This window comes from Lacerta agilis, chromosome 1 (genome assembly GCF_009819535.1).
Source record: "Lacerta agilis isolate rLacAgi1 chromosome 1, rLacAgi1.pri, whole genome shotgun sequence".
NCBI classification, from domain to species: Eukaryota; Metazoa; Chordata; class Lepidosauria; order Squamata; family Lacertidae; genus Lacerta; species Lacerta agilis.
Genome location: NC_046312.1, coordinates 115,667,661 through 115,886,812, shown reverse-complemented (window position 1 = coordinate 115,886,812; position 219,152 = coordinate 115,667,661). Strand labels below are relative to the sequence as shown.

Genomic DNA, 219,152 nt, shown 5'->3' with positions numbered 1-219,152 from the left:
TATGTCTGACTAGAACTGCACAAAGACAATGTTTTTAACCTTACATAAACATTTCCATATCATCAAAATTGTGACGCTCTAAATGGAAACCATTTCAGAAAAGCTTTGCAATATAAACATCCATATCATTAATTATCAGCTATAAGGAAAAACATGTAACATGCGAGGCGGATATTTCAAGAAGCATACAAAGGTAAATATGCAAATTTTACAAGTACAATTAAAGTACAAGACAGGTTTAGAACTGCAAAATGGTGTTGGAGAGGAGGATGAAGACGATGAATGAGTTGCCGGTCGTCTTCTTCTCCGACTACACACGACCATGTAGAAGAAATAGTCCTGGAACTCAGGAAAAGTTCATGGAGCTCAGGAAAGTACTGAAACATTGAGTTCTGAAGAACCAACGATACCTGTAGAAGAAAGGGGTTAAGCAAGCAAATCAAGGTGATCTGCTAGTGAATGCGGGTAGGAAAGTAACTGGAACAAATCCAGGCAGCCAGGAACCAGAGGCCGCCCAGAGGCAAACAAAAGGCATAGGTTGAGGATAGTTGAAGAGTTGCTGCATTTGACAGGAAATTGAGAAGTTAGCGAGTAGCTAACAACCAGAGTTAGACATCACGGCTTGCAATGAAAAGGGAGCATCGGATTTCACGCAAAGTTTGTCCAGCGTGTCTTCTAGAGAGGAATGAATGTTGAACGCACAAACAGGCGTGAGAGGTAAGGGTTTTTTCCACAGAAGCAAGGACAGTCCTCCGCCGAGAGGATTAAGCAACAAGGGGCTGTCGTTGAAGATGCAGGCTGGCAATACCACGCAGGGTTACCTGACTTGACTTTCAGGTGAAGAGTTCCTTGCGGAAGACAGTACTTCTGAGCACAAGGAGGAACCGTCTGAAGAGCCTGTAGTAGAGTTCTTGGCTGATGCAGGAAAAGATACTCCAAAAGAATACCTGGGGAGATGCGGAGCATATTTGCAATCAGGTAGAGAGCAACAGAAAGCAGGTGAAAAGGGTTTGCGGTTTTGGTTGGAAACAGGTATGCTGCAAGAAGTGATGGCAGCGATCCGTAGACACGGTGAGTACCATTCAGAATCAGCCAACAGAATGCCCATGCAAAAGACAGCACGGAACATAGCAAGGAACGTCCCATGGTTGGCGATTGGATCACTAAGACAAGGGAAAGTTTCAGCGGCGTGAGAGTGCTTGAAGATGCTGCTGAACAGAACTTGTAGGCAGGAGAATTCACCTTACCAAGCAGTGAAACTTTCCAGGAGAACTTTGCAATAGGCTTACTGCAAAGGACAGTTTTGGGACTCTCAAGGGAACGCTCTAAGGTCAATGACTGTGGAGCTTTATCCATGAGGTACTGACGGAGAGTAAAGGGTTGCATGCGATCCTGGTGTAGCAGCTCTTTGATTAGGGCCTCTGCTGCAGCGAGCTTTTCTGACGTCAGCGCCCATTGGTCGACCCATACAGGGGGTCCTTCCTTCCATGTGAGTGGAAGAGCATGTACTGGCGCTGATGCAAAGGCCCACATCAAAAATGCGTATGGATAACAGTTCTTGCTTTAGACAATAAGTCTCTACCCCAAAGGGTGATAGGCACATCCATAACAAGTGGACGGAGCTGCACCATGGAGCCTGAGTCTGACTGGAAGGTAATCGGATGTACGCTCTGGGGGCGGTTCGAAACCTCCGACTCCGAAGACTTCCTGGGTGACAGTCGTTGCCCACTGGTCAGGCCAATCTTTTCTGGCGATCACTGTAACATCTGCGCCTGTATCAAGACGACCCTTGATCTTTCGTCCACCATTTCTAAGACGAGATGAGGGCGTTCTTCTGTAATCTTGATTAGCGCCATTGCTGCCTGAGGAGGCAAAGAGTCTACAGGAGCTGTAGGCGTAGAAGTAAGCAAAAAAGTCTGGCAATTTCTAAACCTTTTGTTAGGACACAAGGAACAGTTGAAAATCCTGGAATCAGCAATTGCGATGAATCTGTGATTCGAACTAGGCCTGCAGTCAGTGTGACTGTGGCAGGGAGGCGATCCATCCTAGGCAGGATAAGGCAAATTGAAGTGTCTGGGAATGGACCACGAATGGATGTTGGCAATTGCTGAGCAAACCATGGATTTGAAAAGTAACAGTCCTCTGTTAAGAAGAGTGGTATACCTGGGACAGAAGATTCTTCTTGTTCTTCATTGGCAGTGTCTGAAGACATCTTTTTGGCTTCAGGTTTTTTGCACTGCTGAAGTTGGCAACTCTGAAGCTGCTTTGCGTTGAGTTGGCAAACTTGAGGTTCTTCCGTTGGTAAGAGTTGCTGATGCTGTTGAACCTGTTGGCATTCAGTCAGTTGTGCATCAAACTGGCAGGATGGAACTTCTTCTTTGACACAAGACAGTTGAAGTTGTTGTCCATGATAATTGTTTGATTGTGCGGGCTGAGCTTAAAAGCTGGAGGTGACACAAAGGTGTGGACATTGTTAACTGGAGTGATGTTTAAGCTTCCACAAGAGGGAGCTGTCTCACTCACTTGCATTCTTTGGCCACATGGAAAGTGATCATCAGCTGGGCTGCTACCTGGATATTGCTGTTTCATCAAGGGCAAATGTCCTTCAATGACAGATTGACCTTGACTCAAAGGTGAGTAAAGCTCAGGTGCTGCGAGGTTGACCTCAGTAGGATGTTTTCTCAACGTTGAAGGCAATTCTGCGATCAAAGACTTGACTGTGATTGCTTGTTGTGAAGCAGGGGTTACATCAGCAGGAACTGAAGGGCGGTCAGCAGAAGGTGAACTGAATGCTGTGTCCTCTACTGGAACCCTTTGAATAGGTAAGGCAGATGATGAAACCTCTGGAACCTGAATGTTTGATGAGGTCACATCTTTTCTCTGGACATCTGAAGAGTAGATATCTCTCTGGATCACTCTTTTTTCCTGATGACCTGGATAAGGAGTAGCGTTGTTCACTTTTCGGGACGATTGACCTTCATGTTCTTGAACTTGCACCCTATTGTTTTACCGGGGCCGGGGCGCGGCCCGCAGAACCGTTTCCCTGAACTGGAGATGAGGTAGGTGATGTATTTTGTGGATTCAAACGACAATCGTTCGCCCAATGAAATCCTTTCTGACAGATGGGACATCTCTCTGGCGGCTTGGCAGAAGGCCTTGGCGTTGTGTGCACTGCGACCGGAAATGCCCATCGCCTCCACACCCATAGCACTTCTTGACTGGCGTAGAGCTGTCTTGACGTGGCATCTGTACCGCAGCTGCCAAGAGCTGTGCTTTGTAGGAGTGGGTACCGACATTCTGGCAGACGCGTAGCATCTCAGTCAATGTGGCATCTGGACGAGCTGCAACTGCTGTTAGGGCATTCTTGCAGTCATCATTAGCATTTTCAAAGGCAAGTTGTTTTGTCAGCATGTTTCTGGCATGACGATCTTCTATCTGGCGTTCCACTGCAACAATCAGGCGATCCACGAAGTCCCCATAAGGCTCTTTTGGACCTTGCCTAACTGCAGCGAATCCTGATACTGAGCTAGCATCTGTGCGATTGGGTAGTCTGCGCCAAGCTTTGACTACAATGTCTGCTATGGTGACAAGTGCAGCATCAGGTATGGCTAGCTGTTGATTGAGATTGGAGTAATGTCCTGATCCTGTGAGCATATCTTCTGTGGCAAGTGGCGTTGCACGTCTGGCTGCTACTTCTTTCCACTCTTGCAGGCACAGAAGAGCATCTGTAGGCGACAGGAAGGTGCGAAGTATCAACTTCCAATCAGATGGCAGAAGTCTACTAGTGGACAGTCCTTCAAGTAAACTTCTAGTATAAGGAGCTTGAAGTCCATTTTCGCGTATGGCTTTTCGCAGTTCACGTAGTGTTTCAAAAGGAATGGCTTGATATCTTGCAGGTTGTCCTCCATTAGCATGAATCACTGGAAAGATGTGCATTGGATCAGCACCAAAGTCTATTTGTCCCAAAGCTGCTTCTAAAGCTTGAGTTCTGCAGATGGGTTGCATTGCTGTTGGATCTGTAGGTGGCATCAGTGAGTTTAAATCTTCTTGATGCTTTCCAAATGATGAGCCACTAGATGGTGCTAAAGAGTCTTTGACATCTGGATGCCTTGAAGATGGCTGACTATGAAGACAAGATGGCTGACTTGAAGTTGGATGAAGACAAGATGGCTGACTTGGAGTTGGATGAAGACAAGATGGCTGACTTGGAGTTGGAGCATAAGGTTGTTGCTCTGTACTGCAAGTCCTGGCATCTGGATCATCATTGTTTGGCTTTGCTCTTGTCTTGGAATCTGCATTGGCATTGGAGGTGCTGAAGGGTTGGTAAATTGCTGTTGTGCTGCTTGCATTGAAGCTTGGATTGCTGTTGATTGGAATCAGCTTGCTGCAAAACTGGAGCTGCTGGCTTGAGCGCGGCCTGCAGGGCAGCAGGGTTTTGCTGGCAAAAGGCTGCTTGCTGCTGCTGCTGCTGGATCGCTGGCAAAAGCGCGGCTTGCGATGGAGGAAGCGGGACCGTTGCTTGGAGCGAGGTCCGCGGCTGCTGCTGACTTGAAATCGCTGGCTGTAAAAGGCCTGCGATGACTGCTGAGGCGACTGGCGGTGGGGCAGTCCGCGGCGGGGCTTGAAAGGCCGACGGCGTCTGCTGCACCGGCACAGGCGGCAATGAATCTGGCAACGACAAATTGGACAAGGGCGAGTGCGTGTACGACAACGGGGCCTGAACTGGCTGCTGCGAGGGGGCCGAAAATGGCACAACCGCAAGCGGCAGCACAGGGGCACTATTTAAAAGCAGTATTTTCCCCAAATTCACTGTTCCATTAAGCAAAACATTTCTTGGAGCGATTTGTTGAAAGCAGTTTTCTTACTTTGCTCCATACTAATTGTACAGGAATTTTCGGGTTGGCCATAAATTCTAACCCGATCCTTTCCCATGAAGCTAAATCTTTCGTTCCCTCCTTAGGGACCCAGGGACAAACTTCCCCAATAGTTTTAACTAAAAGCTCTACTTCTGATTCAGAGACAGGGTGACCATTTCTTTTCAAAAGGTACAATAAATCTTCACAAAATTTAACTTGAGCAGTTGAGAGTGAGGAGCCCATTTTTTAGCACTTTTCCAAAACTTTTCCTCCCCCACCCGTAGGCTTCTACTAGGGGACACCGGTTCTACCCGTAGGCTTTAACCGAAAAACCTGGCACCCGTAGGCTTTAGCCAGAAAACCTCCGCCCCCCACCCGTGGGCTTCTACTAGGGGCTACCGGCCCTACCCGTAGGCTTTGACCGAAAAACCTGGCACCCGTAGGCTTTAGCAGAAAACCTTCTCCCTCCCCCCGTAGGCTTTTTCGGGAGACACCGGCCCTACCCGTAGGCTTTGACCGAAAACCCTGGCACCCGTAGGCTTTTGCCAGACCCTGGCACCCGTAGGCTTTTGCCAGAACCTTCCCACCCGTAGGCTTTAGGGAAGACCTTATCCTGCCCGTAGGCTTACACTAAACTCCTTGCCGCTCTACCGGGGACCCCTTGGGGCAAAAATACACGCGCGCAATTTCTTATTTACAGTACTTTGGGCAAGCGGTGGATTCGCGCTACTGCAGCGAAATCCTGGATAACCGGGCCGTTATACCTCACCTCTCAATGTCTGTTTCCGAGCCACTTCCGATATGTTGCCTTCAACCGGAGTCTTCGTGGGAAGCGATTTTTGACTACGCTTTGCCTCACACGGGGCACCACTTGTCGGGGTTTGGGTGCTGGAGCTCCTCGTGCACGGCCTTGGACTGGTTATGCACGAGGTACCAGTTGCGGGGAAAGCGGCCAGCGTTCCGCGTGCTTTGAGCACGGTCGCCGGCCAAGCCTCACAGTCTGAAGGATGATGAGTAAGCCAATTAAAGACTCTGGTGGTGTGTGAGTTCCTAATTGCCTTCTTTAATGAAAGTTGCCTCGTGAAATAAAATATATACCCTGACTCTGAATAGGCGGACCAAATTAAAGAAATTAAAAATTTTACTTTACTCCCCCCTTTAACCCCAAAGGAAGACAGACACCGGTTGTATCTTTAGTGGCTTCGGCAGAACCCGCGTAGGCTCGTCCCCTAAGCTAAGTTCTCCTAAGCTTAAAGACCCTGCGCGCCCAATCTTCCGCGAGGCTAACTAAATAAACTAAAACCGAAATATCTTCCGCGGGCCTAACCCTAGGCTAACCTAAAAGAAACCTAACTAAAACTAAAACCGAATGATCTTCCGCGATCTGACTCTAACTAAAGAAAAACCCATCCAACCCATCCAGCCCGCTCCTAGTCCCCTTAAACTAAACTTGACTTCAACTAAAACCCAACTAAAAGAACATGAACGAACTCTCCTCTGCCTAAGCGGGGTGCCTCTGCCTTTATTAGGGAACAAACGTGACATCATCATTAGTACTTTAACCAATAAAATCACTGTTGCTGCCCTCCAAAAAGGCGGGAAGCAAGTTTAACGCTCATTAACAACTTTGAACATGACCGGATCTACAAAATAAAGGCGGATTAATCTATAAGTGAACCACACTATTCATTATGCTTTCACTTTCGCTTTTACGCGCAATTATACCAAAAGTAGACCTCGAAAAACTTATAAAATAACCAAATAAATATGAATCCATGGCGGATCCGTGAAACGTATTCCGACAATACGCAATCAATAGGACATTAGCACTTCGTCACGGTGGGACTCATTGTCATAGATATGATGTTGGCACTTGCACAATGGGGAAAACCATATTTATAGTCTTTGGCTTCATGTCCAGAGTTTTACTGCTTAAATTCTGTTGAGGCCCATGGGATTTAAGCAGCATGGCTGCCTGTCTTTTTTCTGGGCTTTTTTTTTTTTTTTTTTTGCACTGACCTAAGGAAAAAGAAAAAAATGAATAGCAGGTGATGTTTGTCTTTCCATTGACAGACACACAACAAACAGATTGTCATAAAAAAACTGCAGGGCAAATCCTGCACAAGTCCATTGGAAGCAGATGGTGCCAACTTGAATAAAATATGGGGGGGCAGGTAAGGCCTGCCCCACATAATTGATCACATGATGCAGTGTATGCACAACATTTGAATGGCAATGGCCATCAATTGGGGGGGTGGCTTCAAATATTTTATGGGGGCCCGAATGAGTTTAGAAGTAAGTCTCATTGTTTTAAATTAGACTTGCTCCCTAGTTAGTGTGGTTAGTATTGTAGTCTTTAAATAAAGGTAAAGGGACCCCTGACCATTAGGTTCCAGTCGCGGACAACTCTGGGGTTGCGGCGCTCATCTCGCTTTACTGGCCGAGGGAGCCGGCGTACAGCTTCCGGGTCATGTGGCCAGCATGACTAAACCGCTTCTGGTGAACCAGAACAGCGCACGGAAACGCCGTTTACCTTCCCGCCGGAGCGGTACCTATTTATCTACTTGCACGTTGATGTGCTTTCAAACTGCTAGGTTGGCAGGAGCTGGGGCCGAGCAACGGGAGCTCACCCCGTCGCGGGGATTCAAATCGCCGACATTCTGATCGACAAGCCCTAAGCTCTGTGGTTTAACCCACAGAGCCACCTGCGTCCCAGTAAGTCTTTAAATCATGCCCTATAATATAATAGTAATCGTTATCATCATCACTGCTTTTTCTGGGGGACGCGGGGGGACGCATACCCCTAAACATTTTGAGAATCTAAGTTTGCCCTCATTGAGGGGCAGTATTTCAATATGAGTAGGAAAATGAGAGTTTCCCAAAACATTTTTTTTAGAAATAAAGCACTATTTACCGTATTTATTTATTTATTTATTTCATCCTGCCCCATCTGGGTGGGATTCCACAATCACTCTGAGCGGCTCCCAACAGAATATTAAAAACACGATAAAGCATCAAACATTAAAAATGTATTAGACAATTCCTCCCACTTTCCGCCCTATGGTAATATGTATTGTACATCTTATTTTATTTTATTGCTGTAAGTCACTTGGAGACCTTCGGTGGCAAGTGGCTAAGAAGTCTAATAAAGTAAATGAATTAATGAATGACCTTTGGTTGGATCCGGCAGGACTATTCCATGGAAAAGAATCAACCAAGCATTAACTAGAACTGAAATTCAGTAATGTGGAAAGTGTTATTTGCAAACGGCAGCAGGGCATGTTAGTGCTGGCAATGCGCTTAATATTTGCATATTAAAGGACACACCTGAAATCGATAGCCTGCCATCTGGTAGCAATGATTTCATGCCTCGTCACTATAGAACTTAAGGATGCCCAGGCAAAACTGGCTGCTTATGCTTCCACTGTTGTGCACTGTGATCCTATATATGGCTTCTCAGAAAGAAGGCACATTTACTGCAATGGGCTTGCCTCCAAGTACAGTGGGACCTCTGGTTACGAACTTAACCTGAGACCGTTCTTAACATGAGGTACCACTTTAGCTAGTGGGGCCTCCTGCTGCCGCCACACCACCGGCGCATGATTTCTGTTCTCATCTGAGGTAAGTTCTTAACCGAGGTACTACTTCCGGGTTAGCGGACGTGTGTAACCAAAGTATTTGTAACCCGAGGTGTTTGTAACCCGAGGCACCACTGTAAATGCACACAGGTAGGATAGCCATGGGACACAGGAGGCGCTGTGGGTTAAACAACAGAGCCTAGGGATTATCGATCAGAAGGTCGGCGGTTCGAATCCCCGCGACGGGGTGAGCTCCCGATGCTCGGTCCCTGCTCCTGCCAACCAGCAGTTCGAAAGCACGTCAAAGTTCCAATTAGATAAATAGGTACCGCTCGGCGGGAAGGTAAACAGCGTTTCCGTGCGCTGCTCTGGTTCGCCAGAAGCGGCTTAGTCATGCTGGCCACATGACCCGGAAGCTGTACGCCAGCTCCCTTAGCCAATAAAGCAAGATGAGCGCTGCAACCCCAGAGTCGTCCCCGACTGGACCTAATGGTCAGGGGTCCCTTACCTTTACCTAGGATAGCCATAGTCTAGCTTACAGCAAACCGTATTGAACTGAAGGTCTGCCCATGTATGCTATAAACATAAAGAACAAGCAGATCAGCCACCCACAGACTTCCCCTCTGTTTATATTATAGCAATTATTTCTAAATTTGCATCTATGCATATCGATTATGCAAATTTCATGCAAATCTATGCCCTCCTTTGGCCTCCTTTTGGTGAAATGTAAGTGGCCACCATGTGCATAGGATTTAAATCTGCCAAGGCAACAATTGGTCATCTTAACATTATTTCTAACTAGCTTCTTTCATCTAAATGTTTACAATTTTTCATAAACACCTGCTTTTCAAATGCTTGTCTTTTCCATTCCCTGCCTTCCTCTGGAATGCTAATGCAGCTTATAATTGACTGCAATCATATTTTCGGAATTTCACTCAATATGCCATCTCCGCTTACCATTTCAGATCTGCGAAATAGCTCGGCCCCAAATGACATTCCTCCGTTTTCCACACGCATCTTGCAGGTAACACAATCGTTAGCCAAGAATCACACAGGAAATCAAGTGTTTAATTTAAATCCTGGGGTGTCAGCCTATTCCTTCCCGATAATAAGACAAACCAGTCTCAATTCTTCCACGCTGAAGATTTGGGGAAATCACTGGTGTTATTGCTCATTCTGTGGAGAGGAATATGAGCAACACAACTCTTAGCAATCAGCAACGTATTTTGCTCTTGAGCTGTTACTAAATGCAGTATCCCATTCTGAATTCATCACAGTCTAGAGGATGAAGTAAATATTTGTGAAGGTAAATGTTTAATCAGCTAGGCAATGTGTTTTCACTGCATTTTTCTCTCCTTGTGGGCTGCGTCCTATAAAATATGTAAAACAACACAGAGCGGCTGGCTCAGAAATGACCAGTTTCCTTGATTTGGTCAAAAGGAAATTACTTTTCACTCCTTTCTTTGTTCTTGGATCCTTTAGGAAGCAAATAGTTTCTAGAGCTGAGAAGTATTATCACATAGTCCATGGATAATTTTTTAATCATTCCACTCCCCCAAGCTTTGCCCTTGACGGTTTTAGCATATGCCGGTCTGCATTTAATCAGTACCAATGGGAATGTGGAAGCAAACGGATTGTTGCATTTATGAAGCAACACGCATGCTAAGTGCAATGGAGTTACGCCGCTGTTTGTGGTAATGGAATTGTCCATTTAGCTTTTATTTAAAAACAAAACAAAACAGATTTGTGGTAAAATTCACTCCCCGCTTAAAATAGTGAAGCCAGGGTTTACAGCAGCATCCTAAACATACAAACACACACACTTCTATTACAGTTCTTAAAACTAACACCCCAAGTAAGTCTGAAGTGTTAACAACCTCACTTAAAAGATTAGAACCCTAATCTTCCAGGATTCAAACCACAAGGAGGGGCTGCACATTTGCAGCAGATATTATTCTTAGGAAAACAGAACCCATTGGTCCATCTAACTCAGTATTGTAGGAAACAGGAAATGGCTAGGAAGTGTTATGTACCCGGTATTCAGTGGTCTGTGTTTGCCTGAGCTTGAGTCTAGACTAAGGATTCTGAGCTCCTGTGTCCTGATTCGATACATGATGTCCAATCACAGAACATTTCAGGATTCGGGCCTCTGTCATTGGCCCTTGAACTCTGAGTCATGATTCGCAACTTAGAAGTTTAGACAGCCAATCACTTTGGGAGTGGGATTGGCCCAGGCGTTCAGGAATGTATATAAGCAGTTGTTTTGCCCGTGTTTCCCAGTGATGTAGTTCAATAAGGTTCTTGCTGTTATCGCTGTGTCTTGCCTCGTGGGAATCCACTGACACTTCAGGAAGAGCAAAACAGACTCCAATGCTTTTGTGGATTTTTGAGGGTATACATACTGAGACCTTTTGCATGCACCATTAATGGTACTGGCAAAACACAGTGGCACCCCAGGTCCACATTGACATACCCTCCAACATTTCTCTGATGAAAATAGGGAGGTCCTAAGGAAAAGCAGGACATTCTGGGATCAAATCAGGAACCAGGGCGGCTTCTGTAAACCCAGGAATGTCCCTGGAAAAATAGGGGCGGTCTGCACTGACATCCCATGGAAAAGAGAGAGAGTTGTAAACACATGGCAATTGAGTATGCAGGGATCTCGATCAACTGTGAACCACCCTGAGATCTTTGTAAGAAGGGCAGTATATAAATTTAACAACACAACAACTTGAGCTCCTGGGACATATTTTTAGCCAAACATATCCCATCCATATATTTTAATGTGTGATGTTTACTATGTTTTTATATGTACTGTAAGACATCCAGAGTGGCTGAGGAAACCCAGCCAGGTGGCGGGGGTATAAATATTATTATTATTATAATTATAATTATTATTATTATTATTATGTTAATTCAAAGCCCTAAACAGCCTCGGCCCAGTATACCTGAGAGCATCTCCACCCCCATTGTTCAGCCCTGACACTGAGGTCCAGCTCCAAGGGCCTTCTGGCGGTTACCCTCGCTGCAAGAAGTGAAGTTACAGGGAACCAGGCAGAGGGCCTTCTCAGTAGTGGCGCCCTCCCTGTGGAACGCCCTCCCATCAGATGTCAAGGAAATAAGCAACTATCCGACTTTTAGAAGACATCTGAAGGCAGCCCTGTTCAGGGAAGTTTTTATTGTTTGTTTGTTTTTTAGAAACTTTATTGATTTTTCATATTATTACAAAACACAAAATAAGTTAACAGGACTTAACTTAAAACACAACTTACAAAACAAAACATATCTGACAAGTAAATCATCTAAAACATAGATAATGTAATAGCAGTAATGGGGTATATGAAGATTTATAAAGTTGGTATATGTTTTAGGGAAGTTTTTATTGTTGATGTTTTATCATCTTTTAACATTCTGTTGGGAACCGCCCAGATGGGCAGGGGTATTATTATTATTATTATTATTATTATTATTAGACATGCACCATTCCCTTGCTGGGTAAATCCATTTCCAGTCTTCAGGCCTCAATTGTAGCAGGTAGCTGTAAAATGAAAAGGGAGCGGTTCACTTACTCACAGCTTTTATTTTTAAAATATATGTTGTATATGCAAACCAAAGACAAAGTCACTTGAAATCATATAGGAATTATTGGAAGAACATGGAAGCATTAGCATTTTTATCAATAAAAATCATGAAACAATTTAGTGTGTAGAACCCAATGTGCAAAAACTAAGCAACAATTGCTGTCTAATCTCAGGTAATCCTGTTTTTTATTATGAATTTCATTATGTTGTGATCAGAGTAGAAACATGGAACTGGATAACAAGATGCCCTTAGGCTTTTAATATTCTGTCATGCTCATCCTTGGTGTAGTTAGAGTCCTAAAGGACAGAACTAACTGTGCAAAAATCCCAGCTTAATGCAATGTACTGTAAACTTTTAATAAGGCTTCTGCTACAATAAAGAAGTTAGTTGCAAAATCATTAAAAGTTACCTTGTATTGTGTTTTCAGTGTTCTGGAGTTGCAATGCCAGGCAAACGGTGTGTTCAAAGGCTCGTGTGTTAATGAGAAACACAGAAACTGTAAAAAAAAAAAAAAAACCAGAAACACAGCCTACACACAGGTGGAATCCAGACACTTAAAAAACGCTGTTAAAATACTTTTTTAAAAAAAAAGTTTTGAAAAATATGTTGAATTTGCCACTGCTCGCTGTTGCCATCTAGTGTCACATTTGTATTTTGCACTTTACGACACACTTAAAACGTTTTATTCGCAGCTGTGTAGCTGAGTCCACAATGTACAACCGGTGTTGTGTAATGGTTAGCATTTTGGACTGTAGCTGGGGGCCTGGGTTCAAATGTGACCACAGCAATGAAACTTGCTGGGTGAACTTGGGCCAGTCGTTGTCTGTTAGGGGATGCCAACTTTTTTGGGCCCAGGGCCCATTTGCAAATTTGAGAAACTGTCATGGGCACTACCACAAAATACCTACCGCTGTTGGACCTGGTTAGTCACAAAATACAGTTGTTGCCGTGCAAGGACAAGCTAGTCACATCTTCCCCAAATTCACTACCCATATCAATTCCGGTCTAATTAGCTTTCCATTTTTTTTTTTTTCATTTTTCATTTAAAGCTTTTGTATGCTGCTCACCATCGCGAGGGACCTCAAAGCAGCTTATGCCTATCAAATAAAAAGGAGGAACACTAATCATATAATACAATTAAGACCTCAACAAAACCATTATAATCAGCACAAATGCACTCAGTTATTCTCTTTCAGCCAACTCAAAAATTCCCATCCCTTTCCCCTTGGGATCAACGCCCATATGCAAGCAGGCACAGAAACACACAAACACACACACACACACACACACAGAGAGAGAGAGAGAGAGAGAGAGAGAGAGAGAGAGAGAGAGAGAGAGATTTTCATTATCCTGTTGGACACTTGAGAGGTTTATTATTAGCCCTCTCCCCACTCTTGCAGAGCCTCCAAAATTTCTCCAATGAAAATAAGGATGTCCTATTCTATGGGTAGGCAAACTAAGGCCCAGGGGCCAGATCCAGCCCAATTGCCTTCTAAATCCGGCCCGCGGACGGTCCAGGAATCAGCATGTTTTTACATGAGTAGAATGTGTCCTTTTATTTAAAATGCATCTCTGGGTTATTTGTGGGGCATAAGAAATTCATTCATTCCCCCCCCAAAAAAAATATAGTACGGCCACCCACAAGGTCTGAGGGACTGTGGACCGGCCCCCTGCTGAAAACGTTTGCTGACCCTTGTCCTATTCCATAATAAAAAAATAAACATAATTTTACTGTTTATTCCCTGGGTGGCTTCCAACATACAGTGGTACCTCTGGTTACGTACTTAATTCATTCCGGAGGTCCGTTCTTAACCTGAAACTGTTCTTAACCTGAAGCACCACTTTAGCTAATGGGGCCTCCTGCTGCCACCACCGCGTGATTTCTGTTCTCATCCTGAAGAAAAGTTCTTAACCTGAAGCGTTATTTCTGGGTTATCAGATTATGTAACCTGAAGCGTATGTAACCCAAGGTACCACTGTACATTAAACATAATTAAACATTTTCTTAGAAAAAAACATTCCCTAGACAGCGCGGCCTTCAGATGGCTCGGGGGGGTCACATAACTCCATACCCTCCAACATGAAAATAGGGACGTCCTAAGGGAAAGTGGAACGTTCCAGGATGAAAGCAGAAACTGGGATGCCTTCTGTAAATCTGGGACTGTCTCTGGGAAATAGGGACCTTGAGGGTCTTCTCTTGTGAATGTAATTTGTTTTTAATTGTTTTTAATTATGGATTTTCATTTTTCCCCACCCTCACCTGCCCACCCTACTCACCAAATTAGCAGGAAACTCCCTCCCAAGGAAGAAAATGCCAAACCTCTTCAGGTCTGGACCTTAAATTAGGGTTGCCCTACGTCCGGAATTTCCCAGACATATCCAAAATACTGCATTCGTCAGCAGTTTCCGGACAGAAATAGTGTGTGTGTGTGTGTGTGTGTGTGTGTGTGTGTGTGTGTGTGTATCCAGGAAAATGTGGACATAGGCCTATAGGAGCCCGTGTCGGCAGTGCCATTTTTGCTGATTTTCCATATAAATAATAGCTCAAAAACAGCAAATAAGGTTTGCGATTTTGCGAAAAAGGCTCAACAACTTTGGGCAAAACTAAAAAAAACTCAGCAACTTTGGGCTAAAAAAAAAAAAAAAAAAGCAGAAAGCTCAACAACTTTTCTGTCCAGATTCCCACTGTTTGAAACATGGCAACCCTACTTTCAACGAGCTTTGAAGAGCCACCTGTTTCAGACTGGTTTATTGGCAGAGACACTTTTATCAGAAACATGGATTGGGCTGGAATAAAAGCCGCTTATTTTTCAGCTTTAAATTTTGTTTTCAGTTTCAATTGGAATTATTAATATTAGGGATTGCTTTGGCTAGACCGCTGAGATTTTGTTAACGGCTGTTTTAAATTACAACGCTTTCTTCATATTGGGGTTGTTGTTTTTTCGACTTTTCTGTAATGCAAAGCCATCTTGGGAGGCTTGACCTGAGGGGTTCCTTGACAATATTTAAAATAAATACAAATAAACAGCTGGGGGCTCTGTGTGCTTAGCCCAGCTGCTGCGGTTGCATAGGTTTGGACTGGGCTCAAGATGTTTCCATAAAATATCTTCCCTTAGAAATTAATGCTTCCAGGAGTAAGCCGTTTATGTGCCGTCTTCCCCGAACTCGACTGTTGCAGCTGTTGGCTTGAATAGAAGTTAAGAAAGTACAACACAAGCAAACCTCTAGGGAATTTTTGAACACAGAAAAAAAGGTGTCATTGCTGGGGGGGGGTTATTAAAAGAGTATGTTATTGGTGTACATGATGCTTGCACAACAACAACAACAACAACAACAACAACAACAACAACAACAACAACAACAATTTATTATTTATACCCCGCCCAACTGGCTGGGTTTCCCCAGCCACTCTGGGCGGCTTCCAACAAAATATTAAAATACAATAGTGCGTCAAACATTAAAAGCTTCCCTAAACAGCCCTAAAAGCTTCCCTAAACTGATATCTTCTTCTAAAAGTCTGGTAGTTGTTTTTCTCTTTGACATCTGGTGGGAGGGCGTTCTACAGGGCGGGTGCCACTACCGAGAAAGCCCTTGCGGTATGCATCATGTAAAAATGGTGGAATCGCCACATTTCCTCCAGGGAAAAAATAATAATGGTGCCTTGTAAATGCTTGGAAAATGCAGTCTTCCTAATCTTTTTTACGTATGCAACAACCACAGCTAGAATCTTCTATGCTCAGGAATGGAAAGAGGAAGAGACTCCAATTTTAGAAGAAGGGCTTATAAAATGAATGGATTATGCTGAAATGGTGGAATTGATTATAAAACTTGAGAGATCAAGACGATGAACTGTTTATGGGAAATGGGAGGCCTTTTTTGGACCATCCGTCAAAATATTTTAGCGATATGAAATCCCATTCAAAACGGCCTCGGCCCAGTGTATTTAAGAGAACATCCAGGGGCAGGCTGCCCTCTTTTAGTGTTAGCCACTTGATTTTTTCCGTCAAAAAAGAAATGTGAGGCATAAATAAAAGCTTTGTGAATAGAGCACAAGGGGAGCAGAAATGGACACACATTGATTGTGTGTGTGTGTGTGTGTGTAAAAAGGACCATGTTGATCAGTGTTCATTATGATAATAAGAAATGGCAGATGATAGATTTGTTGAAGGGACCACGGGGTCATCCACTCCAACCCCCTTGCAATGCAGGAATCTTTTGCCCAACGTGGGGCTCGAACCCATGACCCTCAGATTAAGGGTCTCATGCTGTGCTGACGGAGCTATCCACAGTCATGAATGCTGCCGTGCACTGAGCTATCCAGTGCATACATCAAATTGAGATACCTAACAGGCCTAGATGATAATATTAATGGGCAAACAATTTTTTTAAAAATCCACAGGAAATTCCTCTTTAAAAGATGAAAGAGCCGCTACTGTCGGTTGAAACAGAAGGGAGATCAGGCAACCGTTTTGAAACTTCTTAATTAGATCAGGGCTCCTTTCGCCTGCTTGTTCCAGGGTCTAGTTATTAAGACATAGCTGCTATGATAACAAGCCTTGTTTACTTTCGTTATGTCAAGGCAAGGTCACATTAACCTAGCTATGGATGAACCTCAAAGATGTGGGCTGCAGATGAGGAGGAGACTTTGCCTCTGCACCATTACAGATGCATCATAGAATCACCAAATAACGCCAAGTACATCCAAGATTGATAGAATCCTAGAACTGTATTGTTGGAAGGGACCCTGAAGATCATCTGGTCCAACCCCCTGCAATGCAGGAATATGCAGCTGCCCCATACAGGGATTGAACCTGAAACCTTGGCGTTATGAGCACCAGCATCGCCTGAGCTCTGCGAGTGCGGCTTTCTCCCGATTGAAGTGCAGAGTGTTTGACGACTGGGACATTCGCAGGGAAACCAAGATGCTTGTCTACAAAGCTATTGTACTACCAACCTTACTGTCTGCTTGTGGAACATGGACCACTTATAAACGCCATCTCCAACTCCTCAAAAGATTCCATCAACGGTGTCTCTGAAAATTTTACACATCACTTGGGAACACAGACGAACTAATACCAGTATACTGGAAGAAGCAAAGATCACCAATGTTGAAGCAATGATTCTTCAACATCAACTTCGTTGGACTGGTCATGTTGTGCGGATGCCTGATTATCATCTTCCAAAACAACTACTCTATTCCTAACTTAAAAATGGAAAGCGTAATGCTGGTGGTCAACAAAAGAGGTTTAAAGACTGTCTTAAGGCAATTTTTTAAAAATGTGGTATAAACACCAACAATTGGGAAACTCCAATTGGAGAACAGCCTTTACCAAAGGTGTCATGGGCTTCGAAGACGCTTGAACTCAGGGCGCAAGGGAGAAACGTGGTAAGAGGAAGGCACGCTTGGCAAATCCACACCTTGATCAACTCCCTTCCGAAAACCTATGTCCCCAAACCTATGGAGAGCCAGTGTGGTGTAGTGGTTAAGAGCGGTAGACTCGTTATTTGGGGAACCGGGTTCGCGTCTCCGCTCCTCCACATGCAGCTGCTGGGTGACCTTGGGCTAGTCACACTTCTCTGAAGTCTCTCAGACCCACTCACCTCACAGAGTGTTTGTTGTGGGGGAGGAAGGGAAAGGAGAATGTTAGCCGCTTTGAGACTCCTTCGGGTAGTGAAAAGCGGGATATCAAATCCAAACTCTTCTTCTTCTTCTTCCCATTGTGGAAGGACATGTGGATTCAGAATTGGCCTCCACAGTCACTTGTTAAAACCACGTTTATGGGAGACAATATTACTCAGCTACGAATGATAAAGAAAGAAAGAAAGAAAGAAAGAAAGAAAGAAAGAAAGAAAGAAAGAAAGAAAGAAAGAAAGAAACTGAGCTATCCAGGCAATGCTCGGGCTTCATTAAGAGAGGGAGGAAGAGTTCCTAACTGCAGTGCATTGCAAACATAAATTCTGTAAGCAGCAGCAGGTCTTTGAAAGGGCTAGAAGAACATATGTCACTGAGGCACAAAGGGCTTTTCCTTATATTGCTGCAGGAATACTTTAATCTGACTAGCATCTCCACTCCTGATGCAAGCAAGGTAATGAAAAGTCAATAATGATGCCAGGTAACACCAGCTCCTGCTAAGGGTTTCTCCGCACTGCTCTAACACACACAGGATGCAGAGTTGGGTCTGAATTATACTTTTGAATAACGTATAAGGTAGATTGGCAGCCTTATTTTTCCACAAAAAGTTCCAGAATGTTGATTTGCTTATATTGGACGTGGCAACTGTGTGCAGTTTAGGAGTCAATTCTGTTAATGTTGAAATCGGTTAGCTAAGGGAGGGAGAGCAAGCGCTGCTTAGCAACCAGGCAGAGTGACATGATCGTCACTACAGAAGCATTAATAAAAAGGTAAAGGACCCCTGGACGGTTAGTTTGTGGCGCTCATCTCGCTTTTGGGCTGAGGGAGCCGGCGTTTGTCCATAGACAGCTTTCCGGGTCATGTGGCCAGCATGACGAAACCACTTCTGGTGCAACAGAACACCATGACATAATCCAGAGCGCACTGAAATGCCATTTACCTTCCCACCACAATGGTACCTATTTATCTACTTGCATTGGCATGCTTTCGAACTGCTAGGTTGGCAGGAGCTGGGACAGAGCAATGGGAGCTCACTCCACCGCGGGGATTTGAACCGCCGACCTTCTGATCAGCAAGCCCAAAAGCATATGCTCTGATTGGCTATGTAGTTCTGAGGGAGACTGTGGCTGCATCTACACAGCTATTTAAAAAAAAAAAAAAAAAACCTGCTATGAAAATGCTCTGGGGGGGGAAAACGTTTTAAAGCTCACATTGGAAAATTTCACAGAGTTCTGATTCCAGCTCTGCAGCACCATCTGGTATCACAGTGTTATAACGCATTTATAACATTTTATTACAATTATTTTTTACTAATGCAGCTGAGACCTGCATTGGTTCGGTGTCTCCCTGCTATGTACAAGGACTGACCGAAGGAAGACAAAACCACTCTGTTTACTTCTCCTAACATTTTACGCTGTTTTTGTTCCGTTTCCTCAGCGAGGTCTTTTTGGGACATATTTTCTTTCTGGGCTCTGTTGACTTTGAAGGGTTGCCAAAATTTGAAGAGCAAAAAAAGAAGGCTCATTTGCTGGCTTGTACTTTTAACTATGGATCACTATGGCCACTCTCATTTTACATACCCATGAAAAAGAGGGCATGTCCTAGAAAAAGAGGACATATGGCAACCCCCACCCTGTTTGCTATTTTCCCTACTCCAAATTTCCCCTCCTCTCAGTTTTTTCTCCCTCTCTTCAAATGACAGTTTAGAGGTTTTCTATTGAGTAAATTCTCTCTCTCCCTCTCTCTCTCTCTCTCTCTCTCTCTCTCTCTCTCTGTGTGTGTGTGTGTAGGACATTTTAATCAAGAGGTGCACTGGGAAATAAAATATCCTAGGAGTCTGCCCCTCAATAAAGATGGAGATGGCAATCAACGATGCAGCCATTAATTACATAGGGATATTAATTTAGCTCACCCCCTTTTTTTGCAACCTCCTTGACCTGAATGTATGTAAGGGTGCAAAACTCATGATTGCTTAATATGCATTTGCTACCCTTGACATATTTTAGTGACATATTTGCACACACAATGCGTTGACTAGATTTCCCACGCAACTCCTAATACATCCTTTTGGGTGGAGAATTAAATCCATATTGGTAATTGTGAGTAGGGAGAAGGGAAGGATAATAATTCTGGACTAATTAATCCAGCGTAAATGAATACATGTATTTGATATAACTTCTAGCTAGGTTTTTTTAATTATTATTATTATTATTAAATTTCATGCAGACACAAGCTAGGCTTTGTTTAGCCATTAAGTAAAGAGAGAGAGAGAGAGATTTTCCTGTATGTTTTGTCAAGATCAATCATCAGTCAAAGCTAAGCCAGGCTTATCAAAAGCAAGTTCTCTTTTTTTTAAAAACAAAGCAAGTTCATAACCAACACTGTATAGAAATGCATAAGTAAACAATAATGTGTATTCTGTGCAGGTTTATGCCACAAGTCCATAAGCAGGGCTGTTTAAATCATGGTTTGTGTAAAATACGTTGCCCATTTTAAATGAGCAACCAAATATTTTGATGTTGTGCGTATGTGTGTTTTAAAAAGCCTACCCTGGGTTTTATTTGGAGATCAAAGTGCATACCCTGAAACTATTTATTTGACTTCCCTCCATGTATCAAAATGAAATCATCTGCTTTCGCTAGATGTTTCAACCTTGTCATACTGAGCCAAAAAAATATTCTTACAGCTGGTGAAATGGGATCAACTAAAGATCATATCCTGGAGCAAATGATGAATTTATTAAGATGTTGAAACAGATCTTAATTACCTGGCATAAATCGAAATGATTTGCAGTGTTTATTTATTCTTTCCTTCAAAATTATGTACTTTGTGGTGGGGAGAATTCAACCAGAAGTTTGTAGATTCTGGTCATGCGTCAGCCCAAGCCTCGCTTGTCGTGGTGGTTCTAATTGAACACTGTGTTTTATTAATGGACTCTGTATTTTTGGAATTACCTAAGAGCCACCAATAGGCATCTCTAGAATCTGACAGCCAACCAATCGGATACTACCAAACAGCGATCCTTATTGCTGAAAGCAGGTAACCAGCAGGAAACGCTTCAGATTAGCCTTTGCACTGTTGACTGAACACCCCCTGCTGTGCAGATAATGGAAGAAAGCTTGTAAATTGTATCCCTTCTGGCATCCTGGCCAACTCTATATTACGCTGGTGTAAACCATGGTGCACCAGAAGCCCAGAATAGCAGCAAATAAAATCTGCTCATACACCAGCGACTGATAAGACTTGTCAACCAGTCCTTCTAAAGAATTCCTAAATTATAAAGCTCCAAAATACAGGCCAAAAGAGAGCAGGTCTGGGAAGAGCGAGGCATACAATGGGCACCACCAGTGAAAAGGCCCTGCTCTGTGTAGCTCCTGCCCTGTCATTTGCTAGGGTGCCCACTTTCCCTCCTTCTTGACGTGGAATGCTCTCTATTGGAGTCTCCAGGTCCAATATAAAGACCATAAGAAGGGAGAGCAGGGACCTTGAAGTTCCCAACAGCTGTTAATCAAGCAAGCAAGCACACAGGTCACCTTTGTCACAGTCAGGACGCCTATGTCCTGGCCAGGTCTGTGCCCAATCTTGTTTTTGTACAATCTTGTTTGTCCTCAGTAACCAAAATTATATTCTCAACATATACAAGCAGAAAAGTTGTTTTCCTTCATTTGCAAGGAATCATACAAAACAAAGTGGCACTAATAACGAAACGTTCCAGGGTGGCAACAGAAAGCAAACTAAAAATGCTTTTGCAGTTCACCAAAACTATCCAGCAATATCAAGTTATAGGAAAACTGGTGCTATTAACAGTAATCCTTCCAGTTGGTTAATTGGTTTGGCAACTTCCATTCACATGACATGTGATGCTAATTATTTCCCCCAGGAGTTAAATGATAACTAACCACAGGCAGCTACAGGCCTGCTATGAGATTCAGGTGAGGGTCAGGTGCCTTGTCAATCCCAGCAGGTATATAACAGGAAGGCCTGCAGCCTGTCTTCCTGTTACATACCTGTTGGGATTGACAAGGCGTCTGAACCTCGCCTGTGGCCTGCTCAGGCCACAAAAGGTTTACAAAGTTCAGTTAATGCAAATGTTTTTCAGTGTTAATTTTATGCATTTTTAAAAATCACCATGGTACTTAACAATAATATCTCGTGTCCTTTAGAGGAGAAATTGTGAATTGCAGAATTTTAAATACCCGTCATCACCCTTGGCTTCACTCAATTTTGTTTATAACACTCTTCCATCTTCTAGTTGTGAGGGTGGGGGGCCTCACAAGTGGAGTAGCCTAGGGCCTCTCTTCATCAAAATCCGGCCCTGACCAAGGCGCAGCTTCTGATTGGTGCAGGCGCCCCAGAAACAATAGCCAACGGCCGCATCGGACGTTCGGCTTCTGAAAAACGTTCGAAAACTGGAACACTTACTTCCAGGTTTTCGTTGATTGGGAACCCAGGCATTTGAGAACCAAGGCGTTTGAGAACCAAGGTAGCACTGCACTGTGTTGCAAAATGATGCGTGTCTAAAAAGTCTGTCCTCACCAGCTTCAAAAGTTTGGAAAGCTCTGCCCAAGGCCCAGGGAAGCAGGATCAAATTTATCTTATTTTTTGCTCCATAAGACACACTTTTTTCCTCCTAAAAAGTAAGGGGAAATATCTGTGCGTCTTATGGAGCGAATGGTGGTCCCTAGAGCTGAATTGCCCAGGGGCCAAAAGAGGATCATGCTTTTTATTTTACAAAGAGAAAAGGGGTTGTTGAAAGGACCCCGCTCAGCAGCTGACCAGCAAGAGATCAGGAGAGAGATAAGAGTCCCGGCTCCCTTTCAGCCCCGCCCTCCATTGTTGAATGTGCTGCAGAGGGAGGTTGTTTGTTTCCCCAGCAACATGTGACTGGCTGATTAGATTATCTGTCTGGAAACTGTAGAAAATGCTCCCTTTCCTTTAGCAGCTGCAGAAATGTGAATTAAACCCCATAAAAACAGGGCTTTTCCTCTTTGCTTTCCCCCCTTTGCAAAAGGAGCTTTGCTTTTCCCCCTTTGCAAAAACAGCTGCAAAACTTTTAGCTGATCCTGAAGAAACCAGGGCTTTTCCCTTTGCAAAAAAGCTGCAAAACTTTTAGCTGATCCTCAAAAAACCAGGGCTTTTCCCTTTGCAAAAAAGCTGCAAAACTTTTAGCTGATCCTCAAAAAACCAGGGCTTTTCCCTTTGCAAAAAAGCTGCAAAACTTTTAGCTGATCCTCAAAAAACCAGGGCTTTTCCCTTTGCAAAAAAAGCTGCAAAACTTTTAGATGATCCTCAAAAAAAAAACAACCAAAAAAAAAAACCAGGGCTTTTAGAGGAGGAAAACCAGAAAAAAAATTTTTTTTCTTGTTTCCTCCTCTAAAAACGAGGTGCGCCCTATGGTCCGGTGCATCCTATGGAGCGAAAAATACGGTAAAGCTTTCAAAATCAGGTTGTGTTTTAAAAAAAAAAAAAAAGCAAGAAAGCATCTCTTCTGTAAACCCACATCAAAGCACATCAAGCAAGCAGGTGGTATTTTCACATTGCTCTTTCCTATGGGATACTGATCTAAGGCCAATAGGGGCTCATGGGGGGAAATCCTAACAATGCATCATAGCAAAGTTTTGTTGGCGCAGAAAGTATCAGAGGATAAGGAAGCCACGCATGTTATGGGGGAAGTTGTTTTCACAACCCTCTTTGAGATCCCAGTACCAGCTTGTCGAAAGGTGCATTATGAATGATGGGGGTCCCTTGTAATGCAAGATAAAGGAGTAAGTAGGGGAAATGCTCTTATCCAAGATCAGAGTGTTTTTATCACCCACGGCAATTTTCCATTGCTGGATTTACTATGAGCCATATGGTGCAGCTGAACTGGGTTCTACAAAAAAAGCCTCCCAAAATAAATGAAAAAACCTACGTACATGTATATATGACAATATTGTGCGTGCCTTTCCAAATGGCACCGTGATCACAGGAGGCTACCTGCAACCACGCAAAATGCGCGCCCCATTTGATGCGGGGAGCGGTCATTCTGACAGTAAGGGCCAGGGCCGGATTTAGGTTTGATGAGGCCCTAAGCTACTGAAGGTAATGGGGCCCTTTATGTGTGCAGCTGTCCTTTGTCAACAACAGATTGTCACTTTTTTGTGCTGAATATATGCTATATGGTAATTACGGATGTGATGGGTATCTAAAGCCATTTGCACATAACAAAATAGGAGCCTGCGAAACGCAAAACACTGTTGCTGTATGTAGGTTTTATTTTATTTGTTTTTTATCTTATATTTTGGAAATGTACATCCAGGTTTTTTTTTTTCCTTTACTTTTTTGGGGGGCTGCCAAGATAGCGGGGCCCTAAGCTATAGCTTGTTTAGCTTATACGTAAATCCGGCACTGGTAAGGGCTGTTCAGCAGTGGAACAGACTCTTTCTGGGGGTGGTGGACTGAAGGTTTTTTTTAGCAGAGGTTGGATGGTCATGGATGCTTATATTTGAGATTCCTGCATTGCGGGGAGAGGAAATAGAGGACCCTTGGCATCCCTTCTAACTCTGTTGTTGTTATTGTTCAGTCGTTCAGTCGTATCCGACTCTTCGTGACCCCATGGACCAGAGCATGCCAGGCACCCCTATCTTTCACTGCCTCCCGCAGTTTGGCCAAACTCATGCCAGTCTATTATTCTATATATGTGTAAAACTCTCCCTGCATAGGAAAAACCAACACTTCAAGGAAAAGAATGTTAGCCTAGCTTTCTCCTTGACATGCTAGATTCTACGTGCAGGGCACACACACACACACACACGCAAAAAAAGTATTCCATTCTCCACCTGCATCCTGAGAAGTGTTGCAGCCCTGCTTCCTATTTCTGTGCTCTTATTTACCGTCTCAGCATGTTGGATTCTTCCCTGTTTCAATTCCCATGTTGGGATCCCCCACCAAACACATACACACAAAACTCAATGCGTCATGTAAATGAACCCGAAGTGTAACCCCCATAAGGGATTAGTGCGAATTAAGCTTGCCAAAGACTCAGCCACTGTTCAGCTTGGAGAGAAAAGAGGAGACACTCTATACGTCGAACCGCGAAGCTGCCGTTGCCAGCACAAACTTTGTTTTCACATCTGCTCATGTGCTTACTCTCGCTTATTTCTTTAGGAAACTCGGGGGGCGTATCTATAGCTGTAACCCCTTTAAGGATGGGGGCAAACTTGGTTAAGAATGACAAAAGCATTCTGTGAATATATTCAGCTAATTCAGAGTCACAGCAAAACCACTTTCATAACATCAGAAGCAGAGAGAGAAGCCAAAGTTTGCAGCAACAAGAAGACTAGCTGGTTGGTTCCCTCCTCCTCCGGTTTCAAAGATCAGGAGGAAATTAAATGCTTCCTCTGCTACGACAGCAGGGTCCCCTTAGGAATGGAAATTAATTGTCGGATTCAGAGTTAACTGTATCACATCACAGTTAATAAATAACAGGGCTTTTTTTAACCAGAACTCACCAGAACTGAGTCCTGGCACCTCTCAGGTGAGAAACATGGACACTTGGAGGGTCTGTATTCATTCATGGTGTGGATATTATGTTGAACAGGATGTATGTTATTCGGGATTTTGGATTATTTTGATCATACACTCGGGCTGCAATCCTACACCCGGTTACAAAGAACCAGGCTCCATTGAACCCAAGAGGGCTGCACAGAAAATAAACAAGCCGTATTGCTACGATTCTCGGAGATTATGTTGCAAAGAAAGTACTTCTGTCTGAAAACCGGCAAGTGTCCAAGAGAAGACAAATGAGAATCTATTTTAAAATATTATTTCAATGTGGGACATCTGACTCCGCTAGAGCTAACAGGCCATGCTTTGATCTCTGCCCAGGTACCATCAGAAAAAATATTTCATTCTGAAGCCAACCTCAAAATCTATATTGAGATGGCGACTTGAAACATAAGACTGCTCACCCCTTGAGACCTCCCTCAAGTTTAATTGGAGATAGCAGGTGTTACAGCAGATTCCACTCACTCTCTGAGGCGAGGAAACTTGCCATGGTGCATTTTTGCAGCTATATTAACATTGATCTTAAACTGAGCAAGCACAAGCTTCAGTGGAAAAATAGCTGTGTTCCGTTTATAATGAGAGCGTGCTGGTAATGCCATTCTGAGTGTTGTTCTGTAAGTCAGGGAAAGGGGCACAGTGCCGTAGCGTGAGGGTGCCCCAGGCGCAAAATTGTTAGGGCTGCAAAATGTCCACAACATTTTGCTGTGTGCTTCCATCGCTGGACTCAGTGGAAAACAGCTTCTCCTTGTGAACCAGGAAGTGACCTCTCCAGAAAAGGGAACGACTCTTCATTTCTTATCTCTGCGGCTTCAATCTCCTGGGTGATGTGGATGCCGTTAGGCAGTTGAATGCACATGCATACTCCGTCCGTTTCCCTCCCTTCCACCCCCTCCATGCAGCCCCGGGCACTGGCAACACACGCTACGCCACTGAATGGACCTATATTCCTCTGGTGTTGTTTGACTACAACTCCCACTGTGGTGGCTGGGGCTAATAGGAGCTGGAGTTCAACAACATCTGGAGGGACTATGATAATGTCATAAACAAAGTGGGGGGTTATGGGAGAGTCGTAGCCCTTTGCCCGATACCTCTCTGTGAATTTGTCAATCCACCTTGGAACCCACCCCACTTAAAAAACAATAAGTGTTATAGTCTTGCAATCCTCCCATCATGCAAAACGCAATCATTTAAGTTGTTATCTCCTGGCTTAAATGACGGACAACGGAGACCGATTAACGGCTATTTAGCAAATCATAACCTTTTGACCCAGTGAAGGTTTGGCTAGCAAGGTTTGTGATAGAGACAGGCACAATAATGAATGTACAATTGATAGCTATTGTGTTTTGGATGGATGCAGGCTAGTTGATCACCAAGACAGAAAACTTCGCCTTAAGAGGGACATTAATCAGGAAACAATAAAGTATCATCTTCTTGTGATCCTCCTGTCATACAAAATGGAAGAATTAAATTTCCATCTCTCCTGATCCTGGACAAACTGTCTAGAAGATGGAGAAGGAAGGCTGATTATGGGCTATTTAGTAATCATAACCTTTTGACACAACACAAGTCTGGCAATCAGGATTAATACTTTCACCCAGTGATGGATACAAACATAATGATGAATGGATATTTAGCAACCATTACGTTTTTGGCTGATGCACTCTAGCTGACAACCAAGATGGATAACTTTGCATTATAACGGACATTACCAGAATGATTTTTTTAAAAAAAAAACCTGCTATAAACTTCTGACCATATGATGCAGGCCTGTCTCTGCAGATGAACCCTTTAGCCATTATAACAAGCAAGGAACACTTTCTCCTGCGCCACTTGGGAAATACTTGGGAGTAATCTTCCTCCAAGCTTCTTCTATCCTGAATCCAAGGAAAACTGACACTACACAAAGGCTCTCCCGAACTTCGTTTGTTGAGGCAAGAGGGGAAATGAAACAATCCTGTAATACACTGAGGGATTTTGTGGTGAAGTCTTTGGCAGCGAATGTCTGAGATGCTGTAAAGAGGAGAGGGGCACATAGAAGGATCTTTGGCTGCCATTGACTAAGTTGCGACAGAAGGCAAAGGCAGCCTGAAGAGCCTAGACGTGATTGGAAATAAGCAGCGAGAGAACCTACAAAATGAGAACTCTATAGACTGAGAAGCTGAACAGACTGAGAGAAATAGCAGGGCTAGACCAGTGGAACCCCATCAAACCAAACTTGCCTTCTTCCAGTTGCATGCACATGAAAGCTCATACCAAGAACAAACTCAGCTGGTCTCTAAGGTGCTACTGGAAAGAATTTTCTATTTTGTTTTGCCTTCTTCCAGGTTCAGTCACCCCGGGTGAGGGTTGCAGCAGGGGCGTAGCAAGGGGGGTGGGGGGCGCCCCGTGTTCCATAATGGAAGGGGTGACAAATTATCAAGGAACAAATTTTTTTGTTTTTGTTTTTTTTTGAAATGCCTGCTCCGAAGGTCTTATCTTACTATACTAGGGATTATATAGCTATATATGAAATTTCATGCATATCGGTTAATATCTTGACCCTCCTCCACCAAAATAGCTGTTCACTTGGCTGTTTTCCTATATCATGAAGGCTGAAATTTCAGTTCAGAGAACACTTACTATTCCCAACCCTAACCCTGTGGAAAGCCATCTAATTAGACTTTTATTTGATTTTGAGATGTTTTTAGGAGGTAATTTAATTATTGTTTTATTTTATACCAGTGTTGTGTATCTGATGTTAGCCACCCTGAGCCCGACTTTGGCCGGGAAGGGTGGGATATTAATAAAAGGTTTTTTTTAATTACTTGTTTTTATTCCTTTGTAAGAAAATACGAAATAACATAAAGCCATTTTTGCGGGGGGGGAATCAATGGGGGGGGGTTGACAAGAAATTTTCTGCACCAGGTACCACCTGACCTTCCCATGCCTGGGGGAGGGGTGACAAAAGTTTTTTTGCCCCCGGGTACCAATTTACCTTGCTATGCCCCTGGGTTGCAGGCCTGTCTCCCACAATGCCTAGCTTTCTGACGGGGAGCACCCATAACCATGGGATGACCCAAAGTGATGACCCAAAGTGTTGATATCCTCTGGTGTCACCCTCTTTGAGGATGACTCTGCTGCATTCAACCCCACCACCTGTGGCACAGCCTGTTCTTATAGTAAGGCAGTGTCATGGACTAGCTAGATGCAGAAAAATGGTGGGAGGTGCCAGCCAGGGGAGCCCCCAAGGGAACCCCCGGGGGAAGAAGGATCAGAGGCAGGGGAGTGGTGGTAGGACAATGATGAGTGCTCGGATGGAAAGGAAGGGGCAGACTGGGTGGAGGAGGTGTTGGAAAGCTGAAGAGGCGACAGGGTTTCGTGAGCAGGAAGAGGCTGTGAAAGAGAACAGTCCAAAAGCGGAGGCAGAAGCGGAGGCTGGAAAAGAGGGAGGCGAAGAGACAGATTTGAGGCAGGCTCCCTGGCAAGAAGAGCTCCCCTCGCCCTGGTCTCGCAGAACATGCAGGGAAGTGAAGAGAGCAGAGCAGAGAGACAAGGTGGTGGAGCCATAGGCTGCTGGGGAAGAGTCTTGGAGAGCAGTCCTCACAACTGCCTCATTGGGGCAAGACCTACTGGGAAGAGTTGGTGCGACCACTAGGCCGGCGCTGTTTTGGTTTCTTTGAATAAACATTGGGTGTTTTATTGCTCACCTACTTCCAACTCTGGCTACTTCTGATACACACAGGACTCGTTCCCATGTCCCTTTGTCCCACAATTTTCCCCACGTGTCCTGTAGAATTGAGGTTTGTAAACCACAAATTTTCGCAGAGAAAGCATAGGGACATAAGAAAAAACCTCTCATACCTGTGCCTAGAAATCTCAAGGCAAACAGCAGTGTGGAGCAGTCCTCTTGACAGCTGGGATTAATTGTTTTTCTAAAAAAAAAAAACTCAAAGTGGTTTACGCCTGTTCCTTGCGGTAGCACTGATCAACAGCACAGGTAAGCTATTCAACACCTCTTGTTTGATCTTTGGGGGTCGGTCCGAAAATAGGCACAAATGAAATATTTCAAACTTAAATAGAGGTATTGGGAAAACATTACCCATATGAATTCCAGCATGCTGTTGAGCTGGAAGGAAGATAAATGTGCTGTCAGAGTAGTGCCTCTGCATGAACCTGCTGTTGATAGTGGCTCTTTATCTGGAGATCATTTATAGAGGTGAGTTGTGAAGTCAGGTCTGGGTCACATATGCCTGGATAACAGTTCCTATGCTGGTATGTACAACAAGTGAAAATGCAATCTGGAATGCAGCGGGTGGGGGGGGGGAATCATAGAATTGGAAGGGATCCTGAGGATCATCTAGTCCAACTCCCTGAAATACAGGAATATGCAGCTGTACCTTGCTGGCATCGAACCTGCAACCTTGGCATTATCAGCACTATGCCCTAACCAACTGAGCTAGGATAAGCTTGCTGTGTTTCAAGCTCCTAATGTGTACACATAGCCTTGTTCTCCTTTCCTGTTTCTCATCTCCCTTAGCCTCCTCTCAAGCATGGAGGAGGCTCCCTTTGACTGCTTTTAAGAAAACGCTACCTGACATTAAGGTGCCTCCCCATTGCACTAAACTATCCGAGCTCTTTAAAATAGCTCACAATAGCTTTCCTTTTAAAAAAAAGTTCAGTTTCCATTGTAAAACGGAAATATTTTGTTTTTACGCCAGAGAGGCAAAGAGTCGTGACATCTCATTAGGAACTGGGCACAAAAAATAATAATCAACAGTAACAGTATGATGGTAGCAGCCTAAGAACTTACAGTATCAACTCTCTTAGCAGTGTCAGGGTTTTGTTTTGTTTTTAATAAGATTGTATGATTATCCAGTGCTTTGTCTTGCAAACATTTGAGCAGAGATTTTGTCACCCCAAACTAATTAGTTGTTCCTTTCATTCGTCGCCTTCTTTTTCCTCTCTTTCTTATTATTAAAAAAAGCTCCTTTCTAAATCTCTGACCATTTTGAAACCATAATTTTAAAGCATGTGCTGTGGATTCTGTTTGGGACAATTACACTCACAGTAAGGTGGCGCTGTGGTCTAAACCACTGAGCTTAGGGCTTGCCGATCGGAAGGTCGGTGGTTCGAATCCCCATGACAGGGTGAGCTCCCATTGCTCGGTCCCAGCTCCTGCCCACCTAGCAGTTCTAAAGCACATCAAAGCGCAAGTAGATAAATAGGTACCGCTCCAGCGGGAAGATAAACGGCATTTCCGTGAGCTGCTCTGGTTCGCCAGAAGCGGCTTAGTCATGCTGGCCACATGACCCAGAAGCTGTACGCCGGCTCCCTCGGCCAATAAAGCGAGATGAGCGCCGCAACCCCAGAGTCGTTCACAACTGGACCTAACAGTCAGGGGTCCCTTTACCTTTAAATACTCTGTCCTCTTTCCCATGGGTCTGATTACAACAATGAAAGACTTGATATTTCCGCCAACTATGTTTTACGCAGAGAAGACCTACTGAAAATTAGTCATGGCCACTAATTTCAACAGGTCTACACAGCAGTCTTCTACTGTACAAGGATTATATATGTTTCTTTTACTGCTGAGGCATAAAATGGGTAGAAGTCAATGAGAATGTCAAATTGGTGCAAGTATTTCTGCGTGCCCGACAGAACAATCTCCCTTCTCCCCTCTCCCACTATTCTTGGGGTGCTCCTGACTCCTTGAAGCAGATTGCGGGGTGCACAGGGGGAGGCGAGGGGGCAAGACCCATTGCTCTAGCGGGAACCCTTGTGCTGGCTTCCATGAACGGCTGCTTCTTCTTCTTTGGCGATCACTCGTAGCTGAGTGAGATTGTCTTCCATAAACACGGTCTTAACGGTGAGTCCATAAGTGACTGTGGAGGCCAATTCTGGATCCACACGTCCTTTCACAGTGGGGACATAAGTTTCCGGGTGGGAATTGATCACGGTGAGGGTTTGCCAAGCTTGCCTTCCTCTTGGCACAGTTCTCCCTTTCATCCTGAGTTCAAGCTGTCGGGATACATAGAATGTTGTGTAGCCTAGTAAGTCTGCAGGCTTGAGCTTGCATGTAAAGTAAAAGAAGCTGATGCAATAGACCTACAAACCTTACTGTGTCAGAATGGCTCAGCAAGTGTGCCGACAGATGATTGGCTGTTGTCTTGTATTAAAGGAGAACCTGTTAAGCAGGGTGTGGCGGTGTAGAGTGGAGTCAGAGAGAGTGAGGGTGAAGTTGTCCTACTTGTCTTTGTATGAACTGTCTGTATGTATATAGCTCACAATAAAAGAATACTGCAAGGAAGAACCTGTGGCTTTTGCACTTCTCTGCTACAACGCCGTGGAGCAATCCGCGACACAAGCGCCTTCAAAGCCCATGACACCTTTGGTAAAGGCTGTTCTCCAACTGGAGCGTTCGCAGGCCAGTGTTTCCCAGTTGTCATTGTTTATAGCTACATTTTTTAAGATTTGCCTTGAGAGAGTCCTTAAACCTCTTTTGTTGACCACCAGCATTGCGCTTTCCATTTTTAAGTTGGAATAGGGTAGTTGCTTTGGAAGACGGTCATCAGGCATCCGCACAACATGACCAGTCCAACGAACTTGATGCTGAAGAATCATTGCTTCAACACTGGGGATCTTTGCTTCTACTAGCAGAACAGAAGGGTTCAACTAAGTTGCGTGCATAAAACGGGGTCTACTTACACAATGAGACTTTTTCCCAGTCTCCTCTTCCCCACCCAAACTCCACAACCCCTCTGTCTACACATAGGTGATTTCGCAGCTGCCAAATGGCCTTTAATGTGATGCCTTGGTAAGCTATCTCTGAGCCCTCTTTCATTTTGTTATGTTCATGCCTCTCTTCCATTATGGAACTCAAGTCAGCCTGGGTGGGGTTCCCTGATGATCCCACACCCAGGCATGAACCAATCCATAGCAGGGGCCATTGGGACTCGTGAAGTGGGAAGCAGGGAGGCTAACAGTAGGGGGAGCTAGAGCCCATGTCCAGGACTGGCAGGACACTGATGAGTGCACACCAGGGGATGGTGTGCTGGCGTTTGTGGGGCCAGCGATTTGTGGGGAAATATAGCAGTCAGGAGGCAAGAGGCAAGAGTCGGAGGCAAGAGTCGGAGGCAGGGGAAACTTCAGAGCTGGAGGGTGGAGCACAGGATGAGTCGGAAGAAGAGGAGGAAGAAGTGGGTCAGGCAAAAGTGAAGGGTCGGGTGCTTCCCTGCCCTCTTCTGCACCACTGCCACCCAGAACCGGGAGGGGACTGCAGAGGGAAGAGCAGAGGCAGATTCCAGGCAGGCTTAGTCTCCAGCTACGTGTGTGCAGCCCGTCAAGGAGACGTACATAAATGGTTGGAGAGGCAGTGGTCCTTTGTTGCTGCAACTGCCGCCCTTGGAATGGCTGCCTAGACACTAGACAGGTGTGTGTTGGCCGTAGAAACAACTGTAAGTGTCCGCTTTTGGCAGAGCCAACAAATTCTAGTTTTCTTGCCATCCTTTTCCCGGCTATGTCCTACAAAGGAACAGGGGAAGCGGACAGCCAGGCCACTCCCTGGACTGGTTTTAAGTACAGATGGAGGAAAGTGGGGCTGCCTGAGGGCAGAATGAAGCTGGTGGGGCAGCAACCCATTTGCCCTATTTAACCACCCTCAACTGGTCTTTCATTCATTGCCATAGGAGCCAACTCCTAGGCGCCAAGGTCCCTAGTAAAATATTTGAGGGGGCCAGGGGCCGCACAAAGTTGATGGGCATCGCCTTTCAAATGGGGCGTGTGTGTGTGCTGTGTCTTAGGATCAATTATGCAAAGCAAGCCCAACCCCCAATATTTTATTCAAGATGGCACCCCCTGTTTCATGTCATGCTTTGCATCTCCCTGCAGAAGATGCAACCTTAATCGCTGTGGCATTTGGAAAGGACTTTGTTAAGCTTAAAAGCTACAAACTACCACCCATTAACACTATTATAATTGGAATGGTAATCGTAACAGGGCTATTTCCTATAGAACAGCCTCTGAAATAATGAGCTGGGAAGGGGGAGAATAATTAAAGTGTATTTCAGCACCTAGGCAATTTTAGGGATAAGGGTTAACAACTGGCAAAAGATCCACATCTTATTAACTGTTTGGGAATTGATGGCCTTTTGTGAAATGTATGTAGAGATTCAGGGCAATTTTTGAAGAAATGCTGTAAGATGAAAGAATAACACCCACAAAGCTAATTCCATTTTTATTGGCCATTATAGGGGCTCATAAAACAACAACAAAAAGATAATTATATAGCTGACATTTAAATCATCACTACTTGGTATTTCAGATATATAGCTGTTGGTACCCTTTATGGTGAAATCACATCTGTTCTTCAGAATGGCATTTTTGAAAAGTGGCTCTGTTTGCAAAACAGAAGGACGAAATTAATTTGTGGCTATTATTTATACCCATCCATCTAACCAGGTTGCCCCAGCCACTGTCAGTGGCTTCCGGCATATATAAAAACATAATAAAACATTAAACAACTTCCCTATACAGGGCTGCCTTCTGATGTCTTCTAAAGGTTGTATCTCCTTGGCTCAGGGGTTGCATAAATCCATACTCTCCAACATTTCTCTAATGAAAAGAGGGGTGCCCTAAGCCGGAAAAGTGGGATCAAATCAGAAACCAGGATGGCTTCTTTAAATTCAGGATTGTCCCTGAAAAATAGGGACACTTAGAGGGTCAAATCAAATCAAATCAAATTTTATTAAACGTTCACAGACCAAATCATCCTCTTCAACTGAACAGCAAAGCACACACAAGACAAACACACGAAAAAACAGCATTTCGAAATTAAGATCTTAAATAAAATTAAATGTTTGCCTTTGCCTGCGCATTGTCAATGGATAGCTCATATTTCCTGCGTCTAATAGCAGAAACACAGAATTTGGCAACATTAATCGTAGTCTCAGAGACCTTGTCTTCTACTAGGGCTCTCAAGCGTTGGGATTCTGATTCATTTTTAAACTTGTGAAGAACTGGGGTAATAAAAGTCCGCCGTAAATCCTCGTAGAAACTGCAATGCAGCAGTATATGCAGGTTTGTTTCCACCTCCAAGGAGCCACATGGGCAAACCCGTGACTCATACGGTTTGCCTTCATACCTGCCTAGTAACAGGGCAGAGGGCAACACGTTGAATCTGACCAAAGTGAAGGAATGTCTATACTTAGGTATTTGTAGTTTGGTCAGATAGTCTGCGGGTGAAAACCCTCTCCCGAAGTCTCTTATTGAGGTATGTTTTTCCATTTTGCTCATGTGACACTGTAGCTCTGTGTCCCTAATGCGTTGGAGCACTTGACTTTTGGCTCTCTCGTAACCTGCTGCTCACTTGGAGGGTCTGAGATAGGGATTCCCTGGCTTTAGCAAAAACAAACAAACAGCAAAACTAACCACTAAGTCCCTCTGGGAGTCTACCCAGATCTAAGGGCTGTTGAATTCAATGGGGTTTATTTCCAGATAAATGGAGTTAGGATTGCAGCCCAATTAAAATAAAATGTTAAAAAGAGGAGCAATTAAAATCTTGCCTGATAGCGGAATAAAAAGCAATGAAATGGAAATACAGTCGTACCTTGGTTGATGAACGCCTTAGCAGTCAAACGTTTTGGCTCCCGAATGCCGCAAACCCGGAAGTGAGTGTTCCGGTTTGCGAACGTTCTTTTGGAAGTCAAACGTCTGGCACGGCTTCTGAGGCTTCCGATTGGCTGCAGGAAGCTCCTGCAGCCAATCGGAAGACTCACCTTGGAAGTCAAACATTTTGGAAGACAAACGGACTTCCGGAACGGTTTCCATTTGGCTTCCAAGGTACGACTGTATGGTGATACAGCAGGGGTGGGAACCTGTGGGCGTCCATATGTTGTTGGATTACAGCTCCCATAATCCCTGGCTGCTGCTACTAATGGGAGTCCAACAACATCTGCCCAGCCACAGATTCCCATCCCTGCAACACAGTGTGGTCAATACCTAGCAAACATTATTCAGCTTTGCAAAACTGTCACTAGGATTCAGACAGAGAGGCAATTTTCCTGTTCTGCCATGGGATTATATAGCTGTTAAAGAAAAACAACTCATGAATTGCGGGTTTCATACTTGTGTTATGTCAAGCACTTTCTGCAAAAACAGCATGTAGCATTCTTAAAATACAGGAGCTGACAAATGTAGCAAGGCTTCCAGCATTGCAGAAAGACTTCACGTGAAGTGAAAATGACATTCTTCCTGAGAGCTGGAACATATATTTATAAAGCCTTTCAACGTTCCCCCCCCCTTCCATTTGTAGATAGGACATGTGTTGCTTTCGCTTGTCTTTGACAGAGTGGAACTCCAAATGTTTTTCGGCCAGGAGTCAGTGAGACTGTTTGAAGCATTCTTAAGTGTATGTGTGTCGGCAGTCAAAGGGACTTTGAATGTAAACACAGAAATGGAAGGAAATCATAAACACAGAGATGATTTTCCACTTAGAATTAATGGCCAACTTTAGGCATTTTTCCTTGCTTTTGTTAAAAGCGTAGGAGTTACATGAGAGAGAAAACGATGGCAACATGAGTGACAGAAAATAAAGTCTGGGTTGTTGTTTTTTAAAAGGCATTTAGAAGTCCTCATGTCTGATATAAATAGTACAGACCAATCTAGCTATGGAAATATTTTTTTAAAAAAAAACACTGGTGCTTATTTAGGGTTGCCATATTTCTGGAAGTTAAAATCTGGACACAAAAGTTGTTGAGCTGCTTTTTCTTTTTGTGTGTGTCAAATTTGTTGAGCTTCCCAAAATCTCCCCCCCCCAAAAAAAAAACAGTTTTTAAGCAATTTCAAAAGCATTTAGGCAAAACAACAACAACAACCCACTAGCACAATGGGTTGCCATACGCCCGGGTTTTCCTGGACATTTTAAACAGTTTCTGCCCGGACAAGACTTTCGGCAGCCAAATCCTGGCAATGTCCAGGATTTTCCGGACGTATGGCAGCCCTGTCTTAGTACAATGATGAAGACCATGTGATTATGTACATAACTGCCTAGATAAATCTTTGTGCAGGGCCAGATGAGGTACCTATGGCCCTCCAGAGGCTGGTATCCTATCTCATCATCCCTCACCTCTGGCCATGTTGGGAGCCCAAAAAAATCTAGTGGTCACCACGTTGACCACCCCTCTCTTAGCATGCATTAGTGGTGTAGGAACGTTTATATATAATATAGCAGGGTTAAACGTTTCCTTATTTAAATTTACACAGCAGCAAGCAGATTGCTGACTCATTTGAGTCCTTTTTAATAATTATGTCTTCTACCTTCCTGCCTTCTTGGTTGTTAATCCCTTTTGTCCCTCTTAAAAGAAAAATACACGTGAATCTGAATGATAACAAATAAACTAGTTTACTGTCAGATTCATTGAGTACATACTTAGGTTACAAAAGATATAAACTGTATATTAGATATTAAAAGGTAGAGGGACCCCTGGCCATTAGCTCCAGTCGTGTCCGACTCTGGGGTTGTGGCGCTCATCTCGCATTAATGGCCGAGGGAGCCGGCGTACAGTTTCCGGGTCATGTGGCCAGCATGACAAAGCCGCTTCTGGCGAACCAGAGTAGCGCACGGAAATGCCGTTTACCTTCCCGCTGGAGCGGTACCTGTTTATCTACTTGCACTTTGACGTGCTTTCGAACTGCTAGGTGGGCAGGAGCTGGGACCGAGCAACGGGAGCTCACCCCGTCGCGGGGATTCGAACCGCCGACCTTCTGATCAGCAAGCCCTAGGCTCTGTGGTTTAACCCACAGCGCCACCCGCGTCCCTATATTAGATATTAGTGAGTCCTAAAAAGACTCCATCAGAGCATTTACTACTTAACACTTCTATCAACAGCAGCCTAACTGACCAATGGACCAAACTGACTGTCACATAGAGGCAGCTACTCCTCTCTTAGAATGTTGGATTGACTGACATATCCCACAAGTGGTACCTGGAGATACTGCGGCAGCAATTTGTATAGCAGTTGGGCAGGCACCATCTCAGAAACAGCTCACGACAAGGCTTTTGAACTGCACTTAGGTACCAATTCCAGTTCCAAGACTGGTGCAAGGTAGAGGCCTGGATTGGAACCAGTACCATCAGCTGAGGGCAGCAGGACAGCTAGGCCAGTTTCGCTCCCGTTTTGCTCCACAAATACCTCATTTCTGGAGTTTCTTGAGGCTACTGCTGGTAGTTAGCTACAGCTTTCACCCACCAGAAGAAGAAGAAGAAGAAGAAGAAGAAGAAGAAGAAGAAGAAGAAGAAGAAGAAGAAGAAGAGTTTGGATTTGATATCCCGCTTTTCACTACCCGAAGGAGTCTCAAAGCGGCTAACATTCTCCTTTCCCTTCCTCCCCCACAACAAACACTCTGTGAGGTGAGTGGGGCTGAGAGACTTCAGAGAAGTGTGACTAGCCCAAGGTCACCCAGCAGCTGCATGTGGAGGAGTGGAGACACGAACCCGGTTCCCCAGATTACGAGTCTACTGCTCTTAACCACTACACCACACTGGCTCCATTTGGGCAGGTTCTCTGTGCTGGAGGGGAACCCCACAACTCTCCCTGCTGGCAGCGCTGGGTCAAAAGGCATCTCTGCATCATCCAGACTCCCTCCAGCACAGTGGATTGGAGATTTGGGTTTCCATTTTGACAGAGGCGGGTTCAGGGCAGTGTGATTGATTCTACTGCACCCGGCACTGAGCCTAAAGGGCGCTGCAGGGTGCTGCAACTGTGACATAGTGAATTGTGCAGAACAGGAAGCCAGAGGCGAGGGGCGCCCAATTTTTGCCTCGCACACGGCACCACTGAAATTTGAAAGACCAAAACCCACCCCTGGGTGTAAATGCCACATGTGAAACAAGGCGTGTATTTTGGTAAACTACAGTACCTGGACTTAAATACAGGAACAGATATAAATCTGCTTGCCTGAGGCTTTTATTTTCTCCTTCCTTCCCCTTTCACACACCCCTAAGTGCCTGATATTTATCTAGATGAATAAAAAGGGCAAGGAAAAGCTAGCAGACAAACACTACACATTCATTTTGGGTCTTAAAAAAAGAACTCCAGAAATAAAGACATTGTTCAGTAGTTCCTAGAGATACCATCAGTGCACTCAGAAGTCTGCGGAGAAGAAGGGTATTCCTTTCCCACATCCAAAAAGGGTGTTTCCACTGGCAAGGATAATGCACAACTAAGTAAATGGCAAAAAATAGCTCCACAAAAAGCTTTTCTCACAAATTTTCTATGGTAGGAAGGAAGATAGGGCTTATGAAAGTGTATCCAACATTTGAACTTTAAAATCTCATAACAGTAAGCACCTATGACCCCTTTTCCACCGATGATATTTGTTTTGAGGGGATAGTGTTGAAGTTGAGATAAAGCTATTGACTGCGCATTTTCACTGTGAAGTAAGCCGATTCTGCTGAATCATGAAGCTCTCGGTGGAAATTTCTTTACAGTAGAGAGATCATGGTGTCTAGAAAGCTGTGCTAATTTCTTTATGCAGCTAGCAAACGTTCAATTCCAAAATGCTACGCCGTAGTTGCCTGCAAAAAAATATTGCTTACTTAAACAGGCACACAAGAGTACCATTCTCATATTAGTTGTGAACCGGTTGTGGCAGAACACATACAGTACTTTGTATCTAGAAGGTCCCAAGGGAACATTGGAAAGCTTGGGAAAACGAAGCCCTGAGAAAGACCTCTCTCTGAGACCTTAGAAAGCTGCCGTCAATCAGAGCCGTCAGTACAGGAGTCGTGAATCAGTCGTCTAAGCACAATACAACTTTATATGAGATTAAAATCTAGTTCCGAGCAAATATGATCCCTTAAAAGCAGGGATGGGGAACCTGCAGGTCTACCAATTTTGTTGGAACTACAACTCCCATAATCCTGGACAATTGCTCCTGCAGGCTGGGGCTGATGGGAGTTGGAGTCTCTCGCCATCGGAGAATGTGGCAGATTCCTCATTCCTGCCTTAAAGAAAGCCAGTTAAGTGGGGACAGACTCACCTTTGCATAGTAGAGCTATAAACAAAGAAAAGGATATGGCAGGGGAGGACTTTGAAGGTGGGGTTGGAGAGAATAACAATTCAGCACCAGGCATACCTAATCCAAAAGAAGCAAGACTCACTGAGATCAGTGGGACGCACTCCCAAGTGTATATGCTGATGAACTGTCAAAATAGGTACAAACTGTCAAACTTGACATGAGTCAACAGTGTGATGCAGCAGCTAAAAAAGCCAATGCAATTCTGGGCTGCATCAATAGGAGTATAGCGTCTAGATCAAGGGAGGTAATAGTACCACTATATTCCGCTCTGGTCAGACCTCACCTGGAATACTGTGTCCAGTTCTGGGCACCACAGTTCAAGAAGGATACTGACAAGCTGGAACGTGTCCAGAAGAGGGCAACCAAAATGGTCAAAGGCCTGGAAACAATGCCTTATGAGGAACGGCTTAGGGAGCTGGGTATGTTTAGCCTGGAGAAGAGAAGGTTAAGGGGTGATATGATAGCCATGTTCAAATATATAAAAGGATGTCATATAGAGGAGGGTGAAAGGTTGTTTTCTGCTGCTCCATAGAAGCGGACACGGGGCAATGGATTCAAACTACAAGAAAGAAGATTCCACCTAAACATTAGGAAGAACTTCCTGACAGTGAGAGCTGTTCGGCAGTGGAATTTGCTACCAAGGAGTGTGGTGGAGTATCCTTCTTTGGAGGTCTTTAAGCAGAGGCTTGACAGCCATCTGTCAGGAATGCTTTGATGGTGTTTCCTGCTTGGCAGGGGGTTGGACTGGATGGCCCTTGTGGTCTCTTCCAGCTCTATGATTCTATGATTCTATGATTCTACATAGGAATCTGCACAGCATTGTCTTTCTCACTCCTGCCTGAAGAACCAGGGATTAAACCTAGACGCGGGTGGCGCTGTAGTCTAAACCACTGAGCCTCTTTTTCTTGCCGATCAAAAGGTCTACGGTTTGAATCCCCATGACGGGGTGAGCTCCCATTGTTCTGTCCCAGCTGCTGTCAACCTAGCAGTTTGAAAGTACACCAGTGCAAGTAGATAAATAGGTACCGCTGTGGCGGGAAGGTAAACGGCATTTCCATGCGCTCTGGTTTCTGTCACGGTGTTCCATTGCGCCAGAAGCAGTTTAGTCCTGCTGGCCACATGGTCCGGAAAACTGTCTGTGGACAAACGCCGGCTCCCTCGGCCTGAAAAGCGAGATGAGTGCCGCAACCCCATAGTCGCCTTTGACTGGACTTAACCCTCCAGGGGTCCTTTACCTTTTTCCTTTTTCCTTTTACCTTAAACCTAGAACCTTCTGAATGCAGAGGAGATGCTGTACTCCTGCTAACCCCTTTGGCGAAGCTAACGATGTTGTGAAACAACGCTGGGGAAACTATTTCAGGAAATCATTTCTCCTCAAAGTACTTGGTCGATTTCTTACCAGCAAGAAAACAACCCCAGTCACAGAACCACAGAACTGCAGAGTTGGAAAAGGACCACAAGGCCAACTCCCTGTCATGCAGGAATCTTTTGCCCGATGTGGGGCTTGAACCCATGGCCCTCAGATTAAGAGTTTCATGCTGTTCTGACGGAGCTATCCACAGTCATGAATGCTGCCCTGCTTGCTGGCATTAGTGGATAATTTTGAAATCTGGGCAGGCATATATGGGTCAAACTCTGGAAGCTGTAAGGAGTGATGGAGAGCCTTCATCTAGCCTGAACCCTGAGGCCCTGAACCCAAACCCAAATAAATACATTCTTCTTCTCCTTTATTTGCACACGATCTGGCTGTGGGCAGTCTTATTTACGCGTCCAAGAAAAGAACCAGAATCCAACTATCTATCCCTTTTCCTTTCACATTGGAGAAACATAAGAGTATGGCTTGTTTACAAATCGCCAGCACTTAAAACAAGGACTCCAGTGGGATGGGAGCTGCACCCAGCCGATAGAAGTAACAGAGGAGTTCAGGCATAAGGAAAGTACAGCAACCTTACTTCAGAGAAAAGTCCAACTGTCTTTGTCTAATGTTATATTTGGCAGCGCTGCTGGGTTATATGGTTACAACGAACCAAAAGAAAACAGAGCTACAGGCAGATTAGAATTAACTGGATTTCACACATGTGAATTGGTTCCCCCACCCCATCCCAAGCTCAAGGACCATGTGTGCAACTTCTGCTTGCCTTGCTCAAATCTGACACTGTCGCAGCTTTGCTGATGGCAGAATTTCCACTCATACCTGTGGCATCTGCGACAAACCTCCACTTCACACTCTCCCCTCGTTACTAAGTGAATTTCTAATCAGGTGTTCTGGGTCAAATTTCAATCCACCCCACCTTTCCCTCTGAGGTCCGTCTGTGACGTCAATCCCCTTTTAGTTATAATCTGGGGATCCCTTAGTAACGGGAGTTTTCCTGTCCAGCGGCCGTGGCCGGTTATATCCTCTGCTCTGGGCTTCAGGGGTTAAACTCTTCTTTGCCTACAGTTCAGGGTCTCTCTTTATTAGATCCCCTCACTATATCAGTTAGCTAAGCCCTCTTAGCAACTCTGTGGCAATACCAGGGTTTCCGCCCGCTAGCCCCTCCTGAGGGAACTCCAAGACACAAACTATCACCTTTCAGTTTAGTTTTGTCCTTTTCCTGAGTTCCCCTCCTCAAGAGCCTATATAACTCGCTGGACCAAATGAACGACGATATTTTCTTAGCTCAACAATAAGAGGTCTTTATTTCTTACAGAACATAACGGTTTCAGTGATGGTTCATAAACTTAGTTTCATAACAGTGTAAACTCTTTCTTTCAGCAACATATACACATCTTCAACGATACTAACCTAAACCTAACCTGGCCCCACACCCTCCTTCTTCCAGTCACCACTCACCTCCTCACACTAACGGCTCCTCCCTCCTTTTAAAGAGCGGAATGTCCCGCCTCCCAAGGGGTATCTGCCACTCAAACTGGGGTGCCCATTAACTCCTAAAACACCGTGGGTTTCTGAACATCCCCTAACTTAGATCTGATTCATTACAGCATCTCACCAGGATTTGGCAAAATACGGGCCACACTTAACCAGAGCTTCACACAGTGATGTGGGACAGAATACTTTAAAAATTGCATTTTCCAGTGGATAATTTTCCATTCCTAACCATCTACTAGAAATATTTTTGGCAGGTGGCATCAACAGAGATTCTCGGCTCGCTTGGGAGCTCAGCTTTTCCTCTTTCAACACAGCAAGAGCTGCCCATATGTTCAAACCCTCCAAGTGTCCCTATTTTCCAGGGACAGTCCTGGATTTACAGAAGAAGAAGAAGAAGAAGAAGAAGAAGAAGAAGAAGAAGAAGAAGAAGAAGAAGAAGAAGAAGAAGAAGAGGAGGAGGAGGAGAAGGAGGAGTTTGGATTTGATATCCCGCTTTTCACTACCCGAAGGAGTCTCAAAGCGGCTAACATTCTCCTTTCCCTTCCTCCCCCACAACAAACACTCTGTGAGGTGAGTGGGGCTGAGAGACTTCAGAGAAGTGTGACTAGCCCAAGGTCACCCAGCAGCTGCATGTGGAGGAGTGGAGACACGAACCTGGTTCCCCAGATTACGAGTCTACTGCTCTTAACCACTACACCACACTGGCTCTCAAGAAGCCATCCCAGTTTGTGATTTGTCCTGCTTTTTCCTTAGGACATCACTATTTTCATCAGAGAAATGTTGGAGGGTATGGAGTAATGCGACCCCCGAGCCAAGGAGATAAGTACACTGGTATCTTGGTTCTCAAACAATCTGTTCCGGGAGTCCGTACGACTCCCAAAATGGTTTGAAAACCAAGGCGCGGCTTCCGATTGGCTGCGGGAGCTTCCTGCACTCAAACGGAAGCTGGGTCAGACATTCGGCTTCCGAAAAACGTTCGCAAACGGGAACACTTACTTCCAGGTTTGCGGTGTTCGGGAGCCAATTTGTTAGACAACTAAGCTTTTTGAGAACCAAGGTACCACTGAAACTATACAACCTTTAGAAGACATCTGAAGGCATCCCTATATAGATAATTTTTTCAATGTTTAATGTTTTATTATGGTTTTGTATATGTTGGAAGCCACCCAGAGTGGCTGGGGAAACCCAGTCAGATAGGTGGGGTATAGATAATAAAATTATGATTATTATGATTATGGAATAGGACGTTCCTATTTTCACTGGAGGAATGTTGGAGAGTATGACAGGCAACCCAATCAGATGTTCAAGGTATTATTATTATTATTATTATTATTATTATTATTATTAAATAGGACCCCCCTATTTTCATTGGAGAAATGTTGGAGGGTATGCCTGCTGGATGGTGTTCATCATTTACAGATCTACAGTCAAACCTTGTTTTTCGAACAGCTTAGTTCTTGAACGTTTTGGCTCCCAAACACTGCAAACCCGGAAGAGACTGTTCCGGTTTGTGAACTATTTTTGGAAGCCAAATGTCCGATGGGGCTTCCGCAACTTCTGATTGGCTGCAGGAGCTTCCTACAGCCAATCAGAAGCCGCACTTTTGGCTTCCAAACGTTTTGGAAGTCTAACGGACTCCCGGAACGGATTCTGTTCGACTTCCGAGGTATGGCTGTATTTCTGGTGATAGTACACTTGCATACAAAAGCAGGCAACAGAAATAAAACTGAACGGAGAGAGTGTTGGACTAAGGCCTGGGAGACCAGGGTTCGAATCCCCACTCAGCCATGAAGGTCACTGGGTGACCTTGGGCCAGTCACCATCACTTAGCCTAAGCTACCTCAAAAAGTTGTTGTGAGGGTGAAATGGGGAGGTGGAGAACCATGTGCCCCACCTTGAACTCCTTAGAAGATAAAAGTGGTATATAAATGTAATAACTAAATAAATGGATTCAAATAGTCAACATATGGCAAAATTTCCTATCCAGGTAAGGCAAGGCAACAAGTTTCTCGGGCTGAAAGGTTGGCTTGGAAAGAAATGATTTATAGGGCCCAGTGTGTTTGCGGTGCCTTGTGCCCAAAAGATGTGCGTACATAGTGTTGCCTTTTCCATGGTAATTCATGACCATGCTCTCCAATGAAAAACCCAGTGCACACATCAGAAATTTCAGGAGGCTCTGAACTGGACAAATAGCTTTTTTCTTCAAGACAATCGCACAAACAAAAATCAGGTGGAAGGTTTTTGCAAAATAAGGGCTTTGCATCTGAGGTTTTCTTCATTTTCTATACAGCACTTGTTTCTTTAGGCTCATAAAGTATAAGCTCAGCAGGAAGGCTATAAGCAAAACTATGCTATTTGAACAGCTGAAGATTGGTTCAGAGAGTTTTTGATGGGAATATTGTGACCTCCGGACACTCTCTTTTGGCAGCTGTTCTCTAAAGCTGGAGAAATTCAAGGGGCACAAGAATTCTTCTCTTAATTCAATGAAGATGAAAAAGACACAATGTTTTTGGCCGAGAAACCAAAAGTGCATTTCATTATAACTTTTTTTAAATAGGCATCTTTTCTGACAGATGTTATACATGTTATAAAATTTATATCTACAGTGTCCATCATCAGTGGTGTAGGAAGGGCGGGGCATAGGGGGCACTGCGCCCCGGGTTCCAGGGGAGGGGGGGTGACACTCCCTGGGCCCCCGCCCCCGCCGCCCAGCACCCCGTCCCTCGCTCGCCGGTGTAGTGGTTAAGAGTGGTAGACTTGTAATCTGGTGAACTGAGTTTGCGTCTCCGCTCCTCCACATGCAACTGCTGGGTGACCTTCGGCCAGTCACACTTCTTTGAAGTCTCTCAGCCCCACTCACCTCACAGAGTGTTTGTTGTGGGGGAGGAAGGGAAAGGAGAATGTTAGCCGCTTTGAGACTCCTTCGGGTAGTGATAAAGTGGGATATCAAATCCTAACTACTACTCCTCCTCCTCTTCTTCTTCTTCTTCTTCTTCTTCTTCTTCTTCTTCTTGAGCTTTTTGGACAGTTTTTGCCACTTTAGCATAGTCTTACAGTTTAAATTGCCATTCTTTTCTTGTAGGGACTTTATCTTCTTTCCATCTCTGGGCTAACCCATTTTATAAAATCTAACAGAGATCCAAATTTAGTTAAAGCTACTTCTATGTACTTATTTAAGGTATCTAGATAGATTACCACTTTGCCGTGGCTGGAATACATATGTAGCCAGTCTGTGCAAGGGTAGGTGAAGTCACCCGTTACTATAACATTCCCTCTTTCCTTGATTTCAGTATTCATCTCAAGCTCTCCCTGAGGATTTTGAGCAGGGGGTGACAGCACGTTCCCAGAACTAAATGACTCTTCCGCTACAAGGCTCTTTCCAAAAGCAGCTCATAACTTGAGGACCCAGAAGGCGTCTTGCGAGAAGATGGACTGGCGATGTCAGAGAGATGGCGGACAGCAGCTCCCAATGGGGGGGCGGGGGGGGCAAAAGCGACTGTTTTGTCTGTACTGTAAGACCAGCCCCAACAACTGACTTCAGTCTAAAGCAGTAGATTTTGGTACGAATAAGACTGCACGCTAGTGTGGGAAAAGGAAGGAGTGTGGGAAAATCTAAAGAGTGCTGGGAGGTGGCATAACTTCGTATGACCTCTGCACAGCATTCCCAGGGACAAAGTGTACTGCAAAGCTCATAAAATTGGGGCATCTTCCTGCACAGATGCCCAATTTGATTTCTGAGCGCTACCCATCCTGCTAAAAGCAATACAGTCGCACCTTGGAAGTCGAACAGATGTGGAAATACCAATAAATTCTTATTATTATTATTATTATTTTAAAAAGGAAGTCAAACAGAATCCGTTCCGGAAGTCCGTTCGACTTCCAAAACGTTCAGAAACCAAAGCATGGCTTCTGATTGGCTGCAGGAAGCTCCTGCAGCCAATCAGAAGCTGCGATGGACGTTCAGGTTCCAAAGAACGTTCGCAAAACCGGAACACTCACTTCCGGGTTTGCGGTGTTCAGGAGCCAAACTGTCCGAGTACCAAGGCGTTTGGGATCCAAGGTACAACTGTATTATAAAGGGGGAGAATTTTCTAATGTATGATGCCAAAACACATGGAAAAACAAGTACACTTTTAAATGTCTCTGGCTCACAGGCTTATGCAATTTCCATCGGCCTCCCATGAGGTTTTCCCACTGCTATAACAAAATAATGAGATAAATGAAACAGAATCTATGCTTAAGGCTCATCTGTGGAGTCGCCCCTCTTATTTCCAAGAAACATTTAAAGCACATGACTTCCCCCAGAGAATCCTGGGAGATGCAGTTTCCCCCTAACATAATTCTCAACACTATTGGCGAACTACAGTTCCCAGGATCCCTTGGGGGAAGCTGTGTGCTTTAAATGTGGATTAGGTATGCTTAAAATATATGGTGCGTCTCTGACCATAAACTACATCTGACTGAAGCATTTTCATCCTTTATTTCTCTTCTCAGAACACCACGTTCTATGCTACTGCTGCTACCGGTTGGCTGATCATTCCAGTTTCTTTATTTGATCCTTGAACATCCTGCTTTCCCTGCCTTCCGATGTCCTCTAAAGGTTGTATAGTTACTTATCTCCTCGGCTCAGGACTCGCATAACTCCATACCCTCCAACATTTATCCAGTGAAATTATGGACGTCCTAAGGAAAAGTGGGATCAAATCAGAAACCGCAATGGCTTCTGTAAATCTGGGACTGTCCCTGGAAAATAGGGACACTTAGAGGCTCCAAGGAGAGCAGTTCATCAGGCGCAAGGAGAGCCCGGGCGATTTCGAATGTCTCCTCTCCGCAGACGCTGAAGAATATCGCCCTCTTCTTGGCATCGTTGGTGACCCCTTTAGCTTCTAGAAGGAAGGTGAAACGGGTGGCGTACCCTTCCCAGTCTCCTGATGCTGGGTTGAACGGTGAGAAGCTGCTGTCAGTTGCCATCTTGAGTTCCTTGGGACCCGTAGCTGAAGCCTGGATACACGGTGCGAGGCAGCAGTGCGGCAGGTGGCGGTGCTGCGGTGCTGTGTGTGGCAGTCAGCTCAGCGGGATCCCACCTTCGTCGCCAGTGAAATATACTCGGAGTCAAGTGTGAATTTCATGCTCTTTATTCAGCTCATAGTAGTGAGGAATGCAGTTCCCCCAAAACGTTTGCTTTATATACACTATTTACACAATGGGCCCCACGTGATTGGCTAATTGCAGGATACTCCTGTATGCCAATCAGGTTGTGGATTCACTTTCCCCTGGAGCTGGATTGGGTGGCTCCTGCGGACCAATCAGACTGCTGCAATCTCAATCCTATTGTTTTAGGACCAATCAGGCTGCTGCATTTTGGATCCTATTCAACTCAGTACATAACACAATCCTAGACCGAAAATATGAACGAAGGCCTCTGCATGTAAGTGGCTTCAGGGGGTCTATCTGAAGATTTATAGGAACTGAACTGCTGCCATCTGCATATGAAACTTGAACCAGTCCGACATGGCCGAGTTCATTTCAAGAGGAACCCTGCTCCCGGGCAGGCCAACAGACCAGAGTATGAAATGTTATGAAAACATAGCAGACACATGGCTGAGCAAACCCTTCTGGAAGTTTCCCCCTGCGAGAATTAAAGGCTTAAGAAAGAGCACTTCAAAGAGGCATGTATGAATCTTTCCTAGAACCAGAAGGACCTGGGGGAGGGGGTTAGATTTCCCCCCCCACACACACACACACACAAATAGATGTGGACTTCCGCACACAATCTTTCTCCTTCCTTCTTGCCCATGCCTATTTTAGCCTGATGGTTTTATTTAATCGGTGCATTCTGTTAAGGTTATTTATAGCCCACTTTTCGTCTCAAAGGATCCCACGGCATGTTACAAAATGCAAATACATAAAACCATCACCACTGCCTAGAACATTTGACGTACAATGAAAGTACACTGCTTCCCCCTCAAAAAACCTGTTTCCCCTCATGGAAGCTACATTTCCCAGCACCCTTAACAAACTACAATTCCCAAGATTCTTGGTGGGGGAGACAGTTGTTTTAAATACGTGGTGTTGATCTGCCCTAAATGTTGGGGTTGTGTCTCCTGCATTGTTTGAGCTCAGCCCTCTCATTCTGAGCTAAGTTGTTGTGTGACGTTTTTATAATATCTGCCGGGATATAAGATCTAACCCAACTGCGAGATTTATTAAGAAACTGCTCACACGGTGGCTCATTACGTCCAACTAGTTTCTTCTCAAAGAGTCTAACCACTTCTCCAAGTCTTCTTTTTTTAAACTCAGATACAAAAGGATTCCTGGAATGTACAGTCAGATGTTTCCACTGGACTGAATAAGAATACTCTACAAAGTGAGATGAAACATTGATAGTTAAATAAGACAATTCAGGGGGGACTAGCTTTCTTTCTTTTCTTTTTTTAAAAAAGTTATTTATTTGGTTTTTCAGATTAAAATTTTACAGTCACATATCCAACATACAACATAGAAACAAGATTCCAAAGAATCTCCTGGACTTCCCTTCTCCCCTTTGTGGGTCCTATTGTTAATCATTTCCTCCTGCATCTTTTATAATAATCCAAATCTTTTACCTCTCCATTGTGTCCAAAATTCACCATTAAACTACAAGTGATATTCCAATCCTACTAACGATCTTAACTGTTTACGATGGTTTTTAAGATAAAGTTATAAATTTTCCCCATTCCTTGTTAAAATTTTGGTCTTCCTCGTTTCTGATTCTTCAAGTCATTTTTGCCATTTCAGCATAATCCAGCAACTGCATCTGCCATTCTTCTCTGTTAGGGACTTTATCTTTTTTCCATCTCTGGGCCAATAACATCCGTGCAGCTGTGGTCACATACATAAATAGTCTTTTCTGCTCCCTTGGGATTTCAGCACCTAGAATTCCTAAAAGGAAGGCTTTTGGTTTTTTTTAAAAAAAAATAAAAAGCTATTTTAAACATTGTTTTCAACTCATTGTATATCATTTCCCAAAATTCTTTTACTACCTTACATTTCCACCACATATGATAAAAGGTGCCTTCTTTTTCCTTACATTTCCAGCATACACTTGACCCCTTTTTACACATTTTTGCTAATTGACTAGGAGTTAAATACCAACGGCGCATCATTTTCATCGGGGGGGGGGGGGGCGGACGGACTAGCTTTCGATCCTAGGCACCATCAATGACTTGGAAGCAAGTCCTCAATTGAAATCAGCGGAGCTGGTCTGTATAGCATCAGGGAGCAAGTCAGAGAGTTACCAGGTATCTCCAGCAGAAGCAAAGTGCCTCTTGAAACCTGTTTTGGGTGTCCAGCTGAGAAGAATGCAAAGGCCTTCCTGAAATAACCTGATACGGAGCTGCAGATGGCAGGGGTGTTGGCACAGTCAGTTTGGTTCTGGCCGGACTTGTTGCTCGGAAACTGAAGCTTACAGAAGCATCCTGAGCTGGCAGACACAGAGCTTGTTAGATTCTGGAGGAAGGAAGGGAGCAGCTGGTTTGTTCCATCATGCTAGCATATACCCCTCCTGCTTTTGTTCGCCGTGAGCACACCCCTGCAGTTCTTTATCGATCTGCAGGTTTAGATAAAAGTCCTCCCCTTTTATCTGGGGAGAGCTGGAGCATAAAGAATGCTGATCGCCGAAGGATTGATGCTTTTGAATTATGGTGCTGGAAGAAACTCTTGAGAGTCCCATGGACTAACTAGAAGAACAAACCTATCCATTCTGAAGGAAATCAGCTCTGAGTGCTCACTGGAAGGACAGATCCTGAAGCTGAGGCTCCAATACTTTGGCTACCTCATGAGAAGAGAAGACTCCCTGGAAAAGACCCTGGTGTTGGGAAAGATTGAGGGCACAAGGAGAAGGGGACGACAGAGGACAAGGTGGTTGGATGGTGTTCTCGAAGCTACCAACATGAGTCTGACCAAACTGTGGGAGGCAGTGGAAGACAGGAGTGCCTGGCGTGCTCTGGTCCATGGGGTCACGAAGAGTCGGACACGACTAAATGACTAAACAACTACAACAACAAACTCCCCTCCATACCTGAAACATATATCATTATAGCCTGAGTCTTCTTTCCCTCCTAAGGAAACTCATCTTCGATTGAGTTTCCAAAGGGGTTGGTCAAAGGAAGGCTGTCTTGGAAGAAAGAGTCTAAGGTTTTGATGGTGGTCCTTTGTTATTCAATACAAACTCCCAACATCATTTGCACACATCGGCCCAGTTTACCTGAAGGAGCTTCTCCACCCCCATCATTCAGCCCAGACACTTGAGGTCCAGCTGCGAGGGCCTTCTGGCGGTTCCCTCACTGTGAGAAGTGAGGTTACAGGGAAACAGGCAGAGGGCCTTCTCGGTAGTGGCACCCTCCCTGTGGAACACCCTCCCATCAGATATCAAGCAAACAAGCAACTATCTGGCTTTCAGAAGACATTTATCCTTACATCAGCCCTGAAAGGCAAGGCAGTATCACATGGAAAACAAAGTCATAGCTGATCAGTGCTGACTCTTAAAGTGAAAAGTGAAAACGAGGTCAATTTCCAACCCAAAAAGTCTTGGAGCAGAGCTCTCCCTGTACCCTCTTTCTTTTTAAATGATGCTTAGAGATGTATAATTTAAGAAAGGGAAATGGAACAGGTAGATTGGAACCTGTTGCCCAGATGATTTAATGGGGAGAAATGTAAGTCCCATGCTTTAAACTTCAAACAAACAAACAAACAAACTGACAGGCTAATATCTATTAAATACATTACACCACATGTTTACAATTTATTATTTTATTGGTCATAAGTGGAACAGACTCCCGTGAGAGGTGGCAGACTCTCCTTCTTTGGAGGTTTTTAAGCTGAGGTTGGTTGTATGATCTAGCTAAAATTCCTGCATTGGGGTCCCTTCCAACTTTACAATTCTATGATTCTAGGTTCCCTGCAGCAGAAAAGCACTTTAGAAGAAGAAGAAGAAGTGTTTGAACAAACACTCTGTGAGGTGAGTGGGGCTGAGAGACTTCAAAGAAGTGTGACTAGCCCAAGGTCACCCAGCAGCTGCATGTGGCGGAGCGGAGACGCGAACCCGGTTCACCAGATTACGAGTCTGCCGCTCTTAACCACTACACCACACTGGCTCTTCTTTCTTCTTTCTTCTTTTTTTCTTTTTTGTTTAAAGTGAAACAAAAACCGATTGCCCACTACAGCAGGGATCCAGTTTGGCTTGGACTATTTTTTTTTTTTTTTATTGCATGCTCCCCCCTAAGTCATGGGCAGAGAAAGGGAAGAGTGCTCTGCAAGAATTTTTACTTTTCTGTACTGTACTACGAAGATCTCTGGTTCCCTCTTGTGACTAACTAAGGCAAAGCGAATATGCTTTGTCGATTTACAAAATACCAATAGCCATCCTCTGTGGCATTGAGAGGGGGAAATAGATACAAATAAATGTTGCGGTCTAGTGGCAGCAAAGATTCCAGAGTAAAGTCGATATAGGCTGCTTCATTAATGGCAGTACAGAACACAGTAGTGGCAGACAATGAAGGGGAGAGAGAGAGAGAGAGAGAGAGAGAGAGAGAGAGAGAGAGAGAGAGAGAGAGGGAGAGAGAGGGAGAGGGAGGGAGGGAGATTGTACCTCAGAGGCAGCTAAGAGAAAAGGAGACTTAGCGTGGAGGGCTGAAACAGAGGACTTTGAGTGCAGCAACTATGCAGTCCTAGGTGTGGAGATACCCTGAGGAAAGGGGGAAGTGGCTCTAGCATTTTGGAGGGTGATGAATGCTGTACGGTGAAGCATCATAGGAACCTCACGATGAGAAGAGCCTCAGATCTCCTTGACAGAGTAGCAAGTGACTCCCCAAGTCAACTCTACGGAACTGTGTAGACTCAGGTCTCTGGAGGAATCCTGTTTCGCTGCTGCATCTTTTCTGTGCAATGTTCAACACAGGTGCCAAAGGTAAACATAGACAGTCAGTACATATAGTGACATGGGACTCAGCTATACAGCCTCAAATAAAACGTTTGAAGTGTCTTGCAAAGTGCAATATGCAAATTGACGCTAGATGGCGACAGCGAGCTATGGCAAACTCAATGTATTTTTTGAAACCTTTTTTTTTAAAGCATTTTCACAGCGTTGCTTTTTTTAAATATGTGTGTAGATTCCACCATGGTGTCAATTTACCAAGTTCCTTGGGGAAATGTTGCCTTCTCCAGGCATAGCACACAAATACTTCTCTATCCCTCTGCCAGGGTGCTGTCAGCAGCTCCTGGCTAGTTGCCTGGGAAAGTATAAAGACAAGGAGAAGTTCCTTACAGTCCCTTTTTATTTCAAACTTTGCAGAGAGGGGCTATGGAACCCAGCCTCTTGGATAATGGCGTTGTCCCGAGTGAATCTCCACCCCCCCCCCATCTCTCCCACTTCCTCATTCATCACCTCCTCTACGTGTGATGCTAAGTGCCCTCTGTCTTTGAGCTCTTTGCTTTCCTACTTTCAAGTCTCGCCAGATTCTGGGAGATGGAGGGTCTGGAATGCTTTCTAGTGACAACACATCAGCCAGCTGCTCTGGCTCTCCCATGATTTCCCAACTTTCCCCCTCATCTGTCTCTGAGCTATGACCTCCTGTTGTAAATCTATACTCTTCCTCCTCCCTGGAAGTGTCAGGATGGCGAGGCGGTCTCCACCACTCCTCCTCCTCCTCTGCCCAGCCCCTGACATCACCCCCGTCTCCAGTGCCCTCCTCCTCTGCCCAGTCCCTGGCACCCTCGTGAGAATGCCAGGGTCTATTCTCCTTGCAGACCATGCCATTGCCAATGTTTCCTCCTGGCACAACAATGCCAAGGGTCGCAGCTGCGGCAGCTTTGAAAGCAAGTATGTTTTTTGGGCAACACATTCTAGCCAGGTGCAGAGGAACAAAGGGCCTGTGTTCAGACCATAAGAATGAAGGGAAACACCTGGTGCTTGGTCCACCTATTTTATTTGATGGAATATTAACACATGCTATGTATTAATGTCCATCATTTCACTTGAAGGGAGGAGTTTTGGGTTATATGGGGCTAAAAAAACAGGCTAAACACTGTTTCTATCCACGGGCTGTTAGGCTGCTGAATGGCAAAATAACATAGTGCAACTGACTTTTGGGGTTGGTGTGTTGTGCGACAAGCACACAAAGTGCAATGAGATTGAGTGTTTGTGGTGGGGGGGGAAGGAGGCCTGGTTAATTTCATTGTACACAGGTTGTACATTGACAATAAAGGTATTATTATTATTATTATTATTATTATTATTAGACTTAAACACTCACCCACACCCCAAATACTGCCTTATCTCTGGCAATTGTTTTTTTCTCCTTTTATTATGTCTTTATAACAATGCAAAATATCAGAGAGCTATATAAACAATACATTTATATGCACCTCCCAACCCTCCATTCTGCAAGCCTTAAGAGGCACAAAAGCTTCCGAAGACATCTTCAGTTGTGTGTGTGTGTGTGCACTTTGCGTACCTAGGAAAGCAATCAGTTTGCATGGATGTCGAAAGAGAAGGAGCCAGTGTCTCAACGCAGCTCATTCTGTGCAGGGATAAATGTGTTACTTCGTCAATAATAAATATATTCCTCCAACTGATGGAGCATTGATCCAAGAGTCCTCCCTAGATGAGATAATGTAATTGACACGAGCAAAACAGCGCCGCGTACAACTTTGCTTCCCTGTGCATCAGCAAAAAGAAAATTGCCCCTTCAGTGCTCGGGAAGAAAAATCAATGGTTGTTTATTTCCGCTGAAGTGGTCTTTCTGGGTTGGATGACACTGCGCCTGTCGGTGATCAAACTTTCAGCTGCTATCAGCTGAAATGTCATTATGGGACAGTATTTATGAATTATAGACGATTTGCCAAAAGAATCCTCAAAATTTAATTTACCACTAATCATATTAAAAGATTTTATCCTTCCCCCCCCCTTTTTTTCTTTTCAAGAGCTTCATTTCTTAGCCGTGGCATGTTGAATTTATTTGTGTTTTATAGGGGTATGTACAAATAAAGAAACATACAGAAACAATGACCCCGATATAAAGCTACTCGTGAAGAGGGTTATATTTCATGAGAATAAGGAAAGGGTTGCTTACAATTTATGCCCCTTCCTCAAAACCTGTTTACTGAGCCTTCATCCTGAGTTTTTCAGCAAGGAGGGCAGATGACACGGCACATTCCCCATTGCATTTTCCTGTCACTTTCCTAACTGCAAAAAGCCCAATCGTTTGGGGAAGTGGCTGTGTTGTGGAAACCCTCCAAATCAATCAACTTCATTTGTGCAACCTGAATTTGCTGGTATGTGATTGAATCCCATTCCTAAAAAGCAACAGTCTTGAAGTACCCTTAGTCCCCGCGGCCGCCACCCAGTATTGTCATTGACACTGTCAAAGTCATTATCACCAGAACGTCTAACAGAAGCTTATTTAAATTGGGTATCAGACCCTGAGTGTGAAGCAAACTCTAACCACTGAGCCTTTTCCCAAAGGGGTATTTAGGTAAAGGACATATTTAACACTAACAGGTGGGCAATTCACCTTGCACATCCATTGCACCGGCAGCTATCTATGTTCCTAATGGTCACATTATCCACTATCAGAATGCTTCCATCCCAGAGGTAAAGGTAAAGGACCCCTGGACAGTTGTCCAGTCAAAGGCGACTATGGGGTTGCAGCACTCATCTCGCTTTTAGGCCGAGGGAGCCGGCATTTGTCCACAGACAGCCTTCCGGGTCATGTGGGCCAGCATGACTAAACCGCTTCTGGCGCAACGGAACACCGTGATGGAAACCCAGAGTGCATGGAAACGCCATTTGCCTTCCCGCTGCAGTGGTACCTATTTATCTACTTGTGTTGGTATGCTTTCAAACTGCTAGGTTGGCAGGAGCTGGGACAGAGCCATGAGAGCTCACTCCGATGCATGGATTGAAACCGCCGACCTTCTGAACAGCAAGTCCAAGAGGCTCAGTGATTTAGACCACAGTGCCACCTGTGTCCCTGTTTCCATCCTGGAACAGCATCCACAGCACAAGAGGAAAGGTGTTTGTGTCCTCACCACCACCACCAACACAATTGGTTCCTCTTCCTCAGGGATGTCCTCATTCCCTGAGACCTTCATTCTCCATGACATTTTAGAGAAGCTGTCCCCCTAAAAGTGGGACACCACAATCACGTCTTCAAAAGCCTTGGATTGTCCACTAATGTTTCTTCCTTTCAGAGGAGGGAGAAAGGTTGTTTTCTGCTGCTCCAGAGAAGCGGACACGGACCAACGGATTCAAACTACAAGAAAGAAGATTCCACCTAAACATTAGGAAGAACTTCCTGACAGTAAGAGCTGTTGGACAGTGGAATTTGCTGCCAAGGAGTGTGGTGGAGTCTCCTTCTTTGGAGCTCTTTAAGCAGAGGCTTGACAGCCACCTGTCAGGAATGCTTTGATGGTGTTTCCTGCTTGGCAGGGGGTTGGACTTGATGGCCCTTGTGGTGTCTTCCAACTCTATGATTCTATGATTCTTTCAGCTTCTCCAGGTCAGTAGCTTTTGCCTCATAGGAGCAAACTTGTTCCATCAGAATGAGGAGCTCATTGCACAGAGCACATAATTATGACTTCTGTCCAGCAGGCAGGCAGTTGTGTAGGTCACATTCTGTACAATGCAATGTAATAATAACAATTAACAATAACAATAATAAATTTATACCCTGCCCATCTGGCTGGGTCTCCCCAGCCACTCTGGGCGTCTCCCAACAGAATATTAAAAACACGATAAAACACCAAACATTAAAAACTTCCCTAAACAGGGCTGCCTTCAGATGTCTTCTAAAAGTCAGACAGTTGCTTCTTTCCTTGACATCTGATGGGAGGGCGTTCCACAGGGCGGGCGCCGCTACCAAGAAGGCCCTCTGCTTGGTTCCCTGTAACCTCACTTCTCGCAGGTTGGGACCCATCAGAAGGCCCTCGGAGCTGGACCTCAGTGTCCGGGCAGAACGATGGGGATGGAGATGCTCCTTCAATGTATACCCCAGTTGGCTTCCTACCTGAATATATTTGTTTGTTGAGTTAATTGCTTTGGAGTTTGGTAACTTCTTAGGTCAAAGGAGAGGGAGAATAGTTTGCCCTGGTCTCATTGCCCTGTTGCCGAACTCACACAGCAGCCCAACCCACTGTGTTATGCTACATCTACGTGCAAAAGCTGGACGTGAGATGGGTCTAGCAGCATGGTTCTCCTCCTTCCTACACTTGCTAACTGTACACATGGAGAATATCCGAGTAGATCGATGCTTTCTTCACGTGCCACATGTTGGGTGGCACCTTAGCTGTCAAACCTTATCGCACGCATGATATGTTATTAGTTGAATACATCTCAGCAAACCTTCATTAGGTTTTAACCAACCCGACACTCTTCCTGCGTTTGTGCTTTGCTGAACACAAGCGGGAACAGAGTTTCCTGTGCGATGGCGATAACATCTGCTTGACTTTGTTGTTGGCTGCCCGAGAAAGTTGAAGACGGTGCCCCGCGATCTATGGAAAACTGCATAGCCTTATCAGATCCTTACCAGATATTGCTGGAGGAAATTGACTATGAGGGCTGGCCCTACTCAGGATTTAAAAAACAAAAAACAAAACTGTCAGTCAAAATGTCATTAGATAAGCACTTTTGTACACTTTCGCCTAGTCAATGCAGTCCAAAGTAGCATGCAGACCAAAGAAAGACAGCGTCTTGCATACACTTATACAGTATATATTCTTTGGTAATCAGCTGTATGACACTTTTTCTGGCACGGCACAGTGCCAAAATAAATTGATGTGGGCTATTGTATTTATCCTCTTCCAAAAACTTTTAAAAGCATTTTTAAATGCCAAACAATTATAATCAGTGGGACTTTCTTCCAGGTACACTGGAAGCTGCCTTTATATTGAGTCAGACCTCTGGTTCACGTAGCTCAGTATTGTCTAGTTGTTGTGGCTGATTGTGGCTCTCCAAGGTTCCAGATAAGGGATATTATAGCCGTTTATTCACATACGCATAGGATCAGACTGTTGATCTTTATTATTAAAAGCTGGCTGGATGGCTGCTAGACAGACCGACAGCCATCTGGTTTTTATTCAAGGTCAGGTCAGTACCGACCACAAGAAAACCAAATGCAAACACCAAATGGAACCAAACAGTAGTGCAGTTAGGAATATATATAGGGCTGTTCCTATTCTAAACCAACAGCATGTAAAATATTTTAAGTATCTGACTTATGGTGGCACTGTACTTTGCCTGTCCTACTGTAAGTAAATGTAGCAGTAGTGGGACACACGCGTTTTACATATGCTTCTGCAAAATTATTTGTGAGGTTTTCCATATTCTTGTCCTGGGGAGTACTTCTGATAAAAATAAGACAATGGAATGATAATTCTATTTTTGCTTTGATGGCTCCATGTACTTTGTGGACTTACATAGCATCTAATGACTGTCACTGTTTCCTTTGAGTCGCCTCATAAAACTGAAATTACTGGAAGCGAGGGTAATAACTGCAATGGAAATTAGAAGAGAAAGGGAAACAGGATACATTTTGAGTAGCCTCAAATATACAGCCAAGTCATTTCTTCATATATTTTTGCTTTGGCTGCCGTAAACTATGTGAAGCACCTATGTCTTCACTGCGATATACGAAAGGACAGAGCATGAGACTCAATCTCGGGGTCATGGGTTCAAGTCCCACATTGCATGAAAGATTCCTACATTGCAGATGATCCTTATGGTCCCTTCCAACTCTATAATTCTATGATTGATCACTCAGCGAGGGTGTTTGGATGGCTTAATTTGCAGACAGGTTGTTGAGATATTGCAAATGGGTCATTGACAATAGTTATAAAAACTTCTCCCAGCCTCCCCTTTCAGAAAGAGTAAATCCTAAATAAACGCTGCCCTAAATTTGCTTGCATGGGAAGCGGGACGCGGGTGAAGCTGTGATCTAAACCACCGAGCCTCTTGGGTTTGTTGACCGGAAGGCTGGAGGTTCAAATCCACAGTACAGGGTGAGCTCCCATGGCTCTGTCCCAGCTCCTGCCAACCTAGCAGTTTGAAAGCACACCAGTGCAAGTACCCTGTTTCTCCTAAAATAAGACATAGCCATAAAATAAGCCATAGCAGGATTTCTATGCATTTGTGAAATATAAGCCGTTCCCCAAAAATAAGCCATACCCCGAAAATAAGCCATAATGACGTGGTACCTCCCATTAAAACAGCCTGGAGAGGCGTGGCTATGCAGCGTACCGATGCGACATGGTTAAAATAAGACATCCCCTGAAAATAAGCCATACTGTGTTTTGTTGAGTGAAAAAAAATATAAGACGGTGTCTTATTTTAGGAGAAACACGGTAGATAAATAGGTACAGCTGTGGCAGGAAGGTAAACCAAGTTTCTGTGTGCTCTGCTTTCCATCATGGTGTTCCGTTGTGTCAGAAGCGGTTTAGTCATGCTGGCCACATGACCCGGAAAGCTGTCTATGTGGACAAACACTGGCTTCCTCAGCCTGAAAAGTGAGATGAGTGCCGCAACCCCAGTCGCCTTTGACTGGACTTAACCGTCCAGGGGTCCTTTACCTTTTTTTGCATGTGAAGCATTAATCCCACAGTAATCACCTGCCTGAAAGCACCTTGAGACTCAAAGAAGATTCCACTGTATCCAACAGCAGTGTTTTAAACCCCTCCCTGAAAGAATTTCCACTGCACATTCAATCATCATGCAGTGGCACACTGTTAAGACCCTCACACAAGTGGCACACTGTTAAGATCAACTCACACAAGTGGGTATTGTGTTTCCCCTCCCTCATTTCCTTATCTAAAGCAAACACTTTCTCGCATGTGCAAAAGGACTGCCTTCGCTTCCCCCCGATTTGTTCGTTTTCTGCACGCAGGGATGTGTATTTTAGCAGGCAACCCACAACTTGAAGTTGGAAGCGATACACTCCCAGCAAAGCTATGGCACGTGATATTTCTGGCTATAGAGTAAACTGGCTGTCATGTGCAAGGGCTGGTTTGACATTGCTCATGGTAGAAAACATGACACCGATACTAGAAGCTAGCAGCAGTACAGTCTATAAGCAAAGCTTTTCAAGCTGTGTGTTGCGACACATTAGTGTGTCGGCTTCAGTGTGTGTACCCTCTTTCTTTTTAAATGATGCTCAGAGATGTATAATTTAAGAAAGAGAAATGGAACAGGTAGATTGGAACCTGTTGCCCAGATGATTTAATGGGGAGAAATGCAAGTCCTGAATATAACTACATGCTTTAAACTTAAAATGTGTGCGCAAACGCTCCCTGTGCTCTTCCCAGGGCTGGAAAGAGATTAGTTTAACCTCTGGTTTGCTAGCAAAACTGAATTACTGTGTCATGAAATGCCTAAAAAAGTGTGTCACACCAACATGAAGTTTGGAAAGCCCTGGTCTACAGCAATGCAGCTAGCTAGGGAAGTCAAACGGCAATACAAATTATTCTTGTAAACTGAAATATGTAACTGATCCTATTTGTCTAATTTTCTCTCTATTTAGATCATGAATCCCCTGATCCAAAGAGTTGCCTCTAAATTAAGTCCTATTCAGACTAGCAGCCATATCTGTAATCTTTTGTTCTAACAGTTTGATTCTAAGAGACCATTTGCGGTAATGAGGTCCTGTTTCAGCTATATGAAGTGGTTCAACGTCTCAGCCACGATCCCTGCCGTCTCAAGCATCAATACGATAGGCTGCACTGCAGGCCTGGTCTCTTTGTATGTCACTTTGCATGTCTCGGGTTCTGCATCCCCAGAGGACCCTGTTTTACTACAAAATAGGATTTTGAATCCCAGCCTTTGTGGGAGAGGTGTTTTCTGGAATGTAACTTGTACCCCAGCTTCAGCATCAACATTTTCCATGGGCTGTTTGCTGTTGAACTGGTTGGCCTTCTGGCAGCTGCTAATAAATAGAACTCTGAAGCTAAGCTACTATCTTCAGGTGACATCACTAAAACCACAAACTAATGTATCCCCTTATACCAGGGGAGTTCCCCAGTAGGTAGATCCCCCTACCTTGCCTGTAGGTGGCCTCATATTGTGCCTTACTGAGAGGCATGGAACCAACAAATTACCTACATGCAGTGCAAATACTAGATGCCTAAATTCCCAGTGCCAGTTGTATATCTGCACCCACCTTGTACAAGCAATTCCCAAATCTGAAAGGAAAACTTATTTTGTGTGCATATCTCCTTTGCAACATCAGAGGTATGACACTAATTGGGTTAGGGGGATCCCATTTAAACTGGCCTTAAGCAGCGTCTGAAGCTCATGATACAGGAACTACGCTAAGGTTAAGTAGCTCTGAGTCTGGTCAGTACCTGGAAGGGAAAAAACCATTTCGGGATCCCATTTTTATTGCATTTAGCTCCCTGGAGGAAAAGCAGGACAGAAATGTAATAAATAAATACTGCAGTTTGTTTTTATTTTATTTAATAAACCACTGCTATTCATTTTTGATAAAGAGGTTTCCAATGCATTTCTATAAACAGTCTTGCTTTATAAAACTCAACACTGAACTATATTCTTCCCTGGGCACTATGTCTACTACAAAACTGCAAAATGTTGTCATTCATAACAAAGTTTTTATTACAAGTAAACAGTGCATTGCTGGAAATAATCCTTTATTAGATTGTAAGCCATCTCACACTTAAGATAAACTATTGTTTCTTTTCACTGTTCAACAAAGAGGCACTTATACGGGGGTCTTAGTTATCTGTTGATTAAAATATTGCTTAAAGGCTAGATGATGGTTGATCAAGAAGGGGTGACAGAAGATCTACAGGTACGTAGTCCATGACTTGCTCATACTAAGGGTCAAACTATTCCTACTTTGTGTAGAAAACTAGCCACTGCTCAACATCCTTTTAATCTTTCAAGTTGATGGCACTTCCCAATCTGACACGCAAAGCAGCGAGGGGGCAGTTGAAAGGGAACAACAGAAGGCAGCAGGAGAGATGCTGTCTTCCTGTTGCATTTATTCTGCAGCCCAAACGACTTTATATTCTGTCTGGCCCAAGATGAGGTTTCCCAGTCAAGGGGGTGAGGGAAAGGATAAGCACCGCTGTTCCCGACTACAGTTACTTCCTTGCATATGGCTCCCTACAGTCCCTCAATGCATGACGCTTCTTTATTTCACAAATAGCCAGTGCAACAGAGGGTAGGTGGGCTCTAGCTCTTTTTGCCCCTCTTCCATCATGGTCCCAATCCAAATCACTGCCCACTTTGCCTGCTGTGTGCACAGGGCCGCCAGGGGAATGTCCATTCGCTTCAAGTGCAAAAAGCAGGAGAGGGGGAGTCCAATCCAGACTGAGAGCACAGCGAGGGTTAAAATGCATATACCTCCCCACTATGCCACAGTCTTGATCGGGATCAGGGAGTGGCTTGCTGGCTAATGAAATAAAAATAGCCATGGGTGACATTTTGGCCATCAAGAGGCAAATACTTGATCAGGAATCCTGTGTTTAGAACTAAGTGGCTAGTTAGTGCTTTTAGCCTAAGAAGTTTAAATGGAAGAGGTACAGCAAATAGTTTGTTCGCGAAGTGTGTGTTATTTTTGGTACAGGTGGCAGAAACTTAAGGAATAAAAGAGTAGAAATTCCTGAAATAAAATTCAATAGAAAGGCGTGAATGGCTTTTTTTGGAACTTCTAAATGCTACACATCATTAGAGCTATGGATTTTCAAAGTTATACCTAAATATATTTGGATGGTTGCAACCTTTATTAAGGCATCTTCAACTTGCTAATTTTCCACTACAATTTGGGGTTATTTAAAAATGCATTAGACTTTCACTGTAGCATTCGGAAGGGTTTTCCTCACCATGAAAATCCTAGCCGACCCTTAGTGTGCCCATATTCATATTCATTTAACCATTTCATTTCTTGAGCTGTGTCACCTATAAACGGCAGCTTAGTAGGCTGCTTCTCACATGGCTGTTCATTTTCTCTATAAACTGGTCTGTTTATACCTGAGTCACCTTCATTGAGTGCTTTCAAAAGAGGGTAAAGATTCCGAGTAGTCTTGGATTGCTCATCAATGATTTTCTTTGCATACTTCTGGAATTCCTGCTCCTTGTATAATAAAATGCGTTCTTTTTGTCTGACATAGTCCGTCTCTGCTTGTTTCTCACGATCTTCTCTTAACCTTTTTTCAACCTGCATTGGAAGGGAGGAGGGGAATCTTAAGTATATCCAACAATAATTTTATAATATATTAAAAATGAAACTATAAAGTTATAGATGTCCTGATTCCCAGAAGAAGAAGAAGAAGAAGAAGAAGAAGAAGAAGAAGCAGCACACGACAAAAGCACTAGCTAGGATAAATGATATCGTGTGGGTGTAATCCTTGTTCTATGAAGTCATAAACATTGTGAGTGGGACACAAGTACAGCATTAATTACTGAATGTAAAATTCGGCATTCTGAGAATCCCAGCTTAATCAAGTGAAACGAAGAGTTAAGTATCTGTAATGGCATTTTCTACAGAAAAAAACGCTGGAACCTGGGCATGGTCTCTTTCATTCATTGCCACTATTGTTTGCCACTTGGGAGCAGGGAACCTGCCAGTTTTTGCCTATTTAAATATTTAAAATACCACCTAACTTCCAAAACATGGAAGATTCCCCTCATCTGATTTTGGGGAAATCCCCCCTTTTTCTGGCAATGCCCCGAAAACTTACACTGTGCAGGACCCCCTATAACCCTCTGGAGAGGACTGGCATGCAGAGGGAGAGACAGAGATGGAAAAAGGAAGGAAGGAAGGAAGGAAGGATACTTCTGTGAGTGTTCTGCTCATGATATTCAGGATCCAAGGCTGTCTACTACACTACAGTGATGATGCTGCCAGTTTTCTTTGATTTCTGACAGGATGCAAGGTTCCTTTCTCTAAGGCGTTTGTCATCTGGAGACAGAAGAAGCCTGTCTCTGAGAATTCATCCATTTGCAGGTGCAGAGGGCAGTTTTCTCACTCAAGACTGCCCTCTCAGGCACTGGACAGAAATGTACAAGTCATATTCCATTTCTGCCCTTTGTTTACTTTGTAAACTTAATGCCCATACTTACTATTTGCATGACATGGGTCTCTTGCAATTTTAAGTTTGCACAATGATTTCTATGTTTCTTGTCTTTCTCCAGTTCTTGGTAAATCCGATCTGCTTCTATTTGTCCACGAAGCATTTCTTGAGCCTCTAATCTGTCCTGTTTTTCTTTCTCTTCTTTCCTTTTAATCTATAACAACACAATCCAGTTCTTATCCTGTGGTAGTAAAGCCTAAGATCTGATGACTCTCTAACCTGCTACTAACGTTAAGAGTTACATACATGCAATTTTGATATTCTGGGCATCCAATTTTTAAATACTTTTATGTGTAAGCCAGTCCCACTAATTTTAATGGAACTTGCTTTCATGAAAGCTGCTCAGGAACACAGTGCCAGTGTAAAAGAAGTCTATTTTTTTAGACTAAAGGTTGAATCCAACACTGTCCACTCGCAAACTGAACTTCTGCTCTCTCAGCGCGACTTCACCTTTCTCTCCCTCCCTTGTGATCTCCCCCATACCCTCAAAATCTGCTCTACACGGCTGGGGGATCCTCCAAAGCCTATTATGGGGTGCACGGGGGAAGAGGTAAAAGTGAAATCCAGTTATACGAGCAGAATTCTGCTAACCCAATGCTGGATTCCATCCCAACTGATAAATAAGAAGTGGTAAAACAGAAAAGTGTGTTTAATTTTTTCTTACCACATTCATTCTGTGCTCTTTGATGGATTTCAGTTCAGCATTGTTCTTTTCTTCTTTTTCTTTGCGTTCTCTCGCCAGCTGCGCGTCCGTCTCTGCAATGTCCCTAGCGATACGCTCATCTTCATCATCAGCCTCCTTTTTCATATGAGCCAGGAGGCGGCTAGTAATGTTGTCTCTGTGCTCCTCCATTAACCTGCAATGGTTCAGCCATAAGTGCCAAGATTCATCAACCGCGTGCTGTGAGCGGAGGCCTGGGGCATGCCTTGATTAAACTACCAAATTGGATAAAACCACACTCCTCTATGCCAATCAGAGGAAGGACTGATGCTCTGTATCTCTACCCATACGTGACATTAGGTGCCAGACAGGTGGAGAGCTGCCTACCAAGGAGCAATCAGGAGCCTTAAAACGCTCCCAGTTGTTCCTCGGTGAGGGAGGCTTGCTATCAGCGATCTTCAGCTGATTGGTGGTGACAGCAAGCCTAACGCTTGTAAACTGCCCTGTGATCCTCAGGTGAAGGACAGAATGGAAAGTTAATAGAAGCAACAGCTGATTTACATGCGTCCAACTGGTGCACGGCTGTGCACATGCACATCACAGCGACCTGCATGTGGCCGGAAAAGGAGGAGGGCTTATGTGCACTCTGCCATTGTGTGTGATGACCCAGAATGCAAATCGGGAGTTGCCTGTAAATAAATAAATCTGCACTAGAGTGTTCCCGACCTGTTGGTGTCTACCTGAAGTCGGCTTGCGGTCAGCATCAATCAGCTGACTAGTGCTTACAGTCAGCCCACTGGGGTCAGATGTACTATGGAGTTGGTGCTTACCTAAAGTGGGCTTCACAAGCTAGCTGGAATCTGCACTTGCAGCAAGCCCCAAACACAGTTTGCTGTAAGTGCAAGTATCTGTTTGACGGGCCGGCTTGAATTGAAGCTGGTGATAGAATATTTCTCTGTGGTTGCAGTTCAAGTGGCACCTGCAAAGGAATTCTAGTTTGCTTACGAGTCACTTGTGACGTCGGGTGATTGACACCTGTCAGAATGGCCCACAATACATCACCGAGGTAACTATCTGGCCCACTGGCTGCATCCTATTCCCCATCCGTGCCTTATTATACTCTGTATAATGTTCATCTCTTATATTGGTCCCTAGGCAGGTCTGCGGGCACATTTGTTTGTTTGTTTGGTTGGTTGGTTGGTTGGTATCCTGCCCTTCCACCCAGGGCAGCAGACACGGCAGTCTAAAAAACAGTTTTAAAACATTATCTCAAATCAGTGATCTCAAGGTTGAGAGATTGCTTGGCAGCTCCATGTATGCTGCCTTGGGTTCCGTGACGGAAGTAAGGCAGGACGCAAATGTTATCAGTCAAATAAAATAAAAAGAGTTTGCAGCAGAGTAAAAATGTATCGAGAGTCCTTGGTCCCACAGGGCAGGATTCAACAAACATGTCCTGCTAGCAGAGGCCAACCAAGAACCTCCATTAGTGCAACAGGACTCCCCCCCTGAAATTGGCTTTGTTGGGACCAAGAACGCCCAGAAGAATATGATGGGGAGGAGGGGGGATCGTTCATCAAGCCAGCGGAAACGCTGGCACAGAAGCAAGAATTGCCGCAGTATTACTTTCCTTTCATAATATCTCTGTGTGCAAGATGGGGTCTCTACCGTAATAACTCACAGTGCTAGAAAGCTGTGCAGTCATACCTCGGGTTGCGGCCGCTTCAGGTTGCGTGTTTTCAGGTTGTGCACCGTGCTGAACCCGGAAGTACTGGAACGGGTTACTTCCGGGTATTTGGTGCTTTGCGCATGTGCAGAAGTGCCGAATTGCGACCCGCGCGTGCGCAGACGCGGCACTGTGCGTTGCGAACGCTGCGGGTTGCGAACGTGCCTCCCGTTCACAACCCGAGCGTCCACTGTACCTTGTTTTATTTGGGTAATTTGTTTCCATTTCCCGCTCACATTCTGCCTACCTGTGCATTTCATCTTCTTTTGCTTTTGTCAGCTTAGCCATAGCTTGCTTTGCTTTATAATGTGCTCGGACTTTATCATCTTCTTCCTCTTCTTTTTGCTTCTCGATAGCCTTGAGAGTCACCTGGTCAGCAACATGTGCCTTAAAAAAAAACAATGGAAAAAACTCAGAATGTGTGTTTTGTTGACCAAAAGAAGTGTCGAGCAGAGCACTCTATAGAGTCGACTGGCTGGAGGATAATTGGAGCAGTAGAGCCACCTCCACTTCGGAAGCCCTGCTGCCTTCTGTGGGTTTTTGTTTTTTGCTGATCCTTGGCTGGCCCTGCTTCACACAAGACACCAAACACCCTGTATCAAGGGCCTGGGCCAGCTACCATTAGTGGGAGCAGCACCAGCAGTAGCTCTCCAATGACCTGTGCCTTTACTGGGCAAACTGGGGCTGGAATGACACTTCTGCCCAAACCTGACTCTTTCCGGGTGCGTGTTCGCAGAGGGGTGGGGCAGAATCTTTACATAAGGCTTCACTGCGTTTGCACCAATTAGGCCCGAGCTATGGAAGATGACAGAAAAGATCATGAAGAACGTTATATATTTATGCAAAGTACAGAGCTGGAAGAAGGAGGTTTATAGGGATTTGTTCCTGTTTTCTACGATAAAGGAGCAAGGAGGTGACAGTGGAAATATAAGACAGCATATTAATGTCATCTCGTGTAAACATGGGTACCAATGTTGGAGCTGTGTAGCTGTTATTGAGCTCCTGACACCGTCCTTGAAAAAGTGTGTGGGATGTAAACACAGAGCAGCCAAACACAACACTGCTAGAGTGGACATGAAGGTAACTCAGTCCTCCAGGCTTAACTTCCTGTTTACCTGGACTGAGTTACAGGAACCAGAAGTAGGTGTGGTCTTACCTGGGAACAAGATCCCAAAGATCACTCTCCATTTTGCCTCGTCTTTTGAACAAGCAGGATGCTCTCTCTCAGCTTGCAGCTGAGAGAAGCAGAGGTGAAGCCTGTTTCCCTATGGAATCAGCTTCACCACATGTAAATATATTTATCTAAGCTTATCTGCCTCTTTGAGCCTGTACTGTAACTCATGGATGAATGTAAGTAAACTCTTTTATATCTTATAATCAGTACTTTGTTGTGTCTTTACTTTTAAGAGGGAAGAAGGGGAATATACCAGGAATATATATTTCTTACAGAGGCTTTAGCAAGCCTATGCAACCATTTTCTGCTGTGTTTTAAAAGGGAATGTAACTCTGCTAAGTTTGGAGCTTGCTCACACAAGCTGGGATGATATATATAAAATAATATATACTCATCCACACTCCTAAACATTCCCACAAAGTGCACCTTGTGGCTTGTATTGGTCCTGATACAGACAACTCGCTGCAAAAATATGACTGAACTCCAATTTTTGTGCTGCTTACAAATTCCCACCCTTTGTGCACCTAACTAGAAGTAATTTCTGTCAAGTATGGAGACTATTGGTATTGTTTCATATGCAGGTTCCACAAAGATATCAACAGGTGATGAAACATGAATGGGAAATGCCCTTTAGATTTTGCCCAGAAGGCAGCTTTGTCAACAGCTGGTTTGACACTATAGCAGTTTTAGACTGCACCACTTTCACTAATACAGTCGTACCTTGGTTTTTGAACAGCTTAGTTCTTGAACGTTTTGGCTCCTAAACGCTGCAAATTACTTTTGGAAACTGAATGTCCGACAGGGCTTCCACAGCTTCCGACTGGCTGCAGGAGCTTCCTGTAGCCAATCAGAAGCCGCGCTTTGGTTTCCGACGCTTCAGACGTCGAACGGACTTCTGGAATGAATTCTGTTTGATTTCCAAGGTACGACTGTATTGCCAATTTCCAATCTGCCATTTGGAATAGTAGAGAGCACCATCATCTGTGTGAGCCTCACAACTGCTGAATTATCAGATCCCTAACAACCACCTATCCAAACAAAACTGTGCATGGAGGTAGCCCCTCTCTCCTGACCTTTGCACTAAAGGCTCCCCTAAAAAGTCATTTCTGAAAAGCAATGACACAAGCTCTTGGCCTAAGCACCAGAAACCAACTTCCCCTCCGTTTGTTATAAGCAGGCCTGTGAGTAATTTGACTGGTAATTTGTCCCAAGTTAAGCGCCTACTCGAAGTCCAAATGGAGTGGAAACTGAAATGTGGTTTTTTCAGATCCTAAGTTCCATACATTTGGCTACTACCTCCCATTTCATACCTGATGCGCCCGTCTACGCCTGATTTTGTCTTCACGCTCCTCCTGCTCTTTCTGCAGCACTTCCTGTTGATTTAGCCGGACCTGCTCCTGAATCTCTGCCCTTTCCCTTTTGTCTTCCAGCCTGCTCAGTTCTGCTAGACGTTCATGCTCTTTTATCCTAAAACATAGAAAAGATTGGTCAATAAGCCATGTCTAAAGTTCCTCTACAATTGGCAGAAGTTCTGGATGCTCAAGAAGACTGGTACAGATGGATCGCGGTTATTCGCAGGACTTCTTTTCTCTCTCTCTCTCAAAAGGTGTACCCCACTTTTCAATCAAATTATCTCCAAAATGATTTTTAAAACAACAGTTCGAAAAATAAAAAATATTACTGGTGCCCTTGCTCCTCTGGCTGATAAGCAGAGGCTAGGGTAGCCTTCCTCTCAATTATTATTATATTATTATTTATTGAATTTATATACTGGCCTACAACCGGGGGTCTCAGGGCGGTTCACAGAATAAAATCAAGATATAAAACCACAAAATACCTAATAAAATAACAGCCCCCCTCCCCACAACAAAAACAGCCCAGCAGCCCCCCTCCCCACAACAAAAAACTTTTTAAAAGGGTATAGGATGTCAATCGGATCAACCAAAGCCCTGGTTAAAAAGGAACGTTTTTGCCTGGCGCCCAAAGGTATATAATGAAGGTGCCAGGTGAAATTCCCTGGGGAGAGCATTCCACCGACAGGGACCCACCACAGAGAAGGCCTGTTCTCGTGTTGCCACCCTCCAGACCTCTCGAGGAGGCACACGAAGGAGGGCCTCAGAAGATGATCTCAGGGTCCGGTAGGTTCAAATGGAGAGAGCCGGTCCTTGAGGTATTGCGGTCCTTAGCTGTTTAATTCTGAGCTCTCAGATCAATTGGCAGTTGGAGCTGAGTGTTCTTTCATTTAAAGGGGGGGGGAGGAACCAGGCAGAGAGCCTTCTCGGTGGTGGCGCCCGCCCTGTGGAATGCCCTCCCATCAGATGTCAAGGAAATAAACAACTATCTGACTTTTACAAGATATCTGAAGGCAGCCTTGTTTAGGGAGGTTTTTAATATTTGATGTTTTATTATGTTTTTAATCTGTTGGGAGCCGGATGGGCGGGGTATAAATAAATCATTACCATCACCATCACCACTGTCTGGCCAATGGTTGAGGCCAGGCTGGCCTTCAACTTGCCACTTGTATTCTTCCTAAAAGAGAGGAGATGCAGCATCCCCGTGAAGGTCCTTATTCTGTTGACTAGCGGCAGAGGCCTTCCCCTCACTTCCGGAGTCCCAGGGCGAATGGTACTTGGAGTACACCTTCCTTCCAGCAGCGAGAAGGAGTAAGGAGTTACAGCTGCTAATTCAGAACGTGGTCCAATATGGTATGTTTTGGTTTCTTAAATCACCGTCTCTCTTTCATATTTATCTGCCCAGGCACTAATGCAGCAGTAGTTGTCAAAATCAAGTACCGCAGGGACAAGAGCTATCTTCCTTTAGGAACATAGGAAGCTGTGTTATATTGAGTCATACCATTGGTCCATCTAACTTAGGACTGTGTACACCAGGGTTTCCCAAACTTGGGTCTCCAGCTGTTTGGGGGGACTACAACTCCCATCATCCCTAGCTAGCAAGACCAGTGGTCAGGGTTGATGGGAATCGTAGTCCAAAAGCTGCTGGGAACCAAAGTTTGGGGAATCCTGGTCTACGTGGAGTGGTGGCCGCAGCTCTCTCCAGGATTTCAGGCAGGGTTGTTTCTGGAGATGCCAGGGATTGAACCTGGGAGCTTCTGCACGCAAAACATAAGCTACGGACCTTCCCCAAACACTATTGGAAAGAATAACAGTGAACAAGTAGGGTTTCCTGCCCCATCCCCCAATAAATGTTAAAACAGATCAATTTATTTGTTGCTGCTTTATGGGGCAAATGTGCTTACGCCACAAATGACACCTTTATTCTGCGGGCTTGAAAAAAGAGCTCTGCTAATTATATTTACTGTTCCAGTTGATCCTTGCTGAGTTGCACTCTCTTCCTACGGTTCTCTCTAATCTTTTCCTCCTCTTTTAGTATGGCTTTTTGACGTTCACATTCTACTTCTGCATCTCTGCAGCGGTACAGGTTTTCTTTTACCTTTTTAAATTCAATCTGAGCATCTCTTTCTTTTAAGCATTCGGTAAGTAAGAGGGCTCTCTGCAAAATAAAATTGCAACGTTTGATAGGGATTATTTTTATTGCTTTAATTAAACAAACTATTTTAAAACAATAAATGATGCACCAGTGATGTAAGTATTATACTAATGACGTTTCCCCTTAACAACAGTAGCTGATAATTTCTAATGTGTTAAGAGAGAGAACTCTGAAAGTTGTTACATGATACTTAATAACATGTGTGGGTTTATATTGTCTTGTGTTTGTTATTCCAATATATTATAAACAAGTTCAATTACTCTATAAAATGATCATGAGGTTGTCTTCCTTTTCTAACTCTGACCATGTTTGTCGATTTTATCGTATTTACAACCTCCCAGATTTTGATTACCCAGTTCTCTGCTGATAATGAGTTTTTTCTTCTTTCCACTTAGGTGCTAGTCGTTATACAAGCAACAATCAATAAATTTATGACCATTTCTCTATTGTCTGTTAAAACGCGAACTTTCACATACCCAAACAATATTGGGTATGTGGGTTCATTAGAAATGTATACCCTGCTTTAACATCAGTTTCGTTTATATATTTCAATCCAAAGAATCTTCGTTTGGGGACAAGACCAATTTTTTTTTTTTTTTACATATCTGCATTTGTTGCTTTACATAGCCAGCATATATTGCTTGTTGTCCTAGATATATGGTTCAATCTTGATAATGTAAAGTACCATTGAAATATAAGTTTAGATGTTATATAATTAGAGAAGTTTGCCAACTCACAAGGTTAGGGGAGGGGACCATGAGCCTAAGTCACTTGGTTCATGCCACAAAGGTATAGGGATTGGAGCTGACAGGTGAAAGCAGGTTGCTCTGATTTCTGGGTAGAGGCAGAGAGCTGGGTGCTGCCTCTGCTTGCTTCATCAAACAGGTTGATGGAGGAAAGCAAGTTTCTTTCAACTGGGGAAGGTCAAGTAAACAGGATGCTATCTCAGAGTCCCCGTACCAGTGTTTCTTGAATAGCCTTGGAATCCACTCCTGTCTGGGGCCTATACACATTAAGACGAGGTGGGGGATGGCAGTGATTCCTGGACAGTTTGGGATGTGACTGGCCTGCTTTGCAAAGAAAGGCATAAGCTGGTTCTCATGGCCTCACACAGAGCTATTACCCTCTTCCAATATTAATGATCTGTGTCAATGAAACCAATTTTTCAAATTTGTAAAGAGGGCTACCTGATAGCAGTTTTTTACTGATGGGAATGCTAGTCCCCCACTGCTTATTGTATAATTAGACAATGTTTTTCCAGCTACTCTCAGCTTCTGCTGATCCCAAGCAAAGCTTATTAACAGCCATTTTGATTGTGCCTATTTCGCTCATTTAATACAGCTTCTATGTTGAACATATGCCCCACATTAAAGTGAAATAATAATAATAATTATAAATGTTACATGGAAGTCTTTCACTCTCTCATTCTGATAGTACTGATAGAGTTTGGATTCTTCCACTGCCTCTTTTCGCTTCTGTGCTTCATACTTTGCTTCTTCCAGGTCAACCTTTCTTTTTTCTTCCTCTTCCCTCTCCAGACGCTCTTTCTTGGCTACAACTTTCGCATGTGCCATACCCTGCAATGCAATATTTTATTCATTCATTCATTCAATATTGTTGCAATCTGTCTGTCTAGAGAAAAAATGGAGTACACCTCTGGTGATGAAGTCAAACCGATGTGTTAGCAGCACCAAAGTGACCTCCTCAGGGCACAAGCCTGGGCAGTATGTATAGAGGTCCTGTGCTGCCCAGACAACAAGACCCACCCCCTCTCAGCCTAGCTGATCTGGTCCAAAGAAAAGCAGTGATACATTTGGCACCAGCTTGGCTGCAGGAGTTGCCGGAAAGAATCATACAAGGCACCGTCTTAGGGACTCCACTCCAGGTTTGTGCAGGGTTTACTTCTTACTCTTTTCTTCTCCTGAAGATATCCCACAAGGCAGTAGAGGTTTAGGATCAGTTTTCCCCTTCTCCTAGATGGGCTACCTTCCCAGGTTAACAAGCCCCATCTGTCCTCACATCCCTCTATAGCACATATAGAAACTGCCTTCTTGACAATTGGACCCACTATTAGTCTCATCCATTCAATCCGCCAGAGCCTGTCTTTGCAAACCCTACCTCACCTAGGGCTTGAGACCCATCAGCTACCCACACCTGGTTTATCCAGCCAGTTGAAGCCACTCCCAGAGAGTGGCTGCTGTCACAGGTGAAAGCTGAGGGCAGGGTGGGGATCAAAGGTGGAGAAATTACCCCAGAAGGAGTATGGCGCATACCCCACCAGAGGTACTACCCCTCCCCTAACCCCCTATGCACCCAACTTCCTCGCATGATGCATTATAATAAAGTACTCAAGTAAGACATTTGGTCTAGAGCAGGCATAGGCAACCTTCGGCTCTCCAGATGTTTTGGACTACAATTCCCATCATCCCTGACCACTGGTCCTGTTAGCTAGGGATCATGGGAGTTGTAGGCCAAAACATCTGGAGAGCCGAAGGTTGCCTATGCCTGGTCTAGAGTAATAAACAGGCATTTGTTCATTTATAAACTACTTACTAACATATTTTTTTTTACATATAACCCACTGCTCTGGCACAAGCATGCCGCACATTATGACACCAAGCAAGGCACCCAATGTTGCAGATACAATCTCAATGTTGAGGATCAGAATGTTGTTGTTTAAACTAGCATCAATTACACTAATACTCAGCAGAATGAGCAGCAGAGAGCAAGGATCTGCCATCACCAGCCACTGCTGTTTTCGCCAGCTGGGCTGACTCCTCCCCTCACCTTCACAGAGTCTTGTCCTGTGAGAAGGAGCAGGACCATTTATATGAGGATGACGGTATCTACTGGGTGTCTATGAGCCATGAGCCTACCTGCTATGATGCCACAAAGTGTTGGCAGATTTCATTTAGGCCCCAGGAGATGAAGGCCCCACCTAGTAAGGTCAACAACTTCTGCTGCATTGCAGTCACTTCCAGGTAGGTTGGGTTGCCAGGCTATTTCTTAGGAGCCACCAACCAACAAACAAACAATGATCAGCCTATTTCCATCCAATCTGTTGATTTAAAAAACCTTGTACCTTTAAGATCATGGCGCCTGAGTGTGTGTCTTTTCTTTGATCCCCCACAACATCCCATTTTCCTATTTTGTCATTTATTTGTTTTTAGTCTGCAAACCTGAGGGCAGGGTCTGTGTTATTTTTATCAATTTGTAAGCTCCTCTGGAAGCTTTTCTGGTTGAGGAGTGGGACCTATACATGTAAATAGTGCTCAACAGTCTGCATGGTAAATCAGTGTTATTTTTTATCTACTGCAATATGAGTTGACCTGAAAAATTCATGGTTGAAACGAGTTCTGAACCCAGGACTTCCCAGTTCACACTATAAAATTATCATCATCATCATTATTATTAATTAAATCACCTGAGGATCACAGGGAGGTTTACAACATAAAAATACAATACAAAATGAGAACAGAAGATACCTAAATAAAAAATAAAATCAAACCAACCCCCCCCCCCCCCGCAACCAACATATTTAAAAGGCCATAGAATGTTTAATCAGTCAAAGGCCTGGATATAAAGAAACATTTTTGGCTGGCACCTAAAGATAAATAATGAAATGGGGAGTGCATTCTACAAATGGGGAACCACTGCAGAAAAGGTACATTCTTGTGTTGCCTCGCTCCAGACCTCTCATGGAGAAGGCATATGAAGAAGGGCATCAGAAGCTGATTTCAGGGTCCAGGTAGGTTCATATGGAGAGAGGTGCCCCTTGAAGCATTGTGGTCCCAAACCATTTAAGGCTTTACAGCAAATTGAATTGGGCCAGGAAACCAGTACAGTAGGGGCCAGGATTGTTGTTATATGCTCAATCCATCTTCCCCTGGTGAGCAACCTGGCTGCCGAATTCTGCACCAGCTGAAATTTCCGAACCGTCTTCAGAGGCAGCCCCATGTATATCATGTTGCAATAATCTATTGCTGATAAACACATATATTCTGATTTTACTGAAACTCTTTTGACTGACCAACCCAGTACTGTAGTAAGAAAAAGGATAGCAATACAACCAGGACTGTCATAAACATTCCACAGACATTGAACTGTATGTGTGTCACTTACCGCAATAGTGTTATGCCAGTTTTTCACAAGTGCTTGAGACTTTAAGTGCAGATCTTTCCGCTCCTTCCTTTCAGCGCGAAGCCGGGCTGCTTCTCTTGCTGGGGCAGTGAGGCTATCGTGAATCCTCTCCCATTCTTTTTTGGGGAGTATAGTTATTTGGCGGAGATCTACTCCCACCGGAAGAAATATTCCCTCCACAAGATCATCTTCGTTTGCTAGATATGAAAAAAAAAAAGTTTTCTGTCAAATGTCGTTTATGACTCTTTCACCTTCTGGCCAAAACAATCATGCTTTCATACCAGGTTGAGATAGCAGCCCTGGGCACGCTGTATGATGGAGATATCTTCACACTGCAACCCTAAAAACATGTTCATTCTCTGGTTTCAGCGAGAATGCTCCCAAGTAAAACGTTCATAGGATTAAAGCCTTATAGGTCTGCAGAGATGCAAACACTTCAGAGTTCAGGGGGACTTATTCCCAGATAAATGACAATGTACAGGATTTGTCAAAATATTGGGGCCATTGGGTACATTTTTTATTTTGGGAGGGTGCCATGGGCACCACCCTCTCTGGTAGCTTTTATTTGCCCTTCTCCAGCTCAATCATTCCTGCTACTTTCCAACCAGGGGGTTCGAAGATAGCTACCCTCTCCTCCTCATTACAGGGTTTGTGGGTGCATACAGGCTTCACAGCCACCATGGAAATAAGTCCAAATGGTGTCACTATGCCTCACACCGGTCACCCCAGCAATATAAGATTTCAGCCTTAGTCAACTTATGGATTCCTCATAGTGAAATAACCACAACATCGAGGACATGTCCCAGGGGCCATTGGCTATGTGAAGGAAGTTAAGACCTGAAAACAGAAGTGGCAAAAAGTCCCTATCTAGGATTCTGTTATGAGGGGGTAGAAGACTGTTTAGGAAATAAGGTATATAACATTTTCCAAGACACCCCACCTTAAGCCTATCACAGTTAAGGCCACATAAATGAAAATGTCAATAGCCGGGAAGCAGGGCAAAAATGAAATGCATAGAATATAAGCCACAGTTCCTCTTAGGATAGAGAAGGCCCCATCTGGGTTAGTGGCAGCACCCAAAGTGTCATTTTCCTGCTAACTACAGCTTTTAAATTCAAACAGCAAAGCTGAAATCTCCATCTTCAGGTGTAGCCCCATTCATTCATTCGCTTTGTATCCCGCCCCTCCGCCCGGAGATCTCGGGGCAGTTCACAGCATAAAAATACAAGATAAAAACACAAAATACATAAATAATAATAATAATAATATTTCTTCAATTAAAAAATGTTTTCAACACTGCACTGTACAAAGCTCCTTGTATGCCGTGTCGCTGACAAACCCATCGACTCCGATTTCACTGAATCTCTTTTGACTGACCAACAACCCAGCAGTTAAGAGAAAGGATAGAAAGACAACAGAGAAAAATCGCCCCCCACCCAACCGCCCCGCATTTTGCCAGGGCGAAGGCGTCAACCCTCATGAGGAGGCTCAACTGGCAGCATCATCAACAGGCGCATCATCAACCGGGACCGCCACCCTCCTCCTCCTCCTCCTCGGACACCCAAGCAGGCAGCGCCTCCTTCCCTTCACACGCACGCGTGGCTTGGCGTTCCTGCTCTCGGCGCTTCCTGGCGAGCGCGGCCTGGCGGGCGGCGGCGGCCTTCATGGCGGGAGGCGACCCGCCGCCGACGCGCGACGACGACGACGACGACGACGCGACTCGGGGCTTTAGCGCGCGTGCGGCGGTTGCCAGGCAACGGCGGGACGGCGGCGTCGGAAGGGAGGGAAGTGACGCGACGTTCTGAGGCGGCGGCGCGAGAGTTGTCCGCGCGCCGCTCACGTGACCCGGCTTCGAAGGAGACGTTGCAGGTCAGTGCGGCCGGGCGAGTCGAGCCGCTGCAGCTGCTGCTGCTGAAGCAGCGGCGGCAGCGGTTGTTGTTGTTGTTTGCTATTGCGGCTATTTACCTCCCCCCCTCCTCCTCCTCCTCCGCGCGCGTGCGCGGCCGCCGCTCAGCCGGTCCCTCTGCCTTGTCCTCCGCGCTTCCGCCGGGCTCCGGCCCGCAGGCGGCCCCAAACCGTAGGGCGACGGTCCGGGTTGGGTGGTGGATGTGGGGTGGCGGGGTGGGGAGGGGAAGGATGGAACAGGGACAGGGTCTCCCCGCAGGCTTTTTCACTTTGCCGTGTGTGGGACTCTTAATGGCTGCGATTAAATATTTGCCCAGTTATTATAGAGAGGTGGAAGGGACCCCGAGGGTCATCTAGCCCAACCCCGTGCAGTGCAGGAATCTCCAGTCAAGCATCCAACGTCTGCTTTAAAAACATCCAAGGAAGGAGAGTCTGTTCCACTGTCGGAACAGCTCTTACCGTCAGAAAGTTCTTGATGTCCTTTTGTTTTTGTTTATTTACTTACTTATTAAATGTGTATATCACCCTATGAGGCAGTTCTCCTTCCTTTGTAATTTGAAGCCATTGGTTCGGGGGTCCTCCCCACTGGAGCGGGAGAAAACCATCTTGTTCCCTCTTCCATGTGACAGATAATTAGAGATGGCTGCCCTATCTCCTCTCTTCTTATCCAACTTGCACATACCCAGCTCCCTCAACTGTTTCTCACAAGGCTTAGTTTCCAGACCCCTGATCATCTTTGCTGCCTTCCTGTGCACACGTTCCAGATAGTCAACGTTCTTCTTAAATTGTGGTGCCCAAAACTGGACACAGTATTCCAGGTGTGGTCTGACCAAGGCAGAATATAGCGGGACTATGACTTCCCTTGATTGGAACACTATACTTAGGCAGGTGCAGCCTAGAATATCATTAGCTTTTTTTTGCTGCTGCATCACACTGTTGACTCATGTTCACCTTGTGGTCCACTAAGACCCCTAGATCCTTTTCACATGCACAACTGGCAAGCCAGGTGTCCCCCAACTTATATTTGTGCAGTGGATTATTCCTGCCTAAGTGCAGAACCTATTGACATTCATTTTGTTAGTTTTGGCCCAGTTGTCCAATCTGTTAAGGTCCTCTTGAATCCCAACTCTGCCTTCAGCGGTATTGGCTACCACTCCCAGTTTGGTGTCAGCTGCAAACTTTTATGACCATCCCCTCAATACCTTCATCCAAGTTGTTTATAAAGATGTTGAACAGGCCCAGGAGAGAACCCTGCAGCACCCCACTTGCCACTTTTTTCCAGGATGATGAGGAACCATTAGTGAGCACACTTTCAGATCCAGTCGGGTAACCAGCTACAAATCCACCTAACAGTTTCCTCACCTTGCTCATACTTTGCCAGCTTCTTTGCAAGAATAACATGGGGGACTTTGTCAACAGCCTCACTGAATTGCTCCTTCCCTTAAAAAAAAAAAAGCATGCAAGGCAATGTATGTTGTAAAGATTATGAATACGATTCAGCTGGTGGGGAGCTGAGAAAGCAGTATCTGCCTTCATAGGCTTAAATGTACACATGTATGCTCTCACCTGAATTTCCTTGGCTCTTCTTTCCTCTCTTCCTAACTAGATCTGTGGCGGCAGCGATGGAAAGCTTCAGACGGCAGCTTGCTTGGGAACTGCTGGGCGGAAGCTGAATAGTGGAGCAGCTTACCAGACTGTTTCTGTCTCCTATTTTTTCTTCCTTCCCCTCAGGACAAGGTAAATAGTGTTCTGATGTTGAGCACTGGCCCAAACTGTCTGTTACGAGCATAATCTGCAGTGATGCTTGAGCTCTATCCTCCTTTGTCATCTCCCCTCACACAAGAGGGGAGGAGCTTAAAATCTGAGAATCTGGTTTGTTATAAACTGCAGTTTTCTGTTTCATTCAACTGCACCAAACTATAGTTTGCTATCAGACTTGTATCTGAAACCTATAAGGCAAGAATAGGGAACCTATGGCCTCCAGATTTGCCAGACTACAATTCCTGAAAGGAACTGGAATCCAACATCAGCTGAAGGGTCAAAAATTCCCCACACCTGCTATAGGGTATGGTAAATAATTGCATATTCCAAATGGGTTTCATATCATAGGATATTGTAGATTGTAATAATTTCAAAAGCACGCTTAAATACTGCTATACACAACCTGATTTCTGAATAAGAGACAATATTTCCCCCCGGCATAATTGCATTTCTAAGATCATGGTCAAACTATAATATATTAATATAATACAGTAATAGCATACTTAAGCAAATAATTCTTTCTCATTTCCAGGTTTATATTTATCCAACAACAATGAAGGTCCTTCTGGTTTTTGATTTTGACCATACAGTTGTAGATGAAAACAGTGATACTTGGATTGTGAAATGTGCACCAGCTTCCAAGCTTCCTGATGAAATTAAAAATTCCTATCGAAAAGGATACTGGACAGAATATATGGGCAGAGTCTTCAGATACCTGTGGGACATTGGCATAAGAGAAGATGAGATGAAAAGAGCTATGACAGCAATCCCTTTTACTGCAGGAATGAAAGAGCTGCTAGATTTTATTGGCAAGCACAAAGACATTTTTGACTGCATAATTATATCGGATTCCAATGCAATATTTATTGATTGGATTTTAAAAGCTGCTGATGTATCTCAAGTATTTGATGAAGTGTTTACAAATCCCGCCAGTTTCAATGACGGTGGCTCTCTCACTGTGCAGAATTGTCACGCTCATGATTGCGCAAAGTGTCCTGTAAACCTCTGCAAGAGAAAAGTCTTGGAAGACTTCCTAGAACATTTAAAGCCCAAGGTGAAATACTCACAAGTTATATATATAGGCGATGGTGGGAATGACCTGTGCCCAGTAATGTGTTTGAAAAAAAGCGATGTTGTTATGCCAAGACAAGGGTATATGTTGGAGAGCTTGATTTCTCAGTTGTCTCAGAATCTTGTTCCCATGGAGGCATCGGTTGTCGTCTGGTCATCTGGATTTGAGATACTGGCCTACTTAGAAGTACTTACAAAAGGATAGAACTAATTAATACTGGGTGGTGCTTTCTGAATCTTACAGCAGAATCGTTTCTTTATGAATGTTAGAAAAAAATAACTTTGTTTATGCTACTTTGATTCACTGTCTTCCCTTGTGCAAACTCGGTGGGGTGGGGTTCCTGAGAAAGGAGGGAAATTCATCAAAAGCAGCAGATGCCGAAGGTTGCATTTCTATAGACACTTACCAGCAAGTCCCGTTGAACCCTAGAGGGCTTACTTCTGAGTAGACATGTATAGGATTGCACTGGAAGTCGTCGTTAAATGTACTTGCCATGTAATAGCTATGTTACAATGAGATAAGCTGTCGGTAGGGTATGTTTCATGAGATGTAGAAACTTTTTCCCCTCTAATTATCTGATGGAGAGGAGAAATTTAGCAAGAGCTATAGCTAGCGTTGCACTGTGGTGCCTCAGTGCCACGTTCAGCAACAGCTATCCATTTAAGATGATAGGTATCCCTATGAGCTAACTTTTAAAAGATTGTTAATATCATGTGAGTTGTGGCTTTGGCTTTTGGTCTTGTGAACATCCCTCACCCGGAGCGCCTTGCAACCATTACAATTCAGCTGCTATTTGCAAGAAACGTAAAACTTCCACACTATGTGAGTAACAAGCCATTTCTGTATAACCTTCTGAAGCTCTTTCTTGAGGGAGAGTTGCTTCCCTTAGTCACAAAATCAGCCTAGAAACGGGGGCTAATTTTGTCGCACGCACATCTCATCCCAACGTGGCTCTTTTACATTATTTAGCAAACAGCCAGCGTAATTCAGTATCGACCACTAATCACAAAGTGAAAGCTGATACCGTGTGTAGGCAGCATTAACAAGGAATAAATGTGAGCAACGCTTGAAGGTTTCCTGTTGTCTGACTTCACGTGCCCATGCAGTGTCTGCTTTAATTGCATATGCCCTGTAAATAAGTTAAAAGAGATGATGGAATGATACCTGTACTCCTTGTAACAGGTAAAAAAGGTGCTTCATATTAATGCAGCCTTCCATGTTTGCTTGGAAGTAATTCTCGGTAATTTCAATAGGATTTACTTCCATGTATGTGTGCATAGGATTGCAGCCTTTAAACAAGTCAGTTTTGCTAAAACAAGTGTCCTGTGTATGATAATGTTGGAAAGGAGAATGTATCAATCTGATGCTGATGCATCTTAATGAAAGTTCCTGTTACTGAGACACCATGTTTTGTACCTCTTTGTAATACCTCTGAGGATATTTACCCAGGAGTTTGTGGTCCATCTTCCTATGGCATTTTATTAGCATTAGAATGGTGTGTCTGAAATGAAGGGTTTGAAAAGTGGCATATATTGATAAACAGTATTGTGTTGACCAAACTTTTACCCTATTGTGAAAGGTGATTGTGTTAAAATGTTTTGCTTAATATGTGGAAAAAAATATTTAGATAAATTGGTTTTCCTTCCAGTTTTTGAAAGCATACACGAAGAGTAAAGAGCATAACCTGGTAGGCTTCCAGATTCTAGTAATTTGGTGGCAAACATCCCTTTGACAAGTTTACTTAGCAATCTGCTAAAATTCAAATATTGAGGTACAGTGATCAGTGGATTTCCTTGAAGATCCATTTCTTGCCCAGTTGTTATTTTGTCTGCATACAATGTGCCTGCTGCGATTTTTGGAGTATGTATATTCTTTAAAAATAAGAAAGATATAAATTTAATTTATCCTGTTTGTAGTTTTGTATTTAAGGATTCATGCTTATATAAAGAATACTTAATTAAATATTTTATTAAGTAACTACATTACAGTTTGATGTCTTTTGCTTTAATGTAAAATCTTGCTGCAGTGGAAATAAACAGAAGCAACCTACATTTGTATAAACAGATCTGATATTACAGAGATACTCGAGATTTTTGCACTCTTGACAGTGAAAGAACAAAAATACAATGGCAGTAATCCCATTGAATCAACTCTAATACAAATAACCTGTAACTGGCCTCAGTCAGCACCCCGAAACCCTTCTAAAATAACATTTCCACCTACTAAAAACTATGAAAATGTCAGGTTTTGCAGGTAAGGCGTTCCAAAGTTGTGCTGCCACAGAAAACGACTTGCGAGTCATTGCCAAGCTGCTGATAAGTTCTGGAAAGGTTATCCTATCCTTGAATGCTCCCTTTTCAGAATTTTTTTTTGCTCTGCTGTAGCATGCTACTTTCAGTGTAAACTCCTTACATGATAAGGTCGTAGGAGAAGCGAACGTTTAGGTTCAGGATGTTATAGGAATTATAAGGTCTCAAATATAGAATAAACGATAATTGCACAAGGTAAATACACATACATAAGTATATAAATAGTCTAAAATAGAACTGGAGAGCAGCAATCCAAAAGCCATCTGGGCTTTCTAAAGACTACCTTATTTTTCGCTTCATAAGATGCACTTTTTTCTTCCTAAAAAGTATGGGGAAATATCTGTGCATCTTATGGAGGGAATGCTGGTCCCTGGAGCTGAATTGCCCAGGGGCCAAAAGAGGATCATGCTTTTTATTTTACAAAGAGAAAAGGGGGTGTTGAAAGGACCCCGCTCAACAGCTGATCAGCAAGAGATCAGGAGAGAGATAAGAGTACCAGCTCCCTTTCAGCCCCGCCCTCCATTGTTGAATGTGCTGCAGAGGGAGGTTGTTTGTTTCCCCAGCGACATGTGACTTGCTGATTAGATTATCTGTCTGGAAACTGTAGAAAAGGCTCCCTTTCCTTTAGAAGCTGCAGAAATGTGGGTTGAACCCCATAAAAATGGGGCTTTTCCTCTTTGGTTTTCCCCCTTTGCAAAAGGAGCTTTGCTTTTCCCCCTTTGCAAAAAAAGCTGCAAAACCTTTAGCTGACCCTCAAAAAAACCAGGGATTTTCCCTTTGCAAAAAAGCTGCAAAACTTTTAGCTGATCCTCAAAAAACAGGGCTTTTCTCTTTGAAAAAAAGCTGCAAAACTTTTAGCTGATCCTCAAAAAAACAGCTTTTAGAGGAGGAAAACCAGAAAAAAATTCTTGTTTCCTCTAAAAACAAGGTGCGCCCTATGGTCCAGTGCGCCCTATGGTGCGAAAAATATGGTAAATATTTCCTCTGCCTCCTTAATCCCCCTTGCCTGAGAAAAGATAGGCAGATAGCAATCTGGAGAAGTTCCTGAAGGGATTCCTCTCCTATATCTATGAACCTCCTTTGTATTAATTGTCATTGTTTGCCCAGATGCTCTGCATTGAGGGATGTCTGATGGGCATCCTGATTGGACAGTTAAGTCCAGTCAAGGGGACTGGGATTGCGGCGCTCATCTCACTTTCAGGCCGAGGCAGCCGGTGTTTGTCCACAGACAGTTTTCCGGGTCATGTGGCCAGCATGACTAAACCGCTTCTGGTGCAACAGGACACCGTAATGAGTGCCAAAGTGTACAGAAACGCCTTTACCTTACTGCCGCAGCGGTACCTGTTTATCTACTTCAGGGGTCAGCAAACTTTTTCAGCAGTGGGCTGGTCCACTATCCCTCAGACCTCGTGGGGGGCTGGAATATATTTTTTTTTTGGGGGGGGGAGAACTAATTCCTATGGCCCACAAATAACCCAGAGATGCATTTTAAATAAAAGCACACATTCTACTCATGTAAAAACACCAGGCAGGCCCCACAAATAACCCAGAGATGCATTCCCAGACCATCCGCGGCCCAGAATGAGAAGGCAATTGGCCTGCATCTGGCCCACGGGCCTTAGGTTGCCTACCCCTGGGCAAGCCCAAGAGGCTCAGTGGTTTAGACCACAATGCCACCCGCTCCCCTAAATGTTTTGTGTAAACTGTGTCTGTAACTATGTGAAACTTGCTAAATCCTCAGGAATATCATACCTTGGCCCGCCTGAGCCACAGTAACCCCACCTTATGTGTGATGTAATTTCTGACCATTTGTAGATGGGATGTGCTCCTTCTCCACGCCAAAATGCAAACCCTTAAAAGAGATGTTTCTTCTTGGTTCTGGGTCTCTCTTTCCCCCTTGCTAGCAGGGGAGGGAACTCTGTCGCAACAGAAAAAAATAAATATCTGCCTTGTTTTCGCTGCATTCAGCCTCCATCCATTCATCTCTGACCGATCATGGACTTAGGGGAATCATTCCCTTGGGGCATTGGGCAGCAAAAGCCAGCCACCCTTATTTTTCCTATATCATTGGTTCTTGGGGGCTCCCATTAAGTTCTGTGCAGCAGCAAGCAGCCTGCAATGTGGTCCCCGGCTGGACCAGGACTGGGCAAGGCAAAACACACACCCAGGGCCGGATTTAGGTTTGATGAGGCCCTAAACTACTGAAGGTAATGGGGCCCTTTATATGTCCGGCTGTCCTTTGTCAACAACAAATTGTCGCTCTTTTTTGTGTTGAATAGCCTATATGCTATATGGTAATTTATTGACCTAATGAGTATCTCAAGCCATCTGCACATGCAGAATGTAGGCACTCTATATATAGAAATGAGCAAACCAGTGATATTTTAGGGAGCAGGCTAGCAGGCAGGGGCCCATGACTTACATCATAGGAGCCTACACAACACAAAACACTGTTGCCCTATGTAAGTTTTACTTTATTTTTTTCAATCTTATATTTTGGAAATGTACATCCAGGTTTTGTTTTTTCTTTAATTTTTTGGGGGGGCCCCCAAGAGAGTGGGGCCCTAAACTATAGCTTGTTCAGCTTATACCTCAAGCCCACACTGCCACACACCCCTCAGGCCCCCTCAAGCCCCACGCTCCCAAGTCAGCCTGGGAAGCCTGAGGCGGCAGAAGCTATTAAAGGGACCTCGTTGCCTTCGGCCTCCAGGGAGCAGCGGGTGGGGACGACCTTGTGGGGCGGAGGGAGAGGCAGCCGAGGCACCAAAATAGGAGTTGCTGCCGGTGCTTCTGCTGCCGTGCAGGCCATCTGCTCGCGGACAGCTTGGCAAGCAGCAGCGCCATGGATGAGCGCCTCTTCCTTGCCAAAGATGGTCAAAGGGTCGCGCGAGGTGCTGCTGCCGCTGCGAGCCTGAGGAAAGAAGCGCCGCCGCCGCGTTTGCTTTTCCGGATAGACCCGCGGCCAATACTTCTGACACGCGCGGGAGAATTGCAACCGGTCGCCCGGGGGCAGAGGCGGCGGTAGCAGCAGCCGGCGCGCAGCGTGGAGACCTTTTTTGCAGGTCCCCCTCGGGCGGCGTTGGTCAGAAAAGAGGACGAGGCAGCAGCAAGAGAGGGGAACTGGTGCCGGGGGTCTCTCCAGCAACCCCCATGATGACAACACCCCCCCCCTTTCCATGCGCGCACAAGGGCCATCCTGAGGGGAGCGCCCGCGCGCGCTCCACGTGCAGCAGCTTGAGGCGATAGACGCGCGCGGCGAGGGGGCCGCCTTCGTTTCGCTTCCCTCGCCCCTCCTCGCGGCCGCCTTTTGTCTCGCGCTTTTTTTTATTATTTATTTCGGGAACCGGGCGCGCACCTCCCCTCCAGCCGAGCTCGCCCCGCCGAGCTGCGTGTGGAGAGCAGGTGGGTCTCCGCGCCGCGCGCCGCTGTGTGTATGGGTGGGTGGAGAGGTCCAAGTGCGAGCGAGAGGGGTGTCTTGTTTGTGTCGCGCTCTTGGCCTTTGGAAATGTGTCTGGAGAGAGGCGACAACCTTCGCTCCCCAAACAGAGCCCTCCTCGCCCGTTTCTTATCGACAGGCAAGGCGGGGGCTTTCCCCCCTAGTCTTCTTCCCGAGCGCGCAGAACGAAACGTGTGACTTCGAATTGGCTCCCGTGTCTCGCTTTTGTCTCGCTGCAAGGTGCAGGAGAAATTGCTGGCTTTTCTCTGCAGGCGCCAGTTTCTCATTTATGTATACGCTAAACAAGCTACAGTATAGCTAAGGGCCCCACTGTCTTGGGGGGGGGGGCAAAAAAATTATGAGTCGTTGTAAATTGTGTTTCTAAGGAACTGCCAAATGCAGCCAGTGTGTTTGCATTATTCAGTTTGCTATGGATAAAAAATCATTTTAAGTTAGAGCTTAATAATTATTTCACTATTAATATACTTCTTAATTGTATTTCACTATTAATATACTTCTTAATTGTATTTCACTATTAATATACTTCTTAATTGTATTTCAGTTCAACAGTGACTTTGATAAAATACATACCGGGTACTTTGTTATGTGCAAATGGCTTTAAATACCTATCAGGTCCATAAATTACCATATAGCATATATTCAACAAAAAAACAAAGGGCAGCTGGACATATAAAGGGCCCCATTATCTTCAGTAGCTTAGGCCCTCATCAAACCTCAATCTGGCCCTGGCAGGCGCTGTGCTTTTGAACTCATACATAGCAGCAGGAGTCCAGACTTTCCTGCGCTCTCATGTGCGGTGCTGCGTCCTGTGATTCTAAGGTAGAGAAGTTGCAATCCCACTTAATGGGGGAAGAAGCCCCATTGAATCCAGTAGGTTACGCAGCTGCAAATAAAACGTTCCAAGGGTGCTGTAAAGTTGCATTATACAAATGTGACACTAGATGGTGACGGTGAGCTATGGCAGATTCAATATCTCTTTTTCAAAACTTTTTTTTTTTTAAAGCTTTTAATACTCTGGGCGGCTCCCAACAGAATATTAAAAACACCATCAAACATTAAAAACTTGCCTTCAGATGTCTTCTAAAAGTCAGATAGAATAAGAATTTTCACAACGTTTTTTATACGTGTCTTGATGCCACCTAGGACTTACTTCCAAGTAAGCATGTTTAATATTGTCCTGCAAGTCCCATTACATTAAACAGGAGTCACTCCCTACTAGCCTAGCCGTGCAATCCTACGACACATGTCCACTCAGAAGTAAACCCCATTGTGTTGCATGGGTTTTACTCCTGGATAAGTGTGCTTAGGCTTTAATTAACAAAAAAAATTAAAAATCACTGATTGGTCATTGATCCGAATACAAGTTTTTGGAAACTGAAGTCAAAGTACCGGTAGATTTTATTTTATTTCTATTTTAGCCATCCCATCTGGTGCCTGTTAATTGAGAGATGTATTGCTGTATAAGTATGTTTGTTTATACAGTATATATTCTTTCTTTCAAGAGAAATACTCAGGTCATTTGATGCTGTTCCATTGTTAAAAACAAACAAGATACCGGCATGGTTAGTAGAAGCCTGATGTATCCTACTTTGATTTTTCGTAATGTATATAAATTATTAAAAATAAAATAGTTTTAATCCAGACAGGTGGAGTTATGTTGAAATCCATGGCAGAGATTGGGGGGGGCAAGGTAAGGATTGGGGGGGGCAAGGTAAGGATAAGGGGCTTGTTTAGGATTCGGGAAAGTACAAAAGTTACACAATCAGAGTGATTTAACATGATTAATAATTTCAGCATGCTTGCCAGAGCTGATGGGACCAGGGTGACTGGTGGTTCTAGTACTTGCATATACAACTTCCATTGAGTCAGGAGGGTCTTAAAATGATGTTTCCAGGGAAATATTTATTTTAAAGTTTCTTTTCCTCAAGTATATTCTGTCTGTAGTCTTATATCAGTAGTATACTACTTTAACCTTCAGGTGGGTATACACCTTTATCTAAAATATGGCAAGACCTTGAGATGATGTCCAGATAAGGCAATTTATACTAAAACTAGATAAAGAAGAAGATTTTGAGGTCATTCTTCCATAAGTGTGCATTTACTTATTTACACCTCATTTACTTGTTGATACCTAACACTAGACTTAGCTCTTTGTATTTTACGCCTTATGGACTCTACCATATTGTGGATTTTCTTTAACCTTCTCCTTTTTTGGAGTACCCCTGGTATGAGAAAATCTGGATTGAAGGAGAAGTGTGGGAGGACAGTGATTTGGGGGAGAACATCATATGGACAACAGAGAATTAATGGAGATACAGGAAGCTTAATGTCTCCATTAAACAACAGTATGGATGAGCCCAAAATGAATACAGTATATAAATTCAGTAGGGCTTACTTCTGAGTAAGCAGGCTCTACTAGCTTCATTGCTTCACAATTTCTTGACATTTTATTGCAGTGATGGCATTGACTGAGCAGGAGGAATATACCTATATATACAGAGACGGCTCTCATCCTGTGGAGTTCTTGGATGCATTCAGAACATTCTACCTTGAAGGTGTATTTACTGATATCGCCCTTCAGTGTGCATCAGGCGTGGTTTTCCACTGCCATAAAGCTGTGCTAGCTGCTTGCAGCAACTATTTCAAGGCCATGTTCACCTCTGACATGAAAGAGAAGTCTAAGAACCAGGTCGCACTTTCTGGGCTCAGTCCCACAATACTGGAATCCCTGGTGGTTTACGCTTACACATCAGAGATCCAAATAACAAAGAGAAATGTCCAAAGCCTTCTCGAAGCAGCGGACCTCCTTCAGTTCGCCTCGGTGAAAAAAGCCTGCGAGCGGTTTCTGATACGGCACTTGGATGTCGACAACTGCCTAGGAATGCACTCCTTTGCAGAACACCACGTCTGCTCAGAGCTGGAGAAGGAATCTAGAAGGATATTGCTATCGAGATTTGACGAGGTGTGGGCGCAGGAAGAATTTTTGGAAATCAGCAGCGAGAAGCTCCGGTTCATTCTCTCCAGAAAGAACCTCGGCCTTTGGAAAGAGGAGGCAGCCGTGGAACCCATTGTTAAGTGGGTAGCCTACGACGTGGAAAAAAGAGCCGAGTGCATTTACGATCTGCTGAGCTGCCTCGAAGCAGATTTAGATGAAATGTACCTGAGGTCAGCTTTAAGCTTGCACAAGAAATGCCGGCTGAATGAAAACAAGATCCGGTCTCTAATACACAACGCGCTGCGCCCCAACCCAAAAGCAGTTCCTACGAGGTCTACGGCTGTTATGTACGTGATTGGAGGATACTACTGGCATCCTTTATCTGAGGTGCATGCATGGGATCCAGTCGCCAATGTCTGGATCCAGGGAGCTGACATGCCGGACCACGCGAGGGAAAGTTACGCAGTTGCTAGTCTGGGACCCAACATTTACGTGACAGGCGGCTATAGAACAGACAATATAGAATCCCTTGATGTAATGTGGATATACAACTGCGAAGCCGATGAATGGGTTGAAGGCTGCCCAATGCTTAATGCAAGGTACTACCACTGCGCGGTTACCTTGAGTGGCTGCATCTATGCTTTAGGGGGTTACAGAAAAGGGGCCCCAGCCGAAGAAGCAGAATTCTATGACCCTTTAAAAAAGATATGGGTCCCTATTGCAAACATGATTAAAGGTGAGTGGCACATGCTTATTTGTATTTTCACATGTCGCTTTTAAAACATCAATGAATATTCTAATGACAGTACCCTGATTTTTCTCTCCCCCCCCCCTAAGGATACAGAATTTATTTTTTGTTCAAGCTTTTAAAATACAGCCTGATCATAACATAACAACCTTCTGCCCATGAAAAGAAATGCTTGAGTGAAGAAACATTGTCACTTGCATTTTTTCGCTTAGAAATTATGTTTGATTATTACAGCGGCATTTCTGCTCCAACACAATCTTTCACTGTTGCTTAAGCTTCAAGCGCGTTCATTGTGCTTATTAGCTGTTCATAACTCATTTAGGGAAGTTTTTAATGCTTGATATTTTATCATGTTTTTAATATTCTGTTGGGAGCCGCCCAGAGTGGCTGGGGAGGCCCAGCCAGATGGGCAGGGTATAAGTAAATTATTATTATTATTATTATTATTATTATTAGTCCTGGTCTTAAAAACAGACGGTGAGAGCTGAACCCTATCGCAAATTTAGTCCTGTGAGAAATGAAACAAAACTTGTTGCGTAACAAGAACACAAGTTATGCTTTCCTGGTTTAATTAAGGACATTATCAGGAGCACATTTCTCTTAATATTTTGGATATTGTTGTCTTCTTTTAAATCATTTCAAATGAAAATGTTCAGACTTTTGCATTCTCACTTAAAAGCTTGATCAGCAGAATATATTGCCATACCTACCTTGTTTCTTCTTGAGCACTGAACAAATTACCATATATTCCGGCGTATAAGACGACTGGGCGTATAAGACGACCCCCAACTTTCCCAGTTAAAATATAGAGTTTGAGATATACTCAACCACAGATTTTCCACCCGGCGTATAAGACGACCCCCGACTTTTGAGAAGATTTTCCTGGATTAAAAAGTAGTCTTATACGCCAGAATATACTGTAGCTCTGTGATCAAATGCACATATATAAAATTATCAGAAAAACTTCAAGATAAACCAGAAAAAAGCCTTTAGTGTATAATTTATTATGAAATCATTTAAAATCTTGAATTTATAGTTCTGTATTTCTATACCATTATGCCATTGCTTATATATCGCACCATTATTTATATATTAGTTGTATTACTAACTTGATGGTGAATGTTGCTCCGTTTTAAAGCTTTTTAACAATTTCAGTTTTTATTAATCAGGGGTTGGGAATGCCACAGCCTGTGTCTTGAATGAAGTTATCTATGTCACTGGAGGTCACTATGGTTATCGGGGAAGCTGCACTTACGACAAAGTTCAAAGTTACCACTCTGATATTAATGAATGGAATGTCATCACCACCAGTCCCTATCCAGGTAAGCTTTACTTCCACTCGGCGGCTTGAATAATTGCCTAACAAAAGCAGCAATTTGCCTGTTTTTCTTCCATCAAAAAAAAAAAAAAATATCTGCAGCTGCTCTGCTGATTTGCACCCACACATTAACATTCAAAAGCTCACAGCCAGCTAGCAATACTAGGGCATTAACAGGCATTGTTGAGCAACCCACTTCCTTGCAGGGAGCCCACTGCTGACTCACAGAACCTGCTGCTCCCCTTTGCTGTTTCTGCCTGTTCAGGTTTTTTCCAGTGCTTTTGTATTATGGCCCCCAAACTCTGGTCCTGCTGTATTTCTACCATTTAGGGATTGTAGAGTTGGATGGTGTAGGAATGTTCAGGGAGGCAGGAGAGGATGTATTGTTTATTAATAATATCCTTCCTAACTTGTGCTAGCAAGTTCTATAATTTAGCAGAGTTTTAACATTCCCCTTTAAATGCACAGCGGGTATCTGGTTGCAAGCTTGTTTAAGCTTCTCGCTATAGATTCCTGTTAAGATCACTTCCTTCTCCATCTTCCTTTCGCCATGTCAGCTGCTGTGACTGCCAGTCTGCAGTCACTGGGGTTAACCCCCCATATGGGGTAGATCCACATGTATAGACAGTGGTACCTCGGGTTAAGAACTTAATTCGTTCTGGAGGTCCGTTCTTAACCTGAAACTGTTCTTAACCTGAAGCACCACTTTAGCTAATGGGGCCTCCCGCTGCCGCTGCGCTGCCAGAGCACAATTTCTGTTCTTATCCTGAAGCGTTATTTCTGGGTTAGCGGAGTATGTAACCTGAAGCGTCTGAAACCTGAGGTACCACTGTATACCTTTGTAACTAAGTCTGCCTTCAGGGACCCAACTGTGAACTGATGATGTGAATAAACTACTTTTATATATCTTAAATAAGATTGTGGCCTGTTTATTCTTTTTAAGAGAGAAATAAGGGATCTTACCAGGAATCTATGGTGAGAAGCTTAAACTAGCTTGCAACCAGCTACCCACTGTGCATTTAAAGGGGAATGTTAAAACTCTGCTAAATTATAGAACTTGCTAACGCAAGTGGGATATTAATAAACAATATATCCTCTCCAGCCTCCCTGAACATTCCCACAGAAGGGACCCTGTAGACCATCTAGTCCAGGCCCCTGCAATGCAGGTATATGCAGCTGTCCCATACAGGGATCAAACCTGCAACCTTGGCATTAACAGCACCACGCTCTAACCAACTGAGCTATCCTGCTGCCTGCCCTTTTTCTTCCTTTTCTTCAAATGCTTATTCAGTGTTTTTTGGTACTGTACTCTTTGTTTTACCTGTAGAATATGGGCTGTGTTCCATTGCACTGGAGAACAAGCTGTACCTTGTGGGTGGACAATCGACGGTCACGGATTGCTATGACCCCGAGCAGAATGTGTGGAAACAGAAGGCTGATATGATAGAAAGAAGGATGGAGTGCGGCGCTGCCGTCGTGAATGGATGCATCTATGTGACGGGAGGCTATTCCTCTTCCAAAGGGTCGTATTTGCAGAACATTGAGAAATACGATCCTGAATGCGATACATGGGAAATTGTGGGGAATCTCCCCAGTTCTATGCGCTCGCATGGCTGTGTCTGTCTGTACAGTGTGCTAGAGGTTGAAAATGCCACTTATGGGACGAGGAACTAATAATATAAGGGAGCCCAAAACTAGATGAAGGTGACCCACCACCTAATGATGGGACTTAGCCTATGGAAGAAACATGTTATTCAGTCACTATGGAACACTATTCCGTTTGGCTTTTATTGACACTAAGCCTAGTGCATCAACTCCAGTTAAGCTCCAACACTGTTGATGCAAGGGCTACCGCTTCTTTTGTTACTACTGTTCTCTGCCCTACAAGCAATGTGAATGTTTGATTGCTGCCTGAGCCAGATCTGATTAACTGTTGGGGGGTTAGGCCGCAGGCATAGGAGTTACTACACTTCCCATCATCCCTAGCTAACAGGACCAGTGGTCAGGGATGATGGGAATTGTAGCCTCAAACATCTGGAGGGCCGGAGTTTGCCTATGCCTGGGTTAGAGTTTTATATTTCTAAAGGGAGGACAAACACTGGGGTTTTGTGTGTGTGTGTGTAAACCAAGTTATTTTTTTGCACCAAATATGATCTTAAAGCCCATGTTAAACTGGGATGAGGAGGCTGTGGCCTTCCATATATTGCTAAACTCCAAGTCTCATCCGTCCCAACCAGCATGACTGATGGTCATGGATGATAGGTGCCGTAGTCCAGAGCATCTGGGAGAGGTTCTCCATCTGTGGTACAACATCTCCATTTTATCTCAGGACCATAGCAAACTGCAGACTTGGCCTTCTCATAATACCCACCACAATTCTCTCCCCCCCCCTTTTCCACTCTGCCCTTGACATTTGGAAAGTTGTTTGGCTTAACATACAAGCTCTTGTAAAGGGTTAGGGTGAACTGAGCAGGTTGGTCACCATTTTGTGATGTTTTTAATTGGCCCTAAAATAGTTATTGTGCTACTGTTGCTTTTGGATTTTTGTCTGAGAGACAGACACCACTGCCTACAGTTTATGTCTAATCAATAGGTGGCATCTACGCTACAGCTTGACCTCCTTAATTAATTTTATGGTACTACTGTGTTGCCGTCACGTATGAACGATACACTAGCTATCAAAATAAAATATAGGTGGGGTGTGTGGAAATGAGCACAACTCCCTAATTTTAGGGTCATACGGGGTTAGGCAGTGGTACTTTCTTGGATATGACTGGGCAGAAGACCCCACTTTCTGTACATTGCATATCTCGCTACCCTATAAATTTGAACAATGTGCTTTTCAAATGCATTTTGGACTAGAAATGTATTGTTTATCTTTCATAGTTGTAAAACTTAACTTTTGCACATCGTGTTTGTGTTTCAGAATGGCGATCTAAAAATGACTTTTTAAAAATGTAAACAATTGAATTTGTGGTCTAGGCCACTGACGATAACCAGCTGCTTATAAAACGTTGCCTCCTTTTCTTTATTTGGCTTAGATAGCACCAAATGCTAAGCCAAACTATGCCTTACCATGAACAAGCAAGTGTGCATCTAGAAAGTCATGGCCACTTCACCCCTACCCTGTCTGTAGCTGCTACCATGCTACAGACACCTATACATACCATGGTTTGACTTAGCATTACTGTACATGTAAACCTGAGTTCATGGTATGTCTCCCCTGATAAGTCAAGCACAAACCTTGGTTACAGCTCATTGCGGGGCTTTGAGCAAGACAAACCATGTGTCCGGGTTTGCTCATAATGCTAATGACTTGGCTCCTGGTAGCATGGCAACCACAGGAATGGAGAGGGTGAGGAGCAAAGCAGTCACAATAATTTCAAGGATTACTAACTATTTGGATTTTGGTTCAAAAGTACCAGCACTGTAATATCACTTCGGTACTTTCCTTATTTCCAAAAAAAGATGCTTCACCAGCACAATGATAGCAAATACTAAGAAAAGGAACCCACCCATAACAGTTTCAGGATGACAATGCAGGAGACATCAGCATAAATGTTTACAAACTGCGAGTGCCACTGTTCCGGTCACGATTTCATAGTTATTACTGTACCTGGAACATTATTATTTATAGAAGCGGAAAAGGATTAGAATGTAGAGCTTTCAGGTTCTTGTTACAATTGTATTTATTGTTGTTTATATTTAATTTATATTTAATTCACATTAAGTATGTTGTGCGTTTGATAAATATTTGTAAAATGTGATTTACTTTCAGGAGTAAACAAAATGATGCACTGTTTTCTAAATTATAAGGAATACACTACTTGAAACCCTTTTTTCAAGATGTGCTCATTAACTTTGAGAAAAAAATAAAAGACTAATATCTTATCCCACTGAAAACACAGGCAACCCCCCCCCCCCCGACTTGTCAGAGCTTCCATTCTGGGTCATCGCTCGCTTCCGTGAAATAGTGTGTAATTGAAAAAGCCTGCAAACACCCCATTTATTCCACCCCTGTTCACCCTGGGTCACTTCAGGGTTTGGTGATGTGCGCATGTGCACGATTGCTCACATATTGGTAGTGCCTAAAATGGGAGTTGTCTGTAGCACATCTGAAAATGTGTTTAGGACCAAGAGGGAAGAATACCGTTTCCTTGAAGTAACCTTGGCCACTTTTTTCTCAAGCATGCCAACACGCTTCCAAGAAGTGATCAAATAAATACATCATTGGCTACAGTTTGTGGGGTTGGGTATAACTACACAATACAGTACATCAATAGCATGCCATAGTGCTTTTGTACGTTCTGGTTCCAATGCATAAATAAACCCCATTTCTCAGTGAATGTTATCTGACTAGTTAAGTACGTTACTACAAATACAGTATACCAAATCTCCAATAGCCAATCTGATATTAATGGAAACATTTTTATTTTTCCCATTTATGGAAAATTTATGAAAATTCACACCACAGGTAAGAGTTCAATCCCGTTTGAATGACCTGAGCAAGGGGATAATAACCCGCAGCTGAAAAGCAGGGCAATGATTGTGCTTAATCATCACAGCTCAAATTAGATACGTTATGCCCAAATCTGTACCCGATTGCCAAACGGGTGCTGCAGCTTGTGATCACTCAATAATCAGAGAAATGTACTTCATACATGTTCAGAGGTGGTGTTATTTATTTACTTTTTAAATTGATTACCTAGCTTCCAATGCGGGCTGCGAGGCTGTCAGCACTTACTTCCCGCTTTAACAAAATCGATAGTTTAGCTATGCTATACTCATAGCTGTCAAGTCTCCCCTTTTTTGCAGGAAACTCCCTTATTCCATTCCGTTTCCCACTGCTATCCCTGATTTTTTATATCCCACAAATTTCCCTTATTTCAAAGGGAATATTCCTCTCCCCAGGCATGTCTCTACCCTGTGGTGCCAGTGGCATGGGAAACCAGGGCCGGGCAGCAAGCTGAGTGTCCGGGAAGGAGAGTTGAGAGTCCGGGGAGAGCAGAGCTTCTCCCCCTCTGCAATCCTAGAGCGCCACTGAGGGAGGAGGAGGAGCCGGAGGAGGAAGAGGAGAGTCCACCACCCACCCACCTCCCTGCCCGTGCAGCTGGAGGACCATGCTAGGGAAAGAAGCCACGCTTCCCAAACTTCCTGCCCCACGTTCCTCAACATCCGGCTGCCGAGCGCGTGCCGAGTGTGAGGAGCAAGGAGAGAGCCACGTCAGAGACCCTTAAAAGTTCTGGATCTGAAAGCAAGCTATTGTGCAGTGCAGGAAAAAAGACACCAAGAGGTGGGCTCTGGGTTGCCCGTGAAGCTGCCTGGACCTTTAACTCCCACCCCACCCGCGCATGCCTCTTTCTTGCTCCATCGCCCCCCCATCATCTTCGCAGGGACAGCAAGAGCCGCGTGGCTCATCCGGGGAAAGAGAGGGGGGGCAAAGCAGGCAGAGACAGGAGGAGACTGCAAGGGAGGCCTTTTTTTTGATGGGGTGACGTAGAGAGCTTTCTCTCCTTCCTCCGGTGGGTCTCTAACCCCCACCCCTAGATTTGTTCCTGGTGAGTTCTGGCACCTCTTTCTCTAGAAAAATAGCACTGGGAGGACATTAAGCATCATATTGTTTGGTCTACGTAGTAGGCAGAAGACCAGAGGCCTGCCTTAAAAGGAGTGGTGAGGGAATTTGTTGTCCCAGAGTGGTTTCAACTCAATGTTTTTCTCTGAGGGGTTGTCCACACTGGAGTTTAATGGGAATTTAAGGTCGCTTATGTCTCTGTTTATTTAGCAATGCCCTCATGATGCCCTTCCCCACTCAGCCCCTATCTCACACATTCTCACTTGTAAATCGGGTTTTCCTAATCTGAGAATAAGCCTAAAAGGGGGAACAGTGTGTGTGTTGCCAAACCAGTCAGGGCTGAAGGGAGTGGGATGGTTCTGACAAGAGGAGAGAGGTGAGAAGCCGGTTGCAAATTATGGTCCCCCCCATCCTGCTTTATAGGTGTAGAGGTCCCTTATCCTGTAAGAGAGAACCTTTTGGGAATGGCACATGCAGAAAGAGAGGAGCGAAATCCATCCATCCATTTGTCCAAAAATAGCAGATCAAGAATAAATATTTCCTTTCCTTTTTATTGTATTGCTATCTGCCGGCCATTCCTTGAAACTATAGGCTGGTATTCAATCAGTGCCAGATTTATGTATAGGCTAAATATGCTGAAGCCTAGGGTCTCTAAATCTAGGGGGTCTCGCCAGCCCTCCCACTCCCCAAGACTTCATGTGAGGGCAGGACAACTCGGGCCTCTAAATCTAGGGGGCCTCGCCAGCCTGCCTGCTCTCCAGTGCCACAGTCTCTCTCCCAAAATTGTAAACCCAAGACTTCATGCAAGGGCAGGGCAACTCAGGCCCAGCAACTATTAGACTCAGGGCTACCCAATGGGGCCCAATTTGAAGCAGTGGGGCGCAACTTGTTTTTTGCTTTTTTGTAGGGCCCCAGTTCACACCCAAAGTCTGCAAAATCTTATAGATATAAATAAAATCCATCTAGATTGCCTTGGTGCAGGGGCCCCCTTAGGATCAGCCCGCGGGGCCCAAGTTGGCCCAATTGCTCCAATTGCCTTAAGGTCAGCCCTGATGAGACTGTGTAGGGGTTGGACTGACAAGCCCTGCACCTTCTAGGTCCCTGGTGTCACCATTCAGAGTACAGGCTCAAGGACTTGTTATGGAAATAAAGGGGGGCACTTATTGGAAATCAGTTTTGTCACCTCTCCCCCCCAAACCCTGAGACAATGAGCCCAGCCACCTTTTATACACAGTTGCATAAGCACTACACTACAGCATGGCCTGCACCCAATCTTGTTTTTGTACAATCTTGTTTGTCCTCAGTAACCAAAATTATATTATCAACGTATACAAGCAGAAAAGTTGTTTTCCTTCATTTGCAAGGAATGATACAAAACAAAGTGGCACTAATAAAGAGAAGTTCCAGGGTGGCAACAGAAAGCAAACTAAAAATGCTTTTGCAGTTGATCAAAACTATCCAGCAATATCAAGTTATAGGAAAACTGGTGCTATTAACAGTAATCCTTCTGGTTGGTTAATTGGTTTGGCAACTTCCAGGCACATGAGGTGTGATGCTAATTATTTCCCCCAAGAGTTAAATGATAACTGATCAGAGGCAGCTACCAGAGAGCTATGAGATTCAGGTGAGGGTCAGATGACTTGTCAATCCCAACAGGTATATAAGAGGACGACCCGGCCTGCCCAGGCCCATGAAGGTTGTTATAGATATAGCATGTGCCGTTCCCTCTGATGCAGATCTTTATATATATATATATATATATATATATATATATATATATATATAGAGGGGTGGGGTGGGTTTGCACATGTGCCCATCAAGCTGTGGGTGGGTGGGAATTATCCCTCCGTGTGTGGTGCTGTCAGGAGGGGGTCGTGCAAATGCTGCGCCTTGTGCAGAATGGAAATATTTAGGTGCGATGTTCTATCCATGGATGCAGCTTGCAGGGGGGAAATTCAAGAGGGCGAGGGAACATGGGTCCGCTGTGGGGAGCGGAGCACATTTCTTGTGCGCGGGTGCCTGCCTGCAGAAGGTATTTGTGCTGCGGAGCTGTTGTGGAAAACGCCTATGTGGTTGCGTTGACAGGTGTGCAAAGGAGGGGTGCAGAAGCTAAAGGTATCTGTCTATATGGCCTTTCCAAAGGCCAGGTTGTGCAGTCAGCTGGGGCCTGTAAAAAGCCAGGCCGGGAGCCACCTTAAGTTGAGCCTGCATAGGCCTTGTGGTGCATGTGATTCAGATTCTATTCAGTTGAACCTCTGGTTACATAGTTGGCATTTATTTAGCAATGCCCCCCCCCCAGTGAGCCTTCTTTTGTTCACTTATTTTTATTTCGAGGCAGTGCACACCTATGTTTGTGGAACTGCAAACCTTTCCAGTCATGTGTTGCTCCACTCAAATCCCACATATGAATGTGGGGAAAGATGACGGTGTGTAGCCTGGTGTAAATTAATTTGTAGCCTGGGGGGATTACCACGGCGTGGACTGTCCCTGAGAACCGTAGACTGTCCCCGGGACAGGTGAGGGTGCTGATCCCTTGTTTTGAAATCCGAAACTTAACAGCTATGGCTATGCTAAAAAAAAAAAACCAAACATGGCTGGCTTTACCCTAAATATTTTTTTTACTGTCAGAAATTTCTTCCTGATGTTTAGCCATAGAATCACACGCAAGAAGATCATATTAGGAGCTGCAGGGTGCGCATCCGCTTCCTGCTCCTTTACCAGTGGAGGGAGAGATCTCTGCAAAGCCCCGAGACCAGCCTGGCAACCCGCTGCTCGCTGGGTACCCTTCCGAGGAGCCGGATTCAGGAGGCGGGCGCTGAGGAAGCCCAGCCCTCGTAGGCCGGGCCGGGCCGGGGAAAGGGGTGCGGCCAGCGCCGCACAGGCTGCTGGGCTGCCCGGCGAAAGGAGGACGGGAGCGCGTAAAGGCGCACGGAGAAGCGGCGCCGGCGGCCTACGCGATCTCGAGAGGGAGAGGCCGGGGTTTGCCTTGGGCGAAGGTTAGTTCGTTTAAGCGGGCGCGTAATCCTGACTCCGGGCTTTTTGGGAGCGCCTGCTTTGCGCGCGGCTGCCCGGAGCTCGTTCCAGGCTTGGGTGGACGTCCCCACGTGCGTCGCGGCCGCTCGCGTGGACTCCCCGGGTGGGATTTCGGGCTTCGCAGCGCTGGATGGGCAGGTGGGTGGGGAGCGAGGAGAGCCGGCTTGCTTGTGCTCCTCCGCCGGCGACGGGTTCCCACGACGAGGCCTGCTCTTTTCCCCAGCCCGGGGAAGGAGCTGAGCTACAAACAGGGCCCGTGTGCGCGCAGCAGAAGGAAATGTTGGAGGTTCAAAGCCCAGGAGAGTTGAGATTTCTTTCCCCGGGGCGCTTGCTCGCTGTAACGCTCTCCGGACGTGACCTACACGTGTATGTCAAACCCCGCGGTGCTTGCGGAATGCGGTGGTAGTGGGGTCTCTTTGGGGAGCACGGATGCACCGCTTGGAGTGATGGGGGGAGTAATCCGTCTCTTTTCCCGCTTTAAGGCTTTCTTCGTGTGTGTTTTCTTGGCTTTGCTTTTAATGCACGTGAAAGCGGAGTGGGGAACTTCTCGGAACACGCAGGCGACGTGTTTAAGGGAGAAACTTGCATTTTAAATGCCCAGGGAGCTTTTTCCTGTTGGAGGTGGCCGGCGAGGAAGAGCTCCACGATGCGCTCTGTGCGCGCAGGTTTGGACCACGTGGAGGATGGTTTGATTGGCAGCTGAGAGTCCTTTACTGCAAATGCTCACGGAGGAGTGGCAAATGCTCGACTTTCCGATTCTTCGGGTTTTTGTTTTGCTTCCCTTTCTCACATGAGTAATACACAAGAGAAGAGTTCTGTATCTTTTTTTGTAGTATCTCATTTGGTAAAAGTGAGACCAGGCTGATATCAGCCATGCGGCATCTCACTTTATTGGCCGAGGGAGCCGGCATACAGTTTCTGTGTCATGTGGCCAGCATGAGTAAGCCGCTTCTGTCGAACCAGAGCAGCGCACGGAAATGCCGTTTACCTTCCCGCCGGAGCGGTACCTATTTATCTACTTGCACTTTGACGTGCTTTCGAAATGCTAGGTGGGAAGGAGTTGGGACCGAACAACTGCCGACCTTCCGATTGGCAAGCCCTAGCCCTGTGGTTTAACCCACAGCGCCACCTGTGTTTCTTAAACTTGGATCTCCAGCTGTTGTTGGACTACAACTTCCATCATCCCTAGCTAGCAGGACCCAGTGGTCAGGGATGATGGGAGTTGTAGTCCAACAACAGCTGGAGATCCAAGTTTAAGGTAAGGGTCCAGCAGCACAGTGTTTAGTAGGGCTGGGTAATAAATCGCCATACCATTGAGTACTGGTATTGAAATAACATGGTGATAAATGTTTGAACAAAGCAATATACCTGTGAACAAAAGGTGGACACCTTTTGTAATCATCTTTCCACTTAAAGCACAGCTAATTATTCAGAGCCTGTTAACAATACAGGAGGGACCCCCCACAGCTAGACAAAGAGACAAAGTAAACAGAGAACTGGAAAACACTTCTTTCCTCACCCCTGAAAAAAAGAGGGGGAAGAGTTTTTATTTTCATTTTTTGGTGGTGTTTATGTTGTTGGTTCTCCCTAAATAGCTTTCCTCTATATCAGAAAGGAAGGTTTATTATTATTATTAAAATTATTATTCTTATTTAAAGGAGACTACCTTTTTGCTTACTTGCCCTCCCTCCCTGTGATAAAAATTGAAAATATATAAAAGGATGTCATATAGAGGAGGGAGAAAGGTTGTTTTCTGCTGCTCCAGAGAAGCGGACACGGAGCAAAGGATTCAAACTACAAGAAAGAAGATTCCACCTAAACATTAGGAAGAACTTCCTGACAGTAAGAGCTGTCCGACAGTGGAATTTGCTGCCAAGGAGTGTGGTGGAGTCTCCTTCTTTGGAGGTCTTTAAGCGGAGGCTTGGCAGCCATCTGTCAGGAATGCTTTGATGGTGTTTCCTGCTTGGCAGGGGGTTGGACTGGATGGCCCTTGTGGTCTCTTCCAACTCTATGATTCTATGATCCTACCTGAGGGGAAATGGTCACTCATCTCTGGTTCTAAAGCTGGGCCGTGGAACTTTTGGGAGGAGGGAATATGATGAATTTTAATTCTATGTTTCCAGTGAAAGCCATGGTGCCTCCCCCATACCCAGCCTTCACTGAATGTCTAGATATGGGACCATGTCCATGGGCACTGAATGTCTCTGTGGCCCCACAGAACACCTGGAGAGGGCTTGTAAATGCGTACACAGGCGCCTTATGAACAGTCCACGTCACCTTTAAGAACAAGAGGACAATATGTATGTGGACTGTCCCTGGATTGAGGGACTTTTTCTTCTTTCAGTTCTCAAAAGTTCTTAACCTAGTTCAAGGCTGTCATCTGAACCAGCCGGAGGTCGCGGTCAACCCATCATTTGAAAAATAAGACTTTAGAGCAGTCTTGCCCCCAAATGGCAAATAGGCATCCCATTTTGGTGGTTGTAACCTTGAGCTATTGGGTGCCTGGCTTATATATCTGAGATTCTAACATTTGTCAGTGTTCGAAATTGACCAGGCGCATTTTGCACCGGGCTATCGGCCACGTGCGCCCAAGTGAAGATGCCTGGGCGCCAGGATGGCGCCTGATATCACCACCTGGAGGTGCACACCTGGGGATCGTTGGATCCTGACTGTTTTCACACAGTAATACCCACAATCCTGCAGAACTCTTATCAGCCATATCTTATCTACACAATTTCAGGAACCAAAATGCTATCAATGTGCAGCCTTAACAGGAGCAGTGAGCAACGCTGTAGTTAATTGTTGCAGCTTGTCTGCACTTACCACACTTTTCTGTGTATAAGACGCCCCCTATTTTGTGGGGCTCAAATTTAAGAAAATGGGGGGAGATGGCTTTTGGGGGGGGATTACCCTGGGTTGTTCAGCTATTTTAGGTGGGGTTGCCAAAAATCGTTCACTTGCACGCGTAGCAAAATCCGACTTTTGTCTGTCCCCTTTCCGGCAGAAGTTGACAATAGTCCGCCCAGTTGCCGCAGCATCAGCCAATCAACACCACCCATTGACGCAGCAACCAATAACACGCACAGTAGCTGCTGACGGCCGCGGCAGCAACCAATCAAACGTCCACCCTATGCACTACCCATGTATAAGACAAAACCCATTTTTAGCATGATTTTTAGATAATGAAACTTAGTCTTATACACGGAAAAGTACGGTACCTCACCCCGTTGCCCTCCTCATAGTTGTGAAGGATGTTCTCATGTTATGAATGATCTGTGTCACTATTAAGAAAAAGGAAGTCGGGATAGGCTAGTATATATGTGGACTGTTCCTTGATAAAGTGACTTTTCTCCTTTTAAGTTCTCAAATTTCTTCATCCAGCTCAAGGTTGTCAGCCAGAACTTGCCAGGTGTTTTAACTGATAATCAGTCCATCCTTTGAAAATAATAATTTAGAGTTGTCTTGCCCCAAAATGGCAACTAGACATTCTGTTTCGGTGACTGTAATCTTGGTTTAAGGAGCTGTTTGGTGCCTAGCTTATATACCTGAGTTTCTAACACTGGCTCATGATTCTCTGCTGCCCAAAGGGCAGGGCCGGCCCACCCATGAGACAAGTGGAAGCGACCACCTCAGGTGGCAGGACCTGCAGAGGCAGCAAATTCCGAGGTAGATATTTATTGTCCCCCTTGATCCTGATGTAGATCTTCACCCGCACCTACTTCCCTGGCTGGGAGGGGGGACTCCATTCTGCAGTTCGCCTCAAATGGCAAAATATATTGCGCCGGCCCTGCCAAAGGGTAACAGATAGCGCAATTTCTTATTTTCATTAGGCACTACAGGGCGGTGCTGGATGTCTTGAACCTGTGCCAGGAGGTGGTTCAAATCGGAAATGTGGGGCGTATGTTTTTTTAGACTTGTTTGGAAATCAATATACATTTACAACAGTGTTCGATATTTGCCAGGTGCATTTTGCGACCAAGTGAGGGTGCCCGGGCGCGAGGATGGGGCCTGATGTTTCCGCCGTCTGGCCTGGGAATCCTTGGATCTTGCCTGTTTTCACATACTGTCGAAAATTAAAGAATCCAAGAACTCTGGCCAGGCGGGAGATCAGTTTTAAAGTCTTCAAACAGTTTTATTATTATAGTATTGAAGCAAATTCCAGTCGAAATAAATTCCAGGACAAGGCCCTGTTTCGCTAATTCTTCCTCAGCTAGATTTTCATGATCAAGGTGTACCAATTCTCTGTATGGCATAATAATACTATAATGATAAAACTGTTTGAAGACTTTAAAACTGTTTTCACAAACTAGCAACACATCCTGTAGAATTCAACCTGTAATGTTTTGTCTGCACAATCAGAATCAACATCAGGAGCTAAAAAGTCACGTTGGAAAAGCATTACTTTTGAGCCATCTGGCCCCCCAAAAAGGGGGGGGGAACTAGGCATTTCATTTTGGCAACTGTAAACCCATTTGCCGCTTAGTTTATATATCTGTGTTTCCAGCACAGATTTAATAGAAGAATGTTCTATAATTCACTAGAGGCAGTTGCTGATAAAGTGGGGTCTCAACCATTTAACTGAGCCCTAATGCTAAATGATGCGAAATGTTGCTCTGATTACAGGCGGCGAAAATGGCCGAAAACGGAGACAGCGAAAACATGTCTGACTTGGAAAGGAAGGTGTGCCAGCAGATTGAGGTATGAATATTTGTTGAGACTAGCGTAGCATTAATGCAAAACGCCTGTTATAAACTTTGTGTAGCTGTCTTGGTTGAGTACTTAAAATGAGGGTTCCCCGCAGCTTAGAACTGTTTTATTGCTAATATCAGCCTGTATCAGCCAGATGTTTGGGAATAGGACTCTCCATCTGCACAGCTTTGCTGGCCGATCGCTGATAAAAGTACAATATGTCTTAAGCTGAATAGACTTTGGTAATAACAAAGATTAAAAAACAGCCTTGAAAAGTCAGGCAAGAAGCTATGAAGGGTTCTGCAGCTGCAGAAATTCTACGTTTGTTCTGATGAAGCAAGGGACAATATGCACTCCAGGAGATTGAGATGCAGCCCAGGAGATCTTGTCAGAACAATTTTAAGCATCCACAAATTGTGTGTCACAATTGCCTCACAACTCAATAATGTCGCTTCATATGTGCTGATACTTTCCATCCATCAAGCTTCTGGCAAGCGGTTTGTAATATAAAACCATTGAGGGGTACGGGTTAAGGCATTTTAAAATGTTGAACAGAAACCCGGACGTTTTTAACCTGGCGCTCAGAAATGTGTGCCGTAAATTCCGATGGCGCTCTTAAGAAAGGCTTCGGGAAGCTCCTGTGCATGGGAGCTGACTTCTCGGTGCTAAATGAAGCAGTAGATTATCCTTGGCGTCTAATATTTGTGTTGCTCTCCATACTTGCGTGATAGTACTATTTTGGCGACCACAACTTGCCACGGGACAAGTTTCTCCAGGAGAAGATAAAGCTGGACGATGGCTGGGTGACTTTGGAAACATTAATCAAATTCAACAGGTAAATCTATGGGTGCTTATTGAAAGTTAAAGGAAGGGAAAGCAGGGATGGGGGTTTTGTTGAGTCTTGTGGGTCCTGCCCTCATCGGCTCCTCTGTGCTCCATCCCATGTTTGGGACCACAACTCCCATCATCCCTAGCTAACAGGACCCAGTGGTCAGGGATGATGGGAATTGTAGTCCCAAAACTTCTGGAGGGCCGAGTTTGGGGGTGCCTGCTTTAAGGGGTTGTAGGTGATGAGAAAACTACAGGTTGAGGAGTAAAACTATGTCTATGAGCTTCTCACACAGGGTGGATTTGATTTAAATCAAATTGATTTAAATCACTAGTCAGGAAGACTTAATTTAAATCATTTTTTAACAGAAAGACTCATCCTTGCTGGTATAATCATAATATTTACAACCGGATGAAGGTTTCATTTTTGGAATAATAAATTTTCAGAGTAGTTTTTACAGTTATATCAAAAACTACTGATTTGGTTATACTAATAGAAATACATACATAGACAGATAATTTGTCTGTCTAAAGTTGTCTAAAAAAATCAGACAACTTTTTTGCTGTACTTTATTGGAAGGAGAAAAATAATCATTTCCTTAATAACAATTTAAACAATTTATTTAACTAAAACAATAACGTTATAGCATATGTATCCATGTTTGTTAACTGATGTTAAACGATTTCATGTTTTAGCACACATGAAAAACTTGAAACAAATCCTTATTTCCTGATGAATAGCCTTTGGACTATAATGTAACTTAAATAGGAAACTATCTTTAGAAAGATGTTTCCTCCAAAAGCATTTTATTTTTAAAAATCTGATTTAAATAAAAAGAATCAGATTTAAATTTTTTAAAAATCCATTTTTATTTTATTTTAAATGATTGATTTTTATCCACCCTGTTCTTACGTGACCTTACTTTGGGATCCAAGCCATTATGTTCAGTAGAAGGTAATGGTTTCAGTTTTAAGAATTTGCGCAGCCTTGTAAGCAATATTTTATATTATTTATGAATTTAGTACAAATCCAATAAAAGCCACATTATCACAGTACCCAATTACAATCCAATTAAAAACAGAGCCAATTATTCAAAAACTGAATTGAACAATTTGAGGTGACTTCCTGTGCACTGGGATTCAGGATACGAGGTTCTTATTTCTTCCTGCTTCCATAATCTTGATTAATCCATTTACAGCAGTTCCGATCTTAATCCTTTGTTTAACAGCCACGGGTTTCTTGACTTTCGTTTGTAGTTGCAATTTTTTCAACTTTCGTTTCTGCAAAAGGAGTTTGTGTCCAATACGTTTCCTGTGTGAGATATTAATTTTCCATCTGTTTCTTCATTTTTCCTGATATAATTCATTCGTAAAGGGCACCTATGTTCCACATTTTCACTCAGGTTGTATTTAGAAGAGACTTAATATACCGTAATAAATTATTATTTTTTTTAAAGATGAAAACAAACAACCTCTTTTTACCCTCCTTTCTACCTTCATTCCTAGGTTAAATCGCCTCACAAAAGACTTTGATGTAATAGTGGGTGCGTTGAAAAAATCAACGACTGAGCTGATGGAAATTAGCGAAGACAAAGCTAAAGTCCGAAGATCTCCAAACAAGCCTTTGCCTGAAGTGACGGAGCAATATAAGAACGCGGTTAAAAGCAGATCTGTGTATATTGTAAGTGGGAACTATATGTGTTGTAATGCAACCGGATTTCAAACGTTCTGGTTTAGGGGACCCCAGGGCCCGGATTTAGGTCTGATGAAGCCCTAAACTACTGAAGGTAATGGGGCCCTTTATATGTCCAGCTGTCCTTTGTCAGCAACAAATTGTCTCTGTTTTTTGTGTTGGATATATGGTAATTTATGGACCTAATAGGTATCAAAAGCCATTTTCACATGCAGAATGTAGGCACCCTATATATAGAAATGAGCAAACCAGTGATATTTTAGGGAGCAGGCTAGCAGGCCTACATCATAGGAGCCTACACAACACAAAACACTGTTGCCCTATGTAGGTTTTATTTTATTTGTTTTTTATCTTACATTTTGGAAATGTACATCCAGGTTTTTTCCCTTTGATTTTTTTGGGGGGCCCCAAGAGAGTGGGGCCCCTGAGCTATAGCTTGTTTAGCTTATACGTAAATCCGGCACTTGGGGACCCCTGTCCTGCATGAAAACTTCTTTGCCATTACTGAGGACACCCTGTGTGTTGCAAAGGATTCTGGGAAGCATATTGTAGGCTGTGGGCTTCACTAGGCTCAGTGAATTGAAAATGCACTTTTCCCCAGGGAAGATCGACTATGAAAATAATGAAACTTAGACACCAGGGCCCCTAATCCCAGAGAAGCCCCAGAAGCGACTTTAGCCCACATTGCTTTAAAAAGCTGGGTCTAGTCGGCGCAAGTTGAGTCGCACAACTCAAATTGATTATTTTTTGGTTGTATGTATTTCAGGGTGGATTTGATTTAAATCAAATCGATTTAAATCACTAGTCAGTAAGACTTGATTTAAATCATATATATTTTTTACAGAAAGACTCATGCTTGCTGGTATAATCTTAATATTTACAACCAGATGAAGGTTTCATTTTTGGAATAATAAATTTTCAGAGTAGCTTTTGCAGTTGTATAAAAAATTGCTGATTTGGTTATACTATTAGAAATGCATAGATTGTGACATTATTGTGAGGTTTAATAAGTTAACTGTTTGTATTTGGACAGCTTTTCTGCTGTACTTTATTGGAAGGAGAAAAATAATCATTTCCTTAATAACAGTTTAAACAATTTATTTAACTAAAACAATAACCTGTATCCATGTTTGTTAACTGATATGGTTAAACATTAAAAAAAAAACCTTATAGGGAGTTTTAGCACACATTAAAAACTTAAAACAAATCCTTATTTCCTGATGAATAGCCTTTGGACTGCAATGTAACTTCAATAGAAAACTATCTTTAGAAAGATTTTTCCTCCAAAAGCATTTTATTTTAAAAATCCAATTTAAATTTATAAAAAATCGGATTTTTTTTAAAATAAGAAAAATACCTTGATTTTTATCCACCCTGCCCCACATTATGCTAACCTGGTAACGAGCAGTTTAGCTGAAGTTCTGCTTGACATTCGATTTTTGCTCGTCATGAGGGAGGCTCTCAAATATCATTCTTTACCACTGTCCCTCCAGCTTATGGGTGTTGTTCACAAACCGGCAAGACTACGCCCGTGTAAATACCCTAAACGTGCCCAGATACGTGTTTGCATAAACGTGTCTCTGAATATGAAGTACCTGACCAAATCCTTGATTTCCAGAAAGGTTTTCCACTGGATGCAACACTTGATGATATCAAGGAATGGCTAGATTGTAAAGGCAAAGTTGAAAACATTCAGATGCGGAAAACCATTCAGAAAGCGTTCAAGGTAACTCCTTTTCGCCGAAGCTCTGCCAAATCTTTTTAATTATTATTTTTTCCTGTGGGAATCTTCCACCGATCTAAATTAAAACACCTCCTTTCTTACCTCCTTCAGGGATCAGTATTTGCAGTATTTGACAGTGTCGAATCTGCCAAGCAGTTCGTTGAAACTCCAAACCAAAAATACAAGGACACGGAGCTTATTGTACTGTTCAGGTGAGTTATGTATTTGATGTAATGCTTTGAGTTTATAGATCGTTACGAGTCACCCATTAGCTACCAGACCAGTGTGTTAGTATTAACAACATGGAGCCGGTTTACCTGCAAGTTCACTTTAACCCATATATGGCCACTTTTTTATTTTTATTTATTTATATATATATATTACTTTTTTTACATATATTTTTAATTTCACCTTTATTTTGTATACTGCATTCATTCCCCAGTATATTGCAGGAAGCTAGTTTGGTAGATGCGCTTGAATCTCTTTACTTTAGCAATCCAATCTGGCTTTGTCCAGATTCCTGGTAATTTCCCCTTTTACCCCTCTTTAAAAGAATAAAGACACAACAGTCTTCTTTTAAAGTAATAAGAAGTTTACTCACATTCAGTTCACAGTTGGTTCCCCGAAGGCAGGCTTTAGCTTGGAGTTACAGAAGAGAGTTTGAGAGTGTGAGCCAGCAGACAGCAAAACACATTAGTATCAGAAGAGAGCAGCAAAGGAGTCAAAAAGGAAGATGGCTGCGTGACTGGCCTTTTACAGGGCCTCACAGGGTCATGCCCACTCAGGGGGAGGATGCTCTAGACAGGTGTGACAGGAAGTTCTCCTGGCTGGAGTAACACCCCCCTGTCTGTCCACTCCAGGCAAACAGGAAGTGTTGTACTTGACTGCTTATGTTACATCCCACACCAGGTTGTAAAGACAAGCTTTGATAGCCTTGGCAAAGGAGCATACAATCAAGGCTGTGGTGGGCTTTTGCTTGTAAGTCTCTTGGCAGACGCTCTTCCTTCTAGTCCATTACACCAAGTGCTAGAAAATGGGTCTAGGGGGGTCTTCTGTCTTGCACTGTCTGCCTGCCCTCTAGCATCATAGAATTGTAGAGCTGGAAGGCACCCCAAGGACCATCTGGTCCAAACCCCTGCAATGCAGGAATCTTAGCTATAAAGCATCCATGACAGATGACCATCCAACCTCTGCTTAAAACCCTCCAAGGAAGGAGAGTCCACAACCTCCCGAGGCAGATCTTTCCACTGGCAATGGTGGGGATTTCTTGCAGTCTGAGGAATAGAGCACATTGGGGAGAAGAGTCTCATCGTGCTTTGAGGGGAAACAGATGGCCAGTTTAAATAAGAACTGGTTATTATTATTTTTTCTTGATCCAAAGCCAGTCTATCTGTCAACTAATTGGTCACCATTGTCTATAGCAGCACCAAGGCGGCGATTAGCTTGCTTCAAAGAACAGCCAGACATCTTGAGGATAGCTTTCATGTTCCTTCCGTTGCATATAGCACCCCTAAATTGGCTTGCTTAATAAAATTATATATTCCGTGCAGGGATGATTACTTTGCGAAGAAGAACGACGAGAAAAAACGGAACAGATTGGAAGCGAAAGCAAAGGCCAAGCAGTAAGCGGAGGCTTTTTAACTTTGCAATTATCATCTCCTCTTTGTTTGCCAGCAGTGCGCTCTGCTTAACTTCGCAATCCTTTTCCTTATTTTTTTGTCGCAGGGAGAAAGAGGAGAAACAGAAGCAAGCGGAAGATGCTGAAATGGTACATGCCCCTTGATTTCACTGACAGAACTGTGTAATCCACAGTGCCTCTGTTTCCCCCGTGTAATTTAGAAGGATAAGGTGGAAGAATAAAGACTTGAAAAGCAATTAGCTAAGACCAGCTTGAGTCTTCTCTCCTGGACCTGTTAAGAACAATAAAACAAACAGGAAATTTCCACCTGGGTTCTCCAAAACACACGACGCTGTTTAGGAATTACGCACTTGATTTCTTACACATACTGGAAATGAGCTGGTAGTCGGCCCCAACACCTGTTTCCAGTGCGAGGGCTCAATCCTAGAGCATATGAAGCAAGTAGGAAATGCCCCTGAGCAGGTACAGAGTGCATTTTCATCCCAGATAGGAGTAACTGGCTGTGGACTGGGACTAGCTATAAGGAGGGTTTGCACAGGAACCTGAACCTTGACAACATTTCTTCTGCTGACAATGCCATGGTCGCAGGTTTGATCCCCGTACGGGACAGTTGCATGTTCCCGCATTGCAGGGGGATGGACTAGATGATCCTCAGGGTCCCTTCCAACTCTACTACAATTCTATGATTTTTCTAGAAATTAAATCCTGAGTGCCTCATTCATAAGGGCTCTTCGCCTAGTGCTGCTGGAGGTATAGGAGACCTAGAAAGCACTTATCCTTTTTATGTCATTAGGTCGGCCTTGTATTTAACACCTTGCGGGGTAGACAAAAATCACCTGGAATTTCACTCAGACAAAGGAGCTGGCTGGAGGAGGAAGTGACTTCTCTTCCAGTCCACTTGGTAGAAGGATTTTTTTATTTAAAAAGCTAGTCAGCATTTTCATGCTAGTCGCAAACTTAATTAGCCAAGGCTACATTTAGGCCATACAGTGAAAAATGCTGTTCTGACCCAGATGGGAGAAAATTGTCGTGGAAAGGTTCGTAAGAGTTTTGTGGATAAGGCTAAAGGCAACAGTTTACCTTTTCGGTTTCAACCTTCTTCCAAAAGTCTTTTGGGAGACTTAGAACTCAATTGCCAGAGTGCGTCTGGGATTGTAATACTACCACCCCTTTTGGGGATAATAATTTTTCTTAATTTTCAATTGCAATCCAATTATAGCCTCACTATAACAATGCCGAATTATAATACAATGAATAATAGCAATCATTGAGATGCCAAATTACACAATTTAGGTGGCCCTTCCACATGCTAGAATTGATGGTTTAGTGATTTACTTTGTTTCTGTGCTCCAGAATCTTACAAATTTCAATTACGCTCCAATCAGACTGGAGTGTGACACCCCTTCTCATACTAGTGTTCTGTGCTAAACTGGCTTTCCTGGAAGAAGCAGTGCCCCCCCCCCCAAAAAAATTCCAGATTTAACGGGATTAAGGATACCTTTGTGTACATTGGGTGGGGGGAGATGAGCAATGCCAAATAAATTCACATTATTTGAAGTTGCGGTTGAAAGACTTTTGAGCGTATTGGTTTTGTGCTGGTACCACTATATACTGCAGGAAGGTGTGATCCAGGGTACTCTTGTCTTAACCGAGGTTAGATCGCTGGAGCATGCTTGGAAAACTGAACCTTAGATTAACGCCGCACATAGCTGGAAGCATGCAACTCAAAATGCGATGGCTATTACGAGCCACCAACAGCACTATGCAGCCAACAGCACTGAAGGAATGTCCCACTTCAGGCGTTCTTTCATGACATCACAATCACATGGTGGAAGGGGGTGGAGCTGTGTTGTTTGGAGGTTGGGGAATGGGTCCTCCCAAAGTGTGGATGGCGGGGGGCGGCAGGGCCATTGAGTGTGGAGGTACAATGCCGTGGCCCCCACCCGTCCTCCATGTGATTATGGTAGCATGAGACTCTGAATGGGGCTATTTTAATGGCCAGGAACTTGGGAACTCGCTAATGGTCTATCTACAAGCTTGATTCCCACACAAACACACACCTTGGAACGTTCCAAGTTTGCGTACTTCTCTTCGTCCAAGTGCTGGAGAGCTTTAAAACCAACTCTTGCTTGAAGTCTTGTTAAATCCTGCAGGGTATAAATGTCTGTCCTGTCTAACGGAATCTTTTCCCTCCCCTTTTGTAAATGAAAGAAATCTCTGGAGGAGAAGCAAGGGTGCTTGCTGAAGTTCTTTGGAGACCTGGAAGATCAGACTTGCCGAGAAGATCTCCATGCCGTTTTCTCTGGCCATGGCGAAATTAAATGGATAGACTTTGTCAGAGGTGCCAAAGAGGTCAGACCCGGGGAGTCGCTGCATCTGGCGAAATGTTAACAACCAAATGGGGCGATGTTTTCAGGATACGATGGTGGTTCTCTTCGAAACGTATACACCAGGGACGTCCAATACTCACAGAATAAAAATCTGGCAGTGATCTACCCCTTTTGCAGGGGGTTCAGGTCAAAGTTGTCGAGCTTTTCTTAGGGAGAAAGACAAAGTTGTGGAGCTTTTCTTAGAGGGGGTGGTAAAAAAAATGAGCTTTCTTTAGGGGAGAAAGGGAAAAGTCGCTCACCAAAAGATCGCTCAGGAAACAATCAGCCTCACAGTGAAAACTCTGTTTTCTGTTCTTGCGATCATGCCCAAATGGAGGGCGGGGAGAGGGGGTGGGGCCAGATGCTCTTTTTTTCCCCAGCAGAGGAAAAAAAACACCAGCAATTGACCTAAACCTCCCAGGGATTGACCGGTAGATCGCAGTCGACAGGTTGGACATCCCTGGTGTATACGATCTGCTAGTACTGAAAATCGGAATGGAAAACTTGGCAGAAACATTTGATTCCTCCTATTCAAGGCACTCTCATAAAACAGGGAGCATAAATGTCATTCTTGCTTGCTGGACAGAGTGCTGAGATTACTTCGCTTTATTCTTCGAAGCAGCAAATTAATAGGTAGAGTTAAAACTTTGCATTGTGCTGCATAACAATGGGTCTCAAACCTAGGAGACCTGTGGCCTGCCTTAAAATATTTTGCACTCCCACCAAACCCCAGCCGATGGTCACAAATGATGGAAGATGCAGTCCGAACAGCACCTAAAAGGTGTCGACTTTTCCCATCCCTGCCTTAAACAAATTGGGTGGTATTTCAACTAAGATTTACTCAGAGTACACCCATTGAAATTAATGAGCGTGACAAAGTTAGGTCCATAAGTTTCAATGGTTCAACTCTTGAGTAATACCTCCCATGGATTTGCCACACGAGCGATGTCCTAGGAACCAGAGCTAGTATAAAACACCCCAGGAAACTCTGGCAGCTGCTGGCTGAAGGAGCCACAGCTAGCTTTTGGAGGACTGCTTTATGCTCAACAAGCTACTGGAACTGTTTGATTCCCCTCTGTAGTCTGCTATAGCATCTTCTCCTGGGAAAGAGATAATAGCTAAAAGGGCAGAGTTGTGGGTAGTGACCTGTGCGCTGCTTTAGGAACATAGGAAGCAGTATCGTCTATGTTGACTGGGATTTCAGACAGAAATTTCTCCCAGCCCTGGCTGGAGAGGGCAGGGATTAAACCTGGGACCTTCTGTGGGCAAAATCGATGCTCCGACACTGCGGCACGTTTCTTCAGGTCATAAGGTTGCCCTGTCCCACTTGGGCATCAAATGAAAAGAACAGCAACTAATGCTAGTACAGTCGTACTTGGAAGCCGAGCGCCTTTGAATTTGGAATGTTCCAGCTCCCGACGGATCGAAAACCAGAAGTGATTGTTCCGGTTTCTGAACGATTTTCGGAAGCCGGACGTCTGGCACAGCTTCTAATCGGCTGCAGGAAGCCGTGCTTGGGTTTCGAACTGTTCCGGGAGTCAAAAGGGGCTCCCAGATCAGATTAAATTCAAAAACCAAAGTACGACCGTAGTGGCTTATCTCAGTTTTTTCACAATAAAAAACACACGCTTTTTCATAAAAGCACCAGTTTTACGCCAAGTGCATAATGGCTTTCAGGTATGAAGACTCCGATGAGCACAATATAAAACAGAGTAAAACTGTAATGTAATGATTATATAAGCACCTGATACCATTTAGATAGGACGTGGGTGGTGCTGTGGGCTTGCTGATCAGAAGGTCGGCGGTTCGAATCCCTGCGATGGGGTGAGCTCCCGTTGTTCGGTCCCTGCTCCTGCCAACCTAGCAGTTCGAAAGCACGTCAAAGTGCAAGTAGATAAATAGGTACTGATCCGGCGGGAAGGTAAACGGCGTTTCCGTGCGCTGCTCTGGTTTCACCAGAAGTGGCTTAGTCATGCTGGCCACATGACCCGGAAGCTGTACACCGGCTCCCTCGGCCAGTAACGCGATGAGCGCTGCAACCCCAGAGTCGGACACGGCTGGACCTAATGGTCAGGGGTCCCTTTACCTTTAGTACCACTTAACCTCTGTCTGAGTTGTATTACATGTGGCCAATACAGGCCTAATACCGCAGATACTGATTGACGATGTCAAGATTTTAGTTGTATGGTTGTTCAAGGCTTTGACTTTTTAAAAGAGCTATGGTTTTGTTATCTGTTTACTGTGTGTTCATGCCACACCCAAGTAAAACCATTCTTCCATCAGCTACTACATGCGCACACCTGTTATATACCACCACATGCCCTGATATCTGTGAGCTATCGTGATAGATGAGTGCGCATGGTGTGAATTTGGTGCGTTTCTGAAGAATTGCATGACACGTCAGCTATGCTGTTGCAGCGCTAGAGAGGAAATAGGAGCATTTAACAGTGGGCTGCCTTAAGAGGGCTCAGAGGAATGATCAGTTATGTTCCTGGGCAACTGGTGTCAAATAGTTTAGGCCGAGGCCTTGTGGAAGTGCTTGGCCTGCATGGTCCTTGCCGTTACGACTCAGCGGCAAATTTTAGCTATCAAATCGCCACCTTCGCCGTCTCTTCTGACCGCAGGGAAGCCATAGAAAGAAAATGTCTGAGCGAACGGTTGCGTATTGATGTAACAACCTTGCGTTTCTGCACCCAGGGAATCATCCTGTTCAAGAGCAGCGCAAAAGATGCGCTGGATAAAGCCCAGGCGGCAAATGACGGGAGCCTGGAGCTGCGAGGCAGAGAGGTTACGTGGGAGGTGCTGGAAGGAGACGCAGCTAGAGAAGCGCTAAAGAAAATCATGGAGGGGCAGCAAGAACTGTTGAACAAAAAGAAAGGAAAAGGTGACGTTTTGCCTTGATTTTTTTCTTCTTTCATTTGGTTTATTTTAAGCCTTATTATGTGGATAGTGCGTGTTGAGCAAAGCAGTGGGCTGCTCTTCTCAAGTAGGGTGCCAGTCTGGGGATCTGCATCGGAAACGTTTCTGGACTCTTTGGTAGCTCGCAGAAGCCATGTAAGGACACAAAGATGAGTCCGGCTGGATCGGACCTGGGAGCTATCTTGTCCAGAAATGGTTTAATGCAGCGGTGGACCCAGTTGCCTTTGGGAAACCTGCAAGCCAGACATGAGGGGCAGGCCAGTGCTGGAATAGCTCAGTTGGCAGAGCATGACTCTCTTAATCTCAGGGTTGTGTGTTTGAGCAAAGCATACCTGCATCGCAAGGGGTTGGACTAGGTGACTCTTGTGGTCCCGATTCTAGGAATGCTGGAAGAGCAGCAGTGGGGCGGGGCTTTGGAGGGGACTGCAAAGCTGGTGGTGAACTGGATTGTGCAGCAGAGGGGAAAGCCTATGAAATAAGATCGTGCTGGGGTAGTGAGAGTGCTTGGGATGTAATCTGAATTCCGCAACTGATTCGCACACCTCATTGCTCGTGGTTGGATGGGCAGACTAACTCCACCGTGTGTGGAGGGGATGCACAAGTTCTGCCTGCGGGGTTTGATCTATGAAGGCTCACTGGCCAGATGCTTGGGGAGCGTTGCACATGAATATGCTTTGCAGAAGGGTCCAGGGTTCAAGCAGGGCAGGGCAGGGCAAAAGTGGAAAACCGCTGCCTGTCAATATTTGGCTTAGATGGATAGTTGAGGTTGTAGCAGGCCGTTTTATTATCCTCTTGAGATGCATTGCAGTAAGCCCCTAAAGCTGAATATGAAGCGGCCTAAGACATGCGTTTTCTGCCTAACAGGCCGCAAAGGAAAAGGAAAAGGTGGCAAGGGACCTCAAGGGACGCAGGACAGGAAAGTGAAATTCCAAGGCAAGAAAACGAAGTTTGAGAGTGAAGATGAAGAAGAGGGTGAAGATGAAAGTGCAACAGGTGAGTGGTTTCCTTTATTAGAACAAGATTCTGAATGCATGAATTGGGTTTAGTATCACATACATACTTTCAATACTGGCTGGGGTTTTTTTCTGGTTCCAAATGCAGCTTCCCACTGCAGAATAAAAGGGCTAGGTAACTTAGTCTCACATACTGTAGGTTGAATGTCTTTGCAGAACTGTCTACCCGGAACAGGCAAAAATAGTGTGCTGTGCAATAGCAGCTCCAGCCAACCTGATCTTTCAAGGAGCTTTTGCTTGACGGGGCAACTAATAAAAAGGCAGTGTTAGAAAAATTACATCCACGAGAAACCCGGTACGATTGGTAGTTCCAACACCAAAATACTCTCCCAGCACACTGGGCTGTGTTTAGCACCCAGCTTGTTCAGGCTTTTGCAGCTGGGGGGAAATGGCTGATCGGTCAAAATAGGCTCGGATGCCTCTGTTACTTCAAAATAGTCACAGCTGAATCTGTTTCACCTTGAACAGCTGAAGGTCAAAAGGGAGAATGGCTGTCCCGAGGGTCACAAGCATCCCTCGATATTGCTCCATCCAAATAACGTAGCGTAAGCATTTGGTGTTGTTCTGAGAGAGACACCAAGGACTGTTGCACAAAAAGTTTCAGTAATACTTGTTTTATTGGCAGAGGTATGGATCTGGCTGTTTCATAGATCAAATACTGAGTGAGCTCTTGGATGTTTTTTTTTTAGGGGCAGCGAGTCCAAAGAAAAGACCACTCGAAGAGGCTGAGAAGGAAGAGCCTGCCCGCAAACAGCTGAAGACAGAAAATGGAGCTGGAGATACAGAATAGTACTCCAAAAAGCGTTGCAGGGTTTTGTTTTAAAAGAAACAAATGATTTGTTTTCAATCATTCCTCCGTTCATCCTGTTTTCTGAAAGAGAATCTAATAAAATCGACTTCGATGTCCACCTGCAAAAGGGGGATAGAAGAAAGAGTTACATTTAAGATTATTTCTTTGGGATTTTTTTTTCTTTTTTTTCAAAAAACATACCTTTTTATAATAGCTATTTGAGTGAAATTGAACTGTGTTGTCCCTCTTAACATAAAATGGGACTTCCCTTTCCTCTATTCTCCCCTTACAACCCCCCTGCATGCTGCCCCCCCCCCAAAAAAATATGCTCTGGAGGATTGGGGGCAGGGACTGTGGCCTGGAAAAAAGCATAAATGTTTGTTATACAATGCACCAGGAGTTTGCAACCTTTTCTATTAGCTACAACAGAATGCTCTTTTCGAGCCTAATTTCAGCAGTGGGGAAAGGCAGGGCAGTGGATGGCGTGGGTACCAGGGAGGGCTTCTGCAGGAAAATCTCTGCCCGTGGGCACCATCTTGGTAATCCCTGGGCCAAAGGGGAAAGGCTCAAGAAAACTGAACCACCCTCATTCAAAACTTATGTACAAAAGTTGTATTTAGTATATACCAAATAAACTTAGCGTGCTTCAGTGTTGGAATCCAATGAATTATATCGCATTAAGTTTCAGAAGTGGAACAACAGGTGTACCACCGTCTTGAGTTTGATGGGAAGGTGGGCTTAAATAAAGCAAAATGTGTACAGTTACCCGACTTGCGTGATTTGATTCTGAGCTGCTTGCCAATGCTTTCGTTAAATAGCTGCCTTCGAATTTCATTTGCTTTTTCTGTTTACCCCCATAATAGGAGTTTGGTCGCGCGTGTACCTATAAAAGCCTTTCTTGGCATCCCTCAAGCAACCTGTCATTTAAGTTGCTTTTTCTTGCTTTGCCACATGGGATTCTTAAAATTGAGACGGGGAGGGTCAAGAGGAAACTGCCATTTTTTATTTATTTTTGCCCACCAGCCACGTAGAGCCCCTTAGAGGGGCCTTTTTTTTCAAAATGGGGGAGAGAAGGAACAAAAAGGGCCACCTGGCTTGCTCTGTTATTGCTTGCCTGCCAGCGGGGAGTTGCTTAGTACTGCAGAGGGCCTTTTAAAAAAAAATGTGGGTGGGGATAACCCTGTGTATGTGAGAGAGACGGGTGTGTGTGTGTGTGTGTGTGTGTGTGTGCATGCATGTATGTGAGAAAATAGGTGGGTGTATCCACCTTGTATATTTTTCCTTCTACTTGAATACAGTGGTACCTCGACTTACGAATTACTCAACATATGAATTTTTCGACTTACGAATGAAAAAAGTGCCCGCACGCCTACGAATTTTTCGACATCTGAAGGACATCCGTTGGCGGTTTTAGATGGGGTTTACTCGACTTACAAATTTTTCCAAATTTTTTGTCTCCAATGCATTCCTATGGGGAAATTGCTTTTTTGACTTACGAATTTTTTGACCTACGAATGTGCATTCGGAACGGATTAAATTTGTAAATCGAGGTACCACTGTATGGTGCTTCCTAGCAGCAGCACTTGTGTGTGAAAAATCAATATGGTGTAATATATAATCTGGACCAGCAGGACACAGCTGACTTCATGCTCTGTTAGTAAACAGAGACTTGGTGTAATGTTTACCTGAATCTCTGCTGGCCAACACTTAGGTTATACCACCTGCTTGTATCACTGCCAATTTGTTTAGGGGGATGTGTACCTGTACAGTGGTACCTTGGTTCTCAAACTTAATCCGTTCTGGAACTCCGTTCCAAAACCAAGGCGCGATCTCCCATAGAAAGTAATGCAAAACGGATTAATCCGTTCCAGACTTTTAAAAAACCCTAAAACAGCAATTTAACATGAATTTTACTATCTAACGAGACCACTGAGCCATAAAATGAAACACTATAAACAATGTGCTGTACTATAAACTATGAAAGGTGCTACTGGAAGGAATTTTTTATTTTATTTTGTATAAGCAGCATTGTAGGTGATTAAAATTAAATGATAGTCATTGTTTGGATGGGGGGCTTTTATCCATTTCCGTAGTCACACAGTCAGCTGAACTGGGTTCCACACAGTCACAAAAACAAATTAACTGAAAAAGCCTCAAATACAAAAAACGCAAATAGCAAAAACAAAAGCGCGAAACTAAATCCGTTCCGGCAGTCCGCTTGACTTCCGAAATGTTAGGTGCAGGTGCCCCAGAAACGATAGCCGATGCCACATTGGACGTTCGGCTTCCAAAAATTGTTCAAAAACCAGAACACTTACTTCCAGGTTATCAGTGTTTTGAGCCCCAAGGTACCACTATATACATAATCATGTTCAAAATAGGTTTCATGTTATACATTAGAGTTAAGTGGCTTCTAGGGCTGAATCATTCTTAAGGTCTCTGCTCCCACAGAGTTGATTCTCGGGATCCTGATTTCTGTTCCCGGATCCAGCTTTAGTGCCCGAACAGTTCAGTCACAGAATACACAAAGCGCCTTGCCTAAAAGGTTTTCATACATCGTCCTAAGCGTGTGGTTCAGTTAAAACTACGAAGCTCCTATACAGTATTCACTCTGGCTCAAGAATGACAAAATACTTGCCGATTTCTTCTTGTGAAACTTGAACGAGGCTGGTAGGTCGTATCTCAGTTCTGAAAACAAAATGAGTAAACACATTAAGCTGTAATGGATGGTATCAGGCAATTATGTCTCTGGGTGTAAATTGCAAAAGCATTAGGGAATAATGAAGCGAAAGCAGGTTAAGTGGAATCGGTAAGAAAACACAAGTTTGCACAGACTAAATGCATTTTAGATACACGGCCTGTTTTCCCAGGGCCATCAACCATCAGCTGCTGTGTGCTAAGGATTCTGGGAGAGGGAGGCAGGCAGGTGAAGGCGACAAAGCCTGAGCTAGATGAACAATGCACTCCCCACAAAGAAGGACCCCCTACCACCTGCTGCCCTCGAGGAAGGTTGTTGCAGGCTTGTTAAGCATGCTGCATTTTTTTTTTTTTAAAAAAAAGCATTTTGATATTTGTAAGCTGTCTTAGAAGAATCTATCCCAGTGTTTCCCAAATGTCTCCAGCTGTTTTTGGACTACAATTCCCATCATCCCTGACCAGTGGTCTTGCTAGCGAGGGATGATGGGAGTTGTAGTCCAGAAACAGCTGGAGATAAGGCAGGATATAAATTAAAATAAAATGGATATTGGAGGTCAGGGACATTATTTGTCTTAAGGTTTGGATGGCGTGGGGGTGGGGAAACTACACTATTGGACAAGCAGTAAATCACCTGGATCTACTTCTAAAATGCAATTTAGAAGATTTTAAAAAATTGCTCTTATTTAACCATACTTATTTCACCAATAGCCAAGTTCTCAAGGCAGCTCAACTGGAAAAAACAAAACCTTAAACTGGCTCCTACATCGTATGTAATGAAGTCAGCATTGTTGCAGCTCTTACAAAGTGACTTTTGATAATAATAATAATAATAATAATAATAATAATAATAATAATAATAATAAATTTTATTTATACCCCGCCCTTCCCAGCCAAAAACCGGGCTCAGGGCGGCGAACACTAATTAAAATCACAGCAAAAACATAAAAACAATCAATTTAAAATACAGATTAAAATACAAATTTAAAAATTCAAAATTAAAACTGCAGTCTCATTTTCAAATAGCCCACCAATAAAAGAATGAAGCATAACTATCAAACAGAAACCAACCCAAAGGCCAGGTGGAACAGCTCCGTCTTGCAGGCCCTGCGGAAAGATGCCAAATCCCGCAGGGCCCTGGTCTCTTGTGATACAACTGTTCCACCAAGTCGGTGCCAATACCGAGAAAGCCCTGGCCCTAGTTGAGGCCAACCTAGCATCTTTGGAAGCAGCTCTTTTGAGTTTCATGTTTTTAGGCACAACCCAAGCACAGTCAAACCTCGGTTCCCAAATGCCAAAAACCCGGAAGTAAGTGTTCCAGTTTTCAAATGTTTTTCAGAAGCTGAACATCTGACGCGGCTTCCACTTGAATGCAGGAAGCTCCTGCAGCCAATCAGAAGCCGTGCCTCGGTTGTTGAACATTTCTGAAGCCGAACAGGCTTCTGTAACGGATTACGTTCGACAACCGAGGTTTGACTATTAGGCATAACCCGTGTTTTCATTTTTTATTAAATTCAAGTTGCCCTTCCTCATAGCAGCCTCCTATCCAGCCCAAACCTTCAGCAAAGGGAAGAAGAAGAAGAAGAGTTTGGATTTGATATCCCGCTTTATCACTACCCGAAGGAGTCTCAAAACGGCTAACATTCTCCTTTCCCTTCCTCCCCCACAACAAACACTCTGTGACGTGAGTGGGGCTGAGAGACTTCAGAGAAGTGTGACTAGCCCAAGGTCACCCAGCAGCTGCATGTGGAGGAGCGGAGACACGAACCCGGTTCCCCAGATTACGAGTCTACCGCTCTTAACCACTACACCACACTGGCTCTCGAACCATGTGTCTTTAAGGCTGATCTAAACAGTCGGCTCTTACCTGCTAAAACTTCCATCTTCACGTTCCATTCATCTGCTTTCTTCTGGATATGCTAAGCATGGAAGAAATGCAAGGGGTTTAGTGGTCACCTTGACCATTGGCAGAAGCGTGCCTGACCTTTTGAACTGAAGCAACAGGACTGCTTCCATAGTGACCAAAGGGTAAGAACCCTAAACACTGACAGTTGCAATGTAGCTGGTTGTGAAATTACGTTCCAAAGTTGTGATCTTTGTGTCGCTAGAGCTCCCATAAGTTCTGACCCACTCAGTTCCTGTAACGTAGGTGGAAAGAAGACAGGCTTGCTGGAGATGTACCTGTCGGGTCGAAGTCTTGTGCAAGGAATATACGGCTGTTCTTGCCAACTGCAACGCTGTCTTGAGAAAAGCCATATCCACGCCTAGGAAAATACAGGTGGTTGTTAAGTTTCAAATCGCCTATTGAATGAGCCAAAGCAAAACTTGTTTTACTGAAACGGGTAGCGTGCTAGCAATCTTGAAAGGTGTGATGGCAAACATTAAATTGATTTTAAGCTTTGTCCGTCAGCATTAAGTGAAACTTGATAACTTGGAAAAACGTTTTGTTGAAATTTGGAAGCCAAATGTGTCTCTTCCAGGTTTTCAGCATTGAAAGCCTAATTAAACAGTATATATTAAATCCTGTATACCTGAAGGAGCGTCTCCACCCCCATCATTCAGCCCGGACACTGAGATCCAGCGCCGAGGGCCTTCTGGCGGTTCCCTCACTGCGAGAAGCAAAACTACAGGGAGCCAGGCAGAGGGCCTTCTCGGTAGTGGCGCCCGCCCTGTGGAACGCCCTCCCATCACAGGTCAAGGAAATAAACAACTACCTGACATTCAGAAAATACCTGAAGGCAGCCCTTTTTAGGGAAGTTTTTAATGTGTGATATTTTTGTATTTGATTTCTGTTGGAAGCCGCCCAGACAGATGGGCAGGGTACAAATAATAAATATTATTATTAATTATTATTATTATTATTATTATTATATTTGAATTTCCCTGCCCAAGCAGGGAAATATTTACTCTGCCCAAATATTTACTCTGCCCAAGCAGAGTAAATATTTTAGCTACCTGTTCCTGTCTAACATCATACTTTTACAACCTTAAACGAATTAGTACATCTTTCTGCAATAGGTGACAGACCTTACTGACGAGTGGGAAGGAAGAGAAGCGATATGCCTAAACTTCAGTAAGACTTTTGTCATTTTCAGATGACTTACTCTGCCCCCCCCCAACGCCACAACAGGGAAAGTTTTGCCCCCATTAGATGACTACAATGTACTGGATCATGTAGTAACAAAATAAAATTTCCTTCCAGTAGCACCTTAAGAGACCAACTAAGTTTGGTATGAGCTTTCGTGTGCATGCACACTTCTTCAGATGAAGAAGTGTGCATGCACACAAAAGCTCTTACCAAACTTAGTTGGTCTGGAAGGAAATTTTTTATTTTGTTTCGACTACGGCAGACCAACACGGCTACCTACCTGTAACTGGATAAAGTAGTATATGCTTGGAAATATTAACTAGCAGAACATCACAAGCATCCATCCTAAATCTAGTGCTAAATGTAGAAAGAAAGTGAACACATTTGAAGAACAGAAGGAATTGGGTTTGCACAACCTGGGAGGAGAGCAAAACAGGATTGGTGACGTGTGTCTTCCGATATATGGAAGATGCATAAGGATAAATCCTTATCATTAACACCACACATGCAGCCTTAAAAAATTGCACTAGACTTTAGAAATAGCCACCCTTACACAGTCCAAAAGTAAGTACTGAAAGAAATTGCCGAGAAGCGTAATTACAAAACATTTAGTTTGTAAAGCTAGTTGCTTTATCACTGGAAATAAGGGTGCATCATTACCAACCTTTATTGTGCTTTGTTCCAAAGGGAGGATTCATAATGACTGTATCAAAGGTTTTTGGCATTCTGTCAGACAAAGAACACACATTGCACTGGACCAAATCAACATTTGTCAGCTCAAATTCTTCAGCGTTCTTGCTAAATACTTCCAAGGCATCAGCATCTATGTCAAATCCTATACATAACCTAGAAAAGGGAAAAATGAAAAACAGTAATTACGTGTGCTGCTCTGGTTCGCCAGAAGCGGCTTTGTCATGCCGGCCACATGACCCGGAAGCTGTATGCCGGTTCCCTCAGCCAGTAACGCGAGATGAGCCCCACAACCCCAGAGTCGGACATGACTGGACCTAATGGTCAGGGGTCCCTTTACCTTTACCTAATGCACATGTATAATAGGTCCAGGTCCTTTAGTATAGGTCCAGATCAGGATGCTAGCCTTTAACATAAAACCCTTTCTAAAACTTTATTAACTGCACTTTTATAGGTTGATTGACTTCATCAAGGCTTTCTGGTTACACACTTTTATCATTTTTCAGAAATACACCCAGTATCTGCACCCATTATAAGAAAGCAAGAAACCATTGCTGTAAGAGACCTACCCTGCTCCCAACATGGCACTTCCAATGCTCAACACACCACAACCGCACCCAAGATCCGCAACAGTCTTGTTTTCAATATCACCAAAAGTATTGTGAATTGTATAAAGCATACATGCTAGATGACAAAAACAAAGAAATACAGGTGACAGGTTCTGGGCAAATACAAAACAATACTGTAAGGCTGGAATGAAATGCAGGCCTCTAACTTATCCCCTTTCCACCAGCTGAACAGTTTCCTATTAAGTCCAAACACTCCCAATGTACCAGCCAACTTTATAGTGGGCAAGGTCAGCTAAGAAGACTAAAGTAAATATATTTGCAAGACAGGTTGTAAAAAATCCAGGTGGCTCAAGCCAGTGATTAGCATTGAAGGACAGAACAAGTCAAACAAGAACGTGTTTCTGTTCATGACCCCAAAATATGAGAATTATCTTGATAGCATGTGTTCTTCCACTAAAGAGTTTCAAACACGGACTCTTGCTTTTCAGAGGAGTTCAACAGCATAATTAGACAGTCATAATTCAATATTCACTATCAATTAGCAACTTAAGCTCCAGGGATACAAATTAAGCTCTAAACTTCCTTGACAGCCCCAGGAGAAAAAATGTTTTACCCACAACCTAAAGCTTGTTAAGCGTTACCTTGACAAAATGAGAATTTTTTGCTGGGCACGTGACTTAAATTTAATGCTAAATATACGTGATTGCTAAATACACCATTCACACCAACAACCATAAGTTCTAGAATGAGGGTGCTTTCTTGAATTAGCTTGTCAAGCGTTTGCAGAATAGATTTATAGGGTTGTAGCCAAGTCACAGTAAATCCATTTAAATCTGTGGACTTGCTAGTCATTATTAACTTATCCTTTTTCTTTTCAATAGGTCTCCTCTGAGTATGTTAGCTGTAATCCATACTGTTAAGGAATAGGAAAAAATATTGAGATTTACCTGCAATATGTGGTCTTGTTGGATATTGCTCAAGTAGAAGCTTTGGATTCTCAAAATCATCAACTTGTTGAAGATTGCTCTCTAGTTCTTTAAGTTTTAACTTCTTCATGTTTACAGTTTAAGCTTGAAGAGAAATTTATAATCAGATATACATAGGAATTAAACACGGACATGGTTGTTACATGCATGCATTGTATTCAAGAGCAAGATTCCTGTTTTTGTTTAACAAAATAAAAAATAAAAATAAAAATCCTTCCTGTAGCACCTTAGAGACCAACTAAGTTTGTTACTGGTATGAGCTTTCGTGTGCATGCATACTTCTTCAGATACCAAACATCAGATGTTTTTCTTCAACATTCAGATATTTTTCTTTAATTTGTTTTTGTCCTCTGCCACCTGTATTTATTAAAGTTTTAGGAAGGAACATAAATAAAACAGCAACAAGTCAACAGATTATTTTTTTTTTAAAAAAGATAGTGTTATCAAGCACGATAAAACAACAACAACATTAGTTATACCCTGTCCATCTGACTAGGTTGCCCTGGCCACTCTGGGTGGCTTCCAACATATATATTAAAAAATTATAAAACATCCAACATTTCTTTCAATTTCTAACACTTAGAATTTTTCACTTATTCGTCCGTTCAGTTTATAAGCCACAATATAACAGTCCTCCAAGCAGCATACAAGGTACGACAATGCTATAAACCAGTATTACAAATGAAATACGGAAAACACATGACCGTAAAACCAAACAAATCACTCTTTTTAAAAAAACAGCCAAGAGAAGGAAATGCTGCAGCGCTATGACAGTTGGAACAAATAAGCAAAATAATGTGAAACCACAGCATACTGGCACCCCACCAAAATAAAAACAAAACAAAACCCCACCCTACAATAGGGTAACACTTTGATTCAGACCAATTTAAAAAGAGCACAAACTCTCAGGCTGCATGCTAATAAGGAGAGAAACAGGCAGGAGAGGAAAAGGTGCCAGGGCTTCTGTATATGTGGACCAATATTTTTAATGCGCTTCAAGAAACATGAGATGTGAGAGATCATTGGAGAATTTCTCAAAATTTTGAGAGCTCAAAATCGAGTCCCCTGGTATTTGAACGATTGGCATTAGTAATTGCTTTAAAATTTGGTATTGTTATAATGAGGCTATTTATTGGGTTGTAATTGAAAATTAATAAATTGAGCTCCCTTGCACGCTTACTCGGAAGTAAAGCTGCGCCTGAATGAAGCGTGAACAGGACAGGAACCTTCCCAAAAAGAAGGAAAAGAACCTTCCCAAAAGGAAAAGGAGCTTCTCTTCCACCGTTGTATTCGCGTTCCCGGGAAGACGGTGCAAAGAGCAGCAGCAGCAGCAAGAAAATAATAATAATAATAATAATAATAATAATAATAATAATAATAATAATAATTTTTTAATCATTTATATGCCGCCCATCTGACTGGGTTGCCCTAGCCTCTCTGGGCTGCTCCCAACAAAATATTCAAAATACAATGAAACATCAGCTTCCCTGAACAGGGCTGCCTTCAGATGCCTTCTAAAAGTCACATAGTTGTTCAAAATAATAAGTGGCTTCCAGGAAGCTGCATTTACCTTCTTCTCTGCAGCTTCCACGCCACGAAAGATCACATTTCCGCTTTGTGCTGTTTCTTAAGAGATCCCCCGTACACAAAAGAAACAGCAGCCCCCTCGCTTTAGTTCCTCTTGCTGCTGCAGCGAAAACCCGGAGCAGGAATCCGGCGCCTGCCCTGGAAGCGCGAGAAATGGGTACGAAACTGTCACTTCGGATGCACACAGGCCAGGGTTGGGTTGCCATGTTTCAAAAAACAAAACAGAAACAGGACACCCCGAATGTTGTGGAGCTTTTTTTTCTTTTTTCTTTTTTGGAAGATTCCAACATTCTTGAGCGATTTTTCTTTTTGAAATGATTTTATTTGATTTTACAAAATGAACAATTAATTACAATGCCAAATACATATCCATAAAATGATATTTCTCTGAATCGCGCAACTTCCCCCCACCCCCTCCATGGGTCCTATTGTCAGCATTTCCAACTGCATATTATTTCATAGTCTATGTTTGGTATCTATCCATATTGTCCATGATATCCATTACATTACAAGCGAGGTTAAAAGGTAAAGGGACCCCTGACCATTAGGTCCAGTCGGGGATGACTCTGGGGTTGCAGCACTCATCTCGCTTTATTGGCCGAGGGAGCCGCGGCATTTGTCCGCAGACAGCTTCCGGGTCATGTGGCCAGCATGACAAAGCCGCTTCTGGCGAACCAGAGCAGCGCACGGAAATGCCGCTTACCTTCCTGCCGGAGCGTTACCTATTTATCTACTTGCACTTTGATGTGCTTTCGAACTGCTAGGTTGGCAGGAGCTGGGACCGAGCAACGGGAGCTCACCCTGCACAGATTTTTAAGTGATTGCAAACCCGCTTAAAAGCCCAGGATTCAAACGTGCTAACTTCAGTACAGATGGCAGCTTTTAACTATTGCATTTCATGTAAGCTGCTTATGTAAGATGTTAGGGGGAAGCAGTATACAATTCTTGGCCGAATAAGCTGCTTTCAGAAACCCAACACTTGTTGGTAGCATGAGCCGATCCATGCCTAGCTTTCGGGGAGAAAGGGCAGCCAGTGCCCAATTAAACCCTAGGCAGTCGAAACCTCAGTGCTCCCCAAGCAAATTATCTTCTAATTAATACTTAATTTTAATTTCCTTTCAAGATCAAATCAATATTATTTAAATCCGTTGTCGCGGGGTTCCCAAAAGGTGTGGGGGCCCTAGGTCTACTCTGCCTATTTGGTAATCCAGTACTGAGGACACCCAGGCACATGGATTCAAAATTTTCTGTGGCTTTTGCATATTTGGAACCATTTTATTTCACCGATTTTAGTGCTGGGCCTTCTGTACCACTGCCTGCGGTGACAGAGGTTAACAGAGTGCTATCATGAGTGGGACGCATCCAAGGTAGAGGTGCATAAAGTGGAGTACCCCTCCTTGATTGTTATTTTCTTTCAAGAACAAATCAATATTATTTTGATCTGTTGTTGTGGGGCCCCTAAAAGGCATGGGGCCCATAGGCCGGTGCTTACTCCATGGGCGTAGCCAGGATTTTTGTTGAGGGGGGCACAGAACCTCAGATTTGATTTTTATTGATTTTGGGGAGGGGAGAGCAGCCCACTCTGCCCATAGCCTGCCTACTCTACCTTTCTGATAATCTAGCACTGCTGCCAAACCTAGTGGGTGCCTGAAGGGAAGGACCATCGGTCAAAAAACGTCGTCAACCTTCCTTATGCGTTCCTCGAAGGCCCCCACATGTGCATGCCACCCACACGGTTGTTCTCTTAAAACCAGTGTTTCCCAAGCTTGGGTCTCCAGCTGTTTTTGGACTACAACTACCATCATCCCTAGTTAGCAGCACTAGTAGTCAGGGATGTTGGGAATTGTAGTCCCCCCCCCCAAAAAAAAATCAGCTGCAGCAACCCAAGTTTGGGGAACACTATCTGGGGGTTGTTGTTTTTATTTTGATTATATATTTTGTAGTTATATATTTTGATTTTGTTCTGTGGACTGCCCTGAAGGCAGCCCTGTTTAGGGAAGTTTTTAATGTCTGATGTTTTATTGTGTTTTTAATATTTTGCTGGGAGCCGCCCAGAGTGGGGTGGTATATTTTTTAAAAAAATTATTATTATTATTATTATTATTATTATTATTATTATTATTATTATTATTATTATTAAACAACCCAGGGGAGCCAACTTGAATAAAATATTGAGGGGGGGGACAGGTAAACCTCACCTCACATGACCGATCACATGATGCGGTGCACAATGGCCATTAACTTTGGCCTCAAATGTTTTATGGAAAGGAGGGGTGTCTCTTCGGCCCCTAGGAGTTGGCTCCTATGCCTCCAGTTAGAGTTAGGTCGGGTTTCCGTAACGCGCGTCTCGCTTCTGAGCGGACACGCGAAGAAGGGCCGTTTGGCCGAAACGCGCCGCTTGGCTAGTCGTGTGAACGCCGCGAATGGTTTGCGTTTCACGTGTGTAGTAGGCGCACCAACCCGCACTGCCGCCCTCCACACACACACACATGTAAACACGCAGGTTCCTCCGAGGCTGAACACCGGAGGAGGCGGGTGTGTACAGTAACATCAGGGCGGGGAGGCGCCGCCGCCAGCAGCCAGCCGTAGCAGAAGGAGGCGGCAGCGGCGGCCGACGGAGCCGAGGAGGCGGCCTGAGGCGAGCGGGCAGGGCGCCGGCTTTCCCGGCTATCGCGAGAGGCGGCGAAGGGAGGGGAAAGCGGAGCCGAGAGGGCCGAGAGCGAAGGAGCCCGGCGGCCGAAGCTGCGTCGCGGTTGCTGAGGGGGGGAGAAGAAGAAGCCTCGGAGGTCGCCGTCGTCATGGCGGGCGCCGCCGGGGGCTCGAGCGCCCAGGAGAAGCGGGCCACGGCGTCGCGCCTCAAAGCGGCCCTCAGCCTGAGCGCGGACGAGAGCGAGGCCGCGGCGGGCGAGCTGCGGTCGCTGCTGGAGACGGTGCTGAGCCCGCCGAGCGGCGGAGGCGCCGGAGGTGGCGAGTCGGTGTCGGAGGCGCTGGCGTGGTGCCGCTGCCTGCTGGCGGGCGGCGAGCCGTGGGACAGCTTCGTGCAGGCGGTGCGGGCCTACGACCCGGCCACGCTGTGCGGCCTGGTGTGGACGGCCAACTTCGTGGCCTACCGGTGCCGGACGTGCGGCATCTCGCCCTGCATGAGCCTGTGCGCCGAGTGCTTCCACCAAGGCGAGCACGCCGGACACGACTACAACATGTTCCGGAGCCAGGCCGGCGGAGCCTGCGACTGCGGGGACGGCAACGTCATGCGGGAGGCCGGGTGAGTGCGACGGGGGGCTGGCTGGGTTGGGGTGGGGGGTGAGGGGAGACACTTGTCTAGGGCGGAGGGGGGGGGGGGTGGGAAGGCCTCCCGGGCGGGTGTCTGCGAGTGGGTGGCATTCCCCCCCACCCCTCCATAAAATATCCGAGGGGGCACCCCCAAAGTGGATGGGCATTGCCATTCAAGTGGTGCTTGTGCGCCACGTCATGCGATCGGTTATGTGGGGTGGGTCTTTACCTTGAACCCACCCCCACCCCAATACAAAATATTTTATTCAAGTTGGCAGCCCTGGCATCTGGGAGAAAAGCGAGAGACCCTCACTCCCTCCCTTTCACAGACAATAGTGGTGAAAATAATAGTACCAGGGAGGACCGGTTGAGTGTGCAAAATCCTGACCTAATCCATCCTATTAAGTAACCCGGAGCAAGCTTGTTTTTGCACTCGTGGGCTCTGTTTTGACTCCACAGATGGACAACAACACAATTATTCACATCTGAAGAAGTGTGCATGCACACGAAAGCTCATACCAAGAACAAACTCAGTTGGTCTCTAAGGTGCTACTGGAAAGAATTTCCTATTTTGTTTCGACCATGGCAGACCAACACGGCTACCCACCTGTAACACAATTATTATTATTATTATTATTATTATAGCTATATGCTGCTCATCGGACTGGGTTGGCCTAGCCTCTCTGGGCAGCTCCCCACAAAAAATAGTAAAAACCCCACACGACATCAAACACTAAAAACTTCCCTGAAGAGGGCTGCCTTCAGGTGTCTTTTAAAAACCACATAGCTGTTTATCTGTTTGACATCTGCTGGGAGGGCGTTCCACAGGGCATATGCGCCGTGTAATCCTAGGCGTGTCTGCTCAGAAGCAAAGCCGCACTGAACTAAATGGGACTTGTGCACTCTTTAAAGTGCTGCACACATTGATTGAATAATTATTATTACTTTATTTATACCCTGCCCATCTGTCTGGGGCGGCTTCTAACACACATAAAAACGTAATAAAACGCCAGACATTAAAAACTTCCCGATATGCATGCAGAATTGCAGCCTGTTTGTGGAATAAGTTTATGTGGTGAAGTGGGCTTTATGGAAACTTTGGTCCAGCAGAGGTTTTTCCATTGGGGCAAAGGTGGTTGTGCACCACCAACCTCAGTTTGGCCTTAGGCAGTCCCCATCTGCCCTCCTTCAGCCTAGCATCCAGTCCAGGAGGTGGCAATGATTGTTGGCTTCCTTCTCTGAAGCCTCCCCGTTATATAACTTGGTAGGATTGGGGTAAAACTAGAATTAATTTGCTCTGTGTGTCATTTGCTGTTGCTCCACCCACGGTTGACCTTTCTGCCTTCTGTCCTCAATGTGCACCGACTTGCACTGCTTGTGTTGCAGTGTGAAAGGCTTTAAGATGCCACAGCACTCTTTATCTGTTTGCTACCTCTGTGCGGTTTGCCATGTGGGTTGAAATTCTCGCTTCATCCAGAAGTATGCATTCCAAGGGCAGAAAAGAACAACAATCAGGCGTATATTATGCAAATCTTGACAGGTGAATCTTGCTGGTATCTAATCTGTGGTTGGTGGTCTTGTAAATGCATCCTTGATCCATGTTACAAGTTAATGGTGTGTGCATGCTTATGTGAAAACATTGAGAGTGAAACCAAAAGTGGAGCATTGTAACAGTAAACATTTCCGTAGCACTTTCAAATGGTCTAAATGCGCCACATGATCCAGTTATCTGACAGAGAGGTGAGTTTCAAACTAGGGATTTTCTGAGTATTTGGTGGTATGTGTAATGAGAGAAATGTATGTATTGGAGAAGACAGATGGGTGCATGCCCATGGAATGAATACACATGATCACACATTTCATCATGTTGATCAAGAATGCTAGCAAACTTACGATCTTGTGCTTTTACAGACACATTACATCCATGTGGTTTTATCCACAAAAGCACGATAAAGAGTAACTAATCCAGAAAACAGTCTTCAGATTTTGCTCCAAACCATGCCATACGTACAATACAATTCTTCTGCCTTCTGCTGGTTGGTTGTGTTGGTCTGTATGTGCCCGGGGGGGGGGTTATAGACCAAGTGGGCACTGAGTGATGCTGCAAGGTTTGGTATACATTCTTACACCTAAGATTCCCCCCCCCCCCTTTGGCTGTTGTAGTCTTCATGTTGCACAGCCTAGTGCTTCTTGCTCCTGTTCTTGTGTGGCATAAAGCAGAAATATTGTGTACATTAATGCACTTAAAAGGAGTGAAAAGATTGTAGGATTTGGGTCTCCAGTTGTGGGGGCAGGGGAAGATAGACACACCGGTAAGGATGCAGAAATAATTTGTAGGGAAGAGTGATGCTTACAGGTAGAACACTGTCAGCCTGTTCAAGTGTTACAATTTGTGTGTGGTCCCCCTCTTTCCCCTCGTTACAGGTAGAAGGTAACTGTAGAAAGGAGGTACTTCCAAGTTTGCTCCTGCAACACACGTGTTTTGGCTTCAGTGCCACTTACACATTTTGCCAAACCTCTAGGTGCTGTGGATGTTGCTGCAGTCTCCCTGCAATCTTGCTTGTTCATGCATGTAGCCCACATATACACAGAGCCCCCTTCCTCAGTTGATCCATTATCAGCCCCTTCCCACTAATCTATATGATCGATCTGATGACCAGGAATGAACAGTCTGCCTTTCCGAGCAAGGTGCTGAGCTGGCACAGGAAGCAGGTGGTGCTGTGGTCTAAACCCCCGAGCCTCTTAGACCTGCCGATCAGAAGGTTGGCGGTTCGAATCTGCGTGACGGGGTGAACTCCTGTTGCTCTCTCCCAGCTTCTGCCAACCTAGCAATTCAAAAGCACGCTAGTGCAAGTAGATAAATAGGCACCGTTGTGGCAAGAAGGTAAACAGCTTCTCCGTGTGATCTGGTTTTTATCATGGTGTTCCATTGCGCCAGAGGCAGTTTAGTCATGCTGGCCATATGACCCGGAAAGCTGCCTGTGGACAAATGCTGCCTCCCTCACCTTGAAGCGAGATAATAATAATAATAATTTAATAATAATTTATTATTTATACCCCACCCATCTGGCTGGGTTTCCCCAGCCACTCTGGGCGGCTTCCAACAGAACGTTAAAATACAATAATCTATGGAATGCCGCACGCCATATTCAAGTTTGACTGGACTTAACCATCCAGGGTTCCTTTACCTCTTTTACTTTGCTGAGTTGGCCAGACACATAGTGCTCCAAAATGGGTGGAGTCTTATGGGGCGGGGGGACAGAAAAATTTGTGGGGGGCATGATTTGGCCGGGAGTCAACCACCCCATCCTACGTTATTTAATTGTACTGGGATTCCCTCCAGTGTGGTGGTTCCTGGGAGAAGTCAAAGGGTATAGTGTGCTAAGTGGCTTGTTGTTTTTTTGAAACATTCGAGGGTGGGAGTACCTGCTGTTGCTGTAGTAATGGACAGATGTAAAGCTGTGAGGGTGTAATTTCAGCAGCGCAGTAGTTTTTTATTGGCGGGGCAAGACAAAGTGCTGCCAAATTATGGAAGAGTCACTAGCTGTCATATTGAACACATGTGATGGCTGGAGTCATCCTATCCCCTACTCTCATTTTAGTAAGGACTGAAGTGTGAACTCTGAAGGTATGCCAGTATGTAAACAATTCCCAAGTGTCGTCTGATCACCATGATAGACACTGTCCATTGTTGGCAGTGCCAGCTGTGGAACTTGGCTGTTTTTATTTTTGTGTGCTAATGCTGTGTCATTGCAGCAGGCAAGCCTATAATTAAAATGTAGCTGTGCCTTATAAATTCAGTGGGGGAAAAGAACATAATGCAGTTGTCATAGTTTCTAGAAAGATTGCTTCTTGATCTGTTTGACTGCTAAATTGCTATGAGAATCTGTGGTGTGTTGCTGGATTCTTCTTGTTGAAGTTTGCATCGTTGATTATTGATGCAATGTGAATGTGGGGACAATGAAGTGGGAATGCAGGATCTGATTGGGATTATTTTAATTTAGTGATAGTGTGTAGTGGCAGTCTGCACTTAGGTTTTCAGATGTGCCAAATATTCTTTTGGTTGATAAATAACGGTGTGTTTTGACAAATCCAATATCATCACATTTGAAGTAGATGTAGCAAAAGTCAATAAAGATGTTTCCTGGACTACCGTATATACTTGAAGCTGATGTGCAAATGAACTCAGTTAAGCCTAGTTCCCAGAAATAATGAATGGAATTGTAAGGTTGTTACATGTGGCCAGAGGGAACCTACATTCAGGTGTTCATAGATGGCTATCTCCTTGAATTGGACCACTTGTTCAAATACTTTGGACTTCATGTCAATGTGAAACTCTCATGGAAGCTACACCTGGGTGCCATTAAGTTATCAAGAGCCAGGTCCATTGGCCAGCTCAGCAGATTTTTCTGTACAAAGAAAACCAATGAATTAATGCTGTTCTCAAGATCTTTATGGCTAAAATTAAAGCGCAAATGCAGAAATCTGGGAAGTTGGAGCAAAGTACAATATGGAAGTTCTGCAAAATAAATTTGCACTAGCAGCCAAGAAGCTGCATTCTAGTCATATCAGGAATTACAGTGTATTGTAAAGTTTTATCCAATGTTTTGTTACCCCTGGAGGATGGCATGCATGGTTGTTAATGGTTGCTCTCTGATTCCATAGCAAGTCTTTCTTTTAATTCATGTGTTGTGTTGGAAAGACACACACACACACACACACACAGAGTGAGGGGGGAAAGTAATCCTGTTGTTATTCTGTCTCTCTCAGCTACAAAAAACCTACCATTAAAATTATGGACTGGTCATTTTTTCGTGAGAAGGCAAACAGGCAAATTTAATTTAGCAGGGGATCAAATACTTTCCCCCCTTACTATGTGTGTGTGTGTGAGTGAGTGTGTGTATCCTACACATAGAAAACTGGCATGTCGAAAAGAAGGCTAGTTTCTATGTTGTTCAGGGAAACTTTTAGATTGAGAATTCAAACATGTGAACTCCACTTTTCAGAAAAAGGCTTACCACCTCCTCAGATACTTGTAATAACTAGTATTTAATTCCCAACAGTCTTGCATTAATTAATGTAGCTTGTGAAAACAGTGAATGTGTTTATAACATAAGAGTATGCTAATTGCTGTAGTAACCAATATCCAGTGAGACTTTGTGGTCCCATTTATGTCTTGGCAAATCTGCTGATTCTTCCCACTGACTTGATAGACTCACTATTTAAGCTAAGGAGCTACCCCAGTCCCTTTTGGGTAACTGATGGGGTTGGAGGAAAGTGAGCTATTTTGTGTGTGACTGCTTAGTTTACAGCTGAGATCTTTTGGACTGTTTCAAGTTCTGGAATTGGAATTTGCCTCTGCTATTCTAGATTTTTCTCTTTCTCATTGTTCTCATTCATTCTTCACCTCTCCTTAATATTGTCTACCCTTTCCATGGTCTGTATGAATATCCAGCAGACCAATCAAGACTGTATTAGTCAAGAACATCCTTTATCTGTTTTATGTTTTAAGTTTTCCATCATAGCAAGCAGTTGCCCTCTCTTTCAGGTCAACATTAACAGCTGTGTGAAAGATCAGGTTTCTTGGTACTTTTGCCACAGCAATAATTTCTAGCATGCAAAGAAATAAAGTTCAAGTTGTATTTTGCCTGGCACTACTTTTTTTTTTGCTAAAATCCCTGGTTGATTGTGTCCAGTGTAACGCCTCTTAAAATAACCTCCTTGGCTGCTGAGCCAATGGACGGTTTTCAATAAAGCTATGATTCACAGTGCTGTGTACCCATATTTGTTGTTGTTGTTCAGTCGTTCAGTCGTGTCCGACTCTTCGTGACCCCATGGATCATAGCACGCCAGGCACGCCTATCCTTCACTGCCTCTCGCAGTTTGGCCAAACTCATGTTAGTAGCTTCGAGAATACTGTCCAACCATCTCATCCTCTGTCGTCCCCTTCTCCTTGTGCCCTCCATCTTTCCCAACATCAGGGTCTTTTCCAGGGAGTCTTCTCTTCTCATGAGGTGGCCAAAGTACTGGAGCCTCAACTTCAGGATCTGTCCTTCTAGTGAGCACTCAGGGCTGATTTCTTTGAGAATGGATAGGTTTGATCTTCTTGCAGTCCATGGGACTCTCAAGAGTCTCCTCCATAATTCAAAAGCATCAATTCTTCGGCGATCAGCCTTCTTTATGGTCCAGGTGATGTCTTTGCTTTTTAAGATGCTGTCTAGGTTTGTCATTGCTTTTCTCCCAAGAAGCAGGCGTCTTCTAATTTCGTGACTGCTGTCACCATCTGCAGTGATCATGGAACCCATATACAATCTCTTATCAAACTAAACTTTCTAATATTTGCTTTGCCTGAATACATTTTGGCTTTGAAATCAAGATGGATTTAATTATTCATCTACCTCTTCCCCCTGACACTTTAGAAATTTTGGGGGCTATAAATAAGAGTATAGAAGCTCAGAATCAGGTAGTTGATAGTTGCAGTGTGGCTTTTGTCCAATACCACCCCCCGAAAACCCAAAACTAGTCAAATGCTGAGAGATGCTTTTTGGTAAATCCAGGTAATTATGAAGTGGCTTTTTAAATCACTGAGTGGTTTTCTGTTTTTAAATCCATCCAGTTATACTTTAAAACAACAACAACCCAGGCTTATGATTATTAGTGAAACATTTGTATTGGCATTTTTATTTTACCCCTACGCTTTTCTATGACATTTTTTGTGCACTAATTTTGTATGTGAGTCTTGAATATGCACTTCTGAAATAGCTGTTACGTTTTTATATAGCTGTAAAACAAACGAAAGAACTTCGTTTGTATTTATGTAGAGGATGCTCTTTAACTAAAGATCATGCCAAGATCATTAATATCTAAGGAAACTACATTAGCTATGACAAGTAAAGTGAGAATTTGAATGAATTATAGAAGGGAAAGTCATATGAGAAAAACAAAAATAAATCAGCTGAGGATTTTGCTTTGACAGCAATCCTTCACGAACACGTACTTGGCAGGGCAACAAAATAGAAGCCAAAGGTTATTTCAGTGGTTTATTCAAGTAAGTGGTATTGGGCATACTTTGAGTGAAACTCTTCATGCATAACTGAGAATGTGTTCTGTACCAGACCTTTAAGTGAAACATTCTTCAGTTATGTCTTAGGAGGAATTATATAGACTCTGTTCTCCCCCAAAACTTTTTTTTATATAATGCGTGGAGTCTCTATTTCCTCAACCATTTAATGTCTCTGCAGCTTTTCTTATAGAATCATAGAGTTGGAAGAGACCACAAGGGCCATCCAGTCCAACCCCATGCCAAGCAGGAAACACCTTCTTTTGTTGGTATTTTTTGCCGTTGGAAGGATAGACCAGTGTTTTTTGTGTGGTCAAGGCAAATCACATCTTAAATAAACTCTAAATTATCTGCGAAAGATAATTTAGTGAAAGATAGGCGTGCCTGGCGTGCTCTGGTCCATGGGGTCACAAAGGGTCAGACACAACTGAACGACTGAACAACAACAACAAATTATCTGCAAATAGTTTGATTTCTCTCTGTGCTGGATTTATGTTTTGTCTTTTGTGTTGAAAGAGCTTCAGTTGTCTTCCAGACCTGTATTTTTGCATTTGATATAAACATTTTGTAAAATACATTATAATCCTTCTTTCTCTTTCATTTCCCCTAAAATTGTAACTCTGCTACTGTTGTAGCACTTAAAGTTGGGTGAGAAACTGTGCTTTCTGAATGTGTGCAAATAAAAGCATTCCAGCTACAGTATATTCTGGCGTATAAGGCTACTTTTTAATCCAGGAAAATCTTCTCAAAAGTCGGGGGTCGTCTTATACGCCGGGTGGAAAATCTGTGGTCGAGTATATCTCAAAGTCTATATTTTAACTGGAAAAGTTGGGGGTCGTCTTATACGCCCAGTCGTCTTATACGCCGGAATATACGGTAGTACTGCAAGATCCAGTAGTTGTTTGTCTAGTAGTACAGATGGTTCTGTGGCAAGTTCTATATCAGTGACCTGTGAGAAATGCTATGATTAGAGTTTTTCTTTGAACTTTCTTCCCAGTTTCTCTATAGTTTATGGCAGGAATGGGGAATCTGTAGCCGACCATATGTAGTTGTGGAGTCCCATCATCCCTGACCACTGGTCCTGTTAGCTAGGGATGATGGGAGTTGTAGGCTGAGTTTGCCTATGCCTGATCTGGAAGGTCACAAGTTTCCCATCACTTGGATAGTTTTGCATTACTTGGTGGGTATAAAGAGTTCTCGTCTCTTCAGCTCAATAGAGCTGGAAAAGATTCAGAAAAGGGCAACCAAAATGACCAGGGAGACAAAGCAACTTCCCTTTCCTATGAGGAAAGGTGACAACAGTTGGCGCTTTTAAGTTTAGAGAAAAAGTGAGTAAAACTATGCATGGTGTGAAGAAAGTGAATAGAGAAAGGTATTTCACTTCTTATAGTGCAGAATTTGGGGAAATCCAATGAATCTGGATGTTGGAAGAGTCAGGGCAGACAAAAGAAAGTACCTTTTCACTCGGTTAATCTGTACAGTTTGCTCCCACAAGAGCTAGTGATAGTCACCAACATGGATGGCTTTAAAATAATATTGGACAGTTTCATGGAGGTCATGGTAATCAGTGGCAATTAGTAACAATGGCTGTGCCTCTGAATATCAGTTATTGGAACTTGCAAGGAAAGAAAGTGATGTTGCACTCATGTCCTGCCTTCTGTAAGAATCTGGTTAGCTACCATGACATCAGGATGCTGTACCCAGTGGGCTCTTCTTACATTATTTTCAGTGCTATTTTTCTAGAAAAAGAGGTGCTGGAAAACCTCCCTCATTCTCTTAGAATGGCAAAGGAGCCCATCTGAGAGCTGCCGGAACTTAGTTCCTATGAGTTCCCCTTGAAAAAAGCTCTACTTAGGCTTATGTTTACATATGCAGCCATGGCATGGTTGTTGTTTTTTTTTTCAAAATTAGCAACTATCTGTTCTTTCTTATTAATTAGGTGGCTGAATATGTTTAACTTTGTATAACTTTATTTGTAGGTTTTGCAAAAGGCATCGGATAAAATCAAGCTCAGAAGTTCCGTCTGTTCCAAAAGATCTGTTGATAATGTCAGAACTAGTTCTTCCACAATTCATCTTCTGTCTTATTCAGTACTTACGGGAAGGCTATGACGAACCAGGTATGGATGCTTATTAATATTTTTGGAAAAGTTCACAAGGCAGATTCCCAGTGCAACTAATAAGTGTTGTTAGTTTCATTTTTGCGACAGTTCATTTTGTTCTGAAGGTAAGGATGATTTCAAACTGTTGGTGAATTGCAAGTGGGCTTTTAATAAAGTGTGATGTCAGGATTGTGAAGTTGAATATGATCAGGGAAGCTGAGGTTAGTCTGCTCCCTGCCACCCATGTAAGCAACTCCTTATATTTTGCAAAATGGGAGAAAAGCCGAAATCCTAGAGAAAGTTGATGGAGAGTGTCCTGGGTTACACAGAAAAGAGTGGAGTGGGAGAGAATTATACTTTTGAGTAGACTAAGCCATGGTGTGAATGCTGAGATAGAGGTTAAGATAACTGAGAGCCATAACAATAGTTTGAGAGTAAGGGAAGAATTTAGATACCTGATAATGTAAGAATTGGGGGAATGAGAGGCATGACTCTGTGGAAAGGAAACGAGAACTTCCAACATCCTGTGATGAATATAAAAAGAAAAGAAAAGCCAGTTGCTTGGTTTAAAAAGTTTATTACTGTTTTTTCCTTTCTTTATTGATCATAGAGATGTGAGCAGCTTATGTCTCATACAAATATTGTAATCAGCAAGTGGTGTATAATCTAAAATTTTATTGGTTGGGATGGGGTGATGTCGTAACAGAATAATAAGTAAGGAGCCACAAAGTAGCTAGAACGGTTTGCTCAACCTGCTACAAGCTTATTGCTTGTTTGTTTTTCAGTTCTAGATGTTCCATCAGAAAAAGACCTTCACAAAGTCCTTCAGATATTGGAATCCCACATTTCATTTCTGGAAGATCTGACAAAAATGGGAGGAGCGATGCGTTCAGTCCTTACTCAGGTTTTGACAAATCAGCAGTTCTATAAAGATCTTAGCTCTGGTGAGTTGGTGTGTTATTATGCCTTAAGGAAGGTATGTTAATCCCATGCATCAAATGAGTTATAGGATGAATATCGTGTTGCAAAGTAAAAAATGTACCGTATTTTTTGCTCCATAAGACGCACTTTTTTCCTCCTGAAAAGTAAGGGGAAATGTCTGTGTGTCTTATGGAGCGAATGCGTGGTCCCTGGAGCTGAATCGCCCAGGGGCCAAAAGCAGATTGTGCTTTTTTTTTTTTTTTTTTTTACAAAGAGAGAAGGGGGTGTTGAAAGGAAGCCACTGAACAGCTGATCAGCAAGCAATCGGGAGAGATAAGGCTCCCTTTCTGCCCCGCCCCTTTGCCCAGGCCTCCATTATTGAATGTTCTGCAGATGGAAGCTGTTTGTTTCCCCAGTGACATGTGACTGGCTGATTAGATTATCTGTCTGAAAACTGTAGAACTGGCTCCCTTTCCTTTCCTAAACAAGCTGCAGAACTGTGAGTTGACCCCCCCAAACGAGGCTTTTCTCCCTTTGCAAAAGAAGCTGCACAACTGTGAGCTGATCCTCAAAAAAACAGGGCTTTCCCTTTTGCAAAAGAAGCTGCACAACTGTGAGCTGATCCCCCCAACAAGGCTTTTCCCCCTTTGCAAAAGAAGCTGCACAACTTTGAGCTGATCCTCAAAAAACCAGGGCTTTCCCCCTTTCCTCCTCTAAAAACTAGGTGCGTCTTATGGAGCGAAAAATACGGTATTTAATTCTGTGGGCTATTTATTTTTTCATCTCCAGTCAAACTTTCTAACCCATTTCATGCTACAAGGCACATGTGAGCAACTCAAGGGCTTCATGTTTCTCCTTGGTTGCTCATAGTGCAGCCTTCTAAGCCCCAGGAAGCCCAGTTCACTTTCTGCATCTGATCAGCTGTCAGTTGGGCGGTGGTGGAAGGGTTGCTGTAACAGTGCTGCTAAGCAGTGGGGGGGGGCAGCAGTTTTAGCTGCCTTGGGATGGCTGTGGAGTGCAGGCTTTGATCTGCCTGCCCAGAGCTCTCAGTGCAGCTAAAATTGCAATATCTGCACTGCCGATAGCAGTGTGAGGGCAGAAATTTTAGCTGCATCAGGATTACTGGGGGTGGCATGCAGACTTGAATGGTTAAAGTTGCACCAGAGTTCCTGATGCAGCTGCAAAGGGGAAGATTAAACTGTTATTGTGAGGTGGGGAGAATATGTGTGTAAGGGGGAGGAATGCCAGGCCCTGCCCTGCCCTGCCCTGCCCACTGGCATGCAGCCCCTGACCAGCTGCACACCGCACATCTGCAGAAAGGTGGCCACCCCTGCAATAAGGTTTGGTAAGGCTGGTCCCTAGAGTGAACGTAAACCTTTTGAAATACATTTCAGGTGGTGCAGAAAATGCATGTGCGAAGAAAAGCCACGAGAAATATCTTGTAGCTCTGAAGGGTTCCGGACTCACATTTCCCGAAGACAAGGCTGCATGTGGAGTGCAGGAGCAAGCAGCTGGGGGAGCAAGCTCTTCAGTAGTTCAAGGTTTCTCTATTTATTTATTTATTTTTAAAAATATCTTTGTTATTTGAAGAATCTTCTTAGACTTGCAGCAGCGTCGCCACATGTCTGCTTCTGAAATAATTGACAGAATGCAGTCGAAACTACACAGTACCAGATAACAGAGAGGAAAACAGAACCCCTTTTCAATTGATACAAAGGGGGAGTATATCAGTTCTTACAGAAGTAAATTGCAATGGAAGCATTGGGTCCCTTTGATCCTATCCATTAGAAAATGTGTAAGTTAGAATGAGCACTTAGTAATTGTGTGGCACAAGGTCACATTTCATTATCAGCAGCAGCACTACCCCCCAGCAACATGCATTTCTGCACTGTTCCAGGCATTGTCCCAAACCACACGTAGCACTTCCTAAAGTATTTTCCGTTTTCCTCCTAGTATTTTATTTCCAATATTGCTAGACCTAACGCAGCCCGTGCACGAAAGATTAATCCAAACTTACGTGGAGAGATAGATGGGGGTATTTTTTTTAAAATGAAATTATCCGATTATTCTTTTGTTCAGTTGTGTATGAATTAGAAAAGATAATTTGATGTTTAATTTCTCACGGTTTTGCAGATGCTACGCCAGCTTCAGGGCAAGGTGACTCTTCAGATGAGGTGAGATTTCTTCAGGAATAAAATAAAGCAGAAGAATATGTGAAATAAATTGAAATACCCTAATTTTTATCATGCTTGCCTTTGTCAACACGTACGGTAGACTGGTGGTGTCAGCCCTATAAGCTATTAAGCAGAAAACACAGCTCTTTGTATTTATGTAGGGCCAGTCCCTCTCCACTTTCTCCCCTAGGAGAGTTGTTGTTAATACTGCTTTCGTTGAACTAATTTTAGCAACACTGGGGACCTCAGTGTATATGGCAACTTCTGGAAATAACGCTAACTCATTGCTATGTCAGTTTCACTTGCTGGGGCAGGTTTTAACTTGCGTTAATGCAGCGAAGGTTGTGTTTCAACTGCATCTTTCTAGTGCTCTTGTATTGACAACAACGGCTTGTTCTTAACCAGGTTCCTTTTCTTTGAATTTGTAGGATAGGAATACTTATTTCTAACAGGGCACTCCTAAGCATGTTTATTCAGAAGTAAGTCCTGCTGAGGTTGATGGGGTTTATTTCCTGGAAAGCATGCTAAGGATTTAACTGTGAGCAAGTCCTGTTGGAACACTGAGTAGGCGTGCATGGTATTGTTCTGCACGTTAACGATGCTAGGAGAATAGCTAACAACGTATGTGTGTTTATATATACACATTTTTAAAACAGAAATAATAAAGGACCTATGAGTTGCAGATGGTTTCCAAGAGCTCTTGTAAACCTGAGGTAGGACTCCATAAAGTTGCTAGATTAGATGCTGAATAAGCATCTTCCTGAGATCCTTTTACCTTGTAAAGAAGAGGAGAAAAGTGGGAAATTGTGGAAAGAGCCTGTTGTTTCAGTAGTTCCATCTCTGGTTCTAATCTAGAACTGGGTTCTTGGCTGCGGGACAGGAAAGATTTTGTTGAAGCACGTCCCACATCTGCATGCAACCAGGAGTCATATGCTGCAACTGTGTGCATCCTCTTGTTTTCTGTACACTTAGATGATGAAGTCCTGTTTTTCTAACACATAAATGACGGGACTCTCCGATGGCAAATAATAGTCCATCTTTTTTTAAAAGATTGTTTTTAACAGTACCCTGACTTAACAGGAATATAACCAGTGAACCTTTCATTGATACTGATATCAGCGCTGGGAAAAGCTTTATGAACTCAATTTCTGCATAACAGGCTGCAGTAAAAGTTGCCAGAATAAAAAAAAGAAAGAAAGAAAAGGGGGAAGGTATCTCTGTTTGAAAACCTTCGTTTAAAACGTTTTGCAGTATTTTGGATTTTTGTTCAGCTTCAGGAACAAAATGAACATATTGATGGCTGCTTCAGAGTCGTTTTCAGATGTGATTGCAAAACGAACATGTTGAATGTTTCTAACATTTGCAAATGATTCCTGGTTAATGCTGAGCTGTAATTAAACAGATGTGGAGGGGGGAAATAATTGGTTTATACCCAGAACAATTTATTAGAAGTTTGTTGTTGTTTGTGCAGCAGAGTCTGCTATGCTTTTAGCAGTGCTATTTATAAGCTAATATGTTTCAAAGTGCTGCTGTACTTTCACAGTTTTTAAAAACAGAACAGTAGCTATTTTTTCAAAAATGGCAGTGTAACCGAAGATGAACTTAAATCTCTGAATTAATGAGACCCAGCCAAAAATAATACTTAAGACACTTCATATTTGCTCAGTTTATTGTGAGGGAAGAAATATGTAAGGTTAGGATTTAGACAGGAATCTGATACGATGATCTTTACAGGGGGAAGTGGAAATAGAAGGGTAGCACACCTCGAGTTACTGCTTGTGGTGTTGGGAAGGAAAGATACTGGATCATTTCAATAAAAGATGCAAATATGGGAATTTTCAGATAAAGAAACTTAAACAATTAAATGGTACAGGAAACAAATCAAAGTGCTTTATACTTGCTGGTGGATGGATTATTTAATTTTGCCTTTCTAATATTTAAGTGGATGCAGATCACTTAATAGTTTATTAAGCTGTGTGTGTGCATATCCAATAATAAGTCTGCTAGCAAAAAGTGCTTGCGCAAGGCAGAGTACCCAATTTTTGTTAATCACAGTTTATTAACCTATTTCTGTGTGCCCGTGTTGAACCAAGCTGGTGGTTTGTACCAGCAAAAAACACTTTTGCTTGTGTAAGACAGAGCACCTAATTTTCATTATCCCACCCCCCGCCCGCTTTACTATAGTCCTCTGCTACACAGAGCTGTTCCTGGAGCTTAGGAGACCCTCCAGACCAGGGGTCAGCAACCATTTTCAGCAGTGGGCTGGTCCACCGTCCCTCAGACCATGTGGTGGGCCGGACTATATTTTTTTTGGGGGGGGGGGGCGAATGAACAAATTCCTTTGCCCCACAAATAACCCAGAGATGCATTTTAAATGAAAGCACACATTCTACTCATGTAAAAACACGCTGATTCCCAGACCGTCTGTGGGCCGGATTTAGAAGGCGATTGGGCCGCATCCAGCCCCTGGGCCTTAGGTTGCCTACCCTTGCTCCAGACGGTTATGAGATATGGCAGAGGGCTGTAGTGGATAGGGAGGATCAACAAAAGTTATGTACCCTTCCTTACATTATCAGAAATGCTTTCCATTAGTGCAGAATCATGACTAGATACAATCCTGTGTGTATATCTCTCTCTGAAGTAGATGTAAAATGCATATTATGGGCAAGCTTATTAAACCAAAGAGCCTACGAGAGAACAAAGTCAAGGTTTCAAATAACACAGTTGTAATCTTATCCAGAAAATGGTGAGTTAGCACTTACATGTCTCGTTCAAGGCTCCTACATGTAAATAATCTAAAACAAGGACATCTGGTGAGATACTAGTAAATTCTTCAGTTGCTTGTGTTTTATCAGAGTCTCTGTTTTCAACTCTGCAAATACTAAGTGGATCTAGTTGCATCTATCTGCAAGCAAGTAAAAAGGACTCCTTAAATGTTTCCTTAAAACATTGACGTATTTCAACGGTTTTTGCCTCCGTATACTTCTGTGTTACCACATATTGGTAAGCAGGTACTGCGTATGAAGATAGACTTCCCACGAGGGGCCCAAAAAAATCTATGTGAGAGGTCTTTCTTTCCCATTCCCCCCATTTGCACAGTTTACAATTCTTGCAATATTAAGTGACTATTCTGGGTTGGCTATGGGGACATAAAAGCTGTTTCCCCAAAGCCCTGTACGAGAAGGAGCTAGATTTGAGACCTCCTCTAGTGATAATTGTGTATCTATAGTCAAGACTATGAGAACAAGCAAGGGATGCAAAATTATATATGGTTGCCATCTAGGGAGGATAGATTACTAGGAAACACACACCACTCAGATACCACCCCAACAGCTTTCTGTTATACAAGCTTTCAACATACTGTTGCCAAGTACCGGTATGTTCATTTTATTCATTGTGCTGCTGAATAAAATTAATCATTAGAAAATACTAATAGTATTTAAGCATTCAAATGTTTTATGATCGGTTTCTACTAAAACTTGCAGGTTTCTAAGTGTGCATGTTTCTAATCAAGTGCCATTAAAACTAACAGTATTTGCATCCAAGTAAATATATTTAGGATTGAGGCAACTGACATGTAATACCTTTAACTCCAGAACTTGAATCAAACCATTAAATCAATTGGAAGATGTGCCATTCTTTGTTTTGGTTCTAAAGCCACAAGTTTAAGTCAATTCATAGAGAATCAAATAACAACAATAACAAATCCCCATAGTTCAGATTATGCATTTGTAAACATAATTAGAAGCAGCAGAAGGAATGTTTAAGGAAGATTATTAAGACCTGTCCAGTGAAGGATATGTTACTAAGAGTTTGGGTTCCTAAAGTATTATTGGAATGAGTTGCTGCAATAATTAAACCGTTCCTTTGTTTCATTCTTTTTTTCTTTGAAAAGCATATTAATAGCATATGTAGTCTTGGACAGTAAGACATTTTATATTGATCCACTTTCAAACTCTTCCCATATCTCAGGAGGACCAGGATGGTGGCCAAGGTGTGGGAAAACGCAAGAGGGTAAAACTAAGCAGCAGCACCAAAGGTACATGGCCTATAGTTTGTCAGCTACTTTCGTGTTTTTGTATCTTGAGGTCACCAAGCCTGATCAGTTTTTGATCAGTCTTGACTGAAGAATGCAGTATGAGAAAAAACTGAGAAATATGCCAGCATGACATACTTTCACCAGAATTCACTGCTCCCACCAGTGTCTTGTACTAGTTGCATATGTTTCCTGTAAGCTACCATTAAGTTTGCAAGATGCCCTTTGATCAAATGATGAAGAGAGTTGTATCGTATTTGTTTCCTCTCCGCACACACCCCACCGCCACATCCCCCCAGAATCTTCTTTGGTAGGTCCCCCAACCCTCTGGAGCTGATTTTGAAGGTGCACGGGGGGCTGGAGAGGACAAGAGCAGAAGAGGAAGTTCTGGTGTGTGCATGGAAATCTGATGTGGCAGCAGAGCTGCAGTGTTTGATACAACCCTTAAAATGTAATCATGTCTTCGTGTGTGTGTGTGTGTGTGTGTGTGTGTGTTTGTAAAAAAAAAATACACAATTTTTTCCTTGGGGGAAGGAATTCCATGGCTCAGCTTTCCACAAACTAAGTACAGGCATTTGATCTGGAGGTATTTGTGACTCACTTCTGTTTTAGGCAGAGGTTGCTGAACCAGAGGGTCTACATGGAAAAGGCTTTTTCTGTTATATTTTTCCTTATCCATTCCCCATAAAATTTTCACCTTGTAATTTATTCTCCTTTCATACTCAACTTGTACCTTATTTCTGTGTCCCCACTGGCCAACCCCCCCTTCATTTTTGTTCATCCCTCCTCTCTGCTCCCTTCCCCCCCACTTCTTCCTTCTTTAGCAGCTTTACTCTCTAGCGCTTTCGTTTCTCAGTTTATTTTATCACTAATAATTATAATTATAATATCTCACTTTCTAATTCCCTTCAACAACACCTCTGGAGGCCTCCCTTCCCTTCCTCCATTCTCCTGGCCACTTTCACTTTCACTCAGCAAGCAAAGAGCTCCAGATATTTGTCCAACTAGAAGGCTTTGGCATGGGCTAAGGCAGTGTTTTTCAACCTTTTTTGGGCAAAGGCACACTTGTTTCATGAAAAAAATCACGAGGCACACCACCATTAGAAAATGTTAAAAAATTTAACTCTGTGCCTATATTGACTATATATAAAGTAATTTTTCAATTTTTCCCACGGCACACCAGGCAACATCTCGCGGCACACTAGTGGTTGAAAAACACTGGGCTAAGGGGCAGGACAGCAAGTGACTAGGCATTGGGCACACTGAGGCTCCTCTGAAATTGCCTCGGGGTGCATTGACGGGTCCCTGCTGTTTGAGAAACCTTGGTGCAAATTGTTATGAGCGGCTAACCCCTTCAGAATTCCACTGAATGATGTGTCAAGACATGAAAGATGACTGTCTGAAAAAAGAAAGAAAAGATTGTAACCTAGCTACCTGATGGCATGCAATTAGTATAATTTGAACATCGTTTTCATGGGTATGGTTCATGTCAAACTGCAGTTGATGGATGTGTTGTGCCGGTTCTCAGTATTATTATGCTCACTTTGTTATCCTTAAAGACAAACCTCCATGAGCCATTCAGCCATCAGTAGTTAGGAAAAACAATCAATCTAGATACGTCTTGTTTTTTTTTCTCCTGTCACTTTACAGTACTCAGAAACGCACCTTTTTACAGAACTTTTTAAAAACAGTAGGCAATTCTGTGTGAAATGGGTACATAGTGTGTGTTTTGATTTTTAATGCTTGCTGGATCTACTTTAGGACAAGAGGATGGGTTTGGAGGGCCTTGACTTCAGTAGAATCATAGGAATAGAATAAAGCTGAAATTGTAACCAGTGCCTATATGTACCAGATAAGTGGCCCTGGCACAGTGGGCAACCTGTAGGCAGCAGACCATTGCTTCTATACTCCTGTATCTTTAACCTTTAATTATTCATTATAAATGATCAGCAAGCTGTTGTGTACACATTTCTTCCTGTCCTCCATTTTCTGCAACTATGGTACATAACTCTTAAGCAGCCTTTTAAGCTTTGAGCAGATGAGATGACAAACACCGGCCTGTTTATAAGATGGGGTTTGTAGTTGCTGTCTGTGATTTGAATTGTATGGAAGATTTGTACTGAAGTCTTCTTTGCAAAACAAAAAAACCCTCTGAAAATAAAGTTCTCTGGGCCAGCCAGATGTACTGATTTGCCCAATCTAGTTTTTCCTCTTAGTAATAAACGCCAGACTCTTTCATTTTGTTAGTAGAAAAGTATTATAAAGAGTTAACAATATTTCTTAACAGCCTCCTTCCAATTTTATTACTCGTTTTTGTACAGATCAATCCATTATGGATGTTTTAAAGCATAAATGTTTTCTAGAAGAATTATTATTTTGGACAATAAAATATGAATTCCCCCAGAAGATGGTAACTTTCTTACTCAACATGCTTCCAGATCAGGATTATAAGGTATTTGTGTGTTTCCTCTTTCCTTTCCTGTCAGAACACTTCCCTGCTTCAGTTTGCATACTGTTCCCCATTGCAGTTTGCATTTGGCACGGGGTAGGTATTGCAGAAGATCTTCAAATGCAGCATTTATTTATTTTTACTGTAGCATAAGGTTGCTGGTTGAAAATAGCGCAAAAGAACATAAATAGCTCAGACTAAGTTAGAAGGAACAAATTTAAAAACCTTTAAAAACGCCTGTTTCTTTTATGAGCCATAATTGGAAGGAGTGCTGCCTGCGTAGCTGGTGCTTCCTCATGGATGGCCATGCAATAGCTTGCAGTTACTGTTCTTTGGGTTGCAGAGCTAGGATGTGGAAACTAGCTGCCCCTTTAGTTTCCTGAAACACCATGCAAAATTTCAACTGCTAATGGAGCCCACAAGAAAAGGTCAAGATTTGTACACATTTGATGGCTTCTTAGCACTTGAGTGCTTTGGATAGCTCCAACTTATTATTAAGGGCTTATCATATATGATAACAGGTGCCAGTTCAGACTCTGCTTAATAAGCTGCATTATGAGCAAGGCTCATTCTCCTTTCACGCAGCAGATTCTCTTCTCTCTTTGTCGGATTGACTTATAAACCTGGAAGTCTTCTTTTCCATTTCATCAGAATCAGCAAACAATGGCTAACTGCTTCAGGAAATTAAGCCACAATTCAAAGTTGGTTTCATATTCTAGCTTGCTCCTGATACATTAACCATTGTTTCCTGGTTGGGTTGTAACAGAAAACTATACTTAGCTTAAGACTTCCTGGCTTGTTTCCTTGTGCAAAGTAGTAGTAGTAGTAGTAATAATAATAATAATAATAATAATAATAATAATTAATAATAATAATAATAATTTTGTTATTTATATCCTGCCCATCTGGCTGGGTATCCCCAGCCACTCTGGGCAGCTTACAAGACATAGAAAATTGTAAAATTGTAAAACATTAAAAACAGGGTTGCCTTCAAATGTCTTAAAGGTCAGATAGTTGTTTATTTCCTTGACATCAGATGGGAGGGCATTTCACAGGACGGGTGGCACTACCGAGAAGGCCCTCTGCCTGGTTCCCTGTAGCTTCACTTCTCGCAGTGAGGGAACCGCCAGAAGGTCCTCGGAGCTGGACCTCAGTGTCCGGGCTCAACAATGAGGGTGGAGACGCTCCTTCAGGTATGCTGGCGCGAGGCTGTTTAGGGCTTTAAAGGTCAGCTCCAACACTTTGGATTGTGCTCGGAAACATACTGGGAGCCAATGTAGGTCTTTCAGGACTGAAGTTATATGGTCTCAGCAGCCACTCCCAGTCGTCAGTCTAGCTGCCGCATTCTGGATTAGTTGTAGTTTCCGGGTCGCCTTCAAAGGTAGCCCCACGCAGGGTGCATTACAGTAGTCCAAGCAGGAGATAACTAGAGCATGCAGCACTCTGGCGAGACAGTCCACGGGCAGGTAGGGTCTCCGCCTGCATACCAGATGGAGCTGGTAGATAGCTGCCCTGGATACAGAACTGAAGTGAAGTGACTGTGTTCAGGGGCGCAAAGCTTGTTCATATTCCACCTGGTTACATTGAGATGTAATTGTACAAACATGCCCATTGTGTTCTCTGGATGATACTTACCTGGACATTTGGTCCTCATTAACAGATTTTTTTAAAAAAATTAGGTTAGCAGAAGTATAGCCTGATACAGTGCAGAGTGAGACATACATAAAGTCCATTGAAATAATTGGATTGGGCAACATGTACTTGGAAAATAATTGCACTGCATGGCATCCTAGTCTTGGTTTTGTGCAACTACTGGTTTAATATACTTTCGGTAACGCTTCTTATTGAGACTTGTTTGGGGGTTGGGAATGCAAATGATAACGCTAACATTTATTTTATACCTTGCAGATTGCTTTTACTAAAACTTTTGTGCAGCATTATGCTTTTATTATGAAAACCCTGAAGAAAAGCCATGAATCGGATACCATGTCTAACAGAATAGTACATATTAGTGTCCAGTTGTTCAGCAATGAGGAACTGGCACGTCAAGTGACAGAGGAATGTCAGCTGCTTGATATTATGGTTACTGTCCTGCTGTACATGATGGAGAGTTGCCTTATTAAAAGTGAGCTGCAAGGTGAGTCGAATTCAGAATTTGCTTTAAGAGCACTTGAGAGGCGCACACAGAATATTCTCAGCCTGTATTTAGGCTTCTTTCTGTAAGGGGGATGCAATCTGTTGGACTCCATGCTAGCAGTCAGCAGGGCTAGTGTCCGTCTTTCTTATCCTGCTCCCTTCTTTCCCGCTTGTTTCCCCATCCTCTGCACTCCCATGAAATTAGACCCAAGTGTCACAGTTTACCCACCTGTGGGCTGTAGTGGAGGAGGGTCTGTTTTAAGCTTTCCAGCTGAAAGAGTGAAAAAATGGCTAAAACAGAAGGAAAACGAGCCCTTCCTCCTTCCTCTTCCGTTCCTCTACCGGAACATGCAGACAGAGAGACTGCTTTGTGTAAATGAGAGAAAATGTTGGAGAAGATTGTTATTGCTGTACTCTTAGACATAAAGACCAGATTCAGAATTTACTGCATCTCGGAAGTCCGCATGGAACTTAACTAGCATGCAGGCTCCTTGTGAGGTTTGGGAGAAACAAGGAAGGTGGTTGTAAAGTGAATACAGGTAGAAGCTCCGTTTTGCACGCTGTATCAGTGTGTACATTTAACATTAGCAGTCTTAACATCTATGTCTTCAAAATCACTTCACTTGCCTTTTAGATGAGGAAAACAGTTTGCATGTAGTAGTGAACTGTGGGGAAGCTCTACTCAAGAACAACACCTACTGGCCACTTGTCAGCGACTTTATAAATATCCTTTCACACCAGAGCGTGGCTAAGAAATTCTTGGAAGATCACAGGCTATTAGTAACATGGATGAACTTTGTATCATTTTTCCAAGGTATGCATCGCTTTTGCTAATTATGTGCCCTAGTATTGACTGTCCAACTATATATACCTATATTAGATAGGGGATAGGAGGACACTGTGGTCTAAACCCCTGAGCCTCTTAGGCTCGTTGATCAGAAGGTCGGCGGTTCGAATCCCTGCGACGGGGTGAGCTCCCGTTGCTTTGTCCCAGCTCCTGCCAACCTAGCAGTTCGAAAGCACACCAGTGCAAGTAGATAAATAGGTACCGCTCTGGCGGGAAGGTAAACGACGTTTCCATGCACTCTGGCTTCTGTCACTGTGTTCCATTGCGCCAGAAGCGGTTTAGTCATGCTGGCCACATGACCCAGAAAAATGTCTGTGGACAAATGCCGCCTTCCTCTGCCTGAAAAGCGAGATGAGCACCACAGCCCCATAGTCACCTTTGACTGGACCGAACTGTCCAGGGGTCCTTTACCTTTTACCTTAGATAGGATTTTGTTGACTAACTTTCCTTTTCTCTGTGTTTGAATTGTATACGGTGTGAAAAAGATGGCGCACCGGTTAGCTGTAACTTTGTGCAACTTTGTCTTGATCTTTCAAGGGATGAATTTAAACAAGAGAGAACTTAATGAGCATGTTGAGTTTGAATCTCAGACCTACTACGCTGCTTTTGCTGCTGAGCTTGAGGCCTGTGCCCAGCCAATGTGGGGGCTACTATCACACTGCAAAGTCAGGGTAAGCTGAGCACTACCTCCCCCTTTGGTTCTCTAGTGATTAAAGATTTTAAATATGAAATACGCAGTTTTAGAAAGTTGTACACTCTCCTTGTGTTAAGCTGGTGCACATACCCCAGGGCCCGTTGTGTACCTTGCAGTGTTTGACTCTCTCTGAATTTTGTAATATGATAGCATTGTGCTCTTAGCTTAATGCCCTTAAATTTTTATTTAATCACTATATTCGTCAAGGTGAGCAGCAAAACTCCTTTTTGGGGATATGCTCGTTAATCTGTTTTCCTGTTACTGCAAATATGTTCAGGTGCTTTATTAGTTATGTCGTGCAAATAATAAATAGAATGCTTTCATGTTTTTGATGGAATTCCTTCAAGAATGTGCCTTTCTATCAAACATAGAAATGCAGGTCAAGTGACTCCAGCTTGAAAGTACATTTATTCTGTCAGCCCCTACTCCCAAGAGCACAGAATGAGTTAACACTGCTGAAGAATTGTTGTCAAAAACCATGGTTTTGTTTTGGTTTTTGGTTTGTTTTTTTACTTTGATCACACAGTATTATATAATTGTTATCAGTAGGTTGAAACATCCCTCTCCCCCAGATATCAGATTGCCAATCATATCCATAAATAAGGATTGGTTCTTGGCCCTGAGGGTGCACATGAAGTGAGACTAGAAACCGGACTCCGGTTCCAATTCATACGTTGGGAGAGGAGAGGAAAGGGAAGCTTGCACCCTCTAGCAAATTTTGCTGTGTTGTTTAACTTCAGAGAGTTCATTTTTCCGTTTGTGCATCCTTTGTATCCCACTTCAGGAGACACAGGAATACACACGAAACGTTGTTAGATACTGCCTAGAAGCACTTCAGGATTGGTTTGATGCTATCAACTTTGTGGATGAGGTTTGTGTGTCTAATGTATTTGGCTTTGCATTTACGGGATAGGATCTTAGAATCATAGAGTTGGAAGAGACCACAAGGGCCATCCAGTCCAACCCCCTGCCAAGCAGGAAACACCATCAAAGCATTCCTGACAGATGGCTGTCAAGCCTCCACTTAAAGACCTCCAAAGAAGGAGACTCCACCACACTGCTTGGCAGCAAATTCCACTGTCGAACAGCTCTTACTGTCAGGAAGTTCTTCCTAATGTTTAGGTGGAATCTTCTTTCTTGTAGTTTGAATCCATTGCCCCGTGTCAGCTTCTCTGGAGCAGCAGAAAACAACCTTTCTCCCTCCTCTATATGACATCCTTTTATATATTTGAACATGGCTATCATATCACCCCTTAACCTTCTCTTCTCCAGGCTATCTTCTATTAAAATTTGGAAGCATCTTCCCTTCAAACCTTTATTGCATGCACTTCCATTCCATGGCACCCTCTCTTATTGCAAGAGATTTCCCTGAGCCAAGCTACCCGGTGGAGGGTTGCTTTTGTATCTGTAGCAATAAAAAAGTGCAGCATCACATTTTCTGGAGTGAAAGCAGAAGTGTATACACGTGTGTCAAAGTTTTGGGTTTTACCAGAAGAGAGGAAATAAGTGATTTAATAGTGCGCAAATTGGAATTGTTTATTCCTTTGAATTGTAAGCAACCTTTTGTTTCCATTGCAGCCTACTCCTAATCAGGTTACTTTTCATCTGCCGCTGCATCGTTATTATGCTATGTTTCTAAGTAAGGTAAGTGAATGGTTTTTGCACGGTAGGTTTTTTTTTTGGGGGGGGAGGAGGCATTATTTAGGTAGACAAGTCCGGATCAAATATGTACATATTTTGTTTGTAGGCTGTTAAACGCCAAGAATTAGATCTCGATTCCCTCCTTCCAGACCAGGAGATGTTGATGAAGCTCATGGTTCACCCACTTCAGATTCAGGTAAGTTGGCCAAGTATTTTTCCAGAGAGATCCAGAGATCCAGAGAGTAACATCCAATTGCGTACACCCACAGTCAATACAGAAATTTGCTTGCACAATGGGAATTTTTGGTTTCTCCTCTTCCCCCTCCAACCTCTTGTGTGGCCTCAGAAGATGCTTTGGTGGGTCTCTGAATCTTCCAGAGCAAATTGGGAAGGGGGCTGCAAGGGGGAGAAAAGGAAGGAGATGCCCCATTGCATGAATAGACACCTACAAGCACTACTTTGGATTTCACTCATGGTTCATTGCCTCAGACAGTTTTTCCCCACTGGAGGCAATTGATTTGTGGCTGAATGTAACTTGAGTGCTAAGGGCATGGATATTTGAATAACTGCAAGTTCATTCCCACATTGTATGTACAGCACTCTTTGTTTTCCACATATGGATCACAGTAACGAGTGAGATTTTTTTTGGTGATTCTATTGAATTAGCAAGAGGTAAAGTGAGAACCTGCAGGGAAGCGGGTGGCGCTGTGGGTTAAACCACAGAGCCTAGGGCTTGCTGATCAGAAGGTCGGCGTTTCAAATCCCCGCAACGGGGTGAGCTCCCGTTGCTCGGTCCCAGCTCCTGCCCACCTAGCAGTTCGAAAGCACGTCAAAAGTGCAAGTAGCTAAATAGGTACTGCTCCGGCGGAAAGATAAATGGCGTTTCTGTGCGCTGCTTTGGTTCGCCAGAAGCAGCGTTGTCATGCTGGCCACATGACCCGGAAGCTGTACGCCGGCTCCCTCGGCCAGTAATGCGACATGAGCACCGCAACCCCAGAGTTGGACATGACTGGACCTAATGGTCAGGGGTCCCTTTACCTTTACCTAAAGTGAGAACAACACAGAAAAAAGTTAGGCGGTATAAATAAGCGGGGAAAATATTCAGATCCTGTGGAACAACTGCTCAATGGTTGCAGTTAAAAAACGTGATTACATCCTTGGTTGTGGCTGACAGTTTTTCTGGATGGCATCCTATGTATTAGTGAAAGTCACAGGGGAGAAAGATTGCTATGTTGGTTTTGCCATGCCTCCGAAGTCTAGTGTGCCACCAAGGATTGAAATATTCTGCAGAAAGCTGTGTGATCAGCTACAAAATTATATTCTCAGCTTTTCAAGTTTTTAACACTGGAAAAATAGTATGCCTAAGCAACAGGTAGCATGTTGAGCTGAAACAGATTTCTCTTTGCTCTTTTTGGTAGGCAAGCCTCTCTGAAATCCATAGTAATATGTGGGTAAGGAATGGCCTGCAGATTAAAGGACAAGCCATGACTTATGTGCAGTCCCACTTCTGCAATTCCATGATTGATCCTGACATTTATCTGTTACAGGTAGGTCAGTACTTTTTGTAACCTCATCTGCTCTATGTTATTAGAAAGCTAAACAGTAATAACTAATATATTTACATATATATATATATATATTTATGTTCTCCCTCCTCCTGGAAAACAGGTCTGCGCTTCAAGACTTGACCCAGATTATTTCATTTCTTCAGTTTTTGAAAGGTAAGATACTGTTGAAAAGAACACACCGTCTAAGCAGTGTCTGCCTTGTGGTTTAAATGCACCACAGGGGGCTCTTTAATTCACATGTGGTGGCAGTGCAAATTTGCAAAAAATAAATAAATATATGGGTAATGGTATATGACAAATTTAAAAAGTGCACTTTCCCCCCCAAAACCAGAAGCATTCCAGTTAGTAATAGTAGGTCAGGAAACACCAAACAAAGTTAAAAACTTATTTCTATATGGAACAGCAGCCGCAAGAATAGTGTACACAAAAATGTGGAAAGAGAAGGCTATCCTGACAAATGGCTGCTTAAACTAATAGAATACGTCAAACTACAGTGGTACCCCGGGTTACGTACTTAATTCATTCCAGGTTACAGTATGTAACCCGAAAAGGACGTAACCCGAACATGCGCAGACCAGAAAAACTGGAAAAAACAGTGAAAAACACTGTGCGCATGCATGCGTCCGGGTTAGCGGAGTTCGTAACCCGAAAAATACGCAACCCAAAGCATACGTAACCCGAGGTACCACTGTAGTATGTACGACAGCCAAAAGAAGAAATATAGATGGGAAGATAGTAACAAGTGAGTGGGAATGATTTGAAGGGTATTTAAAACCAAGTGGTATTAAGATAAATCTACAAGCAGGGATAAATCTGTAGTCAGCAGCAGACACAATAAAGGATCATGAATGGAAGGAGAAAAGAATAGATAATCAGTAGAGATGTGTAATAGGATGTCAACAAAAGATAGGTTTGGAAAGTCTTTATTGGACTTGATTGTCTGGAAATATGTGTGTGTGCGTTTGTGTGTGTGCATTTTTCAGTATACGTTATTTATACATTATTGCATCCTATCAAGTCCAATAAAGACTTCCAAACCTATATATGCACTGTAGGGTTGTGAGAAAGTGGCAGGAAAAATGTTGAGTTATTTCTGTCCCTATTCTGTTTTTCCTGTGGACATAGGTTAAAAATGTCTATAATACACCTTACAGTTAAATTTCTTTGGCTGTCTTAAAAATCAACAGGTTTTCCCTTGTAAATATAAGGAGAAAGGAGAAACAATGCCACAACGTTCTTCCTTGTATTTAATTGTTTTGATTACCTTGATGTCTGGAACCGATGGGGTAGATGGAGGGTGAAATATTTGTAAAGCAGTTTAGGCTGCCGTTGAAGGGGAGTAGTTTTTGACATCAGCAGTGGTTCCCCTCTTTTGGAGCAAGTGGCAACTTTGAGAGGATGACTTTTATCCATGGGGTGCTCCAGTGGGTTAACCCCACCTTCTGTGTGCCATGGTTCCAGTCCAGACTGGGCTATAAAACAAACAAACAAACAAACAAAGCATGAAATACTGATTGGAAAGACATTTTTGATGTTTAAAAGTAATTGTGCACATTTCTGTTTTCCTGGATATTGGTTGCCCTTGGGTGATGAGCAGATTGCAAAATGGTGCCTTCATTCCAGCTTCTGTCACGGCACTGCTGAGTTTCCTGGATATGACAGCCCATCTGCCTTAATGTGTCCATATTTGCACACGTGCATCCTCTTTTCTGGCCTTAGTATTTTAGTGCTGTTAAGTTTCTGAAGAAGTGGCTGATGAAATGCGTTCCGGCGCTATGGAGACAGTGTACTCCCTCCTCCCTCCTCCCCATCCATTGTTTATGGCTTAGGGAATAGAGACGGGCAGCAGGCATTTCACAGTACAGTGGTACCTTGGTTTGCATACGTCTTGGTTCACATACTTTTTGGATTACACACACGTCAAACCCGGAAGTTCGTGTCCCGGTTTGCAATCTTTTTTGGGATTACAACCCCCCCCCCTTTTTTTTGGATTATGAACAAAAACATTTTTGGAGGCCCCATTGGTGAAAGCGTGCCTTGGGCTACAACCTGTTTTGGTTTACAAACGGACCTCCGGAACGGATGATGGATGTAAACCGAGGTACTTCTGCACTGCATTTCATTGGAAACTCAGTGTCAAATGTATCTAAGCACCCTCAGACCTGCTCCCTCTGCGTTAAGGTTTGGAAAAAGGCTGACAGACTCTGCATTAGGAGCAGATGTTGCATGGCAGCTCTGGGGCATGTAGGGATGGAGAAAAGTAGTGCTATCTGTAGGCAAACATAGCACCAAGTGTGTGATAACCCATAAAAAAATAAATCCAAATTTCAATTGAAGGTTGAATCTTGTACTGTGCGTCAGATGTCGCAGAGTGTAATGGCACAGAGAGACATTTATTACTTCTTTTTTAAAAAAATAAACAGTCGTTTATCCTCACATATATTATGGTGGTATACACTAGGCATGAGTGAAATGTATCATGCCAAAACCACAATAGAGTAATAGTCATCCTCATAAAAACTGTTAGAGGCAACCAAAAACAAGCAGGCTAAATGATAAAGAACATCAAAATATCTGGGCAAGTAAATAAGTTGCACTTCAATATTCGCTGCTGCTGCTGCTGTGTTGTGTGAAGTTAAGGGGTCTCCACTTGATCACGTCTGGATGGGCAAATGCCTGGGAGCCTTGTGAGCTTCCTGGAGGAGCAACAGGAAATGTTCTCAAATTATTAACCATACTAGGTTTTCTAAAATTCGTATTTTCCTCTCCTGTAGGTTCAAGGTGGTTGACCTCTTAACAATGGCTTCCCAACACCAGAATACAGTGCTAGATTCAGAGCATGAGAGATCGATGCTAGAAGGCGCCTTAACATTTCTTGTCATTCTTTTAAGTCTCCGTTTACACTTGGGTAAGATTAATCGTCTTTCTGCTCTCTGCTTTACTCCTAGTAATTTTCTATGTCGGGGTATGAATGGTCACAGGCACGTACAGAATATTAAGTTTCAACCAATGTTTAGATAGGAATGGTGATGGAAACCACAACCAAAAGCACTTGCTAACTCTTAATGTTCTTGCATTGTTTCTTAGCTTTTATTAGTCCCTCTTAGTGGAAGCCAAAAGTTGTGGTTGCCCGCTAAGTTGTGTTTAGTCAGTCTCCATTCTTGTAACTTGAATCCATTGGTTTGGGTCCTAGCTTGCTCGATCCTCCTTGTGACAGACCTTTAGATATTTGAAGATGGCTATCCTATCTCCTTTCAGTCTCCTCTTTACTAGGCTATACATGCCCAGTTCCCTCAACCATCCCTAATAAGGCTCTAAATCAGGCATGGCAAACTCGGCCCTCCAGATGTTTTGGGACTACAACTCCCATCATCCCTAGCTAACAGGACCAGTGATCAGGGATGATGGGAGTTGTAGTCCCAAAACATCTGGAGGGCAAGTTTGCCTATGCCTGCTCTAAATCCTTATTTCTTATTGATACTCTGTGGATTAACAGCCCAGTTTTTTTTTAATTAAAAAAATCAATCATAGTATTTTTTTAAAACTCTTGTAATGTAAAACTGAATGCACTTCTAGGTAGCAATAACTCCACCTCCACTTCCTATCTTATGGTTATGTTAATTTACCTTTCAATTTCTCCTAGGAATGACTGATGATGAGATTCTTCGGGCAGAGATGGTAGCTCAGCTCTGCATGAATGACAGGACTCATAGTTCTCTACTGGACCTCATATCCTTGGAATGTTGTTAAATGCATTTTTTCTGTGATTAATTAACAGGATTCATGTTTTGTGCTTCTCTATGGTGTACAACAAGTAAGACTATTAGAAGCAATTTTTAATGCCTTGAAACAATATTAGCATATAATTTTCATATGAAAAGTTGCATGTTGAGCTTGCAATGAAATTTGATGTTGTACTGAGCTGGGTGTGTGTGTGGGTGTGTGTATACACACATGCATGCATGCACTCGTCTTTCTAACTCTGGGCTAGGAATATAAATCATCACCTTTCTTCCAACCTTCTGTTTCAAAAGGATAGAGTTGGGATTTACAACTATGTTTGCTTTTCTATTGAATTAAACTGCCTTCCCCAGATTGGGTTCTTGCACTCCAGGGAGTAATTGGGCAATATGCCAGGACAAAAATAAATAAATACTAGTGTTATCTGGTTTGTTTGAAATCCATATTTCATTCTTTTAAACCCTACATATATTAAGTAAAATAGAAACATTGTCACACCACACCACCCATCTCCCCATCCTGCCCACCTCTTTCCCTCTTATCTTCCTAATGTCTCAACAAACGAAACTGATTTGTAAAAATGTTACATGGAAAAAAATACGAGAGAGACATTGCACATACCTTTGTAAATCAAGAAAATGTTTAATAAAAAAATACTTTTAAAAAAATAACTGTAATGTACATGAAGACCCAGAAGGGTGCAGTATAGTGTTCTCCTTCTGGTTATATAATCTTCCATATTTAAACATGTGAAATGCATCTTCCTCCCCTGTTAGCAACCAAAGGGTGAGATTTTTTGAAAAACCACAACTAGCCAAGGTTTTAGTGTTGTTGCATAGCTTTTTTTTCTTACCGATGTGCATATCCTTAATCTAGTGTAATGTTGATTAAGATAGATTAGTAATACCACTATATTCATGCAATTATGTCCTTATACCAATTAACATTTTGCAATTGTGAATGTATCATTTTTCTAAATGATGGACATTCTTTGGTTTTTTTTGTTAAAGCTTCCTAGCACCTCTGGAATAAGCATTTAGTTATGTATCTAACCATTCTCTTAGTCTGAATTGTTCAAACGTGTATTTGAAATCTGTGCCACCTCCAAGAAAACTTTTTATATTAACACTTAAAACGATGGATCGAACACTGTTTATTGTGGAATATAGACATCTTGTGGTGAAGTGAAGCAACTGCAGAAATCCCTGTGGCTTCTGCCCACCAAAAGACATGCTTATACAATGGTACCTTGGTTCTCGAACGGCTTAGATGTCGAACAAATTGGCTCCCGATTGCCGAAAACCTGGAAGTAAGTGTTCCGGTTTTCAAATGTTTTTCAGAAGCTGAACGTCTGATGCGGCTTCCGCTTGAGTGCAGGACGCTCCTGCAATCAATCGGAAGCCGCGCCTTGGTTTTCAAATGGTTTCGGGAGCCAAACAGACTCCCAGAACAGATTAAGTTCAAGAACCAAGGTACCACTGTAGAATCATAGAATCATAGAGTTGGAAGGGACTATGAGGGTCATCTAATCAAACCCCCTTGCAGTGCAGGAATCTTGATTGACATAGGACTCGAACTCACAACCCTGAGATTAACAGTCTCATTCTCTACCGACTGAGCTATTAAAAAATGGCTGTGTATTTCTAGAGGAAGTTTGATATGCATGTGGGAATGATTAGGGAGGTAGGAAAGGATATATTATTTAATGATATCCTTCCTAACTTGTGCTAGCAAGTTCCATATTCTAGCAGAGTTCCAAACACCCCTCTTTTTAAATTATGCAGCGATCAGCTTCTGCCTGACTCATCTGAGTTACTATTAAAGATTCCTTCTTAGTAAAATCCCTTCTAATCCCTCTTAAAAAGAATAAACACAAGAATCTGATTAACGTTAACATAAAAGTAGTTTACTCACAGATTCATTCAGGTTCACAGACATGTCCCTGAAGGCAGGCTTAGGTTATATAACAACTAGAACTATTCCATAAAGAAGTTAGTCCCAGGTGACTGCGACTAAGCAGTCACTTCTCCAAACACACATCAACATGGAGGCCGTGTAGTGGAAGTCTGTCCCAGCTCAGGAGGAAACAGGAAGTCTTCTCCGGAGTGGTGCAAAACATCCCCTAACATGTCCACTGTAGGAATGTTGTACTTGACTGCAGTTTTACATCCCACAATGCAGTGGTGACTTTTTTGTAACGGAAAGCACTTCCGCTCACACAAGGCAAGGCATACAATTTCTGCTGACCCTCCCCAACCCCACATGCGCACTGGCAGGCCTCCACAGTGTCCCATATATGTATACTGTCGCAGAGGATCCACCAACCCTCAAGTGCAGCTAGAGTGACTAGGGGGAGTTGAAAAACAATATGCCGCCCCACATTGCAGACGCAGAATTGTTTTCTTACTAGTTCAGGGCCGCCATTGGATACAACCCGAATAAAGTTAATATATGCAACACCTTTTTGTTGAAAATATTCTGGCAATTATTGTTTACCTTAACACAAGGATCACATTCCAGAAAACCCAAATCCAAAAAGTGGCATTATTCCTGGAAGTTTAAGCTTTGAATCAATGCTGTCAGCTGTAGCTGATTTTAAGGCTCCTGTGTTTGAACCTGGGGGTTCTATGCAGCAGGGAATGTATACACCTAAAGGTATGTTCAATTTTTATTGGTGTTTTAGTGTGAATCTGCAATATATGTATGGGTTCTTAATGAGCTGGTATTCATTACAACTCTAGAAAGTATTATTATTATTATTAATACCCTGCCCATCTGGGTGACTTCCAATAGAATATTAAAAACACGATGAAACATCAAACATTAAAAAGTTTCCTAAGCAAGGCTGCCTTCTGATGTCTTCTAAAAGTCAGGTAGTTGTTTATTTCCTTGACATCTGATGGGAGGGCACCACCACAGGGCAGGCGCCACCACCGAGAAGGCCCTCTGCCTGGTATCTCTAAGATGTAAATGGCTTAGAGATAAGTTGACTTCAGTTGAGTATTATATGAATTTTGGTGGATTAATAAATATTTTCAGAATTTCAGTGGTGTTACATGCTTTCAGCTTTTTTGCTTTTCCTCCCCTGATTCCTCTGTTTAAACAACTGTTTGTTTTTCACACTTTGAACACCATCATGATATGTACAAGAACCAAAATAGTTGATCGGCGAACAGGATACATTGTAATTGTGTATGTTGAGTAATGATAATAAAGATATGTGTTTGAGGATGTTGGCACAAAACTGAAACACTTAGCTGCTGAAAACCTACATTGTGGTTCAGCATGCAGGTAGGTTAAGTCAAACCTTATCTAAACATAGACAAACATGTGGGCACTGAGTAAAAAAAAATTGTGACTGTGCTCCTCCTTCCCCGGTCCTGTTGCTGCCATGCTACCCAGTGCTAAACTGCAATTTGGCTTGGCATTATGTGTGAACGCAGCCTCAGGGTTTGTCTTGTTTCAGACAAACCAACAGTTGTATCTAGAACAAAGTTTTAAACCATAAACCTCAGGGCCAGCTTTAGACCATCTCACTTGATGGTGCCCTTGTGCCTACCGGATATGGGACCATTATTCTTATCTGAAAGGTGTTTCAGTGTGAGCACTAACTAGCATGCCTCCAAGATCCAACCTAAGTGTGGTCGTACTTTAGATTGGATTTAAGGAGTGGACTGTCCATTGAGTAGTCGTGTGTGTGTGTGTGTGTGTGTGTGTGTGTGTGCATATGTGCATATGTTATGTGTATTACATTATTTCTTACCAGTTGTGGTATGAGAGTGGTTTGACTCAGTTTAGGTTATTTTCATGCTTGATTAGAAAGCAAATGGACATTTTAATACTCTGATACTCCAAGGGAGAGGTAAGAGAGAGCTTCTTGTAGAGTGACAATGTTTTCCTGCCTCTAGCAACTGGAGAAGTACAGTCCCACTTGGTGGTTTCGTAGTGCCCACTTAGAAACACCTTTTTGATAAAACTAAGAGTTCCTTCTCATTAATGTGTCCTCCTCCTTCTTCTTCGTGTTGTTATTTGAAGTACCTGAATAAACAAAATAATCAGTCAGCTACTTTAGTTCTTAATCATTCAATATTTTTCAAATGCACCAGTTATAAACTCAGGGTTTTAATGGTTGTTAATTGGATTTCATAGTCTATTGTTTTTAGATGTTTAAATGAACAGGTGAAGGTATAGTATGTTTGTAAGTGATTCTTTGTGTGTGAAGTAATTTGTATTTATCTTAAAAAAAAAATAATATTGAATAAATTTCAGAACTTAATGTCCAATGTGTTCTGTCTCTTTAACAATAGCTGAAGTCTGGGATAAGGAGTTTGACCCGGTCATGGTAATTCTCCGAACTGTTTACCGTAGAGATGTGCAATCTGCGATGGACAGATATACAGCATTGTAAGTTGAATGTATTATAAAATGAATGCTGTATTATGTAATAGTAATATACAGTGACTCTTATTCTTATGCAGTGAACCCGTTGGCATGTCATGCAAAGCCAGTTTGTTTTAAATCGTGGCTTAATCGTGATTCTTAATTGTGAATTGTTTGTTCACTTCAAACAAGCCATGAGAAATAAGACAGAAGTGAGCCCAGATTTGTGGCTGGCTTATTTCTTGCTTACCACTCGTGGTTTGTGTGAATACAAAAACGTTCCATACTATGACTTGTCTGAGTACATCCTTAAAAGTAGATTCATACTCAGTCTGCTGCTGTAGTTAGCAAGGGCAAAATCATTCCATTTGCATCTTGTTGCCACTCACTTGAAACAAATTATTATTCAATTGGCTTGGGTCGGTATACGGCTAAAGTCCTTACAAGTATAATTTTGTGCTTTTCACTGGTGCCATTCTGTGAAACGTGTACCTTTTAATTTTTTTTTAAAAAAACCTTCGCTTTGTGAAGTGGCATGTCAAAATGATGTATTACCTGCCATTTTGAAGAAATACATAACCTTTTCGTTTTTTAGTGAACTGAATAATATGTTCCTTGAAGCCAAGTAAAAGCAAATTGGAAGTCAACCTTTTGGATTTCTCCTCCCCTCCCATCTCCTCCCCTCCTGCCCAATACTTACATCTTGAAGAACCGTTCTAGATATACTAACTGGAAATGTTACCCATCTAGAGATTTGTAGTTGTTCTTCATTCCCATCTGTGTGGTAGAACTATGTTTAAAAGGTAAAGGGACCCCTGACCATCAGGTCCAGTCGTGTCCGACTCTGGGGTTGCGGCGCTCATCTCGCTCTGTAGGCCGAGGGAGCCAGCGTTTGTCTGCAGACAGCTTCCGGGTCATGTGGCCAGCATGACAAAGCCGCTTCTGGCGAACCAGAGCAGCGCACGGAAACACCGTTTACCTTCCCGCTAGAGCAGTCCCTATTTATCTACTTGCACTTTGACGTGCTTGAACTGCTAGGTGGGCAGGAGCTGGGACTGAGCAACGGGAGCTCACCCCGTGGCAGGGATTCGAACTGCCGACCTTCTGATCAGCAAGCCCTAGCGCCACCTGGGTCCCTCAGAACTATGTTTACTACCCATATTATTAAAAGGATGATTTATCATTTCGAGACGTCAGAAAACAAAGTAAAATTTGTTTTCAGGTCTCTTCACTTCCTTGTTTCTGCTTTCCTTTTGTCAGCTGTGAGTTAAGGGTTTAAGATGAAATTCTTTGAGCTGATCGCACTCTGGCAAAAATGGGAACACCCTGTTAACTGAAAATATTTTGCCCTCCTTCAACACATCTGGACTTGAGCTCAGTACAGATGTTATGCTTAACTGTCTTAATCAGAGTTAAGAGATTGGAAGCAGGCCATTGGCTTTTCCACCTCCTCCTCCTTTTCTTGGTTGGTATTAACCATGGTGCACCAGAACATCAGTACCAGTATTAATGTTAACAGTAAACCTAGGCTTAGAAACTGGCTTGCAAACCTTTTGGATTTCTCCTCCCCTCCCATTAGTATTTACCATGGTAGCACTGTTGTTGCATACTTATCTTGTTATACTTAGGTTAACACTGACAAGGACAGGAGTGTGGAGGAATGGGGAGTATCAATTGTGCTGGTGAAATCTTAAGACCACAATCCTTAAAAGAGAGAAAACACACTGGACTCAAGATTTACTTTCGAGTACATACTTAGTACATCGGTTGAGCTATGAAGGTGGTGGTTGCCTCACTCTTTTGTGATAATAATTAAAGTTCTCAGCTTTGCTGTTGGCTTTGGTATCACAGTCAGAGCCATGCATCTAGGGTTGTATTCAGTGAAGGCACCCTGTTAGTGCAAGGATTTCTGCTTCCCATCTCTCCCTAGCCCCCACAAATCTTTTCCTGGATTATGGGGGGGGACCCATAATGCATTTGAGCCTATTTTATACAGTGGTACCTCGACTTACAAGCGACTTGACTTCTGCATTTTTCTACTTCCGAATGACCTCCGGAAGCGAAAAAATGGCTGCCGCTTCCGAAATTTTCAACTTCCTAAGGGAAAGCGGCGGCATGATACCTCGACTTACAAAAATTTGAATGCGGTTTTTCCGACTACCAAATTTTTTCCCCGTTCCAAGATGGCGGCTTCGACTTGCGAAGATTTCCACTTACGAGCACGCCTTCGGAACGGATTACTTTCATAAGTCGAGGTGCCACTGTAATTGGCACCTGGCTTTCAAAATGTTCGGTGCAAGCATTTTTTATTTTTTATTTACTACCAGAAATGCTGAAAGGGGCATGCAGCCAAGTGGGCATTCGTCAAGCATCACAGTTCTCAGCTGTATCTTCTGTAGCATTAACTTTGAGCAGGTTATTTTTTGGTTCTCTTACAGCTTAAAACAAAGTGGGAAAGTGCATGGAAACCCCTGGCCTCCTTACAAGAAACGGACACATTTACACCCAAGCTACAAAGGACTCATGAGGCTCTTGCACTGCAAAACTTTACACATTGTGTTATTCACTCTGCTCTACAAGGTACTACTGAATTGTTGGCATAGGGAGGGGGAACCAAGGGACACAAAGCTGCTTCAGACTTCACATAATTTTGGAGGATGTTTGCTGTGGGTACAATTTTGAAACAGTGATTTATTTAAAAAAAAAAAAAAAGCCAAGTAATACCCCAATCCGTTTTTAAAATTTGTTTTTCAAAGGAGAAATGGAACATAACTGAATACATTTTAAGGTTATCGTTAAGAGAAGATAGTGCCACAAAGCCCTCTTGTTTGCTCCTGTCCTGAAACATTCTGCACATTTTCTCAGCTATACAGGCTCAAACTAAACTAGGTGGCCAGACTAGAATTTTTGAAACCTCATATTGGGCTCATCTCTCTCTCTCTCTCTCTCTCTCCCTCCCTCTTGCTCTCTCTCTCTCTCTGTACTTCTTTAATTTGTTCCTTAAAATGAAAGCTTGCATATTTCCACAACACAAACATTTTCTAGTTATGTTTGGGAAGGTGGTGCTGTGTGTTTGTGAATTTTGACCACCATTTTTCTCTTGGTAAATCGTTAACAGCTGTCATTCTGAGAGGTTTTCCTGTACTGAATACAGAATCATGTGGAACTGATGTAGCTATATATTATTTCTTTCTGTTTCCCCTCTCCTCCCAACGAATTCTAAAGTGGAAAAAAATTGAAAGGGAAAAAGGAAAGTAACATTTACTTTTGCTTTAGATCTTAATGGATCATCAAAATCTGTCAGAACATGTCCTTTGCATGGTTTTATATTTGATTGAGTTGGGACTAGAGAACTCATCCGAGCAGGAACCTGATGAAGAAGTAAGTGCTCACATTTCTGTACCTTTTTGGTGTTGTGCTTATATCTATAACTACATTTTTATTTTATAGACAATATATTTGTTCTGCTCACAGCAAACTTTTACTGGAATGGAGGGGTGGGGGTAAGGCAATTTTCATTCCTTCCTCCCCTGGAAAGTTACTTGGGTGGGCTAGGGGACCCTCCAGAACAGCATGGGAGGTGGCACTGTGGACTGTAGGAGGAGGGGGATGTGGCGGAATAATGCCTGCTGATGATTCAGGTTCATCATGGGTTAACCTATCACTCCCATGTTAGGTAGGTGTTCCCTGGGAGGCGGAGCTAGTTGACATTCTAAAAGGAGGGGGAACAACCTTGAAAGGCAGTTGGGGGTTTGGCAGTTGGGGATGGAGGTTTAGAGAGAGAGAAGGGGGAGGTTAGGCTTTGGGGAATGGGAAAAAGGTCATTACCATTGCTAAAGGGATGCAGGAAATATTATAACAAAGCTGAATTACATGAGAAGAAGATTTGTACCAGTAATAACCCGAGACATCCATGTTTTCAAGTTACCTAATAAAGTTAAATGTGCTTAAACGTTCGCTGACTGTGGCAGTGCATCAGTACCTTAAGAGGTGTGACTAAGAGGAGAGAACAAAGCTTTCCTGTGGAAGAGGAAACTGTTTGCTTATTCTCCTGTCATACAGAGGGCTGGACAGTGAAGCCAAGTGTGCCACTTATTTGCCTAAAGGGGAGGCAAACTGCAGTAGTTGGGAACCCTGGTAGGGAGATTTCATAGGTGGCAAAAGGTTTTCAGCCGTAGAGCCCTGAGGTACCCCAGAGACAACTCCCATATGAACACTGAAGGATTCATCCTAGTTATCAGTGAAACTTAGGGAGAGTCAATGTTGGGGAAGTATTGAAAGGGGAGGGAATAGGATCCCTCACAGGGGACATTACTGAAAATTGCCCCTTTCCTACAGTTGGAGCCTCTGTTGGCATGGCGTAGTGGTTAGAGTGCTGCCTTTGGCCCTGGGAGACCAGGGTTTAAATTCCCACTCAGCCATGAAGCTCACGGGGTGACCATGGGGCAGCTACTCACTCTCAGCCTAACCTACCTCGCAGGGTTGTATGTTTGACACTTTGAACTCCTTGCATGAAAAGTGAGCTCATTAAAGAAGGCCCCAGACTGTCCTTCTCCAACCTTGGGTCCTCAGATGTTGCTGTACTACACTCCCATCTGGGAACTCGGGGTTGGAGAAGATTGCCTTAGACAATTCCTCTGTTGCCTTAGAGTTCCTCTGTTGGTGGAAGGACATTCTGGATCCAACCCATTATTATTTCAGGGCCTTATTTTAATAGCGGGCTGCTCATTGTGGGTGGATGTTGGCCCCTAAGAGTAACTCAAAGACCTCTAGCGCAATGAGCTCAGATCCTGAAAATCCCAACTCAGTCATGAGCCCACGGATGGCTTTAGGCGAGCTAAACAGCCTCAGCTCACCAGGTGCCATACAGGGATAACAATATTTCACAAGGCTATCATGGCAACACAAGAACGGGGCCTTCTCTGCAGTAGCTCCCCGTCTGTGGAATGCTCTCCCCAGGGAAGTTCGCCTGGCACCTTCAGGCACCAGGCAAAACGTTCCTTTTTAACCAGGCCTTTGGTTGATTTGATTTACATCCTATGCCCTTTTAAAATGTGGGTTTTTTTGGGGGGGGGGCAATTGGGTTGTTGTTTTTATTTTAATTAAGTATTTTATGGTTTTATATCTTGATTTTATTCTGTAAACCGCCCTGAGACCCCCGGGTATAGGGCGGTATATAAATTCAATAAATAATAATGTTGGGAGAATGTATATGACGCATAACATTGCATAGTATTGTCACCTTAGTATTTCAGGAATATTTCCCCCAAACATTTACAGTGCTCTGTAAATACTAAGGTGGCAGCCCCGGTTATTTAGGAATCATTTTCCTCAATGTGCGGATTGGATGGGTTGCACTGACCACATCTGGATCTGATGGCCTGCTTTGTTTTTGTTTGTTTAATGGCTGATGTGCCAGGATTCCATGGGAGGACAAGAGCGCTGCCACGATAGTTGGTTCCCAGGGAATAACTTGGTGTCTAACATGCGCCACTTCATTAATTATGTGCGCGTCAGAGTCCCAGAGACGGCGCCAGAGGTGAAAAGAGAACCACCTGCAAGTACGAGCGCCGATGGCTCAGCGGCTTCTCAGGTAAGGATGAGATCTTGCAGATTTATTATTACGGTTCAGGATCTCATAAGCCATTATTGACCTCAAGGCCTTTTGCCTTTATGTGGTTGAATTAAGCTTTGCTGAGCAGATAGCTGTCCGTATTTGATATTTCAAGACCTGGTATGTAATAATCACATTTCTTGGGGTGTTTTAATGCCATCCTTTTCCCTCCCAACTCCCCAGAATCCCAGGCGGCCTAAAGGACTTCAGAGAGAGGTAGAATCCTGTGTATCTTGCATTCTAATAGCAAGATGGCTTTAGCTGTGCTGACTCTAACTTCCCTGCAATTCCACGGTCTTTTCAAGAATTTTATTAAGAAATAGCCGTCATTGCATATTTCTAATGATTGTGTTTAAAAAAGTGCATTGGCCTAGAACATGGCAATCCTTTTTGGTTCCAAATTAATTGTGCCATCTGCTGGAGATAACCTTTTTTTTAAAAAAAGGGGGAGGGGAGAATTGCTAGCCTGTTGGAATAAATACTGGCTGCTTTGAGTGTGTGTGAATTTCTGCTGCGGTTCTTGCTAACATTTAATAATGCTGCTGCTCTTTAGCTTCCCATTTTCAATAAGCCTGGCCCTCAATCTTGTTAGAAATTACTTGAAATGATAAATGGTTAGTTGATTCATCTTTGTGAACACATGATTAACTTGTTTGAATGATTTATAGCCAATTCATAATGGGGTTGCCACCTTCTCGGGTGGAGGGATGGTGAAGAACACAGCCATGGCTCATTTTCTTATAGTAAATCAAGTATACACTACTACATATTTCATTAGCAGCAAGGCTATGCTAAAAGGAAAATGCTTAATGGAAGGCAAGCATCACAGTTATTTTTTAAAGACAGAGCAGGAACTCCGTAAAATAATCACATTTGTCATTTGTACAGGACAAATTTTAACAAAAATTGCAGATGGTTTTTTTTTTTTGACCCACCTGCAGAGCCGATACACCCCCTAGTCCTTCTTTAAATAATGTACCATGCTCTTTTTTCTACATACATATCTCAAATTTATAACAATACTCATAGTAAAACGTACACAGTGGTATTCCAAACTTTTGAAAAGGGACTGGATCCTTTTTAATAATAAAGTTTTTTAGCTTTAAACTTCGTGTATGGTGGTGGTTTTGTTTTACGTCATACATATTGGGAATGTTCAAAAGTGTTAAGCAGTTTGGAGCAGGCTGTGGGATTACTTTTTCCCTGCCTTTGGAAGTGCTGATTTCCCCAGTCCTTCCTCTGCTGGCCTTAATTAACCGTGACTGAACTTAACATCTGCAACTACATTTGGTTATGATTAAGGCTAACCAAGACTCGAAATCTGAGAGAACCTTGGTTACACTTAACTGCTGATCGTATTTGGGTTTGGATACAATGCTAAACCGTAGCTTGTTCAGATTTAACCCACCCAAGCCAACTAATTATGGTTTGTGTGAGGCCAACAAACCACTGCCTGAAATTATGGTTTTATGTTGGCTTGTGTTAACTGTGATTTGTTATATCAAAACTCAGTATCATGGCTTAATCCTAGTCCATGCCTCTGCCACTAGCTTGGCGACGGAGATGCAAGGGGGGAAAGTGGCTCAACAATAAAACTTCTCATGGGGCTATAGACTCTTACAGGTGAACATTTTGAAAGCCATGTGCTTTCTATCCCTTTCGCCATCCCACTTCCTCACTGATAACATATTTATTTCATGCCCAGTTGCATAGCTCCACAACAGCGTTGTGAAAGGAACCACAAGTGCATTTATATTTAATGAGGGATATATGTTAAAAGCGCACCTTTGCCAAGCTGTATCAACAGCTGAATAGATAACAATTGCACAGTTTGACCTGAAAGCATTCCTAACTACTGTCATTGCTGCCAATTCGCTTCCCATTAATGGAAAAGTGGCCACAGGAGGAAGGGCTTTTGTTCTGAAGGGTCCAGAGGAACATGATAACAAAACGTGTGTCGCTCAGGGGCATGCCAAGAGTGGCTGAAGTTTAGACACCCATGACTCAGTGAGTCAGTGCATCCAGCTGTTAACCAGAAGGTTGGTGGTTCTATGATGCCCCTCCACGATACACTTTGTTATAGCATCTAGATATTCACAGAGGAGTCAGAGCTGCAGGAAACCAACTTTAAGCTAAATAAACTATGGCTTGTTTGCTCATCTGCTAGTAGAATCCAAGCTTCTTCTTCAAACCATGGTTAAAGCAAACTTTTGCTTATGTCCAAACACAGCCAATGTCTGCACAATTGCAATACAGTTGTACCTTGGAAGTCAAATGGAATCCATTCAGGAAGTCTGTTCGACTGCCAAAACGTTTGGAAACCAAAGCACGGTTTCTGATAGGCTGCAGGAAACTCCTACAGCCAATCGGAAGCCGCAGAAGCCCCATCGGACATTTGGCTGCCAAAAATAGTTCGCAAACCGGAACAGTCACTTCTGGTTTTCAGCATTTGGGAGCCAAAATGTTCGAGAACTAAGCTGTTCAAAAACCAAGATATGACTGTACTTAATTGTGAGTAAGATGGGGGGGGGGCTGCTTCAGAAGGGAAGGCTGGAGAGGCAGATGATCTTGTGGCCTGCTTTTAATTGCATTACTTCATTAAGAATTTGGGAGTTGTATGTGTGCACCAGCCTCTGCAGATTGTGAAGTATATTTTAAATGCGAAAGTACTTTTAAGGTGTGGCAGTTTTTGTTTTAAACAGCTAAGTAACAAATTGAAATTATTTTAAACATGATTTTAGTTTAGCTTGTAGTTTTCATACTTACTGATTACTATATCTATATCTTACTTTTTCCCCCCTTAAGAATTCAGGAACAGCACAAGTGTTCAGTCTGGTTGCAGAGCGCAGAAAGAAGTTTCAGGAAATCATCAATCGGAATACTACTGAGGCCAATCAGGCTGTTCGACCCAAGACTTCAATGAAATGGTCTGCTCCAGGTGCAACTCCCCAGCTGACAACAGCTATCTTGGAAATCAAAGAAAGCATATTGTCTTTGCTAGTGAAGCTTCACCATAAACTGTCGGGAAAGCAGAACTCTTATTACCCACCCTGGCTGGATGACATGGAAACGTTAATTCAGTGCGAAAACCCTAAGTACTTACATGGGGATGGAATGACTGCAGTGGAAAGGATTTTATTGAAAGCTGCACTTCAAAGCAGATTGAACAAACGTATCATTGAAGAAATATGTAGAAAAGTGACTCCACCTGTACCACCCAAAAAGATTAGTCCAGCAGAGAAGAAAATTTTGGACAAAGAAGAAAGGTAATTGGTGATGGTGGTGGGGTTATTTCAGTGTTTGAACCGATTAGGAAGTGTGACAGTATTCTGTGTTAACAGGCTTCCAATTCTTCATTTGAGACCTTTATGAATTTAGGGCACTGGTTGGCAGTAAAGTTGACTACCAGACTATAGCCAGCTATTGTTGATGCTGGAAGAAAACAGACTGGCAGGAAGAGCTGGGGAAATGGGTACTTGCTGTATTTCCTTTTCCCTTGTACCCATGTCTCAAGAGGGAAAATGTTGTCATAATCTGCCCTCCACTGTCTTAACTGATTGTGTGTGCTCATCATCGTGATACCCGGACATGAGATTTCGTAATACGAGAGTCACTTTGCGACCTATACCATTGTGTTTGAACGTTCCTGCGCTAGCAATTACCTGATAGAATAACCTGAGCGGGCAAGACTGTGTGTCATCGTGACTCTTTTTGTGGATCCGCACCCCCAGTGTGGTGAAATGGAGACCAGGCCCCTCCCTCCACACCTTTCATGCTGCTTCTCACTCCACCTGACCGTCAAATCACCAAGTAGCTTGGGAGCCATTGCAGCTTTTCTTTGCAGAGGTAAAGGTGAAGGACCCCTGACAGTTAAGTCCAGTCACGAACGACTCTGGGGTTGCAGTGCTCATCTCACTTTACTGGCCAAGGGAGCCGGCGTTTGCCCGCAGACAGTTTTTCCAGGTCATGCGGCCAGCATGACATGGCAAAACCAGAGCAGCGCATGGAAATGCTGTTTACCTTCCCGCCAGAGCGGTACCTATTTATCTACTTGCACTTTTTGGGGGTGCTTTCGAACTGCTAGGTTGGCAGGAGCTGGGACTGAGCAACAGGAGCTCACCCAGTCATGGGGATTCGAACCACCAACCTTCCGATCGGCCAGCCCTAGGCTTAGTGGTTTAGGCCACAGCGCCACCAGTGTCCCTCTGCGGAGGAGAGAACATCAAAAGTCATGGGGCATGTGGGAAGGACCTATGCTGGTATGTGGGAAAACTCTTCTCTCCTCCCCTCCCCACTCCTGCCTGCCGTGGGGCTTCTTAAAGCAATGCTAATAGTGGTTTGTTTGTTTGTTTGATTGTATTTGTACAGAGTTGTGCTGCAGCTAATCCATGCCGCAAACATACTGTGTGACTTTTAAATGTATTTTAAAAAATATTTTTTATTGATTTTCTTTTCATAACAAATACTCCATATCATCACTTAACATTCATTTTCTAGTTTTTCCCCTCCCTGTTGAACGGACTCATGCGGCTTCTTGCTCCCCCCCCCCCAAATCGCTGCTAACACAGCAGCAAGGTAGCAGGGAAGCTGCGGCGAGTTACTCCCCATTCGGCTGGTCTCCTCAAAACCCCACTCTTCCGTGGGGCTTTTTCAGGGGTACCCTAGCGCTTCCCCTTCAGGTCCAAAATAGCCCGAAACGTTCATCTCTTTACCGGATGATCCGTTTCACGCTGCCATTCTGCTCCACAGACTCTTAAAATATTGGGAAAGCGTGGGACCGGCTGTGAAATGTATATTTTTTTAGAACTCACCTTATCTCCGTGATTTCAAGTTGCTTTAATTCCCCCCTCCCATATTGTGTTTTAATTGTTGCAGCAATTCACCCTGCGACCTTAAGGTGAAGGGTGGGTGTCAGGATACGCTTGATTGATGCTCATGAGAAAGAACGCTCCGGAGGCAGGCAGCTTCAAAAGAACTAAGCTAATTTATTGAGCAGGCTATTTACAAGAGCGAAGCTAAAACACGTCTGTTCATTTCAAATCAGATGCCCGCACTGGGCTCCTCCTATTCCCCTTCCAGCAAAGCATCCTGGGAAATTTCCAGCCCCTTCTTCCCCCTCCCCTTCTCTTGTCAGCTAACGAAAGATTTTGACCTCTGTCCCAGTTCTCAGCTCTAAGCTGCCGCTGTGAAACTGTGCTCTTAGCTTCCCCCCCTTTTTCGTCCCCCTCGCTGGAATTCGGGGAATCCGAGCCAGTATCACTGCTGCTGAGAAGAGGAGCCACTTCTCTATATTTCCCAAAGCTTTCCTGTCGTTCCGGGGGGGAACCTCCCTGACATCCATCCCCCCCTCAAAGCCCCCCTCCTCCCCCGAGGCCGGGCTCTTCTCTTCACCTTCTGCGCCTCCTCCCGTCTCTCCCAACTCCCTCTCCTCCCGATTGGAGGGGGATGCGGGAAAACCCCAGAAGTCCTCCTCCTCTTCCTCATCTGTGGGAGCGAAGATGTCCTCAAACCCCGCTGATACCCCACCTGTTACCTCCTCCTCCTCACTGTCTGACCTACCACCCGATCTGAAACCCCAGAACTCCTCCTCGCTGTCGTCAGTGGGGGCAAATATCTCCTCCAAAGCACTCCGCATCAGTTTGGGCTTGTGCGGAAACAATGCATGAAACTCGTGTATCAGATACTCCTCCTCGATGATATCAGCTGGGACCCACGCATTCTCCGACTCCGGCTGCCCCTCCCAAGCCACCAAATATTCCAGATTACCTCCCTTCCACCTGGAGTCCAGGATCTCGGTGACCTCGTTGCATGCTTCCTCCTCTCCCAACCTCAGGATCGGCACCTCCCCCTGGGCCCCCCCGTGGAAGCGACTCCCCTCCTTGTACTTGGATAGGAGTGCCCTATGAAACACCGGATGAATCCGCATGACCTCCGGCAACCGCAGTCGGAAGGTGACGGGATTGATTTGCTGGATAACCTCAAACGGACCCAGCCTACGGTGCGCTAACTTCCTGCAACCCTCCCTGATGGGCAGACCTCTCGAAGACAGCCACACTCGATCACCTACCTGGATGCTTTCCCCTTCCCGTCTATGTCTGTCCGCACCCCTCTTGTAGTCCTCCTTGGCCTTCTCCAATGTTTCCACCAGCTGCTGGTGCACTCTCGCCATTTCTCCCGCCAGCTCCTGTGCCGCTGGCACCTCTAATACTTCCTCTTCCCTCCCCGGAAAGGCCCTTGGATGCCTCCCATAATTGGCCATGAAAGGGCTCATCCCCGTGGTGACGTGCTCTGCGTTGTTATATGCAAATTCGGCCAGTGGCAACTTGTCCACCCAGTCCGTTTGCCTCTGATTCACATAGCAACGCAGATATTGCTGCAACACCCCATTTGCCCTTTCTGCCTGTCCATTGGTCTGAGGGTGTCTGGCCGTGGATAGCGCCACCTCTACTTGCAGCAAGTCCATGAGCTTGCGCCAAAACCGAGAGGTGAACTGCCGTCCACGGTCCGAAATCACCCGCGAGGGCAAACCATGCAAGCGAAATACATGCTTGAGAAACAACTTGGCCGTTTCCTCCGCCGAGACGGCCCTCGGGCAAGCCACGAAATGGCACATCTTGGTGAACAAGTCCACCACCACCAATACTGCCGTCTGTCCCTGGGAACGGGGCAAATCAGTGATAAAATCCACCGAAATTACCTCCCAAGGCCCATTGGGCGTGGGTAATGGCTCCAGAAGCCCCGCTGGTGCCGTCCTCTCCCCCTTGGCCCTTTGACACATGTCACAACCCTGCACATACTCCTTCACGTCTTCCCCCACTCCCGGCCACCAAAAGTCCCTCGTGACCAGGTCCATGGTCTTGCGTTGACCAAAATGTCCTGCCGTGGGCGTGTCATGGACCTGCTTAAGTACCTTGGCCCTCAACTCCCCCTCAGGTACATATAACACACCCCTGCGATAGAGTAACCCCTCCTTCTCAACGAAATCCCCTTTCGAGTTACCCCCCTTGATGTCTTGAAGTTGCTTGTTGGCAAAGCTGTCATTTTTGATCAGTCTGGCAATCTCTCCCCGGAGATCCAGAATCCCCCCGCAGGCCCACTGCTGCTGGTTGAAAATGTGCCTTGGCTCCGGAGGACCCTCATCCTCCAGATACTCGGGCTTCCGCGACAGGGCGTCCGCTCTGACGTTCTGCTCCCCCGGAACGTACTGGATCTTGAAGTAGAAGTCAGCAAAAAACTCCGCCCAACGAATTTGCCGTTGGTTCAACACTCTCGCCGTGCGCCAATATTCCAAGTTCTTGTGGTCGGTGCAGACCTGTATCTGATGCTTGGCCCCCACCAAAAAGTGCCTCCATTGTTTGAAAGCGGCATAAATGGCCAACAGCTCCTTGTCCCACACCGTGTAATTACGCTCTGACTTGTTCAGCTTCCTAGAGAAAAAGGCACACGGCCTCCAATCACCTGCATTGTCCTGCTGCAAAAGCACTGCACCAATTGCTCGATCAGAAGCATCTGTCTCCACCCTGAGCGGAGCTCGTGCGTTCACATGCATCAGCTGTTCTTCCGATGCAAACACCTGCTTCAGACGCTCGAAAGCCTTTTGGGCCTCCTCTGACCACATGAACTTCTTCTTGCCACTTAAGCAGTCAGTTATGGGCCCCGCTACCTTGGCAAAGTTAGGGATGAACTTGCGGTAGAAGTTGCTGAAACCAAGGAACCTTTGCACATCTTTTTTGTTCCTGGGGCTTTTCCACTCCAACACCGCCTTCACCTTCTCCCCGTCCATGGCCAGACCTCTGTCGGTCAAGCGATAGCCCAGAAAGTCCACTTCCTTGGCGTGAAACTGACACTTCTCCAGCTTAGCATACAATCGATGCTCCTGCAGTCTCCTCAGCACCTCCTTAACGTGCCGCACATGCTCCTCCTCATTGCTTGAGTAGATGAGCACGTCGTCCAAATAGCAGACACAACTCTTGTACAAGAGGGGACCCAGCACGTGGTGCATGAAGGCCTGGAAACAGGCGCTTCCCGCTTGTAATCCGAAGGGCATCACTAAATATTCATAACTGCCCAGGGGGGTAAACATGGTTGTCTTCCATTCGTCCCCCTCTCTCACTCGGATCAAGTTGTAGGCCCCCCGTAAGTCCAACTTGGTGAAAATCTTGCCCTCGCGCACCCTCGTCAGCAGATCGTCAATCCGCGGCATGGGAAATGTCACCGGCTGCGTCAGGGAGTTGATTCTTCTGAAGTCCACGACCAACCTGGGCTGGGAGGAGTCCCGCTTACCCACGAAGAAAACGGGACTACCTCCCACTGCTCGCGATTCTCGTATGAAACCACGCTCCAGATTCTTGTCGATAAACTCCTTGAGGTCTTCCATCTCCTTGTCCGACATAGCGTACAGCTTCCCCGTCGGCAACCTCGCCCCTGGCACCAAGTTGATTTGACAGTCGTAGGACCTGTGGGGGGGCAAACGGTCAGCCTCCCTTTCACTGAACACCTCGGCAAATTCCGCGTAAATCTCTGGCAACTGGCCCCTCTTTTCGACTTGGACTGCCGCCGCCACCACCTTCCGGCTCTCGCTGCTCCTCTCACCCAGACAGTGTTCCACGCAGTGAGCGGAGCCAAACGTCAAGGACCTCTGATGCCAGGCCACCACAGGGTCATGTCGGTTTAGCCAGCTCATTCCCAACACGATGGGCGGCCCTGCCAAGGTTGTGACGTTAAACGCTATGACCTCCGCATGCCCCCCAATCTTCATGCGCATCGGCGGGGTTTGATGGGTGATTTCACCCCCCAACAGCTTTCTCCCATCAATCGTCGACACCTGGAGGGGAAAGTCCAACGGGAGCAAATGCAGCTGGTGCTCCAGCGCGAAATCCCTACTGAAAAAATCCGCACTTGCCCCCGAGTCTAACAAGGCCTGGACCTCCAATGGATGGCCATTAGGGAGCTCGAGAGTCACTCTGACCACGATGCTAGGCTTGGGCGCTTCTGGTCGGGGCACTTTCACTGCTGTTCCGCCTGACTGCTGGCCCCTCCTCTCTCCAGCCAGGCTGCCTCGTTTCCCTGCGGATCCGCCTTGACCTGTTCAGGCTGAACTGTCCCCGCCATGCCCTGCCATCCCCTCCTCTGGGGACACGCCCGAGCAAAATGTCCTGTCTGGGAACACACATAGCACCTGAGTCCCGTCTTAGGAGCCTTGCTTTCCCCCTTTCGCCCGCTCCCTGGCGCCTGCAGCAGCTTGGCCGGTGCTCCTCCAATCTCCATGGGCTCTGGCTGAGACTGTATCCTTTGTACATTCCCACCACCGCCTGGAACGCGGTTGCTGAAGTAACGCTCCGCCCTCTGCGCCCCCTTCAGCCGAGCGCGCTCCTCCAACCTGACCCCAATGGAGAGGCAGACCCGCGCCAGTTCATTCATGTCCTGAGGGCGCGGGCAACGGGCCAGCTCGTCCTTCACCTCTTCGTTGAGGCCCCCCATGAACATAGCTTGAGTCTGTTCTCCCATCAAGTCCCATCCCACGCTATGGATCAGCATCGAGAATCGGGCCCAATAATCGCGCACCGTCATGGCTCCCTGCTTAAGCGTCAGCAGCTCCTGCTGAGCCACGTCCTTCTGAACCGAAGACACATACATCGCATCCATAGCTTGAAAAAATTGCGTGACACTTTCCAGACATTTATTCTTCGAGGCTATTAAAGGCCGAACCCACGCCTTGGCCCCCGCCTCCAGATGAGTAATTACGTACGCAATCCTCTCCCTGTCGTGGGTGAAATCCCCCTCCTGCAGTTTCAAGGCATACTGCATCTCAGTCTTAAAATCCAAATAATCACTGGGGTTGCCCCCAAATCTGCTCACCAATCCACTCAGCTTCCTTCCCACGGCCCCTGGCTGCCCATGCTGCTCCATTTGCCGTCGCTCCTCCAACCGGGCATTGAGCAGTTTCACATGGCCCTCCAGCTCACCGTTCCGTGCCTGGACCGCTGCCAATTGCTGCCGGGTTCCTTTCAGCTCCTCGTCTCTTTGCCCAATTAATGTCTCCAAAGCCTCCACACGTCTCTGAAGAGCGTTCAGCTGCTCCCCAGCAGCAAGCAATCTCGCCTCCTCCGAGCTCATTTTGCCTCTTCACAGCCGATCCAAAAGATAACTCTCACAAGCAACAGGCAATGAGTGCGGGCATGCTGTCAGGATACGCTTGATTGATGCTCATGAGAAAGAACGCTCCGGAGGCAGGCAGCTTCAAAAGAACTAAGCTAATTTATTGAGCAGGCTATTTACAAGAGCGAAGCTAAAACACGTCTGTTCATTTCAAATCAGATGCCCGCACTGGGCTCCTCCTATTCCCCTTCCAGCAAAGCATCCTGGGAAATTTCCAGCCCCTTCTTCCCCCTCCCCTTCTCTTGTCAGCTAACGAAAGATTTTGACCTCTGTCCCAGTTCTCAGCTCTAAGCTGCCGCTGTGAAACTGTGCTCTTAGCTTCCCCCCCTTTTTCGTCCCCCTCGCTGGAATTCGGGGAATCCGAGCCAGTATCACTGCTGCTGAGAAGAGGAGCCACTTCTCTATATTTCCCAAAGCTTTCCTGTCGTTCCGGGGGGGGAACCTCTCTGACAGTGGGCAATTAATTAAAAAACCAAATTGGCCTAATGAGGATTGAGTGTGCCTGGTGGCCACAGAATGCTGAATGACTGTTTCGGGGAGGAGGGGATATGGATCAGAGTAGCTGGAACCCGGAACAAGGAGCACTCCTCACACTGCAACATTCGTTGCTGTTGATATTTAGGGTCCCAGCCCCCGCTCCTTTTGCACTTGCACAAACCTTGGGGCTCCCTCAGTTCTGCAGATCCTTTTCATACATTTGCATAGGTCATGCATCTGTTTTAGCTACATACGGCAACAGCTCACTCCTGGAAATAGAGGAAATGATGCTTGCAAAAAGCCTTGACAGGAGAGGACGAGGAGGGGAGTGGGGAGCCTGCGTACATATGCTTTTTGTGTAAATCCAAAACGAAGATGAATCTCCGCAGGCAATTAAGCTGTTTTGTGTGACCTCAGTGTGTGGAAGGAAGTCGGTAGGAATACAGAGTCCAGTTTGCCATAATGAAGACGGAGCAGACTGTGAGCAGTCAATGATGACCTATTTTCTGGTTTCTTCGTCCTGCAAAGACAAACTTGACATCACCCACATAAGTCGTTGCCATAGAAACTAAGGCATAGAGCTAAAGAAGAATTCAGTAGTGCTGCTTTGCAATATTTTTCAATCATGGTGCGGAGCCCCCTGGGCCATGGCAGAAAATCACTGAGCTGTACTGAATTTGTCAGTTTGCTATGGTCTCCTTATTAAGGGTCTCTATTTACAGTTAGCCTGTTTAGCAGCATGGGTTGAGAGGAATTCCCAGGGGGTGGCGGTGGGGTTCAGTATTCTGAAAGCTGCCTCATGTTCTTGATACACCCTCCTTAAATGGGACTAAATTGTGCTTAACTGGGTACTCAGTTGCACTTGTCATATAATAAGTGATGATGACGATGTGACAGTGATTTTAAATTGCATACGCTAAATCTTTGGCATCCTTGAAGATCCAGAAGTTTAACTGCATAAGTTACAAAAAAATTTAAAAAATGGGAATAAAAACTTGCCTATGCATATTCCTCTCATCGAAAGCCACAATTTGGATGAGAGGATTTACGTACTTGTTAAAGCTATGAAAAATATTTGGTGCCATGCCCTTTGCGTATATCAACAGCTAAATTAGTCCATTATTGTGACAGGATAATGGCAAAAAAGCATTGTATCTAGGGCAGAAGAATTCTGATTTATTTGTTCTTGACAAGTGGTTTGTGCTGTTGAGTTAACATTTCCACTAGCTGTGTAATTACGTTTTCTGTAGGCTTTTGTGTTGTTTCTAGAGCTTTTAGGGAAGCTCACATCTCTCTGAGACAGTAAAAGCATGGTTTTTCATTGTTCAAGACCCCAGCGTTTTAACTGAGTCAGGTTCCTAATAATATCAACATTCATTTTCTGCGTACATTTTATCCTGCTGTGAATGTTTTTTTTTTTTTTTTAATCTTGTATTTTTATGTTGTGAATCGCCGAGATCTACGGACAGAAGGCGGTATACAAATTTAATTGATAATAATAATAATCTGCCACATCTTTTCACAAGAGACCTATAAAGCCCTGGACAACTTGAGACCTCAATACCTGCAATCACACTTCTCCCCACACTGTCTTGACCAACCAAGCCTTGAGATTTTCCAGGGAAGGCCAAGGCTCCTTAGCATACTGTCTTGATGTGTTACACAACATGCCGTTATGTGGGAGAGGGTCTCCTCTGTAGTGGTGCCCTACTTGCAGAATGTCCTCCACTCTGGCACCAATCTTCCTTTTATTTTGGTGTCAGGCTAAAGCCGGGTTATTCAACCATTTGTAATGGCCATCGCTTCTGTTTTTAACATTCTTTACTGCTTCATTGTGCATCCATTCCTGATCTGTAGTTGGGAGTTGTTGTTTTAATTACTACTGTGCCCCACTCTGAAAATGCTTGGATGGAGGATATATTTTAATCAATTAATAAAGTGTGCTCAATAAAGCCCTCTCTGCAGTGTGGGTGGAGCATGTTCTACTCCTGTCTTAGACTTGCCTGGAGTTCAACTAAGAGGAGAAGGAAGAGGTAGAGAGGAAGCATACATCAAGGGCTTCTGGTATATTTGGTAGTTAAAGCTTTGGGGTCTTGGGCGATTGACATGCAATAACATTGGCAAAAATGACAGTTTCAGGTTTTATGCAACGTTTAAGATCTTATTGTACTCTGCCAACCTAAAAACCAGAGCTTATGAAATTGAGCTGCCTTGGCATTTGTTCACAATTGTCCACCTTCTTCTCTTTCACCTAGGCGACAGAAGGCCAGGGAGAGGCAACAAAAGTTGTTGGCTGAATTTGCATCAAGGCAGAAAAGCTTTATGGAAACCGCCATGGATGTTGGTAAGGTTTTATTCTCCATTTTTCTTAATGTGGTTTTTCCCCCCAGGTCTCAAGATGTTTGCAAATGAGGCTAAAGGAGTATTGTTTCCTAGGGCACATTTAATTATAAGAAACAGGATATTTAGACTGAAGGGAGCGAGAAACAGCTTCCCCACTGGAGTTCATTGTAGAACCCTCAACGAAAGTTGTTGTTTTTGCCATAAAAGTAGTGGCTCAGTCTTCTGGTTTAGCCACATAACTGGTAGATCCAGTGTCTGATGCCAGAGGCACCCGCGGCTTTTGATTGGCTGCAGGAGCTTCCTGCAGCCCATCAGAAGCCGTGCCACGTCGCAGAAGTCAGTCTCCACGCAGCGAGGCCTCTGCACCGTGCCCGTTTAGCGCGGGGACTAACCAAGTGGGCGGCAGGGTCGGCAAGGTTCGCAGGCCAGATTAATGAGCTTGGCAGACCGTATCTGGCCCGCAGACCATAGTTTGGTGACCTCTGGCTTACTGTAAGGCGTTGCAGAAACGCACAATATTTAGTGTCAAGTTAGGCATTATTCTCATGGATCAGATACATTGGCTGAGATAGTTTCAGAAATCTAGTGCTACTTGATATTTCATTTGAGGGTTTTGCTCTGTTTCGTTTTTAAAAATGTATACATTTGTCATTTTTGAAAGCTGTCTGTGGTCAATTATGAGTACCAACCATACATTTTATCCACAGTTCCTTTATTCACAGTACATAATCTGCTATTTGCTGGTTAAAAAACCAGTTGTGGTTAGTGGTAGCAATTGCCCTAGTGTAGTGGTAATTGTTTTCATTTATTTTCCCAGTTGCTTACAAATGCCTAGGTAATCTCAATATGACCCACTATATACCATAATGGAAAAGAATGGCTGTTTCTGAACCATTGAGAATGTTCCCTTCTCTTACAATAAAGCTGTGTGCAGAATCCACTAATTCCAGTTAATAATAACGCTTGCACATATTGCTTTTGAGCTGCTGTATCCTTTTAGCTAGATCTACATGTAATGTTCTCCAGCCTGTATGATCGAACTGCATAACTATGAACTATGCATTTGCTTTATTTAAAGTAATATATTCAAGTTTTTAATTTAGGCCTGTACTGCAGTGGCTTTGAAATCTGGTTTGGAAAACTTTCTTTTTTGACCGTTATTAAACAACACGTGAATTTTGTGCCAAAATCTAAAGTTGCTCACCGTGCGCTACAACAGTGAGGACACTTTAACAAGATATGCTGTCTTTAGTTAACTGGTTGATTTAATCAGTTTCAAGCAGCTATAGCAATTGCCTAATAAATCAGTGATATTATTGAAGATGCTTGCTCCTTTCCTATACTGAACAACAGAGGCAGCTTCCTTATTATAGCTATGGTCCTGCTGTTATGTAGTTAGTAATCAAAACATTGCATATTCAAATCCTATTGATTTCAGCAAGAAAAGTTGAAACACACATTTTAATAATCTGTGAAAGTACAGGAAAACTCAGTGCAGGATGTTCCTTCTGCATGGCTGTGCAGCCTGTGGCTGGAGGGATAACCAGATGTAATGGTTAAAACAATAATTTAATGAATTGTTTTCTATACAGATATATATCCTATGATTCTGTAGATTGATGATTGATTTGTATAGCGCGGTTGACTTCTCTGTCACAGCAAGTCTTAACATTTGAATGTGTTTATATTCAATACTCAATTGAAAATACTTGCCATTATATTTCCAAAGCCTTTAAAAAGCTTTTTTTTAAGTGATTTATTAGGAAAACTTTCCTAATGGATTCTTTTTTTATCTTTGGAAATGGAGACCGGAATTCCTTTATAGGTTGAAAACATATAGGAGAAGGGTTGTTTTCCTATTTCCTATTCACATAATGTCTACCTTCCCTGAGATAAATTAATATGGAAAGACTATACTTTTAGGGATCACTTCTATAGTGCATAACTAGAGAAATTAATATAGAAATGCACTGGTTTTTAAACATGAAAATTACAGTACTGTATTCATTTCATCTGTTGTTCTTCCAGTTGCCACTGGGTGGTGGTAAAAGTGCATATAGTGTCAATAACAATAAGCTTAAGTGTCAAAGACAATATGCTTTTCTTTCCTTCCTGCTCCCTGGTTCCCCCCCCCCCCCCCGATTTTGTCCTTTGGCAGCATTGCCATTATGAAACTAAAGGAAAACAGCATCTTCCCTGTGACCAGGGTTACACTTTTCTCCTTGCCTGTGATAATGAAGTTCCCCGTCAGGGACTTGAATGTGCAGCCAATCTCTGCAGAAAGCAGTTTTGCCAGCCCAGTGCTTGGGGTTTTGCTCACCATAGAGCTGGCAAAGCTCCTTGTGCTGTGGTTCCTGGCAACCAGCTGGCTGTTGGGGGCTTCAGAAGCGCCTTGCAAGGGACTTTGACAAGTGGGCAGAACAACCCACCTATAATTTATCTGATTACATCGGTTTATTGGCCGGTGGGTTGTCTCACTCCCCTGCCAAAGTTGGTCCAAGTGGGTGGGGACAGATAATGATCTGGCCCACCAGACCAAAAGTGTTCCCCACCCCTGTTCTAGTTCCTCAGTCAGAGAAGCGTCCCACATGATGCTTTCTAAATGTTCTGGTTTTTCTCATCCATTGCCTCATACCAAGTCCCAACTTTTCGAAGTTTGGATTGAAAATACAGGAGTTAGATAGATAAGGGGCTATTGAGATGAAACACATGGAACATTCCAGTGCCTCCACATTAATTAATAAATCAGTGATGGTGGTGGTTGTTTTATTTGATGTGCATTTTTTTCTTTTTGTGTACATATGTTGGCTGCAGCTATCTAGATTACAAAGCTGGCCAATGCAGCAGCTTCTCAGTCTCTTCCTGTAGTGGAGGTAGGGGCAGGCTTTTCCTCCCACCCAAATATTGCAAGGAACATGCTTCTCTCTCTCTCTCTCTCTCTCTCTCTCTCTCTCTCTCTCTCTGTGTGTGTGTGTGTGTGTGTATAACATAAAAATGATTTATAGTAACATGGAGATAAAGCTCAGTGTGGACAAAATTAAATATATGTACCATCCTTAGGTAGAAAATAGTAACATGCTGCATTTTATAATTGTTATAATGGTCCAACTGACAGGCCTACGTTGCATTTTACCCATTTACTTACGAGAGTGTCAGTTCTTCACTAATACAGTTTCTTTCCTCTGATCCTTAGAGTCACCAGATGCAGAAATTGCTATGGAGATAGCAACAGCAGAACAGCATGTCCCCGAAGCTGTGTATGATTGTGTTATTTGTGGACAGAGCGGCCCTTCCACTGAGGAGCGACCGGCTGGATTAGTTGTGCTCTTACAGGCCTCTTCAGGTAGGACTGAAGAAGCAGCTTTCTGAGTTGGAAGAAGATAGGTAGATATCTGAGAATATTTTAACGGCAGCTAACAAGGAGCTGCAAGAAAAGTGTACATACGGCCATCTCACATGGTTATATTCTTGAGCTTTTTGTTGTATAAAACCAAAGCGAGGAACCTTTTTCTCCCTGGGGGTTGTGTGCCCCATCATGGCAACCTCCACATGCCCCTTATGGACAGGGTCAGAGACACAGGTGGGTGGGGCGACAGACATGATTCTTACCTTTGCACTGTATGCTGCGTTCTAGACCATGCAGAAGCCAGAGGTTTCTATCCATGCACACCCTCTCCATCTGCTATCCAGGAAAGCAAGGTGCATTATCACACTTTGCAAACACATTTCTGCCAGCAAAATCACTGGTTAGGAAGGCATGGACCTAGCCAGGCAAGAGTGCATGTCCTGCTGGGAGAATATGGTGTGGATGTGATCTATGGCTAAAAAGTAGAGGGGGAAGGATTCCCGCCGTCTCCCAATTAAAGGCTGCTGGCCCCTCCCCTCAGCCGACCGGATTGGTCAGCCTCTGGGGAGAAGCGCCGGGAATCTGGCCAATCGCGCAGGGGCTGTGTATCAGCCCCTGCGCACATACTCGGGTCGTGATGCCCGCAACGCCACCTCCTGCCTATAGGCGGAAGTGGCTTTGAGCTTTGTTTCCTGCTCTGCTGATGATGACATTATTTCTCTTTCTCTCTGCAGTTTTGGGGCAATGCCGCAATACTACTGAGCCCAAGAAGCTGCCAACCTCTGAAAAGGAGCAGATTTATCCTTGGGATACCTGTGCGGCAGTGTACGAAGCCCGCCTCGCCACTTTACAGCACTTCTTTAAAGATGTAAGTTTTCCGCAGCAGTATGTTGCGACGGTGTTTTGCTTCTTACGCTTCGTTTAAATATTTAGCTATATTAACTGCTATAATTTTTCTTACGACTTCGTTGAATTCAAATAGCAACTACGAATTCCTTCAAATGATCTCTGTGAGGGTTCCACGGGGATTAGCGTCTGCGAGAACCTGTGTCTCTGATTGTGCACACTGTTCAGTTTAGGACATGTATGTTAAAATGCTTGCTCTGCAGTGAAAATAGTTGTTTATCAGTGTCATAATTAGGACTGTGGCAAACCAGCAGTTTTAAGGGCATTTTGTCTCCCAGAAGAGGAGTGTAGTTTGAAAGAGAGAGAGGGCACTTCTTTATGGCAGTGATTTCTCCTCCTCCTCCTCCTCCTCCTCCTCCTCCTCCTCCTCTTCTCCTCCTCCTTCCAAAAAACAAAACCCTGTTTAAAAACTATTGACTCTGGTACTGGGATCAGCAATGATGGAACAGAGCCCTGACCTTCATCACATTTCCTCCTAAGAATGCCTCTTGAACTATACAAGCAGGTTTGCACAAAAAAAGGAGAGAGGAGTACACTATTGTCCTGGCAAACTGTTTCAGGGCCCTGTAGTTGTAGTTCAGGGGAAAAAATATTGAAATTGCTCCGCATAATTTATCACCTACAAATGGAATGGTGAATTTGGCCGGATCCTGATTACAACTCCTTGTTTGTGAAATGAGTATACAACTGAAGGAATTTTTTAAAATGTTTGGAGTGGTGCACTAAGAAATCAGGTGTCATTTTCTGCTTCACTTTGTTGCCATGTCTTCTACCTCTCATTTACATTGTTTGCTGAAAGGAGCAAAGCCACATGCAATAACATTTCCTTCTGTAGAGGGGAAACAAAATAATTTCACATCCTTATACCCTTTCCTTTGAGCAATTGGGAGGCACTAAACATGGCTTTTCAACGACTAGCATGTAGACCTTGTTACTACATCTAGTTAAAATATTCCCATAAAACCAGAATTTACTTAAATTGTAATCTAAAAGCATTGCTTCCTTTCTAGCCAACTGATGAATGAATAGTTTGGGGTGGATGCATAACCCACTGCACACAAAAGAACATTTTCATCCCTTTCAAACGTTTTAGTCATTTTTATTGTTTAGTTAAAAATGCATTTGATTGTGTGAAAAGATCCGAAGTGCCTTGGTACCTATTAGCAGAGCACTTTATTAGCAATTCTAGACCTTTCTGAAATGCAGCATTTGTGCACTGGGAATCCTCCCACTTAGGAAACTGAATTACTCTTTGATTTTTTTTAAAAAAAGTATAGTCCAACTCAGATATTACTTGGATCAAATGTTTTTGCTTTCTTTCAGCTTTCCAGATCATTATTGTGCTAAAATGGTCACAGTAGGAAATAATTAATCCTTAAATTTCTTTTGGCACAGAAACAGAAACCTCTGTTAAAGCCCTTGAATAGTTTGTTCACCTCAGCTAAGGAATAGCGGAACAAATCCTGTTTTTCTAAAGTTACTTTTTCCAATTTTTTAAACACACACACGGCTTTTATTCAGCTGGACCTCAATGGAGCTCATTTCCAGCAACTTTCAGGTGTGCGCCATTGCCATTCTAAGAGAACAAGGGAGAAGTTCATGTCACCTCTTTTTCTAGAATAATAGTACTGTGTATAATAATAATAATAATAATAATAATAATAATAATAATAGGAAAAACCAGCAGCAGTTCACATCTATGATACTTAACAATCAATTCGTTCATTTTAAACTAAACATAAATTCATATGAGCCCTCCATATGTCCAAATAGGTATCCTCATGAAACTGATATCTGTAATAAATATGTTCAAATGTAGCCAGGTAGTATGGTCCACAGACCATCAAATCCTTCCAGGCTTATTTGCGATTTAGGTGAGAAGTATAAAATTTTAACCTACTTTATAAATTCTTTAGAAAATCTACATTTGTCCAAAGTAGCAAACATAAACTGCTTTGGTGGTATCCTAGCATCTGCTGAGAATCACCTTTCAGGTGAGTGCTAACAGGACCCTTTCAGCATCTAAGGAAATAAGTGCAACTGGATCAGTTCTAAGACTGTTTAAAGCAGCCAGTTGGGTCGCCAGTCTTGGGTGATGAGCTCCCTGTCTATGCTGAATAAAACTTGCTTGATTCACATGCAGTACGGTTAATACCACTGCCTGAACTCTTATTAGCCAGAATCTCTGTTCATACCCTAACATCTGTCCAATTAAAGAAATTGGCCTATAACTTTCAAAAATTGTCATGGTCTTTACCAGGCTTAGATGTAACAGAAATATATGCATCATACATTGGAAGTTGAACAGGAACCTTATTCGAAGACCTTTTGATAAACACATAGATGATTAGGAATCAAAAACCTTCCTTTCTTGTAGAATTCCATAGGGAAGGTGTCTGGCCCTGGCTTCTTCCTGGTCTTCACTTCTATGTTTAAATTAAACAACTATTTACATGTAATTTATTTTAATTGTGATTAATTTACATTTTAATTGATGGTGGAAATATATATGTTTTGTTTTTTTACACCCCCCCCCTTTTTAAAAAGAGTTCCTGTCTGCAATCGGTATCAATTGGCTGGGAAGGAGGCGTGTATGTACAAACCTGTGGCCACACGTTACACATAGATTGCCATAAATCCTACATGGAATCATTGCGGGTAAGTTAAAATGGAAATTTCCGGATATTGTGCTTTTTTACTCATTAAAAGTACTATAGGCTTTGCTGTTGACATCAATAGAATCCCAGTGATGCCTTTATGTACCACCTGGATTTTTAAAATAAGCTGCAAAATCCATCTTTTGAAATACAATGCAGTGCTTTATGCCCCCCTCACACACACCTCTCCCCACTTAAATATTCTCATCTATAATGCATTATGGTATTGGCCATGAAAAATACAAAAATAAGTTTTCAGTGCTGTACTATTTCATTGAAGTTGGATGGGCTCCACAGTACACTGCCTCTGTTGTGTTTGGTAACATTTGAATTTGCTGGTCTGCTATGTTAGAAACATCTGACTATGGTGTGCAGTGATGAGCTGTGCAGGTGAGGCAGCAATGGGGCTTGAATTACTGCTTCCCGGGCCTCATCTAACTGATTCAAATAAGATAGTTTCCATACAAAAGCTTATGGGAGGAAGTCAATGCGACACCATGGAGACTGGTACATCAGTGCAAACATTAGTTGAACCCGGTCCATAGTCTTTCAAGTGTTTTGTTGAGGTTGTTACAGATACCTAGGATAGGAAAAGGATGATTCAGTTCTCTTTTCCTAGAGAAGCACTGTTGCCATGTCTACAGAGAATTGAATATTTGCTGCTATAATTTACAAGTAGAGAGTACTTATCATTAAGGACCCTTAAAAAAAAAGTCCACCCACCCACCCCCAAAATGCTCTTCCCTTAATATCCCTCTCCTGCTTGTTGGTTTTCTGCTGCAAATGGACCTTGCACTGGCATTAAAAGGCAAACACAAAGCTGGGAATTCTGTGTTTGCATTACAGTGATGAAAAGGTTGTCTGAATAATTAGAAGTCTTTAACATTAAGCATTTATTCGTTAAATTGGTTGGTTACAAAAATAACTACACTTTAACTTGTAGCTGAGCAATTGTTCTTTTATTTCTGGCCTTGCTGTTGTCACTAGAACTTAGCATTGTCGCTTCACGAATTCATTTGTATTTTTATTTCCTTTAGAACGACCAGGTTCTCCAGGGCTTTTCAGTGGACAAAGGAGAATTTACTTGTCCTCTGTGCAGGCAGTTTGCTAACAGCGTTCTTCCATGTTATCCTGGCAACAGTGTGGAGAGGAGCCTTTGGCAATGTCACAGTAACAAGAATATGCAAGATCTCATAAAGGAGGTGGAAGATCTTCAAGAGCAGCTGGGAACTTTCCCAGTAAGCATCAGTGTAAGGCAGAAAGATCCTTGTTAATTTGTCTCCATCTTTCAACATTCCTTTTCATTCTCTCTTTCTCTCTCCTTCCCCAAACTCATTTGTGCTTTATAGAATTTTAAAGCTGAATATCCTCTCCCATCTCTCTGTTAAGCACTTAAGAGCTTAAATAACGTTAACATTTTAACAGTTAAGCTCTGTTACATCACCTTTAAAATAGGATATGATTATGTGAGCGTTTTGCTCCTGCATTTCAGTCTATGTATTTATTGGTCATTAAAAGTCATTCTTTGCAGCTTCTCATCTTATGCAGAACTGAATTGTATTACATGGAACTCATAATTTCTTTATGATTCAAAGCATCAATCACTTGTAACTAGAAACCATTTGAAGTGTGTCAGTCAAGAGAGCAGATTATTCCTTTTACTAGGACTTTTATGCATTTTGAAGTTTCACAGTGACATTCAAAAAGGAGCAGTTAAAATTATAAGTTTTACTGTCCTCCAGCCTTAGTTATAGATAAGTTAAAATAGTACTTTTTCTTGAGATGTATTAGTGCTTTAAAATTCTGTGTTCATATTGACTTATTCCAATGTATGCCTAGTTGAATATGTTTATTATAAAATGGATATGGTGCCTTTGAGGGCAAACTCCTTCAAGGTGGATTACAATAAAACATAGAAATAATTGTACCATTTTAAGAGTGCTTCGTCCATCACCATAACTGTTTAGATTTAGTTTCATTCTGTAGAATTCAGTATTTCAGCTGTTGATGTATGACTGTTACATAATTCGTAAAAGTAATTCTTAACTTTCCGAGGGTGTCTTTAATTCTGGAATCACCCCTTACTGTAGCTAAGTGAAGTCAGCCATCTTTCTTTTTTTACAGTCAGAAACCAATTTAAGTAAAGAAATGGAGTCTGTGATGAAGGATATCAAAAGTACTACCCAGAAGAAATATACTGACTATAGCAAGACTCCTGGATCACCAGACAATGACTTTCTTTTCATGTATTCTGTAGCCAGGTAGGTACGACTTCTGTTTTACAGTCCCTTCCTGTTTTTCAACTACTTGTTACCTCTTTGGTTAAATAAACTGCATGCTTGCTATTTTTCCTGTATCGTGGCAAAGCTCCCTTGACTAACTGGGTTTTGAAGAGGACTCTTAACAGCGTCATGCATAGGGCCAGAGGTTCTTCATAACTAGTGTTACACCCATTTCCCTTGAGAGTCTGAATGTTTGCGCTTGAGCAGATTTTTTCCATTCTCTTCAGGACTCAAATACACATATATTCCACTTTTCCTTGGAGTGAAAGCAGGGTGCCGTCCTGTGTTTTAGGGCTCAGGGTTTGATTGCAGCTTCTATGTTGCAAAAAGGTGAAGGACGTCTGTGCGTGGAGTGCAGTCCGTATACATTGAAGCAAGTGGTTTTTACAGCTCTCAATTCTGCTTTATTACCTATATCCACAAGTGTTGCTTGCAGATTCTATTTCATTAGTCTCTCTTCCTTCTAATCTTTTGTGCATTAACATTAAAAACCTTGACTATGGGGGCATGCATGAACATGTGCACACATAAACATGATAATGTAATTTGGATAGTGGGATGTTTGGATTTTTAATGTAAGGCAGTGGAGAGTGCTTAACTACTTTAGACCTGTAACTTTCAATTTATTGCTTAAGGTAATACAGGCGCTTCTTACAAGATATTTTGTACTTAGTTCTAGGGCAAGAGTCTGGAAACTTTTTTGGTTCCTTGGGCAAGATCCTTATTAGGAGTTGCCTTGCAGGACAAATTTGAAACTTAAAAAGAGCAGGGAAAGGGCTGGAATCTCTGTTTATCAGCCTATGCAGAATTAAACTCTGTCCTCCTGTCCTTCAGCTGTGACATCATCCATGGGCATACTGGCTGGCCTGTATTTATCTTCAGGTTCCCCATCCTTGTTGTAGGAACAGAGCAGTTCTGGAAATGAGGGTAGTGGAAGACATCCCTGAGCCCAAGCCCAAATGGGTATATTTGTGTTGCATATGGACCAAAGTGAACAAAGACTGCAGTTTTTGTAGAGTTGAGATGAGAGCTGTTTGTAAACTGTTCCACACTCATCAGTAGGAATACTTGAAACTTAAATTGCTGACTCCATGAGATATATATTTCTAATACTTCCTAATCAATACACCGGGAAGAACTTTTTAAAAAAAGAATTCCCATTGATAAGACTTTCAGAAGCTTTCATTGCAGAAAGTTGAAAACGTGAGGTCAGCCCTCTTGACTGCGGTTTCCCTTCCGCCATCTTGAAAGTGTTTAAAATGTGGGAAGGAGAGTAGCTGACACGTCAGAGTGCTGATTATGGTGGAAAGGTTTCCCCAGATTTTCATTTTGTTTATAACTTAGTCTATTTTCTGTAAAACCATGCAAGCAACTAGTTCAGCCTGTAAACCAACCTACTGATTACCATTAGTATTCCAATTCCTTGTTTTGTTACAGAGATACTATCACTTCCAGATTTCTTCCGGTGCCCCCACCATCCATGCTATTGCCTACCTCTTCCTCCCCCCATAATAAGCTCTTTCTAGTTTGTCTGTTTTGAATTAAGTTGCTATTGTACACATGTACTCATTCACCTTCGATAATTTAATCATTCGTCTGCAAGCTTCTCTTGACCTAGTGTTCCCCCAAACCAACAGTACACATCACCAGCTGCTTTACAAGTCAGTGGAGATGCCCCAAGGCATCATCCACCCCCATCTCATTATTTTTTTAGCATAATATATCAAAATTATTGGTGCATGTGGGTCTTTCAAGAGAAGTTTGTGCAGCATTTTCTTGAACCTTCAGAAATCCAGTGAAGCTATGAAGAACAGTGATTCCTCCCCCCCGCCCCCAAGATTGATGAATGTTTTATACCCTGACCTTTATTAAAAAAAGGAACTGAAAGTGGTTGGAAAATGCATCCTGCAGTCCTCAAACCTCTTGCCTCTTACTCGTAAGCGGGCATTTTTGTTAAGCAGAGAATTTCAGGACTCTGGCTTTCATCAGTGGACTTTAGAGGTCATTAAAGGTCATACGATGCAACCCTTTGCAGAGAAGAAAAAATTACTGTACCGAACCAGTCTTAATCAATGTTAGTTGAGAGTAAGATCTTGCTGAAGTAGCTTTGAAAAGAGCATTTTTAATTTGCTTCCTAAGTTGGCAACTTAAAAGTAAAAAAAAAAAAAGGTAAAGGACTCCTGACAGCTAAGTCCAGTCGTGAACGACTCTGGGGTTGCAGCGCTCATCTCGCTTTACTGGCCGAGGGAGCCGACATTTGTCCACAGGCAGTTTTTCCGGGTCATGTGGCCAGCATGACTAAGCCGCTTCTGGTGAACCAGAGCAGCGCACGGAAACGCCGTTTACCTTCCTGCCGGAGCAGTACCTATTTATCTACTTGCACTTTGATGTGCTTTTGAACTGCTACGCTGGCAGGAGCTGGGACTGAGCAACAGGAGCTCACTCCGTAGCAGGGATTCGAACCACCGACCTTCCAATCAGCAAGCCCTAGGCTCAGTGGTTTAGACTACAGCACCACTCACGTCCCTAACTTAAAAGTACATTGATTTTTTGAAAAGAAAAGAAAAACCTGCGTAAGTTTGTGCCAGGGACTAGTGGGGATGTCTCCCTTGAACCATTTTTCTCATATCATATCACATGCAGGTTTTGATTCTCCCAACATTATAGGACCAGCTTCAGGTTTTAGCTGGACAAGATAGCTAACTTTGGGCCTGAGCCCTTTTACTCCCATGTTGTTGTTGTTCAGTCGTTCAGTCGTGTCCGACTCTTCGTGACCCCATGGACCAGAGCACGCCAGGCACGCCTGTCCTTCACTGCCTCCCGCAATTTGGCCAAACTCATGTTAGTAGCTTCGAGAACACTGTCCAACCATCTCATCCTCTGTCGTCCCCTTCTCCTTGTGCCCTCCCATCTTTCCCAATATCAGGGTCTTTTCTAGGGAGTCTTCTCTTCTCATGAGGTGGCCAAAGTACTGGAGCCTCAACTTCAGGATCTGTCCTTCCAGTGAGCACTCATTACTCCCATAGCAGGAGTCTAGTGGCCAGAAGTCCGTGAATGAGCCAGTATCTGAAACTATGGTTTGGATCTGACTTGTTCTTGCTAAACAGAGTTTAAACAAACCAAGTTCCCTGTATTTGACTTAACCACTGCTGAAGCCCTAGAATTGGGGAAATCTGTTTAAAAGTGGAAGCAGTTGCTTCTGTTTACTGCCTAGTAGCAGCAAACTGAAAAAAAGAAAGGAGCATACAAGTCCGATACTCACTGCGGCTTGTTCACAAAACTACAAGTTTTTAGTAATAAATATTAGAGAACATGTGAACTAAACAGTTAAGCTTACAGTTATTGTTACATGCTGTTGTGAGAGTTTTCTGTCTACTCTGGTCATTCAGATACATATCAAAAGAACATCTTCCTCTAACTCTCAAACACCTTTTTGGGGAAATCCTGTGTGATTCATAATAGAGATAATCAACATCATTTCATTTATATATATATTTTAAAAAGCCTGCTAAGTGTGGGTAGCTTTAAAAGAAATAGTCTTCACATAACATTGATTGTGACCCTTTGAATTCGGCCATGTGTTTCTCATTACAAACATATTTCAAGTTTATTTATATAATTGTCATTCCGTAAGCTTTTCAACAGTATTTTAAGAAATGTAACGTTAACAAAAATGAGGCTTGATTCCATCCTGTCCCCAAGCGTTTCTCAAGGAGGGTACAGGCAGACATGAATGCTTGACAGGAATCTAGTTATGTAATTGCTGGCAGAGACTACAATAAGAGAACCCTTTTGTGCTGTGTTCCCTGCATGTGAATGGATCACTGCAGGGGAAACAATGTGTTTGAGGGAAATGTTTGCCCTGCTCTCATGTGGGATCACTTTCAGGCATTTGAGGGTTCAGATAGAAGTCATGCTTAAATCATTGAGAAAGAGAGAGAGAGAGAGAGAATTCAGACAGGCTTTTGTGAGGTCTGAATATTCTATCAGGGGAAAAGTGTCCAGTAAAGCTCAGGAGCCATATGGAGGAGAATGTTTGAAAGCACATCCAAAATGAATTTACTTGTATTAGACTAAGTCAGGGGCGTCCAAGTTTCAAGAGTCTGTGATCTACTCACAGTATTAAAAAAAACTGGCAGTGATCTACCCATTGTCAGAGTTGTTGAGCTTGAGGACTTGTGTCCTTGCTGCAATGAAGACTAAACCCTTTGGAAGTGAGTGACTTTCAATGGCTGTAGAGCGAGACACGCAATTTCAGTAGCCACCTCCTCCATATCTGCAGAAGGCATTTTTGCTGCGTTGAGTATGTCTTGTTCATTTAGAGCAATCCTTGAAGTTGTCTTGGGTGTTAGTGTCTGTTTTTACACTGGACACGAATGTTTTGCTGAGAAGCAAAGGTGAGAAACCTTTGATATCTGACAAAATGGATTGCTTAAAAGATTTCCAATAACGGTTAAGCAAATATTTTTCGTACAGTAAGTGCAGGCGATTTTACTCGAGGCAGTAAATTAGAAAAATTAAAAAGGTGTGCAAATAAACACGTGTCTCATTAATATTCCACAGTGAATTAACCTGTGATCTGTGTCCCCTGTTCTGTCCACTAATATGAAATTCGTGTCCCAGCTTCTTTGCTGGTAGCTTTTTAGAAGTTCAGCAAGCGCTGCAAATCGCCCGAAGAGTGGGAAATTCCCTTGTCACGTGGATGGCCTTATCAGCAGCAACCAGATGGAGCTCAGAGCCCAAACATTATCAATGTTAAATTGCTTTTTCCTGGAGTAGGGAGGATTAAAGCGTTCCTTCAAAAATTGGTGACATAAGCTGCAAACTTAGGGATATTAATATTTTGAAATGTTACTATTTTAGTAATGTGCTAATATATTTTAACAAACATTCTATAAAGAAAGTCATCTTCTGACTGATGCATCTGGAATCTTTGCAAAATATTTTGCTTTGAATGAAATACTTCCAGCTTCCCTGCATTCTTCTGATTAGCTATACTCAGTGTAATGCCGCAGTTTAGTGGCTAACACAGCACACCTAAGGGGGGTCTGTTAAAGTGACGAAACCTCTGCTCTCTCTCTCCTCCCTCTTATTCCTTCTCACTCTGGGAAGGAAATAACAATCAATTGAGCTGTTGGCTAGAAATTTAAAGCACTGAGAAAAATCAGGTATCTGCTGAGCTTCCTGAATAGCTCTGGAAAACCTAGGCAGCTTAAAATCAGGTGGCTCTGGAGAGACTTTTTCAAATACTGTCCTGCCCGTATTTCATGAGGAGGGTTCTGTGCGCATTTGAGGCTGAGACTTCTCCTAGTAATGCAATAGCTGGTGGCTGATGTCACAAATATATATTTACATAAATACGTTTGCAGTAGTCCCACTCATACTCCGTGGTAAGCTACTTTTGAAGAAGTGTGCATGCACACGAAAGCTCATACCAAGAACTAACTTAGTTGGTCTCTAAGGTGCTACTGGAAGGAATTTTTTAATTTTTTATTTTGTTTTGAATATTTGCATAGTTATTGTTGCATTATGCACTAGTGTATAGGACAAGAGACTCTTTCTACCAAATCTTCTGGTTGCAAAACATTAAGGGGGGGGCGGGAATAGAATAGATGCACCAGCCTTGATCAAAGTGAAGGGAAACGTACGGGGGCAGTTTCATTTCTTTAAAACCTCTGGATAATTTACATATAGCCTACTGTATTCTTTTTATTCAGGACCAACTTGGAACTTGAACTGGTTCACCGGGGAGGCAATCTGTGTCTAGGAGGTGCAAGCACAGCTGGGAAGAGATCGTGTTTACGTATGTATAAAGTTGTCTCAATGTAATTCAGATTGATTTTAATATTTATTTTTTATTAAATTTGTACACCGCCCTTCATTCAAAGATGATGGGGTGGTTCACAACATAAACATACAAAATGAGAACACAAGATACTCAGTAAAAAAACAAAACAATAATCCCCCTCCCACAAACACATTTAAAAGGCCATAAGAGTGTTAATCAGCTGAATGCCTGGTTGGGGAGAAATGTTTTCGCCTGGTGCCTAAATATATGTAATGAAGGCACCAGGTGAGTCTCTCTCTGGGGAGCGCACTCTATATTATGTTCACAGGATCCGGTTCACTTCATAAGAGGATATGAACCGATATGCCCTAAAGATCCATGTTGTCAACTCAAACTACATTGATGTGTGTGGCAATGTTTCTAATGTTATGGTGGACAGCGTATTAGACATCTTCATTGTTTAATTCATGTGGTTTATTTGGTACAGTCGCACCTTGGTTTTCGAACAGCTTAGTTCTCAAACGTTTGGCTCTCAAACACCGCAAACCCAGAAGTGACTGTTCTGGTTTGCGAACTAATTTTGGAAGCCGAATGTCCGGCGGGGCTTCCGCGGCTTCTGATTGGCAGCAGGAGCTTCCTGCAGCCAATCAGAAGCCGCGCTTTGGTTTCCAAACATTTTGGAAGTCGAACGGACTTCTATAACGGATTCCGTTCGACTTCCAAGGTACGGCTGTATTTGGGTTTGGTACAACCTAGGGCTGTATAGATTTACATCATGCATTGTATGTGTGGGGCTTAGCTGCATGCTTGTGAGGATTCCCATCTTGTGGGGAAGGGAGAAAGTTATGCATCATCTATTAACAGAAATATCCAACCAGGAGCTAGAAATATCAACTTCTTTTAGCCATTCCAGCTGGGTTAAAGCTAGAAAGGCTGGCAGAAGAAGAAATATAATTTGGTGCCACTAACTACAATACAAAGCAAAGTTGTCAGGGTGGGCTTCTTTGAAGATACCACACATGATGGTCCACTTCAGATATAATGCTAAACCATGGTTTGATACTGCATGTATGAACAAAAGTGAGCTTTAGGCTTGCACACTTATCCTCTTCCAATACAGCTGCAAGGAGATTGGAAGCATCGACTTCCTGGACCTCATTGTTACATCTGAACTGGTGGTTCTGGTTAGTTCAAACTATGGTTGCTGTAACAAGCCAGGATCATGAGCCATGGCTTGGTCCTGGCTTGTTCCAACAAACCACAATTTAAACTAACCAGAGTTTTGCCAGTTCTGCTATTTAAGGATAAAGATTTGCAAATAAACTCTGGCTTGGTTTTAAAAAGGAAATGGATGTTTTCAATCTCTTTGCAGCTGTGCCAGTTATGATCATTTGGTAGCTGTTTATCTCAAATATATATTTAAGTAATAGAATTGATAGGAAGCTTAATTTTGAATTTTTAAATGGGGGATTCTCTCTCTCTCTCTCTCTCTCTCACACACACACACACACACACACACACACAATTTGCTTTCTGCCTGTTTAGATTCAAAACTATGATGCACTTATTGTATTCATTGTGATAGGGCCAATTTGTTACACTCTCAACAAACATGCTTCTGTTCAAGTATAGCCCAATGAAAATCCTTGCAGATCTTTACTCCCATAGATCTTTCAGTCATTTTCTTGAATTTTGCGTAATGAGGTCTCTCTCTCTCTCTCTCTCTTTCTCTTTCCCTATCTCCCTTGTGATTGAGTACAGTGTTCTGCATGAGTCTTGTAACAATTGTAAAGTTTGTTGATTAGATATGGAATATGGTGTCCCAGGTGAGCTCTTACATCTGCTAGTGTCAGTGAAGATGTGGGAGCAAATAGGTCAAGTGCTGTTTTAGAAGATTGCGCTGTGGGGGCAGCTGTACACTGAGAAGTAAAATTAGGAATGATTAATGTAGCTGTTCATGACGTTGCCTTAGACAGGGTGACAAGAACAGTGAACTAAATCTAGCTATTTAAATGGCTCTTTTTAAAGGCCTGGAACTTCAGGTATGTTTTAGACATAGTACACAGCATGCTGGTACTCTAATACTGCATAATCTGCTGATCTTTATTGGTTTCAGGAATGCCAAAAAGAGTGACTATAATCTGCATTTTTGTCAGCTGTTACAGGAAAGCTTGCAATTGCTTTTTGAATTTTGCAAGTCTTCAAGCACAATCTTTTGCCCAATGTGGGGCTCAAACCCACAACTCTGAAATTAAGAGTCTCATTGTCTTCCAACAGAGCTATTTATAAATTTTCTATTAGTTTTGGGTGATATCCAACATTTGCCATACTTGAAGCTTGTTGAATTCAATGGACTTCAAAGGAAGTTATTGGCTGTTTCAGCTTCTGAAGCCTCAGCTTGTTCCTCCCTTTGCTAGGAGGAGCTATTTTATATCTGCTTGTTTTCTGCCCACTCCTACTCAAGCACCATCTTGAGGCCTGGGCTGCTTCCTCTGCAGCAATCATCACTCACACCAAAATCTAGTAAGCAGCCACATTTATCAGTTGGTCTTGTAGTGTTGGTATTACGAACATGAAATTCACCCAAGGAATCAGGAAGCTAGATTCAAAGACTTAGGTTGGGTAGGAATGTTATTATTGTTTTTTTAAAAAAGTAAAATGCTTCTAAATATGATAGGAAAATAAAGTACAACTTTAATCCAATATTAAAATGCATGTCAAAATAGGTAAGATTACAAACATCATAAGTAACAGATTGACATGTCTATTCATGTCAAAGCCAGATCAAAATCCTTATGTGACCAATAAATAGCAACAAATTAGGTTAAAGCTCATACATGTTTTAACCCTCTTGGTCAACTTTAGTGGTCAGAAGAAAATTATTAGTTGGTCATGGAAAATAGGCCTTACTAGGTTAGGTTTCTTTCAGTGATGTGGTGAGCTGGCCTGCAATGAATATAGTACAAAACATAATTATTACTGGTTCCTTACAAAGTTATAAATCTTAATATAGTAAAACAAGATAAGCCTCACCAATTATGTAAGCCATGGCCATGTGCAGTATTCTGATAATTTTGCCCAATCTGCAAATATGAATTACTGTAAATTTAGCTCAGTATTTTAAAGTGTTCGCCACTTATGTCTTTTGGGCTATTCCACAACATTCAGTGACAACATATACATGACTGTGCAGAAGTGATTGAGTGAGTGAGCTGGCGTAGAAGGGTCAAAAGATTCCATCCATCTTCTGTAACCAGCATAGGGACCAAATGGCCCATCAGCCCTCTTCTGCATCCAGCGTAGAAAGATAAGCAGTTGAAAGACGGAAGGATTTCTCTGGCCCTTCTCTGCCTGTAGAGGAGGGGGTGGGCAGATCCAGTGCTTAGTGTGGGCTTCTTTCCACTGAGCTATATAGTGCTAAACTGTGCTTTAGCTTTATGTATGAATGCCACCTCTGTGTCATGTGTGAATGTGCCATTAGGCTGGTGTCAGGGGTTTATTTATCATTGAAAAGGGGTTTACGTGTGATTTAGGCTTTACATACTTGGAACTTGGTGTGTAAGGGATTGGACTGCAAAAAAACAACAACCACAAATACAAAATTTGTAACCCAAGCTGTAATCCATGCATTCTTAAAGGTAAAGGGACCCCTGACCATTAGGTCCAGTCGTGTCCGACTCTGGGGTTGCGGCGCTCATCTTGCATTACTGGCCAAGGGAGCCGCCATACAGCTTCCAGGTCATGTGGCCAGCATGACTAAGCTGCTTCTGGCGAACCAGAGCAGCGCACGGAAATGCCATTTACCTTCCCGCCAGAGCGGTACCTATTTATCTACTTGCACTTTTGATGTGCTTTCGAACTGCTAGGTGGGCAGGAGCTGGGACCGAGCAACGGGAGCTCACCCCATCGCGGGGATTCAAACCACCGACCTTCTGATCAGCAAGCCCTAGGCTCTGTGGTTTAACCCACAGCGCCACCCATTCTTACTAGAGACTAAAGCCCACCTGCACTTAGTCAGACAAACTTTTTAGAAAGGATGACACTGTCAACATTTCTGTTTATACATCTTGCTTTCCAATGACCCATAGTACGGCCCAGATCAAATTAAACCATAGTTTAAAATGAACTGTGGTTTAATATGAATGAGCAGTGTGCTGGTGCTTGTTCTTAATATGTGGGGTTTTTTTGGGTGGGGTGGGGAGGGTTGACTGTGTCAGTAGAGTATCTTATAACTATTTTGGGGGTACTAATTTTCCTTTGGTCAATATCAGACTACCATCTGCACTGCTAAAGTATAGTGACTTTCTGCTCTGTATTGTGTATATATAATGCTGATATAAGTGAATGCTAAACACCATAACATTAGAGTAAGCAAAAAAAAATGTTTGCAGAGTAGAAACAAACAGCTAGCCATCTCTGATTTGTGAAAGCATAAATGGGTTTTTTTTGGGGGGGGGGGGACTATGAACACTGTTAAAGGTCCAGTTCTTATCCTTTTTCTTTGCTGCTGTGTTCCCATTAGGGGGCAATGTTAGTCTTTTTGTTTCTGCCCAGTGATAGAACAGCAGAACTAAATTCTAATATAGAGAATCATTTTTGTTTTTCAACAATTATAGAATATATAAATTTTCTCTAGAAGCAAGGTAACTTTGTCTTCAGTTTAGCTAGCTTTTGTGGTTGTTAATCTTAGAGTGTGACCTGAATAAAGCTAATTTAATACTGAAATGATCTTAGCGTGAATAAGATTGCATTTGCTAGGCCCAGAGAAGCAAATGTTTCTTTCTTTTGTTATGCTGCCAGGGGACCAAAATGCACCTGTGCAAATTCTTCACTATCTAAAAGAGAAAAGCTACAATTTACAGGGATAATGTACAAGTAAAGGGAATTTTGCAGAAGCAGCACTGGAATAAATAGAGACTGTACAGGAATGGCGCTGTTTGGTTGGCATCCACATTGTGAGGTGCCAGGATTTAATATCTCTCTGACTGAACAGTGCAATTCTATGCACATATATTCAGAAGTAAGCCCCGTTGAGTGCAATGGGAGCTGTTCCCAGGTAAATGTATCTAGGACTTCTGTCTCCATGTTTAAATTAACAGATATCATTCGTGGAAGTAGCTCTACTTAATTAAACTGAGAAAAGGCTTATTTGGACGACTTTGCTCTAGGTAGGAGTGGGAATGACCCTGGGGAGTCAAGCCATCAGTTTCACAGTACTGATCTAGAGGGACAGTGATCTGACTTAGGCAGTTCCCTGTGTTCCTATGATTTGGTGTTACATGCACAAGTCTCAGGCCCTCCCTACTTCCTCACCTTCTACACACAATTTTTACCTTACACCTGAATTTTCAGCAAACCAAAGCTTGCCTTTCCATCCATACCAAGGAAACTATGGTTTGTTCAAACCTTGGTTTTACCACATGCAATGCTTTTATTGTTGTTTGTGTGTAGGGATTTAATTTAGTGACCAACTAGGGGCACCTCTTCAGAGTTGAGAATTTCAATCCATTTTATAACAGCTGCCTGCAGAAACTCTGAAGCAGGGCTGGGCTTGTAGAGAGAGTTCCTGGATTGTCACTTACGTCATCAGACGCCAGAAATATGTTATAAAAAGAGTTCAGTAAAAAATAATCCCCGATATAGAAATAGAGAGCTAAAGTTTAGCAGGCAATAGAGTAATAAACATACTGACAAATGCAAAAACGGCAAACAATTACAGGACCCAACCCAGGACATGTAGTTGTGAAGATGCCTGCTTGGTCTTACCTCTGTTCCTTTATGCGCTAGGAATTGTCAGTTGCACTCCTCCTAAAATGCATAAATTTTGATACTATGCCTCCAGAAACTCAGTGGTCACCACGAATACATGGGGTGGCTAGGTCAAACCCCCTGCCCTGAGGTCATACTGATGCTTCCCCCCCCTTCTTCATTTTGGAAGATGCTATGAAGCTGACGAAGTTCCTCTTTCCTTAGGTCCTGATGAGCTAACTTATCTCCTGTCCTGTTTTATTCACCTGAAATAGGTGTATGTCCTGCCTAATGAAATGTATGGGTGCGTTCTGGTACATGAAGTTGGGACAACAGCATAAGCCCTCAGATGTCCAGTGAACTTTTTACTCCCTAAATAACTTTTAAAATAAGAGTATCTTGTCTCACTGCAGCTCTAGGTAGGCAACCTATGTTTGAGCAAACCACTGTTTCCTTGATTTGGATGAAAATGCAAGCTGCGGTTTGCTAAGGCCCTGGATGAAGGGAAGGTGCAGAAATTAAATCACATGGAAGGAGAGGGAGAAAATAGCGTACAACCCCCAAGCTCAAGCCTTTGGGGCACAGCACGTACTGTCAAACCATGGTTTAGTGTATACAACATGTAAGCCTTTACTGAACTCCTTTCTGCTAGCTAGTGCTTTCTGTTTCCATGACAACAACATGAATGGTATAAAGTGTGTATGTGTGTGTGTATAAATAAAACTAGGAAAGGGAATGTTTTTACTGCAGCTTCAATACATTTTTTCCAACTGAATTCAGTATTTTTTCCTCATAGGCTTCAAAATAGACATATGTAGGATAATACTGTCAGTATAAATAAATAAAAATGCCAGTCTTTTGCCAGGAAACTTGTTTTGCCCTCATTCACTGCATCTGATTCAGAAAACAGGTGACGGCAATCAGTTCCAATGTCATCTGCGCCTTCAATTATTTCCCAAACCCCAGGAACTAATTACAGCCCTCAAGCTCTGCTAAAATCAGCTGACATAAGCATGAGACTGTTTTGGCCTCCCAAGTGCCTATGAATAATTGTCTATTTGTAGAAAATAAATTAATTCCTCTTGTGATTTATATTTAAATGTGGTATCTCCTGGTCTGTTCAGCTGGTAGCCAGGGATAGAAGGACAGAAATGAGAGATAATAAATAAAAGAAAGTGTGATCAATAAGGGATTTATATTTTGCAAAGGAAATAGATTTTAAATACTTATTTGGGTGTGGAAATGGTAGATTGACTATGATCTGACTGTCAACTAAAATGATGGTATCATGAAATAATCAACAAAAATAAACTGCTCTTTGAAGGAATTAAAAATTGTGTAAAAATGTGTATTTTGCCATTATAGATTCAGTTGTGAAGAAGCATACAAAAAGAAATTCCAAAGATAGCAGGGGATCCCATAACATGGGGCAACTAACGATCATGCCTGTACTTTGGCAGCCTGGCTTGAATAGAAGAGAGCAATTATGAGTTGTAGATTTCCTTATCTAGATTAATTTTGCAGTATTCTTCTCTCATCAGTCTGGTTCTGTAGATCTAGACAAGATCTAAGACTCGGCAGTCGTGTAATTTATGAAATGTCTCATTTTAAACTGGCTCATTTGGTTACAAATGATCCCCAAGGGGAAATAAACTGTTCTCTGCACCAAAATACAGCCACCTCTGTATTAGGTACCAGATTAGGTATATATACACCAAGAAAAGTGGTGTGTGACATTCTGTTGCATTTCTCATACTTTATTATTGGTTGCATTTTTATGACTGTATGGCTTTATTCAGTGTTACTTATAAAGAGAGAGTGCTTAAGACTCCATCCGAAAGAGAACCCCACACACAGATAATAGAATTTGCCTCTTGAATGGATATAGAAATGGTGATTTGCTGTGTAATGACAGTCCTCTAGAGAAGGTGTAGCTCTAGCCCTTATTAAGCCACTGTATCTCACCTGCAGAAACCTTTGGGAAGCTGCTGAACACCATGGTTCAGCCTCATTTCCTTTCCTTGCATGCAGGTGGCTCGAGCAATTACAATGTAAAACTTTCGATTTATTATATTTCTATCCTGCCCCATTTCTCCAAAGAGCTCAGGGCGGCTTACATAGCGCTCGGCCCATTTTTATCTTTGCATCATCCTGTGAGGTATATTAAGTTTAAGAGATGGTGACTTGTCTGAGGTCGTCCAGTAAATTGCTTGGCTCATGCAGGATATGAATTCGGGTCTTCCCGTTCTAAATCCACCACACTATCTATCACATGGCTCTTGGTGCATGCTAAAGCCAGCTATAGAGGATTAGGTTGTCAAATATTAACAGCTGGTAATGAGTTAGAGAGCCACAGTAATCTAGAAAATGAAACAATTGGTTGCAAAGAACTATGAAATATTTTAATTTCATTCAACCAAATAATTAACTCATTAGTTGTTTCCCTTTATCCATTCAGATCAACTGTTTCATGTGTTGGCTATGCACATGCGACTCTACAGCATTGATTCTGCTTACAACCCATGGAAGAAACTAACCCAATTGATGGAGAATGATGAGACTTTGCAGTAAGTACAGTTCTATAGACCAATTTCTCTGTAACGTTTTAACCTTGTGAGGCACCAAGTGGAGCAGTGTATCTCTGCTGTCCATACCGTTTTAAGGGACTGAATTTGCTGCAGTGTTAGAAACACAGAGCTCACTTCACCTACCCTATCCAAAGACCTTTTATACCCAAACAATTACTCCATCCATTTTTTCAACTAGTAAAGATTTGGAGACCATATTAATTTTTTAAGCCATGCATTTATTCATGTTTACTTTCTCTTCTCTTTAAAACTGCACTATGCAGCAAAATCCTATGCATTTTGCTCAGAAGGAAAGTCCCTTTATGCTCAATGGGGTTTCAGAGTGTGAGTGTGTGTGAGAGAGAGAAGAGAGAGAGAGAGAGAGAGAGAGAGAGACGCAAACACACACATAGGGTAACTAATTTGTCAGTATCTTGGAATATAATACAGTTTATAGTTACAGATTGTTTATGCCCGCAGCATGGTGCAGTTTGATGCTCTTTTCAATAATTTTGCTTTATCACTCTCAGACTTTACATTAGGTTGCTTTTTTATTAACTGCTTCTGTAGCAGTGTTTTGGGAAGCCACACTTATCAGCCTTCCTCATATGCGTTGAAGGGATTAGCAGGGTGGTTCATTTCCATATTCCAAACAGACTTTATAAAAGACAGTTTTCAGTGTCACGGTGAACAAGTTGCTTAGGCTTTTAATAAATGACAGAGCAATTTTTTAAAGAGCTTAATGTGCTCTGGTGCTTGACGTAAACTAAAGGAGCTTATCTCTTGGCATTTTTTATATCATTTCACTTTTTCCGTTCTAGCAAAATGAATATATTTAGTCAGATGTTTCACTTGCTCCTGCAAGCCTTCCCTATTTCTGTAATGTTGCCAGGCATCCTATAAACCATATAAATTTAAAGGTTTGATTGTGCAAACATAATTATTTGACCTGCATCCTATAAAACAAAATTATTGCTATCACTCTATTCCACTTGAAAATTGAGCATACGTTTTAAAAGTTATTTGTATAAAAAATGATTCAATATACTTGTTGTATGTTTATTAATGTATTGAAATGCATCGGGAACGGTCCTGAATTCTCCAAAAGCAAAGTAAGATTGCAACAATTAAATACGGCATCTTGGGGCAGTTTTATTAATTCACTAAATAATTGGGCAGAACATTTTATAATAATTGACCTGCATATTACACCATTGCATCTCTGGTTCTATATTGGATAGACAGACATGTTCAGGTGATCTTGAATGTAAAAGTTACGCAAGAGTGAGCTCCATTCTCCATTGCTCTCTCTATCTCCCTCCACGAGCTTGAAGGTGAACTTTCAATGGGTATTTGAACACCCAATTTTTGGTTTTAAAACATAGACTTCTGCTTCCACAAATATAGTGTGTCCAAATATGTTTACAGTCTAACAGTATCACTTCCAGAAACTTGCATAAATTCCTAAGGAAATGGGGTCATTGTGCCAAATATAATTATTTCCATAATTTCCAGGACGTGCAGTGAGGAACAGCCAGAAGTCCCAGTACTTTATAGAGATGCCTCGTCCCTTTTGCTCATCCAGATTTTAACAATGCCGCAGCCACTGCGCAAAGGTATGTTACGAAAAAGGTCTCGCCGTGTTTCCCTTGTCGGTGGCTTTTAAAGCAGCACAGCAAATAGACCTGGTCTGCTGTGTGTGCTCAAATAATGACTTTGCCTTATCTCCAGAAGTTGGCATGAAACAGAAATTTTTGTTGTGGTTTTGACAGGCTTATCTGTGACTCCTGTCTTCTCACCTTTAGCAGACAACAGTACAGTAAAACCACAAGGCCCGGCAATGACTATTAAGTTCCTTGAGATAGGGGGGCGGGAGAGGTTGGGTCCTTTTGTTTGACCTTCATCCGTTTGCTGCAGTGGGGCTGCTTAATATTTCACATTGAACTGCGGGTGCCTAAGGGTGAAAGGGAACAATTCGTTTCAATTTAACTGCTCAAATTGTAGCAATTGTGTCACACCCGACAAAGATAATTGCTATAATACAGTATCTGTGACGGTTGCTGCATATATAAATCCGAGCATAAGTTACTGGAATCCCAAGATACTTTTGAAGCAGAAATGATTTATCACTGCTTATTTTGTCAGGTTTTAAAAACCATTAATTTTACTATTTAAAAAATACTAACCCAATTCCCCCCCTCCCCCCGTCAGTGATACAGGTACATTTTGATAAAAGTGTTACTATGGGCATTACAGAATAAAATTCCTCTCTTTAACAGTTTTATAATTTGTTGACATGGTATTGGCTTCATCTGTGGTATTTTTTATATCAGGGGTGTTCCATATAAAGGCATAATCAGCTACGAAAGCAGTCTTTTCACATATGGCTGCATGAGAGTAACACAGCTTTGTAATTAAAATTCCCAAGAAACCAGTTGTTTGGGCATTCTAACAGAACTGTGTCTTAAATCGGAAGAGAATTATAGGTTGTCTTTAGCTGCTTAAAGAATTTATTGGCAAGGTACAGACAGAAAGAATCTTTCTTACTTTAATGTGTGCCTAATAGCACATTTTATATGTGGCAGCAAAGCCAATTTTAACTATCACAGGTACAACATAGGTCTGTTGCTAGTCCTGGAAGACACATCTGACTGATATTTCTTGGGTCGTTTTATAACAGGGTTCCTCAACCTCGGCCCTCCAGCTGTTTTTGGGGACTACAACTCCCATGATCCCTAGCTAGCAAGACCAGTGGTCAGGGATGATGGGAATTGTAGTCTCAAAACATCTGGAGGGCCGAGGTTGAGAAAGCCTGTTTTATACCCTTCTCTTTTTTTGGAATGTACAGTGGTACCTCTGGTTACGTACTTAATTCGTTCCGGAGGTCCGTTCTTAACCTGAAACTGTTCTTAACCTGAAGCACCACTTTAGCTAATGGGGCCTCCTGCTGCCGCTGCACCGCCAAAGCACAATTTCTGATCTTATCCTGTAGCAAAGTTCTTAACCTGAAGCGTTATTTCTGGGTTAGCGGAGTCTGTAACCTGAAGCGTATGTAACCCGAGGTACCACTGTAATCTGTCAGGTGGTTATTTGAACAAAGCTCCTTTTTGTTTAAAAATACCTACATGGCATTCCTTGAGAAAATTAGCATTTAATAAGCAGTGTCCTAATAGCATCTCCTGCCCTTCAAGCAAGGCCATGGGAATTCTATTAACTAACTTATTTAACTGTTGAATGGCCTTGGCTATCTTTTTTCAATCCGGCATTGATTAAAGCAAAGTGAATGCCATTACACCATTCAGGCTGTTCATTCTGAAAGGAAAATTTGATCTGAATCCACCTCAAAAGAGAATACACAAATTAAGCCTTTGATTGTAGGAAAACATCATGTTAGAGGTCAGTGCAGTCAATAGTTTTATACATGGAGGGCTCAAAGAGTTAGAGGGTATAAGTTTTCTTTGCTGCATATGCATTCCGTGTGACCTAAAGGGTTAAGCACAGTTGTTAAGATGGGGGAAATGGGTGCATATTTAAAATGTAAAAAAGAAATTTTTGTGTGGTGATGCTGGTTAAACTAGATAATGATATTTGTTGCCCATTGAACTGCCATGTTCCCAAGGCTAACTTCTAAATTAATTATGGTTAACCTGGTGTCAGCTTGAGGTCTGCTTTGGACCTGTGTAGAAGAGAAAGCCACTGCCTTTTCAGCATGTACCTCCACCAGGGACGTCATTTTAAAGAACATAGAAGTTGCCACGTGGCTCTATTCAGCATTTAGTAAGACCAGTAAGGCTTTCCTTGGGAGTTCAGCTGTGGATCCCAGGGTTAAGAAACATTTTTGACACATTCGAAAGGATTCACAGGAGAATGAGACATTTTAGAAGACGGGATCTTTGAGAGAGAACGAAGAAACTTGCATGTGCTGAGTTTAAAAGAGGGTGGTTGTGATTCAATAATTGTGTGCAGCCTGGAGATCAGACTAATTTATTGATGGCTAGCATTAAAGTGTAAAGTACAGGAATAAGCACTCTTAAAAACATAAAGTCACAATTGTATGCAGTCACCCAGCTGTTACAAATAAAAGCACCTGTTCTCTGAATGTGGTTCCATGTACAGATGTGGCAACATTAAGCGATTGGATAATACCTGAAGTTCTGGTCCATGTTCGCCCATTGTGTTTACTTTCCATTGCAGAAACTTAAATGTACAGGTTCCCTGAGTTGTTCTGAAGTTGCTGGCTTTCATCCTTTTTTTTTCTTTTTGGGGGAGCAAATAAAGCTTTAGTGGAATATTGGCAGTCAATTTCCAGATTAACTATGAAATAGCCATTCTTTTACTTATTTTGCTTACTAGACAAGCTGCTTTCCCGAAGCTGTAGCCTTTCTGCAGATGACATTTAATGTGGTATTTAATGGCAGTCAGGCAGGATATGCTGAGTTGTAAAAAAAGTGGCTTTAGCTGAAAGTGAAAGCCTTCAGAGCATTGGTAAGGTTTGTGGAGTTCCTGAGGGATATATTGCAAAATACATTTCTCTACAAGGTTGTTTGTAGATCTGTACCACTGCAGTAAATGCTAGCCTTAAATTATTCAGCATGTTTCCTATTGCATTTACTTGCATTCCTGTTGCATGTACTATCAACACTCCTGATAAGGAAAATAAAACCCTTGTTCATTTTATTTTAAATATTGTTGCATTTAATCTCTGTTTGGGCACATTATTAAGTGCTCCAGTTAAAGCTGATAACTGGTTTGCAGTGAAAGGCCTTGTTTCCGTTTTCTTTCTTTAAACATGACCTCCTCATTTTGATAGTAGTTTTGAGACCTGTTAAATTGTCCAGTGCAGAAGCTATCATTTCTGAAAATGTACATATTCATTTAAATCCCATCTTATTCAGTTTGCTCAAAGTGGCTCACAGTCCGGAACCTAAAATCAGTAAAAACAAAGCAATAAAACCACACATAAAAATAAATAAAATGAACCATTACAGCTGCAATAAAACACTGATTCAGACCAGCAGGGATAAATGTAATACTTGCATCTTATAGGTTTTAATGTATTGGTGTATGTTTAGCTCCTTACAAAATATAACTTGATGCATTTCAAGTTTTGGATTGCTCCTTTGGGGGGGAAATACAAATTTGTAGAGTGTAGAATTGCTGTATACAAAACTGAGATCTAATTTAGAATGCTTGACTGACATTGTCTGTTTTCGTACTTTTGTAGAACACTTTACGTGCATCATAAAGGTGCTCTTCACATTGTTGTATATACAAGCTCTTGTCGCACTTTCGGTTAAATGCAGTGCTGAAGACAGGATGACGTGGATGAACTCAGGAGCTCTGAAAAAGGTGTGTTGGTTTATGAAAAGCTAAGTAGACTGCTAATGACGCAACTCTATATCCAGCTGAGCACATTTAAGCCCTGTTGGTCTCTTTGGAATACAGATGTGTGCAAATATTTTAATATTTTGTTGGAAGCCATCCAGAGTGGCTGGGGAAACCCAGCTAGATGGGTGGGGTATAATTATTATTATTATTATTATATAACCTTTATACTGCATTTTCTCCCAAGTGTTCAGATTTTTTCATCTCGATTGAAGGACAATGTCAGTCTACCAGGACACTGAGCTCCTCACTATCCCAGATCCGCTTTGGTGGTGATGAGCTTTTGAAATGTTTTCCAGCAAAGCATATTAAGTGTCAGGTTTCCTCTGCTTTAGATAGCTAACCAGGTATTTTGAGAACTTGTTTGCCTCTGCCTGGCTTCACCACCATGACAAGCACGCAGAGCACTGTGGAGACCAATCTTAGCAAGTTATTGAACCAACAGTGGTATTTTATGATGATTTACAAAGCATATCCAATACAGAGTTGAGCCCTTTGCCCTGCTCCTAGGTTTGTTTTTTTGTTTTTTGTTTTTACAAAGCCTTGATTATCCAGGTAGAACATTGAGGATTAAGGATTAGACAATTTGCCCTTATTTGGGTCATTTTAACTTGAAGAGAGCAGAAGTTAACTCCATTTTGGAACTTTCTTTGGAAGCCTCTACAATGGGTCTTTGGAGAGTGGGGCAAATCTGTTTCTCAACAGCTGAATGCTCACAGGTTGCAGAAGAGAGAATTCTTTCTCATCCACCCCAAGTTAAATGGTTGTCTGTCTAAAGCCATAACACTACCGGTATACGAGACTGATCAGACTATACAGGTGAAACTCGAAAAATTAGAATATCGTGGAAAGGTTCCTTTCTTTCAGTACTGTATATTCTGGCGTATAAGACTACTTTTTAATCCAGGAAAATCTTCTCAAAAGTCGGGGTGGAGAATCTGCGGTTGAGTATATCTCAAACTCTATATTTTAACTGGAAAAGTTGGGGGTCGTCTTATACGCCCAGTCGTCTTACACGCCGGAAAATACGGTAATTCAACTTAAAAGGTGAAACTAATATATGAAATGATGATTATGGCATACAGCTGATGAGAAGCCCAAATTCACAATTTCAACTTTGGGGTTTTCATCAGCTGTACGCCACAATCATCACAGTTATAACAAACAAAGACTTGACATATCTCGCTTTGCATGTCATGAGTCCATCTCATATATTAAACTCCAGTAGCTAATGAAAACAATTACATACATAAATGGACTTTCCACAATATTCTAGTTTTTCGAGTTTCACCTTTACGTATCCTTGAGTCTTCAGCTTCTACTTTGATTGGGGATCTGACCCTCAAAATAACGTTTCTGGTTGGGGATTCCATCCACCCATATAGGAACTCAGAATTTGATATCCTTTGAGTCAACATGGAACTGTCAACAATGGTCAACGAGAAACAGTGTTTAGAATTGCCCCTTCCTTTATTCCTAAAGTTAACTTGTCTTTTCACAGATCTGAAGGGATTGTGCTTCTCTCCTTTTGTTCCAATCCTTCTCACCCTAATGAGAAGAAATGGCACAATCAGGATGCATGAAAAGCTCTTTGCATCTGCATCATCAGAACTCTATGCTTGCTCTATTTTGGCATCACCAAGAATTAGGGCATTGGGCTGTGATATGTAGCCTTCAGCACTAATCTACCTCCACAACTTCTACGACTGCTACATCATGTACTATTATTACTGCAGGTTTTACATTACAGAAGCTGTCAGGATGTCATGAAATCCAAGTCACTTCTGTGTCATGTCCACGGTTTGTTTCTCTAAATGAGATAGACGTCTCTATTGTTATATACTGGATACAGTAAAATTGACGTCGATTCAACTACAGCCACTATGTTCTTTCACAGTCAATTTGATAGATAATAGCCTGCTATTATTTACCTTAAATAGCTTCCAATCTATTGTTTTATTCTAAAATCTTATCAAATTTGTTTTTGTTGTTGTTATTAAAAATAATCTTTATTGAGTTTTTAATCTGTTAAAGAGCATTCTGAAGGAAAGCCTTACGTTAGAGAAAAATGGAATAAAGATATGTAAAACAACTTTCACTATAACCTAAAGGAAAACTGTGTTGATGGAAATGGGGTGGCATTGGATGCCTTGAAAAAGTGAAATAACAGGGTAAATGGCCAGTGTTGGTTTTGTGATGGAAGGATCCTGGAGTATGGTAACTAAGGCGATTAAACAAACTTTTTGCAAATGGGTATGCTAAATAACCCAGTTACGAATTTTAGGGATGGGGATTTATTTTATGGCCTTCTGAAAGACATGCACTATCTGAAAAGTTAAGGTTATAGCAAATTAGAAGTATCTGGTTTGGCTTTAAATGTTTGTAACAGCAATATATTAAGGAAGTATAGTTCTCTAAATGATTTGCTAAGCTGCTTTAGTATATTCCCTTGTACTGTTTTATAATCCCTTTTTACATACGGTTCTATATTCATTTTCATTAACAACAACAACAACAACAACAACAGAATATGGAAACCCATATTGACATGGGTTTTCGTACGTGTATTTGAACTATTATTGGATTGGGGTGACAGCATTTGCTTATTTTTCTAATTGTCTAATTAATTTCTTCTTAATCACAGAGTATGTCAAATGCAAAAAAGTCTTGGGAAGTATTACTGAGTCACGTGATCAGTGAACTCTATAACGGAAAGATCTATGAGCAAGAGGAAACTGAAGACCTAGCCATGGTACAGTTTATATATTTTTTTGGTTTGTCAACCATAGCTCAATTTGACGGTTACTAAATTCATGAGGATGAAATCAGCATTAGTTTGCAAACCATTTGTAGCACTACTAAGTTTGCAAACTGTCAATAGAATTACCAAAGAGTGCCATTGATTCTTCAGAAGTTAAATCAATCAGGATTTTCTTCTTTTTCAAAACTCTAGGACAGCACAAGTGCTTGGTGCCCACACTCCATAGAGACTTATTTGCAGCAGTTCTGTCTGCCTTTCCTCAGGATTACCAGCCTTCTTCAGCACCATCTCTTTGGAGCAGAGCTACCTAGCTGTCAGGTACTATGAAAAACGGGTTCACTTAATCTGTTCTAATACCTTTGACATCACACTAAAAAAGCATCCTGTGTTATCTAGGAAATGCACTTGTATAGAGAAAATACTGCCAATATTTCCAAGATGCAAGATTAAACATGATCATTTTTGTGTGTGTGTCACAATGGCACAGTATGAATTTGCATCATGAAGTTGAATTTATGCCCTCAAGCTGACAACATTGTTCTTGGGGGCTTCCTCTCTTTTTTTGTATATCTGACGCATCTGGCTCTTCTTCCTTTTATGTTTTAACAGGAAGACGAAGAATTTACCGTGCTTGCTAACTGCCTGGGTTTGTTACCGCCATCTTTCCAATCATCAGAGTTCTCCAGTGCCTCTTGTCTTGACTGGCCTGTGCCAGCCTTTGACATCATATCCCAATGGTGCTCAGAATTGGTTTCATTTGCAGGCAAGCATCCAACCCAAGTAAAGGTAGGTAAAATTTAAAAATTTAAAAATATCTGCAGCTTAATACGGTACTCTGATTTCACTTTCAAGTTTAACCGTATTTAAAAATCATTTTTTAAAATCATTTGTTACAAAGTAACAGCACAGCAGGTTCCTTTTTAGCAAATTTTTGATCAGACTGTACTGCCAAATTGTTCTCTAGAACCTAATTATTTTTATAGATGGTTTAAACATATCATTTTAATTGAATTGGAAATGGCCACCATAAGCAAAAAGAATAACTTACCATAAACATTTTCTGGAAAGAAATATAAGGGTATTACAGGTGGACATACAGGAAACCGAAAGAGTGATTTCAGAAACTGAAAGGTGTGCAGAGATAATATCGTAATCTCTCTGATTTATTATAATTCTGAAAATTGGTGTGTTTGCCCGTCAGTTTCTCCTAATGTTTTGCTTATCTGGGAAGTTTTTGGAAAACTAAGATTTATGAAATTTAACATCTGTACTTCTGGAGAAACATTTTCACATTTCCCCCATTATCTCTTCCAGATTTTACTTATACAAGAAGCTAAATGGGACTTGCCACGTCTCCTACAACTGCCTGAAAATTATAATACCATTTTCCAATACTATCACAGAAAAAGTTGTTCAGTCTGTTCCAAAGTTCCTAAAGACCCCGCCGTTTGTCTAGTCTGTGGCACTTTTGTGTGTTTGAAAGGACTTTGCTGCAAGCAACAGAGCTACTGTGAATGTGTCTTGGTAAGAAACTAGTAATAAACATTACCTGTTTCCCAAAAGCGATTTGGAAAGGAAGTACGCCTAATAATGCTTCCACTTGGTTTTTGTGATCCTGGGATCTCTTGCAGATGACCTAGAGTGCACACGGAATGCCTCTTGCAAGGTTTCCCCATTCACATTAGTGGTTGTGTCCTATATTATATAAGTGAAGAGTTTTTTCTATGTGTGGCTCTCTGCAGAACTGCCCTACCCACTGAAATGAATGAAGCACCCCTGGCCATGCAGAAACTCTTGAGTAGGGAAGACTGTGGACCCAGGGGAAAGCTATGGGAGGAATGAAATGTTGCAACAAGAGAAGCATTTCAGCTTGCCAGATGGAATTATCCCCCATTTGTCCCCCTGTTTTGAAGGCTCTCCCAATCCCACCAGAGCCAGTTTTAAGGGACTCGGGGCGGGGGAGAGAGAGGGTGGAAACCCCATTGCGCAAGCGGAAGTCCATGTGTGAGTTTCTGCTGATGGGATTCATTAGGTGAATCCCAGCCTTTGTAAATCATTTGAGCTCATTTTTGTTATAGATTGATACAGATCATTGCATTTGTTATAAAGCCATTCACAAAGAACTCTTCCCTCTTTTCCAAAACGAAACCTCAGCACTCGCAAAATTGCGGTGCTGGAACAGGCATATTCCTCTTGATCAACGCATCCGTCATCATCATCATTCGTGGTCATCGTTTTTGCCTTTGGGGTTCCGTTTACCTGGATGCACATGGTGAAGAAGACAGAGATCTCAGGTCAGCTTTTTAAAATACGGGATAATTTGCACTGTTTTTAACATAGGGCTACCCCCCCTTTTGAACTGTTTTGTTCTTGTAACCAAGGTGTTTGGCAAATCAGGGGAAATAATTTCATATCATAATATCACACCTCCCCTTCAGAAGCTCCCAGGCCAAACAGCCAAGCTTTTAAAAGAGGTTTTAAAGAAAACGCGGGGGTTAAATAGGCTTTGGGGGCTAATATGAGGGCACCTCATATTAAGAAGAAAACTCACGTGTGGATGGTGCTGCATGTCCCTTTGTCTGAAAAAGGAAGATTTAAGCTATTCTCAGTGCCACCCTAACTGTAGTTGCTTGAGGCAGCATACCGTATTGGCCTGAATATACAGTAAGCCACACTTTCCCCCCCAAAAAAATTCCAGCCGCGAAAAGCTAAACTGCAGTTTAAATTCACGACCTTACAAAAACTGGCTTTTGCAATATCGCTGCTGAAACAGACATACAGTAAAACGGAACGGGTGTGAGTGCCTGTGGAATTTTAAGGGAGTGGATTTTTTTTCTTGGCATTTTCTCTCTCAACCCCCCTCCCCCAAATTTTAAAGGTTTGGCTTATATTCGGGCCAATATGGTAACTTAAGGGTGTCCGAAGGGGCAGCAATCAGGGTCCCTTACAGCGTCCCAAAGACTTGTTGGGGGGCAACTCTTGCGTCACGTAACGCAGGTGCTTAAGGTAGCAAATTGCATTGGGCTCCCACTGTTCAACCGATCTTAATTTTTATTTTATTCTTTCCCGCAGGCGTGGCAAGCCTCTCTATATATGTAAAGAAAGATACAAAGTCCTTGAACAGCAGTGGGTTTCGCACACCTTTGACCACATCAACAAAAGATGGGGGCCGCATTATAATGGTTTGTAGGTCACTAACCACCCTGCTGTAACATCACCCTTATTATCAGCGCTACCGGCATGAGCTTTAAGTGAATGGAAGTTCAGCCACTTCCCTGGGGAAGGTGTGAATCGGCACCTTTGTACGAAGCCCTGCATCATCCAGGTCCTGGTAATAAGACATGCAGTAATTAAAAACACAAAAAGCAATTAGTCCTCCTAATCTGAGTACGGAATCTAAATTCATTTGATAGTTGTTGCTGTATAATCCACTAATAAACAAGCACAAATTGTACTTTAAAAAAAATGCCACTAAATGGCGGATGAGCGTTTTGTTTTGCCCCGGGTTGGGGTTGTGTATGCTTGAGGCACTGTATATGTGTAGTACACGCCTGCTAAACATACTGCTCCCCCCCCTTTACCCTTCTTTGTGTTGCTTTAAGATTTTGATCGATAATGTATTTGTAAGTATACAAGAGCTGTAACACTTCTGATTTGTGAAATTGTATAGAAATTGGTCTAAAGGATTTTTAGAGAATATTTCACTTACTGCCGCGAAGCTGTGGAAATAAGCTTCAGGCAATACTGAAAACCTTACTCATTCTCAGGAATTTCATAGATATACTCCAGAGAGATTAGTGAAATAGCTGTAAAATAGTTAGCTTGCTGCTCTTAATGTAATACAATACATATACAGTATTCTGTCTCTGCCATTTCAGTTAGCTTTATTTACTGGTAACTACCAAACGCATCCATTTTACAGTCTGTGTACATACGACTTTTGTAAGATGCCCCCAAATGGTAGATCACGACCCCAGCCGAGCATATCATGGCTCTCTCGTTCCCACCTAGCCGTAGGTTTCAGTAAGGGGAGGGTGAAAGTCATGCTGAGTTCCCTGCAAATGAAGCATAATTTGAGGACTTTCCAGTGAGTTTCAAGAAGCATTAATGTGTTATATTCATAAAGCAAGCACTGCCCTTTCTGCTTGACTTCCCTTAATAGGGGAATTTGGTGGGGGAGTTAAATTGTGAGGTAGCAATGGTTTAAAAGAAATGCTCCTCCTCTGAGTGGGGGTTGGGGGGCATATTTACAACTATCCTCCAGTCTGCATGGAACAGTCAGGGCTGTACACAGAGAACCCTTTTTAAAAAGCTGAAATCCTGAGAATCCAGTTGCTTGGCATGAAGGGGGGGGGGAATCAAGGAGCAGCCTGAATCGAGCAACCTCCTCTCAAAGAAACAGCTGATCATCATACTGGATCACAGAGGAGAATCACGTGTGCGGCTGTCCTTCAAGCTGGAGATATATGTGCTTCCACTCATAGTGGACCGTAGGGCACTTATATTTATTTAGATGGCTTTGAAATCCACAAGGATGGGCATCATTGCGGAAAGATGGGTGGGGAACACACCACACACACCACACTTAACCAGGCAGGAAAAAACAGATCGATACTATCTTGCTGCCAAAACCTTTTTCATCTTTTTCACAGAATACTCGAATAGCTGTTGGACTCTTTCTAACAGTTCTCTTGGTCATTTCTGACACTTGCATCCTTTGACTTAACATAGCTTTTTTCTGCAAAGTGAAGTTTATATATGTAAACTACCATTTAAAAAAAAAAAGTTGTAGCCATATAACCATGTATTCAGTTGAAAGCTGCTCTCTTTTCATACGTCTGATAGGAAATCAGCTGCTGAAATTTGGATAGGAAATAATAAGGAAGTGGGGGTGTTCACATGACGAGCCTTATAGGCCACAAAGTTTTTACAGAATCTTAAGAAAAACACATAGAAATGATTTGCTGTTTTATTTATATAAATTTATCCATTTGAATATTTATATATAAGCACACGCAAACATATTTGGGTTCTACCTAGGAGCCTACATTTCATTCACCAATTGAAATATGGTCCTTTCCAAAAAAAAAAAAATTGCTACATTTTTAATATTGTATCGTATATTCTGCCTATAATATTTTTGCATTGCTCATTTATGAGTACCCAGCCATTTTGTAAGCACAGCGGACAAGCAGAAAAGCTGCTGACATTTCCTAGCATAACACGATTACAGGAGTCTTGGATTTGCTCTGTGTGGTTTGAAACTTCACAAGAGATGATGTCAAAGGAAACAAGAGCCTCCAGAAACTGAACGAGATGTGCTATTTAAAATGGAATGTTTTATGATTGTGTATATGAGTGTGAAGTAAAATTATTAGCCTTAACCTTAAAATCTTCGGATTTCATGGCGTTCATTTTTATACTGGTGAATTAGTCACTGGTCAGTTTTTAAGAAAAAGAAAAGGCACTTGTTTGGAAATCCTACTTGAAATATACCTGCATGCTGCTGAACTAGGACTTTGATTACTCCTATAACTTTTTGAAAACCTGCTTTGTTAAGCTTACTTTGAAAAATAACAGGTCCAACTAGAATGGGTGTGTGTGTGCTGCTGCTGCTGCTGCTATTCCTCCGACGTACTGGTGTGGTATCTTGTATGAATGATCATTTTAAGTACAGTACATTACTGTGGAAACAGAATCAGTCTTTGACACATCAAAATGCAAAACTAAAAATACCGTAATCAACGTTGTAAAATATGTTAATAAAAAGTCTACTGTCATTACGTGTGCGTGTGTGTGTGTGTGTGTGTGTGTACGGGCTCCTTTTGTTGTATTATATTGTGATATTAAGTTTACATGAAAAAGCACCAAATATGCGTTTTGCATTCAGTTAAGGCAGGGGGAGGACAACTTTTTCAGCCTTGAGGGCTGCATTCCTTTCTAGGCAGCCTGCCAGAGGTACCATGCGTGTCAGAAGCGAGCCCACAGTAAATCACACAAGGGTGGGTGAAGTTGACTCCTTATTCGAAAAACGGGATCAGCAAAGGAGTGACAGGTCTAAGAAGCCCAGGAACACTCTTCAGAAGGTCTTGCCCCATGAGGTAGTTGTGGAGGCTAAAGGCCTTCCCACAGCTGCCTAACTCTCCTCCTCTCCCAGGTATTTCCCAAGCAATCTGAGACTGCCACACGTGCTTACTTTTGTTCCTCCCTCTTCATGCCTCTCCTGGCCCTGGGAGAAAAGCGGGGAGTGGAGCTGGTTGCCACAGGAGGGGA

General features: G+C 43.3%; 6 protein-coding genes and 1 non-coding gene across 11 annotated transcripts; 5 read left to right on the top strand and 2 right to left on the bottom strand.

Moving 5' to 3' along the window:
- Nucleotides 1-61,844: 61,844 nt before the first annotated feature.
- Nucleotides 61,845-78,175, bottom strand: LOC117047454 (coiled-coil domain-containing protein 173-like). Its single transcript, XM_033150669.1, has 10 exons — nt 78,038-78,175; nt 76,039-76,291; nt 74,425-74,639; nt 71,706-71,879; nt 70,112-70,305; nt 68,106-68,262; nt 65,869-66,008; nt 63,902-64,094; nt 63,227-63,391; nt 61,845-62,321 (listed from the first exon to the last, which is right to left on the bottom strand). Exons 1-10 carry the CDS (start codon nt 78,173-78,175, stop codon nt 61,983-61,985), a joined length of 1,968 nt encoding a protein of 655 aa, XP_033006560.1. The 3' UTR covers nt 61,845-61,982.
- PHOSPHO2 (phosphatase, orphan 2) lies at nt 76,223-81,165 on the top strand. Of its 2 annotated transcripts, XM_033168410.1 has the most exons (3): nt 76,223-76,311; nt 77,954-78,084; nt 78,641-81,165. In XM_033168410.1, exon 3 carries the CDS (start codon nt 78,662-78,664, stop codon nt 79,382-79,384), a length of 723 nt encoding a protein of 240 aa, XP_033024301.1. In that variant the 5' UTR covers nt 76,223-76,311; nt 77,954-78,084; nt 78,641-78,661; the 3' UTR covers nt 79,385-81,165. The 2 variants fall into 2 exon arrangements, with proteins under 2 accessions (XP_033024301.1, XP_033024306.1); XM_033168415.1 differs by lacking the exon at nt 76,223-76,311 and having other exon boundaries at nt 77,818-78,084.
- A 5,282-nt stretch (nt 81,166-86,447) lies between these two features.
- On the top strand, nt 86,448-91,912 carry LOC117057548 (kelch-like protein 23). Its single transcript, XM_033168401.1, has 4 exons — nt 86,448-86,508; nt 87,403-88,617; nt 89,799-89,951; nt 91,275-91,912. The coding sequence occupies exons 2-4, from the start codon at nt 87,405-87,407 to the stop codon at nt 91,619-91,621; spliced, it is 1,713 nt and encodes a 570-aa protein (XP_033024292.1). The 5' UTR covers nt 86,448-86,508; nt 87,403-87,404; the 3' UTR covers nt 91,622-91,912.
- A 6,491-nt stretch (nt 91,913-98,403) lies between these two features.
- On the top strand, nt 98,404-116,401 carry SSB (small RNA binding exonuclease protection factor La). The gene is made up of 12 exons (XM_033168390.1): nt 98,404-98,515; nt 103,176-103,250; nt 103,973-104,076; nt 105,576-105,750; nt 107,381-107,488; nt 107,597-107,697; nt 109,036-109,107; nt 109,211-109,253; nt 111,336-111,476; nt 114,191-114,377; nt 115,277-115,405; nt 116,115-116,401. Exons 2-12 carry the CDS (start codon nt 103,185-103,187, stop codon nt 116,213-116,215), a joined length of 1,227 nt encoding a protein of 408 aa, XP_033024281.1. The 5' UTR covers nt 98,404-98,515; nt 103,176-103,184; the 3' UTR covers nt 116,216-116,401.
- Nucleotides 116,269-124,312, bottom strand: METTL5 (methyltransferase like 5). The gene is made up of 7 exons (XM_033150539.1): nt 124,204-124,312; nt 123,257-123,371; nt 122,662-122,843; nt 121,091-121,173; nt 120,777-120,828; nt 118,854-118,903; nt 116,269-116,334 (listed from the first exon to the last, which is right to left on the bottom strand). The coding sequence occupies exons 1-7, from the start codon at nt 124,310-124,312 to the stop codon at nt 116,269-116,271; spliced, it is 657 nt and encodes a 218-aa protein (XP_033006430.1).
- Nucleotides 124,313-128,604: 4,292 nt separating this feature from the next.
- On the top strand, nt 128,605-218,659 carry UBR3 (ubiquitin protein ligase E3 component n-recognin 3). 4 transcript variants are annotated; one of them, XM_033168367.1, is made up of 40 exons: nt 128,605-129,091; nt 138,139-138,278; nt 139,046-139,204; nt 140,576-140,721; nt 141,305-141,355; nt 145,328-145,394; nt 147,713-147,843; nt 149,749-149,977; nt 150,611-150,790; nt 151,361-151,494; nt 152,302-152,388; nt 153,096-153,161; nt 153,265-153,354; nt 154,577-154,705; nt 154,827-154,879; nt 157,501-157,634; nt 158,370-158,455; nt 160,981-161,122; nt 162,775-162,871; nt 165,286-165,427; nt 166,124-166,228; nt 168,267-168,440; nt 168,645-168,677; nt 171,267-171,727; nt 181,352-181,440; nt 184,633-184,782; nt 185,520-185,653; nt 188,239-188,349; nt 189,386-189,586; nt 190,473-190,609; nt 196,348-196,433; nt 204,625-204,733; nt 206,249-206,349; nt 209,958-210,082; nt 212,763-212,870; nt 213,072-213,197; nt 213,489-213,665; nt 214,194-214,403; nt 215,034-215,173; nt 215,952-218,659. In XM_033168367.1, exons 1-40 carry the CDS (start codon nt 128,628-128,630, stop codon nt 216,067-216,069), a joined length of 5,622 nt encoding a protein of 1,873 aa, XP_033024258.1. In that variant the 5' UTR covers nt 128,605-128,627; the 3' UTR covers nt 216,070-218,659. The 4 variants fall into 4 exon arrangements, with proteins under 4 accessions (XP_033024258.1, XP_033024252.1, XP_033024271.1 ...); XM_033168361.1 differs by having other exon boundaries at nt 189,386-189,598; XM_033168380.1 differs by lacking the exon at nt 168,645-168,677.
- Nucleotides 183,347-183,509, top strand: LOC117061688. Its single transcript, XR_004428124.1, has one exon. It is a non-coding gene; the product is annotated as a small nucleolar RNA U3 (small nucleolar RNA).
- Nucleotides 218,660-219,152: the final 493 nt, after the last annotated feature.

What these genes read in the sequence shown, in the direction of transcription:
- LOC117047454 (XM_033150669.1), bottom strand. Translation starts at nt 78,175, where the DNA reads ATGACAAAGGAGGATAGAGCTCAAGCATCACTGCAGATTATGCTCGTA. An exon ending in GGCGTAGACGGGCGCATCAG is followed by an intron (nt 66,009 to 68,105) that starts GTATGAAATGGG and finishes TTTTTTTTTAAG; the next exon opens with GCACATGTTGCTGACCAGGT. An exon ending in AAAGAAGATGAAATGCACAG is followed by an intron (nt 64,095 to 65,868) that starts GTAGGCAGAATG and finishes GAACCATTGCAG; the next exon opens with GTTAATGGAGGAGCACAGAG.
- PHOSPHO2 (XM_033168410.1), top strand. Translation starts at nt 78,662, where the DNA reads ATGAAGGTCCTTCTGGTTTTTGATTTTGACCATACAGTTGTAGATGAA.
- LOC117057548 (XM_033168401.1), top strand. Translation starts at nt 87,405, where the DNA reads ATGGCATTGACTGAGCAGGAGGAATATACCTATATATACAGAGACGGC. An exon ending in TATTGCAAACATGATTAAAG is followed by an intron (nt 88,618 to 89,798) that starts GTGAGTGGCACA and finishes TTTATTAATCAG; the next exon opens with GGGTTGGGAATGCCACAGCC. An exon ending in CACCACCAGTCCCTATCCAG is followed by an intron (nt 89,952 to 91,274) that starts GTAAGCTTTACT and finishes TTTTACCTGTAG; the next exon opens with AATATGGGCTGTGTTCCATT.
- SSB (XM_033168390.1), top strand. Translation starts at nt 103,185, where the DNA reads ATGGCCGAAAACGGAGACAGCGAAAACATGTCTGACTTGGAAAGGAAG. An exon ending in ACATTAATCAAATTCAACAG is followed by an intron (nt 104,077 to 105,575) that starts GTAAATCTATGG and finishes CTTCATTCCTAG; the next exon opens with GTTAAATCGCCTCACAAAAG. An exon ending in GCGAAAGCAAAGGCCAAGCA is followed by an intron (nt 109,108 to 109,210) that starts GTAAGCGGAGGC and finishes TTTTTGTCGCAG; the next exon opens with GGAGAAAGAGGAGAAACAGA.
- METTL5 (XM_033150539.1), bottom strand. Translation starts at nt 124,312, where the DNA reads ATGAAGAAGTTAAAACTTAAAGAACTAGAGAGCAATCTTCAACAAGTT. An exon ending in TGGAACAAAGCACAATAAAG is followed by an intron (nt 121,174 to 122,661) that starts GTTGGTAATGAT and finishes GTATTTTCCTAG; the next exon opens with GCGTGGATATGGCTTTTCTC. An exon ending in ACAAGACTTCGACCCGACAG is followed by an intron (nt 120,829 to 121,090) that starts GTACATCTCCAG and finishes TTCCATGCTTAG; the next exon opens with CATATCCAGAAGAAAGCAGA.
- UBR3 (XM_033168361.1), top strand. Translation starts at nt 128,628, where the DNA reads ATGGCGGGCGCCGCCGGGGGCTCGAGCGCCCAGGAGAAGCGGGCCACG. An exon ending in TTCACCCACTTCAGATTCAG is followed by an intron (nt 153,355 to 154,576) that starts GTAAGTTGGCCA and finishes TCTTTTTGGTAG; the next exon opens with GCAAGCCTCTCTGAAATCCA. An exon ending in GGGAATGTATACACCTAAAG is followed by an intron (nt 161,123 to 162,774) that starts GTATGTTCAATT and finishes CTTTAACAATAG; the next exon opens with CTGAAGTCTGGGATAAGGAG.